We start from the raw sequence: 220,431 nt of genomic DNA on the forward strand, positions 1-220,431 counted from the left end.
TTTGGCTTAAGAACTAACCCCGGGAAGGCAGCGAGGGACCTCACCTGCACGCCCACCCTCCCCGAGCCAGCCTCCCGTGCAGCGACACCCACCATCTGATTTTATTTTTATTTTTCCCCCCCTTGCTTTCAGCTTTGAATGGCAATTAGGAAAAGGTTAACCGAGTGCCTTTCTCCCAGGAATCCTCTTCCTCCTTTCAAAATAACAGCGTTAGCAAAAGAAAATCCCAGATTAGGCTAACAGGTAGGAGCGTGGTGCAGCCCTGGGAGATGCTGTTGGAAGTGGGGAGATTGGGAGAATCATCCCAGCGGGAGACTAATACTCATCATTCGGAGCTGCAGCTGAGGCCCGTTTGAGTGACAGGCAGCCGGGAGCTGAAAGAGCCGCTCATATCCCACAACTGCTGGCATGCAGACTTGAAAGAGATTTATTTCAGGATAATTAGCTGGGAGTATTAAAGGTGGCAGGAAAGATCTGCAATTACTGTTTAGCAAACAGAATGGAGGCAAAAAGAAAAAAAAAAAAAAAGCGGGGGGGGGGGGCAGAGCCGAAAAGGAAATCAAAATCCCCAAATATTTCTCCACTTGAAAGTTGTTAAATAATTGGAACAGTTCAAAGCAACTTTATTGTATTCAAAGTAGGGACTGGGGGGGAGGGGAGGGGGGGAAGAAGAAGCTCCATCATATAAAATTAGCAAAGTCTTTTCCAAGACAAGGCTTTGCAGAGGTGAAATTTCCCAACTTACGTAGCAAACAGGAGCTGCCTCCACTTTCTTCCCTATTTGCACACTCCTTGGGCATCACCAAAATGTTTGCCCTGGAAATATGCATTTTTGATCTAGATTTTTAAAAAAAATTATGTATACATATAAAAATATATCTATATCTACATGCTCAACTGTCAAGAGTTTTGAAGGGGAATTTTACGTTTATTTTCTTCCTGCTGCTCTTTTCCAGGGCTGCCAAATTTCCCTCTTTCCAGCAAAGGAGATGTGTTTTACAGTTCCTTTAAAAAGGTAGGGAGTGCTGGTAGCAATAAATGTTCTAAAAGAGAGGCACATCAGAGTAAGTTTTGGGAGATGAGAAGACTGAATGTGTGGAGAATTGTGATTGCAGCTTTCCATAGAATCATAGACTGCTTTGGATTGGAAGGGACCTTAAAGATCATCCAGTTCCCAAGTCCCTGCCATGGGCAGGGGGGTTATGGAAATAACAACACAGGTGCTGTCTGCATTTTTTATGGTGGGGGGTCTGCTTCTTAAAAAAAAAAAAAAAAAAGAGAGAGAAAAAAGGGATTTTCCTTGTGGAAACCAGGCTGACTTCAAAACCCAACCAACACTTAGAAATGACCACCTCCAGCCTGATTCAACATTTCCCTTGTATCAGGCTGGGAGAAGCTTTATTCAGCTCCATCCACGTCCCCTGGCAGCCGCTGGCATCACACATGAGCTGGTCTGTGCCAAATATAAATAAAGTTCACCCAACACACAGAGTCTCAAAGCATCCAAGATTTTCATCAGGCTTCAAGACTCATTGTTGCCGAGCCTCACGCTGCTCTTTCAAAACAAGGAGCCTTTTCTGCATTCTGCTCAATGATCTACAGTCCTCCAAAATCATCTATTTATTTATGCTCTATTCTGGGATTTGCCCTCTGCGATGAAAAAAAAACCAACACTGCTTGAATTGTGTGGAAATACCAGGCTTGCTTGGCCCACTTTGGGGAGGTTAGATAAAGACTGGGAAAGGCAAAGTGATTTTTAGTTGCCCAGCACCGGGTCCACAGGGGAAGAAAAGGAAAAGCCAAATAAAGTGACAAGATGGGGCCTTGCTGCCAGATCACTGCTTGCTGTACACAACAGCGCACTTGGGCTAAGAAAAAGGGCAAAATCAGAGAATATTGGGTAAACCTGATTGATTTTTTTTTCTTCTGTTTGATTTTTTTTAAAAAAAGCCCCAAAACAGCCAAAATGCACTTTGCTAAATACATCAATTTCAACATGACTTTTACAGGGAAAAGTTTCTCAGCTCTAGGATGACTCTTCTGACCCAAAGAAACAAGGTAAGGAGTCATCCCAGAATAGCCAAAAGCGAGGCACTGAGGACATTCCCCTGGGCTGTGAGAAACCCAGATTCCAGTCCCTGTTTTTCCCTGCCCAACACGGCCAAGGGCAGGCAGGGACTGACAGGGAGCTGGGATGTCCTGCCTCTCCCCAGGTCTCCTGCAAAACACATCTCACCTTTAAGGGACTTCCATGGAAAGCCCTCCCAGCTCCATCTCCCCATTGCACTCAAGAGCTTAAGCAAAGTCACGTGAGGTTGGGATTTGTGAAATGAACAACTTATCAGTGGTAAAGGTCCTCCCTTGGTGCTTGTAGAAAGTCTCTAATCTCTGGAAAGCCGCTATAAACAGTTTGTGTATGATTTGTCTCTAGTGCTCCAGAAAGCAAAGCCTGTACCATCCTTGCTCCCAGGCTGTGATCCCAGATCCAGCAGCTGCATCCTTCACTCATGTCATTATCCCACAGGAGATCCAACCCAGTTCAAACCTCCCACAGCACAGTCAAATTATGACCCAACCTCATCCATATCACAAGCTACATTATTCCCAGTGTCCTCCTCATGGAAAAAAAAAGTCCAGAAAGTGTCTCTCTTCTCCTTGGAAAGGCTTTCCAGGTGACGCTGGAGGAAATGCCATGGATCTGCTTCCCTGCTCAGAGGGGCAAGGTGAGGGCACATCACCCCCCAGTGTGAGTGCCATGATCCCACCATCCAGGCACAGTGGCCAGTGGCCCCAGATGGGCACCGCATGTCATGGACCCCTGTCCCCACCACTCTCTCCCTCTCTGGCCTGGAGAAACCTTATGGATTTCTCTGCCTGTGCTCCCCAGTGTATCAGTTGAAGGATGATTCTCTCTCTTCCATTCTCAGGCAGATTAATTATTTAATATTTGTAAAGCACTTCAAAGATGAGAAATGTTAAGCACTGTTATTACCCACATTAGTAGGATGATGATAGCTTTATCTCATCTTTATAAACTTCCTGAGGAAAAACAAGAACTTAAAAACTGCCTCCAAACACCAGAGGTAAGGAAGGTGCTGTGTCCAGCACAAGTCCAACACAGTCAAATGCAGGCAGAATTAGCCCCTCTGCGCTCAGAGTTACAAAATAATGGGAATAATCAAAGACACCTGATGGTGCTTGAAGCATGTCACTGTTGTTTGCTTGGGAAGCGACACCCAAAGCAGGCTGTGGCACCCAAGCCATCCCTAGGCACTCCACAGAGAGGAAATGTTCTGCACAAAAGCTGGCACATAATAAAAAAGCAAGAAAAGAAGGAATGCTCCTCCAGGGTGCGGCTTCCTCCTCCTCACCAACACCCTCCACGCACACCAAAGGTTGGGGAAAGCCACCTTACACTTCAAAAAGCACCTGTAAATATTCATGTGGTCTGTGTCACTTAACATCAGCACACTCATTTTCCCAGCTTGGCCCACAACCTGTTCACACATTAAACTACTTAGAAAGCACTTTCTTTTCGCTGACAGTCTTTGAAGTAAATATAAAATATAAATATTTGATTTTAATGGGCAGAACCACAAGCACAGTTCTTCTGGAATACTTGGAGTATTACACCAGAAAAATAATGCATTTTTAATTAGGCTTGAGGTTCCCACCACTGCTTTCCCAGCTTGAGGCAATTATTGCCCTCCTCCACTGCCCAGCTTTCCCTTTGGCCTCAGTGTCCCTCACCAAATAGGAAATAATCAGTCTTTACCATTTCACCATGTTAAAGCTCACATTTATGAAGTGCCTCAGCTGAAAGTGTTTAAAACACACATAGGAGGACATTTCCATGTGATTGTGCAGAAACACACACTCTTTCCTGGGGTGACAACCAGCTATAAACACAAATCATGTGATTTTTAGAATAAAAACTCTTAGGAAGAGGCAGAAACAACACCCTACAGATCTCTGTGCTCTATTTGAATGTGAAAAGCTTCGAACATCTTTCCTTTAAGTACTTCCCGATGCCTTAAACCTCCAGAAAAGGTGGTTCTCCTCCTCTGCTGTTTTGCTCACCTATTCAGTGCCATCCTCTTCATGCTGTACTGACAAAATAACAATTTTTCAGAGTGCCAAGTCCTTCCCTGGTTCTCCAAGTTGACAAAGACACAATCATTAATCTGGGCATCGTATTTAAAACCTGCACCTGCCTGCTATAGGAAATCCATGGATGCTTCTTGATATGATAGATAATACCATGATTAGAGATAATTTCATTATGATAGATATTATTTCCAAGGCAGAGCCTCTAGCCAGAAAAATAAACTGTTTAGCAAAGCCACTTCTGTTCAGGACTTCAGCTACTTGGGATTCTGGGGTCAGTGGGAAAAGCATCTCATTCTGGTGGAAGCTCACATTGCCTGGATGTCACAGGACTGCTCATCCCAACTGGTTGCCAGCTAAGACAGAAGCCTTTTTCCACTCAGAGGGTGTCCTTGGATTGGGGATGGGCATCGTGATAGAATCACAGAATGGTTTTGTTTGGAAGGGACCTAAAGACCATCTAATTCCAACCCCACTGCTGTGGCAGGGTGGTGTGTATAAATGTGTATTTACATTTGTAACCCATAAAACTTGGACAGGATTCTTTTGTAACTAGATAAAGAGTGAAGAAGATACAAATAGGAAAAGGCAGACTGTATTAAGAAAAAGTTATACCACCTTCCCCTACGAAGATGCATATTTTGATTTTCTCATATCATTTGTGTCTGTGTTTATATATGGGAAGAAAAAAAAATATATATATTTATGAGATAACTTTTGAGATGAGGACTCATTTCCCTGGGAATCCAGGCAATATTTTCAAAAGGCTGGTGTAACCCATACCCAGATGACCAAGCACTTAGTGGGGAGAGAAAATGAAAGGGGGTTTTTAGAAAGTTAAGTGCTGTCCCTGTGGCTGCACACCAAGCTCGTGCTCGCTCCCAGCCATGGCTGTTCTTCAGTGGGAGTTGTCACTCCGGTGCTAATAAAATGTGATGGTCTAATTGTATTAGCAATTTCCCATCATGTTATATTAATATGCATCATACTAGTATCCCTTTTCACTAATGTGACATGAAAGGCAGTAATTTGATTACTTTTTCCTATGATTATGGGGAGGGAGCTTGGCCTTCTGGATGGGCCGTACTCCAGGCAGTCAGAGCATTGAGCTCGTGGTTCCGTCCCTGTCCCCAGCATTCTGCTCTGCCTTGAGAAGGTCACCCCACCTTTGGGTGTCTCGGTGCCACAGCTGATAAATACACAGCTCACAAAGTTTGGGGCAATCTTGAGTTAAAGCAGACATTGGACATGGGAAGGATGGGCTGGAGCATTCTCCATCCATCATGGTGTTTCCCTGTATTTTCGTATTTTCCAGAACTTCTAACCACCATCTCCATTAAAATGGATAGAAGTTTTCATAAAGGGAAGGCCTCACCTATAGCCTGACCATGCACATCAGTGATGCTCTCCCTGCTCATAAACTATGCCTTTTATAATACATCTTCCCTTTTTCATGGACAAGCCTTTTGGAGCCCTTCTGCTACCACATTCCTTCTGCTGTGCTCCTTAGAGAGGCAAATATGGATGCTCATAATGCAGAGGAAATTTGTGTCCTGCTGCTGAAGTTATTCTGCAGATTTCACTCCACCTCCAAGCTCAGGGTTTGTTTTCTTGCAGCCTTGAGCAAACACTGCAGCACCAATGTGCCGGGCCTACAGCTATAAAATGGGAATGATAAATTTTTTTATTATTCTCATGCTTTGCAAGGGTTCTTTGTGCCTTACTGTGGCTGTTTGCTGCCACTAAGGTAACCTTGGCAGGTCCATGGCACAAACACCTTCTCCATGCCTGCAGCCTTCAGAAAACACACCACAAACTCATGATGCTGTCACCACTTCTTTTCCTAATTAACGAGCTGGTGGCACTGGGAATATTTCTTCAGGACCACTCACCAGAGCAGGTAAAGGAGGAGTAGGGCCCAGAGAAGGTGTGTCCCAACCCTGAGCAGCCTCAAAGTTGCCAGAAACTACTTTGATGTGGCCACACACCCACCCCACAGCAAGGATTTGTGTTAAATCATGCAAGTTTGGGTAGTCCCATGTGGCTGATTTGCTTCCCTGCCCAGAAGGACAGTCAAAACTCATCCTGCAGCTCTGCTTGCTGTAGAACAATAAACCATGGGAGAGCACCATAAATCCTGGTAATGTGCTCCGAGGAAGGCAGCCGCTCTGAGGTCAGAGCCGGAGCTTCTTGGGAATTTTCAGACAAAAGATTTTTCATCAGAAATTGCTGATTCACCGAAACTGAGGCTTTGCCATACAGCAAACCAATCTCTCTGCAGCTTTCATTAGGGGAGATCTCCCTGGCCCCAGACAGAATTAATGGCCACAAGAAGAGAAGCAGAAGTCTCCTCTGAAACAACCTGCAGCTTTCACCTGGCCCACGAGGGACCAGTGCCAGCAGCATCCTACAAATCCCACCGGCCCATACACACCAGGATAAGGCTATCCCACACCTGCCTGGAGTAGCTGTGCCTCCCTTAAGGAATGAAATAGCTATTTACCCTGGCAGAGAGATGCTCTGGACCAGAGGTCTCTGCAAGGATGAGAGCAACAGGCTAATTTCTTTAAAACACATGCCTTCCCTGCCTTTTTCCTTTGAAAAAATCCAAGGCCCACTGGTGATAGGTGCACAAAGGTCAGTCCACAGGCAGGGGTGGATTTCAGCTCTGAGCACCTTTCTGTGCTCGAAGGAGAGGGGAAAGCACCGGCAGAGCCAAGACCCTCTCCCAGCTCTCACTGGGCTATCAGTTGCTGCTGGAATAAATCAAAATCAGTTATGGGAAATGTAAAATTATCATTTGGAAATCACTATCTCTGAATAATTCAGTCATTGACTTTCACATCAAACAACCATTCCAGCCACCCACACACGCAGTTCAGTCTCCTGCTTAGTTTTAAACTCTCTTTAATTATCGGCATTAACCTATTGCATCACTATTTCATCCTTATTCCGTGCCAGGGGAGGGGGCGGCCATTTCATAAAGCACAACCAACTGGAAGACTTTGAGCTGTCCTTCTGCTCCTCCTGTCCAGCCTGGCAGGGCAAGGACACCCCATCCACAAGTGTACCTCCAGCATGTCTCAGAACTTTCCACAGGGAGAGCAACATGGAATCACAGAACGGTTTGGGTGGGGAAGGGTCCTGAAAGGTCATCTCATTCCAACCCTCCTGCCATGGGCAGGGATGTTTTTCACTAGACCAGGTTGCTCAAATCCCACCAAGCCTTGCCTTGAGCATTTCCAGGGATGGGGCAGCACACTTGCCCCAACCCCATCATGGTGCAGCTTGGTAGGAGCTGCTGGTACGCACATCTCCCCCAGCCACAGATAAAAGAGTTTCTTCAAATAACATCTGCTCTTCTTAATACCTGCAAGGCATCCCAGGATGCCCAGGCATCCCCTTTTAGGTTGTTTTTCAGGAAGCCTCTTATTAAGCAGCAAACCAGACCAGCCTTGTGTCCTCACCTTCTCTCAGGGTGTTAATGACATCCAGCAAGCCGGACCCCACCACATACCTGCCTCAATTAACATCCCTCATCCAACTCCCCAAAATGGCCAGAAATATAAAGACTATATCCAGAGAAAAAGTTTATCCCTTTTCCCTTAAAGTTCCTTACTCTCCCTGCACTTTGACAACATGTTTAAGTTAGTTTCACATTTTATTTGTCTACTGAGCTCCCAAAGTTGAGAAAATTAGTATTGTGCGTGCGGTTTGATTTAATTAGTAATTGGGGAAATAGGTCTGGCATGTTTCATGGAGGCTTGGGGAAATTGTCAATTAGCATTGTGTTAATTGGTGTCTGCTGTCCTTGCTTTTTAGTTTTTAACCCCTTTTACCTTGTTCCCACTTTTGGTATGTAAAAATCTGGCTGCTTATTATTCTTTAAGTAAAGGATTAATTGCTTGAATTCCTGCCTGTGCCGGGTGTCCTTTCTCCCCCCGTGTGGTGGGATTTGTGCATCTCCTCCAGGCACTGGTTTTGGACGCTGGGGTGGAGTTATCCCCTGACCTGGTGTCACCCTGCCCGGGGCCGGGATCTCTCCCCTGCCAGCAGCACCAACCCATCTACCCAGCTTTTCCTCCCAGAGCTTCCTTGCCTTTCCCCTCTCTCATCCATGCCATTAATCACTCGCTCCAACAGGCACCAAAATCACCACAATTCAGCGAACAAAAATTTGAGTAAAGAAAAGGTGAGCAAAAAAGAGGGAGTTTGCCACAAGATTACAAAAGTAAACTTTGACACATGAAACACCATCCAAGGAAAGGGAAGGATATTCCCTTTAAAATCTCGCACTGTGCTTTTTAATTTGCCATGCTAGAGACGTCCAGGAATAAGCCAGAGGTTTGCAAATCTACCTGATGGGAATAATTAATTAATTGTTATTAATAACTGAGGTCCTGATCTTGCAGACAGGCACGCAGACACTTAGATTTAGGACATCCATACACACGAGGGTAAGGCACTGGCAATCACTTCCAAGAGTGATGCTCCCAGAGCCTGAGAGCAATTTAAACACACACAAATTCCCAGTCCCTGTGGAGCATCCCATGGCAGAGGGACACCCTGAAGGAGAGCAGGATTTGTGAAGGCACAACCACAATGCCAAGCACAAATGCTTCAGCACCTTGGCTGGAGCATCCCCATCCCTATACAATTTTGGGTGCTCAGCCAGCTGAATCCCACCAGCCCAGGCCCGACCGTGTATCCAACCCCTCAGGCATGGCTTTAGGAAGAGGCAGCAGTGATGCCCAGGGAGGGATATTCCCAAGGGCAGGGCAGGAGGGTGTTTATGCACTAGGTTGGCAGGGAGCCAGGAAGAGCAAGCAGGTCTCAAAATTATTCAGGGCACAATTAAAACACACCTTTCCAGGCAGAGGCATTTGCATGGAAAACGGCAGAGGAAAACTCCCTCCTTTGGTCCCCCGGTTTGGAGGGAAGAGTGCAGGATGATCAGGTTCAGTCACCTCAACTTGACTCCAAACCCACCCGGCAGTGGCCTCAGTCTCAGGCTTCCCAGTGATTTCCAGCCAACCAGGTAGGCATGGAGGAGGTGACCCAATCTTGGAGCAGGTGGTTTTGGAACTGATGATACCCAGAGTGACACAAACAGTGAAAAATTAAATCACCCTAGGCACAGTCAACCAACAACAAGCAGCAGGACCCACAACCCTGAGCAAGAAAATCTGCAGAACCACCAGTAAAAGATGCTGTTTTCCAGGGAACACTGCTGCCAACCACAGCAATCCACCTGAGGAATGTAATAGGGGAATTGAAGGAGTCAGCACCATGTTTGAGGGGGTAAATTCAACCAACCCGTGAGAAGGCTACAGGGACTTTAAATGATATTTGCATAGAATTAGAAAGTAATAATTAAAGTAGTGAATCATTTGAAAGGAACTACACTAATACTGTCTTCACAATAATTATCTCACCAGAATTTCAGAGGCTGAATTATTTTCTATTGGATTTACAATTAATTTTGTAAAAATAACAAATCCTCCCCTAAGAGGGACCCATGGTACTGTAATGATAGCACTTGAAAGTGCCACGCAGGCATTAACCAACTGATCTTCCCAAGAAGCAAGTGATCTTCACTTCTGTAAGGCAGGGACGCACTGCTGTCACTGTTTGGGAAGCATATAGGTAAGGGAGTCGAGCTCTGCTTTTAACCCAAGCTAGGCAAAGTTGTCCCAGTCATCTCAGAGATATTAATCACCTGGAGTACCCATGACACACATTTGATCCAGTGCCTTGCTCAAGACTGTTTCAGGTCCTTGGCAAAGCAAGAATTAACATCTCTGTAATAATTGTGGCCTTTGGTCCTCCCCTATCTTCGGGTGCACCTACCCATCTCCATCCAGGAACAACTGCTGTCAGCAATCCATCTCCAACAACAGCTTGGGAACCAGGGCTTGCTCAGAAATACACCTCACAGGGAAGGGAGGATGACCACAGAGGGCAAACATAAACAAGAGGATGAACCTAGCTTGTTATGGGCTTCTCTCAGCCAGATCTTCAAACAAAACATGAGTCTTCTAGAGGCTTGGAATAACATATCCCAAATTAAATCATCCCCCCCCTCCAAGCCAGCATCCAGGACTGCAGCTGTTGGGGAACACCTCTGGTGATACCCAGAGTGTCCCACGCACTCTCCAAGTGTTGACCCTTGGGTTATTCTTGGGTAATGGCAGGGGTTTAGAAAGCTGAGCTGTGGCGGGGATCACAGTTGTGCTCAGATATGTATTAATTAGAATTCCTGCACAGTTTTCTTGTGTTAATTATAGCTTAATTTGATTGCTTAATAGCTCTGGTTTTCGTAATGTTTAGCACCTGTTGTAAATTGCACAAGATAAATTGTCTTCTACCATCTACACTGTTTACTTCTAAAAATTTTCATTTCCCTTTCAGCTCCTGGCTTTGGATTTGAGCCATCAGCTTTTCTCATCTTTGGCCTTTTCACCAAAGAAATCTCTTTTCTTTCTTTTTTTCTTTTTTCTCCAGTGGGCTATTTAGCCCCCAAAGGGGGTTTTCTGTTAAATACTTCCCCAAAAGCAAGGATTTAAAAAAGTAATAATGGGTAAAGAGGAATATCCCCACACCACAGGGCATGCAAATGGTGACCCATGGTATTAAACAGACTTTCACTCATGGGTCATCCTTCTTCACCATGGTTGTCTCCTTCTCCTTTTCCAAGGTGAGGGGGGGACATTCATCCTTCTCTTACAGGATTATTAGACAGAAGTGGAGGCCCTGCATCATTAATTGATTTCTTCCATACATTGTGCTATGATACAATTTTTCAAGCCTGTGCATAATTGTGTTCCCTGTGCCACTGCTCTATGTTCTGTCCTTGTCATATTGTCATTGAAGGCTGATTCCACCCTCTGTAATTGGAGATGTTCTACTTTTGGACAAAGGTGTGGGGGCAGCTCAGGGGAACAGCGCTGACATTTACTTCATCAATTTATTTTTATTGTTCCTACATTTATTGCAGCTATAACAGCCCTTTAATAGTTATATCTCCTCCCTGTAGGGTATTCTGGTATTTGAAATTTTTTTAACTCATTTGTTCTCATAGATAACAGTAAAGTGCATTTCACGCTAACCTTTAGGTTTCAATCTTCTCTCTTTCTTTGGCTCCGAAGCAGTTGCAGCTTTAAACTTTTACTGCATTACCAGTCTAAAGGCCACCACCACCGAGTCCATTCTAGCACTGGAGTAACCACAAATTAGTGGTCCTGAAAATTTCAGGGAGGCGAGTCCTAAACCCTGAGTGCCGCTATTACCATAATTCAAACTTGGCCATCCTTTTAATAGAGGGGGAGAAAAATACAGTAAATACTAGCATTGAGTGTCCTTTTACAGTCTTCGGTCAAACAAGGGGTGATAATTGCATCTTTACGACTGCCAACGTTACTGACTCCGCCACCTCCGCGCTGGCGCCCTTCAGTACCTGCACAGGCAGCAGAGGGGCTCGATGTTCAGACAAAACTGTGCCTCCATTCCACAGGTTTCCCAGTGTCATCTTCCCAGATGGACTTTTTCCTCTCTCTCCAGTTTTATCACGCTTGCTGCTCAAGCTACAACTAAGCAGCACCACAGAAAACAAATTACTTCTGGTAACTGACTCATGGGTGGGTTTCAGTGAGTGATTTTCTCTGTTCAAAGATGTCCCGGTCAAGAAGGACAGTACACTTTGCTGTAAACACCCAAATCTGTGCTGCCACCAAGGGAATGTCAGTCTCTTTTCCTTTTTTTTTAAATGGAAGCTCCTGGCAAAACCACTTCTAACCCCACCCACCCAGCCCTGCTCTCATTTACTGCACAGAGATGCTCTTCTTCCTCAAAGCCTCTTCCCTTGAAGACACTGCCAAGAAACAGCTTAATTAAAGTGAATGGAGACATTTGGAGCAAAATTAGGCCAGGGAGATAAGCTAGAAATGAGACAATAAAGGAGAGGGAACAAGTACTTAAAACAGTAGAAAGCCCATGCATTTTGAATGGAACTGTGTAACTTCAACACCCACCCAACACGGCCCACTAGAAGAAACAGGAGTCATCACCTGGTTCAGCGTTCAACCCAGAACAGCCCAAGAATACAACTCCTTGTCTTCCAGGGCTAATTTTTCCTGATCTCTGGCTTTTTACATCCTCATTGTTCATGCACCAAGTTGGCTTCATGCACCCAAGTGTGAGATGCTGCAGCCTGGAGGAGTTCCATTCACTGGGGGCAAGGGCAGGGAAGCACCTCTGCCAGTCTCAAAAATGTAATCTGTATTTGAAATATTGCAAATTTTTCCTTTACAAGAACAACAACAACAACAAATCATGTAGAAAAAATAGTTTAAAATAAAAATTCAAGTCTTCAGCCCTATCCTTCCCCTGTATTTTAATTTTGAGCTTCCAGACACACATAAAGGTGACAACCCTGTGACTTCCCCACATGAAGCACCCTGGAAACAATACAGGGCTCTCCTAGATGGACCATTACTTGCCATTAATAGGACAAAGAGCTTCTCTCACTGTGATTAAAACAGTCTGGAAAGAACAAGTGCAATTTAAAGCACCAATTCAGTGCTATTGGTTGAAGCAATATTTGTGTATATGTTTCTCAGGAAACTTAGTGACACTTATTTACAAAAAAAAAAAAACAAAAAACAAGCCACAAATGGGGAAGGTAAAAGGGAGGAAGGAGCTTCAGGGGAGGCTTGCTTATAATTTTTAGAATTTGTGTCACCTGAACACTTGCAGGAAGTCATAAAAAATAATTTTGTGTGAAAAGGGAAGGAGGTTTTCCAAAAGCTCCTGAGAAACAGACAAAAGAAGTTGCATTAAATTGCTGCCATTGCAAGAGTTTATACTTTCAAGTCAAAGGAAGTTTCAAATATTCAGTTTGATAATTTGAATTCAATTTGAGAACTAAGAAAAATTTAATTTTATTGATGATGCACTTGCACTTAACTTTGAGCAATTTTTTTTTTTTTTTCTGAAACAGCAAACTATTTTCTGAATTTAGGCAAATACTGCTTCATACTCAAGCAAAGCAAGAAATTGAGTGTGGAATTTTCAGGCACTGGGATCTGGCAGCCATTCCCTGCAGAAGGTGATAATGGAGCAGGCATACATTGCAACCCCCTTACCCATCCACTCACAAATAGTAATATTATCTAAAAATATTTGGGTGTGGTTTTTTGGGTTGGTTTTGTTTTAAGTATATCGCAGGTTCTGTTCCTCCTGAACATCCCAGTTTGATGAGAAAGGTAACAAAACTCAGAGAGCTGGAAAAGAAAGTGAAAGCTAAGGCAATAGGTCCCAGCCAGAATCTGTGAAGAGGGAAAATGGCCATTATAACCACATTGAATTTGTGCTGTTACCCTTCATTTAAGGTTCTGACATACTTCCCTTCAGGATCCTCCCAGTAGTTTGATTCCAAAGGTTTTTAAATTAAACCACCAAAAAATTGCTCTCATTCCACATTTGCCCCCTGCTTGCAGGTAGGTCTGTGTTCACACTTCTAAAACTGACACTGATTTCAAGCTTTTATTAATTTATATGGAGGAGATCTGAAAAAGCAACACCACAAGTTGAAGCAGGCCAAGTTTGCATCAGGTCAAACACTTTTCTAAATGGAAGCGTTCCATCCTGGTAGGATTTTAATTCCAAGGCTTTTCTTGTGTGGAATGAGAGCAATGGTTGGTTTAAAACTACAGTTACAAAACCAAGATGTTTTAATGCTTGACTGACACAAATCTCAGCATCTTGGCTAGGCAGTATTCTTGCCCTCCCAACAGGAATTTCATAGGATCATGGAATGGTTTGGGTTGGAAGAGACCTAAAGATCATCTGGTTCCAAACTCCTTGCCATAGGCAGGGACACCTTCCACTAGACCAGGCTGCTCCAAGTCCTGTCCAGTCCAACCTTGTTTTCTAATACCAATCTCCATCAGAAGATACTTCTGAGCTCAAGTCTCCCCTCCTTAAATTGTCTCCACCACCACTTCTGGGAATAAATTTTCCTTGAGACCAAATTTCTCCACAGTCTAACCAAATCCACTTGCACCAACCAAGGAGAAATTCAGCCTTTTGGTTAAAACCAAACACACTCCTAAAGCTCAGGATATTTCTGCTTCTAAGTTGTTTTGTTTCTTGTTGCTACCTCCTGTTTCCCTATTCTGTGGGTTAGCACTACTTGGTTTTGACTTTGCAGACTTTGTTCCCCCATCTTTTTAATTTAGTTTCCTGTTTTATCAGAAGTGATATTCAATTTCACTTTTGCAACAATAACAACAAAAAAACCCTGATTAGTTTACCTGTAAAAACATGTTTACCTGTAGAAAAGTGTTTACCTGTAGAATGACAGCATTGCTGCCCCACCACATAGCAGTGTTGTGAAGCTCAATTAATGTTTGTACAGTGCTTTGAAGATGACACACCCCACAATCACTTAGGGTTTGTTTGGGGATTTTTTGATTTTTCTATCTTTAAGCCTTGTTGGACCATTTTTGTTCAGAACGGTGCTTGGCAGCACCTGACAGCTCGTGCTTTCACGGCAGATATCGACAGCAACAAGGGCCTGGCCCCTGTTCCTGCAGGCTGGTTCCTCATCCCAGCACGCTCCTGCTGCATCCTCTTTCTCAGAGAACTGAAGCTCCAGAGCAAAACTTGTGGAAGCTGCTCCATGCATGGAGTGTGCCCCTCCTGCACACCAGGGACACCCGAGCTCAGCAAAGCGGGACTGGGGAGTTGTCCTCAACACCACCGGCTCTGCCGAGTCTCCCATGCAGGAACAGCCGCCACGGCACCCACTTGGAGCGTGTACTGTTTAGGAACATCTCAGGCCTGTCTTTTCCTTTTGCTACACGTCCCTTTCCTGCTTTTTTTTCGTTTATAATTTATTAAAGATTTCAGTTGATGGGGTGCTCGCTATGCTGAGCTAGAACCTCCTGTCTGAAGCACTTCCCTGGGCTCTGCAGAACTCCCCTTTGATTACCATACGATTAGTTTGTTCAGCTGATGGCCTTTCTTCTCTGAGATCCTCATTGTGTCTCCTGCCTCCTATGCAGTTCTTAAGAATTTAAATGAGCCATTTTATGTCTTTCTACAAGCAGAGACCAACAAACCCAGCCCCACCCTTCTGCTTTCACTTTTAGTGTGCCTAATAAAAGTAGTGTGAGGGTTGGGTGTTGGTTTGTTGTTTTTTCTTTTCTGGGGGTCGTGGCTAATGGAGAATTTTATGCTGTTTCTGACATTGTTTGTGGTGCCTCCCACCAGACTGTGTGCTCCTGAGGATTTGAAAGACGGTGACATAAATGTCAGGGAAATGCCTCTGCTGTGTCAGGTCTAATTAGACATTTGTACTTGGGGGACAAACACCTTCCTCGTAAAATTCAGAGCTCAGCCTCCCTCAGCACATGCTCAGAGAGCCTTGCAAGGAGAAGGCATCACAAACAGCACACAGACCTATTCCAAACACAACGTGATTTTTTCCAGCATTTCAAGTGAGTCCCCACAACGTACACCCTCCATCCCCACTCCTGCCCGGAGAGACTTCCAACTCACCAAGTAAAGTTGCCTTGCTGTGTTTTACCTGACTGATTTCCAAAAATACAGAAAATCTCGAAGCTCAAGACACCAAATTAGAAAAGAATGAGCAGAACTGGTTCATCAACACCTGCACCTGTGGGCCCCAGTTTGGGGGCATAGCACGGGGTGGTTCCCACCCTGCCATAGGGTAGAAACCCACCACCAGCTGCTTGTCTAACAATTATTCCTACAGAGGATGCTCCTGCAAACAGGGACCTCGGGGCTCACCACTGGGTGCACCTCTGCCATCTTTTCTTCTCCACTTATGCTTTCCCCTCGAAACAGAAGTTTCTCTCCACATTGCAGGTTGAGATGGACACAGGCAGCCCAAGAGTATCTTAATGGTTAGCTCTGTCAGCCACCAGTCTCCAGTGCCATTAGAGACTTGGCAGGTCCTCTTACAGCACCCTGCAACTCTGACGTGTCTGATGCCAACAAGAAGTCAAACAGCCTGCAGAAGGATCAGCTGCCCAAGACCTCACTTGGACCAAAGCCAGCAGGTACCAGCAGCCATCTATCTCTCTGCTAGGGCAGGTTTACAGCAAGCCATGGAGACCTCCCTATGGACAAGTAGGTCACAGAATCATTAAGGCTGGAAAAGATCATCTGCTCCAACCATTAACCCAGCACTGCCAAGTCCACCACTAAACCACATCCTCAGGTGCCACACACACCTTTTGAATGCTCCCAGGTTCCCTGGGCAACCTATTCCAACACCTGAACACCCTTTCAGTGAAGACATTTTTCCTACCCTCTAATAGACATGAGGAAAGGTCTTGGCAAGAGAGAGGCACTGGGGGAGCCTCACCAGGGCGCATGACCGCTCTAGAACACAGCTTTGCCCTGTGCCTCCCACTGTGATCTACCTGCTCTGGCCATCACTGTGTGAACATCCAGTGTCCCTCAGGACAAGAGGGAGAAGCCTGAATTTGTATCTTCACAGGTCCCTGCACGCTTGTTTAGAAAAAAAAATAAGGTTGGGAGCTGAAAAAATGAACTCTTAAAATAGTCTCATCTTGTTCTAAGTTTTAACTTCCCCTCCGTTGTCCACCCAAATCTGAGAGAGCAGCTCCCTCTGTGGGTTTTCCTTCCCAGCTGTTTGTTTGCTGCCTGAGGGTGTACTGGGGAAGTGGAGGGGGCACCTGGCTGGCACCCAGCATCGCTCATCACCACTCCCTCACGAGGCAGGGAGGAAGTAAAAGAGCACCACCATCACCACCCAAAGTCCAAAAGGTTTGTGCTTCCCTGCCCTTGAGGATAAAATCCAAGAAAACTTTTGCTTTCTGAATCCTTATTTGCACAGGTAGCTCGCTCAGCTGCACCCAAACACTCCCAGGAGTGCAAGACTCAACTACCCGTGGGAATAAACCTCCGTGCTCTTAGCGAGCACGAGTGAGGCACTGCAGAGTGGGAGCAGCTCTGAGCAAAGAGAACTGAGCAGTAAAATGATCTGTGATACAGCTGCAGAGTCACCGTGCTCACTGCTGCAAGTGGCTTTATACAACAGGGCTCTTGCCTGAAAGAAATTAGGATTTAGTGACAGAACTTATCACTCAGGTGATTACACGGAGAAAATCAGCAGCAGAGCAGTATTTCTCTGCCCTGCCACGAAGAGCAGGTGAATCAAAGTCAAACACACACACATTCAATAAGCTTTACCATCCTGAAACCCCTGCCCCCATAAAAATCACTTTCTGATCTTTAGGTCAGATTAAAATGGTCAAAGCCCGTGTTCCATTCCTCAGAAAACTGACTTCTGAGGGCACAGGAGACCAAAGCAAGCACCTCTCTGCCCTCAGCATCAACAACAGATCCATGCTCCAGGTGCTCTTAGAACGTGGAAATCTCCAGCCCCAGCCACATGGTCGGTAGAGTCAGTGTGCACATGAAAGACCCTGGGCTCTGTTTTCATAAGAGACGTGGTCTCGACCCTGCCTGGATTTCAGGGTGATGACCTGCCACCTACATGAGATGTCCTCTGCTGTCCTAACTGCAGGTACCACCCTCTGCTTCCAGCCAGGAGAATGAGTCTTGGCTCTCCACCCGAAATCCCAAATCCGTTTCCTTCACCCTACTGCTGCAGGGGAGCCTGCAACCAAACCTGAGCTTTGCAATCGCCCTCTACCACTCCAGCAGAGCCAAAGCCCCAGACCTGGCAGGGCAGGGGATTGCACAGACACAGCTGTGCCTAGGTTGGGCAAGATCCTTTGGGATATGAGCACTGAGGATTAAAATGTAAGTCTGCTCATATGTTGCCCAAAAATGTCTGAGATCTGCAATAAGGAGAAGCAGAGAAGTCCTCTGCAGTGCCAAAAGTTTCAGTGCTTTAAAAGGATGAAAAAAGTGGGGAAAAGGATGTATATTAAAAGCCAAGGGCCAGGATCACTTCTGTGCTTTGAAATTTTCAACCAAAATCCGAGGTTCCCCTTTCTATTCCGAGTACATTGAATTACCAGACCCCAGCCACCCCAATCCCACAATAGTCTGATGGTTCCCAGCTTCCCCTCTTCTCCCTGCTTTGGATTGGTACCTCACATACTCACAACATTATTGTGACCTCCCTGCCTGAGGTACATGTGTGTCAAGGGAGGGGCTGGTGTGATATTCCCAGCCTAATCCAGGAGGATGCACATCCACAGCTCCCGATGACTGAGACGAGAACGTGCCCTGGGGGAGTTTGCAAGGAAGATGAGCCATGTTGAGACAAAGAGGTGTAGCTGTGGGAGGCACTGAGGAGAGCTGTTGAAAATGGATAGGAGTATTTAAACAAACAATATTCTTCCCAAATGGAGAGAGCTGCTCCCACCCCTCGTTTGGAGCCTGCACCACGGGGTCCAGATGAGCTCCCAACTTTGTTGCTTGTTTGGTTTGTTTGGTTGTTTCTTTTTTTCACAGAATTAAAAACGTTTCCAAAACTACCTTTAATGAACCGAAAATGTTCATTTGAAAGTCTGTTCTGTGGAAAGAGTGAGGCTGGCGGAGGGAAGGAAGTGACACAGGGTTTGCTGACCGGCGGGAGGCTGCTTTCAATCCCCCCTGAGAGAAACTGAGACGAGGTGTCAGAGCCAGCCAGGAGCCCACAGCCAGGCAAGGAGTTTCATCTGCGAGAACTGACCCATTTTTTCCCCAAATTCTTATTTTCAGGCTGAGCTGCCACTCATGCACATCCATCCTGCCTATCTGAACACTTAAGACAACGCAAAAAATACGTACAGTAGTAGTTATCTGCATTATTTTGGCCAGAGGATGCTCCTTCACAAGGAGGTGGGAATCAGGCAGGCTGTGTCCATTGGGATCAAGGATGAGGCAAGCTACACACGCTGCTAAATCAGAGAACTGCTCACCGTGCCTAAACTTCGACTTTTCCACTGTCCTGACCCAGCACACAGGAGCTTTCCATCTCCTGGCCCACTGAAGAAAGAGGTGGGGGGGGAGGAAAAAAAAAGAGAAGGGAAAAAAAAGCCATTTTTTTAACTGAGGAAAAGCCATGCCAAGTCCTACAAGTACCGCCTGGCCGGGCGCCAGGAAATGTGTAAATTTTCGTGAGCTTGGGCTATTTTGCCAGAAGTCTGCAATGTGTCTGGACACGACTGGTTCCCCTTTGTCAGCCCCGGCCTGACCGACCAGGAAGTTTAAGAGAGAGAGAGAGAGAGAGAGGGAGGAAAAAAAGGAATAGAGAGAGAGACAGGCAGACACATTTCCCCACCCCCGGTCACACAATGACTCTCCTGTAATACCTTTCATTTCTGTACCAACAACCGCAGTGGTCCCACACTTTGGGCTGGGAGGGGAGGGGGACCAGAGCTCTTTAATTCTTCAAAACCCAACTTCTTTTTCAGTCCCGTGTTTGCTGATAACCTCCCAGCCACCCTCCCAGCTCCACAGTGGTTATTAGCTTGGCTTGTTGCTATAAATACCAGCGTTAACTCCTTGTATTCCCCAAGGACTGAGCTGGGAAGAAAAGGGGCATTTAGGCAACTTTTTCTTCTTTTGTTTTTTCTTTCCCCAAAAAAAAAAAAAAAAAAAGAAAAAAAGAAAAAGAAAAAAAAAAAAAAGAAAAGAAAAAAGAAAAAAACCAGACTGAGTTTCACATAACACACATTTAATAGATTTACCCAGAGTTTGAAGTGAGGTGCTGGAGGTGTCAAACCTCTGCCCAACCTTCCCTCCTGGCTTTGGGCTGGGGAGGGGGGAAATGCATTTAAATGCATTTAGGAAACACAGATTTCACTGAACTGAAAGAGCCACGAGACCTGACTCTGCTTGCAGAAAGATCTGCTGCCATGGCAAGGAGGAGGAGGGGGAAAGGTCACTGAGGGGACACAGGGAGGAAAGGGCAGGGTCCACTCACACCCTTCACTCTGCCCCACTGGCCACGCCGGTCTAACCCAGCATCTTTCACAGCGCGGGGAACGTTCAAGTCCATTTCACAGCTGCAGGACACACCTGCAGAGGCAGCCAAGTGTGGACAGGAGGAAGTTTAAGAGTGAAAATGCTGCTGTTTCTCACCCCACAGACTTTGGGCCATCGCCCTGGTGAGACACTCAACTACCCAGGTCCATGGGGCCCGAGCAGAAAGTGTGAGGAGCTCTGAGCAGTGCAGAAATTGCATCTCCAGCCAGGTGGTAACGGGTGAAAACCAAAGGGTTTCAGTCCTCAGCACCCATGACTAACATGATGAGGACGATTAAAAACTCCCCTTCCTCAGGGCGTTAATTCAGCCGATTCTGAGACAGACGCCCTTAAGCACCAAACCCAAGAATCCTAGGATGGGTTTGGTTGAAAAGCACCTTAAATATCGTTTAGTTCCACTCCCCCTGCCATGGGCAGGGACACCTTCATCTAAGCAAAGTTGCTTCGAATCCTCCCAAGAAGGAAAAAAAAAAATCCTCTTTTTGCAGATGTTCAAAATTATCCTAGAAGTTTAGTTCTAATGATTTTTGATGCTTCTAAAAAGGAACTGTGATTATTTAGATAGCCATGTAGCCTCCCCAACCATCGACAGCTGACTTAATCTAAATTAAAAAGAAAAAAAAAAGCAGACTCTGGGAAAATACTGTGTGGCTCATGTTGAACCAAGTAAATTGATATCCAAGAAATTTTGTGTTTGCCTACACATACACAGAGGGGAGGCTTTCCACAAATGCCAGGAAAGCAAGAAACCTGTTCAAGACAGGTAAAAGGATGCAGAAAAAGAAAGATGTCCAGGTGAATGTATTAAAAGAATGGTACTGATAAAGACTAGTTTGAAATCTTTTTTTAAAGTGTCCCACTCCAAGAACAAGGCAAAGTGTTCATGGACCTCAGAGGCATCAAAGGTTATATCCAAATATTCACAGGGATGAGATGCTCACAAGCAAGTTCTCAAAAGAAAGGGATACCGATTTCTTATTTTTCACCATCAGGTGTTCTCACCACTACTTTCCACCAGCTCTCCCTGAGTGAATCCACTCAGTTTAGCCAGAGAAATTAGACCCTATAGCCATTAAAACTATCTTTCCCTAAGACACCTATCCCAGCTCAGTTCAGCAGCCAGACCAGAGACCCTTCCCTGCCTCAAAAGCTTTTTCAGTTCCTGCAAGCCCCTATTGCCAGAAAACTGTGTTTATTCCACTTACCCAAATATTGCTTCATTTACTAAAACTGGACAAAAAGTAACATTACCCCAAAATCATCCTGGCTAAGAGCATGCAAGGCACCAGATGCAGAAAACACAGGAACAGCAGCTTTCCAGCTACAGTGGCTGTAATGAGGGCATCTCATGGCACCAACCCAGCCATTTCCATCCAGGATACTGCCAGGCTTTAGGATGAGGGGACAGAAGCTGCTCTTCAATGGCCAGAGGATACCTCAAGTAGACACAAAGGCTCAGTTTTAAACAAGAATTAAGGTGTCTGCACATAAGCTTCCACAGGTGAGGCTTGAGAGGTTTGGGAATGTATTTGGATGTTCCACCAAGAGTGACTCCAGTTATTCACACAAGGAAATTGAGGTGTTCCACAGGAGAAGCAAGTCCCTCACAGAAGAGAGGGAAGGGAAAGGTGAAGACAAAAAAATGCCCAGCTTTGCTCTCAGGTTTTTCTTTTAACCCCAAAAGCCAGTGGTTTACACATAAAATTTTAACAAATTAATTTCTTCCCTCACTTATGGAAACATTTTTCACTGCAGGAAGGAGAAAAAAAATTTATCCCAACTCTATCAAGACACCATCTGCCCACAGCCAGTGTTTCTGGTGGCTTCCTTAGGCTGGCCTGAATCAAAGCTGCCATTCATCCATGGCCCACTCCCGCACGAGACCTGGGCACGCTGATCCGCCATATACTCGTCGGGAAGGACACCAAAATAAAGCAGGTGCCATTAGCATTCGGAGCACACATGCACTTGCTAACCCCCCTTTCATAGCCTTGTGTATGCCTTGAATCAGAGGGCTAACGAGACAGAATGCTATGAATAAACTCGGTATGAATAAAGTATGAATTCTCGGTATGAATAAGGTCTTGGAGTAAGTGTTCAAAACCCCAGTGCCACCCCAAAGCCTCCCAATACAGACAGGGATAAAGGGAGAACAAGAGTGGCCCAGCAGTGCATCAGCCACAGCTTGGGGTCCCTCCTGCCAGGGGCAGCTCAGGAGCAGGGATTGGCCTGCCCAGCAAACACACAAGAGGTGTTGGTGGGTGACTGCCTCCCATCTCCAGCTCACCTACTAAAAACTTTGTAAGAAGCCCAGCCTAGATGAGACATCAAACTCTGTACATCTCAGTAATTCCTCGTGGGACCCACCCAGTTCTTCACAACCCATTACACCATCTATCACTGCTTGTAAACTCCCTCTATTTCAGTATTACGGCAAAATAGCCTTTCCCTCCACCTCTATTATTGATAATTACTGAAAAGAAATACCAAATACCCTGTGTGCCAACACACTGCTGGTGTTCTCCTTGACTCCAACCTTCTCCCAAGGCCAGGAACCTTGGAAGCATCCTTGACACTCCAGCTTTCTTTCCCTCCTGTCTCCCATGCCCATAAATCCACCTGTCACCACCACTGGTTCTCTGACAGAGCCCATCTTCACCTTGACCCTGCTGCTGCCGAAATCTCTATCCAGACCATAATTACTTCCCATCTCGACTCCAGTAAATTCTTTCCTCCTCTTTCATTTTTATGGCCTTTCTAAAAGTAAGTAATCCAGATCCCTGCTCCTCCCCCTCTCCAGGAGGTGAATTCCCAGCCCTAACACAGCTGCACGAGGGCAAGATGGCTTCTCCCCACCAGGTAAGGACTGAGCTACCCCATCTTCCCCAGGGAATAAGAGCTCCTATAGGAGCTGGAGTTGTGGGGGAAATGATGTGCTCCATCCCCTCACTCTGACCTGCCCCCTGCACTCATGGCCCGAGACCACTTGCTGTAGCACCAGCTGAAGAAGTTGGTTAACCAAATGCTAAGGGAAATAAGAATGAAAATAAAATTAGAGTGAGATATTCAAAATCAATTAATAAAAAAAATAAACTAATCAAAGCCTGATGTCAAAACCCAGATTGAGCAAGGATGACCCTTGGCAGCCTGGCTGTGTGTGACTCTAGAGGTACAAGGGAAACAATGACCAAAAAGCATCCATGGAGGATTAAAACGTGGAGCTCAAGAGGATAAGACTTTTGGGAGCACACCTGACTCCTTGGAGCTGCTCTAAGAATGGAAGCTCACAAAATACACACAGAAACAAAGCCCAAAATGAATTTGATGACCGATAGTCCCCACGAGAAATGCCAAAGGAGCCCAACTATCAATTTCACAGGTCGGCTCAATGAGACGAGGACAGAAGGGAGGAGAGCACCGGTGACATCCCACTGGGGTCCTGGGGGCTCCCCACAGAGGGACCCCTGTCCTTTGCTCCCCAGCTCCTGAGGAGTATGGAGTGATTAATTGCTCGTGCAGGAATCGATCCAGCTTTACAAAAAGCATGGGCTTGCCATTTCTCTGGGAGGGGCCACCTGGAGAAGCTGAAATTCAGAGGACCTGAAGTAATTGTGTTTCTCTGTCTTTTCCTGGCATTTTTAGGTACTGATTAATGTGGAGCCCAGGGAAATCAATAACATTAACCCTTAGGAAGTGTTTGCATTTATGTAGAGAATGCTGCATGTGTGATGGGCTGGGGTTTATCCTCTCCAAGCAGGATGGAAAGTTGGAGAGGTCTCCTAGTGCCAGCCCTGTGGTTTTGGGGGATGTCCAGAGAGAGGAACACACTTTTTTTTTTCCCCCCATGGCAACCCCTCCAGGACTACAGGGGGAGAAAATAAGTTTCAAAAATATGAATAAAAGAATGAGATAAGAAATAAAAATAGAGGCACGTGATGTTTCATGGGGGGGGCTCTCCAGGAGTGCCACAAGCGCCGGTGGCACAAAGCGCCGCAGTCTGTCCCCGTCGCAGCATCTTTCACTCGGGTGCAGACAAATTGATTTGCAAAGGTTGAGGCTGGCAGCTCAGCCTGCTTTGCATAGCCAGCGCTCCCCGGCCACACAATAAAAAGTAGCCTGGCAAACAGAGGCACGCAGCGGGAACTGGCCGGTTCAAAGTCCAAACCCCACACCCCCTCACCCCAGTCTGGTTTGAAAGGTCACTGTGTGTCTGGGAAAATAGTCTCAGGATACGATCCTTTATTAAAGGTCACTATTTTTCAACGGCACTTAACACACACTTGCACACAAATTGAGGCTGGAGGGAAAAAAAAAAAAAGGAGAGAGAGAGAAAAAAAAAACTTGGGGGCTGCCTCGCATTGTACATTGTGCTCGCAAGATTTATGTCTTGTGGTCACCAGCAGTAAACACACACTGCTTCAGTATTAAAGTTCACATTAATCCACCCTTTTTTTCCCCCCTCCCCTCCTCCTTTAAATCAGCCTCCCTCTTTGCAAGGCAAACAGTGGCGAGGCAGGACTTTAACTAATCACTTTTGTTTTTCCTCCCTGCTACAGGGTTTACCTTCCCATGTGGTTTTTCCCCCTCTAATTTTGTTTGGATGCTGGCTTTGGTTTGATGTGTTGCTCAGAGGTTTTGGGCTGTTGATGTGAGCTTTTTGTTTTAACTCATCTCTGTGCAATACATTATTACAAACATAGCATTTACACTATAGAAGAAATACAAAAAGATACTATTAAACAGTTTTTTGTTAGGCTTTCTTCCCCAAGTTCTACAGTCATATATCACAATGAGACATGCAGTGATTAAAAACAGAAAGCTTTTTTTGCCTCACAGACACATCTGTATTATATTTCTTTATGCAAATGCATTACAAGTAAAATAATAATTCCTATTTTACACACACAACCCCCCATGATAAATATTTTTACTCATTAAAAAAAACTTTTGAAACTCTGTGTTAATAGGTGAACCAGTTTTAATGAAGATGCCAAATTAATTTCTACAAGAACTGGAAAAATAAAAAAAGCTCACCCAGTGAATTTCACCTGGGAAGCAAAGCATACAGTGCTTTGGATTTCCATTTTGTTCCATAATAATATATTTTCAACCTATCAAAAGTACAATAATTTTTTTTTGCTTAAAAGTTTGTAAAATATACATGTGCAACTGTGAAAACATCCCAGGCTTATTGCAACACCTCAAAACAAACAACAAAATATTTTTTTCAAGTATGGTAAATAAAATTTAAATTATTTTGCATGGCCAGCACCAGTATTTGTATAAATACTTCAATCCTTTTGTCTGTTGGGTTTCACCTTGCCAGGGTGGGAGTTGTTAAGGGTGAGCTCCTCTGCAGTGACCATTTCCAAGTTATCCATCAGGCTGGCATTAATCCAGCCAGACCCTAACTGGGGTGGCCAGGAAAAGTACCAAGTGGGAAGGTAAAGGGGAAATGAGAGAGAGGAGGTAGAAGTGAAACTCTTGAGATAGATGAACCCAGGGGCTGGGTTTAAATTAAAAAAAAAAAAAAAAGTTCTTTTCAAAGGTCACTAAACACACAGGGTTTGGTCATCTTATAAATAGGTGTTTTTTAAAAGGGTTTATGGGGATTTTTTGGTGTATATATAAATAAAAACACACAGGCAGAGGTTCAGACTCAGAGGTCCCACCTCATCTCTGGAGCAGCCCTGTTTCCCACAATCTCGCTGACATCAATGTGCTCCTGAGGACAGGGAATAAGTGTGGTTATCTGCTCCTGCTTCCACAATCCTCCTCCCAGGACTGGCGTGGGTGGGCTTAGGACCAGCACTCCTGCAGGACATGCCTTAGGCACAGTATTTTGGAGGGGTGCTTTAAACCCAAATTCTCTGCCACTGCATATATGCCTTTGGAAGGGATTAATGCAGCAGTGAAATTAAGAGGAAAATGCCAGGGGGTGACAAAACGTGCAGGAAAAAACAGGAGCTTTGTGGCAGCATCCCCAAAACTGGCTTTTTAGCTTCAAAATGAACCCCAAAAAACTGAAGGTGAAAGAAAGAGCAATAAGGACCTTTTTGCCAGTGAGGTAGAAGGGTTTTTTTGGTAGGTTGTTTTAGTTGTTTTGTTTGGTTTTGTTTGAGGGGTTTTTGTGGGTTGTTGTTTTGGTTTGGTTTTTTAATTTAGGTACACTTGTTTTGCCACACGAATTAGGGCATTATTCCACCTCCTGAAAAGTCTGTTCCTAATTCCTAGGATGCTTCCAAGCACAAAAAGGGTCTATAAGAATGCTGTTCTCCTGCTAAGGAGACCTTCCAGCACCTCTTTGTTCACAACTTCCCCAACCAGGGGCAAGCTGGTGGCCTCAGACATGGATTGTCCCAAACCAACAGGCACTCAGGGGAAGTTTCCACTGATGGGATGTCTCAGAAACGCCCACATCTCACAAACAACATCGCTCAAGGTGCCCAGGCATCCCACACTGGGGAGCTCTTATGGGCAAATCACTGTCCAGAGCCAGCCCAAAGCCCCAGAAAGAGCAGAGCAGAGGTGTTTGGAACTGTAAAGGTGCTTCCTGACAAACAAATCCCACCACCACCACATTTGCTCCCCATTTTCCCCCACCTGAGATCTGCCAGCACTGGCTGTGGGGGAAGGAGGGAGGATGCAATGAGTTCCCAAAGCATTCCTCTCCTGATGATTTTATTGGATGAAGCCACCTCTGCATGAATTACAGAAGGAGCATCCGGTTAAAAGGGCTTTTCCTTGAAATCCCCAAAATACAGCTGGCATGCCAGAGCCAGAATCTCCTGGAAGGAGACCCACACAAGTTCCCACGGTTGTGAGCCCAGAACTTCACAGTTTCAGTAGATTTTGATTCAGAATGAAATTGTCTTGGACAGACAGACAGCACCTGAAAGTCCCCTCTTTACAGATCAATATTGCTTTTGACAAGCCAGCTCCTTGGACCCAGACCAATGACCCACATGATCCAGCCTTCCCTTTCTTGGGCAAACAACTCCAAGGAAATCCATAAACCCCCATAACCATTTGCATGACAACCCCTGCTTCTGCTGCCCGTTTGAAAAAAATAAAATAAAAACATTCCCATGTGACTCCAACCTGAATTTAGAAAATTTGGGAAGGGAGAGTGCCTGCCTCGACTCAGTTGCAGCCCTGTACTAAGAAAGGGGAACTGCTGAGTCCTGCTCTCTTCTGCTCCCATCCCACACCAGGGCTGCCCACAGCCTCAGGAGCCTTCCCAGGGTGCAGCCCATCCTGTAGCTGCTTTGGGGAGGCTTCTCATGATGGGGAAGGGATGCTTTGCTTAGGGTTTCGTGCACATCCACACCCCCATTCACCAGCCACCCTGACTTAAATTCACAGAAATGCAGTTTTTGCTTGCAGAGGTTGGTGTTGATGTGTAGTTCCTACAAAGGTTGGTTTCTCAGACTGAGGCCAGTTACCAAAAACTCTTGGTCTCATTTTTTGGCAGCAACTCAAGATTCTGGACTCATCACTTCACTGCTCTGTTCCTCAGTTTCCCTTCTCCCCAGCAGGGCCAGTAACAACTCCTCACCCCTGCATAACAGAAATTAACAATTGCAAGCCACCCTTTTGTCCAGAGATCCTGCCTGAAAGTTTTCAAACTGTTTCACGCTCTTGTTATTGTCCAGCACAACAATAATATAAAGTATCATGTGCTGCACTAAATTAAATTCTAAAACAAAAAGTGTTTTTTAAATAACGTATTCAAGGACATCTTTTCATGGGCTAAGAAGGATGTCCCATTGGAGACCCCAAGCATTCTGGGATCTGCTTGCACTGGGTGATTCATTTGAGTGGATCTGTCCACCTGCCTAAAAATGAATGCAGGGAGAGGAGATCAATGCACCCAGCTCATTTCTCAGGCCAGAAAAATGCCAGGTGGAGCTGCAACTCTTACCCCCCCCCCCCCGAAAAAAAAAATAAATAAAGCCTCTGTAGGGTGTCCCTCAGCATCCAGCCTCCCAAAAAACATCACAGGCAGCTACTAAACTGACTTGAAGTTATGACAAAGTCCTGTTATAAATTACTGAAACTTACGGTTTTCCTTGCAAATCGAGCTCCTTCTGGTTCACAAATTTCCACATACAAACTTACAAGCATTCACGTGTTTGTGTTAGCTTTATTCAATAAAAGCAGGTCCCTTTAAATGGGCAGCAACTATTCACTGGCAAAGATCTGCACGACCATCTCCAATACTATGTTGCTCTGCAGGATGGGGGAGAAGTGTTGTCTGGGGGACCTTTGAGGGTTTTTTTTTTCCTCTTTTGCGTCCTTTTCAGCAATACATTTCCTTATGCCCTACTTGACTGAACACCAGATCTTGATGTGAAGTATCAGAAGCTAATCTCTGCCAGAAAGACAGATACTATAAATGGCCAAAGGTCTGATTTGGCACTGAGCAAGCCCTGAAATATTATTTTTAAATTGGCATCTATTTTCAGTCATGCTTCTTACACTGCTGAAAGAGAATTGATGTCATGCTGTTGGTGCATTTTGTGAGCTCAAGCTCGGTGCCAGAGCCATCAAACTCTAAAGTTAATGCAAGTCTGAAGTAAATGAGCCCAGAGCCAGAGGTTCTGGTTTCTGGCAGGAAAACAAATAAATCTGCACTGCAAATCTGTTCAAATCCTAGTGTCCACCTCCCCAGCCAGAAGATGCTGGGAGAGGCTGCTGTGATCCAGGCTGAGGCCCCAATGTTCAGACCAGCAGCAGCTCTGTGCCCTGGCTTTTGCTGAGAAAACCCAACGAGAAAAACTGCATCTCTCTGAGGAACTGGGTGAGAACTGCCTGTTACTGCATCAGGGACAATGCCATCTTCATCCCAGGGCTGGCTTTCATCTGTTATCTGTGATCCAGCAGTACAAACCCCAGTTTGGAGCTAAAAATCCACATTTTCTGAAGGCAGGATAACCTTCCCTAAGAGCTGGCTTTTAGGGACAAGACAAACCTCTTACCACCCCCAGCAGAGCCATTAAACCCTTCATTAATCTGCCAAAAGGGACCACTTGTGGCAAAAAGTTTTATGACCCGTGATCAGGCTGGGGAGGACCACAGGAGAAGGATGCTCAGTGGGTACAGAAAGAAGTTCATTAATTAAATATCATTTTTGGACACTACTTCCACAAGCTGGATTTGAACTGGTGACCTCCAGCAAGAATATCAGTCCCCTGAGCCCCCCAGTTCCCCTCTGTAAAGGCTCTTGCTTTAACCAGTGCCTCCACACACATCTCAGCCCTTCCTCTCCCTGTCACTTCACATCCCAGCATTGACATATGGTTGAACCGATATCCTTCCTCCGCTTCCTCTCTTGTTGCTAAATGTCCAGCAGAATTGCACAAAAGCACCCGACAGGAAAGGTCAAGCTGAGTTTCATGCCTGAGGTCTAGGATTACATCAAATTCAACGTTCATTTGTCCTGAGCATCGGGCAAGCACTTCCCAGTTTCAGCCTACTCACAGCCAAAGGAGCAGAAGAGTGTTTCCACATGGGTTTGCCCAACTCTTGCCTTGAAAACCTCATCAGATCATTCCCACATCCCTGTGGGAGGAGGCTGGATCTCACCTCACCAGGGCTGCACATGCAGAGACCTACAGAGCTGCCACAGGCAAAATTAAGATTCGTTAAAACTCTCTGCACCTCAAGCTTGCAATTCACTACAATATTCCTGATGAAAGAAATAAGCCTGGAAAAGCTTTGAACATTCCCAAGCAGCTTCAGGACTGCCTCAGATTCTGCAAACTTGGAATTGAAATCAACATTCAACAAACAAAACAAATTTTAAAAAAAACCCACTCTTTAAAAAGCACAGGCTTTTGATGAAAATGTTTAGGAGGAGATCTGACACGAAGGGATTTAATCAAAGTCCATGCAGTAATAACACTCTAAAGTTATTGATATGCTTAAGTGGCTCCTAAGTATTCCACAAACATTAATGAGTTTATCTGTACAATCCTCTCACAGATTGAGCTATATCTCTGGGTTAAAACTCCAGATTAAAACTTCCAGATGTCACAAAACCTCAACTAGAGCCAAGAATTAAGCCCAAGTCTCCAACAAATGCCTTAGCCACAGGAAAGGTGGGCTGAGCTGAGCCAGAGATGAGATGCTTTGATCTGCACCGCTTGACTTTTCCCCAGGTGAGACCTTGACATGCCAACACTTATCTCACTGGCTGAGGTCTCCACAAAATACTTCTCACTGTGACTCCAAAGCAGAAATACTGAGTAATATTGCACCAGCAACATCCATTTCATTTCATTCCCACACCTGCTTCCCCAGCCATCCCCAGAGGAGGTGTTCCCTCCCTGGCCCCCAAGGGCTCGGCACCCACAGCCCCAGGTTTTAGTTAACCTGGGCTGACTTCTCACAGGAGCCATTGAAGTCTCTAAGGTTTTACCTGTGTTCCACCAAAAATCTTTTCCTTAAAATAGTTACTCAGATGCTCCTGGGCCCAAAAGCACTGAGTTGCAAAGGAAAAAAGTGACTGCCTCATTTTTTGCTTCCATGACAAATCAGGTTTTGAGCATGGCTAAAGCTACTGCTAAGGGTATTTCTGATGAAAAGAGAGTATAATCTAAGACAGATTATCAGGGTTTATAATAATTCAATCTCCACTGCTGAGATCAAGCCACTTGGTTCACCAGCTTCTCCTTCAACACAGGCTGAGCCCAAATCCCATCTCTCCTGCCCCTGACAGAAGTTGTCCGAGCAAAGCAAGTATGACCAAGTGCTGGAAAGAACAAAATTCAGCTTGGTAAGGAAAATGTGGCTGTCACCCCACTTCCCCTTCAGCTACCTGGCAGAAAGGGGCACTTCCAGAAACTGCAGTTTTGGGCAGAGTTCACACAACTGAGACAGAAAAGTTCTCCCACATGAGTAGGAAAAAAGCAGCAACACATGGAAAAATTAGTTTCTGTAACAGATTTGCTTGCCAATTACTGGGAACAGAGGACATACAACATCAAATCAGAATTATGGGACTAAAGGCTGATGCAGAAACATTAAACCAGTGTTAATGTAGCATTAAAGCACCAGTGGACAAGCTTGAATAGTTTGCCAGACAAAGCAAGGACATCCAACCACCGAGGCAGGTGCACAGGGTCTGTCAGAAAAGGACCTCCCAAAACAAGGATCCAGCCCCTCTGAAAGCTCCAGACCTGTCCTCAGGAAAACACACAGCCTACTCCCTGACTTGGAAGGGACATCACAAATCTTATTTTCACCACCATCTCCTCACTGTCAAAGCTGCACTGCAGCTTGAATATCATTACAGGAAGATCTAACAGCTCTACCTACAAACATCTTCAAGATTTGGAAAAGGATATGAATAGCTATAGTTATTTTAAAGAATGAAATTAAATCATACAGCTTTTAGGCCTGGCAAGGTTGGGCTGAAATGTGTAACATCTAAGAGGTGACCAGCCCTTAAAAGAAGTTGTTGTCTTCACTGGACAGGGAGAATGAACTAGATGATCTTTAAAGTCCCTTCCAACCCAAACCATTTTACAGTTCTCTGAAATCAACGATCCACAGCTTCCTGAAGAAGCCAGGGAGGGAAAAGCTGTGGCTACAAAGCAGTGCTAGGGCTGTTCTTCCCATGGCTAGGCATTTCAAACTTGCTTCTGCAAACATGAACAGGTGGGAGTTGTTAGAAATGGTCAGCAGAGCATCACTTGTCGAGTGGCAGCAGATGCTTGTGTTACTCAGGCATTGAGAGCAGGGATAGATGTATTGACAAGGCCTGAGCATCCCACAGGTGGCTGCTGAAGAACCAGTGCTATGCATCACTTGAACTAAACAAACATGAAATAATTAAGATGCAGATTTTAATATATATTTGGGTTTTTTAGTAGTTTACTACTACCCTGGGCAGAATTCTGCTCTCTGTCACCTGAGACCTGAGGGAGAGGAGCCACATAACCCTGCACAGCAGGTCATGAAAACACCAGGAATGCAAGGACAGGGAAAGAGCTAAGGAAAATCTAAAGCCCTTACACCTTTCACGTAGAAAGACTGGGTGGAAAATAAAAATAAAGATGAGCTTGTGAGATTGAGTGTTATTACCTAAACAATGGGTCTAATCCTGGAATGTGCTGAGCACGTCTTGAACCTTTCCCAGCTCCTCCAGCTGGTGTTGGTGCTGTCTGGAATTGAAGAGAGTGCACTTTGCACAAAGAGGAGACGTGGTTTGGGCTTGTCCAAGATTTTCCATTTCAAGCTCCCACCCCCCTCAACTGATAATTTGGGGTTTGATTAAAAAGTATGAGAGTGAGGGAAATCTCAGCCTGCCTCAAAAAGAAAGGGAGCAGGAACTCATGTAGGGACTGCTCCCAAATGGGTCAGCTTTGGCTTTTCTGCAAAAATTTTGCAAAAAATAGTTTAAGAAGTTGTGTAAGAGTAATCTCCTTGCAGCCAACTCTGAAGGCAATAAACTAAAACAGGATCTGTTCTCTCAGACAACTAATACACACTGAGCTTCCACTTAAGTCATTGGAAAGAGCTACACACAATTCATACATTATGGATACACTGGGAAACTCAAGGCATTGAGTTTCCAGGGTTCTAGAAGATGAACCCATTCCTAGCAAACAAATGACATTCCCACTAAGGATATTCTATGATTCCATTGCTTTATTTAGCAGATATGGATCTAATGGCCATGAGAAAAGCAACAGTGAGAAGGGAAGGTTGCAATATCTTTAACCCTCTAAAGACTCCAGGCAAGAAAAAGCACAACCTTGACCCACAGCATGGCTGAGGCCAGGCAGATTCCCAGTCCAGCTGGGAAGAGCTAAATGTTTTGCCTTTACTTTGGATGAAATTTGCTGAGAAAAATCTTCCAGAAATCTTTAAAATGAGAAATAGGTATTTAAAATATTAAGATATCGCTCCCTTCCAGCCAAAGCCCACAAAAAACCCCCCACAACTACATTTCATTCACAGTCTCCTTCCTGAGACTGCAACAGCTGCTAAAATTAGGAGTTGTAGCTCCAAAATCCACAAAGAAGTTAAGATCTCGGTCATAAGCTTCCCAACCCATTATCACCCATTGTGTGATAAACATCTTCCTAAGTAGGCACTCTCCTCTACCCTCAAGCACCTTCTTTAATTGTGTCTTCAGCTAAAAGCAAATCATCCTGCCTCTTAATATCAGGTTTGATTAAGTTAATCTTGATGCGATATCATGAAATAATATTTACTGCTCTCCAATAATTTATGTAAATAGCTTCCCCTTTCACCCCAGCCGTACGGGATGACAGGTGATTCAGTGCTGCTGCTCCATGCTCACATCTGTGGCCAAGGCAGGCGCTTCTGCAGGGCTCCTGATGGATCGAGCCAGCGTGGTAGCAAAACATATGGTCCATCATGAGGACAAAGCCTACCTTCCTCTTTGGCCTCAAAACCCCCAAGCTGCTCCAGGACTGAACAACAGAATGCTTTCAAATTTTTTTCCCCCCAGCAAGTCTTTAAGCAGGTATTATTATCATATTTAATGTTGTATTTCGCTGCTCCGTAAGGAAAGCCCATCACACACACCAATATCCAGCTACCACGAGTAGTTTCCAACAGGCTGAGACATCGCTCCTTGCTGACTTGAGCTCAAACCAAGCTCACACCACATTCACCACCACAGCTCCTCACAGATTTAAGAGGAGCCTGAAGTCAGTGCAGACAGCTGAGATAAGGAGGGAGATAAGAAGAACCGCACACACAAGTAAATAGCCACCTGCAATCACGGGTGACTCGCCAGTGAGGAAGTCCAAGCCAAATGCAAACTACTCAAGGCCTCAGACAGGAGATATGGTACAGCAAAAGGAGCTGGCCCCAAACCCACTCTTGGAAGTTGAGGTCTCCAGGGATGCGCAGCCCCACCACGGCAGAGCACATGCGAAACTTTAAACAAGCTTTAGTAATCCCTGCACTCAGAGTGTGCCTTGGCTTTCAGAAAATGTGTCCCTTGGAGACCCCCATGTAAGTAGAAGCCCCTCCACCCACACTGAGGGCTTGTGTGGGGTCATGATGACCCCATGAACAGACAGACAGGGACCAGAGAGAAAAAGCAGAACAAGGGGTGTTAAAGCAGCAGTGAAAGGTCACTTCTGAGGTGGAAGACTATGACACTTCTCAGGCTGTATTTGAGCTGCATTTACTATCCCACATAATTTCCAGCCCTCTCCCTTCCATGGGAACATCCCCTGCAGCACCAATCTCCCCATCTCCACAGCTCCCAGTGCAGAGCCCAACTTTGCATGATTTTGAATAACATTTCAAATATCATCAAACCAGTGAGAACCACGAACGCTTCCACCTGATCACAACTCTGAATATGCACTAGACTTTTTTTTTTTTTTTTTGAGCTGCATTTTCTGGGCATGCATTTACAAGACAGGGCACTTTGGAGCAGGCACCTATTGACTGGTGGGAGGGTTAGGAAATAAGCCAAAGGGATAGTAGTGTGTTTTTATTTCTCTTGCTTCATCTACTATAGCTCATGTCCTTTGATTCCCTCTTTAGAGAGTGTTTAAGGCTTGTATAACATTGCTAAAAACCCCAGATCCTTTCTGCACATAAAACACTAGGCAGCTGCTGGAAAGGCACTTTTCCTCCTATTACCCCACTCCTTGTGGAAAACGCTTCCACGGCTGCTTGTAACTAAGAATTCCAATTAGTGTCCAGCACAGTGATGATGCCTGTGATCGTGAGGAAGAAAGTGAGAGGGGACAGCTGTCCCCTAGAAACTCGATGGAGATTACCCACTCATTAGTACCAGACCATCGAAACAGCCACCAGATGGTAACAACTTCCAGTCAATAATGTGACATGTTTTGCAATCACCAAATCCCTCTGCAAAAACAGGGCAGGACAAATCTTATCGCCTGAGCACTTGGGCAAACTGGTGGAAAGAGCTGGAGAAGCTTGGCAGCAGCTCCAGGCAGGGTTTGTCCACACTTGCTCAGCCCGGCAGCGATGGGAGGGAGTCGGGCAAGCATGAGTGGAGCTCTATGGGATTTGGGATGTTCAGACTTCAGGGAGGACCATGGAGCAATTCTCAGTCCTCCCCTCTCACGCTCTGCTTTTCCTCCACACCAGCAGGAGCTTAATGACAATTTCTGTGTCTTGAAGACTGTTCTCAGGCCCATGGCTGGATTTTGGTCATTTCACAATAAATCCAGAGCATCCTTCAACTTCAGCAACTTCCACTGCACACCAGTCCAGCCCTAGCCAAGAAACTGTACATTAGGAATTCCAGCTGTAGGAAAGAGCTGGACTAGGAAAGGCAACATCCAGCGCGGGCAGAGGTTTGCAGTAAAACATGGTGATCTGTCTTACTCCCAGCTCCAGAGTGTTTCTCATCATTGTGAATTTCTCTCAGGCCAGCTGCTTTAAAGTGGATATCCTCCCTTCCTGGTGATCACAAATAAATTAAAGTGGATCACCTGGAAATTAATTGTTCAGAGCAAGGGTTGTCTCCATGAAAAGTCCAGTAATACTGAAACACCATTTAAACAGCACTTGAAAATAAACAGAAGAGAAAGTTTAGAAAGACACTTGTGTCACATTTTGTTGGGTATGGGGTTGTTATTATCTCCCCCCCCTTTTTTTTGTCTAGGGCTAAATTCTGACTTTCTGCATCTCACCCACACATTTTTGCAGGTTCTGACTTCTGATTTTATCACACTCTGTCCTTTCAGAGCTGGAGCAATGCCCAGTAAGGCCAACAGAAAGATTTTCCTCAACTTCATGGGTTTTTTTTTACTTCAGTGGACAATCTATACAGAGAGCTACTGTCACAAGGCACACCTATGAGAAGGCTCCCAACAGACCTTCAGGTCCACCCAAAAAGACCTCTTGGAGACAGGCAACCATCCACTCCAAAAGGGGTTGTCCCAAACTGAGCTGTGGGGACATCAAGCTCAGAATAGCACTGGGGTGAATGCCAGATGTCCTCCTAGGTCTCAGCTCTGGAACTCAAGCAATGTCTTCTACCATACACAAAGCAATCTCTGATAATTTCTACCTGCCAAGATACAGGGAGAGGCTCCTTGCACTGCCTAGGAAAACGGGAGCTGCCCTTGAGGCGTAAAGCACTCCTAAAATAACAAAATATCTAAACTGCTCCTGCAAAAAGTACCTAAGAGCAGAGACAATCCACGGAGAGCAGATAAAACTTTGCACAGAGAGAGCCTTGAAATCACCAAATCCATGGAGATACTGCAAAGAACATGAACCCATGAGGGAGTAGGGTCTCAGACTCGACTGACCCCTTCCTACCTGTACCTGGCTTTTAGCTTCACCCTTCATAGCCAAAGCTTTGGGCCACTAAAGCTCAGGCTGCATTTTGGGTCGCAGAGCCAGCTCAAGGGAGGTCTAATCCCAGCTCCTCGGAGCGCAGCAGGGAGCCCCTCGGCTCTCCCTTGCGACACGAGCAGAGTTGCACCACTCAAGACCCCTGACACAGCATGTGTGCCAAACCTTCTTCCAGCAGCACCTCAAGGTAAGAAAAAAGGCTCAGGTGCCCATCCCAGGCACAGAGAGGTTGTGTGGTTTAGTGCGCAGCAAGGGCGCACACATCTGACTCGGCGCTGCTGTGACAGTGCAAGTCCAGCTGCTGGAGGCAGAATCTGCATAGGCAAAGAAAACCCAGGGCAGGGTCAGGGAACAGCCCTGGGGAAGCCCGGGCCATGCAGGCAGGGCTGGGATCTTGCTCCATAACTCCAGCTGCGGGTACCTCTGCATCCATTGCGACACTTGGCAGCGCTGCCAACGTGGCCCCGTGAAGCCTCGCACCTCCCGACTTTCGCACAGCAAACGATTGCTCGGCAAGCCATAATAAACCTCCCGAAAAAGCCACGGAGCTGCACAAAAGCCTTCTCCTAACAGATGATTCGCACCAGCCCTGCAGTCTCAGCAAGTGATACAGTGCCATAAAACCCATTCTCATGCTATTACAAAACTCCTCACCAACACCCGCCGCTGCCCTGCTCGGGTTTTATTTGCACCTTACCCGAACAAGGAGGGTACAGTTCCAGTTGCACAAAATGCAAACGGGGAGCCCTGGGCCATTTTGCCACCCACGCAGGTAATTACACCTTTGACAGCCAGCAAAGGGCTGGGTGTAGAGGATCCAGGCCCTCCCATGGCTCACAGAGACACGAAGACCGGGAGGCACATCCCACCAGCACCCTGTATCATGAGCTGGGTGAGACACGAGTTAATTTTTACAGATTGGGTGTTCATGAGTCTTAAAGGAATTCCCTGGGTTTTCTCCCCGACTCTGAAGCTCACACACACAGGGATTGTGCTTTTTTTGCATAGGTTACGCTGAAGTAAAGTTGGCACATGAAGTTTTCAAGCCTGCGTTATCAAAGAGCTGAATGTCAGGGGGGTCAGAACTAGATGGTCTTTAAGGTCCTTTCCAGTCCAAACCATTCCATTGTTCTGTGAAAGCTGTTTCAGTGAGAACCCTTCAGACAGTTATAACCAGGTTCTGTGATCTAACCATTCACCAAATTCCTCTTCACTCCCCAAGATGGACTTCTTCCTTTCTCAACCCTACTAGGTTTAAAGGCAAAAGCAGTGCCTGGCATAGAGAAAGAAAAATAAGCATTGGCCTGCTACAAACCTAAATTTATGGCACTTCTAGGGTCTGGTTTCAGTGAGCAGTTCCCTTTCACTCAAGTCCTCCTTCTCCAAATCATTGCTCTCCCAATCATTAACTCAATCTCTGAAAAATTAGGCTTTGTGTTTTCTGTACAGAAATCTCATTCTGAAGAAAGGCCAGCATGCCTGCACAATTTTCTTGTACTGTGAATGTGGTGGGCACAGAAGAATTAAGAAAAATATAAACCTTCTAAATAAAGAAGAGCCTACTTGATTAGCTGCTAATTGAGAGCTACATGGCTCTTACTAATGAAAATTTATTTCTAATAACATGGGGGATACAGGCACACAGAAGCCCTTGTCAGCTTAGTCTTTTTTTTTTTTTTTAATAGTAGTGCAGTTGCATTCCACATACATTAATGTTATACCCAAGGAAGGGAAAAGACAAGATGAAGCTATCCAGAGCTTTTGTCTTGGCTCCTTGCCATGACATCCTGAGGTTGATGTGTGCTTGCTGCCACTGGGCTTGTCCTCTCTGGCAGAGGCTTGGGGAGTGGTGGGAAGAGATGATAGGAGAAGACAGTGTTGGCCACCCTAAGTCTGTAATTGACTGACACAGCCACTTAGAGAGTGTTACTGCTCAAAGGGGAGTGTTCACAGCAAATTGGGTTACTTGGAGTAACCCAAACCACAGGTTTAGGTTCACCATTAAGATTTCCCTGTCCTTCTGGCCCCCAGTGAGCTGAAGCTCCAGCAGACAGGTGCTCCAACCCAAGGGGCTGTCCCATGCCACAGACACCCAAACTCTCAAGGTTTGGTACAGCAGGAAAATTTGCCAGACAGACCTGCTGGAACCCAGCATCACCCATAACCATCAGCAGGGGTGGCTGCTGTGGGTTCCCCCCTAAAACCCCAGGCTTTACCCTCTGATACACCCTCACTGCCCCATGACTCCAGATATGTTGTCTAATACAAGACATTTTGGCTGACAGTTCTCAGTTGACCATGCAGTTATTTCCTAGAGTAGTAGGTCATCATCTTAATTTCTAGGAAAAATCCTAAGAAACAGTGAGGGGGAAGAAGGCCATGGTCTTATAGGCCTCAGTGGGACATTTCCCAGCATGTTTCTACTCCTAGAGTTGGTGCCCCACAAAGACAAGACAGGCCAAATACTTGAAGGTCCTCAGCTTTATACTTGATATATATTTATTCCCAATCCACCAGGAAAAGGGACTTTTCCTGGGCTGGAAATAGGCACCACCATCTTTACCAAAACCATTTCCATGGACTTGTACAAGCAGGCTCCCAGCACTGAAGGCAACAGGTCCCCATCACAAACTACCTCTGAAGTACTGAAGTCAAAGAAAGTTTTACCATTATCAAGCAATTTTTAAGCTTCTCTGCATGAGTTACTACTCAAATAACATGGGCCTATATGGGGCAAAATTCAGGGGTTTTACTGGTTGTCTAGAAACAGGCATTCATGTACTAAGTTTCACCATCTAATATGCAGCTTATCTCTTCAAATTTAGGATTTACCTCAAGTGAGATCAACACTCAAAATATTATTTCAACATATAGGTGTGCATGATCCAGTTTCAGCAGAGGGCTTGAAATACCAGACCTACCCATATTTTGCATGTGTTAAAAATAATCTACAATAAGCATAAATCTGATGGACTGAATTCAGATTTCAATGTGAAGTTTTATGAGGTTGTTACTAAAAAAAAAAAAATCTCTGAAGAAAACTCTCTTGGGGTAATTCCCCCAGCTCAGCACAGCACCAAGAAAAAGTAATTCATCCCAATAGGAGCTGGGACCCAGCCACAACATCTTGAAACAGATCCAGATCTGTCCCCCCCTCTTCTTGGGGGGTGAAAAGACAGAGGGTTTCGCTCTGACCCAGCAGAGAAGAGGGGCAGAGGTAGCTCAGATGTGGGGTTGCATCTCAGTCCCTGTGAGAAGGTTGAGCTGTTTGTGCAGGGAGTGCTGGTCCTCAACCACAGCTGAGCTGCCACGTGGACCTCTGTGTGCACGCTCACACCACACATTAAAACACAAAAGTAACACTTTCTCAGACCTCTGGATATTTTACTTCATCTCAGTATCACTTACAGCCACCATAAATCAAGCAGTCTGCCCCCTCTCCTGCCCTAATGTTTTATAAACTGCAGAAAGTTGGAGTATTTTTTGGCCCAGCAGCCTACATATCCCATAATAAATGCCTCTCCTAATGTTGCTTTATTTTATCAATATTGCCAGACTTCTTAATGGGACTCTAAGCTCCTGACTAACAAAATATATTGTCTGTCATATTCTGTATTTACTTTTCCTGCAAAGAACAATGATGCTCTATCAGCACCAGGGCAGGGTAACGGAGGTCAGAGCCCCTTAATTGGAAAAACACATGGTCTGACCAGTCAGTCCCAGACCCCGATGGGTAACCAGCACCCCACTCACAGCCACCCTTTTTGGGGCTGGGACATACCCCTGCAAGAGGGGCTCAGGCAGGTGGTGCCCTGTTTCTCCCAGGTGGGAAACAACACCCAAAGGATATTTTACAGTGCGTCACGGATGAGTTTTGGGGGAAGGCAAAAAAAACCCTCCAGCCAGGGTAGCACAAGGTTGGCTTGCCTTCAGGAAACGCCTGGTTGTATGCAGCAGCTGTGGTGCGAGTAGTACAACAAATTCACTTACTGAATGACAACAGCTTTATTGGCAAGCCAATTCAATTAAAGCCACTGCAACCAACAAAGTCGCAGGCAGCGCTCGCCGCATAACGAATATGGAATCATGCCTATGTTTCCCCAAGTGCCCTCAGCCCTCCCTGTCCCTCTGCATGAGAGGGAAAGGGATGAATGAATTAGGCTCAGATGATGGTAATTAATGGCTTGGCTGTCAGAGAGGCATTTTGTCGGCCCAGTGGTTGAAAGCTCCGTATTAGAGATAAAGTCCCAGCACTGCTCAGACAGGGCAGCCCTCCTGCCAGCACGGTGGGGCAGTGCTGGGCGGCATTGATCAGCCTTGCCTGCTATTGATAGGTAAATAATATGTTCATTTTTCATCTTCACAAAACACGTCCTTCGGGCTACGGTTACGGGAGTTCTGACATGAGCTTATTAAGAAAAAAGTATCCTTAACGCTGGGCTAAACACAAAACAAATATTCTTATAAAATATACATAAGAATTCATTTTAGTCTTCAGTAATATAGACAAAACCTGGAATTTTTTTTCTTAACACTAAAACTTTGCTTTCCAAAGCAACATTTGAGACCTCTCCTGCACATGCATGCATGAGCTGATATGATTTTCCACCATCACTGAAATTACCCAGGTTTCATTTTTTTCTGAACCATGACAAATATTTAAGTGGTGCTGCCCAGCTAAAATGTCAGGGGTACCGCTTTCCCCAAAATTTCGGTAAGGGAAGAAAATGAATCTTAAGTCTCAAAATAATTTTGCAAAGCTTCTTTCATTAACTCATTTATGAATAAGCTTGGGGAAAAAAAAGAAAAAAAAGAGGGTACTGAAAGCTTCTGGGCAAACCCCTTGAAGCCACAGAGAGTTTTGGTAACACGGCAGCAGGGTCAGAGCAGACCAGCACCCAACCCTGCACATCCATGGGCACATGTCCCACCTACAGGAAGACCAGCTTTGCTCCTGGCTGGTGGTACACACCTCCACCCCTTCTTACACCCCCCTTGCTACAAGTAGCAACCAGGCCTCATTAATTCTAATTTTTCTTTCCATGGAAAGAAGAAACCCTACACAGATGTCTTCCTGCTCTCTCTCCCTCCTCATCACTTCCAAAAACCCAAAACTAGCTTGACAGCCCCAAACCCCACATCCCTTTTTAACCTGGAGCAGAGGTAAATTGAATTCAAAGCAGTGACCAGGAAGCAGAGGGTGTTCTGGGCATTTCCTCTAGTTTTTTGTTATGAAGTTGTTATGAAATAAACTCTCCTCTTTTCAGAGCACACCAATGTAATTGCCTGACTGCTTCCCATGTCAAAGTGACCAATACTTTCTGTGCCTCTGGGAATGTAAAACTGAAGAAAACATCACTCATTTGGACATTCATTATGTGACTCGTTATTGTACATTAAACATTTGTATCCTTAAAATAATGGCCTCGCTATTACCAGCCACAAGATTCCCACTTCTCCCTTTAGCTCAAAGAGGAGGGCGTCACTGCAGCTCCAGAGGGGTGACACCCAACACTTAGGGACCATCCCTCTAAGTGGAAAACATCCCTGCTTTGTGCTGCAGAAAAAGAGATGCCTTTTCATTTCCAGACAGCATTTCGATATTCATTAAGCAGTGGCCTAATGGCACAATCCTTAATCGCTCAAACAAGGACTGATGAGTGCGGCTCCAGGTCTGCAGGAGTCAAGGGTGATGTTTTAATGGATAAGCCTTTATCTTGCCATCCCGGCTGCTGGAGTTCCTCAGAAGCTCAAGCCTGGTGCCCTGGGCCACAGATGGGAGGGCACAAGAAGGAGTAGCCAAAATAACTTCTAGATTCCCTCCTATTCCTCCAAGGTAACACCACCAGCTTCACCCAGAGCAGCCACTGGCCACAGCAGGAGCACAATGGCTGAATCCAGGCTGGGTGGATAGCGGGATGGACACCTAACAGTGCGCAGCCACGCTGGCCTGGCCAATGACTCATTCCCTCAGAGAGGCAGTCCCGAAACAAGTTTGCATTTGGCCACAGCCACCACCAGGCATTTTCAAACCAGTCCGGCCAGTTGTGGCGTGAGTTTGCCAAGAAATGCATAAAGCTGACCTTTGCTCCCCTTCAGAGGGGAGGAGGGTGGTTTGTGAGGGAGATAGAACAGGACTGTGGTTCCTTCAAGTACAAGGTGATATAACCCCACCAAAGGACAGGGAGAGCCATGAAGCCTGGAGACAGATCCTTGTGTCCCGAGAAACCTGGGTTGAGCTCTGCACCACGCAAACAGTCACAGGCAGCACCAGCTGTGGGCATCCCCCAGCTCCAAACCCTCCTGGCCCATCCTGTGTAGGGAGGCCATTTCAACAGCAAAGTCCAGCAATTTGACACAGCCTGGTCTTCAGTCACCACATTTGCTTCTGCAACTTCCCTGCTACTTCCCCAAGGCAAAGAGGAATTAACCCATGGTGTCATCCCTGACTCACCAGCGAGGGAAACACCAGGCACGGCACAAAGCTTCACATCAGAGAGGATGAGCATTCCCTCCCTCTCAGCACCTACAAGAGACACTGATGTCTCCAAGCAATGTAGTTTGGCGATTTTTTTTTTAGTTTATCAATACTTAGGGACCACTAATGAACCTCAAACTCCCAAGGTAAACCTGCCAGAAACTTAAAATGTTCTGCCCACAGTAGCATTAAGGTACAGCCTTTCCCAAAAACAGGAATTTCAGGTACAGAGAAGAAAATAAAAGTATTTCTGCCCAGAAAAACAGAGCAACACATCTTCCCACAATGACTAGCCCAGCACAGAGCATGCCTGCAGCTCTGGAGATGCCTTCAAAACAGCACTGCACAGCCATGCACACCCAGAGTATTTCTCTTGCCCAGATCAAGGGCTCAGCTGAGCCCTCAGTGCCAGTGAGCAGAGAGGCTTTCCAAAATCCTAATACATAGCCCACACTAAGCTTTCCCCTCTGGCAAATATGGGAGAAGGACTGTGATATCACAGATAGAGCAGATACCATCCCATGGGCACAGGAAGATCCTCAAGAGAGAACACCTATCTGCAAAGAGCTGGAATCTCAGAGACAGGAGTGCTTTAAAGAGCAGCAGGTATGGAACCACTCACCTGCCCCGTGGAGAGCAGCTCCCTGCTGAACCTCCTGTCCTTCCCATCGGGAAAAATCCACAGTGGTCACGTAGATGGAGGTGCCCCCTGAGGCTCAGCATAGTGCACAAGGGAAGTTCAACTGGAAGCGCCTCACAAAAGTCTCCATCCTCTGTAAGCTCGTCCTCTCTTTGCTCCCAAAGCAGCACAGCTTTGCTTCCCTACATCCAGAGCTTGCTGGATACTCACAGTAAGCTGGCACTTCTAAGCACCAACCTTGCACAACCCCAGGGGGAGTTTGAGCCCAAAAACGTCCTTTTCTGAGCCAGACAAATTGCAAATGCAGACCACAGGCAGCACCTCTCAGGCACAGGCCGAGGAGCAGAGCCAGCTGAGGCACAAGCAGTAGGCCACACCGGGCAGAGCAGACGGGGGTGAGCCCCCAGCTGGTCCCAGCACCTCAAACAGTGCAGGGAATCCCAGAACATCCAGAAAGCATCAAGGCAAACCCCCAAAAGCTGCTGTTAGCTGTACCTTTCGGAGCTGCAAGAGACGCTGAGGACACGCAGACAGCACCAAGAGAAAGCCCAAGACTTGTTGTTAACCGTGGCTTTATGAGGGGCTCCTAATCAGCGTAAGGAGGAGCACCTGGAGAAGGGGCGGTGCCCCACCTGAGGGCAATTAGTGAGGGCAGCACGGCCACAGCTGACGGGCATGAGCAGCCCTGGCCAAGCAGGGCAGCCCTCAACGCTCTCTGAGCACACAGGGTGATTAGTGGAACAGGTGTCTGAATACTAAAGGATGTAGCCTTGTCTCTTGCACCCTCTCCGTCTCTGTCCCCAGCTCTCAGCTGTTCCTACCCAGGCCCCTTGGGTGGCTCCTGGCTCGTCCCTGGAGTTGTGAGAGGAGCCTGTGACCTGCAGCCAGCTCTGCCCTCACAGGTCAGCCCTTATGGGACAGTGAAGTCCCAGCGAGTGCTGGTATCACCCTTGGCTCATCCCCCATCACTGAGCAGCTGCAGCCTCACTGATATTCTCCTAATGGAGACAGCACTGTCCACAAATTTCCCAGTTAAAATCATCCAGTTATGTTCTGGGGACACGAACTCTCTTTTTCCTGCTTAAGGTGACTGTATCATCAGCACGCCAGTCCTGGTCTTCATACCCAGTAGAAATTCTTGCAGAAAAGCTTTGCAGAGCACAGACTTGGGTTGAGCAGTAGGGAGGACAGACTCCTTCAATCCAGAATTTACAGAGATCCCCAGCAATTAATTTTTTTGAACCATCAGCACTGGTTTTTCAAATAGATGGGGAGCTGTGATGTGCTAGGAGCTCCCCGGAGTCCCGAGGTGCAGCACTGCATGCCGAGCATCGCCGCCCTGCCTCTTGTGCAACCACCAGGTTTCAATAGCACAGAATTTCGGTGGAAGGTCACCAAGAAGCCCTCGGTGCTCACCTCTAATTGAAAGAGAGCTGTCCCGACCTCACTTAAGGGAAAGGGGACATCCCACACTGGCTTGGGAGACCTTTTCTTCATCCTCCCTGCCCGTGGGTTTCTCCCCATGGCCCTGTGCAGCCCATGGGCCCAGCACCTAACTATAAATAATAATGTAAACAAAATATATATATGTAAATAATATAAACATTATAAGTATATTATTAAGAACAATAATATGACTATATTATAAATAATAATATAAACTAAACATCCTCTCTTCTTCTAAAAAGAAATACACAATCTACACTTGCTTTAATCAGAGTTTAAAGGCACTTGGGACTCTGAAATTATAGACGGTATTAAAAGAAGCATTGCCAAACTAAAACTCTCAATCCTTTTAGCAACCCTGAAAAGAGATGGGGGAAAAAAACCATGCTGAGGGAAAGGTAATGTTTTCCACCAAACTGCCAAATTATCCCTCAACAGAAAGCCTTAAACAACGCTGGTCAGGAGGGAGCAGCTCACCACGTCAGCTGCTCCACTCCCTGGATTTGGCAGGGGCTGCTTTCCGAGAGCCCGATGGTTAACCACGGCAGGCTGAGCATCCACAGAGCACAGCCAAAATATGCCAGTCATTAACTACAGGTTAATCATATTTACTGCAGCTCTGTTGTTCCAAGATTCTCAGACAAAGGCTAAATTCAAGAAAACTTAAAAAGGAACAGATCTTCGGAGCTGATTTATTGTTAATGCAATTAGGATGAGGGAGAGAATCTAATTACCAAGGACTCTCACTTCTTCCCCCCCACAAGCTGATTTAAAGAATAAGGTCCCAGTGTAGTAACTACTTTCTGGTTTACTTTACTTCTTAGCACAGGAGTTGTTGAAACAGCTTCAGTGTTTTCTCAGCTGCATTTTTATGTCAATACTAAAGAAGAGATGAGACAATTCGGACATGTCAGAGGAGAGGAAAGAGGTGTAAAAAATAAAGGCACTAGCTTGAAAAAAACCATCCCCAAAATGTTTCAGAGGAGTTAAAAATGCACCTGAGGCTGCAGTGTGGTGGAGAAGAGGCCAGAAGAACAGGTCATGCATGTGGCTGCCCCCCCACTTCCCAGAAACACACACAGGAAAGCACTGCTGGAGTGCCAGGATGGTTTGCCCTCGGGCCTATCCCATGCAGATAAGTAATCCTGATGGGAGCCAGTAGCACAAACCCTTGTGGTTAGCCCGGCTTGGTGGCACGAGGTCTTTAATCTGCAGCAGGGGGGTACGAGGAGGGGCAGTGGGCAGTGGGCAGTGGCCAGGCTGCAAGCCCAGCACTGACAGGCTGGAGCGGAGGCAATTAAAGCACATTAAATAATAATAGTAACACAAATGCAAGGCAGCTGCTGAGCTGCACACCCTCCCAGCCACCCCAAACTCCTGCAGCGAGCACCTCGACCATCCATTGCAAAAACTCCTGCAATTCCGAGAGATACGGTGTGTGCATCTTTAATTACTGCTTATTATTTATCTCTTCACAGGCTTGGACTCCAGTTCTTGAAAGACTTCCCTGTGTGTTACAGAGATACTCTCATGCTGGTATTTTTATGATTCCGAGTGTGGCAATGAGTATGTGAAAGTGTGAGTTCACTCCCATCCCTTACGTAGCCCATGAGGAGGGAGGAAAAGGGGGTGCATTGGTGCGTTGACCTCCTTGGAGAGTGGTTGTGAGGGGTGGGTGGGGAGAAGAAGAGGAAAGATGCTGAGCAGAGGGCCAGGGTGGGATGCAGACGATGGATAAACGTGCATCTCCAGCAGCCCAAACTCTTCTTTGCTCATCTGTCGGACAAAGGCAGGGCAGGAGAGCTTGACACTGCTTGCAACAAAACAAAACAGATAAAAACTGCAAATATGCAACACAACACCTTAAAAGCATTCCCACAGCCCTTTGCCAATCCACCTAAATCCTGACCTTGAAGAAAACACCCCACCTTGTCCCTGGCTCCGGCAAGTCGTGCCAAAACCTGCCAAGCAGTGTGGGGAGAAGGGCCCCAGCCACAGGGGCTCCCGATGGGAGGAGCAGCACATCCCAGCTGGAGCCATCGGCAAAGATCATCCCCTTCCTGTCTGTGCCTCCCTGGCCAAGGAGGACTCACCTCTGCTTTCTCACTGCAGTGCAAGAAGCAACGTTAAAATTAAAAAAAAACAGTAGGATCAAGTATTTCCAGGATTCCCGCTGATTTTGAGGCTGCTCGCTGATTTTGAGGCTTCCTCAGTGCAACTCAGAGAGGGGTTCACTTGCTTCTTTTAGAGAAGAAGAATATAGGGATGCATGAAAGGAGAACTGAGCAGGCCCTGGTCTGCAGACATCTCTGCTGCTCCAGCCCCAGGGCCGGGGGTTACCGGGGCAGGTGAAAAGTCAGAGCTTGCCTCATGCTCACGGTAAGGTGTGAGGGAGGTATGAAGCACCTCTGGAAAGACATCTGGCACCAAGCAGGACCTCTGCCACAGTCTTTAAACAAAACCAAACCAACAAACCAAACAAAAAACATACCTGGAAAGATTCTCACCTCGGCTGGATGTAGCCAGGAGCCCTCAGCCAGCTGATCCACTGCAGGCAGCACAGGAATGAGAGGGAGCACCTGTAACCGGGTATGAGGCAGCCATTTGTGTTGCTGCAAACCAATAATTCCATGTTTCCCAGCTCCTTATCCCCAACCACAGCACACACAGCGAGTACTCCCCAGCTTCATCCAGCCCCACAGCACCTCCAGGGAGCTGCAGTCCAGCCACACCAGGAGCCATATCTGGAGGGATGGAGAGCCAGATACTGGGCATCACTCCATCCTGGATAAACCCTCCCTTCAGCCTTTCCAGAGCATTCCCAGTGATGGAGAATCCCAGCTCCTGGGAGAGGCCAACTCTCCACTGGTGCTGATCCCTGGGCCTTTCTGGTGGTGCAAGGGGTGTGAGACACAAACACACCACCTGCTCCCAAAAGCTAAAGGTTTTCCAGGGACAAAACACAAGCACAAGCACAAAGGGACACAGGGCTTTTTGGTTGGGTTTTTTAATTTTTTTTCCTAAAGCAAGGTGCTGTGTGATATGAAACGCTCTTCCCAAGGGCTGCTAGAGCCACGCACGGGCGCAGACCTGCACTTAATCTCCCGGGGAGCTTTTACAATCCCTTTCCCAACTCGTTCACCAGCTTTGTTTTCCTACACGTCGCCCCTTATCTGCGCCTGGCTGCCGGAGAGCGACTCCGGGATGCAGAAACACGGCTGTTCCTCTCCGCTCCGTAATTGCCAACCGCAGGGAAGGACATCCTTCCCCATTTCACAGCCCCGGAGCTGCGTAACCACAACCGCCTTCCCGGCGGCGATAGCGGCCGGCGGGAGCTGCGGGAGCGGGAGGATTTCCCCCGTGCAGATGTTCATCCCCGCCGCCCACGCCGTGGTTTCGCGGGGACAGCCTGGGGGACCTGATAAAGCAGCCGGGTCCGAAGGATTTATGAGGCTCCTGCTCCTAAGTCGACGAGGAAGGGGAGGTTTAGGGGGTACGAGGCGAGCTGGAAATGGCGTGGAAAAGTTATCGCTGGGGTTTGTCCACGGGCTTCATATTGCTGGGATATTTATCCTTGAACTTCCCACAAAGTTCTCTTTGGAAATGACATGTGAAAGTCTCATCACTGCACAGCCAGGTGATTTTTTTTTTTTTGGCCACGTGATGCTCCAGGTGCTCCTATGCAGATTCAGGAGGAGATGGGGGAGAAACACTACTAAAACACCTCTTTTTATAGATCTGTGGATCAGGGTATGGCCTGCTCTGTCAGAAAAGGTTGGTCTGTTGTTGTTTTTTGGGGGTTTTTAATGGGTGTTTAATACTCTGTGCAACAAGTGCTGAGCCCCCTCAGTGTGCCCGGCCAGCAAAGCCCCATAAATATTCCCAGGCTAACTAACCCATGGCCCCATACAGCTGCCCAGATGGACCACTAGCCCTGTTAGCTGCTGGATTTATGATTCTTAAACAAAATAAAAGGGTACACAAGGATTTATTTTCTGTTTTTAAAAAAAGGTTCCCTCAAAGCCAGGAGTCTTTTACTCAGGGCCCAGCCAGGCCAGTGCCTGACACAAGCATTACCCACCACTGTTTTATGGTCTTTGCTGGCTGGGGGCACCCACGCTGCTTTAAGAAGCGCAATATTCCTTGTAAACGGTGGTTTGGAAACAAGTACTTGATTGTCAGAAAGAGGATAAGGAGGCAGCCTTGGGATGAGAAACAAGTTTCAAAGCATGGCTGAGAGACCCTGTCCAAGCTCAGCCTTTGGGGTGCAGCTGGAGACCAGGGTTTTCCTCAACAGATTAAAAACGCTGTTATTTCATGCCCTGAGTTCCAGGCAGCAGCTGAGGTGAGGGAACAGAGCCTGACCCCAAAGCCAAGCTGCAGAGCCCCCATCCCATCCCCCTTTCATGCCCACAATTGGAGAGATGCTCTCCAATGCCACAAAATAAATAAAATCCCCGGGTTTCAAATGAACGTATTTACCTGGTCTCGCTGTTTTACTCAGCCCGTGACCTCTGCACATTATACAGGAGAGCAGTACAATGCCCCTCTGAAAAGCAATCTTCCAGGGTAGAGCTTTTTGTTTTATTTTCTACATTTGAAAAGACAATGCCAGGCTCCGGATGGCTCCGGTTTGCAGGCGGCGGAACCGACCCTTTTGTCTTTAAGGATGTGAAACGAGGGTACCACATTTTCTGTGCTTTTTTGAACAAGTCCTGACCTTTCAACCCTAAAGCTGGATGGAGAGTGGGCCTGGCATTCGGAGGCTCTTGTTTTCATTTGTCCCAGCTGTCCCCACCTTTCACGTCAAGTCCTTCTCCTGGCTCGAGAGTTTAACCTCCAGCATGTGACAAACAGCAAGGACAGAGCCAAGGGCAGTGATTACACCATCTTCCAACTTCAGAGGGGAGGGAAAAATAAAATAACTTAAAAAGGCTCCAGGAAACAAGAAATGGCCAGGAAAACCAAACTCAGCAGATAAGGTTAAGCCTCAAATCACTCCCATTGTGAAGAAGTGCCACAAGCAAAGCACCCAAAAGTCTCGTGATCCCTTTGCCACTGAATGTTTTCTGTGACCAACATCAAGGCAGCCCAGAAGGAGATGCAACACAGAGGGCAGGGAGCGGGTTGTCCAGAAAATCCCAAACACAACACAGATGGGACATCAACCCAGTGCTTGTCCTCGACCCACAGGGCACCAGTGTCAGAGCTGAGATGCACAGGGACCCCGCCAGCTGCTCTGGAGATGAAACACTTAAAACACACCCCAGGGCAGGGTCTGACCCTGTTTTACACCACTGAAACCCCACTGCAATGCTGCTGGGTTTAACCACGGGCTCCCCATCCGAACCCAGTGTGAACATATCCTCTCCTGCCCCCCATCAGCTCCAGCTCCTTCCTCCCACACCCAAACCACCGCTCAGCATCCTCAACTCTGCCTTCAGCAGCTCCTTCATGGCCTGACTTAGTTTCTTCTTTTTTATTTTAAGTACACAGCACAAAAAACCACACACAGGCCAACTTCAGAGATATTCCCACTAGAAAAATTAAATACTCATAATGCTTTTTTAAAGTGAATTGGGCCCCTTAATTTGCATCTTATAATAAGGATGTTATCGTACTGGTTTATGGCTCAGCTCTTTAGTTTCTATCTCTCAGGGGCTAGATTTCCCCTCATGAGTTCAATAGATGTCTGTGAACTAATGTAATTTTTTAAAAGGCTTTTCTTCTGTATTAACATTACAACCTTTATGAGTTAAAGGTTTTCCTTGCCGGAACACAGGGTGTGTTGGAATTCCAGAGCCAGGCTCCGTACCTTCCAGAGAGGATGCTGCAGCCTGGGGTTAATCCTGGGCAGAGGGAGGGAACCTTCCTCACCTCCCCACACCGAGCCCAGCTCTCCAGTGTGCTCCAGCTCTTACATTTAGCTTAATTATAAAACATTGTCACTCGAATATTAAAATAATGTTTAATACACAGAAGGGAATAAGCCGGTCCGGAAAAATGCATAATTTCCCTGCACCTGCCCTGCTCCTCGCATGCAATGAGCTCTGTTCTTTTCCTCCCTCTCTCCTGACTGCCTCCCACAGCAATGCTGGGAATGCACTTCCAAGAGCTTTCAAAAAGCATTTAAAAGCCGAGGGGCTTCCCCATCTCCGCGCCTTCCAGCAGCGCCCATCCTCTGATCCCCTCACCCTCGGGAGGCGGAGCAAGGCCAGGGTGGGATCTCCTGTGGCTTTCCAGCCCCACATCTGAGCAGCAGCACCCGGGTCTTCGGGAGAGGAAAAACAGCAACAACTTGCCTAAATCCCAGAGGACGTTTTTAAACTTGCCCGAATTAGGGCCCAGGGGCGGATGCTTGGTGTTTCCAAACAGCCGGGCTCCGAAAGCGCTCAAACACGCCGCGAGTAGGAGCGATGTCGAAAATGCCAGCCCCTGCTTTAATGTACCCCGGGATCATTCATCACCTCCACACCTTATTTTATATTGCCAGGCGCTGCTTTAAATAAGCTTTTATTTTTTTCTTTCCCCTCCCCTTTAATCACTACAGCTGCAGAAGGTGCTGTCTCTTCAGCAGGGGAGAGAGAGGAGGGGAAAAAAAAGTAAGAAAAACAGCTAAAGAGGGATTTTAGGCAACAAAAAAAGCCAACGGGAGCAGCCAGGTGCAGAGCAGTTCCCAAAGGGATGCTCCTCCCCAAAGCCTCCAAACGGAAAAGCCAAAGCCCAGGGGAGCATGCCAGGCAGGCAGCAGGGAAAAGGAAGGAGACCCTAAAAAATAAGTTTTATCCATGGTGGAATTAGGTGTGCAGGGGGTTTTTGGGGATGGCAGTACAGGCAGGGACCCCACTGCCCACCAGCGAGGGGTTTCATGGGCACAAGCCATGGAGCAAGGGCTGCCAGAGGACACCCTCAGCCCACAGGGAAGGGGGACAGAAGTGTTACAGCCACCAGGCTCTGCTCACCAATGTAGAGCTGCAGGAGGAGGTCAGGGAAAGGACAGACACTCAAAGAGAAAAAAGGTTTATTTATCCATCCCCTGCTCCCTCCCTGCCCAGTGTCCCAGGTGTCCAAGGGCACACATAAAGAGTGATCTGGCACCCCTGTAGGCACTAGGAGCACGGATGCAGATACTCTGGAAGCAAATTCAAAGCCCCATTTTCTGCTGCCTGCAGGTGTCTGTCATGGGAGGCCCCTGGCCACCACCACCTTCACCCAACCTCTCATGCACAGATCCAGAGAAACCTGAGGGAAAGGGTTAAGCAGCCTGTGGATGCTCTGCCTGTGCACTCACCACCTGGAGCGGCTACGCTCACAACTGGGAACCATTAAAGGTTTAGCATGAGCTGGTGCAGGTGGTGGAGCTTTTGGCTGCGGGCTCTTTGATGCACCGGGCTTGGCAAGCTCTGGGCGTCATCTGCCAGACCACAGGGATGACCCAAGGCCACTCCTCTGTCAAGGGGACCCTGGCACTGGGGTCAACCCCTCATCAGCTCTGTGGGGTTGGGCAGGGGGCTTACTGCTCCATCTAAACCTCGTCACTGAGGAAAAACTCCTGCCTGAGCCTGTGGGGGGGTTAAGCTGAGCCACACCGTGCTGGGGGAGGAGGGGAGGTCCAAAGGTACCACCTTCGTGATGCCATTTAAATTGGGATGCTGTAAAACGTGAAAATAACTTGAAAGGCAGTAGCCCTGTTTTATTAATAGCAAGTATTTATTAGCCTCCTTGATTTACAGTACGTTTCTGAAAGTCATCAGTCCATCACATTCTTCAGCACAGGGGCTGAGGAGTTTTTCTTGGTCAACACAATATGGAATATAGATCCGAATATGAGAAGCCAAATACAACCTTCATTTTGCATGCACATATCCCACCGATGGGAGGCCCGTAAATGAGTCCTGTATAGCCCTTAGACACATGCAGACATTGGGGGAGAGGTGGGAGCTTCTGTACATCACCACTGGAAACCTGGAGGGTCATGGAAATCGCCAGGGAAGAGCCATCAGGGCTGGACCAACCTCGGAAAGCGGCGCGGCGCACACACCCCAGCCACCAAAAAAAGGTGGGAAGCCACCTCATCTGGGTTTTGCTAGGAGAAACCACCTGCCCATCCATCCCCCTCACTGCAGGATTTGATGCTCACACAGCACAGGCACCTCCACCCACCTGTTACCATCCCCAGTCCCAGATTTTCCTCCTCCTCCCGCCCTCACTGTGGGGTTTTGCCTGCCCAGCCCGCAGCACTCTGCCCATGGCCACGGAGCCGCGGCTGAGCCAGCATTCCCAGGGATCACATCGTGCTCATTACGGGAGGCCAGGCAAAATTAAATTGGGGCCCACTGGTTCTGCCATCTGAACTTCATCACTGCTAAAGATGCAATAAAAGTAATAGCAACAACGAACAAGCCTCTACCAGATGTGTAACTCTATCCAGTGAGATTAAGGAGTAAGGGCCATATTTGGGGTTTAGGGGCTTTATTTTGTTGTTGTTCTGCCCCCTGCAACTCCATCTTTCCTTGGGAATAATTGATTACTTGGACCCCTGTAGAAGATGAATGCTAAGAGGGTGATTTTTGGGGGGAGAGAATTGGGATGGAGGGGCAACAATGTTTGACTTGTAACAGATACGACACACAACTGAATGATGTCTGAAATGAGAAAACTGGGCAGGAGGAGAAGCAGAGAGTAAGAAAAGAAGCAGATGAGGCACCACTCTCATTTTTGAGGGTCGGGGTGTTCAGCTCACTCCTCAGTAAGACTTTATAGTGGGGTCAGGTGAAACACCACAGCAGAGCAGAGAGCCCTGGAACAGCAGGGATGTTTAGCAGGTCCTCCCCCTCACTGCCAAAAATCCACAGGTAAAAGCTCACCCCAAGTCTCACCAGCACCCAGGCAGCTCAAACACACACAAGATGGGAGATGTAAACCCAAAGGAAAGGCTAAAGATGGGAAAAATAACCTCCAGCCACCCAAGGAGGATGGGGCTTCCCGCCACCTTCCCCCAGAGTCCACACTGCCAGCCACCAACACCACCATGCTCCCCAGATGGATGCTGCTGCTGGTCCCACCATCACTCGGTGGGACCCAACACAAAGCTGGGGTTGATACAAAATACAGGGAGTTTGGCAGCTTTGCTTGGAAACTCACTCACAAAATCTGCTTTCAGATCCCTTCTGAGGAGAGGTCTTGCATCTCATAAAATTCCACAGCCCAGATGCATCATGAATCCAAAGTTTACATTATTTTGAAAGCAAAATTTAAGCTAGACTTCATAACAGGCTTGACCTTTGCTGCATTTTAGTGTCAGGAAAAGTGTGCTTAGAAATCAAACACAGCATAGTCAGATCATCTCCAAGTCTGAAAGTAGCTTTCTAAACCCAAAACCTCAAAGCTAAGCCAGGTGATTCCCAGGAATCTTGTTCATCTCAACCCCCTGGACTGGGAAGGAGAACATTTATCTTTCGTTTATTAACAACTCTAAAACTTTAGGAGCTTTTTTTGTTTTTAATAAAGACCAATCATACTTACTTTCAAAGTTGGATGTGCAGACCAACACCTGGAGAAGATGCTAAAATACAAAACCCCTGGAAAGATTGCCCCTCTTGCACCAAAACCACAGCAACCTCCAGCTTTGAGGCCAACAGGCTCCCAGCCCTCCCCTCGCAGGAAACCTCAGACCCTTACTAATTGGCAGAAACTCATTAAGTGATTAAGGTGATCCCAAGCACAGACACAGCAACGGGACTCAGCCAAGTCCTGGTCAGACAAAAAGAGGACCCTAATAACACCCTTAATTAAAGCACGCAGCCCCCTCAGGTCACCCAGGGCAGTGGAAACCCTTTGGAATCTCCACCCGTGCTGAGGCTGTCCTGGAGCTCTGCAAGGGCCACAGCAGAGCCTGGAGCAGGAGCAGGGCTGGCAGCCAGGGACCGGAGCCCCATGGATTGCAAGGGGCTCAGCACAGACATTGCACCTGTGTGCAACTTTAAGGCAACACCCATTCTGAAGATGTTTCCAAGTCCTAAGAGTGGGGGGAGAGTTTAACAACTGTATTAAAAAATAGACATTTTAAAGACTATTTCACTGCATCTTCAGCACTTCAGGTATCACTTCTGTGCTTGGCAGAACACATTCAGCCCTCCCCGCCTTTGTTATTTACTGCTTTTCTGGGGAGAGACCCCTGCCCTCACGCTGCCTGCTGAAGGAGAGACAAGCCACAGCCAGAGAAAGCAAGATCCCATCATGCTTGTTCCACCAGGCAGAGCAGCAAAAGCATAACCAGCTACCCCAGAAGACATCCATGAGCCAAGTTTAACCTGTGCTCACACAAAGCAGGGGTCAGACACCCCCAGAAGGAGCCAGCTCACTGAAACCCCTTATAAAGCAGCTTCCCAGCTGCCCTGGGCCACGCCTGCTGTAGATACGGACCGGGTGAGTCCTGATTCGCAGTCTAGAGAAATGAGCAGAGCAACCCCCTTTGCAGTAAATAACTCCATCAGCTCTGATCTGACACAGCTGCCTGGAGCAGAGATCCCCAGGGCAGGAGCAGGTGCCTAACTCCCCACCACTAGTGCACTCACAATCGGGTGCTTAATCCAACAGGATTCACCCTTCCAAGGCTCAAAACCCCCTTAGGAGCAGACACAGAGGTGGCAGTACAGACTGGGATAGGAAGAACCTTTAAAAACATCCCCTAATGATAAAAAAAGCTGAGGCTGTGCGTAGATTTTTGGGTAGTTTCCCCTCAAAGACCAAATCACCTTAGAAGAAGCAGCAGTAGCTCCCTTTGTGTCCCAGTGCACCAAGTCCTCCAAGCTCCCAGTGTGGCACCCCTTGGAGATGCTCCCTCCTGCTGCCCACCCCAGCCAAATTTTAAGGTACCAAAGTGCCTGTGCTTGTGCTGTGCCCAGGCCACCATGAGAACCACAGCCCAGGGTTTTAAAAAACAGAAGAGCAACCACCGCTCATGGAAAAGGCAACACTGTTTTCCCTACGGCCGTTTCACCAGGAGAGAGTCACCCCAAGTGAGCGTCTCGCTCAGATTGTAAGGAAGGAGATGAATAAAACAGAAGTGAGATTGCAGTTAATACACAAAGTCAGTAAATCCATTGTCCCTTTCCCCACGACTCGGCTCCATCCCAACTGATCCCGGCAGCCCGACACGGCCAGCCAGCCACTCCACTCGCTACCCAGCTGGCTTCTTTCACCAAATAAGGTCCATTCCCACTCATCAGCACAGGCATGAGCAGCTACAGCCTATAAATCCCATCAGAGACAGCACAAAGCTCACACATAACCCATCTTCTTCAGGCAAAGTGCCTGGGCCCTGAACCAGGAGACTCCTTGGGTGGGTGCTCAGACCCGAGCAAGGGATGAGCGTCGCTGGCAAGCAGGAAAGCTCATGCCCCTGGTGCAAAGTCTGGGGAACACTGGGACAACAACCTGACAGCAGCTCCCCCAGCTCAGGGCAGGGCTCTGCATCCCCTGGTCTGACAGCATCTCCACAGCACCGCTATCGCTCCTTCCGAAACCTGCGCTGGCCTCACTTCTCCTCGCGCGGACACGAGCGGACGTCACGGATCCCAGCAGCCCCAAAAGTACATAGCTTAACAGCAGAAATGCAACACGACAGCTGGCATTCATCAAGGAGGGGCGGGTGATGCAGGAGAGCTGGGAGAGCCCCCCCTTTCAGCACCACCAAAGGCCAGAGGGGGCTCAGCACTGCTCGGGGCGCCCAGCCCAAAGCCCGACTCCTGGCCTAGCTCTGTCTGCCAGGGCCAGGCAGCCCCTGGTGCCAACACCATCCCCAGTGAAAACTCAGCACTTGCTTTTCTGCAGCCGGTACGGGAACACAAAGTCACACCAGCCGTCTGGCCCTTGTTAGCATTAAAAATTAAAGACAGAGCAAACAAAACCTAAAGCTCCAACATTTATTATGGCAATTTCCCACCCACCCACAGACCTACACTGTGTTTTGCTTTATTTTTAATTCATCACATCAGATGTGCCTCCCGAGGAATGGCACGTTGCAGGGATAACCAACAGGCCGGGTTGTCCACGAGAGCAAGACAGTCTTTTCCATGGGGAAAGGAGCCAGTCGAAGCCATCATTAAGCCCTTGACCTTGGTGCATGGGTTTTTTTTGTTTGTTTGTTTTTAGAAAATGAAAAAAGAAACCAATGAACAAAAAAAAACCCCAAAAAACCAGAAAACCAACCCCAAAGAAGTGTTGTACTCTATTACAAAATATAAATACGATAGTCTTGCAGGCAGGAGGAGCCCGGGGAGCGCTGCCTTCGGCGGGTGACTCCTCAGGCTCTCCCGGGGATGCGGCGAGCCAGCAGGACAGAGGCCACCTCTGGACGCCGAGACGCCGCCGGCCGCTCGCCCCAGCTTCACCTCCTTTCAGAATTTAAGTGCTCTTGAACTTCCATCCGAAAACTGCCAGACATCCGGGGCTCCCTGGGCGCTGCGCCAGCTGGGGGGGTACGCCGAACCTAAAGAGAGCATGGGGACAGAGGAGAGAACAGGTGTGACACGGCCCACGGTGTGAGTCATTCCCTTATCCTACTTCTCTTTTTGTCTCTTTTTTTGTCTCTAACAACTAGGGACACCCAACTACCACAAAGGGATACGGCAGGACGGAGCCCTTCCTCTCTCAGGCCACGCCCTCGCATCCGGCATCCTCGGCACCACGCAGGAACCACGGGGATCATTTAGGAAGAAAAACCTCCAGATTTTACTGGGCAAGGACCAAGCCAGCCTGTCTTGCAAACCTCCTCCTACACTTTCCCAGACCCTCATGGGCTTCCCCCAGGTGCTGAAGGCCCTCCTAAAGCCATCAGTACTGTTAACACGGCACACGGCGGGTGGTTCGCGGAGGGCTTTTCCCAACTCCCGGCGCGGTGGATATCGCACGGCATGGAAGTGCGCGTCACGGCAGCAAAGCTCAAGCTGCACAGCCCCAGCCCACGCCCAGCAAAGCCATCGACTCCAGCAGCATGGGATGGGGCACTGGGACAGCAATCATTCCTGGCTCCGAGCCCCTGCTCTGGGTCCATCACCCAGCACTGCGCTACCCACGCGACAGGCTAAGGGCTACACTGGTGGCAAGGCTGGCACATCACCAACACACCCCTCAAAATCCACCTTGGCAGCCCAACGGGGAGCTGGTTTCTATGGAATTTACTTCATTAATACTTAAAAGAGGGGTTAAAGGTCTACTACACGTGAGCTGCCATCAGGACTTAATAGCCAGCTCCTTCCTAGGCCAGATCTTCACTGGGTGTTAACTGGAGTGTCTCCTCTGAAGTCAAGAGCACCACGCCCGACTTCCCTCTGGGGAGGGCTTGTTGCTGCTGCTGTCTGAGCCCAACAGTTTCCAGGCTAATGTTAAAGCTGACTGAGACTTCCAAGGCAGCCAAGAGCAGCACAGCCATCCCAGCTACAAGCACAACAGCACTGCAAAGCTTAAGTCCTGCCAAGGGGCTCAACACCTTGGGGTTCCCCCCCACCTCCTGCCCCTCCTGCATCCCTGTGGCTCAGTGGAAACCAGCAGCTGAGCATCTGGGCTCGAGGAGCAGCATCTCTTCAGCAGCTCTGGCAGAGAGCCCTCTGGGCAGTATCACTCTCTCCTAGTCAATACTAGAATTTGTCCATGCATCCGCCAAAAGTGGGTTTCAACCTTTATTGGAGGAAAAAAGAGAAGGAGGGATCTAAAAGAGCAGCTGGTATCTCTTTCCTGTTTGGTACAAACTCTGCGCTTAGATAAACCCCAAAACTGTGTCTCATCAGATATGCCACAGCCTCCTGAATGTCGAGCAAAGACATGGTATCACTTACTCCCGTATTATCTCGGCCCTTGGAAACATTATAAATATGAAACATCTGTAGTCTAAATTCTGGGTACTGTTTCAGCACCTTCATTACATTACTCATTCCGTTTGGAGGAGATTAGACACGAAAGGGTCTATGCCATAAAACCACGTTCCTCCTCAAAAGTTGACGGGGCTTGAGATTTTAAAAATAAAGACACTGTTACCCAAATATCACTTATTCCTAGAGACATCTTTTTGCTTAGAAACAGGGAAGTTTCCAGGCAGCGCAGGTCACGCGTGCACAGGATGCCAAAGCAGCTCGAGAACACGTGGTGGGGCCTGGGACATCCATGCCCCAACCCAACAAACTTCAGTGGGCTCATCACACCATTAACTTATTGCCCCTGGCAGAAAAACACCACGTTCATGAACATCTGCTTTGGTGTCGGGGTGACGGCACGTTGCCATTCTCAAGCTACGCTCTCGCCAGCCGGTGTTCAGACAATTCCCCCTACAGCAGGAGCTGCTTCTCCCGCAGCTCCTTCCTCCAAACCACCGCCCCTGCCCTGTGTGCCACGCGGCGCCCACTGGGCTCGTTTAGCTCTGGGAAACCTGGAAAATTTAGCTTTGGGAAACCTGTGAATCACACGCATCACTGTGCCACTTAATAAAGAAGTCAATTGTTTGCTTTCCACTGGTTAATCTTGTAGCAGCACAGGTCTGCCTAGTGATGCCTGTATATGGATATATGCAGATGCCTGTCTATATGCTTTTATATAGGATTATTTCTTAAGTAAAATGCAGGACAGGGAAAGGAAGTGGGACGACGACCACCGCAGGACCGACACAGGGTACAGCGCCCACTCTGAAAGACAGCCAGGCTACGCTCAACCCCGGGCACAGCTAACCCGAGTCCTCTAGAAAACATCTCCACTGTGGTCTCAACAACCAGCAATAAAAATAGGGACAGGGAGAGACTGGACTCCGTACAGGTATTTCATGGCCCGGGATCCAAAGATGTGTCATCAAGGCAGCTGCAAAGCACATCCCTGTGGACCCCGGCCCTCCAAGGAACAGCCAGCATCCATGCCTGTCACCTTGAGCTCCCCATGCGGGGGCTGGACTCTGCCTGCCCTATGCTGTACTAGGGATCCCTCTGGCACAACTCCACCTCCAGCCAGTGGGTACCAGCCTGCTGAAGGGGAGCGCAGCTCGGGGGGCACTGCCGGCACCTTTCCAGCCCTCCTGCACTCTCATCCCACTAGCCCAGACAACAAAATCTTCATTCCTCCTCTTCCAGGATTAAAATGGAGCTTTACTACTTTCTTTTCAAATCTGTCTTAGAAAAGGAATAATTTTTTTTTCTTGAGATAGGTATTTCTGTCTTTTTTTTAAATTCCAAACCTCCCCTTCAGAAGGCGCCGGGCAAAATACAGGCAACAAACGATGCCATCACAAGAAGACGACAGAACAACTGGAAGGTTTTACAGAAATCAAAAAAAGGAAAAGAAAAAAAAAGTATTAAATCCATTACACTAGGAACAGCAAGAGACAGTATCACAGCGGTACGTGCTTTAATAAAGTAAAGAGATGCTGCAACATGCAGTATTTGTCAAACTGACAACATATACAGACCCCTAAGGGGGGGACGGGGGGACCTGAACTCCGGATTTTAGAGACAATGCACAGAAACCTGCAATTCCCACCAAAAAAATATCAAAGCCCGGGGAGAAAAGAGGGGAGCTCCCAGCTCCAGGCGGGAGCCGGACTGGGAGCTCTGGGCTGGGGTCAGTGCGATCCCGGAGCCGCGGCGGGAGACCTCAGCCCCCCGAGAGAAATCAGCTCCTGCCCACGCGCCCACATGCGCCAGTGGCTGATTTCACCCCGTCCCCAAAAGCAGCCGGGGATGGGGGAGTCCCGGGGGGCCGCAGAGCTGTTGGTTTGCTCACCTCTTCTGCCACAGATTTACCAAACGGGGAGGGAATCCCTGCTGCAGACCGAGTGAAGGCCGGGGGGGCCGCAGGCTATCGCGGTGAGGGGGTCACAGCTCAGTCCTGATCTAGATGGGGGAAAAATCCCAAAGCTACAGGTCCAGACTACCAACACTTCCCACTGGCCGGAAAGTGAACTCCTTAGCCCAAAAATCCTCTTCCTGGGCAGAGGGGGCTTATTTAAGGCCAAGCTGGGTGGCGGGCGCTCCCTGGGGATCGGAGCCCCCCAAAACACCCCTGCGCGGGACCTTCCCCTACAGCCTGCTGCTGGAAGCCACCTACAGCGTGTGTCAAATGAGGACACCAGAAGCTGACACTGTGTACTTTAAGGTTTTTTTTTTTATTTTTTCAATAAAGGGACAAAATGGGTGTATGAACAGGATAATGCAGACAACTGCCAAAAAAACACAGACAGTGGTTTTTCCAATAGAACTTAACAAAGACCAGAAACAAATACAATAAAAAGCCAGGTTGTAATGACCTTTGGTCATCCAAATAATAAAAAAAAAAAAAAATTAAAAAAAAAATTTAAAAAAAATCCCCCCCCAAAAAAACCCCAAAGAAAAATAAAAGATCAAATTAAGTGCCTCTGTTTTGAACAGAGCACATAAGCAATAATAAATAGTGACTCCCATAGTAAAAGATAAAATTTCAAGTTACGACAAACAGCTTTCATTACAGGAATAGAAAAGGCCAATAACAAAATATTCTGCATTGCCATTTACAAAAAAGTATTGACTCAAGCGGGCTTTCTCTTTAATATGCTTTGCATATGAAATTCTTTCCAATCTAAATATAAAGCACCATTTAGTTTTTGGCAATGAAAAAAACTGCAAAACGGTTTTTTCTTTTCTTTTTTTTTTTTCCTTTTTTTTTTTTTTAGCTTTTTTTTCTTTCTTTCTTTTCTTTTCTTTCTTTTCTTTCTTTCTTTTACTGCATATGAAGTTAAGATGCTGGAATGTCGGGTGATAGAAGGAAAGGGACATAAAGCACACTACATAACAAACCAACGTTATTAGCTTGCAGTACTGCATACAGTATGGCAGCAGGAAAAAAGAACGAAAAAAGATATGTACACCCCTCTGTGACGGCCAGCAGCATGACATCGGAACAGGTTTCCCCCAGAGGGCCATTATATGGCCTCGGATCTGTACAATGTCACACCTTTTTTGTCTTTTTGTCTTTTTTCTTTTTTTTGAAACATACAAATAATTTGCACTATATTATCCTGCCAAATTAAAAAAATATACTGTGGCAGCCTGTGGTTTTTTTTTTTTTTCCACTACCAAAAAAGGTACATCGATACCTTTTGAGAGAACAAGCAACAGTTAAAAATACAAGCTTCAATATAAATACTATAGTGCCTACACTAGATGAACATTTAATTCAAATACCATTCTAGAAATACAGAAAAAAGAGACCATAAATGTGTTTTAGCATAGGAATCAACATGAGTGTGCATTTTCCTATATTTAAGTACTATATAATCTTAAACCTTTCCCCAATGCATGTTTTTATACAACCTGAAGAGCTGTGTATATCCAAGGCATAGAATTTCCACTACCATTTTAAAATGAGTAACAAGTCTTGTACATCACCAAGACGATGAACCCTAAAATACAGTTTCCCCCTAAACATAATGAAGTGTTGTGGTTTTTTTTTTCTTTTTCTTCCTTAAAAAAATTTTCTTAACATTTATATTTAAAAAAAGGTTTTGTGGTGTTTTGTTTTTTTTTTTAAAATCCTTTTTTTTGTACAAAAAAAAAAAAATCCTTGCACTGTAGGAGCGAAAGCAATCATTCATTTTATGTAAGTGTAGAGTCTGTTTCCATTCACAGCGCTGTAATGTCGCGTCCGAGAAGATAAGCTCATTAGTCAAGTAAATGGCTGTCAAAGTTTGTGGGGTTTTGTGGTTTGGGGTTTTTTTTTTTATGCTCATCAACGTGTGTTCAATTTTTATTTTTTAATTTTTTTTTTTCCTTTTCAGCATTCTTGCAACTTTTCCCTTAAGTATAGACCTGTAAACTGGGAAAATTGTACAGTGCACTTAATTGTCCTATCTGAGCAGTCTTATTTTATACTCAACCTCTGTACCTTTGATTAAAGAAAAGATACAGACATCACAGGCAGAGTCAAGTGCTATTTGAACACCAACCGGGGCGGGCGCTAGCTTAGGAATAAAACAAGGAATCCTCTTCCACGTCAACACAAATAGCACACAGAGGATGGGAAAAAAAAAAAAAAAAAAAAAAAAAAAAGAAGGACAACTTTTAGGGAGCACAGACAGATACTGCTACTCTTTTGCTTTTTTTCCTTTTTTTTTTTTTTTTTTTTTTTTAAATTTTCTGTTACTTCTTCCAAAGCATCACATTAAAGGCAAGTCTTATGAGTTCATAGTTAATCACCACTGTGTCGGTATTAGCTTATACACCTGTTCTAGTTTTAAATGGCAAACAGTACCACATTGTGCTAATAAATCACAATTTATTTATTTTTTTGCTCCTCTATCTGTTACACTCGGTAAAATATTATTGCCAGTCTTTATTTTATTTTTTATACGGTATACAAGAGGTCTTAAAGTTTATAATTTGATTGTCAGCTTGACAACCAAGTGGCTCCGGATTTATTTGTTTTGGTGCCAGAATCAATAAAAGATATTATTAAAAGTAAATATCTTCATAAAACGGATTTCCTTTATTGTGTGTTTAATGGTGTTGAAGGGCCTCTGCACATTTCACAATCTATTTAATCATTGATGGGGAGGGGGAATAAAAATTTGGGGCAGGGTGGGCGGGGGGGGAAGGTTCTACATCTCGTTTTAAGCTCTCTCCACGAGCCAAGCAGGTTTTTAGACTGGGATGATCAGTTTTAAAAAAATAATAGTAATAATAATAATAATAATTAATAATAATAAAAGGCAGAGGAGAATGATGATTAACTAGGACTGAGTGGGTCATTTCTTTCTCTTCCTTAGTTTCCTCTTCCCTCTTCTTTCCTAGGTGGCTGGCGTTGTGAGGGGCACGAGGCGGCTCCCAGCACGGCCGAGGTGGCGACGAGCTACGCGTGGAGGACGAGCAGAAAGGAGCCATCAGCATCGGCCGCGACAGATCCAAGGCACTCGGATTATTTATCATTATTATTATTATTATTAGTGGGTGGGTGGGTGGGTGCGTGTCTGAAATCAAACGCTAAGAGAAATCTACCTCTTCCTGACTGGTGGCGGTTGGTTATTCCCAATTAAAGGCCTTTTTTTATGTTCCCAAGGGGAACTCTGTCTCCAATCGTGGGTTTATTGGTTTAAGACAACGATCTAGGCTAACACAACGCTTCTTCGGTGCTATCGGTCCTGTCCGCAGAGGGTCACCCACAGCGAGTTTTCCTTCGCACGTCACAAAACAAAACTGTACATTGTACATGATATGTATTACAGGATGTATGCAGCATGGTCGGTTTTGTTTGCTCTCGGGTTTGGTTTTGTTTCACTTTTTTTCTTTTTTTTTTTTTCTCCTCCTCCTCTCCTCTTTTTTCCTCTTTTTTTTTTTTTTCCTTTTTCTTTTTTCCCGAACGGAATTGGAAACAGCGACGTGTTTGCTCAGCAACTAATCAGGGACAATTTAAAAACAGCCATAACATACCATACATGCTGTCTAATCCAAAAATTAAAAAAAAAAAATAGAATAAAATAAACCAACCAAAATAAAAAAACAACCCAAAACAAAAAAAAAAAAAAACCCCAACATACACAACATGTAAATTATTGCACAAGAGAAAGGCTCAAAGTTTGCGTAAAATGCAATAGTATTGCCCCGATACAGATCATGCATTCAAACGGTGAGAACAAAAAGAAAATAAACAGGGTGTGCTGGTGACAAGCACTTTCCAAATATCCTTAGCTTCCATGACTTCCATCACAAGGGACTAGAAAACCTCTACGGGGATGCGGGATGGGTTAGGGACGGGGGTGGATGGGGAGGGGGGGTACGAATATACCTCTATTCAGTTTTTATCTCGTTATTCAAGACTCGATCACTGTGCCATTTTTTCATGTGTTTCTCCAGGGTACTGTACACGCTAAAAGGCATCTTACAAATCTCGCATTTGTAAACGTCCTTTCCCACCTGCCCGTGTGTTTTCATGTGCCGGGTGAGCTTGCTACTCTGGGCGCAGGCGTAGTTGCAAAGCTCACACTTATACGGCCTCTCGCCCGTGTGGCTCCGTCTGTGGACGGTGAGATTACTACAGTTCTTGAAGACCTTCCCACAGTACTCACAAGTGTCGCTGCGTCTGCCCTCTTTTGAGCTGGGCCTGCCAGGGCCCGGGCCACTAATATGGGGGGTGCTCCCTCCGCTTCCCGTGCCGCTGCGGCCTGAGATCCCTCCGTCCAGCTCGCCCGGCGGCGTGGAGAAGCGCAGGCTGCCGTTCTCCGAGGAGTGCTCGGAGGAGGAGGCGAAGGGCGATTGTCGGGAGTCGCCGAAGCTGAGGAAGGGGTCCTTCAGCTGCCGGGAGGCGGCGTAGCCCGCCAGCCACTGGGAGTAAACGTTCTCGGTGTTGGGCATGGCGGCGGCCGGCAGGTCGAACTCCTTCTCCAGCTTGATGCGTTTGGAGAAGGGGCTCAGGGAGCTGGGGCTACCCAGCAGCAGCTTTTTGGACAGGCCTCCCGAGGCGGACTCCCCCGGGGAGCAGCCCCGGCCGTTGACGGCCCCCTCGTCGATGCGGTCGGACTCGCCGGCCACAGAGTCTTCGTCGCAAGTGTCCCTGTGCACCTCGGGCTCGGGGAGGTGGCCCCGCTTGTGTTTCTCCCCCAGGACCTGGTGGAAGGCCTCGCTGAAGTGCTGCATGGAGCTCAAGACCATGCCCTGCATGACGTCCGGCATCGACCGGCCCTCCTCGCCAGCCCGTGAGTTGTTCTCGTGGTGACGGGCCGCCTCCAGGCTCATCCCAAAGCCATAGTCCGGCCTGTCGCTCTCATTCAAGTCCTCCTCCTCCTCCTCTTCCTCCTCCTCCTCTTCCTCCTCCTCCTCTTCCTCTTCCTCATCCCCGTTCTCAGGGATCATGTTGGGGTCATTCTCGCTCTTGAACTTGGCCACCACGGACTTGAGGGCGCTGCTGGCGCTGCCCACCAGGTCGCTGGTGCCCGGCTCAGGGGAGCTGGCGGTGGAGAGCCCATCGTCCGACTTCACTGTCATGGGGGAGGACTTGTGCATGTGGGTCTTCATGTGGCGCTTAAGCTTGCTGGCCTGCGTGCAGGCGTGGTCGCAGAGGTTGCACTTGTAGGGCTTCTCCCCCGTGTGGCTCCGGCGGTGGACCACCAGGTTGCTCTGAAACTTGAAGGTCTTCCCGCAGAACTCGCAGGATTTGGACTTCATGGGGGGCTGGGAGGGAGGAGGAGCGGACTGCAGAGGAGGAAGGGGCGGCGTGGCCAGGAACGGAGGCTTGCTGCCGGGCTGGAAGGGCTGCAGCAACCTTTGCATAGGGCTGGGCCGGCTCGGGGACAAGGGTGGGCTGGAGGTGTTGCCGGCCAGCTCCCGCAGCCTCCGTGAGAAATCCATAGCGGGGGGCTCCATCGCCATGGGGTTCAGTCGCAGCACCCTGTCAAAGGCACTAGGGTGATGGGTGGCCAGAGCCATTTCTTCCGCACCCAGGCGCTCAATGCGATGCGGATCCAAATGGTGCCTCGGGGGAGGGCTAAAGAGGGGCGGCGTGGGTGGGAAACGCCCTTCTCCCAGCCCCGACGCCTCCCTCGAGACCGAGCCGGGTATTCTGAGCAGGTTAAAAGGGTTATTGTCTGCAATGTGAATCCCGTGGAGAGGTGGCTGGGAAGGGCATTCTGCACCTAGTCCTGTTGGGATACCAACCCGTGGCGTCAGGGGGCTGCCGTGCTCGCTTTCTAGGTAGATCCGTAAGCCGTGCGTGTTCTGTGCGTGCTGCAAGAGGAACCAGGCGCTGTTGAAAGGCTGTTTACAAGTCGTACACGTGTAGCTGCTGGGCTCGTCTTTACCTGCAAAACAACACAACAAGCAGCGTCAATCTCCGGCCGTCCAGCGGCGGGCGAGCGCTCGCCTCCCCGCCTAACCTCCTCTCCCCCTCCGGGACACTCAGCTGGGAGCTGGGCAAGGGACATCCCAGCTGAGGGACACGCAGGGGACACGGACGGGAAGAGTTAAGGGATACAATGGGGAGATCCAAACCCACGCCAAGCACATCCACCTCCTCCCAACCATGCCCAGCTCTGGGTTCAAAAATGAACCACGGCGGGTAACCATAGCACAAAACAAGCTAAGAAAAAAAAGGAGATGTTAAAGTCAGTCAGTGCCAGCCCCAACTCAACAGACTTTATGCTGCAAGAGGCTGCTAGGATGTAGAGGGCGGGTAAATAAATATGTATATAAATGGATAAATAAATACAAAATAAATCAATCCCCTTTTGAAAAGCACTCCACATAGATCAGTTCAAAACATCAGAACTGCCAGCAAGCTGGGCATCAACACACTTTTAGTCTCCTCCTTATTTTGAGACTAACAATGTGTACAAAATTAAGCATCAATTTCTGCTCCTTAGCAGAGATTCACCTCTGGGGCAAGGAAAAAAATAAAAATAAGAAGAGAAAGAAAAAAAAATCAAGCATGGGACAGGGAAAGGGGAAGATAGAGAGAGCAGCAGCTCCACCAGGGAAAGAGCTGGAGGGTGGCCAGGAGGCCTGGCCGAGCGCCCTGCCGGAGCCACATTATTTCTCTCGCGCTGAAAAGAAGCTGAGGATGGTAAATGCCACTTTGGCAAGTAGCGAGCTAACTCTATTTCATGATAATTTATTTTTGGAGATAACACGGACATTATAAAAGAGCAACCAACTAATAAATAACTAAACAAAAAGCCGGCTAATAATGACAGCAGAAAGCAGCCCCTTCTAATATATGGCAAAACAAGGGGGATGAATAACTTTTTGAGGGCCGCCCACGAGGGAAGAGCGGCGTGAGATATGGTGAAGGTGAGGGTGCCTTTATTGATTACTGGGATTTTGCGAATAATTCACTTCCACCCCCATATGGATGCTTTTTGCTAAACGCTGGTAAACCAAAGCTGGAGCTAAGAGAAGGATATAAATTCATTTCCAGCCTTGTTCAGCAGTTCTCACAGAGCTGTTGTTTAGTGATATTTTAACAAATAAAAATAACATTGTGGTTTGCTGAGAGATAAACCAGGAGCCCTCCAAGGGCATCAGCACTTGGGGTGGTACTGGCCTTTACCACATATTCCTGCCCTAACCCAGCATTTGCATCCCAAGGAATATGCTCCATAGGCATCTCTCTTGGGTAAACAGTCTGCACTGAGAGTTGCTCCCATTAGGTTTCCCCTACTTGCCGAACATAAAGAGAAAGAAAATCTAAAAAATCAAATAAGGCAAATTAGGAAAGGGAACATCGCTTGATCTGCGCCCATCTTGTTTCCCATCTCACAGGGGAGGAGGTGAGAAAAAGCATCATGTGAGCATTTTCCTTCTGAGTGATCTGGGGATACAGGACAGAACTAGGCATCTTTAATGTCCCTTCCAACCCAAACCATTCCGTGATCCTATGAGATCCAGCACTGGCTGTACTGCTCCATCCCAGCTTCCCTCCCTGCCTCCCGGCTCTGCCGCTATTCTACGTTTGGCCTGAGAAGCTGAATCAGGCAAGCAAAGCGCCTCAATCGTCTACAGCAGGCATTTAACACTTTAATCACTTTAAAAGCCCTTGGAATAATATTTAACATTTCATCCTGAAGCCGGCATTGGAATAAAATGCACTGTGGTGTTTAGTATGTGCCAGGCATGTGAGCACAGATAAATACTTCAATCTGCTGAAATTAGAGGGAAATTCAATTGGACTTTCACATTCCTATGCTCATTTGTGAGCTCAGGGGGGAAAAAAAATTATCTTGCTTCACCATAATGAAGTGGAAGTTTTTAACACCATGGTAGGAGCTAACAACGAAACACTACCTCGCCTCTCTACCTTATAGATCAGGTCAGAGAAAATAGCATTTTATCTTATAATGAGGATACAACATCGAGCATTTGCTACCACATTTTAGTATTCCCATCAACTAGATATTCTAGATCATAAGGGCAGCTCGTGTAATCATAATGTCAATGAGAAGGGCTGTTACGACTGAGACTAAAGATTACATGGAAAAAGCTGCTTTGAAACTGGTAATTATTACCAGTCCACTAATAGCAAATGATGCATTACAGTTTCACCGTATAATCTGTATTTCACTCAGCTCCTGCCAGTGCGGCCTTATTATATTACAGCGTTCACAAATTCTAAATTCCTAAGCTACAGTCATCAATAAATGTGTTACTTGCCATAATTTGCAAAATTACTTTGTTCATAACATCTTCGACTGTTATAAAGACTGGAATTGATTTCCTGCGTGGCAAAATTAGGGCTACATTGATTTAGTGGAGTGTAAAATGTAAGATTATTCTTCATGTGCTTGCCTGAAAAACAAGTTTTCAATTCACTGTCCGTGTTTGGTAATCAAGATAATAATTTACATTTAAAATCATGTTTATGTACAGACGTTCCCTAAACAACTCAACATTTTCAAGGGAGCAATGTAAAACCAGGCAACAAAACGAAGGAGCGAAACAGTTAAAATCCACCAGCCATTTGTCTCCACTTCCTGCTCTGAAGAGACATGATTTCTAATTTGTCTATTAGTGCTTGATTAATTATGAAGGCTATTGACTGACCATATCACCACCTAGAGATACGTTCCAGTCTGATGCAGCCTTGCCAAACTGCAAAAATTATGGCTCTAATCCGCAGCAACAAGACAGGTCCTTAGACTGCTGCGGCAATCCCTGGGTCTGGAAGGGACTCGCCTTTCCTTGCTCCTATCCAACCACCACCATGGGTTCTTTGGGACACTGTTTGGGTCCCCTCAAGAGTCAGATGGGATTGCAGGACCCAAAGGCTGCATCCACTGATGTCTCCTAGCTGTGGGCCAGCCCCTGTCCACACAGCCTTCCCAGCTAATGCATGTGGGCAAGACCACGAGCCAGCGAGGTGGGTCTCACAGCAGGGAGATGCAATAGCCCGTGCTGGCAAAGGACAGAGCTGGAGAAGGCCCCACAGGGCTCTTTGTGCCTCATCATCCACCAGGATAATGTGATGGGATATGTCATCAATTGAGATGCCACTGGGGCTTTCAGCTGATTTCCAAGGAGTCACTGCTGAACCAGCTCTCCTTGGCCATCAGCAGCAGGGCTGGAGCTCACATCCTGGGGCCGGAGCTCACATCCTTGGCTACTTCTCATTCAGGAATGTGAGGCTGAAAGGGATCCCCAGCTCTCACCCTCCGACCTTCCCTGCAGTACGTGTCACTGTGACCAACACAGCATCTTTCAGTAAAGCACAACCTCCTCCAGCCCCGCAAATTGTGGGGCAGAGCACAAAATCCCAGTGAAATGTATTCAAACCAGCTCAGCAGACAGGGAGAGCACCCACTGCTTGCCACCACAGTCAGTTCCCACAGCTAATCACACTCACAGACAGGTACTGGGATACACCCGAACTTCTCTGGCTCTAATTTCTACCTGTTCTCTTTATATTTTGAGGTTTTTTGTGGTTGAAACATGGAAAAGCTCTTGATACACAATGGGCCCCCTCACACACACCAAGGTGTTCTTCGTGAAATTGAGGCACACTTCAAAATCCAGTTATTTTTCCATCCTGAAGCCACCCCTTCACTACTCAAGGACCAGCCTAGCCCTTCTTATCCTGGCATCATGCTGGGAAGGACCTGATTTTCCTCTCAGCCTCCCACAGAGCTGCTGCCTTCCAGGGTACTGCACCCAGCTCTGTAAGCACATCCCCAATTCCACTCTTCCAGCCAAGGACTACAGCAGGCTGGAGCCTATGTCTTCTCAACACACCCTTCCTGACAGTCTTTCCAGACCACCCCATTAACCTGCCCCTCTTGCTCTGCACCCGCCTTTGCTCTACCCACAATGCCAATCAACCAGAATTGCATATTAATTTCTAAATCACCATCGAAGCACTAAGCACCACTGAGGCTCCCATCAGCACCTGCTGAGCTCACCAGCTAAGCCCCCACATTGCCAAATCTGGTGGCCAGCTCTGCATCACCTGTGCTAGCAGTACCACCCAGTGCTCGATCTTCCCATACGCAATGTCACAGCACTGTGCAGAGTCTATTTCATCTACATTTATCAACCAAAGTTGTCATCTAGAAGAATGAAATCAGGTTTATTTGACAAGATCTATACTCCATAAATCTAGGCTGAGTGGCACGAATTATATTTCTATCCTTTAATTCTTTATCAATTGAATCTTATGTTGGTTCTTCCATTATTTTGCCCAGAAGAGATAAGCAAAGTGTTGCCAACTCTCCCACATTACCCTGACCAGCTCTTGACAGCATTTTCCCAGTTCATAAGCTTTTTTGGAAACCAGCATCATGTGTCAACTCTTCAGGGTTCCTTGGGTGCAACTTTTCAGAGCCTTTTTATTTAAAAATATTTCTCTCCTTTGAAGGAGAAAAACTTTTTCTCTCTCCTTGTATAAAACCCTCCGTGGCTACTAATAAGCTAGGAAAAAAAAATCATCAGCCACCCAAGATACAGAAACGTAACATGGCTGCTCTACAGGTCTACAGCAGAAATATTTATCAAGAATTTCTACCTTACTGCTTCTTCCATTTATCCCTTCCCTTTTCTCCAGAATCCTGAGCTCTCTCCCTCCTCCTCTCCCGACTGGTGCCAGGCACAAGTTTTCCTCGGCATCTTCAGCTCCCCTGACCCGTTCTCTACCCGCCATGGTTTCTCACTGCGATTGACTGCTATCCATTTTCCATTTTTTTAATTGTCATATATTGATTTTTTTAATATCTAATTGCTGTTCTCATCTCACCACTGAAGCGAGTGAAGTGGGTTTTGGACTGGGGCCAAAGTTGCCCTCTCCTTCCTGGACAGCTCATCAACTCTTTACAAATAGCCTCCAATTACCATTCGCATTTTTGTGTGTACATTTTTTCTCCCAGTCAATTTTACTGCTCATTTTCCTCCTACTTGGGAAATTACCCCTTTAGGAGAATTACATGGGGATACCATGACCCAAATACAAACCTCAGGCCAACATGACACCTGACTGGCCTCACCCAGTGAAGCATCCACCACCATTACATTTTTATTCCTTCTCTACATCCTGGATGGCAAAAGACCAGTGATGAGACATAGCATTTCACTACAGCACAAATGTCCAGCGTTTCTCAAGTTACTGGCTCCTGCTTAAAAAAAAAGCAGCAGAACAGCTTTTGCCTGCCATGCCCCCAGAAGAAGTGACTTAACCAGTGACACACGACTGACAGATTTAGCTTCTGATCTGCAAAATGTTAACAAATGAGCGGGATGGATATTGGCATTTGAGTGCCTTTAAGGGCAGTTGGCACAATTACTCAGTAAAATATGAAGAGATGGCTGCTTTCAGCATTAAGGGGCTTTTTTTATATTAAGGAAAAGCTGGCGCTTCTGTACTGTGCTCACAGATACACCCAAGCGCGCTCCGAGTCCGAGTTGGAGCAAGCCAACACCTCCAGGCACAATAGAGCTGGCTCCAAGCAAGAACCACAGCCATGTCCACAGCCACCAGCAGCAAAGCCAGACAAGATGCTGGGGAGAAGACCAGCTGGGAGGAGAAGCTGTCAGCTAGATGCTACTGCTGGGAGGGAAAAGAGAGAAAGAAAAAAAAAAAAAAAGAAAAAAAAAGCATTTCTGGAGCTAGGCATGCAAGTTCAGGCACTGCCAAGTGAGTAATGGAATAATCTGCTGCCAATGTGCTTTGGAAGAGCTTCCTTAGTTTCTCAAAAGTCAGGGCTGAATCCAGGAAAGCTGCTCGCTGGACACAGCACACGCAGCAACCTCTGGGTACACCTAACCAGGCCCATGGCACAGGACACTGCTTGGGGAAGGAGCCCCAGCTTAAGGAGCAGGATATTAAACACAAGGTGTGTTTCACCCCAGGGCACTGCACGGGCTGCACACAAACACGGAGCATTAGAGACACCCCAGTTTTCCCAGTGTTTTCCCAAACAAACAGGCAGCGTAAGCAGTGACTGTGCACGTGCCAGTGGTGTTCACAAGGATTTCATTCACAGCTGCAGATTTACTCCTTCAGAGAAATCCCCAAGCCAGAGAAATCTCCAAGCAGACCTGGATGTGGCCCTTGCTGCCTGGACGGCCCAGGCCCTGTTCTCAGCAGCATCCCTCCACAAACCAGCACCACAGGCCTTGATGGCTTTGCTCCTGTGTTCTCCCTCACCTTCCCAAGAAACCTGCATGTGTAAGCAAAGCCAAGGAGTCTTTACCAGGCTTCCTGCACATACACACCTTTCTCTATCAAACAGCAAAGACAGAAGTTAAAACTGACTCAAACACATGCAGCGTGCAGGAAGCATACCCTCTCTCTTCTGCTCACCACCAAACTCAGGAACAGCCTGAGCCAAACCCAGGAACTTCTTTATTCAGCTTTAATGTCAACTGACTGCTTGATTTTTGGACTGATAAATTCAGAGTTGTTCTGGTATTTAAAGGGGGGAAGAAAAAAAATTGAGTTAATTGTTACCACTTGTCCTTGATTCAGTTCTCCATCTGGCTTGTCAAATATCTCTTTTTTTTTTTCTTCTCTCTCTCTTTTGGAAATCCATACTGTTGGAATTCCTTTCAACTGCAAACTAGTGAAGTGGAACAGTTGGGACACAGGAAGCATCGCGGGGCCAGGAGATAAGCAGGTCCTGCTCCATTCCAGCAGCAGCCACTTCTCCCTTGGTAAGGAAGAGCTGCTTTGGTGCGACTCACCTTTTCCTGGTAGCATCAGTTCAGAAGGGAAACTGTAACTGTCCAAAGGTATTTTCTCCTTCCTGCACTAATTCTCCCTCCTGATCCTCCGGATTGCAAAAGGCGCATGATTAACCTGGTCTGTCATTAACCAGTCCTAAGTAGCTGCTGGCACTGGGAGCATCAGCACTGTCACTGCTGCTCTCATAATAATTGGAATAACACTAAATAACAGCAGTAGCTGCATTTGTGTACAACAGGGTACTTCCTCCCTACAACCTCTTCTCTTTATCATGAGAGGAACCAGATTCAGAAAGACTGAAAAAGGAAAATATCCCCAACAATCTGAAGGAACTCTGCAAACAGAGTCCACACTGTTTATGCAAAGCCTGGTGGAGGGTCTTGGGACCAGCTTAGTCATGAAAACGTCAAAAAATCTAGAAGAGGTTTTGCTTTGCAGGACTCTCAATGCTCCATCTGCCATCTTTACCAGATTTTCTTTACTATAACTTATGGATAAAAGGTATTCCTGAAATTGATATTCAATACTGAAAACGATACATCGATATTGATATTTATATTCTTTTAAATAATTATTCTGTCTGAAAATTCAGACTTCCTGAAATCATATTAATAAAATTGGGAAAACCTTTGCAAACCAACTATGAGTAACACCACTTTTTCATTACACCTCCTTTTAAAAACTGTCCTTAAGAAAGAACCAGGCCAAAACATTAATGCCGTGACTCAAACTTCAAAAAGAAACCCAAGCCCCAGCAATAATAAAACAGCAGCTGGCATTGCTTTGCCAGTCAAAGATTTAGACTGGAGTTAGGAACTCCAAGAATTCCCCATTTTCTCCCAAAGCCAAATTTTCATTGGGTTTTACAGCACTGCTCAAGTTTCCACAAAGCAGAAGTTTTTTTGGGCCTGAAGAAAGAGTGGGTGGGAAAGAGTGGGACCAGGGAGACCAGTTCCTGCCTGCAGAAGAAATGGGTATTTCAGGGGTAACCAGTTTGGTTGCAGCCTCAACACTACTCATTCTTGTAACCAGAACCAAAGTCCATACACTTAAGATTCCCACCCCAAAAAAAAACTTCATTAGCAACAAGCAACAGAACACACAGTTTGTCGGAGCCTCAGTGGGGTGCTGGGGTCTCATGGCCTGACCTCAGCGTCTGTCACCACTTTCAAGGCAATGACGATTTGGCCACCAATAAAACCTGCTACAAGCTCCAACTTGGCAAGTAAGGTATCAGCCTGCCACTGATTTTGTGCTTTTTTAAAACCTAAGAGGGGTGGAAATCTGTCGCGCCTTGATTAGTGAGGAACAGAGGAAACCTGTCATGGGAAAACAATGCTGTGCTTGAAATTCAGCTCTGAGTGAGTTTCAGAAGAAACCCCTCAAGCAAAGATGACCTGATCACGTGCACAGATGCACCCTATACATTAACACTATTAACACCTATGACAGGTGGATAAAGAGAGGTGATGCAGACCTCAGCAAGACATGGGAAGCAGCTCCAGTAACTACAGACACCAGTGGTGGGACCTAAAGGCTGAACTATGCAGTGTTTTCAGCCCTGCAGGAGGAACTCTCCACTGATACCATCACACATCTCTAAAAACACCCTCAGTGAAGTAACCAACATCCCAGATGCCATCCCTGGCAGTGTTCAAGGCCAGGCTGGATGGGCACTGAGCAACCTGATCTAGTGGAAAGTGATTCTGCCCACAGCAGAGGGGTTGGAACTGGATGGTCTTTAAGGTCCCTTCAACCCAAACCATTCTGTGTTTCTGTGACGCACAATCTTCCCCACCTGCCTGTCCCTGACTGCCTTTCCCTGAGCACAGGCATAGGGATTGTAAAGGATTCAAACAGGAATGGCATCACTGGAGTGACACCTGCTAAATCAGCCCCTTTGGATCTACCTGGCACCAGGTGTGTCCCCTGCTGGAAGGTCCACCTGGACCCACCAAGGACCAAGCCTCATCTAAGCCCTGCCCCAAAAACAGTATCAAAGCCGTTCCACAGCCTCACCTGATTATCCAGCAAATGGTACCTGGCTCCAACAGTCCATAATTATGCATTTACCCAGTGGCTGCTGGGGACAATCAAGTCAATAATTCACTTTTTAAATGCAGTGCTGTAATTATACAGCTACAAAGAGCTTCCAAATCATTTCATTCACTCATACACCTACGCGTTGAATTGTTTCCCTTTCTACCGTTTTCTCCCTGGCTGGCAGCATCTGAAGGAAAGGCAGAGCACACTTCAGAAAGTTTCTTGCAAGGGAGAGGAAGGAGATGCTCTAGCACATCTCAGGTCACCCCCACTGGTGTGGGGCAGAGGGTGTTTCTCCCTATTTGTGTGGTGGTTTTGGTACCACTCAGTCGTGCAGCCAGCACCCGGCTGAGGGTGAGTCATAGATGCTGCTCTGCAATGCACATCCTGCACTCAGTATCTCTTACACACAGAGACTCCCAGACCAATGCCAGGACACTGCTTTCCCAGGAAGAGCTGCTAAAGCCTGCTGACCTGATTAGTGCTGCAGGACCTTGCTGGAGGACACGGCAGCTCTGCCGCAGGGGGCACACTCCTGCAGAGATGAAGTGTGCTTCAAACCGGCTGAGCCCCATCCCAGGGAGAAAGTGGGGCTGGCACCTTCCAACCACTGCCCACCAGCAGGGACAATGCTGCCAGAGTATCACTGGGCCATCAAGTCCCCTCATCACTGATGGCCCTGCTTTATTTTTGCTGATTTTTCACATCTCAGTGTCTCTATTTGATGTGCCCAGCTCTGTAAAGCCACGTGCATTTAAACTATCACCTTGAAGAGATAACGGTGGTCCCTGGCAGTCCCTCCTGGCCCTTCTCATCAGCCAGGCACCACCAACGTCCCCTTCCCCAGCCCACAGCACCCAGCTCCCACCCATGCCTTGGGAAGGGTGTCAGTGGAGCCAAAAATCCCCAGCCCTCAGCTAAGTCAGTGGCTGAGGAACTCCCTGGAAGCCTTATTCCACCATCTCCTTCCCAGAACAGCTCCTCTTCAGACTCTCCTCTTTCCTAGCCTTATCCTTTGGCTCGCTTTCCTCTCACTTTCAAATTAATGATATTTAGCCAGCAGCAAACCATCCTGACAAAGTGGGTCAGGGGAACTGCAGGTCCCCCCGAACGACACCTCTGCCTGCAAATCATCTGCCAGAAAGGCAAAGGTTTATTCTGTCCCTGAGCAAGTTCAATGTCACCATGGAGCTGCAAGCACAGCAAGTGCTGAACCAGATCCTACAACGTTTAGTTTCATAACTTGCACAAGCAAGTATTAGTCGAATCGATAAATTATATATATTTTTTCCCCTCTCTGCTTTGCAAATAGGACCAAAAGGTGTCGTAAAGTTGTCCAGTCTTCTCCGGTTTATCCTGTCTCCTCTCCATCGTTGAGATATCCTTGAAGTTGAAAATGATATAATACTCCGAATATCTGGAGTTTGGAAGGATGTAAGACTTGCAAGAATTGCTACAGCTTTATTGCATTCTCGGGGCACAGAGAGTATTTACCACACATACATCAAGTCAAGGAATGCAAAAAGGGCATGCGGAAATTTGGCGCTCCGAGCTCAGGAGCTGAAACTCCCAGAAAGGCAGATAAAGAGTGGATTTCCTTATTTATAGATTTGCAGATGAAACCCAACAAAACCAGCCCTCCCCCCTCCAAAAAAAAAAACCCCACCTCCCTCTTTTATGTCAGTAAGGCTGATTCAATTTCCAGGCTTGCAAGGTCTCCTCTCGCCGAGTATTACCCGACCCCAATAACACGCGCTGTTCCAAGGTTAAGATCCGTTTCCTTACAATAATGCAGAAAGCTGTTGTTTCAGTCGTGGCTGCAGAATTCAGCTTTGAAGGACAGGTTAGTACCACACTACATTTAACTGAATTCAGTTCATCTGATTATACAGTGCCTTGCTTTCTGGAATATGTAATCATCTCTTTCTGATGACATTTTAAATATCCAACTAGACAAATAATTGCAGCAATAATTGATAGCTGAGTCAAGCTGGAAGATTATTGATTGGCACAGTACCCACTGAAACAAATGTTCATCTTTCAAACATTACAGTGAAGATGCTTAAATCTAACTTTTGCTGATAAATGATAAAAATTTGATTTACTGATAAAACCACCGGAATAGAAGATGCACTTCAGGATTTGATTACCTGGGGAAATTTTTTCAAAGAAAAATTAGGCTGTGGGATTTATATTCTATTTCACGTGAATAATTGCCAAGATATGGATAAGCTGTTGGAACATAAACACATGCGGAGGAGTCTTTAAGAGTTGCTGATTAACTCTCTACCTTCCTGAGTGGAATTTATCTGTTCCCAATCACTGTTTGTGTGGGAGTTGATCCTGCTGCCTTCCCAAGGATGCATCCACTGGACTCATTACCAGTGGCAGGAATTACGTGTCAGAAAAGATCCGCTGGTCGTTTTCCCAGCAGCTCGAAGCCCTCAGTTTAAATGTGCATAATCTAACTCTGCTGTGAACGCAGCTCCAAGTAGGGTTCAATCTCATTGTCCTTGGTGTAAATCAGGAGCACCACCACCTCAATCTGTGGCACCACAGAATGGCAGCGAGAGGAAAGTCAAAACCAGGCGCATTTCCAAACTGACTCCCTATCTTAAAGCTGAAATAAAACCACTTTTCAGCTGCTATTACACAGGGCCTGCTTAAACATGGGTTTCCTTCTAATTATGAAATTCCAGACCCCGCAGCACTACCTATACATCAGGGGAGAGAGGGGGAATTTCTGAAACTTACTGATTAGAAAGCAGAGCGAGTGGCCACGGCAGAGATTCACATGTAGGGAAAGGCAGGCAATGAGCTGCCTAGTTAGGGCAGAGGAGCTGTCGCAAGGCAGAAGCCTGAAATTAAGGAAGAGAGCCAGAATATTTGAGCAGGGAACAAAGAGCATAAATTCCAGAGTAAGAGATGAAAAATGCACTGAAACGTTTTGAAACGGAGCCATTAGGAGCTGATTGAGTCTCAGAGCTACTGTTAAAAATCAGCCGCTTGTTAGATGCGGCGATCAGCTGAGCCCTGACACTTAAGGCGTACGAGGGGGCTTGTCGAGTGGCTTCGCTCTAATTTAGAGATCCTCAGTTAATTAGAAAGCCCTCAGATTTTCTGCAAATGCAGGTCACTATCGACAGCTCCTGCTTTTGATGCTTTCCGGGTGACAGTTGCCAGACTGACCTTTCCAGCGCTGGCAGGGCTGCCCAGAACCTCGCCATGCCGGGGAATTCAATCACGGCCGCCAGCGCCACCGGGAAGTTACAAGTAAGGTTAGTCTGCTCCTAGATGTCGTTTCCTTCTCTGAAACAAGCCCTGATGAAATCTGCATCTGCTTAATGCTATAAATAGCTCCAGTGTTGAATTATTATTATTTTTCTTCCCTGCTGAGTGGATGTCACAGCCAGTCCAGAACTTCAAGGTGGGAGCTTATCAAAGGTGGCACCAGCAGTGTTTAGGAGAAGGGAATTGCTTTATGGGGGACAACCTGCTTGCATTGAACTCACTTCCACAACTCTTTGCAGGAGAGAAACCTCCCTTGGAGATTTCATTTTCCCAATGTTTATGGCTGCAGAGAATGAAGCCCCTGCCCAGGGGACGGCACTTCCTGGGCTTCCCTGAGCACCCAGCATGTCCCATTCCATGGGGATGCCCTTCCCAGTCACGAGCAAAGTCTGGTGATGCTCTCCAGAGTGAAAACCACTGATAACACCTAATGCAGGGCAAAAAGCAACACAGGCAACCAATGAACAAAACAAGGCTTGTTTGGAAATGCATGGAAACGTGTGGAAGTTACAGTGACAACCCAAAGGCAAGATGACAGACCCGCAGTCACACAGGGAGTTGGCGGCAGACTCTAGAAAATTAACTCTCAGGAACTGTCTAGCATTGGCAGGGAAATGAATGAGATGATCTAAAAGATATTTTCCACCTCTAATAGGATTTGATGATGATTTTGCATAGGCTTTTGTGCTAGCCTGGCTTTTGATAAAGGCATGGTGTCTCTTTTCAACCCACATGCAAGGGAGAGATTAATAAGTTGCAAACTCGGCCCACCTCAGCTATAAATGGTTCCTGTGCCCATAGGGGGAAAAAAATCCAAGCTATGGCTGCAAAAAACCCCAGTGAACTGTGTGCAGTTAGTGCTTTCACACCCAAATCCTCAGTTATTAAGAGATTTGGAAAGGAGAGAAAAATTCTCCTCTAGCATCCAAAAAACCATCAGTTTAGTAGCCAGACAGGCAGCAATGCACAAACCGTGTCCAGCTAAGGAGCACTGGATTGAGACCCTTCCAGGGAGAGTCTTCTGGGGGCTGTGGGAGGTATGGAGAGATGAGATGGCTCCAGCATATCCTGCAGGTGAAGGGGGCAGAGCTGTTGCACTCGTGTGGGAAGTCCTGGGCATGGACATTTCTACCTATGCACAGCCTCAGACTGGCAGAGGGTAAGACCTGAGGACTGGCCTTGCAGGATGCATTAAGACGGCACTGATGGTAAAGAACTAAATGAAAACCAGAGTTTTCAAGCATACAAAACAGATTGTAGAGAACTCCAGTTTTCAGCAAAATAAGCATCTTCTTACAGGAAAACACAATTAAATGTTGTAACTGCCAGCACTTAGATACCAATAACAGCGTCTAGAACAAACCCCTAACCTCACCTGTTCAAGCAAATAATCTCCCAGAGAGTCTACATGGTGGTATCAAAATGTCCTTCCTTACTCCATGGGCTGTTCCACTGCTATTTTTCAGAGGGAAAATTTGAATTCACATCCAGGATCCAGGCCCTGCTCTTTAGCATCCCTAGGACTAAACCAAGCCTTGGTGCTGTCTAACCCTTGTGCTGGGCCAGATGAATGTGGCTGAATGAGCCACTCTCCTGCTCTTCACCCATGAGTCTTCCTCTTCTGACTCTTCATCTCTCTAACTTTGAGGTCACATTGCATCATAACGAGGGTGGGATCTCCATCACCCATCTGCTGATGCTACCACAGGCAGCCCACACATTCTGCTGCACATTCAAGTGCACAGGAGGACACAGGGCACACTGTGACCTGCCAGCAGCACCTCCACATCCACACAGCCAGGACAACCCATCTGGGAGGCACATGCCAGCATCACTTCCCTTGCTGCCAGCACACAGAGCAGCTCTGCTTTTCAGGAAAACCAGCCCACAGGGCCAAAGATGGACAACCAGATCCATCTGTGCATGCCTGACCACAGATTTTTGTCTGCAGCAAGCGCTTCAGGTTCAGGGCTGCTGTTGTTCACGCTGCAGTCAGGTCCAGTGGCCACCACGGGGGACCAGAGCCCCTCAGAGCGCAGCACTGCACCCAGAGATAACAAAATGACAGTTCCTGCCCCTGGAGCTGGCAGCTATCACCATCACTATTAGAACCTGCTGAGAGGGGCTGCCAGTTTAAACAGGCACTGCCTCCACGCCAACACTCCCCACTCCTCAGGCTTAAGAGCGCTGAGTATTTCAGCTGGTGAGCGGCAGAAGTCGCAATCCTCTCATTTGCTGCCACGTCTCGGAGCGCTTTCGAAAAGCCACAGAGGCCCATTCGTGGTTGGAGCAAAAGAAATTGGCCTCGTGTAATTTTTTAGAAGTAACATAATAAGAGCAATAACATTAAAAAGTATTATCACCAAGATGTTGAACTTAAGTCCGAGGAACTGCGTGTGCTTTGCAATGTCATTAATGCCATGAAGGCTGTACAGGGAGTGGAAGGGTTGCTCATTCCATTCACTGACTCTGGGTCCTCATTTTCCTGCAGATGGGAGCACTTTCCAACAAGTACGAGCAAGCACACAGCCCATACTTGCCACCTCCAGCACCTCCAACACTCTTTCTGTGGCTGACACCCTGCACTTCCCAAAAAAGGGTGCTGGATGCAGTGGGGATAGGTAGCGGCTCCATAAAAGATGTACAAGTCCTTGAGCCATCACTTTACCTGAACATGTTATCAGAAAACACCCCGTCTGGGGCAGGCTGGGAGATGGCCATATATACAACAGGTCTGAAATTGCCATCAGCTTCACCTCGATCCTTTTCTGATGTCCTTGGCCATCCAGTTAAGATCTGACAGCATTTAAAGATGACAGTGCTTGAGGTAATGGGACAATGCCATAACAGGATTACAGGAAATGTGAAAGAAAGGACATACGTACGTAATGTCATTTAGGTAATGTCATCTATGAACAGTTTTGCTGCAATTTTTGCTGACAAAGAAGTCAGTCTCACTTATACAATTCCTTTAAACTCTATTATTGCTGTAAATAAATTTACTTCTTCCTGAAAGAAAGCTTTCTGGATTCATAGTCACAAATATTTTGTCCAACTTTCTGCTCTGAGGTGGGGTATCCTGGGGGGAAGAAGTCACATAAACCAGCATGAGGCAGTGAGCGGGATGAGGCAGCAAGATTGAAGGACTCCCCGCCACTCTCCCAACTGCTGCAGAGCACCCAGACTTCATAAGATCCTCCCAATTAATTTCCACCCAGCTATTTCCTCCCCGCGCCCTTTTTTCCATCAGTATTCCCTTTCAGTCCCACCGCAGCTGCCCCCGAAACAGCTTCCTCATTGTCCCCCACCAGAAGTGGTGTATGTGTGCCAAGCAACTGACCGCAAACAAAAGCTTGTTTGACCAACGCTTGTTCCGAAACAAAACCCCGGCTGGAGAAGGAAATCCCGCAAAGGAGGGGGGATTGATGCTGGGACAATTTGGAAGGCGAGCCCAGGGCGACTCACATTCTTGCCAGACAATGGTGTCTGGCCTCTCCATTCACTGCCTGCCTCGCACCCCTCCCCAAAAAGTCCCCCCTAAAAGCCATGTTTATCATATAGTCTGATAAGCAGGGGAGATGCCGTTAAATTGAGCCCGCAACACTCGCGCGCTGCCCGCGGCGCCTCGGGGACACAGGGCAGACAATAGTTGAGAAGCCTCTAAGGGGACTTGGAGAAGGGTTTCTGGAACTGAACTTATTGCTAGGCAATACTGCAAGGAGTTGATTCCTTCTAGACGGGATGGTGAAAATTCATGGCCAAGGGTGAATTCCCCCCGTGTTACCCTGTATTGGGGAATATTTACTTTTTCTGAGCAGTATGTTTCTTCCCACCTCCCCAGCCTTGCCTTAGGCGACTCCTTCCCCTGAGCAGCTGTTGAGAGATGGCTGAGCCTTTGCCCCCTGCACATCTGCCTGCCACTGGCATGTGAAAATACTGATTAGAGGAAACACCCTCGCTGGGCAGGCAGCCCCCTCCCTCGATAAGTACGGTTGGAAACCACAGGAGTTGCACAGGCTGGCTCGGGAGCCGTGTGCCGGCCTGACCATCTTATCCGTTAATAAACAGACACCCAGGTCCTGCTGGCGTTGAGCAACGCCGACATCTGCCCGCTGAGGCAACGCGTGGGGCAGCAGCTGGGTGTGTGGCCAGCGGGGTTTGCTGCAGGCTCCCTGTAGTCTTTTGTGGGGCAGCATCCCACCACCTGTCTGTCTGTCCACTCGGGCATGTACCACTGCTAGAGAGGCTTAGAGTAAAGATAGATACATTACAAATCCTCACAAAGTCATAATAATCAGCCCTTGAATGGCACGTCCCAGATCACTTGTCACCCAGCTGTCCCCAGAGCACACCTCACCACCCCCCTGCACCAGGTAGAGACTGAGAAAGCAACCAAAGCAGCTCCAGTCCTTTCCCCTGCACCTGCGCTCCGGTCACCACCTAAGCAGAAGAAAAGCTTTTGCTGTGATTAAAGGCCGATTCCAAAGCAGATCTGCCATTTTGGTGCTGAGGCTGCTCACAGTGTTCAGTCAGTACCTGGGTGTTTGCAAGCAGGTGCACACAGCTTTGATTTCTGTCACGCAGAAGTGCAGGTGCAGTCAGTCTGGAGAGACCAGCCACAGAACTGAGGGGCTGACTTTGGTACTGTTTAGAGAGTGCCAGAGTTACAGACCCAATCCTAAGGAAAACTGCGGGTCCCTCGCTTTTGGGTTAGGATCTGCCCCTCTGGACCCTGTGTATCTGCCAGTTTTGCCCTTGCTTGAGCTCTCAGCTTTACAGATCTGAGCTTCCACAGCCTTGGACGACACCAAAATGGGAGCCATGGAAGCCACCATCCATCTCCTTGGTGCAGCTCCAGCAGCACCTGCAGCTCCTTGCCCCCTTCAGCAGGACATGTGGGTGATTAGGATCTGATCAGGTCACAAACAGCTGCAGTGCATGTGCCTTCCACTGCACATCCCACATTTTTAGGCTGTTTGAAGCAATTCTGCACTTACTTTCCCATCTCCTCTATGCTGAGCTTTTAACAGCCCTCCAAAGTGGTGTGTTGCTGCAGGCACCACTTATGGACTCATGGTGAGGATGTCCCATGCCACTGTGTCCATCCAGAGAGCTACTGGCACCAGAGGAAACAGCAAGGGGGACAGGTGACCGCTACAAAACCGGCCTACTCCAGCTATGCTGCTTTTAAGACACCAACCAGAACGTCCAGTTACACTATACATCAAGCAATACACTACACAGACTTCTCTTTGGGGTTGTCACATTAATAATGCTGCCTTAAAGTTGCCCTGAGCACTTACTGTTTCCATCTGCCTCCTCTCAAGTTGGGATGCTGCAGAGGCAGAGCACATCCCTGCTGGAAACCAAAGGAGAGGCTGCCAGGGAAACACATGCAGCCCTTCCAAGCCCAACAGGCATTTTAAAGCACAGCCCTACTACTTTCAGAAAACCAGCCCTAATTGTTCTTATCCTGGTAAAGCCTCTCTGAGCACAGCACTGCCCCACAAGAGCTCAAATAACTGCATGAAGGGAGGGGTCTACCCCATCTCACCCCCTGCAGCCAGGCTCAGCAGCAATCCATCCATGGCCAAATGAGATGACTGGGACATAAGGTTTGTAGGTACAATTTCAGGAATGGGGCTATTCCTGTTAGAACACAGGCACAAAAACAGAGTTAATGCCCTTGTTATCTGGCTAACCACGTTGCTGTGCTGGGCACGGTCTGTCCAGTGATACTGGCCAAGCAGGGATGCTGCAGCACAGGGAGCTGCAGGAGCAGGGCACACAGCGGTCCCAGCAAACTAACCAGGCACCATGAAAAACCTGGCTTTATTCCTTACCACGAGCATCAGGAAGTGATTTTCCCTCCCCAAGTCACTTGATCCTTCCCCTGTATGCAGCTCACCTGTCCAAGTCAGTGTTGCAGCAACAGAGGGGCTCACCACAGCCAGGGATGTGGATGGAGCAGCCTCATGGCTCTGCTCCCCCTGTACAACACCACATCCCAGGTGATGAGCTGACACAGGCTGCTGAACCTGACACTGCTCTGACACTGCTCCAGCAGGCTGGAGCTGAGGCACACATGACTCATTTATAAATTATATACTAAAATTATATACTACTTTTTTTTTTTAATTCAAATACTGTTAAGCAGAAATTGCACAGCAATTTGCTTTGTTTCTTTGATCATGGGATTGCTGCTCTTCTTTCCTTGGGGAAAAACATGCCCTAAAAACAAACAAATGATGCACTGGAAGTAAAGAGCCCACTCCTTTGAAAGCTCTGGAGAGACACTTATAGCTGTTAGAAGACACACACTCGTCCCTAAAAACCAAGGCTATCCCAAACTGTGACGCTGAAGGACACCAGGAGGCCCTAAGCAACCCCAGACTGTGGTTTCACAACCTTGCAAATATTTTCCAAACTCCTAATCTTACAAATAAGTGGAACAGGACAGGCAATCACTATCAGCATGTGAAAACAGAGGGCTTTCTCTGCCAGGGCTGGGGCAGCTACTGATGTATTCCAACCCTGCTCCAGGACAGCCACTGCTTTCCACTGACAGCACTTGATTTATTCCAGTCACTTTGGTGAAGCCTCCAGCTTTCCCTACCACTGACTCAAACTCCTGTTGGTTTTGCAGATCTGGAATAATCCCTTTGGCCTCATGGCAGCAAGCAGTGTGAACCCCGCCTGCATATATCCGATCTGAAGTGGAACTGAAGTCCTGTTGTCAAATTCTATTCCACAGCACCAGTAGGATCCTGTAATCCCATGGCTCCAAGAAAGCTTTAGGAAAAAACACAGATCTAGTGAGAATCACCATCAAACCATCAGCAATGCCTGGATACCTACCTATGTGGATATTTGGACTAACTTCCAACAGAAAGGCACAAGGTGAATTTTCCTCTACACCTATCCAAATCCATCTATATCTGGCTCTGCACAAAAGCCACCAAAATCTCTTAACCTCTCCTTCTAAGTGACAATTGTCATCTTCCTATGTGGGGCCTGATATGACATTTGCCTCCAACCATTAGCTGCAGACTTGGAATCAGACCCTCTCTGTGAGTGACCCCGGGGACGAGCAGCATTCCAGGATAAGGTGGGAGTTTGCAGCCTGGCATAGAAATGTGTCTCTCAAATGCAGGGGTTGTCTCTCCATCATGCTTTGCTCCGAGCTTCTTCAAACCACAACTTCACTCTGGGCTGCTCTGAATCAGCCCTGTGCCACATAATTGCATGAATTCAGTGCTAAGCCTGAACTAACAGAGCCAGGCTCTCACGGGGCTTATCAGCTGGGGCTGGGTGCTGCAGGGGCTCAGCACCTACCCCACTCCCAGCGGGGCCGTGGCACGGGTCCAGCCGGCTCCGAGCAGGAGCAGAGCTCGCCCGTGTCCGCTGGCAAAACGAACGCGAGCCTCGTAAGAAGTACGCCTCGGAAAGCCTGGAAATCTGAGAGCTTTTTGTGCTGTAATAATGCAATTCAAAAGACTATCGGGATTGTATAAATATTTGTACAGACACTTATCGCTGGAGCAGTCAGATACTCGGGCCCCCTGCATCAGCTGATCAGCTTCAAGTCCTCGCCTCCTCTGCTAAACCAAAACCGGGCAACTCCAGCATCACCATCCACACAGCGAAACATAAAGCCTCTGTTTATATAAACAGTCTCCAGCCTCTACCCTCCCTACTTGCTGGGAGGTTGTCAGCAAAATAAAAAGTGGGATTGGATTCCCGGCCCACTAAAAAAGAACAGGAGCAGGATGTATGTTTTAGCCAAGGAATTAATTAATTATTATTAATACAATGAATGCTTGCTAGGAAATGTTTGTACTTTGCCACTGTAATTAAATATTCTCACTAATGCAGCTCTCACCCTTCAGAAATTAGTATTGCATTTTACAGTCCAGTTCGGGGTTCTTTTACTAAGGAAATACTTTCACATGGAATTTTTCATTTTCTGCTGGCACGGGAAGGCAGGAGAAGGTCTCTGAACACCCATGCCTATTTGCCTTTCTGAACAATTTCAAATACTTTTTTTCAGTGGCGTGGAGTTTTCAAAATGAAAAGTCCTCTGTCCTTTTTGCTCCAGTACAAGCTTGATCCTGGTGAATAAAATAGGTTCCATCACCCTGGGTGCCTCCCTCTGCACTTTCACTGCTATTATTCACATTCCCATGAGCTAAACCAGCAGTCTCTTTATGAGCAGGCTTGCAAGGCTTGTGGGGAAAACTCTTTCAAGAAAGGACTCTCCACAGCACAAGGACTGCAACACCTCACCCAAGTGAAGGGCTGGTTTCTAATCCCTTTACTCAAGGTCTGTTTGCTTCAGCCAGCTGCCCACAGAAAACAGGCAGCAGAATCCAGCCCTCTGTCTCCGTGAAATGGGTCAAAGACACGTAGGATTACTGCTAATTTGGAAAGAAAGCACCCAAGACATAATGTAATTCCACCACTAGATTTTATCGCTCTTACTCACAATGAGCAAATACCAGGGGAATCACTGAGCAGAGAGCTCAGAAGGAAACCAGACCCAGCTCCTTCCTGCCGGAGCCGCTGCCGGAGCCAACCAGAGCCACCGCCAAAGCCACGCAGCCCCAGCTCCCCAGCCGGGTAACTAACCACCAGACCAGGTGAGCCTCACCTGCCTCACCCTTCCCACAAAAGAAGAAAGCATTGGAGCTTGGGTTCAGGGATTTAATTTCTCCTCCTTACCCTCAGATGGACGTGCGCAATCGCTCCGTTTTACCATTGCTGATTTAGCTAATGCTCAGTTCCAGCAGGAAACATCTTAACTCTGAAGATCTGATGATTGCCCCAGCAATCAGCTGTTCAAATAGTTGAAAATTAGGACTATGGCACACAAAGTAAATTAAGTAATTTTCTACCCTCCTAGGGTCTCCCAAGTCTATCAGATTTCCCACAACTGGTATGTCATGATGCCTCATTACTGTAAAGAAAATATAGCTCTGTGAGTCCTTTAAGTGGCCTACTCTCAAAGACTCGGGGAAAAAATGATCTTAAAAAATAGATCCCACTGCAAATGTAACAGAAGACCATCAGCAAAGCTTGTTTTTCTACTCCTGTGGTCAACTCTCATGGCTTAGGCCACATAAACCCCCAAAAAGAGTTTGCAGCTGTTCTCCATCCCGCCAGCTCAGTTACCTGAGACAAAAACTGAGACAAAACCAACTTCGGTTTTGTTTGCAAGGATGGCAGCAGAATCGGGGCTGAAGAAGATGCCCTCCAACCCAAAAAGACTGCAATCTGATCCTAAAACATGTACCACTTCAGCATCCTTAATACAGCAGTCCTACCTCAGTCTCCCTCCTAAAGCAAGTCAGCTTTTAGGCCATTACTGATTATTTTTAAATAAGCATTTTGAACTCAGCCTGCAAACATTCCCACTGCAACGCCATGGGATGCTCTGTTAGCTTTAGTCATTAAAACAAGCCTTCAGCATGGGGATGGTGCTGCACTGCTTCCCAACGCTCCCTGGATCCCTTCCACCCCGGCTCCAGCATCACGAAGAGCTTTTGTTCCTAAGCCCAAACAAGCTGGAATCATTCCCAAGCATTCAGAAACCTTGAGCCCAGCAATAAGCACTCAGCATTACAGTAATCACCTGGTGGAGGCCACTCTAACTTCAGTTTCATGTTGTGACTTTCGCTGAAACCCTCTGATTTGGACTACTTTTTTTTTTTTTTGAGCACAAACTCTCCCCCTCAAGACCCTCCCTTGGTCTTGAGCCAGAGGTGAGCTTTTGTAAGATGAAAAAATATAAATCAGTCACTTATTTTCAGTTGAAAAGAGAGGAGATGGGAAAACCCCACTGCTAAGAGCTTTTTAAGACAGTTAGTCTCAAGTTACCAAAGGAGGGGACAAATAGCCACCCCATGTTCAGATGCCTGTCAGGCCCTCAAAGAATCATCACTTTATAGACTGGTGAGGAAAGTAAGAGGGAAAGAAAGCAAATGCTATTATATTAACACAGTTAAATATTTTAGTATGTGCATCAAAACCTGTCCAGCAATCACTTTGTGCTGTGTTTTTTCAGCAGACTCTGACCCATGAGGCCAAACCCCACCACAAAGGTCCATCAAGACACACAGGGAAGCCTCCTTTGATCCAAAAGACAGAGAATAAACTGGAGCTCTTGCCAAAACACCAGCCATGACTGCCCAAAATGCCAGATTCACTGGAGGCACCTCGACTTGAGAAGCCACATTTCAGTGTTACTTGGGCTTTGGCAAGGGGCTGAAAGCCCACGTCAACCCTTCAAGACCGGGGGAAAAAGCCCGCACCTCAGTTGACCATCCCAACCCAGATAAGGGAGGAGAGGCTTCAAGTTCCCACACAAAAGTGTATGCACAAAACAGGTGGAAAGATTCCTGTGCTGAGCCTGAAGCATTTTTCCTGGCTTGTATGCAATATAAAAGCCTGAGAAATGCCAAGGGCCTGCTTGCCACCAGCCTAATTCCAAACACTTCCTACTGCCTGGGTGTTTAGGTCTTGCATATCCCCCCTCTTCCTCCTCCATCCCTCCCGGCATGCAGGCACCCAAAAGGAGATCGCCCACCGTGGCACAAGAATGTTGCACAAGCTGTGACTCTCCTCTGGTTACCCCTTATCTATCCCTGAGTCCCGATAAAAATCCACCTATGACCTCCTGCTCCTTTTGATTTATATTATGTTTTGCTTTGAAACCTCACTCAGCTCTTGGGATCCTAGAAGAGATCTGGAAAAAGCCCAGCCCCACTAGAAATGCCATGATTTTTGCATTTTGCTTGGAAATGGGTGCATGCAATAGGCAGTAGTGTAAGGTAAACCAGAGAGTGCCAGAGCAGTTCTTCCCATCCTCTTCCAATGAAGCCTGCTATTCTTGGGCACCGTCAAAACCAAAGGAATTTTCCCTTTCCCTCTCCTGACAATACGTTATTTGTACATGTTTACGCTGAGGATTAACTCCTCATCCAGGCTGAAGAGCATGGTTCATTCACAGCTTCTGCTCTTCAGTGGAGCTTCCCCTGAGCTGCCTTTCCAGGGCTGTTTAGCAGCTCCCTGGACAGGGAAGGCAGCCCATGGCCAGAATGCACAGGTACAACCCAGTGCAGCAGCTGGCAAACTTGGGAAATTACTCAGTGCATGACCACAAGGACTCGGTTTCAGCCGGACAAACACTTTCTCCACGTTTCTCCACACAGGACTCTCTGCCCTCCTGCCAAGCAGCAGCTCACCCCTTATGTCTCCATCGGGACTCACCCCTTATCTTCCCATCGGGACTTGAAGGGGCTGTTGTTTCCTGATCCTATCATTCTGGATCAGCCCAAGCATCCTCCTGATCAGGTATCTCCCCACGGAAAGGAGCACCCGCAGAGGTTCCCAACAGCCGGGACACGGCCCAAAGCCCAAGTGAAGGCAAGCACAGTACTCATAGTGAAATACCCCCTTTCTCCCTCAAAAACACTCAATGGAGTTTCATTTCCCTGCCAGCAGGCTTGAATAACATTTTAAATGCCAAGATTTATACGCAGACACTTATAAATGTATTCCATTATAGCCTTGCAAAACTACATTTCAACCTAAACATTCAATTAATGTAATTAAATTGCTACCTGGCGGTATTATCTAATTTCACTTCAGATCTGTGCTATTGAAAAGCATGTGTCTTTTAGCACTCCGACTGGCAAGACATGTGATAAACAGACCTATAAACATGTTGGCTCAACCGAGCTGTTTAAAAATAAATTAGCAAACTATAAAAATAAACAGTAACATACATATGTACTCAATTATGAACTAACTCTAATTTTTGTTCTGAAATACTGTCTTTGACCTTAGTCATAAACAAGCACTATTAAAAAAACATAATATCTCAACAGACAGAAGGGCAGGGATTAAACGCTCATCACGCGCGGCAGAATGCAAAATAAGGGATGAAAAGAAAGAAGAAAAGAAAAAAGAAGGGAGGGGGGAAGCTCACCCTTTATTAAATGCAGCAACCTATACCCATCGCAAGCGTTTATGTTGATTAAAGCTGCTTGGATTCAAGACAAAAAAGTTAAAACCTACTGAAGTGCACATGGAGGAAAACCTTGTAAGGTTCAGCGGGAGGAAAGGATCGTTTTAGCGTGCGTGGGAGGGAGGGAGGGCAGTGTGAGTCCCACAGAGCCACCCATGGCCTTCAGCTGTCCAGGTGCAAACCCTGCTACCGTCTTGCAAGAACCCAAGAACATATGGCAGGAAGGTGGGAAGCATCCTCGCGCCCGCTGCACCACGGCCGAGGGGGAAAAACAAACAAACAGATTTTTTGAAGGCTGTAGAGCAGCATCCAGACCATGTTTTTGCCATTAATCCCGAGCTCCCGTAAGAAAAGAACAAGGCACTGTGCTACAACTGCCAGCACTATTCTGTTTTCTCTGGGAAGGAAGGAAGGAAGTGTTGATACTCAAAAGGCACGTTCTGCACCCAAGGCTGAGATTTTCAAGGCTTTCAGGCTACACAAGGGGCACCAGTGTCTCTCCCCACAGCAGAACCCAAGCCCACATATGCACTCATGAGCAAAACCTCACAAGAAACGCAAAATCAACAGTAAAAGTAGCTGAGCAACTACTAAGCTCACCCTTGGAGAACCAACCTAAGACACCAACTGCCATCAGGCTGTCTCCCCAAAAAATCTTGCCTAAATAAACAGCAGGAGGCAACTCGTGCTCATTGACACATGGGCCCAAGAGCAGCAGAGAGAAGCGGGTGGAAGAGAGGCTTTGCCTAAGGCCAGACCCTCGCCAGCAGTGAGACACTGAGACTCAGCCCTGCAGTCAGCAACAAGGCAGGGGCTGACATTTCCACTAACAAGAAGGGCTGCCAGTTGCAGAGACACAAACAAAACATTCACAAGGCATGTTTCTCAAGGGATGCAACAGGAAGGGTCCAGAGGAGACGGCAAGAGCATGCATCTCTTTTTTTAATCTTTTCTTTTTATCTTTTTTTTTCCCAAGGACCTCCACATTGTCAGAAGCTGGATGCCAGAGAGCTCCACGCACCAGAGGAAACATGGATGGTCAAAGAGGGTGGAAACAGAGACAAGCAAGGCTGTGATGGGTCTTAGGGTGAATCACGAAGACCACACAGCTGAAGTCACTTCCAGCCATCGGAGTCGGCACATGCTGCTGCTTGGTGGGATGGAGCCAACAGCCTCCCCTCCACAGTCATCAACACTATCAAAAAACCCAGAAAGATTTACCTTAATTTCTGGGGCAAATACTCCCGGTGTCTATGCAGACCCCTCCCCCCCTTTTTTTTTCCTAGTTTTTTTTCTTTTCTTTTTTTTTTTTTTTTTTTGTTTTTGTTTTTGTTTTAGTTCTTCCAATAAATGTCTGCCATTCCCTTAAGCAACCTCTGGATGCTGGCGCCTGGGAATGACCATGAGTCAAATGTCAACCAGCAAAGCACCAGCACAACCCAGAGCTGCTCTCAGTGTGGTGGCTTTTCCATGGTTCAGCAGTGGGAACATCTCACCTATCTGGACCAACCAGCCCCAGATGCTATAGTCACGTTTCAGTCCGCACCACAGCCATCCCCTCACTCTTCCTCCAGAGCTGGGTATCTCAAAAACGTTTTAAGAGCAAAAAAAGAATAACAACAGGTTCCATACAGACTATCTGGTCCTTTCCTCCTTCTCTGTCAAAAAACTCGAAACCCAGCTGTGTGTCCCAAGGCCACCTCCCGAGCCCAGAGCATACCCTGATCACAAAGTAATGACAATAAAAAACTGCAATTAAAGCAACAAGCCAGTTTGAAAACAAATGCCATTTTCTGCCCATCCTCCCTGCTTTGTTACCAATAAAAAACACTCAGAGCCACTATTCATGCAGACATAAAGTGCTAATGGCTACCTGTTAACATGTTTCATCATGCCAACATTTTTGCTCTGATTTTGACAGTTCCCTTTTTGTTATTTTAAGCTAAGGGAGTGCTAATCTGGGTTGGAACTGCAAGAATTACAATCTACATCAACTGCACAGTTACTGACACGATTTCCTTTCACTCTGCACCATTTCACAGACACAGTCTCCTTGCAGCCAAGCTCTTTTCCAGACTATTAAGAAGTTGGAAGTGCAGGAGCACAGTATACTGGGAAGATTGTAAAATGTTGCTGAGAAGTCCTGTGAATTCTTGCCCTGGCCCTGTGCGCTTTAGGGCCAATGGGAGGGGAGAGAGCAATGTAAATACCAAAATCCATCATACTGGAAAAGTCACTTCTAATGTCTTAAGGAGAAAAAATTAAGTGGCCAATCCTGTACAACTTTGGGAATGAGCCTTCAGGATTAAGAACAGCTGCTGGTACAAATTGGCCAGGCAGGTCCCATCTGATTACACCTCAAGGGTTGCCCTAGGTGTGACTACAGGTGATTCACTGGCTCTTCTGGATGTGGAAAGAACAAAACTCCTCAGGTATCATCCCAGTAGTTGCTGACACCAGCTGGACATCAGAACAGGTACCTGGTGTCCTCCGCACACAAAGATGTGCTGGGCACCTTTGCCTGCCTCACACTGAGAATACACCTACTGCCATCCTCAGAGTCACAGCAAATGAAAATCTGCTTGTGTGAAAGGAAAGCCCGGTCCTCTGATTACCACCAGCTCAGGTCAGAGCCACAACCTGATTTTCCACAGGGCAGTAGAGGGACAGAAGCTCTTTGGTCTCCAAAGCTGCAACAGCCCTGCCGAGATCCCCAGCGGCTTTGAGTGCACACACAGGGACGTTTCCTTTCCCCAGCTTTGCAACTGTTTGTTAGAGCAAATTAAGAGTGCTAACAAGACTTACTGGAGCCCATTGCAAGGAGGTTAAGAAACACGACTTACCTGATGCAATCAGCAATGTAATGCAACCTCCCAAGTCCCAGTTCAGGCAAAATGCATGCAAGTAACCAGAAGGGACGGGCACAACCTTGAGGGAAGAGTGGGGATGCTCCAGCCCAATCCACAATGCCAGAGAGGAAAGACAAGAGAGCACAGCAGGGAATAGGAAATTCCCTGCACCTGCTTTGTGTCTTCTGCTGCTTCCAAGGGCTCCCACTCTGTACATGCCAGAAAGAGAACACCAGATCTCTCGTCTGACTCAACATGGCCAGTTTTCTACCTTTTTTGAAAAAGATTGCTCCACAGTACAAGAAGGTGAGGGAGACCTTTATTTGCTGGGCTGAAAGGTAAACATGGGTCGGCTTCACCACCTAAGCCCTGCCAGCTGATTGCTGCAAGGGCAGTGTCATGACAGGTTGAGGTGGCCTCATCTGCAGACCCTATACACTCCCAGGATCCTGACCAGGACAGGCAAGCATGGATCCCCACAGGAATCCTTAGCCAGACGGTGTTCACTTACAGCAAATCCCAGTGTGGAGCCCCAGGCCTCGCTGTGCACACCTGGGCGAGAGGGATGGAAGGGCAGTGCTGCCCACCTGGGGAGGTTCCCACCACAAACTGGGTTGGGAGCCTGAAAGGCGGGAGAGCAGATAGTATTTTTGAGGAAGTATGAGATAAGAGGAGGTGGAGTTTCCCGATAAAGAGGATTTCCCTGCTCAAATATCAAAGGATTCACACTAAGAAAAGGGGGGAGAAGGGGAATTACATCAGTCTGAGGCACACTTTCTCTTTTAAACTCTGACCTTCTATTGTCTGTCTTCTTGACTAGGATTTAAAAGCCCTTTGTTGGGCTGTGTTACATGGTGTGATCTAGAAAGCCGTCACAGACGAGGCACTGTGGGCTTCCGGCTGCGCCGAGCTCAGGCTCCCCCCGTGCCTACACCGGACTTTCAGGAGGCGTTGAGCCAGCTCAGATAAGTCAGCACTTTCTATCAACACCCCTTCGAAGCCAAGTCGCAGCTTGTGACGCCTCTTCCAGCATGGCCAACACAGTCTGGTGGAGCTGGGCTTCACCCCGGCGTAGCTGCCAGACAAAAGGTGGGCTGCTCATCATTCCAGCCCTACCTCCCCTCAGGTCCCCTCCAGGCTCTCCAGGCAACGTCCTTCCCATCCCAAACACAAACAAATGGGTGAAGAGCAGATGACGGAAGCATAACAGATGCCTAAAATGGTTTAGAGTGATCTACGAGCATCTTTTGGTTATAATGCTCCATTAATGTGACATTTATATGGGGTAATATAATACTGCTCACTTAGGAGCACCTACACCAGCCAGTCAGGTTTCCTGGTGTGCAAGGATAACCAGGAGGGTTGCAGCATGTCCAGGGACCCTACAGATGGAGTTACAGGGGACAGGAGGCATCACTGCCTAAAGGGGACATGTCGGGTCTATCCCTGAGGGAGCAGAGGTCGGTGGATATTAGGCAGGGAGAGGCTGGAGCAATGTCTCAAGAGGCAGAACTAGAGAGCCACAAATGGGGAAAAACCTGGCTTGGACCTATGGAGCCCTCTCTGCACAACAGGAAACATGATACCCGAGGAAGGTCTGACCCAGTCCCAAAGGCACAGCCTTGCTTTCCCCACAAGCTGCAGCATAGCTTGAGCATCCATCTGATTTCACAGCAGCCAGTGTTACACTCTGTAGCTAAATGCACCCTTAATGTCACCCAGGCCTAACAAGGGCTCCTGTTTTGTTCCCCTGATTTATAAACACAGTGGCAATGGGCTGGAGAAGGGACGGCCTCACAACCGCAAGCCTTCGTTATTCCCCACGAATGACTTGTTTGCAGCTTTTGAACTGCCTAATTTGTTTTGCCCCTAGATTTTGGTCATTCATCTCATCTTTTCCTAATGGTGCTCTGAACACTGACACTTCGGGAAACGTCTCAAATGCTGTAACCCTTATGTGGCCCCGCAGAGGTGAAAGGACCAAGGGCAACTGCTGAATCTTCCCACAACAAGAGAGGGATCATCCATCTCCTCTTCCCTCCTCGCCCACCGCTCCACCCCGGGCACTGTTCTCATCTCAGAGTGTTTGAGTAAAACACAAAACGAGGCCACATGAAGCCATTTCAGCACCTCTGGATGTCGAAGGCCACAGACTGTACCCAGTGACCTGGAAGGTCCTCCCCAGACATTTGCTCCTACAGCTCTGCCTCTAAGAAAAAGCATCTGAGAAATCACAAGGCTGGTTGAGTTCAGAGTGTGGCAATGCCACTCACAGAGGAAGGGGGAAAATCAACTGGCGCAGTCTGTATTCCGGGCAAATGGGGAAGGAATTGAATCAGAATCTGGAGTCTGATCAAAAACCCAATTCAATAGAATTCCACAATTTTGGCACCGTGTTTCAACACCTAGGTGCACGCTGGGTAGAAAATGAACAATCCAACTTTTCACTTTGCATGCCCAGCAAAAGCAGTCGACAGGTTTTAGGAATAAATGCGGAAAGTATCAACAGAGTATTGTCACTAGCCTTTTGCCAGACACCAGGAAATCCAGAAGAGTCATCTAATGTCACAGGCAAGAAGCTGAGGACATAGAAAGTGTCACCGAAGGACAGGCAGAAAAAACACAGAGCGAACTCCTACCAACAGATTAAACTCGTGTCACGGTATTTTACCCACATTTTGCACTACTGAGATACCTTGAAATACGCGCACGCAACCAGAGCCACGACACCAGACCTTTAAAGACGTGAGAGCCACAGATTAAAAACATGTTGGAACGCTTACCGTGTCCAGTGCCAAAAATGTGTCTCTAACCTGTAGGAAGAAATGGGTGTGGAGCTGCTCACGGAATGATCATTGCACTCGCACAGCAGGGTACAAGGTCCCCCGCTTTGTTTCTCCCTTGTAAAAGAAACAGTGACTAAAATAGGACTGAGGAGCTGCTTCACCTCCCCAAGTTTTTTTTGAGTAGTACACAGAGCCAGATGGGAAAACGAGGTGGGAATCAGAAAAATACTATATGATTGTGAAGACTGAAGCCACTTTGCCATGAACCATCATGAACAACTGATCTTGGTGCTTGGCTGAGCACGGTGCTTGCTGCTTCTTTTTGGGGATTTCAGTCACCTCCTGAGTGGCACTGAAGCGCTGCAAGCAGATACAAAAACGTACACAAAGCCTAAAAGTATTTCCCTGGAATTGAAGCTCAATTTACAGCTCCCGAGACTGAAGGGTGTGTTTGAGCAACCCTTTGTTGCAGGGTTTTGTCAAGTTATGTTCTGACTTGTCCCCTGCATGGTTGTGCAGTAATTCTTGATACTGATAGTCAATTACTTTGTTCACGTCACTCAAACACTGACTTTTTTACTGCTTTTTCTCCCCCTCAGCACGGCTAATCCAGGAAACACAACACAGAGTGAAACCACCACTTCAAAAGGCATTAACTCCTGGCCAGTCCGGGCTGCCCTCCAGCCCTGCCAGGCACAGGTAGGAAAGCGACCGGCAGAGCAAAGAGCCCTCCTTATCCTTATCTCTTAAAATACCACTGGGCCCAGGCTCCAAAACTTCCTTCCCGACTGGATCAGCATTTACCCAGGTAATCTCATTACAGCCATTGTTCTCCGAAGGTTAATAAATACTTACCCTGATGAGTAAAGGCTCCGCAATCTGACCCTAACACAGCAGAAGTGATTGCTCAGGGCCAAATTTTCATACTCTTTATTATGCTGAACACCATATTCCTCTGCTAACAGAGCAGCATTAGCACCAAAATAAATGTGACTGCTTGCAAATAAGGTGTTGGCCCCACTTCTGGCCTCAAGTTTTTATGTTGCCATCATTGTGATGGCTCTGAAAATTAGCAGATGCTGCCAGTTCCTAATAAATACATGACTAAATTATTCTGAAACAACAGCAAAAACAAATTATAGAAAGAATAAAATTCAAGGAGACGCCTTTCCGATTTCAACATGTAGAAGAAAATAATTACAGGCTTTTGTTAATTTAAGGAAACACTTTTTCTCCCATCAGACGTGAGGTGTGAATTATGCAAACATGATTCGAATTTGACTGGGTTGACATACTGCAGCCCCAACAACTAATTTAAATTTGAGAGTTATGGAATGGAAAACCAGGTTTCCAAGAGCTTCTTAGCAAGAGCAGCAGCCATCACCTTCCCCAAGGCCAGGCCAACATCCATCAAGATGGACATCCCCATCAAGATGGAAAGCAGCACAGTCAGCACTCCATAAAATCTGCCTCCTAACTCCTAAAATACCACGGACAAAGAGGGCTTTCCCTCCCAACAACACACATTTCAAAGCAATGCTAGTGCTGGCTGCTCTGTTGGGATTAAAACCCATTATCCACTTGTTGCAAAACTTTTACTGGCAAAGCATATAGGTGAAGTGTACCTACAGATGCACCCAGAAATCTGTATGAAACCTCCACCTTGCCACAACACTAAACAAAACTCTAAATAAGACAAGATGAGCAGATAACTCTCTTTCAATGGAAGCTGTCAAATCGCTGTGCAGTCATTAATAACTTAAACTTAATCCCCTTCACAGGAGCTCCATTTTCCTAACAGAAAATTCAGAGGGAAAACCAGAATGGAAATGAAATAAAAGCCTTTTAGATTTCAGTTCAGTGACCAAAAGTTTTCCAAATTTCTTTTTTTTTTTCCCAGCCAAAGCTGTACCCAAATTCACCCAACCACACTTTCCAACAAATATTTTACCTGCCCAGAAAAGGTTCTAATTTTTCAGGTGAACACACCACCACATGCTGAAATCAAGACAGAATCCTCCCCCTGCACCACACCAAGCTGAATTATTTGTGCCTCTCCTGAAGTCCCCCAGGGAATGAGGGAAAGTGCCAGGATCGAAACTTGGCCAGACTTGCTGCATGTGCCTGCAGGCTGCTCAAGGAGGTCTTCAGCATGCCAAGGGCTGCAAGGGGCAACCAGCCTCCCACACCAAGGCTTGCACAGCACCCTCACCACAGCTCTGCACCTTCTCCCCCCACTGACCTCATTTTGAAAGGTGGTGAATTTAATGTGATCATCAGTCTCGTATGGATCAAACCCAAAAGCCAGGCTGGGCAGAGAAACCCCAGAGGTGTTTCTGCTTTGCGCTTTACCCACAAAAGCCTTGGCTCTGGAGCCTGCGAGCCCATACCTCCTTCCATAGAGACGCCCATACAGCACCTGTGCGTGCTCCCCTGAAATGCACCCTGCGCGCAAACCACAGCCACAGAGACTCTCCCACGCCAGGAGGCAAATAAATGGGAAGAACAGTGATGAGCAGGGTGCAGGACTCAAGGGAAAGCAGCCCAGCCTGCCAGAGCTGCACACCAGTCAATGCCGAGGTACCACAGGGAAAACTGAACTCGCTTACACCAGTCGTTGACCCCAAAGCCACAAGAAAAGACAGCAATGAATTTAAGATGAGGGCTGAGTTTTAATCCAGCCATTACCTTTTCTAACATCTGCTATTTTCATGTGGAGCAGCTGCTCACCCCAGCTCTGGGCTAACCTTGTTCCCGTGCACCACAAATCCCACCCCCTCAGGTTTTTGGGGCGATGGTCTGATGCCTCATGTCAAGAGCACAAGGCACCAGCCGCCCTGGAACCTCATCAGCCGGCTAAAGAGACAAACATCTCCTGACACAACCAACCTTGCCAACTCCTGGCCTGCTGCTACCCTTCTCTTCTTGAGGAAGCAGTTTTGGAGTGGGGCCAGCTGTATCTTGATCTTGAGAGGTGTCTTTGATCCCCCTCAATCTAACTTTAACGGTAGAGTGGTATTAGATGCAGTGTCTAAGAATGCCCTTCAAGCAGCAGTTGAAGACCTCGGGGAGATGTCTTCAACCAGATTTTTCCATCCAGAGCTGGCTCAGAAGAACTCGGTTTCTGACACTGACCCTGTTTTAAACTCCTTTCCCCCCACCACCTCCACTCAAAATGGCCATCCCTTGTGCCACTCACCCACAGCAATAATTGGCAATTAAGTCCGTTCCATCTCTGACTAATTTCTTGACCTGATCTGCTTTTAGGGCAGAAAAAACTTGTGCAGAATCTTCTTGAAGGCCTGCTGCTTTTTAGCCAAAAATAAGTAAGACAAAAACATGCCCAGGAGCAAAAGGAATGACTTGCACCAACAGACTCATCAATAAGTAAATAATATTTATCATGAGCTCTGCAGTACAGCATTTGAACAGACACAATTATAAGCACCAGTTTGGTGCTTTCACTTACCAGCTGGTCACATCCACAAGCTCTCCATCTCAACATGCTTTGACTAACAGGGACATGGCCTGGCACTGAGCTCAGGATGCAGGTGCCCATGCTCCAAGGGATGGTGTTTTAGGTACCAAAATTGTCCCCTGCATGTTGAGACCCTCCAAGCACAGGCAGAGGGGAAGACCAGCTAAGGCTGTCCACCCTCACCAGTGCCAGATTACATTTCCACGGCAGCTGCTCCCTTTGTCTACACCCAGTAAAGCCAAACCAGCCTAAAAATTAATTTAATCTGCTGTAAACCCAAGTGTCAAGCACTTAGATGGCAGCTAAAAGCGCCACTCTCAGATAACCGAGTGACACCGGCTAATAATAGCCTGCGCATTAGGGGAGCGGGAGCGGACATTTTGTGTAACCAAAGAGGAACCTGTGCCTGGGAACAGCCCGCGCTGGCCGGTCCCAGCCCCGCCAGCAGCGCCCAAGCCCACCCGGCCTCTCCTGTGATTAGCTGCACTAATACCACCGGTGACCTCTCTTTCAAGCTCGGAGGCAACAATAGTCCTGGCTTTTGTTAGCAGGGAGAACAAAATGCCACCTTTTACAGCTCTGCAATCATAGCTGCTTCCCTTTTCATCTCCCAGAGGCTCTGCACCAGACCTTGCTCACCAGGGACGACGGTTAACCCTTGCCAGGCAGCCCAGCCACAGCAGGAGCGAGGGAGGGGTGCCGGGGTCCCTGCAGGCTCCTCTTCTCCCACATCCCTTCATTTGCACAGAAAACACCAAACAAACCCCTTCTGGTGGAGGATGCAGGTGTGCAATAGGGCTCTTCTCTGCCTGACATTGCCATAGGCAGGAAGTACCTGGTGGCCACTTCAAGCCCCTGCGCTGCATCAATAGGTCACCAAAATCCATGCCGAGCTCTCCCCCCTCCCTCTGCCCTTGGGAACTGCCTTAAACACACCCACTGACCAGGAAATGGTGTAACTCAGGTGACCTTCTTTTGTCCAAATGTAGGAAGAGCAGCTTAGAAACAAAGGAGAGTATGCTTTCCAGAGCAGCACTTCCCTGAGCTCAGGAACTCATGCAGGGATGTGGCACAAGGTGCTGGTGTGAATGTGGATCTGGGTTTGCATGCAAGGCTCTTCCCAAAAGAGGATGGACACTCAGAGGTGCCAGGGCTTGCTCAGGACCTGGAAAAGACCAACCCTCATCCACTTTGGGATTTCTGAGGGAGTAGGGCACCTCATCCACCACCACAGCCCTCCCTCTCTCCTTCTTCCCAACAAGGGCTACAAGGAGCACGGGGAGCTTTCTCCCGGGGCGTGCGAGGGTCTTGGATGCACAGCTGACTGCACGTGTCAGTTATGCTCCAAATGGGTTGTCACAGGTCAAGGTTCTGCAGGCAGCAAGAGCAAATGCTATTTTTAGACAGGATAAGGTCACGGTGCTTTTAGAGACAGTGAGGTCTACAATAAAACCTATTGATCAGTCTCTGGAACTAGTGCTCCGGAGAGACGCCTAAATTGAAACAAAAATTGCCTGGCCGTTTTCTCTATAGACTCAGTGGGTAAAAGCTTGTTGGAGTCTTTCAGGAGATAAAATAAGTAAGAAGAACCTGTGTACAGACCACAGTTGTCCATTTAAGTGGATGCATGGGGGGAAAAAAGGGAAAGTGAGACCTATGGGAGAGAAGAGTGGGAAGCTCCGAGCATCCTTCTACCATAGTGACAAGCCAGCTGCCCCAAGGGTGAAGGCCATCCTTACCATGCCCCGACTTCAAACTCCACAGCCCAGGTGTAAAGGCACTACAGCAAACTTGACTTCTAAGAGAATTAATGCTTTACTTGCATCTTGGAGGGTAAGGAAGCCTCTGAAGGCATTAATCACTGGGGTCCCTGACAGCCCACGCGCATTCACCATCCCTGAAGGTGTTCAAGGCCACATTGAATCAGGCTCTGAGCAACCTGGTCCAGTGGAAGGTGACCCTGCCAATGGCAGGGACTTGGAACCAGATGAGTTTTGAAGTCCCTTCCAACCCAAATCATTCTGTGATTCTCTTTGCCCATTTGTGTTTTGGTGATGAATATCACCCAGCTGACTCGTGGAGGTCCAAAGATAAAAAACAGACCAGTATTTCAGCCTGGAAAATTATTTAACTGGATTGTTCACACACCTCCATGGCTTTTACAACAAATTCCAAGTGTTTATCCAGGTCGTGGATAAACCAAAATTTCACCAAAAATACCCCAAAGCACTGGACTATCACACCTCCAAGTCCAGCTCTAAGTCCACTACAGGCACATAAATCCCTCTATACCACAAGAGGATTTTTATTGTATTGGAGACTTGGAACCACAGGGATGAACATGAAACCGTGGCGTATCTTCATTCATCATCTGCCCCACTGCCACAGCCTCGCTCACAAACAAAACATGCCACAGTAAACATAATCCATACATCACACCCTGACATGGGTGACCCCATCAGCGAGTCCCAGCCGGGGCACCCCACCAGACACCAGCAATGTAACGACCAATGCATTTGGAGGATATAATAATAATAATAATAATAATAATAATAACTACAGGTAAATACTATGAAGCTATGAAAAGCTAGTGTGAGTGGCGGGATATGTAGTTTACTTTCTGCTCCAGACAATAACAACATGAGCAGAGATACACATTCAGTTGCTCAGGTAAAAGCAGATTGTGTGGGAATTAAAGCACTCGCAAGCCTGCGGAGTGGCTTGCCTGCCATCCGACTGCCAGGTTAGGCTGCAGTTTAAGTTTCTGCATAATGGAGATGACAAGATGCAAAATCTCAAGCAGTATTATCTGTACAGTGACTATGCTGCAGAGGAATCATAATAAAAAACATGTTTCAAAGCAGTACAGTAATTGTGATTCTGGGGAAAAAAAAAAAACACCACCACCAACAAAAAAGACAGGCTGATCTTTCCAAAAAATATACTACTGCTAGAAAAGCCAAGGTAATTATTCTTCTATTTAGGAAATCAGGCTTGGGTTTTGTTTGGTTTCTTTCTATAAAGGTCCTTAGGCTCTTACCAACACTTCTACGATTTTCTTCTTAGTGCCCTGTGACTCTAGGACAAAGTTTGAGATAAAACGATTATAATAAATAAGGACAAAGTTATTTGGGAATTAAGGACACTGCTGCAGCCCCTCATCTTCTTAACTGATTAAATTAACAGAGCTTTAGTGGAATATATGTCTGAAAAAATTCAAAGCTAATTTCTGTTTATAATTACTGATAGCACACGAGTATCCTTTCCAGAAAGCCTACTCTATCACCCAGAAAGCAGATGCAAATATGGGTATAAATAGGGAGTGCAATGAAGCCTGTGGCAATGCTCACATTAACTGCTGTGCAGACTCCCACCCCATGTATGTGTATGGGTACACACGCTCACACACACATGTGCTCCTCTGGTGATTTTTAACAGGCATCACTTGTATCCAGGCTCAACTCCATGCCTGCCACCTTCTCCAAGTTTTTCTCCTAGACTCCAGTGGCTGGTAGACAAAGCTCTCTGTTAACCTGAACAAAAATAACCATAACGGGTTGAGCCCAAGCTCCTTTACACTGCTGTGCCTACCAAATGACTCTCCTGACTGCAGGGAAGCCACTTAGGATTTACCCCTGGGGTAACTCTGAGCAGGATCTGCCCCCACAGACACTTTCTCTGTGTCTATCCCTGCCCTTGGGTTTTGCATGAGCACAGAATCAGGGAGGGGACCACAAACATTCCCTACTGCTGCCTGAGAGGAGCTTTTGTAACCTGTGTAGCTGCTGTTGGGCATGAAACCAAGAAGCTGGAGAAGCTGGAGTGGCAGAGAGTGGCTCCCCCAGTTTATTTAACTGCAAGATGCATCTGGATTTGTGGGGCTTCCAGTACAAGGCAGCTTCAGGATCAGCACCTCCATGAGACAGAGGGCAGGGACATGATGCCATGCTTCCTAGAGCCACTTTCATCCCTCTCCCAGGGGGCACAAGGCACTGAAAGACCCAGCTCTTTCCACAACAGGCGGGGAAAGAAGGGAAATAAACCCCCAAACTTTTAATTTTTGTCTTTTCCATTTATTTTTGAATTAGCATTCAGTGTCTGCTGCTGTGACACGGATAGCTAAAAATGTGTGTGCGGATATGTCATCCATGAACAAAGTGGCTCATGTTTGTTCTTTATTATTTAGGAAATGCACATTAATTACTGCAGATTTTCTCCTATACATCTACTGTATCTCAGACAGAATTGCTGAGAAGGTCTGCAGAATAAAAATGTATGGGGTAATTAAATGGATATTTATAATTAGAACTTAATAATTTGCATCAGGGACAAATGAGCTCTGATTTCAATCTGTAGTGCATTTAGATTAGCCTGAAGATAGTGTAATTTGATGTTTTATAGTCCTCCTCTCAGATTATGAAACAATACAGTGTCTTTAAAGCAGCCGTGTTTGTGTCAGGAGTGTGTTAAGAAGCAGCCACAATGAAAATGTTTGACAACGTGAAAGCAGCCATAAATTACACGACAACTGTGTAAAAGTCGTGATGAAACAAATAAAGAGCTGACCTATAATGCATCTGATTCAGCACCGCGCCCGGACCACTCGGCGCTCATCCCGGAGCGCATCCTTACGCGCGCGGCTACTTAGTGCCGAGAAAACTGGAAATTATCCCTAGTCAACAACGTTGATTTTAAGTCGACGTTTTAATCAGTTTGAAGTAGAAATACTACACCGCTCCCCCAGCAGCCTCTCAGCCAGCCGGCTGCTCGGCCCGAGCCTCTTTGGGCGCAGCTCTGTTACAGCCCCATTGTTCCCACTGTACAATATTTATCGCGGGCTCTCCAGACACAGGTACTTGACCCAAAGGTCACCGCCTTGTCTCCTGGACCTACAACCCACCTTTGCTACCAATGCCTTTTGCCCAAACACAGGGAGCCCCTGCAACTCCCGCTGCCTCCCCACAGATGTACAGGTGAATCTAACCCAAGGATGTGGCATTGCATGGCCGTAGCCAAGCACGTGCCCCCAGACCAAGGGGCTGAATCTCCCCAGGGCCAGAGGTGAAGCAAGGTGGACTCCTTACCAAGGTCTTGGTAAAGAGCAGGTTGGTTTGGAGATGCGACCATATCTTTGCTTTTCTTCCCAGCAGCCACCAGCAGGGAGGAAGAGCAGTGAGGCTGGGCTCTCATTCCCGTTCTGCTGAAGTTCTCTGGCCTTACCTGGGGTGAGCCACCCCACCTGTGCCACAGCAGTTGCCTCTCTCGCCCTGGCAGTGCGAGGGTGTGTTCATTAACATCTCCGAGGCACTCAGGTCCCCACGTAATGGATGCTGCAGAGGTAAACACCTCGATCAGCAGATAACAGGGAGTCCTGTGCAGGCATTGCACACACAGGAGCTGTGCACGTGCGTAGGCAAACGCCTGGGAAAAAACACAGGGCTGCCAAGTCGCTGGGAAGCTCACCATCAAACCAGTTACAGTCTGACATGCAACATGAGGAGTGAGGGAAGGACCAGTGTAAGGAAGGAGATTTCCAGACCCAGAGCCCTGGCACTCAGTTTCATAAAGCCTTATCCCACAGCCTCTTCCCAGCCTTTGTACTTTCCTCCCACAGAGCAGGGCTCAGCGCACCGCACGTCACCAGCTGCTGGCTAAGAACGCAAAGGGGAATGAGAGGAAACAAGGCTGGGATATTCAACCCATGGCATATTCCCAGATTCCTCAAAAACTACGACTCACAGACCTGCATGCCCACATAGAGCAAGGTGGTCAGGCAAAGCTTTAACTAAGAGAGGCCGTCCCTATACTTGCCCACTCTCCAAGAGGGACAGTCATGAGGGACATAAAGCCTCTAGTGCCAAGCAAACCTCGTAATTCCCAGCAAGGCGTGATGCTGGGAATGCATCGACGGGACAGAGGACAGGCAGGTGACCCAACCCACTCCGACCTACCCTTCACACCTCTGAAAACGCTGCACTTTGCAGCGGGGGGAGCCCATGTTTTCCCAGCTATGCCCTTTCCGTGCATTTTGAAATCCACCGTCCATCAGCATGACGGGAAACAAGGCGCTGAGCTCTTCCTTTGAGGAGTTTCTTGTTTGACCAGAGTACACGTTATTCAAATCAGCCAGAGTGAAATGCAGTTAAGCTGCTGTTTGTTCCAGCACGATGAGACTGGCCTGTTAAAAAGCAAAAATGTCAGGATGTTACAGGCTCAGCCTCCTGCCAAGGCTGGTAAGTAGCTGAACAACTGTCAGAAACGGCATAATCGGAAACAACAAAAAAATAAAAATACCCAAAACAACCATGAATTCAGACTGTGTTTCCAAGTCACAGGTGCTCTGGGGCCACCCACACGCCCAGCCAGGCACCCCTGGGAAGTTCCGACCCGGAGCATCCCTGCAGCCTCCTTTACTACATCCCCACCACATCCACCTCTCGCTCAGCAAGGAACTCTTAAGTAAAAACAACGATAACCCAGCAAATATCTTGGATTTTGTCTTTATTCTCACCACCACGGCATTACAAGGATTTTTGTCTTTATTCTCACCACCACAGCATTTATTACACCACCACAGCATTTTGTCCATACTCTCACCACCCAGTGAAGCACCTCGACGTCAGGCACGGCCCAGAAATGTTCTGTGAGGGCTGCATGAAGGCTCTAAGTGCAGCCACCTTCACACCCAGCACAGGTCTGCACTAGGGGATTAATTTGGTTTTGTTTCTCATAAAGTCATTTGAATGGGTGGGAGCCAGCATGGAAAGGTGCTGTCGTGCATAAGCTCTGGGCCTGCACTGGGTCTGCCCCCAGGGTTCACCCTCCCCAGCCAGGCAGGCATTGATTGCCTTGCAGATGCTTTTCACCCCCCCCAATTTAACTCCTGCTATCTCTGAAATCTCCCAGACACGCGCAAGCCCCTCCTGCTCTCACACTCTCAACTTTAGTTTGCCTCTCAGAACAGCAACCCCCCTTTTTTTTTTCCTGTCCTGGGCCCTCAGGTTACTGGCACAGCGACAACTCTTTTTTTTCCCAACAGCAAGCCAGGAAAGATGATAGAACCTGCATGCGTGGCCAAGGGACTGGTCTCAACTGGTTCAGAGGGAAAAAATGGAGCTGTGTCTTTTTTCCCCCTCTCTCTCCCTCTTCTTGCCTTTAGCCAAAAGACCTGGGAGCATTTGATGTACAGTCAGCAGGTATTAAAAAAAAAATTATTGAAAAGGCTGGCCGGCTCTGGAGCTGTGACACTCTCTCATCAAACTCTGGACTTCAGCCAAGTTCATCTGTTAATGGAGAGCCACAGCCAGGGCCTCCCCCCCACCACCACCCCCTCGCTCCCTCCTCTACCTCTTCCTCCCTCCTAAAAAACTAGACATCGATTATGTCTGTGCTTTTCCCTTTCTATTCAAGATAAACAAAGTGCTTCAAGTTCAGGGCACACCCTGGGACCCTTGACAAAGCAATCTATCATCCTGTCTGCTAAACCAGTCTGGCCACACCACCGCCGAGGAGACTAATGCTTCCAGTGTACAATTTTCCCTTTGTGCTGCTGCCCTATTACTAGTAACCTCTTTTCTTCCCTACCTTCCCAGGAGCAGATGTGCTTGACCACTTTGCCTAAGCCCCTCCTGGCAAAGGCATTTTTTGCTGAAAGCAACGTCAAGAATTAAAAAAAAAAAAAAAAGAAAAAAAGAAAAAAAAAAAAAGAGCCTAGCCCCCGCCTGCCCCCTCCTCTCCCCGACTCCCATCTCCATCCCTACATCCACCAAAGAAATCCAGCACAGAGCTTGATTTTTCCTTCCCCACTGAAGATTTCTTTTTAGGGAGTGAGTTCAGGTTTAAATCATATCCACTAATTCATTCTGACTTGCAATTAAATGCAAATACACTTTTATAGCCAGCATGGACTGTATTAATTTTAACAGCAAATGACAAAATAAGAATACAGTCCCTCCAATACCAATAATGAATCGCACTATAAATCACGTTAGTGGTCACATTCATTAAAGCTTGTAAAGCTCTTGGAGATCCGCGGGCGTGATGTGCCACCAACCCACAGAGCAACTTCAGCTCACACGGACCCCACCGCTGGCACCCACATCCACCCCCAGTCCCTCCCAGCAGTGCCACAGGGAGCTGGTGCTTCCCAGGTGAGCCGTGCCGGCGAGATTCGCAGCCCACTATTGAGGGTGGGTCTCACCACAGGGCCGAGGCATCTGGGCAACGTGGTTTAAGTTAAGGGAAGGGCCAGGCTGGGTGCTCTAAAACACAGGGCAGTCACAGAAATTAATAGGAAACCACGAATCACCATTTAAGGGCACTTCCTAACAGCTAGCTTGGCCTTTCCCTAATGCTCCCGGCTGCCGACAGCGCTTACCCCTTCCCCAGGTCTACACAGCGCTCCATTTGCTTGCCAGCACTAAGATCCTCTGCACCGTTTATTAGCCAACATGGGGGAAAGTGAGGGTTTTCTGGCTCCTTTGTTTTGTTAGGACAGCTGTGTGCCATTCCCACCCCCTCCCACCCATCCTCTCCTAAAGAAATAATTAAATCCAATTAGGACCAGAAAGTAATTTACATTTTGGTTCTGTGTAACATGGGGAGGTGGGGGAAGGAAAAAGAAAATCCCATAAACCACGTTGTGATGAAATTTCATCCCTTTGCTACTTATTTGTCTGCTTTTGCTTTTGAGGACAGATCAGGCTGCACTGTCCCTCTTTAGAGGCTGTACATTTTGGTGTGTGGACCAAGAGGGAGACAAGGAAGGTGGAAGAGAGAAAACTTGCTCCCATTCCCTGCTCTGTGAACAAGACAGTTCTGCTAGGCAGCCCATCCTGCTCCTGCTCCTGCTCCTGCTCCTGCTCCTGCTCCTGCTCCTGCGCCTCCCCTCGCTGTGCCGGGGGCTCCTCTGCCGCGGTTTACTGATTTACAGAACCTTGGTATGTGAATGGCAAAAATTCCTTGGCATAAGTATATGTTTGCTGATCACATTTCAGATCATGTGTTGTTCATTATTATGACTTGCTCAAAAACAGTTTTGCTACAGTTATGTGGGTTTGCCTTCGATATTTTTTCCTCTTTTAGTACATTGAAAACATCATGGCACGGGGGGGAAGAAAATGAGAAAATGTTTTTGTATCTACACCACCTCAAAAGTCTATTTTAAAAAATTACGGAAAGGAAAACAAAATATTCCAGGACTGGGAAGCAAGGGGGAAAGGAAGATTAACAAATCATTTCTTAAAGACCAATGTGATGTCAAATTTTCAAGTGGAGCATTTTCCTTTGGATGTGGATGGAATTATAGGTGGATTTGATATTTACAGACTGCTGAAATCTCTAAAAATATATCCAGCCCAAGTGAGGCATTGACTTTAATTTGGTGGATTATTTAAACAGCCAAGAGAGAAGATCTTTTTGCCAGGCAAGGCACCAGTGTCAGGACCTTCTGCATCACAGGGCAGCAAGTCCAGGACACACTGATTTCTAAAAATACTCCCCCCCTTGCCTTCTGCAGAGAACTTTTTTCTGAGTTCACATTCTGGCAATTAGAAAAGCAAAAAAGTCATCACTCCAGAAAAAATTGAAAGTTTCCGAACAACACCACTGTTTTGCTTTCACCTGTGTTGTAAAACTCCAATTAATTCCAGAGTTTGCTCTGAACTTCTCCAGCGATCTACCTCCATCTTTGCTCGTGGGAGATGGTCCACGTGGGTTTCCCCTCACCACGCGGGTCACCTGAGCACTCTCCGCGCCCGGCGCAAAACACAAACGTTTACCTTTTTGTCATTCTCATATAGTAAATTATCCATCAGATTTCAACATATCTTACTAAAGCAATTACATCAAGAAAATGATAGCGCGTGTGGAATCAATTATGCATGCACTTGGCCAGGGACCAAAGGCTATGAAGTCGGAGAGGGCAGAATCGTTCGACACACACAAATAAAAAGCCCCTGGATCTCGCAGATGGACCCCATCAGTTCATCTTACTGCCGAAAAAGTTCATGCACTTAATAATTTATTTGTGTTCTGGATACTGTTTCCCAGCTGAATATTAACAACTTTGAACTGAACCACACTTTTAGCGTGGTATGGGTGGAAGTCATGGAAGGGCAGCAGCAGGTCTCCTCCGAGGTTAAAATTATACTTCTGCTCCTTCCAGAATGGTCCTTTTCCCTCTCCGTTTATTTTCTTTCATTAAGCAGTTCCTTTAATCAGGGTATCCATTTCACCCCTCCGATTCATCTTCTTACCCAGTGATAAACTCTCCAACCAAAGCTGAGCATCAATTACCAAGGCTGGACAACCGAAGGGATGAAGCAAAGGCAAGGCCCCGATCCCACAGCCAGGAACTGCGGTGCTGCCAGCATGAGAGACAGGGGACAGGGACCGGGCCAAGCCCCAGCCAGGCAGGAGGGGTGGTGGATGGCCTCCGGTGCTGGCCGGGCGCGGATGCCCGGGCAGGTTATGAGAGCTGGGCAGGCTTCCAGCCAGGCTGCTCCCATTTTCCCCTCCCAGGGCTGGATGCATAACACCTTGCCCGGACAGGCAGGAGAAAAAGACCCTTCCTTGTGATGAGGCAACTGGAAGACTGGAGTGGAAGAGGAGCAGCGCCAGCAGCACGATTTGCTGCTACGAACAGGGCACTCCCTGCCCTTTATGCAGCGTCCCCCAAAGGCACGGCCACCACCCCAATGCCAGCAGCAGCTCTGCACCCACAGGCAGCACAGGATGGGGCATAGGGCACAGGCTTTCAACACTGGTCACGCAGAGAAGGGTCCAGGCACCGCTACATCCTGCCCTGCTGTCACCTCTCCCTCCAGCCCTGGCATCTCTGGAGCACAGAAAAGAATTCTGGTCTATCTATACATATAGAATTATTTTTTAAAGGAATGTCTCCCCCAAATGGGAACAATTTCCTTCTACACTTCCAACCAAGTGTACTTAACATTAAAAGAGAACTGATAGAACATATTTAATTACTCAAGGTTAGACTCCTAATTCCTCAATTCACTAAAGGAAACTTGGCAAGAAGATGCATCATTTTGCTGCTTTCTACTGGAGCATCTGAGGGAGAAGAGCCACTGAGGCAGCTAATACACAAAACATGATCAAAAGTGATTAACAACAGCTTCATATGCAAATTGCATTAATGAAGGAGTGCAAAGTCATCATGTAAATTAAATATGTCAAATCTCTTGGTGAACTTTCAATCTTGAGAAGAAAAAACACCGCTTTAATTTTTTTACATCATCAATTTTCCAAGATTGAAAATCTAAGAATCTTGGTGCTATAAAACAATTTTCACCTTTTTTTTCTCCTTCAGCAGCCTGACAGGCTGGCCTGATGTGTGCCGAATGCACATGTTAATAGGCCAATCAAAAATGCAAAACAATTCGCAATTACTGCAAGGACCTAATGGTCATTAGAATTTACAACTAGGTAATGAACTAAAGTCTGCCCACACCATGCATATTCATAAAGCAATTTAGCCTTTGAAGATTAAAGAAGTGCTTAAAATTCAAATGAGCTTTAGCAAATTATCAGTAAGATTCATCCAAAAAGCAAAAGGGTTTTTCTTCCTGTGATTTCCTTATTTTTTTAATGCAAAATTGTTATATCTTCCAGACGGAGCTTCAACTAAACACAGGGCTCCGAGTCAAGCCAAAGGGGCTGGAGACAAACAGAGGCAGAAAACATTGTTATGGACTTTGTTCAGAAAACTAAGCCCTTAAGAGCCAAACCTATCTCTAAACATGGTAATTTATCAAAAGCAGCACAGACTTGCTCATAGGCAGTATTGTGTGCCGCTCTCCGAGAGCAGATTAACAAGATTTCCACCACCCTCCAAAAAAGCCTTTTTTCCCTCAAGTCACATCTTCCATGTAAACAGCAAATGTATTATAAAAACATTATTTTCATCAAAGTGCAGCAGCATTAATTTTAGGGACTCGCTGCATTTAAAAGGGAGGGATGAAAAGATCTCGGCACCGGAGCGTGCCACTGAGAAAGTCGCTGTGCTCCCGGGGAGCGGAGCTGCAGCCGCCGAGTGAGCGGAGTTTGCGGGGGCACCGCTCAGCGCCGCTGGCCGCTCCCAAACTTGGCTCCGCTCTCGGCCAGCCCCGCCGGGGCCTGATCCAGCCATCCCAAAGGGTGCAGAGCAGGGGAGCGAGATACGCTTCTGCCAGAGATCCCAGGAGGAGGTTGGGGAGGGAAGCGCTGGCTGCCTCCCTGGCACCCCGACTTTGAAGGATGGATGAATGTTCAAATAATTCCTATTCCCACTTCACTAGCCTTCTCCAACCTCATGGCTTATCCTACCTGCACCCCTGCAGAGCAAAACAGAGGATGCCTGGATCTGTGCTAATGCCTCGTTTTTTAACATTTACTGAACAAAATAGGACCTGGTGCCGTGCAACAACCGCAACAACCGCAACAGCAACATCTGGATTGGCCACGAGTCCCCAGTTTTAAGCAATTCCCCCCAACACCAACATTACTTCACACAAGAGTCCAGGGAAGGCCAGTATGAGACGTGACAGCATAAATCAGAATTAGATTAAAAACAAAAGTTTAGAAACTACTGCCGGGCCGCCGAGCTGTTGAAGGCCACGTCTCCCAAACTGCCTTCAAGTCATGTCCCCCATTAGGAGATTTTTTCCCCCCCTTCTTTTTCTGTTTCCAGAGACGTAAAAACCACACTACTGGGCTCTGAGCATTCCTTAAAATAAAGCAATTAACTTATTTCCAGGCTCCAGCAAGTGATCGTGACAGCTTTCCCCCCGGCAGAAAGTGGGAGCCGTGGTCCCTGACCCCCGGCCAACACAAAAGAGGCAGCCCCAGCACAATGCCTGCTGTCAGCAACTGAATTATTTTTATACAGGAATTTTTATCTCTATGGTACAAACAAGTATGTGTCTGTGCTGACTTGTTAAGCAATCCACTTGTATGTAGAATAAGATTTTTTTTCCCTGCTACCAGTCACACAGCTCTAAGATCAGAAGAAATACATACTCTTTGAAGCTCCTCAAATGTTTTAGTTAAAAGGACAGCAGTTGTTTTCAAAGATCCAAGAGTATCTTTATCAGAATTTAATTTTTCCTTATTGATTTTTTCTAACGTAACACAAATTTAACATAGGACAGTTTATAGTTTATTACAAAATAATACAGCCTCTATCTCTTTTTCCAAATGCATCCCACTGTGTTCTAGCTCCTCAAAGAGAACAAGGCTCCTGGACTACTGTTTCTCGTTGCACAGCAGCAACTCTTCCCTAAACATGAAAATCAGCATCAGTAATAGAGAAACACGGGGAAAAGCCCCCGGCCACCCTCACACAGTAAATGCTCCGAGCACTTGCGATGCCCTGGCTGAAGAACGACAGTTTTGCTGGTCTATTCTCCTGCTCCACAAAGAATAAACTCAGTATAAAATGCAACAAAACGCAGATGATTCATCCAATGTCAGAAAAAAACCCCAGCTGTGACGCTGAAGCAAAGTAATGCTGGGTGACAAATTAATTGTTGTGAATATGGGGGGGGGAGGAAGGATACAACACAACACATTTTTATTTTCGCATTTTATATTTCCCTACCTGATAAATCAATTAGGCAAGCAATTAATGCAAAATTAAACTCCTTACTTCCTAAAGGAACAAGGAACTGTGATGCATAATTTTAAAAAGGTAATAGCTGTAGTAATAGCAGTAATAATAACAATAATAATAATATTATTATTATCCACAACAACAATAACACCACTAAAGGCAGGGCTCTTCTTTAAGCCTTTGTTGTTCAGCAGTAATTCCATTGTTTATTTAGGCAGAGGTTTTTCTATCTGCAGCAAAGATCAAATTGTAGGTGTAATTGTTCAGCATCTATGCAAAGCAGGGGAGGATGGAAGCAGAAAGTCCTTGGTTCTGACTGACCAAAGCTCCCCAGGTCTCCCTCCACCAGCACACCCACACCGGTGGGAATCGTGCACCCTCTGAAGCACCCGACAACGCCTACCTGGAAGGGCAGAGAGGAAGCACTGCTTCTCCTGGCACCTATTTCACAGGGACAGCGAGCCTCCCTGCCTTGTCGGCAATGCAGTTATTTGGGTTTTGCTTCTTGCCCCATTCTTGGTGTCTCAGCTATTAAGTGTGAAAAACAAAAATCTGAGCTGTAGCTGAGCTCTGTACCCACCAAACAGGGGGAAGTGGTGGGATTTTTCTTTAACAGCAACCTGTTCAGGTAAAAAGTTCCAGCAGAATTGCAGCAGGCAAGCGGGGAGAGGTCTCCGGGGAAAGCGGAGAGAATAAACACTTTGGTGCACTGTCTGCAAACCCAGAATTCAGCAGCTTTTTTTGGCAGCCAATTTGTTTCAAGTGTTTTGTTTCAGGGAACGTATGTATTTTTCTTTGTGCATTTTGTGGATTTACTACAACCGCTCCTGACAGCTGTTGATTCAGTTAAATGAGCACATTATTAAAAATCCTCGAACACAACCACACTGAAAAACAGACACCTTTGGACGGAGCTGAAGATTTGAACACACAAGAAGATGCAAATGAAACCTCTGGAGGAGGATGTACAGCCTGGGCTGTGCCCAAGCCAGGGGGCAAAGGGGGCTCCAGCCCTGTTTGTGGTGACTGTTTTCTTTGTTTCAACCAGACCCAGATGCTAAAAAAAGAATGAAAAGCAATGCCAACAATCCCAAGTATAAAAAATAAATGTTTGCTAATACTTGAAAAAATTACATCCCCCAGCGGGCTGGAGTTAATGTGCTTCAAATAATTCTGCACCGTGCCCTGTACTTTGTTTTCTTTTCTTACTTACTCTCCAGTTTTGCAGAAGAAGGGCACCTATTCAGAACGAGGAGGGAAAGAAGAGGATGTTTTCATTTTGCTTTAGATCAAAGGCAAACAAGAATGCAAACTGTGGCATATTGAATATTTTTTTCCACCGCTGTCATTCACACTGGGCTATCGAAGTTTTATACAATTCCCCAGCCCGGCTGCATATTAAGCTGCCTGTGTACAGCTTTATTATAGCATGGTGCTGAGGAAACATTAATATTCCTGTGTTGCATCTGACAGGACATTTACATGCGCCCATCTGAGCTCACACCTGAGAGCTGCTCCAAGGTACAGTAGCTGTGCTCCGATTGTAAAGGCAAATGAAGAACACAAATTCCCTGCTGGGATCAGGGCTGACCTCGCCACACCCCACACCGCAAACCTTTCCCTCGCCAACCCCAGGCAATGCCACCTCCGAATGAAGAATGAGCCACCAAGTTACCAGCCTGGGTGATAGAAGAGTAAAAAAAACCTCGCTGAAATATTTTAAAGATGCACAGCGAGTGCAGCTGGCCAATAAAGGTTGGAAAACAAACTGGCTGAACCCCGTGCGGGATGCGTTGCATACTAAACCTGATTAGAGAGATGGGGAGGATGTTTATGGGCTTTAAAACGCGTTTGGCATTAACACAGGAGGGTGTGAATAATGTGAGCACTTGGTCTGCTCATCCATAGGGGTCCACAGCCACCGGTCCCGCTCCTGCAAGAGTTTGATCCACGCCTGGCGGAGCAACGCGCACCCAAGATGGGGGCCCTCCGGAGCGAGCTGAGTTTCATGGAAATTCATTATCAGATCATCCCAACCGCTTGGGTGGTTTGTGGGTCCATTAATGTGCCTGTTATTTTTAAAAGTATGCCATAAATCACAGCAATCCATGTACTGGTGTCTACCTACGTGGGCCCAAACCTGCTACATCCGACGTCACCAGGCGTCAGGCTGCAGCTACTGTCTGTGTACACAGTGAGACAAAATTATGTTCATTAGCCCAAGGGAAAAGCAAAAAACCCACCACCCAATGGTAATTTTAGGGCCATGCTACCAGTATGAATATATATACATATACGTAAGTCTTAATGTATTAAAATATATGGACTTGACGTGTTTTATGGACTTGTGCAATACCCCAGTAGCTGGCACATAAACCCCAGTGCTCCCGGATGGAAGCTGTGTTCAAATGCCTGCCACAGGGAGAAGACGACTTCCTTGGACTCGCAACATCCCTGGCAGCATCATGACCCGAACAAAATCACAACAAGCAGAAAGGTAACGAGAGATCCTCAGCGATTAGCTAAAAAAAAAACCCCAACAAAACACAAGTGGCACTGTGCCAGGCCATGTCCAGCTTGATGCTAAACGCCTTTTATTGCACAAAGCTGGTACTAGTGGACACAAAAACAGACCGAAGCTTGAAGGGAATTTTGTCCAAAAAAATTTCCGTAATGAGGATGCATGCAGGCAAACAACTGGAGGCTCTGCTCCCCTTGCCTGACGGTGCCTCGCAAGCCTCTTTAATTGTCTTTATTATTTGAATGAAACAAGAAAGAGCTCGTGGGCTCAGAGTTGCATATACAAAACCGGGTAATGCTAATAGGCCTCCTCCTCTTTAAAAGAGGCATTACCAAATTATGGGAATGTTTAGGGAAGACTTTACTTCTCCCACCGGGCTAATTAGAAGGTGTTTAATTTACTCCCTGCCTCAGTTTCCATCACCCAGCATTCGTTGCTGGGACTCTGCACACAGAGCCTTGCGTTATTACGCGCATGATTTTCAAAGCTTTTGGCACGTGATGCCAACGTGCACCTTTCAAGATCTTTATGGAACTTAACGTGTGCCAGGCTGCCTCTTCAACCACCAGCATTTTGGATGCGGTGATGCTTCTGCTTGTGGACAGCTCCACAATTCAGTGTCCCTTGCAAGAGGAGAAAGAACAGAAAATATACTTCTCATCCTCTCCGAAGATCTGATTTGCAGGAAACAAAAAAACCCACTAGAAATATTCAGGGCACCACAACACTGGGATGCTCCCCTGGAAGGCAAAGGCAGAGGAAAACTTTCTACCCTGTTTCTGTGCTTTGAGTGAACTCATATTTGTGTTTCCAATAAAGAGCCATTTTTACATTAACTGTCTGGAACAGCAGGGAATAGGAAAACTAACACAATCTTTACCGCGTACAAAGGATGATATTGGTGTCATGTGCTTGCTTCTTCAAAAAACGTTATTTATAAAAGGCAACAGGGAAAGCAGGGAAACTATTGACTCTTCTCTGTATCCCCGTGCGAGCAGCATTACAACAACTTTTTGATCCCCTACATTTTTTACATTTTTCCCCCCCGAGAAGTAAATTTCACAGCCGCACAGGCCACCGCCTTTAATTAAGCTTTCAAAAGTCTTCTGACAATGCCAACAATTGCAAGACACTTCTAGAGCTCAATCATGCAATCATCGTGACACTTCTATTTACAATTTGTCTTAGAAAGAGTTTCTCTGACATTGTACTTTGACAAAACAGCCAAGCTGCCGGTTCACAACCTTTCTCTGTCTTATTTACAAATACAGCTTGTACGCAGCGCTCCAAATCTCGGGAGCGGGAGCCTTTGGGTAGAACCCTCACTATTTTTTCCTGCCTGCAATATTTTACCCAGCCTGTGCTCTCTGTTTCTTTGTATGAGGAAAGCAGACAGAATTTGACTTCAAAATCTTCCCATAGTCCTTCTTCCCCTTCTCTATCTTTAAGCTTTCATGTTATTGTCCAGATGCAATGCTAACTATTCAGTGCAGACAGCAGTATTTTTTTGTCTCCAGAACAAAACACAACAAGAAATCGACATTCACAACCTACCGAATTATAACGGCAACTACTAATAACAGCCCAAGAAAATTTCTGCTTAAAGATGTTACTTCCTGAGACCTGTAATAATCAAATACACTCAGTCTGAAATTTAGTACCAAATGACATTCACCTTCCCCCGACTGCAGCAGACAGAGGGATTTCTTACATTATTTTCCCACGTGTTTTATTTGAATGTCACAAGCAGCTTGAGAATATAGGATTCGAGCAGTAAAAACGACCTCCCCTCCTCCTCCCCCTCTTTGTACGGTAAATAGAGCATCCGCGGATACACACTCGGCATCATACAGGGGAATAAGCAGCAGCACTCCAAAGTGTTCCCCCAACTGCATCCAAGTAACATTTAAGATCCTTCTTCACCCAAACCCCAACCTTTCATTAATTCCCTCGGATTTATACATTCAACAAACAAACCGCCAAAACCTGACATGGGCGGGCGATAAATATTTCCTCAGCCTTTACAATAAGTGAACAGCGATTTTACGTTCACTGATCTCCAGATACTTCAGTTAATATTTCCCCCTATTGTAAAATACGAGAGCGGATAACTAAAGCCCTGCCGTCGCCCTCACTGCAAATCACGGGCTGCCGGTATCTGGTGGTGAGCCTTTGACATACATATTGATGAAAGCTGCCTCGTTGGACCCACACAACATATCCTATTAATTTTCAGTTAAATTTATGGCATTTCAGCTTCAGTGCTGGATCAGCACCACTCAAAATTTTATAGCAAGGCAGAGCTGTGCACAGGCAGACACCCACATGGAAGAGCCAGGTACGGACATATGCCTGCACCTATACGGATCCCACGGCTGCTGCACACGTTTCACACACACATGTAAGCAAGCTCCTGTCCTCATCTCTGTCTCTGGAAATCGGCAGGATAACGAGCAGCCTAGTGACAGTTAAATCAGACATCATTTCTCCCTGCATTTGAATGAGTCGCTGCCTCCTTTCTCGTCTGTAGATCTTTAACCATTACTTAAGATTCTCTTCTACTGTAATACCCCAACTTACGGACTACAAAACTGCAGGCAGGGAACAAACTGCACCTGGAGCTCACCCACAGCACCTCTGTATCTAGGGCTAACCTGGAACACCTCTTCCAGCCTCACAACTAACTGGGTACATTTTTATATTGCTGCAAAATATGTATTTTCTGGTCTCTTAGGAAAAAGAATCACTTCCCCCAACTTTTGTGTATTTTTCCAAATGCACCCTCTGTCTTTTTTGTTTTAATTACACACTCAAATCTTTTGCATTTTGCATTCTTGAACAGAAGTCAGATATAAATAGCTGAACTGGAAGAATTTGAGGTTCTCTGCAGGGGCCTTCCTGTAGCCTGAACTCCACAGTTCAGGCTCCAAGACTCTCACTGGAAATTTTACTGCTGGACTCCACAAACTACTGGCTACGAGCAGTGGTCACTCCAGCTATCACCACACTTCTTTGTGACACGAGGGAGCTGAACTCATCCAAGTGAAAAGGGAGATGAAAACACGAAGGGGAGGAACAGCGCAAGACCCCACAACTCCTGGTGCACCTTCTCCTCCTCCCAAAGGCAGGCTGCATTTCCAACCAACAGGAATAACCAAGGGACCCCAGCGTCACTCGGCTCTGGCCCAGCCAGAGAGGTGCAGAGAACCTGCATTCTTGGACTTCCCATCCGTAGGCACAGCTGGGCACCACAGCCAGAAAACTTGGAGCAGAAGAGCCCTGACAACTGCAACTCCATCTCTACTCAGGACACACTCACGGCTTGCTCTGTGGACCTTCCTGCATGACACCAAGCCTGCTCCCAGTCAAGCCCACCTACGTCTAAGAGCGAGCAGGGTGTAAGAGAGAGCAGGATCAGGCCCTGCCACCATGCCCCTGTCCTCAGCCACCACCTCCACCCAGAGAAGCATTTACAGTCAGTTAAAACCACGGCCCTTTCCGAATTAACAGCCCCATGACGGCACGCAAGCCCAAATCCTCCTCGCTTCGCATCACCCGCGCCACACGAAAGGGAGACTTGGCTCGCTGAGCCTCCCGCGCCAAACGAGTGCCAGAGCAAATCCCTCAGCAGAGGAGGTTCCCCTCATGCAGAACTCCTCGGCGTGGCCATCCCTTCAGCCCAGGGACCTATCTGGGACCACGGGGATGACAGCATGTTTAATTCTTGCTTGACAGATACTGTGTTTTGTCTTTTGAGCGGAGCGGCGCCGTACGTAAATACAGCGTTACATCATACCGCCGCTCCTCCATATTTGGTGATTTAGTATGGCTCCAGAGCTTGGAAGACTACAAATCCCTTCCGCCAGGCTCCTGCTTCATTAATCATGCCCTACACTTCTGCTCGCTTTCCATCAGATTGCAGGCAGCACATGGAAATGGGCACTGCCCTCTACCACTCTGGGAAAAAAAACCTCACCTTTAACATCCTTGTCTGGGAAACTGCAATACAGGGAATTATTGGGGGTTTAAGTCTCATTCAAAATGTAGCTCAGCAGTAGCTGAGCCTCCGTTTCCGCTTAAATGTAGAGATATTCACATTTCAAGGAAATACCAATTACTCTGCAGAAACAGCACAAGCTCATTCACATGACGTCTGCGTGTGCACGCACATGGCTCTGCACACAGACACGTGCGCAGGCAGACACCCATGCACCGATATGGATCTGCTGCCACCACAAAACCTCCAAAACTGCAGCTCTCCAGCACAGTTTGGAGACCAGCTTGGAGGCCAGGGAGGCTGAGGATCCCGCTGAACCTCCCAGCGCCTACTGCCCTATTATGGTTTAACTTTGTGGCCAAAGCAAGCCCAAGACAAGCTCCAGCACATCATGTGATGATGTATTGTGCCTCCAACAACCCCGAGCGGTCCTGTGGGCTCCCCGAAGAGAGGTACCAGCAGTGCCGCATCCCAAACAGCACTGGAGGGGGAGTTTGAAACTGGTTCAGGCATTCGTTGGGGCTGATACGCTGTGGTCTCGCCTTTTTCGACTGGCAGTATTAGCGTGGTTTGAACTGATTTGAAATGCTCGCTGCAAATGGGCAGTACTTTTGTTTACTAGCAGGGTTTTAAAAGCAGAGCGTGCCTTGTTACACTACCAGGGCTCTGGGATTTTCTTTCACATGGTATACTGTTATTTTTTTAACCTCATTTGTGAAAATACCTGCATGGCCAATGGCTGTCTGATTTTTTAAAAAAATAAAAAAATATGCTATGAAACGAAATTATTTACCCTTTTTTCTTTTTTTAAATTACATTTCACATTGTTTGTTGCACAAAACAGAACTCTGCCTTGGACATTTGTACGGCTGACATGTGGTTGTGTAAACCGCAAACAAAATCAAGATACATCTGTCAAAACCACATCAGAGACAAGAGAGAGCACAGCGAAGCATTTATCATTTGGCTGAGGAGGCAGGCTGCAGAGAGTAGCCTTTCCTGTCAAACCAACCTTTTGAAATTTCCAACATGCCCTTAAACTTTTCGAATAAGCATGTCTGTGCGCTTCAGCAACTGCCCTCTCTACTCTGGCCTGGCCAGTCGAAAATGGCATCTTAAAGTCAAGGTCGGTGGTGTCACTTTGCCATGGGGCTGTGTTTAATTACAGTCCATACGCTGACAGCCAATATGGAACCAAGGCTGGCTGATGCTCGGTTAACTCTTTCACCCCTGACTTTGCCAAAGACTCAAAAGCTCCTCGCTTTCTCGCGCGGCAGGCTCGGAACCCTCCTCCCACGGCACTCCGGCAGGCGAGGCACCGGGAGACAGTGACTACAATGCAGGCAAATCACGAGAGTGGCCTCAAACAATACCGCCAGAAACACCGGCTGGCACGGCACGTGCCTGTTGCTCCTGCCGCTGTGCAGGCACCAGGAAACACCGCTAACCCAAGGCAGGGAGGCCATGGACACCCCGGCCGCCACGGCGAGCAGAACACACAGACACACTAGTGCACGACTGCCAACATGCTACGTTGCAACTGAAACAGAAATAAACTCGCAAACACTTCTCCTTGCTTTAATTTACCTGCTATATGTTCCTGTTTAGGGCAAATTCCTCTAGATGACGTTGATAAACAATCGTCATCCTCTGGCGTAACCTGGATGCCAACCTCCACAGGATTGGATGCTTTTTTCAGCTCACTTGGTGAGGGTGAAGGTGGCTTATCCACAGCCTTCTCTAGGCAGAGACTGCCATTGCATTGTTTCCGTTTGTGCTCAATAAAAATAAGAATGTCCCCCAACGGAAAGTTCATCTGACACTGGCCACAAGTGAGGAGGTCGTGGTCCCCTTCCGGAGCTCCCAATGTGCCATGTTCAGGTTCATCATCAGTGAGAATGGCTTCAAGAGGTTCGGCTGCAGTTTGAGAAACAAAAGGAGAATGGTTAGAGCTCTCGGGAAAGGCACCGGGCGCGGGGGGAGGAAAGCGCCGAGCCCCCTCTTCATGAATATTACACCCCGCTCCCAAGTCCGCCTGCTCCCCCCCAACCAAACCCATGCAACACGGCTGTCAGCACAGCACTGAGGACAGGGATTCATCAGTTACAGGGAAGAGATTTTGCAGGAGCAGCTGTAGCATGCAGAACTCAGAGGGCAAGCACGGCAACTGTTTCTGTGTTGCTACAGGAAGGCAAATTTCTGACTCCTTGAACAATTCGGTGCTAAAATTAAATGGACAGGCTGAAAGAATACACTGTGAAACTCTTGTGGTACTACGACGAGAAGGGAAAACGGTGTTTTATTGCTAAATGTATTATTTATGTACGTGAATTCAAGGCTAAAAGCACTGCACACGCTCTCACACACATGGGTGTGTATCTTCCACCAGCCAGACCAGACCCACTTTCTAAAATTCAGAAACACAGCAGGGACAGAAGGAGTTTCAATACACACACTGCACATTGCCTGTTCAGGCTGTGCAGGTAATGTGTGCATGTGTGTAAAAGAGAAGAGGGGGAGAGCCAGCCTGCATGGCCACACACACCCAGGCACCCGACACAGGGGGCACATCCAGCCCTCAGAACACACGTGCAGATGGAAACACATGGATTTGTGTCACTGTCCCCATCGGCCCGTTTGCGGCTTCCAATTTAAAAAAATCCTGAAGGCGGTAGTTATTCGAAGGGGGGGAGGAGGGGGGATGGGACGAGGCAAATAAATAAATAAATAAATAAATATGGCAGAAAACCAAAATGATAAAAAGCAAGTGCAGCAGAAATGCCTTCGGGGCGGGGGAGGCACCTCTCACTTTTGAGCTACTCCTCAGGATCCAAATAAACAGCAAATTACCACCGAGTCCACTCAGAGATATTAGCTGGATAGGATATTTTTTAGTACTTAAGGAAATCAGGCAATCAGTCATTTCGCGTTTTTTAATCCTGAAATAAGGGAATGCTTAAATTATCTTGAACAAGTTAGCACTGGTGGCCTTCAGCATCTAAAAATCAGCCTGGCCAAGCAACTGCCACATTTCCTCGCAACAGTGAGAAGCGCCTTCTTTAAACTCAGAATACCTTGCCTAATGTTGTCAAAGTTGACAAATTTTCTGAATGAGCTCCAAAAAGCTTCATTATGAGGCTATTTCTGCTCACAGAATCGTCAGTGGATGCTTTAACGAGGCAGACTCAGCTCTCTTTTCTGTTGGCTTATTTTTTTTACGTTAAATTTGCAGAGAAATACCTTGGCAATCCTGTGCAGTCTCCATCACTATTGCCTTTCACGAGGGGGAAAAAAAAATAAATACCAGCAGCATGTTGGTGTTCCTCTGTCTGCGCAACACAACAGGCACGCTAACAGCAGCGAGCAGGAGGAGAGGGTACTACAAATACAACCCACATCAAAACACTGCCAGGTAACGCAAGTGAGACAGAATACAACTCCTAAACAGTTAATCAGCCTGACCTTCTTTAGTTAGCTGCCAATTTCACATTTAATGAACTTAAAGCCACAGAGAATCAAAAAATAGATTTTAATTTGACTGCACAATATTGGAACTGATTTTGATAAAGTGCAAAAATCCAGTGAACTCAGGTTAAATTTATTTCAACCCTACCTAGGCTGAATATTGAGGAGGAAGATCTGGAGTAGCTCCCAGTTGTGCTGCGTAAAATAATACTGAAAGAGCACACTACCTCGCCGTACCTCAGCTCCAACTAGGACACAGGGATCCAGTCCATCATTTCTTGCCTCTAGTACTACTTCTAATTTAACATAAGGTCAACCACAGGAATATGAAGGTTACATTCGTATTAATAAAAACAATGTCTTAATCGCTGGGGCTTTCTTCTAAACTTACAGACCGACAGGAGAGGAGGCACAACGTGCATCTCATGCTCCTCGGGAAGCCGGCAGAGGAGCAGGCTGTTTCTGCAGGATTGCCGGGCATGGCGTTTTTCTCCCCAAGCCGTTCCTTGCGTTCAGACCGAGGGAGTAAATTATTGCAGGACTAATTCCACCGGTAGCTCGCTGCACGCCGCAGACAAAGGTATTTTGCGAATCTAACTTCGAGCTCACCGACCCTCCGCAGCAAAAAGACACAAAACCACCCGTGTTCCCCTTACAACTGGCTTAGCGAGGAGCTCTGCATAATCATTACTCAATTATAATGTTTTCCCGCGGCCTGATTCCTTTCTGACGCTGTCACTATTATTTAGCAGGGGAAGGTAACCCGCTGCTTCGACACCAGACAGTTAAAAGTGGCACTGAACAAAAATAGACTTTGCTAAAAGTCTGTATGGACTGGGCTGATTTACAATCAAAACCAGGAAATGAAGTGGTAATTCAGAGGTTGCTGATTACACCTCCACATTTCACCTAATTAATTTTATAGGAGGCAAAGTTCTTGAAAATAACAAGATGATCAAATGTACAGATATAAAACCTGTAACCTCAACATTTTCTATGCTCTTAACGTAAATTATTGCTAATTAACAAGAATTATATACTAATGTATGAAATACGGCTGGCACCGTGTTCGCTGCAAAACATTTGGCTCCTGACGGAGGCAAAGGCAGCAAAAAAACCATGCTTTTTATTATTACTGCTACTTTTAGAACATAATATAGAATACCAGGATTACAAAGAAAACACCAGAATACTATTCACCTGGTCTTGCTTCTGATTTGCAGGATGTATCTTTTAATTCTGGGGCAATCAAAATTCCCTGCCTGGGTCCCTAATCATCCATCTCTATTTTTCATGCAAATTGCCCTTCCACCAACATGTCTTTTCAGCTTTCCCCCTTCGCCCTCCTACTCCCCCCTTCTTCCCCCTGTTCCCAGCCACCAAAACAACCGCACCGGCAAAAGCGGGATGGATTTTGGAGTGTCGGGAGAAAGGAGGTACTGGGGCTGATGGGGCGGGGGGGTGGGGGGGGGGGGGGTGTGCCACAGTACGGTGCGGGGAAATGCCCGCGGGGCAACGCGGATGCGCTGCCGGGGCATTTCCCCGCACCGTACCGTGGGAAGGATGGAGATGGGTTGTTTAATCCCAAGTTTGTGTCTTCGGATCGTGCGGTGCAAGGAAAGGGAGACTTGGGGGTACAATGGGAACCGCCAACACGTTTTGGGGAGGGAGGGGAAACCCGGGGAGGGGGAAGGCGAGCATCCCCCGCTGCCTCCCGGAGCAAGCAAACTCCGCGCAAAATTAAGAACAAAGAAGAAGAAGGAGGGGGGGTGGGGGGGTGGAGGGGAGGGAGCTGGGCGCCCTCCCCCTCCCGCCGACCGGGAGGCAGCGGAGGAGCCGGCCAGGTTCAAGTTCGCGGGGCTGCCCGGTTGTTTGATCTCGCTGTGCCTCCTAGCGACCGAAGCGGGCACGGAGCCCGCCCGCCGCCTCCGCCGCCCCGGCCCCGGCCCCGGCCCCGCCGCCGCATCCCCCGGCGCGCCGCTCCCCCGGCCCGGCCTCCCTTTCCCCCCCCAGCTCCCGGCCCTCCCATACCCCCCCCCTCACCGCCGGGGCGGCTCTCGCCGGAGGGACCCCCCCCGGGCCCGTCCCGGCCGCCGCTCCCGCCCGCACGTGCGGGAACTCCGCGCCGGCCCGCGGGTTTCTCGGCGAGAAGCAGCCGCGGGGATCCCGCCCGTCTCCGCTGCCCCGGGGGGCGAGTCGGAGCCCCCCACCGCCTCCTCCGGTCCCACCGCGATCCCCGCTTCCCGCAACCCACTTCCAGGGCTGCCCAGGAAAAGCACACCCCGTACCCCATTTTCAGGGGGGCCCCCACCCCCATAAGCCAGTGATGCTGTACCCCATCCCCAGCTAAGCGATTAAAAAAAAAATAACAACAAAATATAAATTGAAAAAAAAAAAAAAAAGGCGCCCCGAAAACTAGCGGGGAGAAGAGCAGAAAAACGAGTGGGGGCAGGGGGAGGGGCTGAGCCCCCGACACCCCCCGGGTTTTAGGGCAAACTTTGGGTAGCCAGAGCCCCCGGCCGGCCCTGCCCGCGGCGGAGCGGCCGCCTGCATAGAGCCAGCGCCGCTTCCTTCGCTCCATGTGCGAACCTGGCTGGAATGTCTGGGCGGTCGAGGGGGAAGAGAAATCACGGCGGAAAGTTTGGGGGGTTTTGCGAAGGGCCGAGGGAGCCGGGGATGGTTGGCAGGAAGAACTGGCCCTGGGTTTTCTGCAATCCCTGGGAGGAAACAAAACCCGCCGGGAGTAATGGGAGAGAGAGAAAGGAAGAAATAAAGAAAAGGGGGGAAAAGGAGTGAGGAGAAGCATGCAGCATTTCCCCTTCCCCCCGGCTCACCTCGAGGAAAAGGGGATTTTTTTTTCTCCCTTCCTTCCCACCCCCCTCGCCCCAAACCTTTCCAGCTCGAGTTGCCTTTTGTTGTGCAAAGAGCGCTCCCGCTTATCTTGCATCTAGCCCTGGTGTGTGTGGTGGCGGCTGGAGGGAGGGACGGAGGGAGCCGGAGAGTTTTTGTTGCGAACGGTGTGGTGGGGCTCGGGGTTTGTTTTTTCTCTCCCGGGGAGAGCGGATTTGGTTTGGGGTTGAAATGCGGCGGCGAGAAAGGGCCGTTCGCGGGTGTGAGGGTGCGAGTGTGTGTGTGCGTGTCTGTGTGCGCGCGTGTGTGCTCAGCCCGGGCTCGCTCTCGCCTGTGTTTGTTGGCAGGAGGCTCCCCGCACACGCGGTGCTTGTAAACATTCAGACACGAGATTTTTCCCAATCAAAATCCACTTCCACTTTTTTTTTTTTTTGAAAATCTTCCAAAAAATAGTAAGCGAGCGGGAGAACGCGAGGCGAGGGCGAGGAGGGAATCCCAGCCGGCGCGGCGCGGCTCGGCTCGGCTCCCTCGCCGCCCGGTGCCGCCCCCCGCCCCAGCCCCAGCCGGAGCGGCGGCGGGGCGGGCGCGGGGCGAGGTCGGGGCGGCGGAGCCCCGCACGGCGCCGGCCCGGGGCGGCGGGGAGCGGGGGGCGGCGGGACGGCCACCCCGCACCCCGCGGCAGTAACAAAAGGGAGGCGGCCCGGCTCGGTTGTGCCCCCCCCGGGAGGGCGCCGCGGGGCGAGGGGGCGAGCCCGCCGGCAGCCCGGAGGGCTCCGGCCGCCGGACTTTCTCCGCGCTCCGCTCGCCCGCACATCCTGCCCGCCCGGCCACCGCGGTGTCCGGCGTCCAGCCTGCCGCTCCCGTAGGAATTTCTTCCCACTTTCGGCCGGTTGTGCCCCCGGCAGCCCCGCACCTCGCCCGCGCCTCTCCCGGTGCCGGGGCGAGAGCTGCCGCTCTTGCCGCCAAACAGCGCGGAGAGCGGGAGGCGAGAGGCGAGCGCGGAGTGGGGCAGCGGAGTGCGCGCCGGCGGGCGAGGGGCACGGGCAGAAAGAGAAGAAAAGTCATCAAGGTGATTAAATTAGAGAGGGAGAAATTAACCGGAATGCTGAGAATCCCGAGCCGGCACTGAGTTAATTTTTTTCCCCGACTCGCTCACTCGCTCTCACTTTTAATTTTTTTTTTTTTTTTCCCTGCTCTCGCTCGAATTAAAAATTAAATCCGTGAAGGGGAAATTAAATAAATTGCTCTCCGGGTTACTTACGTGAAAATTCCCGTTTGCTTAAGTGCTGGGGTTTGCCTTGCTTGCGGCGCGACATGGTGGGTTGGTGGCTTCGGTGGCTTGTGAGTCGCTCGGTTCACATCGGGAGAGACGGGTTAGAGAGGAAGGAGACTCCAGAGAAAATATCTTCATCAATGTCTTTTGACATCCAAAATAAATTAGAAATAATACAAAGATGGCGCAGGGAAGATGAATTGTGGGATAGCAGTCATGGCTTTTTTTTTTTTTTTTTTTTTTTGTGCAAGGAAAAAAAAGAGAGAGAGGGAGAGAGAGAGAGAGGGAGAGAGAGAAGGAGAGAGAGAGATGAAAAAAATGGCAAAAGCCCCCCTGAGCTGCAAGTTCAAGTGCGGACGTGACGTCCCTGCGAACTTGAACGTCAGGAGCCTGGATGGACAGAGACATACAAAACATGGGCAGGGCAAGCCGGGGAGAGGGGAGGAGGGAAGGCGAAGGCAACACCAATGGACACTCATCAGGGGCTGGACATGAAAAAGAGAGCAGGACAAGCCAATGGACAGTGATCGCAGGGGGGAGAGGGGAGGGGGCGCGGCGGGGGGGGGGGTGCACCGGCCGCCCGGCGCACGCTGCCGAATGGAGCCGGGGGGCCGGGGGCGGAGGGGGCGGCGGCCGGAGCCGCGAGTGGCCGCGGAGGAGCGGGTGCAAGAGGAGACCCGGGAGAGGGGCGAGGGGGGGAAATTAAACACGCACACGGGGAGAGAGAAGGGAGGAAAAGGAGCGGGAGAAAGCGAGCAGGCAGGCAGGCAGCGGCAGCTCTCGCACGCACACCCCCGCTGGAAAAGCAAACACATCCATGAAGCCAGAGCCGGTCAGAGAGGGCTGCGGGGCAGGCTGGCCGCGGGCGTGGGGGAGCTGGGGGAAGCCAGGTAGGACCGGAGACCACCCAAAAAGCAGGGGGGGAGCATCCGGCTCCCGGCTTCCCCGCTCGCCCCCCCCCATCCCCCTCGAAGCCGCCGAGTCCCCTCCTCCCGGGAGCTGCGGCCCGTCCCCGGGGGACGGCGGCGGCGGCCCCGCGGGGAGCTGGGGGGCGGCGGGGGTTGGGGCCGGGCCGCGGGAAACTTCGGCGGCGAGCGGCGGGCCTTGCCCCGGGGGCGGGCGGGGGAGCAGTGAGCGGAGTTTGGCGGGCGAGGAAGCGGCAGGCACGGGAGGAGAAGCCGCAGGAGCGGGGTGGGGGGGAGCGGAGGGCGGCCGGGACCTCGCAGCTTTCCCCGCGGGCTGCTCGCGCCCGCCAGCCCCGGAGCCCCCCTTCCTCCCCCGGCGGCGCTCCGAGCCCTGCCCGCAGCCACGGGCTCTGAACGAAAGCGAAACGTGGGGCTGCCGGCGGCGGGGCGGCGCGGGCAGCGGGCTGGCAACGGGGGAGGGCGGGAGAGGGGGGGAGGCGAAGCGGCAGGAGGCACCGAGAAGTGGCTGGAGTTGGGAGGATGCGGCGGCGGCTGCAACTTCGCCAAAAGGACCCGGAGCGAGGCGGACGCTGCCGGCACCGGGAGGGATCAGGTTGCGGTAGAAATAAGCTCTGGAGGCGAACGGGTGTGCGGAGCAAAGTGCGGCTGCGAAGGGAGTGCGAGGGGGTAACCGTGCCCGGGACGGCGGCGGACAGCCGGAGCGGAGCGCCGGGCGAGAGCCCGGGGGAACGAGGAGCTGCCCGCCGCCGTAAGGGAGACTTTGCCGGGCGAAGCCGCGGCCGCCCGGGGGAGCGAGGGGGCGGCGGGGGCCGGGGCTCGGCGGGGACCTGTTGGCGGGGCGAGCCCGAGCGCGCACCGGCGGAGCTGTCAGGGGCCGGGCCGAGCCGCTCCGCCGTGGGATGGTTTCAGCTTCCCGCCAGCCGCCCCCCGGCTCCGCCCGCCGCCGCTCAGCCCCCACTCGGCCCCCGCTCCCCTCGTTTATCCACAGGCACGGGGATGCGCCCCGCGGCTGCCGGGGCAGGGTGCGGGAGCAGATGCGGGACCTGGCGGGGGGACCCAGCCGCAGGTGACAAGAGCGACGGCTCCTGGGCTCACGCCGCTCGCAAGGCTGGCTGTGCCAGGCGTGCACATGTCCCTGCGCGAAACGCGGGCGTGTGTGTCTGTGCCGGAGATGTAGATATATATATGGGGCTTGATTTATATCTAATGGTACGTATAAAGCTTTTGAAGGTGGCTGCAATGTAAAAAGTAATGACTTTATTACCCCTGAAAGGTTCTGCGGTTCGCAGTTAACACTCCTCTGAATTACAATTCATTACTCTCTCTAAAGCCAACCTGCATCAGAACACCTACCTGTGCTTATTCCCAATCACAGGCATCGTTTCATTGATTTTCTTTTTTTAAAATCATAGCAAATTAAGCACTTGGTGACAACTAAATCTGTTTCATTATCGTGCCGTGTTTGAGATTCCAGAGGTGACTTCCCAGACCGCATCTCAAAACCTACAGTCAGGAGCTAATTTTACAGATGCTTTCATGAATGGCAGCGAGGATGTTCTTACCATCAGCATGCCCTTAATTCCAGCACCGTAAAAATGCCTCGAATTAAATGGAAACTCGCTGCCTTAAAAATAATATTTCATCCTGGCTGGATAATTATTAATATTAGCATTTGATCGCTACAGTGCTGGGCTCCCCCTCGTTCCTGTATCTCTCCCCCCCCCCAGCGCTTCGCATTGTCATGTGATTGGAGGGAGATAACAAACCTCAAGAAAGAAAAGGAGTGAGAAGACATTTTTAACACGGCATGACCGCAGATTAATAATGCAGGTGGGTTTTTATTTCATTGTATTTTTAGGGGAAGGGAACGAGGCTGTTTAACGAGCAGTCGTGGACACAAAGTGACTGTATTTACAGTCCTTGATGTGGCTTTCGGTGGGTAATAAATTATGACAATATTAAAATTATTTTCTGGCAACCCAGCTAACTGCGCTGGGGACTGTAAAGCCCCTACTGATTCCATTTATGCCTTGTAATTGCGGTCCACGCTCTCGCTCTAAACCTTTTGGTGTATATTGTGTGTAAACTTTTAGCTAATAGACTTTTTTTTTGAATGGAGGGACTTTTCTCGGTACTTCCTGCCGTATACATTTTGTCTCTGATCTCTGTATTTAATGGCCAAGTCCTGGTTTATGCTTTATAATGTGTTGACAAGTTTTCTAACAGACTTTCTGAAATAATGCACATATATTCACGTCGGTTAGAAACTCCACAGTATTTTTAGAGTCGAGTAGATCTATATCCTAATGCACTGAGAGGGAGTGTAAATCATAGAGGATTTCATAGCCCTTTCAGTAGTTTTCTGTATGAAGTATGAGCAGCGTGGCCTCCAGACGTAACCTTTTAGAAAAAAAGACAGTGCTTTTATTTTATGGTGTAAAGTGCTTTTAGCTTCAGGGCTCTGAACGTGAATGTGGTCAACAAACAGCTCTTGCGAGGGAGTTTGCTACAGCTTCAGCCCAGTGCCGGGCGCTGCCTTCGCTATGGGGAGGAATGCGGGGCCGCCCTCGGCCGCAGGACCGGGCTGAGCCCCTCGAGACACGGTACCCCCCGCCGGGTCCCCCGTCAGTGTCCTGGGCTCGGACACCCCGCGGAAAGGAGGGGTCGGATGGCCCCCGGCGCTGCCGGAGAGGCTGATGGTGCCAGCAGGGTCAGCCCCCCACGGGGACGGTCCCCAGCGCGTCCGGGCGCAGGGGGGTGAGCTGCCTCTGAGCTGGCCCCGGCACCGGCGGCAAAGGCAGGGCCAGGGGCACAGCTGGGGCTGGGAGCACCCCAGGAGAGCTGTGGAGCAAGGGCGCTGCACCCCGTCACTGCCCCACTGCACCCCACAAGCTGCCCCTCCTGCATCTCTGCTTCCACTCTGACAGCACCTCTGTGACACACCGAGCATCTCTAGCCCTGTCTGTACCTCTTGCACACTGCCGTCGCTTGCTGGGTTGTACCAACAAACCCAGTGCAAATGGCAGGTAAACACAGTGAGAAATGCCCTAATGCTGACTGCTAACACCCAGAAACACTGGCAGATTGGAAGAGCAGGTGAAAACAAACCCAGGCCAGCACAGAAGATGACCCAGTGATCACATTCTATGGATTGACACAAACTTGTGTCACCTCCTGCTCCTCCGCAACCGTTCTTTGCCCAAGCTGCAGGGGATGCCTGGCAGTCCTGCTGCAGAGTTTGGAGCTGCTGTCACCCTGGCCATGTTATCAGCTGCTCTTTGGCTACGGACTCCTAGCCCCAGAGCAAAGTCAGCTGGAGGAAACGTGGCCCTACACCTCAGCAAACTGAGGTACACGCTGAAATCAGAGCCATGCTGGGTTTCAGGCTGCCTCCAGGTGGAAACTAACCTTAGAGAAGGGTCTGTCTCATTGACTGAGTGCCCATCCCACCTCAAACTGTCCCATGTGAACCAGAGCCCTGAGACACCAGCTCGTGCCCTGGAGCAGCTGAGAGCAGGGGTGGGAAGCCATCCCTGTCCCACAACAATGGCAGTAACCTGCAGTAGCAGGACAGTGCCCAGGTGAGAACATTCATGCTGTAAAAATTAGTCTAAGATTTACATCTACCAAAATGTATCTGTCCCTTTCCTCATACCTCAGCTCTCTGCCTGAGAAATAGTGTAGTCCTCCCTACATTCAAGCACGTGAGATACTTAGAGGTTGCTGTACAAAGGGACATAAAACTGTCTAACATTGAGACGTGTGGCCTTCCTCCGTCTCACAGGCAGGCACACAGGACTGGGACCCAAAGGTGCAAAAGGAGTGTGACACAGTTCATGCCACATACTGCTGTCCCTGCCTATCTGCTAATTCAGTGACAGACTTGGCAGTGGGTGAGTTCAGCAACTTTGGTGGGCAAATGTTCCTGCTTCGAAGCTCCAACTGTCACTCACTCAGAGCAGGAATCTCACTTGCCAACATTACAGAACATTAGGACCAAACACAAATTCCAAAACTCTGCCAGTTCCCCGGAGCTGGGCTGCATTATGTAACGGCAGATCGCACGGGGTGCTTTCCGACACTGTCTTGATAGTCTCAATCAGGCGGAGGCAACGTGGGTGGAACTCTTATCACACCAGGCTGACTCCCGTGAATGAGCAGAGGACTTGCACGTTCTAGAAATAGTACATGCATTAGTATTCCCGCAGGAGAAATTTGGGCACGCTGCTTTGCCTTTTCTCCTTTTCCCCCCCTTCCCCCACCCCTTTTTAATAAAGGCTCAAAATAAACTCCGATTTTGCAAGCTCTTACTAGCAAGCACAGCACACACAGCAGCGAGTCCGTGCAGGATCACAGACATCTGAGCGCCAGGTGACAGAAAGATTTCGTTATCGGCTCGCCCTAGGCAGGACCTGGAATAAAACCCTGAACTTGGGGAGACTTTTTTTCCATGGGTTTCAGCAAGGTCTGGGATTTCAGCCTGCCTCTGCTTGCACAGCACCTAGCACAATGGAGCCCTGAACCTTGACTGGGCTTTCTGGGGATGACTATAAAATAAATGGCACAAAGTGCTCACAGAACAGACTTTGAAATGGCAAAAACCCTCCCTTGAAGCACACAAAGAGTTTTGCTTGTGTGGGGGCAGGTAGAGGAAGGCATCACTAAAACCCTCATTTTTAATCAAATGTTTGATTTCAGCCAAACTGGGTTTAGTTTGCACTACTTACTTAGTTATTTGTCATATTGTAGGTTTAATATTTATAAATCTTTTTATAAGCAAACACATAACCTGCCCCTGAGCGTTTCTATGCTACATTTCAAGCCAACATGATTTAAACTATGTGCATTTAAAACCTTCCAGAACCTGACCTATAATGCAAATCCATACAGTCTTAATTACTGCAGCACCAGCAGCCACGGCACGAGTGAGGTAGTTGAGCTTTTGTTACTAAAGAGGCACAGTAGTTATGGTCAGTCAGTGTTCCTGTCACAATCCCCACCTTGAAGAGGTTATAACTTGGGCTGTGTAAATTTGATTGAGCTGAAACTTGGGACTCCAACTGTCAGTCCATATAGGGAATTATCTTATGAATAATTGGCTAACCCATTGCTTGATTCACAGACTTTTATACGATGATTTTTAATGGGTTTTAATGTTTTTTTCTTTTACTGACATCTAGGGTATGAATTTGGTACTTCTAGCTCTTCTGAAGCTCCATACTCAGTGGAATATGTATAGATACCCAAGGTAAAGCTACAGCTACCCAGAGGATTTCACAGGGCACACCGGGCACCCTGACCCACCTACATGTTTCTATACACTGAGAAGAGGCCAGGAACAAGAAATGACACTTTAGTTATCTCCATAGAGGGTCCTAACTGTGTAAGATAAAGAGAACATAAATAAATACTTTGCTAATCTTTTAGTTTTTCTGGGCTTTATCTTCTTCCTGGAAATATGTGGAAATGGGTCCTACCTGTATGCTGGCATCACTTAGAAAGGGATGAGCCATTCAGATTTTAATATTGAGCTTGAGTTTAAATATTGCTTTGTGTTACAAAGGATTTTGCTGATACATGCTCCCTACTTTTCTCTAGCCTTTAACTTCCAAAAGGTAGTTTTTATCAGATTAAATCACACTAAGACAAAGAATGGTTTAGACGAAGACTTGAGATTTTCCTTGACCTACAGCAAACAAAGCCCAGCCCGAGGCCAGAAAGATGAGCCACAAGGTGTGAATGGATTTCTCTCATAGAGCTGGATCCCACCATTTCCATGCCCACCTCCCCACACAGTTAGACCCGAACTCAAGAGCAGCATCGCCATCTGTTTCAGGAGAGTTTTGACCAAGCCAGGCTACAGCCTGAGGCTCTCTCACTGCAGGGTCGTGTCGTGTGCAAGCCATTCCAAAACAAAGCACTGTGAGAGGCCAGGTTCTCCTCGGCATCCAAATCCCCCATTCATCGGGACTACTCTGTCTTGCCTCACAGGAACCCCTGATGGCACAAGTTGGTCCTTTTGAGTCACTGGTGAGATCCCAAGCCATATATCTAAGCAGGTCACTGTGTCCAAGCCTATGAGCAGTAGGAAGACAGGCCATTGACACAAACAGCTTTTTAAATTCCTGTTCTGACTTGAGCTGAAAAGTGCACTTCTGTGCAAGATTAGATCCAAGGGGATCAAACTCTCCCCATGAGGAAATCTAGAATGCCCTACTCTGGATGTGGCAGGCAGGGAAAGGCAAACATTTTGTTTTGAAAAATAAATCCAGCTACACCTCAAACAAATTTTAAGAAATAGAATAACAAAAATAACTCACTAATCTGAGAAACCAAACATCAGCAATCAAAAAGAAATTATTTCCACTGAGAAATCAGTTTTGTTAAACAAGATGAAGAAAGATTTAGTTGTTTACTTATCTGCTGCTGAACACAGTCCCTCCTTCCTAGCACGCTTGGTGTGAGGGACAATAGAAAGGACAGTGCAATAAAAAAGGATTTTCCTTCTCTAACTCTGCTTGATATAACCCCTGCCAGAGGAATCTACTTGGCCTTGGGTACTGCAAAATTCTTAAGCACATACTTACCTTTGGGTACATCAGCTGTACTTACATGCTTAAAGTAAGCATGTACTCAAGCATGCTGTTAGATTGGTGCCTTAACATCTTCTGTAAATAACTTGCCTTGCTTTTTAGAGCTTCAACTTTTAGTCACTTAGAATGCATTGAACTGAAATTTAACATACACAATCATCATTCTCTATATTCATTTTATATTACTATTTCAGGTGACATTTAGCTTTAGCTTTTAGCTTCAGCCAAGAAGAAATGTGCCTGCTTTGCAGAACATGATATAGTTTGTGTGAAGATCTAGATGAAAAATAATTAATAGATGAGAGAGCAGAGTCCTTTCTCTGTGCTTAAAAATAAGGACAGCTTTACTGTGGGTTTTCTCCTTTGCCATATTTATTCCATGCAAAATTTCAGCTTAATTGTTGAAATGCTTACAATAATATTTTAATGCAACTCTCTGTAGTCAGTAGAATAAATTATTATATAGCCCAAAGCTGCACAGAAAGACACAGTGCTGAGGGGGAGCAGGAGTGGTGGTGAATAACCTGTGATAAGAGCCCACCTCTTTGAGCAGTTTGGATAGTTTTGCCACCATTTGTTATTGTCAGCACATATAATTCTGTCAGTGCAGTATGAATCCTGGCTGCAGTGAAAAGAATGCTTTCTCCCACCAGAATGAATAAGATTTCACTCAATTAAAATAACATGCAAGTATATTGTATGGTATTACATAGAAAGCTGATGTGCATTAAGTATGAATGCTGGGGTTGGGGGGAGTTATTGTACTAATGCTATTGTTCACTGAGCAACTATTCCCCAGCATTTAAAAAAGCAGGGGAAATTAAATACAGAAATCAGAAATAAGTACAATGTTTGATATTACCATACTGAAATTAATGTATTCACAATTTAGACTGTAATTTGCCCTATCATATTTAGTTTCACAGCATCTGAGAGCCTAGAGAGAGAGAAATGGATGTAAACACATGGAGAGAGCGAGCTTCATGGACTGTCTGTGCTGACACACCTCCCTCAGACGTTTGGGTGCTACAGGTACCCACAGGGTAAATCCAGGCCATAGCAGAGCAGCAGTCTGTAAGTGCTATCCCCCACAGGCAGCAGGGACAAGTTTGGTCTAGATGTGTCTGGAGCAATGTGATCCGCAGCCATCTCCTCCTGAACAGCCCCTCAGCACGGGGTTAGATGAGCTACGGGCTCGTGGCACCCTGGTTGGTGCTGTCCAGAACTGAAGGGATCTGAACACTAAGGGATGTACAAGGACACAGCGTGGCCCTTCCTACGAGGAAGGCCAAAAGTGCCTCACAATAGGTGTGGCTTAGGCAGCCACTGTACTCAGAGCCAATAAAAGTGAAACTATTCTCTATTAATAGAACCCAAATTAGCTCTTATATTCAATGCCATACTGCACATCTGTACATTGCTTATGAGTGGAACGAAAAAAATATATGTACCATGACACTGTACTTTTAAAGTGTCTGTTCAATGCCTTTCTCAATCTCCAAGGACTGCCTCCTCCTTAGACTTACACATTCAGTGAATATGACGAGGCTAATTACTTTCCCCTAAAGTGATCAGTGCTCGTCTCCAGCACGGATCTCACATTTTCAGCCTCAGAACTTAAAAAAGAAAAAAAAATTTAAAAAAAAAAAATATATATATATATATAAAGAAAAAGAAGAAAACCCACACAACTGCTTTCAAATTCTAAGACAAAAATGAGTTTGGCAAACAAATCCCCTGCCATGGGCTTTACCAGGCTTTACTCTTCCATCAGAGCCCCCGTGCACGTAGGAGCCTCTTTGCCATTTTTGAGAGGGGGTTCTATATTTTCCTGTTACCTTTCCTTCCTGTAAAGCAATCAGGGAGAACTGCAGGAGGCACTATCAATATGCAAATTGCTGCCAGATAACTGGTTTCGCTGGTTCCGCCTTGGGAAGCGGCACCGCCGCCGCGGGGGCATCCGGGGGGCCCGGCGGCCCCTCCGCGCCCGAGTCCCCCCGGCCCCGCGGGGCCCCCGGAGCAGGGCTCGGCGGCAAGGACAGCGCTCCTCCGAGTCCCACGGGTTCCCTGAGTCCTCTCAGCCTTCACGCTGGCTCACGCGGCCTTCTTCAGTGTGTTCGTGGGCTCTTCTGCTTGGGCATTTCTTTTGCAAGGGATATCTGAGTGCTCTTCCTTCGCCCTGAGAAGTGCTGGCAGTCGGACATCGCCTCTCTCTAATTACAAGATGAAGATTTTCGTGCCTCTATCAGCCCACCTGAGTGGTGCTCCTAGGCATCGAGTAGGAGAAAGACTGGCTCATCCCTGTGTGGCATCACAGACCTGCTCAGGAAAATCTGTGGACGCTCACATGTGGATCTGTATCCAAAGCACACACCCAGCCCCTCTCTTTTCTAACTCAGCATTTGAGGGATGGAAAGGGAGCCACTGGTTTCAAAATTAAAATGAAACTGTAATTTACAGGTAAGCGTTTGCAAAAGTACATGAGTCCAATTTTAAAAATCACAAAGAAACAGAGATCTCAGGTGGGTTCTGGGTTTGCTCTGCTGGCAGATTCAGAGCAGCACTGCTCATCACACCAACCTTCTGCAGGGCATTCATCAAAACCATGGGAGTATTTTAAAACCCCACCAAAGTAAACAATACAGCTAATTTATAAGCATTCAGAAGTGCAGTAACTTTAGCACAAATATCCCTATCAGTATGGTGGTGGCCCCATATAATACAGTAAGACAAAATTCAGACCTGTGATGGTCTATTGAATACATAATATGCATTTTTAAAATTGCCTGGAAACATATTCATATTGTAAAATCTAATGGTTCAGGTGGAGCTTTTGATCAAATAAAATAGTTAGAGACCACTCTGTCATCCCATTGCTCACCAGCTTCCATGAGGACTGTTTTACATTCCCGTTTAAATAGGACAGGAGAGCAAAAAAGGAAAACATAAACCACAGAAGAGTTACTACAGACATAACTTTTAAGCCAGAAAAGCAAAAGAGCTGAGAAAGAAGCTCCATTCTGGGGGAATTGTCTTTGTCACTCTGCATCCATTGAGGTTTCCTGCAGCCAAAGCCTCTGGACAGTGAATCACATTAGGATAGGGCTGCACTAAGTCCCAGGGGCTGTCTGGGGCAAGGTGTTCTTGTTCGGCCTCCAAAATAGCTTCTTCCTGTGGATCTAGGTCTGCCAGGGAAGGGGACTGGTGTGGACAGACAGACAGAGCCTGTGGACAGCTGAGACTCTCTGTGGGATGGAGTGGGTGGCAATGGCCTTGTCCGTGGAAAAGGAATCTAAAGTGCAGACTAGCGATAGTAATGGTGATTACTAATAAAGCATGGAGCTTTTCATTACTGAAAACTTCAAATAACTCTCCTGAACTATATTTGAGACTTTTTTTTTCATGTTAACTCCGGGTTTGATTGCTGGAAAAGGCTGACTGCTCGAAAAGGAAAACCAGTACAGTGCACAGCAGTGGGGAATCTAAGCCCTTCTTTACCAGAACCCCTGCCATATACGTACTGTCACTCACCTTCCAGACACTCAGTACAACCATTCAATCTATTGAATCAAGAGACTGTTTGATCTTATCTGCATCTGTGAGCTGACTGTCAACCTGCTTAGGCTGCATATTAAATCATCTATAGTAGCTGTATCAAGCTGGGATGATCTGTTAATTCTAAATTTATTAACCCTTAGAGTGCAGTCATCATGTTTAATCTAGTGTAGCCAGCATTTATTTTACAAGACTAAATCCTTCTTTAAGATACGGCTGTGCTGTAGGTTAAGGAATTGGTAACATGGAGGAGCTGGTAACTGGGAAGAGCCTCACTTTGATCTCTGTAAGCCAGCTGACAGCACCGCTGCTCCAAACATGTATGTGTGTACTCACATCACACTCCTGTGTCTGGGATGTGGGGTGTCCGCACATGTGTGTGGACCTAATGGCATTTCCTCGGAGTTTTGCCCGAGATGAGCCAGAAAATGAGCGGCCTTGAACAATGTCTGAGCCCTGTGCCTCCAGGAAGACTTACAATCAAAAATGAAAGTGACAGCAACCACTGCAACATGAGTTGGGTCCTGCAAGGAGCCACCACCAAACCTCTCCTCCAAGTTGGCCCCCGCTTCTCGGCCCATAACTGCGGTCCAAATCCATTAACAAATGTCCCGGGAGTGCCGAGGACCACGGCCACTGCAGGACACGCAGGAATCCGCGCGCTCCTCTCTGCGTACGTACAAACACACCCCGGCGCAGACACGGCGACGCACACGGATAATTTTATACGGATACATACATCCGCATCAATATGTTAATCTGTTCGTTACACACACGCGTCTCTCCCTGCCCCTCTCTCCTGTTATCTATTATCTTTGCACATCGCCGATGGTATCAACATATTCACAGCTTTTATTTCAGTCGCAAACTGCTAGGCATGCTTCCTTTTTTGGTAATCATGTGCCCGGTATCTCTCTAATGTAGCCTAATAACAATTTTAGCATTCAGATGAAGCGATTTCATTCTGTGACTGCCTTTTCTATTAGATTTGATTCTGAGAAGCCCCAGTGGGTGCCTCGGAGGCAGAGATCTATCTGTGAGGCTGCAACCGATTCAATAGCAGCCTGAGCTAACCTTGACCTTTCCCTAGACCCTGCTCCATCTGGTGCCAGCCTGGTCCCCCCCTTCTCCTCCTCCTTGCTTCACAGTCAGCATTGATCAAGGCAGAATCGAGCGTCTCTCTCCCTCCAAGGGCTGGGCAGTCGTGGAAAGGACAGCACATTTCAATATATGGAAATGATTGAGCCTCTTATGCAATCATAAATCTACATACAGCCTCGTGATTTGATATTTCATTCACCTCCAAAGATTCTCACCCTCCCTCCCACCAGCAGGGATTTATAAACTAAAAGACAACAGCTTTCCCCAACACCTGGGTATTATAAAGCTTGCTGTTTATCGGGAGTGAACGCCTGGCGATTTCATCTGATTCACTTTGTGGTTTATTTATCACTCCGTTGTTTTCCCTGCGTGCCTGGGTTATTTAATATTTTTTTTCGGGGGCTTCCCCCGCACACCCCCGGCCCTTTCGGGCGGTGGCAGCGGCTTGGGCAGGGGCTGTTGGATGCCGCTGTCGTAGCCCCCGAGGGAAGGGGCGGACAAGCTCGGCTCGATCCGCGGCTCGCAGCGGACCCGAGCCCGCGGCCCCAGCTCCGCATCCCGCTCCTCTCCGGGAGCGTTTCCGTAGCTGGGAACGAGCACAGGCTCCTACAATAAATCAGCGCTCGTCACTTTGTCACCTTCCCACTTCTTTTTCTTGTCCCCTTCCTGGCTCCCCCGGCCCCCCCACCGGAGCCCCCTGGAAGCGCCGGGCTGCCCCTGCTCGCTCCTGGGGGACGAGTCCCGCCTTAGCGAGAGCCGGCGTGGCTTTCACCGCCGAGATTTTCCGTGCTGCACCATCCCTCTGCGCTCCTTCCTCGCTAGGACGTGCACTTACAATCAATAATTTTATTTTTCTTCCGAAGAATTCTGACGTAACCACAGTTTCTCACCGCATACCAGCCTTGAGATTACATAACCGATTATGTAAAATTATAATTGCAAGATAATAGATGCAGACTCTAATTATTACCTAGAGTTTCCCGTGTAGCTGTAGCCAGGCACACAGCACATATGTTAAGAGTCGGTTCTGCAATATTTGCATAGCCAACACTTCTGGCTGGAGACGCGGTGTGGAAAAGGAATGGATAGATATTTGACAGTACATATGTATGAGAGAGATATATTACTTAATAGGAAAAGGTATCTGGAAATATATTCCTCTCTGTTTTGAGGAATTTGTTTTGCTTTATCTCCATGGGTAGTAAAAAATAATAGGAAGAAACTGTGAATTACATTGAAAAAAATAGATATATTCAATTTGTCAGTTTAATATTACACTTCCTCTGTGCAATGCTACAAAGATTTAGGACATTTCCTAAACTTTCAGCTCTAATCTGTGCCTTGGGTTTGTTTGGAGGACCTGCCACCACATGCCAGCTAAAAATGAGTGTCAATTAATAATAAAACCCACTCTTCCTTATTTCTGCACTCATATAATTTAACAGGTTTTGAGAAAAACACGGATGTAATGGTGAGAATTTTCCAATGTGTGCAATATTAACAGCTTTCATTCTAAAGCACCAAAACTTCCTGGAACAGAACTGCTCAATGTTTTCTCACTTTTCCCAATGGCCATCTCCACCTATTATAATACACTTAAAATGTAAAGAATATTCAGCTCCTTAAAAAGTGTGGTTTGTTCTACCAGGAACATAGTTGGTAGAAACAATCTCAGGCTAAGGCAGCTTAGGTAAGCACACTATTATTTGTGGCCTGCAAAATTAGAAATAATTTGAAACAAGACGTGGGAGAGGTTTCAGCTTGTGTTTTCCACCACATGAGACATGACCAGAAAATCCTTGCCACTACAGTGCAACAGGATTCATAAAGTCTCTGATTTCTGAGCTACCTGAGCAACCACAAAACCTCTGCAGAAGTGCCTGAGCACGGCGTGTTGCCGAAAAGCATATTGTACTTATTAGTAAAATGTGAAATGACTTAAAAAACAGTTTGAGCTATGAATTGCCATCTGCTCAATGGGGAGAAACAGAAAGTAACTGAATATATTTTCTCACCTTTTTTTATAGTAACATAAACAACACTCCAGAACACTATAAACTTGTAGCTGTACCAAAGGCATTAGTGCAGTTCATTGCGCTTCGTGTCAGGACTTTGTCCACACTATCACACGCTGTTTCTTTTAACTCTCTGCAAATGTCCCAATGTATTTTTTTTCCCCTATTAGGTAAGATGGCCTTTTTAATTTCAGGGATTAAAAGTCTGATGCTGCTGCCCACATGGAAGCTGTCCCTGATACAGAGCTAGCCTGAGGTCTGTGCGTGCCTTGAGACATCAAAATACAGGTAAAGCAGCATACACAACTTGTTCTGGTTCCCTGTGTGGGAGGGGAAAAGGGAAGGGTTTATGTTACCCAGCTTTCATGTAGAGCTTTGCATCACTCGTGTCCATCGCAAGAAAAATTTGTCCTCTCTCTGCCCCTGCCCCCTTTTTGCAGGGAAAACCTGAGGAAGCCCTTGGGACTGCTTCCTCTGGTGTTGAGCTTTCCCAGCGCCAAAAGCACATTCCTCCAGCGCCTGCAAACACAGTGACCTTCCCCAGAGCTGCGGGGACAAGGCCGTGAACTCGGCTCAGAGCACGGGGAGGCCTCTGCCCGTCCCAGGAGAAAGGCCCGCAGCAGGGCAGTGCCTGCCCTGGTCTCTGCCGGGAGCAGGACTCCCTGTGAGCACTCAGGGAACCATCCGTGCTGGCAGTGCTGCTCCACACAAACGCTACAACAGAAAGGACAAAATAACATCTTTTTGTTTTCTGCTCAGCTGGGGTGATTTCTTTGCTCTCCTTCAGCTTTATCCACCTGGGAACGCAGACTTTTTTTAACCTGTTTGTCCCGTTTCTTGCCTAACAGCAGCTCAGCTATCCTGCCCCAAACACTGCTCCTACCACCTGTGGATTGGAGGGGAGAGAGTTCCTGGAGTCAGGGAGCCATTCAAACCAAATGGAGGCAAACTGGAAGATCCTGGCTTGGAGTGAGTTTCGCAAGGAGCACGAGGACAGGAGAGCTGTGAATTGTTAAGTTTTATCCCACAGGACAAGCACATGTAAGACAGTAACTCTGCAATGCAGAAATGGTCTTCACCTGCCTGCCTGATGCTTTCTCCTCTCTGAAAGCCTGACTTGTCAAAAGCATCACTTAATAATAATATAAGGAGCAGCTTTCCTGCTCCCTTGGAACTTGACAGGAGTATAAATACACAGTAAGAGAAAAGAGGAATCAAAAACTTAACAATAGGAAAGGGAAATACAACGGTGTAAAGTGGCCTGCACCCCTCATATTTTAATTTCCACCAAATGCCCCTAGAAAAGCTGGGCACAGCAAAAGCCTCGAGATTGATATGCAAAGCGTGTGAGCTGGTTGCAATAGCTGCACCACGGCGCACGCCTAGGTGTTCTACACCTCACACACACATCACCCCCTAGGATTAAGATTCAAATCACCTGTCCTCCATCGCTAATAAAAATGAAATATATTAGGGGAAGTTTGAATACGGTGGCTTGACAGAGCATGTCATGTCTCACATGTGAAAAAATGCACCGAGTGCACAATCAAAAAGCAGCTGCCCATTTTTGTGGCACTGGATTTTTCTGTTTCAGAAGGCAAAATGTGTGCTTGGAGACCAGGTGAGCCTGAACCCTTAAACTCCTGCAGCCCCTGAGAGTGCAGTGTGAGGTCAGATCAGCACTCACCGCTTTGAGGAGGAAAATCAGATGTTTTTATGACACCTCCAGATTTGCTATTTGCTTTCCTTTTTGAGTGTGCAGAACATAAGCAAAGCACGAGAAGCAGCGCTGTACTTTGAATAGTGCCTCCCCAGTGAAGAAGTTGCCACAGCAGAACACCACCCTAGGGTGGAAGCTGTCAATATTGTAATATTAAGGGTTTCCACTATAAGTCTAAGCCATCCTTAGCCTAAAAGCCAGATCATACAAAGGCTTTCTGGAAAAAAGTGCCAGCCAGGTAGATAAGCACATCTCCAGAGTGCTGACAGGGCTGGTGGCTTTTTCAGCCTATCCTAGGCTCAGTTTTTCAGGAAAGCAAGAAGCCAGACAGATTTTAGAGTGGAAAGTGATAAGCAGCACTCCAAGTGAGATGCAAACAAAGGACAGGGGCTTGCATTAAAGAACCACCAGGCACAACAGGTTATCTTGTTCTGTAAGAATGGCTTCCATTATTGACACAAGGATGGACATTACCAGTTCAATCCCTGTTGGAAACCGTGCCCCTTCCCTAATTGTGGGGATAAAACTGAATCAAAAAGGTACATCACAGCTCCAGGTGCTGGAGATAGAAATATGGTAAAGCCTGTTCAGTATGGACTCATGCAACAGGCAGCAACTGCTTCAAAAATTGCCCCAGCTTCCAGGAAGGATGCTTTAAGAAGCTGTAAACAGCCAGATCCCAGGCAGCCTCTGGGAAAGGCCCCATGCAGGTGCACAAATGTGTCTCAAATCTGCCACCTCAACAGGTGGGCCTGATGTTGGTTTCTGTGGAGTGGCACCACAGCCTCTGGGATGCCCTTTTCCTCCTGAATTGTCAGGCTGGTGGTGGAGGAAGACAGAAGAGGAAGAACTTAATGTGCCACTGCTTGTGCTGTGACCTGCAGATAGCGTGAGGACTTTGCTCCTCAGGACTGTCCATCTGGCACCATTCCTGAGCAATAAAAGCTCACCCACAAAGTATTTTAAAGCAAACAGTTGGTGTAATGAATACCTTAATACTCCTAATACAATACCACAAATAGTAACAACTATAAAAATACCCACTCAGTGAAAAGAGCCCAAGTTCAGAGCCCAGCTCCTTCAGAGAGCAGGAGTTAGGACCCACAGAGGCTGTGAGTTTATATCACAGGAGGGTGACTTCCTCTACCACTCACTCTTCAATGATTCCCTGTGGCTAATCCAAGCACACCTGCACACCTTCCAGCAGAAGAGGTGTTCCAGCAACCCTTAGACCTAGCAAAAAGGTGAGCTAGCCACCAGAAATGGGAGTGTGTGCATGGGGGCATGGGGTCAGGCATCACATGTTCTGAAAAAAACTGAAGAAAGGATTCTACAATTTACCACCTTTTTTTTTGTTTGTGATCTCTGCACAGATTCTCTCTCTGCCTTCTTCAAACTTAGAAAAGCAGGGCCACTGAAACAGCCTCAAGAGCCAAATACTATCTCTGATTCATCAGCACGCATCATGCACAAGAGCAAGAACTGATTTCGTAAGATACCTGGAACAAAAAGTCTTTATCATTTAAGATCAGAATTTGTTTACCAGGGAACATTATTTAACCTGAGGAAGACAGGCAGAAATCTGAAAATCTGCCTTTAATTCACTCTGTTATAATCTATATTATTGTTCTTACAGTTCTCTTTTTAGGTGACTTTACAGTAGGCAGGCTTGAGTAACACAGGACAAGATACTTTGTAAAGAGTTGGATCCTAATGTCTGAATTCCTGATTTTAATCTTGTTGGTTCCAAACCAGATTCACCCATTTTTTTCCTTTTGAAACTGTTTACTATACAAATGCAAAATAAGCACTGAAACCAGGTGTACATAAGTATTGTGCCCAAGGAATACTTACAGTACCTGAGAAAGAGCACTGTGGGGAAGGGGTTTTTTTTGTTCAGTTTGGTTGTTAGCATAGTGCATCAATTATTTCATGCCATTTTATATCATTTTACCTTTCTGCTTTGGCCTATAATGAAAGCAGTATCTGTTCATATCGTCCTTTTAGTCCAAATCATACAGGTAAAAATAAGGTCTCTTACGTTTTTAAAATTAAGTGTGCTTTCCACTAATCTTACATGTCTTTTTTTTTTTTTTTTTTTCATGAAAACAAGTGTTGTTTGCTGTGTGTGTGACTATTTCAGTGAGCTAAATATCTACTGAAAACTCAAATCATTCACTGGCCTCGTTTTCTCTAGTTGTTGCATTCAGATTAATAAACCTGTTTCCCGCTTAAAATGAAAAGAGAATTCAGAAATGTTTAGCATCAAGTGAAAAAAGCAGCAAGAAAATGACTAACAGGTACTGGGACATGGCATATTTATTTAGTCCTGTCAATTATTTTTAAAGAATTCCTTGTTTATGGAGGAAGATTTTTTAAAAACCTGGACTATTAAATAAAGATGTCCACAAACACTGGTTTCTTCATTTTTCCTCATTTTGGAGGAAGTGGATACTGGAATGGTTGGAGGTTTTTTACTTTATATTATTATACTTTTGCCAGTGCTGAAAAGAACTCCCATTTCAAGGGTCTTAGAATAAACCTGCATAAAGTGTTTATGACACTGCGGTAACACATTTATGAAGCCAAATACTCACGGGCACTTACAACATTAGGAAAACACCAATATCAGATGTTCTCCTCAACACTTCAAAGCTGCAGCTGAGTGCAAAGTTCCAGAGGTACCAGCTACTCCAGGGTCAGCGGTGGCTCCAAGTAAACGCGTTTGGAGGCCTGGACCTGGAGGTAATTTCAATGTGTTCTCATCCAGTCGTGAGCGCACAATCACCTATTGAAAGTGTCTGGCTTGGAGTGCAGACAGATGGAGAGCACAGGGGTTAGTACAGCCAGGCCTTGGACTGACCTTTGCAGAGAGAATTAAATCAGTCTGACCTTGTTGTGAAGCCTAAATTATATCCATAGACCCCCAAATAATGCATCTTTAATGCATCGCTGCCCTCTTTTTATCAGCCTCTTTACCTCGAGGGTATCTTATTTGCTAACTACTGATGTTAAATTGCAGCTATTTATGCTTACATTTGTGACCTCGGTGGACATCTTGTCACATTTTTCATGAGCACTTGAAAAAGTAGAGAAATATTTATATAGAGAGAATATATAAAACTGAGTTCTCGTTTCACTTAGACATAAAATAAACATTAAGAGGAAAAGAAACCTGGTTCAACTGTGGGGCGCTGTATTCATTGTATAAGTCTAACACAATAGTCATTGTATGATTCTGAGCTTCAATATCATCCATAACCTATCATCTGGACAGCCTGGAAAACAGAACGGTGCCACGTAATAGGATTTCCAGTATCTTACAAACACCTTTTCTTCTCAGATATTTTTAATATTTCAGGATTTTTTAAAATTCAAAATAGTGCTAAGAACAGAATAACCCCTGTGACACCTGTCAGTTTTTGTAATACAGACCTCTGGACAGAAACAATACCGAGTCCACAGGCTGGAATCTCGACTGGAAACCAGCTCGGTTCAGACCAGGAAGCGTTTAATTGGTGCTTCTGTTGACTGCAGCAGCAGAGGAGCCCAGTGGAAGTTCAGGAGAACTGCATCCTTTCCCACTGCCTAAAAGACTCCGTTTTCTGCTGTACCTTAACCCGAACAAAAGGTGCTTTGAAAAAAAAAAAATTTTTAGTCCAGGATGTTGCTTTCCAAGTACCACTATTCTAAAGTGCATCGAGTTCCCTTTTAGCTTCTATTAATCAAAATAAAACTGATTTAAACTACAAAAGGAGCAAGGTTTTGTTCCTCTGCTGTTGGTTTGGGATCTTGGCTCTGCCACCGGCTGTCTTTGCAATTCGGGCGAGTCACCGAGGCCTGTCACAGGGAGCCCTCTGGGAATCTCCACACGGAAAGCTGAGACTTCGCAGGCCAGTGTGGTCCATCATCCGCAGGTTCGGCACCACACCGCTTGTGTGTAGGAACGCTCTTCCCAGCAGCAGTGAGCTGTTAGGGTGGCTCACCCAATTCATGGAATCACTCCAGGGCTGGCCCTGCCACCTTGCTGACCTCATCATCCAGCTCTCTAAGCCAACACAAAAATATTTGCTCCCTTTTGCCGAGAGGGTTTTTGCTGGTTTAGCAAAGTGCAGGGAACGAGCGAGGGGAGAGGAGCAGCAGCAGAACAGAGCACGCAGCTGCAGGGCGGAGAAGAGCAGCCCAGTGCAGCACTGATTTAAATCAGCTGCACAACCACACCATTAGATTAAACTGCTGATGAAGGTTAAGTTTGGTCTAATCCTTGGCACCGAAGCAGCTGAAATGCTGGAAGACGATGCTTGCTCCCAGCTTTATTCCTTACACTGAGAAAAGCCCAAACCATCAGAACTCTATTTGCATCACTAAAGAGCCGCCCTCCAGGGTGGGCTACAATGATCACGCTCCTCAGATACACTGGTATGAGCAGTGTTTGCCTGCTGAAATAAAAATTAATATTTCACCTCTTCCCTATGAGATTAGACTGTTTGTTTTTGAAATAGATAAAACAGGGCACACTTCATCCCAAACTACCCACTACTACCTCCTCGAGAAGCTCATTCCCTATCCCAAAAGCGAGCTTTGGGATCAAGTCAGGCACTCAGCATGCTGCAGATCCCTCACTGCCGATGCAGGCAGCAACCAACCCTGAGTGCTCTGCCTGTGCTGAGGGAAACCTGGCCGCAGAAAGTAACAACTGTTGGTCAGAAGCGCCAGCCCTGGGCACAGGAAGAGCCACAGCTGCAGGCAATGCAAACTATGTGGTGTTATTTTAATTGGGTTTCTTTGGCTCACAAGTCCACAGGTGCTGCTGAGAACCACGTAGGGATAATCTACTTGAAAAGCAGAGGTCAGTGCAGCCCACGGAGCTGGGCTGTTGGCATTTTCTGGCTACAAACATGCTAGAAATCCGTGAAAATGGAAGTTTCGCATTGGCAAAAGCATGCAAGCAGAGCACGAGCACCAGGCTCAGCTGTACTGCTGCCGATTCTTCCTGATATTTTAAGAGTCTTCCAGATAAATCAAGGCTCCTGTATTTCAAGGGACAGAAACAGCAGCTGACTACAACAACAACCAGTCAGGGTCTGTCAAGTCCCCCGAAACCAGGGCTACTGCTGCAGACCAGGTTGGAAAAGCAGCTCCCTTCTGGCAGCTGCAGTCTTTCCCCACCTTCTGACAGTTCCAAGGTCGCCAAGCCTGATCCCAAGCCCTCACAGCTGAGGCAGCAAAATTCAGTCTTGCCAGCCCTGCTGAGAAGTCTTGCTCCAGCTCTGACCCCAGTACTCTTAGTTCTTCTTCCTCTTATATGTGGTTCCCTACAAGGTGTGTGGAGCAAGGAACAGAGCCCCCAAGAGTTATATATGCCTGTGTTTGCCCAGTCATGGAAGAGGCAATCACAGGATGGAATGGACAGAGGGGAGAAACAGACCAACCAAAAAGACCCTTTTTTTGTGTCTTCATAATCATTTAATCCTCCAAGGCTGCAAACTCCAAAAAAATCAAGTGTGATCTAAACAGTCAGATAGAATACAATAAGTACCAACTACTACCTGCTTGCTTTGTCTATACAAAGCGAAAAAGGCAGTGATAATCACTCTATTTGATTCCATGATCTGATTCCTGCGTTACCTTATTTCTCAGAGACTACAGCTCTGCGTACCACAACATGCCTGTCAAGATGTGGATTTACAGGTTACACCGTAGTAGAACCTGCTGGTTTTCAGCTCCAATCGACATCTGCTTGTCGGTACATGCCTGACAGAGTTGCAGTCCAGATTAGGAAACATTTGTTTATGCCCCAAAATCCCCAACATATTTTTCCAGCTATGCTCCCAGTGCTGAGCTCCATGCCACTCCAGCTCTCTGGTCGTCAGCTCTCACACTGCTTCCTGGTATAAAATTGATTAGAAGCAGCATGAAATGTTATCAAGCTGACCCTCGGGAGGCTGGGCCCAAAAATAACAGATGGGAAAAGTGGCCTTTTGATTAAACTTTCAATTGCCAAAAACTGTGTATTTCCCCTCACCGTGCATGTACACACACGTTGTAACTCAAGAGAAGTCTATGCCAGCTGCAGACACAACAGTGAGCTTAGAACAGGCCTATTCCTAACAACACTGATGTTGCTGAAGTCAGCAGGACACTGGCCATCAGCTTCAGCAGTGGCAGGAAAAGGGTCCTTTGTTCCACTTTTTATTTCACATCTCTCTCTTCCTGGTGTCGCTCAGCTGATCCCGGGGAGAGGATGCGAAAGTAACCAGAGCAGGCCCAGGCTGGCTGCCCGTGACACAAGAGCTGCTGGAGGGGGTGGTGGCAGCTACTTGGGAAAGCCATGCAGATTTTCAGGCATTCTCTAAAGCCCAGATGCTTTCAGGGTGGTGCTGGGTAAGTGCAGTTTGTACCTTTCCAAGGTCAAAAAATTACCAAAAAGCTCTTCTGGTAAAATCCTGAGAGACCCAGGTTCCACTGCACGGAGACAAAGGAACCACAAAGGATTTTGGTGGGAAGAAAAACGACAAAGAAAGCAGCACATCTTCATGTACGCCTATACTGATATGAACCTCTGATAATACAAATCTGATTTACATATTCATATATTTATATGCCTGACTGTTCCCATTTCAAAGAGTCTTATTGCCTAAATTGCTACAGAACAGCCAGATGTAAAGGAATGAGGGAAGGACAGAATAGCAGACCTTGGAACCTGAATTTCAAGGCCTCGGTAGCTTTGCCACAGTCTCATTTGCGTAGGTTTTTCACTCTATTCTAGAAGTGCCAGCTTACTTGGAGCCGCTCATACACAGAGCATCTATGGTAGAGATTAGTAACAGAGCAGCTTGACTAGGGATTAAAACATAAATGTTTGTGCCTTCAGGCCCAGCATTTGGAGCTCACCCCTCATCCACATAAAAGTGGCCATATCTAGGGACAGGCCATGAGCTGCTGCCGTTTTGAGAACAACACGTATCAAAACTGATCACTGCTTTCCTGGGCAGTTCAGTGCTGTCCAGACCAGGAGCTGCCTCGGTGGGGCTGGGCCTGGACCACAGCAGGACCCTGTGGTAGCTTTTTTGCATGTCAACAGAGGCACAATCAGTTTAAAGCTGGTTTTGAGGCCTAAAGATGAATGACAAGAGCCAGGCATTTTAACAACTAATGATTACTATTATCCTGAAAACAGGGCTTGAGAGGAGCTGGCAAGAGCTAACACGATGAAGAACATACACATTCATCCTACCTCTTCTCATTCACACTTCTCTTTCTGTCTTTTCAGAAGACTCCAGGACCTTTATATGTCCCAACCCCAGCTGCAGTTCCTCAAAATTTGAGGAGGGCATCTCCACTGCAGGACCAACACATCTTTCTACACTCATTTTCTCTTTCCCCACCATGTTCAACCACTGAGTTTGCAATGTGTACAACTAAAAAAAAAGTTTCCAAAAGACTTACTCAGTAATTCTCAAGGATTACCAAGTCCATTATGGCGAGGGTATTTGGGAAGCAATGGAAAGAAAGGAGAAAAGTCACATGTGCTTGGTAGGGCACATCTGTCTTGAACAGGGAGTCAGGATTCAGTCAGGGCAGCAGGGTGCACCTATGTGGAACCTGCACACCCACGGCAATTTAAGGTAATATTTTGGTCACCAGGTGGAGACCCCAAGTACACACCGGTTTAAGATCAGATTTGGGAGAGGCAGAAATTGGAATTGCATTCTAGGCCTGTTGTTTAACATTCTACGTATACGAGATAGAGAACGAAAGAATAAGAATTATCTTTAAATCCCTGCTAAATCATGCCCTGCTTTCTCAAGGCAACCTCGAGCTTTAGTAGTTCAGACAGATTCTCTAGCTGACAATTAATATTAATGGGTAGATTTCACAATGTGGCATTATCACACTGTGCGATGGGTGGGCATACCATCTGGGTTTTGGCAGGTATTAGATGTAATCAAAGGGATTACTTGGCTCAGGAAGAAATAGAAAACCTTGGGTTTGTTTGGGCTTTTTCTTCTTTTGTTTGGATGCAGCTCTAGGTGCACTTAGCTGTTTTCGCCTTGTCCTTTGTTTCTTGTGATGAGCGCTTCCGAGTTTACACGGGGAAGGAGAGCCAGATAACCAGCACATTGTGTTAGTGAGAGCGAGGACCGATTTGCTTGAGAGCTCCCTCTTTCTCATGCATTGTTGTTTTGGGATCGATTGGCAGCTCGTTTAGGGGTCCGCTGCTGCCTTTTAGAAGGTTAAGCTGAGAATTTAAACAGTGAAGGAATTAAAGGCAAAATGTATTTAGATAATCAACCAATCGGACCCTTTGCAAGATAAAAGCTGAAGAAATCAGGTGTATGAACAGATGCACGCAGAGGACTTTGTCCTCATCTTCCCACAAAGCAAATACTAAGTGCCAACTTTCCGGGGGGAGGGGGGAAGGAAATTCCCCTCCTTCCCTTTTCCTCCTCCCAACCCAGCCACAAACAAGCCCCCGAGCATCAGCAACACTAAAGGGAGGAGATCAAGTTTTAAACTTTGGGAAAGCTATTGATTTGGCAGCCTTTCTCCTCTCCTGTCTGTGCCCCAGCTGATTGTAACTAAGTAATCCTCATCAATCTGTGGTAATGCAGGACCATGTTTATTGCTGTAGTAGTTAAGTTGTTGTTAATTTTACACTAAACGGTTGTTATGATGATGAATGAGTAGCTCGGGCTGCCACCCAGGGGACTTCAGCCCGTACAACCGACAAAAGGGAGATCGTAGAGGGAAGATCATGGAAAAGCCAGAGCGCCCACCCGAGAAGTTTTTCCGGGACCTTAAAAAAAAAAAAAAAAAAAAAAAAAAAAAGAGAGAGAGAAAAGAAAAAGGCAGAAGCTGATCTTCAGGTTTATATTTGAATTTGGACGCTGTGGGGTAAAAGGTGCTGCTTAACTGTAATTGCAATTCTTTTACATACTGGCTGGGATCAAAGAGGGGAACGAAAGTACAAGTGATTTCCCTTCCCGGCCCGGCAAAGCAACTGATGGGATTCTGCCCAAAAGCATCGCGCTCATTAGCTCTTGGGAAAAAAACCCACATATATAAATTCACTCCCTCCCGGGGTTTTCCTGCGACGGGAAGGTTCGATAACGTAACTGCAGGCTTTAATCAGCGGGCAGCCTCCTTCAGCAGCAGCCCTTTCCCGGCCCGGAGCGCCGCGTACCCGGCTCAGCCGCGTCGCTGCCCGCGGGGCCGTGTCCGAGCGCAGCCCGGTCGCAGCCCAGAGGCCCGCGTGCCGTGCCCCCGGGGGTGCCGCGTCCCCGCGCTGCCCGGGCCGGCCCGGGGCGGTGCCGGGCGCCGGCGCTGCCTTTGTCCCGCCGCGTCCGCCGCGTCCGCGGGCGGGCGGCGCCCCCGTGCGGCCTCAGCGCGGCTCTGCCGGCCCCGCTCCCGCCGTGTCCCGGGATGCTGACCCGGCCCCGGAGCGCCGGGAGCGCCTGCCCGAAAACAACACATCCAGTCGGGTTTTCGCGCCCGGGGATGCCGCTGGTGGTTTCCAACCTCAGCGGTGCTGAGAAGAAGTGCCCACAGTCATAAGCGCTCGACGGAAGATGGGCATGGAATTGTTGGAGCAAGTCTAGAGGAGGGCAAGAAGATGATTAGAGGACTGGAGTATCTCTCTTACAAGGAAAAGCTAATGGAGTTGGGCCTGTTCCACCTCAAAGAGACAATTTGAGGGGACATCATCAATATATATAAATATCTAAAGGGAGGGTGCTGAGAAGATGGAGCCAGACTCTTCTCGGTGGTGCCAACCAATAGGACAAGAGGCAACAGGCAGAAACTGATGCCCAGGAAGTTCCTAAACCTAAATATGAGGAAAAACTTTACTGTCTGGATGACCAAGCACTGGAACAGATTGGCCAGAGAGGGTGTGGAGTCTCCCTCACTGGAGATACTCCAGAACTGTCTGGGGATCAATCTGGGTAACAATCCTGTGCCACATGCTCTGGGATGACCCTCCTTGAGAAGGGAAGCTGGACCAGATGCCTCACTGAGCTCCCTCCCAACCTGACCAGTTCTGTGATTCTGTGCCTCCCTCCATCATTCACCAAAGGCCTGCAGGAGGAGAGGCTCCAACAGAAGAGTTACAAATGAATGCAGCCACATCTCTGGGTCAGAGCTCAGTGTGTCAGTGGAACAGCAGAGGAACCTCACTCAAGAACGAAGAATTAGATCTTGTTCTCCCAGACAAGAAAATAGTTGTAATCCAGGCTGTTACTTCCAAACAACAGCCAAACATGGGAATGATTAAGGATGTAATCAGAAGGTAGTAATCAGCATTGTCTTCCATCCCCACACTATTGAGATGGAAAAATATAATAACCAGACCTCCCAAGCTCAACAAGAGCAGACCTGAAGGCCTAAAGCTCAAGAGAGACTTCAGCTATTTTCAGCTTATTCTAAAAATTTCTCACAAAGCCAGTAAAGGACAAAATACCATCTATATATCTACTGTCCACTTTGCCCAAATGGTGCTTTTGTCTGCCATGACAGCACCTCCATAGCTCAGATTCAGCGTGTGCAGGAGTCCCCCAGTTCTGAGGGGTGTCCCATACCAGTCTGGGACTGCTGGGATCACAGTAAATAGCTCTATTGCCAGGTGACATCCAGTGTTCAGACACCAGGAAAGCAGCTCAAGTCCACAAGAGTCAGAGAGGACCAAAAGACAGCATTTCAACTTGCTCTGGCCTTGGCCCAACTCCTGACAATCCCAGGCTTGCTCAATAAAGCTCCTTTGGCTTTTCTGAGAGATCAGAGCTGGGCAGCGAATGGTTCACGTTACACTTCAACATGGGTACCTGCCTGAGAGCCTGACTTACCTGGATGAAGGCCAGATGTGGGTGAGTCACCTAACGAGTCCTCAAGAACCATTCTCAATATGTTAAAGTCTTTGTTTCCCTATCACAGGAAGTAACACTTGAAGCACCGCTGGCACATTAAACAATAGCACCATTAATTGTGAGAACCTTTGGCCGTGCATCCTACTTTTCCATGGTCATTAGCATCTCCAGACTCTTAGCCTAGTAAAACAACAATCCCTCTCCAGCTTCTTCGCAACTCAAAGACGACTATTATGTGAATGCTCCAAGGGCTGGGAGACTCCTTAAGCCATTATCATTTACTTACAGTTAACACTAATTTTGGCATACAATTCAAAGCATCATGTGGTAACCCTGAGATGCTGAGACAGACAGGATTCTCTCAAGAAAACTAACACTAAAAAGTTCTAGATGGCTCTGGAAGCTCAACAGCCCATCACTAATCCCTTGCACATCCAATTAGTATCCATGGTGAGTAGGTCAGATCCATCCATGTGGGATTAAGAGATGCCTGTTACATCATCACAGGTACCAGATGAATAAAACACTCCATCTCAACTTCAACAGCACGGTCCAACAAAACTTCACCATAAATTTGGATTGTGAACAGCAGATTACCTTGCATCCTCTTATAATTTACATAAAACAACAGAATGTGCCATTCTCCAGGAGAACAGCAAGAAATATCGTGCTTATGTTGTTTAAGACACTTAGTTCTTCCTGGACCTCCCTGTTGTGCACAGAGTACCTCACAAATGGCAGCAGCTCACCCCTGGGCCCTGCCATACGGTCTCGGCCACCTGCCTGGCTCCACCTGCCAGCTTTATCTCAGAGCAGGAGAGGACATGTGACAGGCAACCTTCGAACTCTTGCTCCCCAGACAGAAGTAAGGCCTCATCTCATCAAGTGCCAAGCAAAAAGACAACTTCTGCCACAAACCGCTTGTGATCCAATGTGTTCCTAAGGCAGGGGCCAATATTTACTTCCTGTTATGATTAGTGGCAATTGGACTATTGAAAATAGACAAGTGTATCAGCACCCCCTAAAATTAATGGGCAATAAACAAAATAAATGAAAGCCAGTTCTTCCTTATTGACACGGCTGTACCTGTTCTGTGCATGCTGCTCCTACCTTCCTTTCCAAGGGCAACGCAGCTCCTGTGCCACGTCAGATCTTGCGGTACCCTAAACCGTAAGGGGACACACAGAGCAATAATCTCTGAATATATGCAGTCATCCAGCAATGGTGTTATTGCTCCAGCAAGCAGCATGGCTGGAGCACACAATATCCAAGTCTTTCCACAGATCTGCCACTGCCTTTCAGCATTGCTTTGAGCAATTCACTCAGCCAGCTGCATTTATTTCCCCCTGCCAAGAGACATGTTCCATGTATGAAGCCAAAGGATCCAATTCATGGCTACCCTTGTGTAGGATAGGGTTCCCTGCAGGATTATCCTCTGTGCATATGCATACACGTTCCCACGTGAGACTGAGCCTTTTGCCAAGGTCCCATGTCAGTGACTGGCAGGAAGAAGAGGCTGCTGGGTGGTCCTACCCCTAAATTATTTGCTGACTGCTTCCCTAGGGACCATGGCAACTGTGGCACAGACAAGAGAATCCCTAAGGACAGCACTGAACTGGGTCACAGCCAGCCACTTGCAGAAGAAAAAGGGAGATGTCCTTGTGTTGGCATGGGGATGAGGTGCCGTCCCTCTTCTGTAGGAGCCAGAACCATCTCCAGTCTCAACAATCTACACTCTAAATTAAGGGCTACTATCCATGAGAAGATAGGAAAATAAAAGGAAGCAGCAGCAATACGAAGAGACTAGGCATTTATTCCTGGCTCACTTGCTCTTAATGGAGATAACAATACCTCACTCCTTGACAGCAAAGCAGGGAGACTTAATGCATGGAAGTTTGCCAAGTAAATTGAGATCTTTGTACAATAGGCACTTTCGACATGCACAACTCCTGGCTTATTAAAGCAAAACAAAAGCTGCTCACCTTGAGGAGTGTTTAGAAATTAGGAGCCACAGTTCCCCGTGGCACAACACTCCACAGGATTATTTAAGCTTATGCACATCCCAACAGCAATGCTTGACTAGTTAAATATCTAACACCAAGGTAGAAAACAGTGAGGAAGGCGCAGGATTGCTCCATCTGTCCACACAATTTCCCAGGCATCCTCCAGGACCCCACTCTGCTCCCTTTGAGCAACATCTGAGTTTCAAACAAGGAACTGCACTGTGACCTTATCATATCCTTACATCCAGTATAAATGTACGTATGAGAGAAGGAGGGTTGCACAAAAGTGGCCCACTTAGAAAGGTCCCAGAATACTTCTTGTGTAATTTTCTCCTCAGTTCCCCATCCATCCCTCCCTGCTGAAGTGGTAGGTAACCTGAGCAAGAGCAGCATGTGAATTGATTTGGAGGCGATCAGCGCATCGGTGTTCAGCTCTGGCCAGCTACCGTGTCTTTGATTGCCTCGAGATCGATTTGCACACCATTCCCACTCACCTGCCAAGTCAGATGGAGAGGGAACAATGAAGTGAAAAGAAAATTATGTATTTGTAGTAGACACCTTCACCTCACTCCACATCCTCCCTCGGGAGAAGTTAAGGGACCTGGACTGATTTCAGTGCTACTTTTAGCAAGTGTTAGGAGAGAAGTCAGTACAAAAAAGGGGACAGCAGGGATGACCTTCTTCCCCTCTTCCCTTTGACAAGAACCACCTACAGTGTAAAAGAAACTAATATTTGTGCCTATAACAGAGGCAGAGATACAGCAGAACAGAGTTTTGGCTGATAAATAAATCTTTTACTCTACTGTAGTCTTGTGCACCAGCCATAGATGATACAGTTTTTTATTTGCTTACACCTCATCTAAAAAGGGGACTAGAGCACTCCAATACACAAGTATTTCAGATGTCTGCTCTACTAGTGGCAATGATATTTCTCTTACGTCACATGTAAAATTCTCTAATACTGGATAACTCCAACTTAAACATCTCATTTCTATAGCCCTTTTTTCCCCCCCATTTCTTCTTCAAACACAAAATAGCATTTAACTGATTCACTACCTTCATTCCCAAAACCCTACACAGATTCCGACAACATTTTCCCAAAAATCACTCCAGAAAACTCCCTTTATGGACAATAGTTAGTGACTCTCAGAAGACCTGGTTTCATATATCCCTTGTAAAAATGGGTGTTAGGCTCCTAAATCAACTGGAATGCACTACATGTGACACTGAGCTGGACAGGAAGACCCAATGCCAGGGGACAGAAGCAATCAAAGCAAATAGATGCATAAATGAGGGAAACCACCATTCTGGGCTATTACACAAGATGCTTCAAAAGCAAGCTCAGACCCAGAAAATTCTGTGGACTGCTGAAAGTAGGGAATTATAATCCAGTCAGTGTCACACTCTACTTGTCACATATTTTCTTTTCTCCCTTATGCACCTACTGTTGGTCACCATCAGAGACAAAAACCTTGTGTTAGAAGGGAGCTTGGTTTGACATTGCAGAGACATTCCTACACTCTTTTTCTATTGGGAAATTTAATTTTCACAACATGTGTCAAATAGGTGTTATTTTTCCTTCCTAAAGAGTTTGCAGAAACAGGCAGAGTAATTAAAGGTTACACTTGCAGATACCATCACTATTATAGTTATTACACAATACAGTCATATTATTACAGTCACCACAGCGTTGTGTTCCTCTGGTTCTGGCTTTATCAGCTGGAGACACTTGCTTTCTCATTTCAGGTACATCACAGGCTTCTAGTGAATCTGGGTCTAAATGGCCATCTAGTTAAGAGTGATGGGTAACCTTTGCTTTGTTATCCTATTTTCAGAAGAAATCAGCTTACATTTAAGCACTGCCAAAAAAAAAAACAACCTAGCACCAATAAATTGACCAGCAATTTACAGGGCCTTTTGGGTGACAGGACCTGCAGAAAGAAGAGAAACTTGGAAAACTGCAGAGCTACTCAGCGTTCTGTAAAGGCCCTGCTCTCAGGAACCCAACCCATTTGTGAATATTTTTCTCTCCCATTCACAGAGACTTAGACAATATAGAGGACTTAAATAGCAAGCTGAGGTATCAATACCTACATGCAGGTGTCCACATTTAGTCAAGTGACTCCCATCCTTTTGTGCTCTTCTGAAGTAACTGCTTTCAGAGAACAAAACACTCATCATCTATCTCCAAGGAACATGTCACAGTAACCCTTCTCTCTGCCCACCTTCTCCCTTCAGGCACTTCCTGATCCCTTCCTTCCCATGCAGATTATGAAAGTAATGTTCCTTTTGCCTGGGCCTTTTGCCCCAGCCATTTTACTCTGTGCTTTGAATTCCTCTAACATCCTCCTCTGTGTCATCACATCATCTTCAGATGCCTCGTTCTGAGCTTCTCCCCTCTGCTTAGTCATCCTCATTTCCTACTATTGAGCCCCAGCACTCCCAGTTCTGCTACTAAACCACCATCAGCCTCACATGCAGAATTACTGCACGTGCCCAAGGGTCCCCTCTCACCTTTGCCCCCTCCATAAACTCATCCTGAAGGCCTTGTTCTTCCTCCACAACATAATACAGGACTCATTGCTTTTGTGACCTCTGTGAGAAACCGATAACGAAGCTGATAATGAAAATGTTATTGACTATTTAGGTACAATCAGTCCATATTAAAAAGTTTATTAACTGTAGGTAAAATAAAGAGCAACTGGACACAGTGGTAAGTGATTCTGAAGGTTTAATTTTTCAGTGCTAAGAAACAAAACTGTGCCAAGTATCTATGGTCTGAAAAATTAAGCTTTTTAAGAAAAATACACCTGGATATCAAAGGCATCTGAGATGACCCCACAATGGTACAAGTGATTTTGAAAGTCTGTTACAGAAACAATTTTTAAAAGGGGAAAAAATAAAAGAAAAATTCACTTAGGTATAACCTTTACTCCATTGCTTATGTGTCATTTATGCCTACTGGATTGAGTTGCAGACACATGCAGTAGAAATGAATAAATCCTGAAAGTCAGCTTATCAAAAATACATTGTCAAGTCATGACTTCAGCTTTCCTCAGTTCCAGTGAATTGTCAAGTATTCCCTGGGTTTTTACAGAAATTTGGAGAAGAACCTTATAAAGAATAACTGACCTGAAGACAAAGATGACTTTAGAGGAGGCTGGAAGACAAGGAGAATTTGAAGATGGATTCTGATAGAAAATCCCTGAAGACTCAAAAGGCTCAAAAGGTGAAGTGTGGTCAGCACCTTTCTCCACAACAGGATGCTGCTGCATGTACCCACTGGCACACAACTTCCTTTATCCTGACAGCTGCTGGATGCTGATATAGATACATACTTAACGTTTTCCTCAGTCCAGCATGCTAACACTAGGCCTTACTTCACCTTTTGCTAGAGGTTCAGAGAGGTACATACCTAGAAATGTTAAAAGTCCTCTCTGAATCCAGGTTCAGAAGTAGAACCCCAGTCCTGCTGTGAACCCAGTGATGTGAAGAACGTGCAGTCACACCTCACTTGCAGTTGTGGGGCTTCTCCACTGCTACACTCTGGAGTGGAGCAGCACATCAAGCACTGACGCAAGTGTCAAATTAGTAAGTAGCTGCATAAACTTCCTCCATGGCTCATACTAGGACCAGGTATTTTGGTGTATTTTAGGTGCTCTACAGAACAGTTATTTAAGGAGTCACGATTCCAAGAAATGCTCTCTACCATAAGCCTTTGTTTCCTGCCTGAGAAAAGAGGTCGTCCTTCCCAAATGAAAAAGTAACTATGACATTCTGAGCTTGACCTCTGGAACAGAAAATAGTTCATTTGCAAAGAATCAATCCCATCACATGCAGTTGCTTTGAACTCTGCTCATAGTACAGCTCAGTGTAAAATATATCAATTCTATCAAACAGAAAAAAGCAAACATGGCTGGGTGAATCATGATGGGTTGTGAAACTGGAGGAGCTCATGCTGTCTCTCGGGATGAATAAATATTCATCAATTTCCCCCTTCTGGTCATCTCCAGAGGAAAGCAGATTGTGATGTGCTAGGAAACTCCAAAAGCAGGAGCTTCTTGCACACTCCTTGTCTTGAGAAGGGAAAAGACTTTGAGAAATCTTGTCTCTTTGCTCACAATAAAGACACATAGCCTAGTGGCCACCTCTGTGTATCTTGTATCAAGCCGACTTGGAACACACCAGGACATCAGAAAGAAATTAATTCCCGAGTCCTTCTACTGCTTCTATGCTGGCTTGTTTCTCAGTGCTTCTTGTAAAACTACTCTGCAGATAATCTAGTGGAAAAACATCTTGGAGCAGATAATTGCAGGGGCTGGGAAGGAAGGGATAGCTTCGCAGGGAGAGGAAGTGAGCTCTCCCTTTTTTCTTGACAGTAAAACTAGCCCACACAGCAATATCTCCTCTCTCCCTACTGATGTGGCTATGACTGATGCAGATCCATTCCTCTGCGTTCAGCTGTGTCCACACACAACAGGCAGTGCCTTAACTGTAGCACAAAAGATCCTGTGAAGACAATTGGGCCATTGATAGATTCTTCACAGTCCAACTGAGGATAGTGCTGCTGTGAACTCTTCTCCCCATCCACTCCTCTGCCAGCAGAGGAGCTCAGATGTTCACTTCCTAACACATGACAGACAAAATCAGCTGGGTGACTTCAAGCCAGCTGTTTGAACTGGTTGAACTAGACTGGCACTTTTGCTTGACACAGAAGAGAGACTGTTGGTGTGCTGGTGTTGATCAGCAGCTGGGGCATTATTGCCCTTGGCCTGCAGAGAGGGAGCCCAAAGAGGGCATCTCACCATGGCTCTGCATTACTGAGGGACATTAATCCTTTTCAGCTATTCCTGTGAAGGAATAAGGATGGGCAACGTGGAAACAGGGCACTTTTTGCAGCAATGTTTCTACCTCCACAAGTTATATCTTTAAATCATTTGTTTTAAAAATCACACTACATTTAAACTTCTAAGCTCGCTCACATTTATGCACACACACTAGCCTTTGAGATGAGCTAACTAATAGAAATCACAAAATCTTGCTTTAGTAGCCTATTTTATGCTGTAGGTAATTACCATTCACTATTCTTTTTGAATTAAAAATTTAAATACAATTTCTTTGTATCTTCTTCAGTTTGAGGTAAACTTCTGCGGGGTATGGGCCAATTCAATAGAGGTTCACTGCAAATACTGAGTATTTCATGCACAGGGAAGAGGCCACAGAGTATTTGTGCACTGTTCTACCTCTTAAGGGCCACATAACATTAATTATGAATTACGCAGTTTGTGAAATCGGTGTCACAGAAGTTACATGCTGTTCTTCTAAAATTGATTGGTGCAACCCTGACAAGGATCTAATTGAAATCAGTCTGAAATTCAGTAGCTTAAGGTTATCTGGATGTTTTGTGTGCTGTGCCAAACCATGGCTTGTGAGCTCACCTTGTATGATACATACCAATCCTGTTAATAAACCTAGCCTTGCATCTTAAACCTATGATCCAAACCCATATTCTTCATCTGCAAATCCAAGCAACAAAAGTCAGATATACATACTACTCATTATTCTGTTTTTTAAATATTCTTTGAGAAGAATCAAGGTTTTCAAACTGGACACCAGAAATGGGTATTCAGATTTATCATAAAGCAACTGACATAGAAAACCTATTTCTTGGATGTAAGCAAAAGTTTGATCCAAAGATTTTGGTAGTTGATTTAGAAGTCCTCCATGGGGAAGCAGCTCTGGAAGCAAATGAAAAGCATTCAACTCCTCACAAATCTCCTTTTTTTCCATTCACCTTCCACCATCTTCTAAACCAGGGAATGGGTTGAGGTCTTAAAATAGACAGAGCGGTAAATGCCCAAAAATTCTGGATAATTACTGACTGAAAGAGAGCAACTGCTCAGATTACAGAATCAGACACAGGTTTGTCTTTGCTGAACACAGTAGTTTGGTCTCAAAGAGACTGGAAGCCAGTAGACTCAAATATGTGGAGCCAGGAGAAGGATGAAGAAAAAGAAGACAAACCTAATCTCTAATCTAATCTAGGAATGGCACTGGCAGAGGTAAAAGTTACATGTGACCTCAAGGTCTTCTATCAATAAGATGAAAAATGCAGTGATGACCACCACTGAAAAGTGCAGGAGAATAAAAAGGCTGAGACATCATAAATTTAAGTCCACATACCACTGATGTGCTAAATTCAAAGCCAGGAGCTCCATTCTTCCTACTTGGTATATTTTGTGAGCCTGAACAGCATACTCCAATTCTGTGGTGTCAGAACTTTTTTCCCTCGTTTGTCTGTGAAAGAGACTCTTCAGTTCATGCCCAGAGTTTTAACCAAGGCAGTGAAACCTACCCAAGTTAGAATTTCAAATAACAGCCAAGAAATGAAAACTCTGTCACCTACCTTGGGATGTTGGTACTAAAGCATAACAATAGCACGTAGGAGGTCAGCATCAGCTGTTCTGCTGACAGCATTGTAACAGAGAAAATGGGACAGTGGTGAATAGCAAAGAGTACATTTGGACCTGCAGCAAGGAAAGAAACAGAAGGAAGGATGGGAAATATGCCCTATTAGCACCACAGTGTATTTTCCTACAGAACAGGGCTATAACAAGGTTCTAAACAGAGAGGAAATGGGTCTATCACTAAAACAGCAAGTGCACTAAGATGTCTTTGCAAACTCCTTCCACCAACAGCAGCAGCAGCAGTGCCCTTGCAGACTGAAGGATTGTTTCACATGTACACACTAATGTACAGATCAGAACAAAAACCCACAACTAGATCTTCTCCACCAGATTCCTTTTAACTCACTAATTTAGGCAGATCCCTGCATTGCTAAACCCTTGATACTCTCAGAAGCTGAGTAAAACAAACAGCATTTCAGGAAAAAAAAAAACAAAAATACCTGCATTTTGAAGTCTGAGTTTCGGGCTTGTTTGGTGAAAATTCTAACATAGTTTTGCTGTTAATGACACTTGTGACTGGACTGAGGTATGTGCATCACACAAATTCCATCGTGTTCTGCCACTGAGAGGTCTGTACATGCTCAGACCGAGGGAGGAATGTTTCACATCTGCATAGCTGAGCAGAAAAGCTTAAGGAACTCTAGAACTGTTTGAAGCAACTACAGAAATAGGCTGATACTGACTTCTGCAGGTTAGCTTCTTTTTTTTAAAGTTTGAGTTTCTATTTTTCTTGTGTTTGCTGAGAAAGACACTGCATTAAACTTAGTTCTATTTTCTCTTGTTAGAATTCAAACCTAAAAACTACTGGTAAAAATGAAGAGCTGATCTCAGCACTCAAAAAATTCAGAGTGGGGGAAAGGAGCACAGGAAGGGGTGAAACGTAGGTCAGAGGATGGTGTCGGAAAAGCACTCGGGAAAAGCAGAAGTTTCTGACTGTTTATAACCCACAAGCTGAAAATGAGGCCTGTAACAAAAGCTCCAAGAGCAGATGATCTGTGAAACCAAACCTGCAGATAACAAGATAACTCCTAAATCACAATCTAACAACTGTGGAACTTAAAATACATATTAAGGCTGTCTTGACAGAAGGTGTTTTACTGTAGATTGACAGTGATGAAGACACTGTTGCTCACCACACTCCCTCTTCACCCAAACCTTGTAAGGCCTCAGCTCGAGAGCCTCTGGCTGCCAGTCCATTAGTGCTCTTCCCCCATGGAATCTATAGCCAGGATGTAACCTCAATCCAGAGTAAAACAGAGTGAAATATCAGCTCATTGAAAACTCTTTTCAGCGCTCAGCCATCCATCAGCAAGTCCGTCAGCCTTCAGCCACAAGTGCAAAACTTCCCATTTTCTCCCTTATCTTTTCATCTTGTGGTATTTATTTGCCAAGGCAACTCGGCACACTGCAGTAACATGTCTTCATGTCCCTGACCTCCTCCTGTTTGTGCTTCTAACTGTGACACCATTTCTAATCACCCTCTGGTTTCTACTGTCATTAAGTACAGGCTCCACAGCACCACTCCAGTGGCACCAGCAGAGATAAGCTGTATCAGCAAATATAACCAAGAATGGATAACAGTAGGATGGTTTTATGGCTGGGAGTTCTATAAACAGCATATGTCATAACTGCATTAATAGAGATGGACTTTAATGGGTTCACCTTCACCCCATACAACTGCTCAATTACATCACTGGTAACAGCAAGATAACCATTATTGCATGGTCATTACAGCCCAGTTGAGGTTTGGTTTTTTTTAACAGATACACAGGAATAATTGATTTGCAAAACAGGACTTCGAATTTGATTAGTGAAAGGTAGTAACAGGGCTCAAAACAAAGTATAGTTTATGTTTGCCAGCGTCCTCTGGCAGAGACCACTATTACTGTGCTTCTGGAAAACTTGTCTTTTACCTCCCATTTCCAAACAGGTGTAACTGTCTCTTAAAGAACGCTAATTAAGATAGATCCATTGTGATTTCAGAGTACTTTTTGTCTAAGCTTGATAAATTTATCACAGACAGCCTTAACAATACATAACGAGTTATATCTGCACTTTCTGCAAGTCTATGCAATTAATTTTCTATTTGTGAAAGGAAATGGAAAATGAAATATTGTGCCCTTTCTAATGCAGAGGCAGATGTAATGAATGGCTTTGGCAAACAGTTGTCAAAGTATGTTAACTAACATCTACAAATCTTTTCCTTCCCCAACAATGGTTTTAGGGCCCAGGATAATTCACTTCCCTTTTTTGTCATACTGATATGATGTACTGAATCCACTGTATCTACATAAAAGAAACATAATTGAATTCAAGTTGCAAACCAGTTGTCTTCATCTTTTAGCCAGTGGCTTGAGAGATCCCAAATGCAGATTAAAATCCACAGAGCTGATCTTTTCAGTATTCCCACTGGAGAACAGAAATCTGGTAGGCAAACACTTGAACAGCAGACTCCCCAGTTCTGGAAGAGGCTGCTGACACACACCGATCACTCTGCTTCCAAAGCGAACAACCACTGTATCCTGCACCTCTTGTCAGCACCCTTTCTTTGTGTGGGGAGGGGAGTATTCACACTCTTTGCATCTGGACTTTAGAACTGGTTTCAATACCTTTAAATTCTTACCTGTACTACTAGAAAATATCTATAATACTCTTGCAGGCAGAGCATCCCACCCTGCTTCCAGACCGTCAGCAATTTGCTGCAGCTCTCCATTATTCCATTAATGCACACAGTGATATCCACAGGGCAGACCTAAAGAGCTTGTCTTCTGTAGTCTTCAAAACATGGGGAATTATTCACCAAAACCTACATGAGTTTAATCTTTTAGTTTGCCAGCCTTTAGGCTTCAAAAGGTTAAGAAGCCCTAGGATGAAGATTACCAGTAATTCCTTGAGTTGGGCCCTTTGGGGCACTCAAAGAGTCTTTAATGGCACGCCCACACACCATTCTACTCCTACTATCAGATTTCTCTTCTATTTGTGAACTGGGGAAGCAGAGCATGATTTCAAAACTTCAGGTTCTTTCATCCTTTTACATGACAAAGTCCAGCTAAGTTCTCCAAGCAGCTTTGACTCTGGCTTTTCCTACCCTTGGAAATCTTGCAACTTTCTTAATACTCTTAAAACTACTGCTTTTAACTTTTGGACATATGTGATATTAGTGTGATGCAAACCAGCCAAGGTTAAGTATTTGGTAAAGTCTGAAATAGTTTAGCACTCAAGGATAACAATGCATGAAATAAAAGCAATACCAAATTGATTGTAAGTCATCAGTGACAACACTAAGCTACAAGAAGCTCCCCAGCACTACACAGAAGAAGAAAGCAACACTTTTGTACCCACAAAAGCAAAATTGAAATGACCCAGCAGTACAACAACCATAGCCTTCAATCTGCAAGTAGACTGAGGAGAAAGAACACCTGGTTGAAAAACTCCTGGCACAGAAGCCACTGTTTCACCTAAAGTCATGAATGCAATAGCACTCACCATGGGAGAAGTTTATCCTCTCATGGATTCCTCAAAGCTTTCTGATTTTGCAGTGCTCAGCCTTGCACTACCCTGAGACATGGCACTGCCTGGATACAAGCTGTTCCACAGGCACAGAGGCACTATGAAATAGGGGAGGCTCCAGAACTGATCAGGCATGAAGTGTACAGGCATTGGTGGCATTTCAGCATCCTGCCTGTCTTTCCCACAATCAGTAGCATCCAGCAAGGATACTTCTAGCATCATAGCAATGCAGCATTCACATCCATCTCCTCCAGCAAGGAAACAAGTGAGGGAGAGCCCCTGGAGTAATTAGCCACCTACTGTTTCAAGTATTCCCTTAGGAAACTCAGATTCCTCATCTGCTCAGTTTGAGCAGACACACAAACTTCATTCCTCCATACTTCAGGTGACACCTTAACCACCTCAGCCTCCCCTCTGAAGTCCCACTTCCACATTGTGTAAGTAAGGTCAACAGTAGGGGCCTCTAGAGATCAAGGTTTGGGTCCCTAAACAGTTTAGGGAGCAAATCAGCCATGTTTTTGCAAGTGTAAGTGGAATACAAGCATCTTCAAAGACATCACCATCCACACACATGCACACATCCAAAGCCCCAAGATCAGAAAGGACTGACGTCTCTCTGGTATTACCAAAATGTTTCTGAAGTAGTTGATGTTTCCCAGGCATGTTACACCTGAAAGGTAGAACAGCCTAGCCAATAGAGCACCTGCTTCACCAAGCACCCATCACATGAAAGAAAAACTATGGGAGCAATAGAACAAAGGCTGGAGACATCACTGCTAAAGCCACAGAACCCACAAGCTGGATAAGCAGTATAAGGCTGCTGAAAAGGTAGGTAATTGTTTTGCATCTTCTTGACCTCTGTACCCACCTGATTCCTTCTGAGAGCCAGCTAACAGCACTTCTGCATAGACACAGAAGTTGTGCAAAGCCTTTGAAAAAACACTCATCAAGAAATACTACCTGACTTGGCCAGAGCAGTCTCAATACTCATTGCCAAAGGTATTGTGGAAGGATAGCAGTTACCTCACAGCACAGTGAGCACCAGCAGATGCCAAGGAATGCCATGTGGGAACCAGTCTGCCACAAAGGAATATTGATGTCATCAGCAAAAGCAACCAGCAGGATTTCTGAAACCTAGAATCAAAACTGGGGGTATGGGCACAGGAGACAGGATGGCAGAAGAGGTGGCGGAGCACAGCTTTATCTCCAGGCATTTGCTAGAAAGCACAAATATGGGAAAAAGTTACACACATTGAAGCTGGAAACAGCTACAAAACTACACACAGTCCATCCTTGCTTTTACTGCAGGAGCTACAAGCTGAATCTGTAACGCAACTCAGAAGATACCACTGCTAAAAATGCAGCTGGGCCCAGAGGTTATTAGGGTTTGTAGACACCATCTTTTGAGCCCTTCAGATGCAGACGAACTACTGGTACGAGTGAGAGACAAAACTGCAGTATGGACACTGTTAATTCAAGGCAGCACAGCCTTCACAAGGAACTGGTGAACAGGGACACCAATCACAGGATGCTGCCCCATGAAAAGGGTGTTCAGTGATGCAGACTGTGGGCTCGATCCCAGTGAGCTACACAGCACTGATGTCAGAAAATGCATCCACCTGAACTGACTTTCCTAAGTGTTTGTATCTGTCTTTCTCTCAGGACAGCTATTCAAAAAGACAGCAACTCAGAACGTGAATGGAGCGGGGATGAAGTCATACACGACAATCAAATCATGAGGCACAGAGCATTAAAAAGAAGGAATCCTTCTTTCTACACTTCCAGGGTAGTGGCCTTAGTGTGGAAAATAACTGATGCTGTACACTGGCCAGGCATGTCAAATGATATCAACATCATGATGAGTTTTTAAAGATGAGACACATGAGGAAGTGCAAGCAACGAAAATGTAGCTGTGAACATAGATAAAGCTCCTAAGAGACCCTGAAGTAAAACAGGAACGAGCCTACTGGCCTTGTATTCAAATGTCTTCATTATTGTGACTCTTTTGACTGCTGAGAACTCAACAGGTAGTCTTTCATTACCACAATAATCACCATAAACATATTTCTGTACATACAGTGTCCCAAACCATGCAGCTTCAAAAAATACATTTTTGGTTACCAAGAAAAGAGAATTCAATTCCACCACACATCAAACCAAATTGGCAAGTTATGAACAGCAATTGACAGGCAAGTCATTTCAGACTGGGGAACATCTTGGAAGGCACTGAGCAGTGAGAGACCTGTGTTAGAAAGAACAATGGATGAAAGAGAGGGAAACAAAAATGTGCAACAGCCAAAAGCTGTCTAGTCTGAAAAGACAGCAGCCAGAACTAAAACCAGACACCACTTATTAAGAAATTGTTTCCATTGCCAAATCATGCGCTCCTGAGTAGTGCTTTGAACAGACAAACTCTTATTTACATAACAGGACCATGGTTGCGTCTTTCTCACTGAAACAGCACATATGTTCACACACACCATACATATCAGATGCACACACGAATGTGGAAATTAGTGAGAAATAAGTAGTGAATTAGTGGGAAAACCACCATGAGCCAAGAAGCTCATAGCATCTGGATACTCTTCCAAAATCCCTGGGAGAATAAAGTCAGGACAATGTCAAATTCATAGGGAAATATCTGATTTACCAATCAAACAAGCAGATGCTTCAAAAGTTGAGCCCACTTTATGGGTTTGTGCATTCAGATGTGCACACACGTGATGTTACAAGCAGGACAGAAACATGATAAGTTCCATAAGCATGTTTACTTTTTATCTCTGATAAATACAAAGGAAGTGATTCAGACTTGCCCAGAAGGCAGGGATTCGCCTCACATTATAGATGTCTGTGGTTATGTCTAGGAGCCTTCAGACAGGTACTACTTGTGAAAGAAATATTGAAGTCAGCTTTAAAGTATTGAATTCAGGCATAGGTACCAGACTAGCTGTGGCAGCCTGGAGCTCAGCAGGGGCTGATTTATCCTGCTGGAAAGTAATCATCATGTAATTAATGGAAACATCAGTCTTTATTTTAGGGGGTGGATGGCAAACCTACCACACAAGCTGTTAACTAAACTATATGTAAGTTTGTTAAATACTTATACTTTCTGCACCAACATGAAAGGATGGTTTATTCTATTTGCAGAAATGTTTTTCAGGGGAAAAAGTGACTAACAGACCATGCTTACGTGACAGGTCACAAGAAGCAGGTTTCATATGCTGAGACAAGAGGGGAACTCCACCCTGCACCCTGAGCTTCCAATCTTGGGTCTTGACCTAATGGCAAAAGTCCTCAGCGACCCTCCCAGAATTACTTCCTCTTCTCTGGTAAAATAAAGCTTCTGCTTCTCTTGGTTGCTCTATCCTTCTTTTGGGACACAGTAAGTATAAACAACAAAAGTGCTTCATCTTCTGCACAGGGAAGGATTAATCCTTGAAATTAATTTTACCAGCAGCATCTCAAATGAAAACCAGGGGCACTGTCTCCACCAGCACTGCATTCAGAGCAGCACAGCTATTGATTTAGCTCAATTATGTTTTAATGTAATATTTGCTTTGTTAAACAAAGCTCAGCATCTTGCAGTTAATGGCACTGGCCAAACAACCTCAGCCCAAAGATGCCACTATCTGAGGTGAAAGTACAGCTGCATTGTCATATGCTGCTTCTCACCCAGTGCCTGTCAGCTGAGGAGCCAACACAGGTCATCTTCTGATGGCTGCATGACGTACTCCAAGTTAGCTCAACTCTTTCTACAAAGCACTGAACCAGACCATGTAGTCCCATCCAAGGCTGCTCTCCGGTGTTCCGACCAGCAGATTTTGAATTGGCTCTTGCTCCCCACAGATCTGTTCCTGTATGTTCTGGAACAAAACAGCTCAGCAGCTGGGCATTACCAGTGTTGCAAGCAGACTATCACACTAATGCCCAGGAGACTTGAATGAGGTGAGCCACAGCCAGCTACTCCAAGCCTTTCGCAGGGCACCCCGACTCAACAGGCACAATTGCTTCTTATTTTTGAAGTTGACATTCACCACCACAGATGTTAAGACAGAAACACAAATGCAGCATTTAAACCATGCCTATACAACACCAAACAGCCAAAAAGCAACAACATGCTGCCTTTTTATCAAGACATCAGTCATTTTAATTGCCTTACACAGTGGAGTTCTGGCTACCCACTTAAGCTTCTGGACACTTTGGGTAAGTATTTAATGACACCAGTAGCTCTAAGAGGTGAGCCTATCCTTCAGTATTTTCCTTCCTATCATGAGGGCTCAAAGTCCTTCCTCCCCCCCAGCCCACTGCAAGGCATTCCTTTAATTTCTTTGGGTCTTCACAGAACAAGATGCACTTTCAAATAATGATTTTGAAGGATCAGGAGAACCAGAGTAAAACAAGTGCAAAAACATACCAGCAAATAAAGTATGAAAGTTTTAACATTCATTCAAAGCCATAAGGGTATAAAGGATTTGGGGAATTAAGACATACCCTGCACACCAAAGATCTTCAATTTAATGCAGGCAAGTTATAGCAAGAGCTGACATTAGAGAAAGGCAAGATGACACTGCAGTGAGATCATCAAGGACTAATGCTGCCTTTACACTGGGGCAAATGGAAGACTGGGATGATTAAAATCCCTTCCAAATACTTTCAAGTCAAGCTGTTACATGAGATGGAAACAGTGCAAGTAGGAATATACTACATGGGGTTTTTTTCAGGTACATACACATTTTGGACTGGACTTCAACAAATAGGAGGTTGCAGTGAAGAGACTGATAGACTTAATAGCAACACAAAACCCAGCCCTAGATTTCTTGGTCAGGTTGGATAGGTGCCAGGGAAAGTAGGGCAAAATATTCCATTAACTTTCACTTTCACAATTCCAGGGCTATTCATCTTTGAGAAATGTAGTAAGTTACACAAATGTATACAGGTGTCCACTTAAAATGACTTGTTTTGGAACTCCCATGCCTTAATATTGCAACTACATCTACAAACAAATGCAACGTGGGTGATCCAGGATCTTCGGATCCACAAGGAGAAGGACAGTAGTCAAAGTGTTTACATGAATTGAACAAAGGGTCAAAGAAAAAAAAAAAAAAAGGCAATTTAATTTCAAATACATCTAGGGCTTTCTCATTAGGCCATGAAACTCACAGGTATTAATCATGAAAATAAATGTTCCTTGCCCCTAGGTGCGACACAGTTCTTACACAAGAGAAATGACCAATACAATTCTTTCTCTGATCAAATTACTGAAGATGAAATTAATTTTAAAACAATATCCTGGGTGGATTATGCATTTAGCTACTTAAGAAGAGACTTTGTAAGGACCCCCATTTATTACTTTGAAAAGCCAAGCTAGTTGCTGCCAATAATTAAGGCACAGTCTTGTTCACATCTCACCTTAAAGGCTTTGGAGCTGAAGGGCCTATGGATGATAGCCAGCTGCCTTATTGTACCTCACACTTTGCTTTGGAAAGTTTTGAAACAAAAGTAAAACCAGGTAAAGTAGATGGTGTCATTCATCACCACTTTATTATGGGGACTTGTTAAAGGAAAATAACAAATATTTACTATATTGCCTTTTAAAAAATTGATAGAAAGAATCCTATACATGTGTACTTACCTATACATTATATGTAATCTCACCAAAAAAAAAAAAAATCACTGAAAGGCAGATGTTTAATTAGCTCTAGACCCACAATTTAATAGGATTTCATTTAGGCTGGGCTTCTCACGAGTATAAAATGAAGTGTGTGATGTATATTTGCAGGATTAGGGCTCGTGGGCTGATTGCCAGACCTACACTGCAGCTCCACTGGGGTTGCGTGCAGACAGCATCTCACACATTGCACCCGGCACGAGCAGCTCCGACACCCAGACAAGGCTTTTGTGCCACTCAGCCACCTCTGAGGCTGCTCCCTTTACTCCACTCAGCCAGCCCAGGACACCGAAAAAAATCCAACAACCACAACTCACATTCCAAAAATGTCAGGGGTTTGGTTATAAACCTTGGTAAGAGCAGCCAGTTAAGAAAAGAGAGTATCTTTTCTACTTGAACTGTACCTCTTGAGCGCTTCAAGCCTTAGTCATTGAAGCCTCATTATGTTTAGGACAGATTTTTCAAGCTTTCCTTTATAAAATGAGAGCTAGAAAGTGTAGAATGAAAGCTCTATTTCCAGAAAACTCACTGAACTTCAGTATGAAAAAAACCCCAGACAAACAAAAAGCCCACACATGGTTGGAAATAAGATCATGAGCAAAAGCACTACTGTTCTTTAACTCAGAGTACAGCTCTATACCCTTTCCAGCTCCTCTCAGCACGGCTCCTGCCTTGCCTTTCTCCCCACAATGTTGTACATCCCTGACCTACTCCTGCACCTAGAACTGGCAATTGTCAAATCCCACAGTAAGACATCTTAGGATGAGTTCAGCTGCCAATATAAGAGCTTTTCTGCAGGTTTAGGTTCTTGAACCTACCTACGTTAGCATGAGACAAGCTCCTGTGCAGTGTACCGGGAGCAGGGGGGAACTTCAACAGCACCAACTAGAGACGCTTCAACTGGTCTAGAATCACAATTACATTTAGCCACAGCCAAGAAAATCCAAAGCCACTGGTATTCAAGTGTCCAGCAGAGTAATTATCCACCTAGAAGAACATTTCCAATTTCTAAAAGGTATAGAACCAAGCTCCTCTTTCAGATGTGCCAGTGTAAATCAACAGCAGAGCCCATGACAGCAGCAATCTGTTCAGATCTACCTCAGCATAACTGACAATGGCTTTTGGCACTGCTGACAAATTCAAGCGGGACAGGGTTTTAAAACCACATCTGAAGTTCCTACTGCAAGTGTTGTTATATAAACTTCTCAGCAATTACAACACCACCTCAGTAATTACAACAACTTATGTTTTAGTTCAGGCCAGTCTCAATTAAGGGGCAATTCTGTGGTAACATGATTAATACCCAACAATAAAGTAAATAGTTTCCTACTAATCTGTGTCCACATAGCAAAGCCATGAGCTAAGCAGTGTTCGGTGAACTCTGAGCTTTGACAGGATTTTCACGGCACTGAGAACCTGATCCATTTCTCCCAGAAATCTTAAATCTATTCTTTTAAAACCCTGACCCAGGGAAAGCACTGCAGGAGCCATAACCAAGTTCAGCATGTGGCTCTTCCCTGGACAGAAGTGACAACACAACACCAAGAAATTCTCAAAGCAAGAGGTATCACTGGGTATATTCAGCTGGGCTTCCCAGTGGTATCAAAGATTCACAAGTAACAGCAATACAAAAATGATGGAAATTCACAGGGCACTTCAGAGTTGGGATAATTCAGGCAAATTCCAGTTTGAAGAATTAAGACTGTGCTGATTCCAAATAACCACAAATCAAATGTGTTTCATCCTGTGCAAAGTGTGGTAGAGCCTCACAGCACCATTAACCAGCTGCATGTTTGGGTGTTACGTGACATAATCATTCTACCTCATTTTTGGAGTGTTACAAGATTAAAAAGTATTATATTAATGAAGAAATTTTCACTTAAAAGGAGTAGTGGTGACAGCACAGAGGGGAATGTTTGTGTGTGGTCTTCTCATCAATGTTTCCTTGCCTTTTAAAACAAGGTAAGCCTTAAAATCAACAGAGTGAAGAGGAAAGGACAGAGGAGTTACTACGCTGAAGTGTTCCAAATAAAAGGAAAAAATGGAAAATGGTACCAAAAGGAGTACATGAAATTAAACAGTGAACTTTTACAGACAATCTATAAGAGAAACTATATGAAGATCTACAGAATAATTAGTCCTAAAGTTAATTCATATGCTCATACAGCACTAAAATATAACGTGGCTATTCCTGGGGGTTTTCCATTTTTGTTAACTTTTTAACTAAGGACAAAAATTTTAAAGGCACATTAAAATTATCATCTATCACTAAATTACATATTATACAAATGTAAATGTGATCACACCGCACTTAAATTCTTATAACAATAAACTATTCTGTTTTCTTCCCCCTGACATTTACAAAATTCATTTGGAGGAGTAGGATATACCTTACAGAGATTAGTGATAAATCATGTATTTTTAATGAATATCAATAGGAGAAACCCCAGGACATAACCCACCATCTAATTTGATTAAACTGTGCTTAAGGCAACACCACCTCTCTGGCTGGGGAATAGCACTATAATGACTTTGTGAGCATTATTGCAGGCTGTTTTAATGATTTAATGAACTGACTCTATATTTAGTTCAATAGCCTTAAAATGATTAGTGTTTAAGAAAAATTAGCTCACTTTGATCTGATTCTATTTGATAGTAAGTTTAAATAACCTAACCCTTCAAAACACAGTGGAAAAAAATTCCTAGAATCACAGCCAGCTAACTGCTAGAAAACATTATGGCAATCATTAATAACAGTTCATTTATGTTTAGCTACAGCATATGGAATGACATACTCATCCCCCAAGATGGGACACAGCAGCATATATTAAGTTGTATTATATTATTTTCCCGTGGTTTTTTTAATGTGAAAAATAACCCAAGAAAAGAAAATTCCCTCCTCTATGCTCATGTAATGAAAAAAATTTTCCTTCATCAACAGTTCCACTTAAGAATTTTAACTTGTGGGTCCAGTGTATGCTTCTGTGTCATCTAGACACTGGAAAACTGTGTTGGGATTCTGGAGGCACAAGCTATGCTTGATGGCATTAGTCAGTGCTGGCAAGTTACCTGAAGTGCTCAAGACATGAATGCAACACAGTCATGCTGCTGAGAAAGGGAAACAAAAATATGCCATAGTGCTAAAAATAACACTTCCAATAGGAAGTTTACAAAATATGGAACTAAATTGGAGCTGAGTTTCTGCAAGGATAAAGGTGGAAACATCCACTCTGCAGGGTTCTCTGTACTTCACCTGTGCAGACACTGTGATCCTTTTGTGATCCAAACCATCCCTGGTATATCACATCAGCACACTCCCTATACCAAACTGCTAGAAGCAAGACCACAAACGTCCAGTATTATAACCCACCGTGCAAATTCAAAAGCAGGCACCCAATTCAATCAAGAATCGAACCTAGATGTCAAATTCTTCTCAAGAAACAGCCCTAGCAAGGAGATCCTTCGCTGGTTGTAACAAACACCGAAGGGGAAATGCCAGGTACAAGCTAAAACTAGAGACTAGCCCAAGATACCCTCAGACCTTGTGTTACATGTTTCCACTTTTGTTTTCTAACACTATAATCATGAACTGGTCCTCAGGTTTTTAGTCTTAAGCAGTTCACCTAGCCTTTAAAGTGAGCTCCAAATTGACAGGCTGCAAACACCTTCCTCTCCCCAGTGAAGAAGTGCAAATGAATTTGTTGCCAATCGACCCACTGTCGTAGCCAGCAAGCTGCAACAGAAATCCAGGAGCTGATCCCATCACCCCAATGAACATTTTTCCCATGTCCTTTTACAGCTTGCCTAATCGTGTCCCTTGCAAAGTACAAGAGCTCAATTTGCTCAAAAGGAATTTCTTGGTGGTGTTTATCTGTACAAAAAAAAGTGTGGGTACACCCAGAATACTCATACTGCTTTTTCTTATGGTTATTCCTCTGTGTCTCAATGCTCCTGATTTCCAGCCATCCATCAGGAACTGCAGGCCATGTTCTCCCTGAGGCTGGCTTTCCACATTATTTTATATAATTTGTGTTCCTACAGTATTTTTTCCCAGACCTCTTTCTTACTGTGCTGGTCACACTTTATGGCCAGTGAGTACTTTCCAATGTTTTACACTTCCATTGGAGACTCACAGGACTGCTCAAAATCTTTATCATCAATAGATTTGATTTACATCAGGATTTGGTTTTTTTATTCTGCCAACTCTTCCAGAAGCTGAGGACAACTTCTGTTTTCCAAGAAATTCCAGCATTTCTAATTTTTATTAGAATCTAATCTAGAACCTAATTTTTATTTTATTAGAATAAAATAATAAATGACATTCTGTGGCAGTGACACTCAGTAAAAGTTGTGCGTCTACCCGCATGTTCCACTTTATCATCAACAAATTATTGTGTAGAAGATAATAGTTATCATATATGCAAACTGGTATCTTGGTAAGAGTACAATTACTCTAATTCTGCTTTGAGCTCCAACATGAAACATGTCAAATAGTTCAATAAGGCACACATTGTCCAAATGACACACTCATATTACTAAAGCACTGACAAATTGAGTTAATTTTCCCTTTCTGTCAAAAGCTACGATCAGATTGACACAGTCCTATGGAACACTCCAATTTCCACTAAACTGCATTTTCTAACGGAAAACTGTTCCATAAAAAAAAAAAAAAAAAAAAAAAACCAGCCAGCTCTAATGTGCCTGAAGTCTATGCAATTAAAAAAGTTTCTAAATATAGCTTTAATCATGGCCGACCCCAATCTTCTCAGAAGTCCTTGCCCTCTAGGCCATCCCAAAGGGATGGGAACATCCAGTAACAAGCCAAAAGTCTCATGACAGTGTATTGACCCCATTTGATATTTATCTCTAGCCATTTGTGAGAGCTTCCCATGAGCTTAATTAAGCTCATTCATTTCCACAAATTGTGGCATCCTAGAAAATATCAGACTTTCGTTTGATAGATGAGATTCAGATGTGGAAGTCTTATGGGAGGCAAGGTGTCTCTCAGGCTATTTGACAGAGTAGCTCGTGAAACAACTTATCTAGTCCCTCCCCTCCACAATGTGGAAGTGGAATGCACGTAGGATTGTGCCCTGTCCAATGCAGGCCACAGCAAAGAGCCACTTGCTACAAACTGGGAAAAAGTCCCCACACTGTGGAGAAGCTGAACCCTCTAATTGTAGAGGCAGAATTGCAAAGCCACAAAACAATTTCTGTCCTTCAAGGTGATATTTAGAAGGAAAAACTCTTGCTTCAAGAAGCAAAGATCTGAGAAGCAAACAGGGTGAGTGTGTCTACAGTTGGCATTTGGGTTTGGCTTCAAGTGTCATCCTTATCTTTCCTACATTATATTTTTCTATTTGTGCTATATTTGACTGCCCTTAGGGAATTTGTTTGGTGTAACAAAGCCCATTTGAGGGGACACTGTAGCAGCCTTCCACTGTACAAAAAGCTGCTGCAAAAACTCACTACTTATTCTACACAGATAAGACAAAATACCAGGTAAAGATAATCAAGCATGAACAGAGGAAAGCAGAAAGACTCAGTCTTTATTATAATGGCTTTAAAGGGAAGCCAGACAAACTTCTGTCTTGAATAACAGGTAAAATTGATCCCGCCTCAGGGCAAAATAATAAGCTAGCAAATCCCTCAGAGTTGCTTCAAGTTGGGATTTTTTTGTTGTTGTTTGGTTGTGGGATTTTTTTAATTTAAGAAAATCCATGATAACTGCGGGCTGGGAAAATGTGTACCTTAGTATCCTGTAAAAACCATTTCTTAATATCAAACATAAGCAGGAAAAAAAAAGTATTTCCCTAACGCAGCAAAAGATTTTTCTTCAAAAAAATCTACCTTTCATTTATTTCCCACTAAAACATTCAATCACAAAGTATAAGCTTAAACTTTGTTGATTACATACTTTTCTCCCACAAGTGTTTTCCTTTACAAAGCTGCTTCAATCTAGTATGTGGTCAGCTGAAGACCAGTGCTAATATAACAATATTTTCATTCCTTGAATATATTTAAGCACTTTGTTTTCTTTGGAATTTTGGTTCATAATTCCTGTGATATCCTAATTGCTCCATTTACCTTTAACATATGTGCACAGAGTCCATACCAAGGAGTTCAGGCACTTCATGGAAAGGAAGAGCATTTGGTCACCACACTGCTACCATCATTCCTAATTTTTCCAGCTCATTTAACACCTTTTCTACTGTTTTATGTACACTGAGCACCAGTCTCATCTCAGCTGTGCTACCACCATTACACCTCATCTAACCTGAAAAACATTTTCATCTTGTGGTCCTTCAGTTCATCCAACACCTCAAAGGAAAGGTTTTTTCCACCCTTCATATCTAGGTCATGAACTATCTTACTACTGTAGCACAAATAGAGATCTGTTTTCTCCAGTTCACAGAAGTTCAGGATTTCCAGTGTTTTTGTTGTTCTGAGGTTACAGTGAAATCTATTTACCAAGTTGTGTCCCTGAAACAGGACATCACCAGTGGCACCAAATACCAAATAATACCCACATGAAGGCTCTTTCCCCACAGGAGTTAATTAAGTCATTTGTTGCCAAAACAGCCTTTTTTCTTTAACATTTTCTTTTTCTAGATATAGCTTACCTGGAAAAGTGTAACAGATGTAAAGCACCCCGATTTTATACTTTGCTTTTTTATTATTTGACTTAGACAAACTCCAAGTGGCAAGACAAAACATTTCATGCAGGTGAAAGTACTTGAGGTAGCTACCTAAAAATAGTAATGTTTAATGTATACAGCGACTAAAAATAGTCCCAGAGTCAGCAGGTATTGAACAGCTACAGAAAATCTCAGCCATAAGGATCTGTTTACACAGATACTTCTCTCCCAAGACTGAACAGTATTTAAAAAAATAAAAAACCAAGCCACCATAAAAGCACATCTGGTTAGGGGCTTTTGTTTTGGTTTTTTTTCCAATTACTAATATATTTCAGGACACAATGTGGGTGCAACAGATGAATCCACTACTGCAGGGGAGCGTGTGAGAAATAGAGCAAGAGGAGCAATTTTGCTGCTCCATATCTTGGCCCCATACCTACAAAAAGAAATGGCTTGTGGACAGCTAACCTCAGGTCAGCAAAGCTTCTACTATTAAGTAGTTCCAGCTGGTAGGGATTACCCAATTCCCCACTTACAGGAGCCTCTGAAATTACCATTTCAAATTCATGCAGATCTGGGATTCCAGATACAGATTTTAGAACAGCAACCAAAAAAATACTGCACCATAACACCAAAAAAATCCTAACTCGAGCTGTAAGTGAAATTACAAAAGCAATACCTCCAGAAAACTACATGCTTCCTATATGAAGCTTTCAGGTATGAGGTGCACACAAAGAAGTCAAAATCTGAAGAAAAGTGAGAGCCAACCTTATTCTGTCAACATTGACCTATTTTGTTCAGGTCTAACAGCTCAAAAAGCTACAAATATGGTGAAACCTGGATTGTAAAACCATAACACTCCTCAATTACTTTTCGTTGGCCAGACAGGTAAACCTGTCATTTGACAACACATCATGATCCAAGATAGTAAACTTTATCACTCAGGGGTCATGAGAAAATGGCCACAGGTACAGCTTGCTAACCTTCCCTAGGTAATTTTTCACAGTTATCATCCAAAAAGCGTAAAAGCATAAAAGACATGTTATCTTTGAGCTCCATTTATTGTAACATGGGTGAGATTCCCTATAAAACCACTTACTAAGTAACTGTTGTGTGTTCTTCAACCCAGAGAGTCAAATCAGTAAAACATCTTGACAGTGTGTCAGGAACAAGACGACACCTTCTCCTCTCAGAGACCAACACATTATTTATCATTTTGCTCAGACTTACCGTTTCTTCCCACCCAGCACTAGCTCCAAAAGCATTCCCCTGCTTGGTTTCTTAATACAATATTTGAAGACAAAGCTAAGCCAGGAGTTCCAGAATTTGCTTCACATTTTCCCAAATGCCAAGAATCCATTGGAGTTTTGCTCTTACCTTTGAGTAGATGCTTGATCACGAAATTTTCACTAACATTCATCTTCTTGTGAAATCAATGGAGCAGTTTCTGTGGGGGAGTTTGAAGAACAAATCCACTTAATTTATCAGTTCTCCTAATAAAGTTTTGCCTTCATAAAGTTTTGCACTACATTCATTGCAGGGACAAGTTCAAAGACTGGTTTCAGGGCTCCCTGGATTACCCTCTCAAAGATTTTGGTTTTTTTCTCCCCCTTTAAATGAAATCAAAGTCTACAGAACCATGGTTTCAAATGAAGGACGTCCAGCCGCCCATGCAGAAATTCACAGCCAAATTAACATGCAAATCTTGACACTTTTGATACCAAATTTGAACTCTGTACAGAATCAAGTTCTAATTTAGTATTGAAACCTCTCATGCTGATTCTTCCTTAAACTGAAGTCCATTGCACTGCTGAGAAAAGTTAACCCTTGTATTCCAAAGGCATATTAAGAGGCAATAAGAATAATGGATCTGACACTTCTTTTGGAATAAAATTACCACAAGCTGAAAAGTGCCTTAACCAGTTCACCACTGGCTCAAGTTAAAACAGGAAAGCGTTGGAGTAGTGGGTATTCAGTCTCCTTTAGAGCTGGACAGATACAGAACTCATTAATATTATTAGAGGAATCAGAATTGTGTCCCTCTTGTGAGTTAGCCAGAGCCTAGTGTTGACATAACATAAGAACAATTGTCATCCTGACACAGCCTCACTCTGCACTCAGTTAAATGACTGGTCACGTGCAACACCAAATTCTCTCAAATTCATTTTTTAAACATGAGCTGGGCAGGCTTGGCCTCTAACTGAACCATTTTAGTGGGTCAGGCTGGTGCAGTAGAAAGTCCTTTGATTATTTATTTCATGTTCACCCAAGTTTGTTCCTCTCAGGAATTTCAATCCCTGCATTTATGCAACACCCCATTGCTGTTACATCCTTCTTAATGCTGTGAACTAGAGAACTTTCATATAATTTTCCTGATCACCAGGTTTGTGCTGGAGTTTTGTTTCATTGAGTTTTTCTTCCCCAGCAAATTGAAGAATGTTAGGAAGAATATAAAATACTTCATTGTGTAATAATACTATTATCAAAATAACTTTGATTGCTTGAATTTGTCATTGCTAGCAGAACTCCAGGTTTAAGAATTTACCCCATGCTATTACACAAATTATTATTCCTGGCTGTTTGTACAGCCCTTTACCCTCATAGCTTGTGGCCTTCTTTACTTGATACCTCCCTGCAGTCACTGCAAGCTCCTTCCCTCCTCTTCCGCATTTTGAAATCAGGTTTGACTTGCAATAGCAAGTCTTTTGTTTGAGAATACTTTCATTTATTCTCACAAACACTTTTTTGGGGTAGCTTACAAGTAATCTACCACCTGATTTCTACTTCACGGCACATGAAGATCATTTATAGTTGATTTTTGTTTGGTTGTTGTAGGGTTTCTAATAGCTACATATCTTACACTCCCTCACACCTGCACAAACACATCAATAAACAAAACCACAGCATTTTGTCTTCCACAAGGACACTAAATGGATTCCTAATAAAAAAATCATAGTAATAACCTATCATTTACCTTAGGAGACCTACTAACGTGCCGTAGAGTAAAACCATGCTCAAAGCACACACCTGGGCATTATCTCAGCCAAATCAGAATGGCAATCTGCATTTTTACATCCCACTGCAGTCGACCCTCAGGAGTTGCATTTGGTACAAAGTAGTACAAAACAGGATGAAATTGAAGAGTTATACACTCACACACAGAGCAATCCTAACACTGGTCACAGGACATGTAGGGGAAGAATATCTTTGCAGGCACAAGCCCAAAAAACATATTCAGTCGCTTAATCAAGGAGCAGACTGACCATCTTGCCTATTTTCTGTTCACCTTTTAACCTTTTTATTTTATTGTCGTGCATAGTGGATTAATTCTTTGCTCTTGTTTTATTTTTGATTTGATGATGAGTGCAGATTACACTTAGATTTCTTCCTTATACCTGCAACTGCTTTTCTGTCAGCACTTTGTTCTGTACCTCCAGCTCATTTCAACTTAATCTTTTTCAAATACCCAGGTCCCTGCAAGAGGATGTCTACATTAGCAGTTTAAAGCATAACAAACGGGAGTATTTGGCGCAGTTAACTCCAAATTAACCTCCCACCCTGGCTAAGCAGGGCTATGAGGAGCTCAGAATCAAGTGCTTGGGACCAGTGCTTTTCTTCCATTACCAGGAGAAAACTGTCAGTGTAAACACTGCCTGTTCCTCTGCAGCTTAGTGATTGCTTATAAATCTGAGTGAGGAGTATCTGGTAGTGCCTTGCACCCACTTCCCTCAAGTATAAATGACTACAGGAGGTAAAGGGCAGTACAGAAAGATCACTGAAATTTTCTGTTTGTTTTAAAATGAAACTACTTTATGGCCCTCTCTACAGCTATGTGCTTTTAACCTTCTTGTTGTGCTGGTGTTTTCTGATTATACCTCTTAGCATGAGAAAAATCTTTATCCCAGTCCTAACATTCCACTACACTTAAATTAGATGCTGAGGTGCTAAAAACAGCATCTTGGTGGAAAAGTAGCATCTTTTAAAAATACAGTGACTAAAATATTCTATAATCGTAGGGCAGAAATAATTTTTATTTGCATTAGCTAGATAAACTGAATTACAAAGAAAATGATTCCTTAGGCAAGAGGAAAAAAAAAATATCTTCAGATGTGACTTTTTTATTGCAGGTCATATGTTTGCTTTACCCTAGTTGATTCAGAATATTAAAGGTACAGCATATTAATTACCATGAAGACTCTACCTAATCATAAGGACCATAACATTAGAGCAAATAAAACCACTAGAAATACCTAAGAGCAGAGTAAAATTGGGTTATAAACAGGAATTATCAGCACCAGTTTGAACCTGTTTGTTAAAAGGTTTAATCCATAAATGCTCAGGAAAACTTAGAAGTAAATATCTTTAATGACATCTCTTAACACAGAAGCTTAAAACCAAAATCACTTTCTATTTGCAGTCAGTTTTGGACTACCCAGGGCATCAGTACCTTCTCAGTTTCCAGAGCTACCTCCAGATTGGTTATACATAAGGATTTGCCCTTTCAAGAGATTTTTAGAAGAATACACAGTTTGTTCAACTACTACTTGGCAACTCTACACACACCAGATCAAAATCAGTTGTAGAAAATCCTTATACAGACATGCAGGACTTTGTCAGATTTGTATTTTCACAGATACAGAGAATTACCCTCTGAGAGTTAAATGACAATGGGAGGGGAGATATATTTTTAGACACAGACGGTGCATGTGTAACTGCAGTGGGCATTTTCATCAATTAACAAAAGCTTTGGGTAAACCTTAGGTGAAATAGATAAAACCTCTGTCCACAAAGTAAGGGATTAAATTAGTCTGCAAATCACTTCTGATATTTAATATTCCATCTGTTATATTTGCTTTGGCTAAAGACTTTCAGCTAGAGCAATTTCTACTCTACCTAAATGGCAGTCTAACTATACACTTATTTTATGACTTATTTTTCATTTGTCTGAAAAAGCAAGAATGCCCCCTTTTGACAATTCCACATATTTCCCCTATGAGGCCAGGAGAGGGAGTAGTAGCTCGTATTTTTCCCCAGGAAAATCAACACTGGACGCCAAGTATTGTATTCAGTTCCCCGCAAACAACGATCACATCCTTTGTTCATTACTTTTTATGAAGACCATGGAGGGATTTGGGGGGGGGCGAGAGGGGCAGAAAAAAGTACTTTGGGAGCAGAACATCTGCCAGAAGGAAGTTTCAGACAAGAACTAATACACACTTTGTAAAAGCTAAATCTCTTACACACTGTTGGATGGAAAGCTGCGCAGGTGCCCGCACGGGTTAATCTGTGCAAGCTCTGTGCTCGCTTGCCCTGCTGAAGGTACAGAACAAATCCAGCTCACCTGCAATCATGTAACCGAGCAGATGCTGGCCAAAACACGATATTAAGGTCAATTAAAAATAGACTCTGCCATTCTTCTGCCTCTAGTTATACAAATTCTAATAAAAAAATCTGAAATACATGTTTCTCTAGATTCCCACCCAAAATCTCAAGGCTTTTGTATGGATGCTGACAGAAAACAAAGACTGTTAGAAAGCACTTTTGCTTCAAGTTTGTCTGCAGTGAAACCTGAAAAATGACTTGAAATTCTTCCAAGATTCTGAAAAACTCACCACCTGATCTTAAACAATTTAAATTCCAGTGTTAGGAAGTCAGTCAGAGCTCTCTAGACAGAGAGTGGCAAATGACATGGTCTTCCAAAAGATGACGCAGAGGAGGAAGAAAAAAAACCCCCAAAAAACGAAAAACTTACTTGTGTATTTTCCAGCTCTTCCAGAGGGCTGTTACCTCAGCCTGAAAAACGAAAGGGAAAAAGTCCACAAATGAAATCATACAATGTATCAAGTAAGGCATTTCCAAGAGAAAAAATAGCATGGTAGAAGGCACCAGGCAGACACCAGTTTAGGGTTTCTCTTACCCACATCTCAGGCAGCAGAACTGGAAGCAGCACAGCTGCACTGCCTTGCACTAGAGACAGTCTCCCCTGACCTCAGAGACTGTCTGGGGGACTGACAGGCTTAGAGAGACACATATTAGACACCTGCCGAGAGCGGTGCCAGCCTCAATCTCTCACCGAGAGTCAGCACTGACTTAAGGGTGCTGCGTTATCCATCTCGGTTGATATCAATCTTTGTTTCTGTAGTTCAAGCAAGAGGCACATCCCTGCACCTGTGTGATCCTGGAAAACAGAGATGAGCACACTCTCCTTGATACTCACCCTATATAATAACCATTAACTGAAACTGTAGCCTCCTTCTCTCAGAGACAGATGTGCTTATGGCATTTAATTAACAATACACAACAGTCATGACAATTGCAAGATACCTTATTCAGCTGAAAAAGCACAAGTGTTAAGCCAGCAGCATGGAATGACAATTGAAATTACAGCATGGGGAGAAATCTCACATCAAACCTGGGAGAAATTTTTTTATCTGACCCAATAAGAAGTTAAAAGAAAAAATAAACTAAAGTTAACTTGCAGCTGTAAAAGTAATATCAAAAATCCTGCTGTGTACACCTGAAAAATAGAAGTGTCTCTTTCTCATGAAAGAGAGGTTCTTTCTGCATCAGTGAAAAATAATCTGACAAATTTCAAATTTCAGGCTTTGCACCACTGCTTAAGTTTCCCCTAACAGCACTGAGTTACTGGGCTTAAAGTGCTTATTGGGGTCACCATGGCTTGTTACAATCCAGCTACCATGTTTTCCAATACCTGCATGGATATTTAGCCACATATCTCCTAAATAACGCTATTAAAGCTAAGTCATCTTAAACAAAAGAATCATTGTGTATCTGACTACCCATGCAGCTCCCTGAGAAATTGTAAGAAACTACATTCATGTTACATTCTCTCTTTGGTGCAGTAGTGGAGAGAGGAATCATTGCTCTCAAGCAATATTGCTTGCAAACTAAGTTTTGCATTGGACCAGTGGCATTCACTAATGGCAGGGGCCTTACCCATGTAAAAACTACAGCTTTCACAGAGGTGCTTGAGGTGGCTGCAATTAAACTATGCGGGTTGGATTGCATACACAGATTTTCTCCAGCTCTTCCTTTTTCAGTGACAAGATCTACAAAATTAGCAACATGAAGAATAGGAAACTGTATGCAAAGCCTGGCATTGAATATACTATATAGGAACAGCCACTCTGAATACCTTGTGCTTTGTCACTCATTATTTACTTCAGCGTGATATGACCTAGCACACATTGGAATTTTTTTAACTCTGTTTTGCTCCCTAAATTCCTTCACAAACATTCTGAAGCATGTTACCTACAGGAGGGAGTCTTCCAAATGAAGATCTCCTTACAACAAAAGCACCTTCAAGGAAGTCCTTCCCATTTAACAACAGCTAAAGGAAAAGCAACAAATTTTCTATCAGAATTGAAGAACTAGTTCAGGATGGAGCCCTTCCACCTGAATTTGGCTCCATAGCAAATTCTGCTCAAACTTAAGCAGGGTGCTCACTTTCTTAGTGACTTGCACACTTCTCTTTAAAGTTACAGACTTAAAATAGACTTTCATCTTCCTCGTATTATACAGATTTTAGCTGTCTCCACAGCAGTAAGTATTGTTGCTGCTACTGTTTAGTTTTACCAACAGTTTTGTATTCTTCTTTAAGTGCAGAAGAAGTACAGTTGGGTTTGATTCCAATTTTATAAAATGGGGCTGTGAACAGAGATAATAATTTTCCGAAAGAATCAGAAAATTAATTTACATTGCTTCAGCCTTTTTCTCTCAACTCCAAGGACATTCACCACTACATTCCTCTGACCACCTTTTTCATTATTAAGCAGCTTCGTAAGGATATTACTCTGATTTAGAGAATGTTTTACTGGAAGCAAGTTCCAAAGAGCCTCTTTCCTACTACATTCAATGTGTTAAGCATTCACTATCAGCTCTGGGATTTACTGAGAACTCAGCAAAATCTGTTCTCATTCTCCATCAAAGATTAGAAAATTTAAGTGTTTCTATAGTTACAAAGAACTAGTTTCTGGAAAGCCCTTTATCAAGAATGAACTCTGCCTTGTTGAAATGAGATTCTCCTTACTGTTATTTTAAATATTCTCAAGATCACCTAGCCAGTATTAAAGGGATTCCACTAGTGGCTATGCAACCAGCTTTTTCTATGCTCTGGTTCTCTCCCAGGAAACTGAAGGCTTTTATCTGTTGCCAGCTAAGAAATATCCACTAGACTGAAAAATCCACTGTATACTTTTTGGAAAGCTGCAGGGCTGAAGGTAAAAGCTGAACAGCACTGAGGTTTCTTTTCTAATCTGTTTCAAGTTCTGCACTCTTGGATGCTGTTAATTATAGTACAGTATGAAACTAGCAATATGAAAACCTATTTATTCTCAGTCTTAGTAGTTGAAGGTAATTAATACTTTTATCTTCCTACGTGCTTCATTGATGGGGCACATGAAAGGATAAATGAAATGAATCCACATGTAGTTTAAAGGGAAAAAAAAATCAATTTATAAAGCTACAGTCCCAGGAAAGAGGTAGGGCAGTCTATGCATGTCTCTTGCTAGTGAAAAATACAGATGATTTCTACCTGAGTCAAAATAAACACCAAAATGCTGAGCTGCAGGGTAACAGTTCTAGATCTATATCTGTTGCCACGTTAGACTCAGCCTTTAGGAGAGACCTTCACCCAGAATTTACATTCTGCCTCATACTATTACACGATAACACAATTTACACAGCATAGCTATGAATCAAGTATTTGGCAAGTAGGTCCTTCCACAGCCATGACTAACTAGGGGTGGAGAACACATACCACACAAACACCTAAATGCCTCACCGCTTTATTTATGCATCAAAAAATTCATTTTACTTCCTGACTTTTGCCTCAAGAATTTGTGTGCATTGAAGGAAATCCTAAAGCAAAACCAGACAACTCAAAGATTCAGTTGCACTCATATGGATGCCACATGGAGGACAATTCTCTCACAGCAAGATCGCTGTAGTTTCATTGCTAGACGCTCTCAGCCCTGAGTTTCAGAGCTCAGCCCTTCCCTTACGATGCTCCTCACTCACAGCAGAATCCACTTCACACCATATGAAACACATAGAAGGATCATACACCAAATAAGAACCCCTACAGGAGCCTTAAGTTTCTACTTAAGTATTAAGAAGATGATTCCAAAAAGTGCATCTTAACAGTAACTCGTTGCTTTCTAGAATCATTGCAATTAATTGCATTTATCTAGGCATAGAGCATAGCCAGTGCTATTATCCACATGCATTATACAACAGTACACAGAAATATTAAGAACACACTGGTCATCCATCAGGGAAGGGACCAGCAGCTTAACAAAAAGGATACTTGCACAGATGTGGACTACCTGGAAAATTCACAAACACGAAACCAGTTATTCCCTCCACTTTTCCAACAGTTGTGATAGAACATTTCTTCCCCCTGACAAGTTTTCAGCAGTCAACATGGCACACTATTTTTGTGGCTATGCTGATGTGACCAGAATTATTTTATTTATCAATATGTGTATGATTTTAGCTGTGTATTAATAAATTCTTAGCTTTACTTTCCTGTATCTCGTCTGCAAACAACCAGCACATTACAAAGATTAAAGTGTGACTCCAAGATCTTACTTGTCCCTGTTTTCACATTATGGTAAAATAGTCCCAAAGTCTGGCAGATGGGAGCATAATTAAAAGCAACCTTGCACAGGTTAGCATTATTTCTTAAATATCTGGAATAATTAAATACTCCTGTGCAAAATAGCAAAGAACACCTGGAGACTTCTCCTTGAAGAGTGAACTCAGCCATCCCAGAAAGGAGTTACTATATCTAGTTAACTAGATAAATCAGTTAACAATTAAATAAGGGCTCCCCAGGGAAAACAGAGTGCTTCAAAGATGGAAAACTTACCTGGCAACAAATTCCTAGTGAATCAATTTTCAATAATCTCAGAAAACAATAATCCTGTGCATCTTAAATCTTTACAACAATCTTCCTTGTGAACAACTCCCCTTTACTCCACTGCTTCAAACAGCAAGCAAAAGGAAAAGGGAAACTTTCAGACTGAAACAAAATTTGTTAATAGAAAAAGGACCAAATATACATTATTTAGGAGAAAGCACGTGGATGAAAGTACAAAAGGTAGCATGACTGCTAGATAACCAGTAAGAATTTGTGAGTTCACATAGACTGGGGGCTTATTTCCACAACTGCCCTTTTCTTCTTTCTGTACAGTGTAAAGAAAACCTAAATCAGGAGTAAGTTGTATTTATACCAGGTAGAAACCCTTTGTATTTTAGTAGAGTTGATGCACCCAAGAATGAACCCTGTATTCAGGAGCTCAAAACATTTCAGCATTTCACCCACACACTGGAACACCCATCCCAGGCACTGTATTCCTGATGCAGACCTGGGACTGCCTTATTTAAAAGGAGTTTGTTGTGAACATCATGCACATCTAATCCACTGCTCACTTGTTTGTCTCCTGCTTTCTATTCTCTCACTCAATTTTTACCTGTAGCTAAGAGAATACATAACACACGTTAAAATTTTGAACCCATCAGGAAACACTTGCATATTTGTGTGCAACATTGATTTTGCCCTGTGCTTGTTTGCCAGTCATCAAGGCAGAAGTAATTGAATGTGCATATCCACCTATACACACACAGATAGGCAAGAAGTCCTAAAGGATACGCACATAAACTACATAATTGTAATGACTTTGTTCTAAAATGTTCCTCTTGCTTTTCCCTAATTTTTCAGCCCATTACTTGTGACTCTCCTTTGCTTCATCTCCTCTTCTTTTTCAGTTAATTTTTGTTTATTTAAAGACTTATAAGAAAGCATCACTTCCATGCTTACCTTGCACATAAATTCCCTGACCAGAAAACTGTTCAAAAATAAATTATTATCAATTATCTATGGTTTACTTAATCGACTACAACAAAGAAAGCCTGTGAACAATGCACCAGACTGGATACAAGTGCCAAAATCACAAAACCCTCTAAAAGAAGCTGAGCTCTACTTATGCCCTCTTTTCCCATTTCTGCATGAAGTTGAACATAACACCATCATGTAAAAAGGTGAGGGGAAAAAAACCCTTCAAGAGGGTTTCCCTACAAGGTCAATGGATATGAAAATTTCTCCCCACTCGCACATACAATTGAGGTGTTTCAGTAATTATCAGTATCCATTCCCCTCTTTAAAGTTTCCCTGCAAGCAGCAATCAGAATTATATACGATCTCTGCATGAAACTAATGAATTCATGACAAAGAAGACTCCTCAACATGATAAGAGATGGTGCATCAGGGGTATTAGCACCAGGCTTTAATGCTCAAAAACAGGCTCACAGCCACGTTCACACTATAATGGAACTGGAACAGTACCAGTGTCACACACCATCAGCTGTCCAAGGACTTGGGTCCCTATCAGAGGAGTAAAGAAAAATGCAAAGATTAAACAGCTTTGTTCTCTTCCTATATCAAGAAAATAAAAAAAATACACTTGTCTGCTCTCCATGTAAAGCTTTTAATAAAGATACTCATCTTAGAAACTTCTGTTCAGGTCAGAGGAAATACTTTCTCAACAATAACAAGTAACACCTCTTCAGTACTCCTGTAAAATAAGTATTACGTGCAAAATGAAGGTAGTATGCTAAAGAAAAAACTACAAGAGCCCTATCCTGTTAAATTTGGGCAATACCTTCCTGGCAACTATTTCTGACCCAAGAGGCTTTCTGAACCTATACCTACCACCTAAGGTTTTTTTCCTTCTTCAGGTGCAGCTAGCAGAGATCACTGTTCTTTTTATAGAGAAGTAATCTTAAATTACAAGCGCACTTTTCACTCAATTTTCCTGCCCGAAAGGAAGCACATTAAAGGAAAACTGAAAGGGTAAGGAATTTTATGCACATAATATCTTTGGAGGGTACCAGAGTTCAAATCAAATCTTTACAGAACCACAATAGCCAGGTTCTCCATGTGACATGCAAGCACTTCACGACACAAGGTTCCTCCTAAGAGTGAAAGCCCAAGAAACTGAAGAAACCTACAATTCCCTATGCCAGATACTTATCCAAATGCTATCATCTTTATACCTTGTTAAGCAGACCCTTTGCTCATGCTTAACTGTTGAGCATCACAGGTCCCATCCACACATCCCAACAAATGAACATCCCAAACTTACTATCCCCACATCTGATGCATGCTGGTGGAATAAAAAAAAAGACTGATTTATGGGCAAAAACGAGTGAAGAAGAATGGGAAATGGTGGATTCGGACATGATTGCAACTAACACACAGATTAGGAAACACCTGGAAAAGCAAAAAATCCTCAACACCCTCCACTGTTATCTTGCTTGTTCCCAGACATTTAAAGCTACACCCCACTAGCAGACGGCAGAACAGCAGCGTCCTTTAGATGACCGGCCCAGGTAATCAAAGCAGAAAACAGCCAGAAATAACACTGCCAAGTGATTAGAAGAGAACTGGTTGTAAATTCAAACACCCTTTTGATTCATTAATCTCCAACAGCTAAAGACAAACCTAAAGCGAAATTAACGTGATTGTAAACCGAGCACTCCTGTCCTGTGGCTATTTTTCGGCCTGCTGAGAGAGAATGAGTTGATCAAAGACAGACACTTCAGTGAGATTAGTGCTGCTTCAGCGAGCTCACAGTTAGCTCCCATTAACTAACCTGTGTTAGGAGCTGGTAACACCGGCATTAATCTCTGCTCCAATTTGGAGTGAAACCAGGGAGTGACCCGTCCATCTCCTGGTGACATTTGCACCCGCCCTGCGAGCCTGTGCGGGTCCAGTGAAGCCTTTTGCTGCTGATGGGCAGGGAAGAGCGCTACTAATTTTACATCAAGGGCACAAGCATTCAAAACTTCCCTGGGAAAGCAAAGCAGAGGTTCCATTTTGCTGGCTCATCACCAGTGGCACGTTGAAATCCTACCAAGTGACTGCAGTGAAGTGAGGAATCCCCTGGAATGGCCCCTATGAGGAGCTAACAACCATTAGAAAGAAGCCAGGCTGGAAGGACAAGTGGCAGTGTTACAGAACAGTGCCAAAAGGATGCCCTCCAAGGCAAGCTCAGTGTTTCAGCAGCAGCCAGGACTGGCTTAAAAAATAAATGGTTTATGCATTCACAATTCTGAGCAGCTTGTACAGTTATAACTCCACAGAACTGCATCTCTTAAGTAAACTGATGGAATTAAAAAACAAAGGAAAAAACCAAATCCACAACAAACTACTCAAACTCTTCAGCCACCACTTTTTTAAATCCATCCATCCAAAATCTTTCTTCAGTAGCCCCACCTTCTGCTGCTGTTCAGTGTTAGCTCCCACCATAGATCTTCCCGTGATAGATTAGTGAACCCTGGGAACATTTATTACAAAATGCAGCTTTCCAGATTTGAATTTCATATTTTAGCTGATATTCATCAGAGCCTAAATGTATATATACAAATTATTGCTGACAAAAATCTCTCTAGTGAAATATAGTACATTACACAGATAAGATCCTCTGCACAAACACAGAGCTTGAATAAACGATTTTTTCTGATAAATTTCTGTGATGTGGACAATATCTTAATACCACAAAAATATTTTCTCTGCAGCAGTCTCCCTCTCAGATTTCACATGTTGAAGCAGAGAGACTCAGGTGCAGTAGCTGGTACATAACTTTTCATGCAGAAACCCCAAATTCCTCCAGAGCTGCCTTAAAAAAAAAATCTGTTTAGGCTCACTTATCTTTAATCATTAAAATTTTATAACATTTAAATATGATAAGAATCACAAAGCACTTTATCAAATAAAATAGTAACAGGTAACTAGCTCACTTAGGAGAGACAAAAACAGTCTTTAAAGAGGGAAAAATGGACAAGGTTGCTACTTCCCACTGAAAAGGGACAGGCATCTACAAGAAAAATTCCTTATGGCATACAGGGTGGTGCCTGAATAGACCCAAGTGGAAGAGGGATAAGAAACAACAACAGCAAGATTGAAAGGAATATACAGACAACTTCTTTTAACCAGGAATAAGACTGTCAAACTTCCTAAGTCTATCAAACACGTGGTCTCCCACAAGTACTTTATAAACCACATCACACTATCATTAACTTCACAGATTAGACTAAAATAATATATGCAGACTATGATATAGGAAAATGCATAGCCTAGGTGTCTATAAAGCATCTCTCCATAACTCAGTAATACCCTCTAACAGATTAAAAGTATTCAGATATCACCTCATTTTTCCAAGGAGAAGGATATTTACTCCTTGATAATGTAGCAGCAATTTAAAAAATAAATTTGAACAAATAAACCCAAGCATCCCCCCCACATCATATCACTCTAAAGTAATGCTATCTGGATGACATAGACACCCACCAAGAAACTACCCCAACTACAATATTTAGTTAGTTTTTAGGCATTTCTATAACCTGGGCACTACACAAGAGTATTTTAAAGGTAATGTAACACACCCAGCAAAGAAAAGCACTACCTTGAAACAAACTGTCCTCATACTCTACACGCTCTGGAACATGAGAGGGTTTAGTCATTGCTACATATAAAACTGGGGAAATTACATGGGCAGAAGGCAGCAATTATACATTAGAAACAAATAACTAATAGTAACCAATATTAGAATAAATAAATGGCAAACAACAGAAGACCCCTATTTTCTGTAGGGAAGAAAAAAAAAAAAAAAGAAAAGCCAAACTACCCACAGAAGAGCCAACCCAATCACCTCAAGTAACACTGGAAACTAGAACTCCTAAATTCCAAGACAGTAAGAAGAACACCATTCAATTATTGTTCTCAGAACTGTCCCTTTTCCAGGAAAAGCATATCATTTGTGAATCCAAGCTCTAACCACGTAAGAGCTCACCCAACCACCTCACCTTAACTTTACCACTCTCTGTTTCTCCTGCCTTTTCTCTTTAACAGCTAAGCATTGAAGATGGTCAAGCTTAATTAGTCTTCACTTCCATTTAACATTAGAGTTGCACCTGAAGAAAATCTTTTGTGCTTGATGAGCTGTTAACTTTTTCCTAAATGTTCTAGGTGATTTAAAGGAAAGTATCGCTTCTCCATTAAAAACCTGCCATCACATCTGTAGGCAAACGCAGCTCCTGTTAAGGTCCTAAAGCACACAGCAGAAACAGATTTTAAAAAAATAAACGTGAGTAATTGGCCTTGTAAACTCGGGAAAAATAAAGGCAGGTGTTTTCCTCACACTAAATAGATGGTATGAATGTGAGAGAAAAGAACAGGAAGCAGTATACAAGTTTTCCTGATTGTAGGATCACACTATCGTTGTGAGTACCATAAAATATTAAAGAAAACCCTGATGAATTTCTGAGAATAAAAAGCGCTTGACTAGAGGTTTAACAAAAACTCTCAATAAATTTGCTTTGTTTTTTTTTTTTTTTTCTTTACCAATACAACTCCTTGCAGAAGCATCAATGGCTTTGAAATGTTAGGATGATCACTACCATGCAAATATTCAATAGATAAAATAATTTTCATCTTCCCATTAAGTTATTTGAGTAGGGTGGGTAAGACTATCCTGCTAAAGGTACATTTGTTTTGTTAATTTGGTAGAATTTCAGGACAAAAGTTAAGTTTGTGTTTCTTCAAAGCATCTTGCAAGGCAACATGTATTTTACCTCAAAAAATATGCTATGGACAACTCAGAAAAGTACAGAAATCGTGCTAATCTCAGAGAAAGGCTGTGATGTGGCAAGTCCTCAGGGCAGCAGGAAGGAGAAGTTTTCCCAAAGATTCATTCAGCCTTACTAAAACATTATGGGTTTTGATTTTTTAACTTTTTGCAGACTCGAATGTGAGGGGGGAATTGTTATCTAAATGCCATCGTCTCAGGGTAGTTTGGTTGGTTTAATACTCAGTTTGTAATACAGAGTGTTGGCCCAAAGCTATTGTAATAATTGTGGCCTGAATGGAACTTTGAGGAAAGATTAGCCAAGGCAATTTACAAGAGCATGTAGTGACAGGAGAAGGGGGAATGGGTTCAAACTGAAAGAGGGTAGGTTTTGACTAGATATTAGAAAAAAAAATCTTCCCTGTGAGGGCGGTGAGGCCCTGGCACAGGGTGCCCAGAGCAGCAGTGGCTGCCCCATCCCTGGAAGTGTCCAAGGCCAGGTTGGAAGGGCTTGGAGCAACCTGGGACAGTGGGAAGTGTCCCTGACCACGGCAGGGGGTGAAATGAGATAAGTTTCGTGACCCCTTCCAACCCAAACCACTCCGTGTTGCTATGATAATTATATATAGTAATTATGTTGTGGTGTGTACTCAAAGCTATTTGCTGATATTAGCCATGTGTGTTAAATCCTCCCGATACCAGCTGTAGTCAAGGGATGCTGGGCTTGCACTTACTGGATGAGAATAAACTAATACAGGAGCGGTTCCTGGGTTTTTTTTAGTCGTCCTCTCTGGATGTCAGGAAGCTGTCAGGAGCCTAATACGAAAGCGAGTCCTGGTTCTCTTACCCCTCCTCTCTGGAAGGGGGTTTGTGAGGAGCGGGAACGTCCTGTGGGAGTTGAGGGGCAGGCAGGTGCGATGCGGGATCCCCTCATGCCGGGGACCAGCCCAGGCTCGGCGGATCTGTCAGCGCCACGGGCAAGGAACATCCTCCCGTGCTGGGCGCTCCTGGCGGCGTTCTGAGGGGATGGGGGGGGCGCCGTGAGGGGACACCGCCCCGCCGCCGCCGCCAGGGGGCGCCGGGCGGGCGGCGCGGGGGCCGTCGGGAAGGGGGCGGCGGTGTAGAAGGGCGGGAAGCGCGGGCGGCGGCCGCGGGCTGTGCGCGCGCGCCATGAAGGAGACGCGCGGGTGAGGCGGCGGCGCCTTCCCGCCCTGCCCTGAGGGAAGAGCGGGCGGGGGTCCCGCCGGAGCAGCCCCGCCAGGGGCCCCGGCGGGCCGCGGGGGCCAAACCTGCCCTGGCCCGAGGGGAGGAATTCTCGGTTGAAATAAATGGTGGAGTGCGGGTGGCGGGGCTGCCTCGCCCGGGTCTCACCGCGTGTGGTGGCGACGCCGTCGCCACGCAACGGCAATGGCGGGCGAGGAACGGCGGTAACGGGGCTGCGCCTTGGTGTGGGGCTGCGCGTCCTGCGGAACCCTGCGGAGAAGTGACTCTCTCTGAGCCTCGGGGACAGGGACACTTGACCTGGCAGCAGCTGCCCGCGGGCTCGGCGCAGCATGAGCTGGTGCGGCAGCGGTGAAGGGTGGAGCTGGGCTCCCTTCGTTGAAGGTCCCAGGTGGTGGGGTTTTTCCTCCTTCCTTGTTTTTCCTGGTTTCTGCTACTGATTTTGGTGGCTCAGGAGCTGATTTCTGGTCGTTCTATCCCGCACCGATGGCTGAAAGCAGCGCCCTGAGCCACATAGCGTGAACTTACCCTTCGACTCTTGGTGTGTGGGGGAGACAACGCCTTGCAGCTTTTGGAAGCTGTAAAGGAGGGGCAAAACCTGTAATAAATCCCTTTAGGTTGGCTTTTTGTGTAAAAGTATGATCTACTAGAGCAGACACATCTTGGAGGTGTTTGCTGTGGTGCACAGATTGTAGCAAGATTTGGCAAAATATTAAACTGCAGCATGATTCTCGTTTAAACAGAAGGCTGATGGGTGAACATCAGCCGTACGTGTTAGGATCCGTAAGATCCCTTAATTGTATGTGCTTGAGAGAACAAAGTAAGACTTTACTTATTTTTTATTCCAAAAGGACAACAAATTCTATGGAGTTTCACTCAGTGAAACTTCCCAGGTGCTGTTTCCCTCACCTCTTAAGTTGTGAAGTCAAACTATCAGTAATATGTATAAGCAACTGGAAAATACCTACTGTTGAATAATTTTATATGAATAATAATTAATAAATATATTTGATGTGAATAATATTAGGTTTATCTAATTGATACTGTGCTTTACGTCAATCTCCACTTATATTATCTATAGGCAGAATGAGGCAATGAAAGGCAGGTGGTGCCTTTTTGGACCTTGGAAAGCTCTTAAATGCTGGTGTAGTCTAAATCCTGTTCTTGTTTTGTGCAAGCTTTATGAAGTGCAAGTCGTGCAATGCAAGCAATGCATAAAACATGGAAGCAGTTGCTGCTGTAGGTGTTTTAATTTAGTTGTAATGCACAGCAACTAAGTACAGGCTTTCCTCTTGTATTTGTTATGAAAATTATATCATAGGAAAGAAAATATTCATTATGAACATTTTTATTTATGAAGTGGAAATTGTCAATGTTTATAAACAAGGCAAATTAGGTCAAGACCTAGTTATGCTTGTAAGTAAACAGATGTTCTGACTGGGGACGCCAGTTGATAAGACTACAGTCCTAATAACTGCCCCCAGCTTTTTGGAAAGCACAGAGAAGAAGGTTTGAAAAATGGGCTTGGAGAGAGCATGGGGTGGGGGGAAAAACCCCTAGGTGACTACAGGTTCTGTGTGTTGTTGCATAAAGATACTTAAAGAGAGGGAGTAAAGGCAACAATTAGAAATGAGGAGCTGTGTAATAAGCTTTTTGTGTTTTTAAGTCAAGTGGTGAAGCTGGCCTTTGAGCATTTCCCAATCTTGTTACAGCCAGAATGGGTCAGGTACCTTAAATAGGTATAAACATCTCTCGCCTAACCCAGCTAATCTTTGAAGTTGTACATGTGTGAAGGAGGAAAATATCCAGCTTAAATAATGGCACAATCACTCCCTTGAGCCTCAGGGTCTGGATCCAGACCCTGACAAGCATGATGAGACCTTCTGGGGTGTCTCCCACTTTTGCTCCTGGTGTTTCTGTAGAGACCCTTGATGTATTAAGCACCATTCTTACCTCGTGTCCCACTCCTTTCTCTCTCCTGGTTTCAGCTGATAATGCAAAATAAGGTGCTTTTTCTCCATTTCCCCCTTTCTAAAACCAGGGGTTTATTTAATAATATATTGAATTTATTGCATCAACTCTGTTTAACAGACCTATATGCCTTTACAATAAACTATAAAGCCTTTCCTGAATCAGTAGAAACCTAACAAAAACATTTAATTAAAAGGAGTTTAATTGTTGTGTTTGGTGCTAGCAGGAAACTGTTGAGTATCCTTAAATTTAAACTGAAATGTCCAAAACTGCTCCTGTCTGTAGGGTTGTCCTTGGTGGGTTTCAAACCTTTTTACTTCCCAGTGATTAGTTTTGATGGGCTAGAGCAATGCAAATAAATTGTGTTAAGATGGCAGCAACTTGGATCATTTCTTACATCCATGAATGCTTTTTTTTTAAAGTAGTGGTGACTTCTAAGTGAGGTCAAGTCATCTAAAAATGATAAGCGAGATTTTTTGTTTTTTCTCCTTTCTGTTAACATTGGGTAAAAAAGCAGAAATGGATTTGTAAAGTGTAAGGTAAAGTGTTTCTGTCTAATAAGATTTTTTTCTCATGTGTACTCATTCCTTTGTTTTCTCCCAGTACTTCCAGGCAGCAGAACCAGCCTCAAGGGCACTATGGACTTACCTCTCCAATTAGCTTGGCTCCTCCTACCGATAAAGATCACATTCATACTCAGAAGCTGATTGAAGCAATGAAGCCATTTGGGGTGTTTGAGGATCAGGAAGAACTCTATCACAGGTATAACAAGACCAAAATTTGTTAATGGTTTGGTTTGGTTTTTTCTTTTAGAGCAAACTTAGCATGGGTTTTCTTTACAGGACAACTGTTCTTGGTAAACTTAATAACTTTGTCAGAGAATGGATTTCAGAACTTGCTGAGAGCAAGGTAAGAGGTTTTTTTTTTGTTTTTATCAAAACAGCTGAAGCCTTTTGATTTAAAAGCTCTGCTACTGGGATCTGTGCTAAAGTTCAACTTTTCTTAAGAATTGAGTAGAGCTGTAGTAACTCCCATTGGAATAAGTTATAAAAGGTACTTCAAGATGAAGATCTCAGAGTCTTCGGGGAACTGAATAAATTCCTGCATTTGCTCAATCAGTTTACTTGCAGCTGTTAACAAAGCCAAAACAAGGCATCGTGGATGAGAAAGATGGTAAGATTGGCACTAATCTTGCCCCAAACAGCCTACAGCATTCAGTCTAGTTTGAAATTGTTACTCTAGACATGCCTTTTGAATGGCTCTTAGGTTGTGTTAATTTATGTGCCTCTGCTGCAGGGAAGGCTAATGATAGGTCTTAATTTGTATAAATTAATAAAAGTACTGCTACATCACCTATAATCTTTTTTTGGAGTTGCAAGCTCAATTTATTTCAGAAAAACAGTATCAACCTAGTAAACTGAAATATATGGGAGTGAGAAGACATTGCTTATGCAGGCTGCTACAGTTTTCCTAAATAACTTAGGAACTTAAACTTGCACAGTGGACAATGCACATCTTAAACTCTCTCTTCTACCCACAGAATCTTCCCCCTTCAATAACAGAACAAGTTGGTGGCAAAATATTTACATTTGGTTCCTACAGGCTTGGAGTACACACCAAAGGTAGTACTTTCAGTGTCTGGTCATAGTTCTGATGGTGGAAAGTGATTTCCAACAGTAAGAGGAGAAATGGAATCTCGTTGCAGGTTCTGACATAGATGCCCTCTGTGTTGCTCCCAGTCATGTGGAAAGGTCGGATTTCTTTCAGTCATTCTTTGAAAAACTGAAGAATCTAGAGGAAGTAAAAAACCTAAGAGTGAGTAAACTCTGCTTGATAGATGTGTACGTTTTACAGTAAGAATATTCATGTAAAAGACTTGAGTTGGTAGTGAATGTCTTACAAGCCAAAATTAAATCAGTCTTGAGTACCCTCTAAACCAGTGGTTTATGCAGCATGAAAATGTTGATGTCCAGCTCTCTCTGTCCTTTCCCCAGTGACTACATCACATAAGAGTTTTTGTGGTCCCTCTCCCCCCCACTATGGTTTCAGAATGAGTCAGCTGTATCAAAAAGCAAGATTTTCCCTCGAAGCTATGCTTTCATCTTGGATGTAGTAGGGGGCTTACAACCACTGAGACTGGTGGTTTGTTGTGCACTGATTGTTGGTTACAATACACAATTAGCCTCTGAATCTCTTGCCTAAATAACTTTTTAATAAAATCTAGTCTTAGGACCATAATTCTGCTTGAGAGTTATTAGCATTTTTTGTCTTTGGAAGGAACTCAGTCTTTATACTGAGTAATTTAGTGTAAATTCTGTATTTTATCATAGTATAGGAAAAGCTTTAAAGTAGCAAAAGGATGTCTTATTACAGATATCCTCTCCTTCACAGGCCATTGAGGATGCATATGTACCAGTTATCAAATTTGAGTTTGATGGCATTGAGGTAAGAATTTTAATTTTTATTTGGGTTTTCTTTCCCTTTAAGTGAGATTTCTTTTTTTCTTGCTTTGGAGTAGGATTAACTTTTTCGGGGACTTAGGATCATGCTCTTTTATGAGATTATTGGTACGTTGCAGCATATTTAGGAAACTGTAATTAAACAGCCTGACCACAACATATCCCAGAAGAAGTAAAATGGGATCTTCTAGGAAAATAAGCCCCTAGGTAGCCTGGCAAGTGTGGGAACATGAGGGACATCTTTTTTTAAACCCATGCTGCAGACCAGGGTAGCCTCCTTGGATAGCATTTATCTCCCAAGGATGTGCAGAGTGGGAGTAGAGGCAGTGTCCTTGCGAACTCCCCTGAGCTCTGACAAGAGCTCCCTTTCTGCAGGGGGTGTTCATGTTGTGGTTCACTGCATGAATCACCTGATGTTTTGTTGCAAATCAAAAATGAAGTGCTTGTGAGACAAACAACATGGAAAATGAAAAGTAAAAGTACTCATTTGACTCCTGCCTCAGCTTGTCAGCTGCAGGAATCCTTCTATCTGGAATACATTTCATGTAGATTATAAATACCTACTTGCTGTAATACCTAAGCAAGTTACTGCTTGGTATTACTATCATGGAGACACTTATTCAATGACCTCCCTGTGGCCTTTATCTGCTACAGACATTCACAGAATAATTGTCTTGCCTCAGACTGTACCAAAAACCAGATGCTTAAGGCCTTACAGCGTAAAGAAAATGCTTTCTCATTTGCTGAAGTATAGTTGAGGTGATTTAAATTTATGTCTTAATGTCATGGTTAATTTAAAATTTAATTTTAATAGGAATTCTAAGTTTAGAGTAATCTTTCCAGCTTTCAAAAAAAACCCTTCCTTTCCTTAGCTTAAAAAAAAAAAGAGGTGGTTTTGTAAATAAATTGGGAACTTAGAGTAGTTTTCTTGTTTTCTGTTAAATAAATATCTGTGGTTACATAATTCTAAATACAAATGTTAACCACTCTTTTTAGAGCTGAAACTCTAAATGTCCTTCACTAGTGTCCTGTTTGCAAACAATGCTGCATTGTAAGTCATGGTTGAAACTTCTTTCTCTTGAAGATTGATCTCGTGTTTGCAAAGCTGTCTTTGCCAACGGTTTCCGATGATCTCGATCTCAGGGATGACTCGTGCCTCAAAAGCCTGGATATAAGATGCATACGGAGCTTAAATGGTGAGCATGTTCTGCACACCTTTAAAAAGACATTGAAATTGGCATGGAATGCACATTGCACTATTTCTGTGCAAGATGCAGAAACTGATCTCCTGTGTACTTCAGTTCTGAGGAGGTGACCAGAGGGCCTAAATTTAGATATTTCAAGGAGTTGTGTGTTTACATAGACTTGTGTTTCGTGTTTGTTTGATTGGTTTGTGAGCAGTGCTCCAGTTTGCCCCAGAAACTCTGATGACTAAGTAGGGCACTTGATAAGAATGTATGAATGATAAAGAAGGTAGTTCATAAAAAAAAAAGGAATTAAAATACCTGATGTCCAACTGGCTTGCTGTTTAACACCACTTGGTTTAACGGCTGTCAAAAGAAACCTAGCTTTTGGAATCACAGAGTATTTAGGGTTGGAAGGGACCTCTGGAGGTCATCCAGTTCAACCCCCCCAGCTGAGGCACAGTCATCTGGAGCAGCTGACCCAGGAATGTGCCCAGGTGGGTTTTGAATCCCTCCAGACAGGAATATTTCACAACCTCCCATGGCAACCTGTTCCAGTGCTCTGCCACCCTTCAATGGAAAGTTCTTTGTGCTGAGGTGGAACTTCTGGTGTTTTAGTTTATGGCCAACACATCCTGTAGAGAGGCTTTATTTAAAAGTTGTTAGTTGTAGTCTAAACAGTGAAAAGGCTGTTGAGGGCACCAGTTACCTAAAGTGATGCTGAATGTTATGTGTAGTCTATAATTTTTAAGGTAATACAAAGCAAGTAAACCAAACTTGTTTTCCTAGACTTGAACCATAAGCTGTTGATCCTATATAGGAACACCTGACTTGTACCTGTTACCGGGAACTTCTGTGGTTCACCTTTTGTCTTGCAGGCAGCAGGGTTACAGATGAAATACTGCGCCTGGTGCCCAATCTGGAGAACTTCCGGCTCACGCTCCGTGCTGTTAAACTGTGGGCAAAACGTGAGTGATGGGGTGGTTTGGGATCTTTAAACTTTTCAGAGGCACCTCCTGCTCGCTATCGGATGTACCGCAGCTTTGGATTGCTATTTAAGTGGCAGTTGTTATATCAAAACCCTTTTAGTTCGTGGTCTGTCCATGGGGTGAATTCCATGTGTTTTTTAGTGGGGGTGGAGTTCAGAGAAGAGGGGAGTGCTTATGAGACAGGGCGCTGCATTGTTTATCAGGAACCCGACTAAAAATAATAAAAATTCCCAATTAAGTGTAAAAGGAATAAGAAAATCCTGTTTGCCCGTGTGGCCAGAGCAAGTACTAGAAGAATGGCAGAACTTTTCTCTTAAGGGGAACTGGAGTGAAGCAGTAGGTGTAGCAGCACAAGCAAGTTTCACAGTAGCAATATTTTGGGAAGTGGTGTTGTACTGATTCTTTTTCTCATCACTATAAGGACCAGCAATTTTGGCCTCACTGCACTGCAAAAATAAATGACATTGAGGCTGAAATATATTAAGTGTTCTATAGATAGTGCAGCTGGTGCTGTGAATTTGAAAGACCATAGACTAACTGCATGGTATCCATTCTAGGACGTGGTGTTTACTCCAACATCATGGGATTTCTTGGTGGAGTCTCCTGGGCAATGCTGGTAGCAAGAATATGTCAACTCTACCCAAATGCTTTGGCCTCTACTCTCGTTAACAAGTTCTTCTTGATTTTTTCAAAATGGTAAGAGCTGTTTATTTTAATTTTCATCAAGAAATAACACTTGTAATTATATAAAGATGTACATTGACAGCATCCTGTGCAGCCCTGAATTGTAGAGCAGATCTTAAAACAGACACTCAGTTACTGCCTTGTCTTCTATAGGGATTGGCCCAAGCCAGTATTGCTGAAACGTCTTGAAGAGAGCTTTCTTAACTTACCTGTCTGGGATCCTAGGGTAGGTAGCCATTGAATTCAGAAGCCTTAAAACTTTCTTCTGACCTAAACTGGTGCTAAACAAAGCTGTTGTAACCTCGTAGGTGAACCCATCAGACCGGTACCACGTGATGCCCATCATCACCCCGGCCTATCCACAGCAGAACTCCACATACAACGTGTCTGTGTCAACACGAGCAGTCATGGTAGAGGAGTTCCAACGTGGTAAAGTACATTCTGTGCTTATTAACTGATTAAACAGTCTAATTCTTGCTCTATGAAACCACGTTATCTGAATTAGTTTTGTGCAGTGAGGTGTTCTAGTAATAAGATTTCTCTGGGAAATACGCCTATTGCAGGCAATAAGGGACCAGTTTTCCAATAAGCTGTTGTAGATCTGCATTGTGTCAAGGGAATTCCTGCTTTTTGTTCTGTCAGTTACTGTTACAATATTCTAAAGTTTGTCATGGTAATCTTTAAAAGGTAGTAATAAGATTTTCAACTATATTTGTAGGTCTTGAAGTTACTGATGAGATTCTCAAAGGAAAATCAGACTGGTCAAAGCTCTTTGAACCACTGAACTTCTTTCAGAAGTATAAGTATGTATGAAATCTGTTGTCTGAATTTGAAATTATTTACTTAGTGGTTAGCATAATGAGTTTTAACTTGGGGCCTAAATAGAAGATTGTATTGATATATTTCAGTTTGGGTTTTGTTTTTTTTTTAAAGAAACTGGAGGGGGTCATAGAAATTTTGGTACGTATAAGCATAGGGAACATAGGAAAAACTGTCTCATGCCACTCATACCATTTTTCCTACCAAAAATAATCATCTGAAATTTAGAATATAGAATAAAGTTTTGAGCAAGTGTATTCATTTTCCTTTCTTCTTCTAGACATTACATTGTGCTGACTGCCAGTGCCTTTACAGAAGAGCACCACTTAAACTGGTAAGCCTCGCTTTAAACGTGGGTCCAATGCAAAACTGAAACTCAGTTCAATGTTGTACCATATTTTTGTTAATTGTATTAACAAATAAAGTCTGTAAGTATGCAACTAGGCATGGAATACACCCCCTTCCCTCCCTGCTTTGAAGACCACTGTTCTAGAGCCTTAGACTTGATTTCATAAAGAGTTTAGTATTTAAGGACTAGGTTGCACTCAGTGCTAGATTGCACTGGTGTGTAGTCAGCCTATTCCAGACCTACTTTCCTTCAATGAAGGCAGATATGCCAATAATTACTTGCTTAACCTATGTGAATGTGCTGACTCACTGTGAATTTTGAAATAAGGGGAAATAGTGAGGAATTAGGCACTGTAATGCATGTTTATTGACTTTCCAGTGGGTTTCTTTGCTGAGAAATGAGTACTTTGCTTGGTTTGCTCAAGTAAGCAAACTCAGTGTAACAGACCCCCTTTCTGAGGGCACCTTAGTTTTGCTTCAAAGTTTGGCTTGTGCTTTAAGTTAGGTAATTCTTGTGCCATCTCTAAAAAACAGCTTAATGTTTAAAAATAGTTTTAATACGTAATACCTTTTATCTGAACCTTCTAATATATCCATTTAAAAACCTTATCAGCTACACCTTGATATCAGTCACAGGTTGTGTACAACAAGGTGCATGGGCAGAGGGCCAATTAATTTTTAATATGAAATGTTCTTGAGTGAACAAATCTTACTGTACCTCATAATAAGGACAAGAGAAATTCTGGCTCTGGTAAGAGCTGATGTTTTTGTAGTGACAGAAACAGAGGCAAATTTTTCCAGTTTTGCAGCTGGGAGAAACAATATAGCAGAAGATAAATTTGTTCAGTTTATTTTAAGAAAAGGTTTAGTTTACCAGTTCTTGGGTGGATTTGGGAATAGATAGCACATCTGTGTTATTCATCAATGTAAGATACTTCTGAAGAACATACAGATTTCTGACTGCTTTTAAAGTTAGCAGAGTTTTAGGTAGAAGGCTGAAATGCCACTACTTTTTTGAAATTAAAGCTCTCATGGTGATGATTCATTTCTTAGGGAAGTTTCTGATGGGACTGTTGACTAGATCATTTGTTCATTAAATTCATATTTTTCCATTTTCACTGATCAATCTACAGGAAAAATTGCATCGTGGTGTGCTTGAGCCTTTTCAAAACCACTCTTCTTGATCCGTGTGGCAAAAAGGAGTTTTGCTGCACCCCAGAGGTGCTGAGATCTGCTCCTTGTTATTTTCATCATAGGTTATAGGTGGAAGTGTTGTATCTGAACTGTTCAGAGTACATGTAAAACTTACTTATCTGTCTTTAGAAACAAAAGCACAGATGTCACTGGAAACATCTCAAATTACAGTGTGTGTGTGTGATATAAAGATCTAGTGTCTGCTCAGCTGTATGAAACTTGGTACTTATTGTTTGGTTAACACTCTATTACAAAAACATCTAACTGATGTGCTGGATCCAGTTAAAAATTAATAAAGTACCTCTTGTTCTTATTAGGATTGGCCTCGTTGAGTCTAAAATCCGTGTGCTGGTTGGAAACTTGGAAAGGAATGAATTTATAACTATTGCACACGTGCAGCCACAGTCTTTCCCTGGCAACAAAGATCTCTACAAACAGTGAGTTTTGTTATTTTTCTGAAGTACAGTAGGTGCTCTAACAGGCAGGGTCCTGAGCATGGAAGATCTTTTTAAAGAAGGGAGAACATCAGGAAGAAGTACTCTGAGAATTTAAGTCTGGGATGGCTCTAAACTAAACAAGTAAAATGTACTAGAATCCAAATCACTGGTATCTGTGCCTAACTAAGGTTTGTGAATCTGTATTTTTTTAGGAGTGGATATGTATCAATGTGGTTTCTTGGCCTTGTATTTAAGAAAGCAGAAAGTGCAGTAAAGACTAACGTTGATCTAACACATGGGATACAGTCGTTCACAGATACAGGTAAGGCTCTATTTTTGCTCTAGACTTGCAGGGTTTAGTTCTTTTTATTCCAGTGGAAATTGCTTCACAAAGTGAATTGTGCTTCCTTCTGTTACTAGATATCCCTGTAGATAGCAACATAAAAACATTAGCTTGAAAAACAGGTTGTGTTGACACTTTCTCAAAGTGAGGCCATCTTGAAACAGAAGTGTGTTACAGTCATACATCATGTACCATATGCAAAATAAGGGTTCTGTAGCTCATAGTGTAAAGACTCCCAAAGGAGCTGCATCTTCTGTAGGGGGCAGTCAGATGTGAAGCCCAGAGATGCCCATTTGCTGGGATAGCTATACTTGTCAAACAGTAGTCAGCTGCTGAACTGTGAAAGTGGGAATTGACTGTGTCAAGCTCTGAAATGAGTTGTTGATGGTATTTTCCCAAGACAGTTTGTGTATAATATGATCCTAGAACTGTGAAGGTCGCTGGGTTGTCACATTTTAATTACATGCAGTCTTGCATGTAAATTTTCATGTTCATAAGTCTGATACTACTTTTGATAGATGTAGACATAAATTAATATTGCAAGTGTTGTTAGATAATGCTAGAATAATAAGGAAACCAGGCTATTCTTCTGAAGTGACAAGTGTGTTTGGACAAAGAGTTCTAAACAGTGAAATCCTCTGTTGGAGTTTATCCGTATTACCAGCATGATGACCTGTGTGTTATCTTGCTCAAACAACAAGTAAATGCAGTAAAACCTGACCTTCTAAGTTCATGCTTGGGATATGAGAAAAGCACAGAAAAATGCATCAAAACTCTTGTCTGAGTTACAAGCTCAAGGTGGGGTGATTTCCTCAGACTTGCACTGTTATCTGTGCGTGCACATTACATCCAGTGGCAAATGTAAATTATGTTAATGAGATTTACATGCTGCTAAGAGGCCAGAACTAATGGTAAATCCTTTATGCACAAACATTGTAGTATGGCTGTGTGCTCTTACTTCAGTGAAGCACAGCCTATGGTATTGGTTGGATAGAGGACTTGAATCCAGAGAGAATTGAACAGAAAAGCTGTTCCTTGAGAGGTGTGAAAACCTTTCGCAGCTGTGGGGATGACCAGTAGTTCTGTGCTAGAGAGCTGTTGTCATGTGCCTTGACTTTGAGAGAATAATTTTAGAGGGCAAAGACTACTTTCAAGTTGATGAGCTCAAGGATGGAAGACTCAGTTTGGAGGGCTTTTGTTCAGTGAACTTTATTTCCCTTTTATGTACAAACATTATTGAATTTCCTTAGAAGTAACTGTCCATATTGGTGTGTATGTTCTTGTCTGTGCTTTTATTTCCTGTCTGGTCTCCTGTAGAAAGCCTTTTAATTGCATGTCCTTGCTTTGATTCCCACTCTGCATGTTAGTAAGCTGACTTTCCAGTTATGCTCATGATAGGCCAGTTAGATAAGCTTATCTAAATGTGACTTAATTCTGTAGTAACTGTTGTGCTGCTATAGCATTTTTCAGTTGCATAAAAGGCTGTTTGCAGGCAGTTGAGAAAAACCTGTTTAAATTGTAGGGAGTCTGTTAAAGCAGATGTCCCTAAAATCCAGTCTTGCTTCCTCAGACAGAGAGAATTTATAAATGATTATTTGAACTCAAATAGCTGTTGTGGGTGGTCTGTAGTGAATGTGAAAGGGGTGTCATAGGTCACATTCATCCTCTTGTGAGTTTTGGGAGTTTTGTGTTCACTTAGGCTGGGAATTCTTCATGTGGGCTGGGCAGACATGTCCCTAAAGGAACCATCTGTAACTTTGACAGGTACTAATGCAAACATCCCCACTAAGCTACAGCACTGTGTTTGATGTCAGTTTACAGGCAGGCCAGTGCCCTCAACATCCTAAAGGAAGGTATGAAGATTGAGGCAACTTACGTGAAGAGAAAGCAACTCCATTATTTTTTGCCAGCAGGAACCTTACAGAAAAGAAAGAAGGTATAATAAAAATTTGGCTCTTCTGGTAATTTTTAATAAAATCTTTAATAATTACTTGAAGACTTTATTTTTTCACTGTCGTTTCAGCAAAGGGTGTCAGATATTAGTCAAAATAATAGTGGACTTCAGTGCAAAAGGTCTTCTTTAGGTGAAAGCTGTTCAGATGGTTCCAAAGACAGAGATTCCAGAACACCCCCTAATTCCTCTTCGTTAAATAAGATATCTAAGCTGGACATCTCTACAGCAGAGACAGAAAGGTTAGTGCCATAACCTTGGAACTGTGGAGAAGCTGCTCTTAACTGACTCACAATGTAAATGAGGTGTAGGATTTCTTGTTTGAATCTATGTGGATCATAAGCATGTGGAGAGCTCTAAGAGCTTCAGGAACAAAGCTGGAATCTCCATTGGGCACATGGTAGGAGACCAGGTTAAAGGAATTCTTGAAAAAACTAAATGTACATGAACACATAGGTAGGAAGAACTTGATACCAGGGAAATTATTTAGTCTTGAAGATAAATCTTCATAGGTTAGCGTGTAACTTGAAGCTGGAGTATTTTATGTGCAAGTAACTGTTCTTTCTAACAAAAAGTTGATGCCAAGTAGATTGAGTTCTAATGAAGTACTGATCTTGGTCCCAGGAACACTAGAGCTGTGCTGACTTAGCAGAGTGGTATGAGAACTCAGGCAGTAAAAGTGTCTGTCACTTCCTGGGAAGTCTATTTATCCCTAAACTACTCCCAAAGCACAGGAAGAATATGTAATCTTGAGAGTAATTGCCCAATCCTACCCAACCTGCTCTGTTCAGACTGTTTGATACTATAGGAGTCACATGAAAAACAAAAAAAAAAAACCAACAAAAAATTGTGTGCACATCTGGGTAGAGCAGAATGGTTCAAAGCAGCGCAGTGTGCTGGGTAGACTAATCTGGGAAAATATATCAGGACATAAAAGCTCAGTAAAGAAAATGCTCGAGTTTAAATCTGCAGTCTGAAATTCAGCAAAATGATGGTCTGGTGCTATGTTACCTGGGAGGTTGTGTTGTTTAATAGAGCTCTGACAATGAGCTAAGGAGGTCGATGTTTGTCTTGCATGCACTTTCTGGAAATGACAAATACAGTATTTTACAAACTGGCATTTTATAACTCTAGTGTTTGACTTTTATAGAAATGTTGAATGTCAGAGTTGTAGTGGTGCCAACAGTGTAGCTGAGCCATCAACGTCTAAGGGACTTTGCATTCCTGTGACTGATCCAAGTATGTATTTGAAGTGGTAGGTGGAATGTGGTTTTAAATTTCGTGGCCAAACTCTAAAAGCCAGGTGTCTCCTACAGAAATGGAGGCTACAGTTGCACTAAGAACATCGGGACCTCCAATTGGTTGCACCATTCCAGGATATAACACGGTTTGTCAACTCAGAACGTGTTTTGTGCAAGGACAGCATAAATTAAGTGGGACTCTAATCACGGATCCTAAGAATGCTTCACCTAAGCAACATTATTCACCAACCTCTAAAGTATCTCGTCCACCTACATCGGGAGAATGCCCCCAAAAAGCCATAGATGGAGAAAAGGCAAGAAGGGGGGGCTAGGCCAAGGAGGGTTTGAAGTAGTACTAATTACTGTTGTAGAACAAATGAAATAACTGAAAAGAAATGCATTTACACATCCCCAAAGGATTTGGGAATTTAAATTTAAACATATCTAGTTGTACTAGAATGTAGATGTGAGAAATTGTAACGAATATAATGTATAACTATTAACATATTTTCAGGATCTGGCACTTAGGGACTGCTTCTCATCTGGTGCCAAGGTCTCTAAATACTGCTGTACTTATCTGTCGCTGCAATGGCCAATTGCTGAATGAACTGTCTCATCTGGAAGCAGTTCTTAATTCAGAAAAAAATCATATTCAAATGAAGAAGATAGGAATCTTAGAACTGTACAAGTATGAGCTAATCTGTTTCTGGCAGATGCTTTTTGAATGCCTGTTGACAGTTTTGCTGCTTTAAAAGTCAGCAGCCTACTCAATAGGTCATTACTTCTCAAATGGTAGTGTGGAGTTGCTTGTTAAATCTTGGTTTTGTGGAACTTTTAGATTAATATTTCATTTGTTTTATTGCTACATGTAAATCTCCTTAAATAGCTGTTCTTGGAGCTTGACCTGTGATTTGAGGCACAAGCAAAGAACAACTAGAAAAAGAACCCTCAGTTTTGACACTTGTAAAGGATCATCTTGTAGAACTGTTATCTAGTACTGAATATTGCAAGTACAGATTTCAAGGTTTGGGTAGTAGGACTTCTTCAGAGGCTTGACATTCCTGTGGGGTAATGGTGGACTTGTATAAATATTCTTTTAAGAATGGCCCCTAATACATTTAATGTGTTGACTGGAAGCTGTACCCAAATAAGGGAATTTTAGCACAGCAATTATTTTGAGTGTGTATTTTGTTCCTCCAGCTAAATGTGTGGGACTCCAATTTCACAGAAAGCGGATGCCCTCAAGATGGGAGGAAGAGAGCCACAAAAAATGTAATTTTAAGTGATTTTTCTCAGTGGACTAACTGAAAAGAGGAATAGTTTAGTACCTAGACTGCCTCACATAAATACTCTGCATGTTTACTGATTGAAACAAAAATACACTTTTTAGTTTAGCTTATTTCAGTCCTCATTCCCCAAATATTACACTGGTGTGACCTATCTTTTAAATGTTTGATTTGGTAGTGTCTAATTCCTTGCCATGCTTGAAATAATACTGAATTTTCTTTCTTTGAATTTTCTTTTTTAAACTACTTGTTTCACTGGTGTAAATTAAAACTGCTATAAGGACCAAAGCATTTGGCCTCTCAAAGGCAAGATAAAGAGCTTTGCTATTCATGTAGCTTGTTACTGAGGCATAAACTCTTGAGGGCACACCCTCAAATGAAGATGAGATCTTGTTGGTCAAGGTTGAAATACCTGAACCACTGTCTGTGTGGTTTTAGGGCTTCAGGATACCTAAACCCACCCTCTGCGGGGTGGAGGTTGTTAATGCATGTATGATTTTAAGGTATCCTAGCTGCCAGAACTTGCTGCCTCTCAGTCAGGAACCTGGCAATACTGCCTAACAAATTCCTTCTGGCTTTTTTAGGGTGTCCTTGATGGAAAATCCATGCAGATTCCAGTGATCACATCAAGATCACAGGTATTTATTGTGCTTTTGTATTCGTAGGTAAAGCAGAGCTAGCATTTTCATTTTATGTAAGATTTGTGTACCATTAAACTTGGTGGTTTGAAGATTAGTAAGGTTTTACCTGTTGTGCTTTCAACAAATTAAATAACTGAATGACCTTCACAAAAGTAAAGCCAAAGTTTCCAAGTTTTGAACTTGAAAAAACATGTTTCTATGCTCTCAGACACTGACAGTTTGTCCTGCTTTGGTTCTCTTGTACTGTTATCAGTACTTGCATACTGGTTTCTGTGATGAGACATGGAAGCTTTGAAGTCTATAGGTGACTTTAACTGCTGTGTGTCCTGTAAAATGTTGCGAAATTGAGGGCTGTAAGACTGGAAGTGATCCAGACAGTAGAGACTCTGTTTTCCTGATCCATGGATATGAACAAAATCTTTCTTTACTGTGCTGTTGAGCAACTCACAGCTAATTTCCAACCCTCCCCCCCAGTCAGGGATATACTTGTCTCAGTTCATGCAAGAGAATTGTGCAGAGGGGAAAATGCTCTTCCTCTGCATATGGTGATAATTAAACAAGTGGTGTGGTGGAAAAAAAAATCTTCTCTGAAAATGGGTCTGGGCCCTACTGATTTGGTACATAAAGAATGTCATATTCAGCAAGGAAAGGGTTTATCTGCTTCTACTTTTGAATTAATGAATTTAAATTCATTAATTAATTAAAAATTTCTTTTTTCTTTTTTTCTTTGGCCTGTTTGTGTGTTATAGAGGCTTTCCAGTAAAGAACTGCCAGATTCTTCATCTCCTGTTCCAACAAATAGCATTCGCATTATTAAAAGATCCATCAAACTTACCCTTAATGGGTAAGTGGTTGATCTCCAGGTGAAGAGGATAATCACTTGTTACCACTCCTTACTCTGAATGTGTGTTGTAGTTACTAACAAAGGTAGAAGGTTACTGTGGCTGTACTGTAACTGACCAGTTAAAATCATGGTCTTATTTTTATTCTGTTGTTAGATGCTTGCTTCCTTTTGAACTATTCTTTGCATGGGCTTGTAACAGTTACCTTTATGAGTTTTTAAGAAGTCTAAATTGCCACCAGCTGAAGCAGCTGCTAAAACCAACCTGTCCTGTGCCTTGGATTCAAAATGTATATCATCAGGGTTAATTAGTTGCTGCAACCACATTCTGTTTTCAAGTGTTTATGAATGTGCTTGTATTCATCTGTGTTTGCCTAATTCATGTGCATATATTGTTCTTATCTCCAATTATTTTCCCATTTGGCACTCCTGTGCATCTCTCACAATGGTGCTCAGCTTCCTTGGCTTGCAGCCTTCCACTGTCTTGCACAGCCATGCACTACACAGGTATTGCCTCCCATGGAGGCCCATAAATGATTTCAGTATTGAAGGAAATGCAGCAGAGGATGCTGCCAGGTATGGAGATGATAGTCATGTCCCATGCTGTGTTGTCTGATACTTTTTTTTGTCTCAAGACTGCTCTCCAGCATGAGACTTGAGAGGTTTTTTGTGTCACTGGGTAGTAAAGCCCAACTCTGAACACACAGCTGAAGATGCATTGAAACACTGCAACAGCTGAGGCTGTCCTGACACTACTGCCCACCTGCAAGCTGTGTGCAGAAAGTGGTTTCAGAATCCCTGAGAGCTGTTCTAAATGCTTGCGTGAAAACCTGTAGTAGTCCTGAGTCTGGTTCTGTAAACTGATAACACTGCTTACCCAGCTAAGTGCATTAGGGGTTTTGGGGGGTGGGGAGAAATTCTGATCATATGAAACAAGTATTATGCTATTTCTCTATTGTAATTTCTTCATCATTTGGTGGTTTCATAAGTGAACTTGTAAGTTGTTTTTCCAGAGTATTTTTGTATGTACTGTAAAAAACTCTTCAAAGTGAAATTTAAAATCTTTAGTCTCTCTTTCTTTTTTTTTTTTTTTTTTTAGTGCAGATGAGATCTGCTTAAAAAATCTAAACAACTAAACCAACTCTAAGGGATGGGAGGAAGGCAGTGCCAGAAAAAAGTGTTCTACAAAATGATAATGTCATAGAATCATTTAGGATGGAAAAAAACGTTTAGGTTAGAGTCCAGCTATAAACCTGACACTGCCAAGTCCACCACTAAACTGCCATGCTAGAGTGAATCTGAGGAGACCAGGAACACAGTTTTGCTTTCCTGCTTCTGGTAGATCTGGGGTTTGATTTAATGCCCTCTGAATTTTGCAGTTTGCAAACTGCATGACTCCGCTGAAGTCCCAGTTTGATATGTGGACAAAGATACCCCTGAATTGTTTTAAAATGAGTTGCTTGTCTTAAAGAGCAAATCTGAGCTCTGAACATCTTAAGTATCTACCTTAGTGACAAGATTGAAGGACTGTAAAGAAATAAGAGGTGGTATCTATCTTGTCATGTCTTAACTCTTTAGCATTCCCTCTGCTGCTACTATCCCAAACCTATGGAGAAAGCATGACTATATTTATCATCTACTTGATTTTTTCCCTCACCCTCTGGTTTCCAGCTTGCTTCAGGTGCAATTTTACCCCTTAGAAAATTGACCTTAGTGGGTTTGAGAGGCCTTACTCTTCCTTCTACCTCCAAAACCCCCAAAACTTAGACTGCAAAGCTTTGATTTAGTCACAGGTTAAAGTTAAGAGAGTACCCATATTGCCTAAGTAGTTTTTAGCAGAACTACACCTTGGGTTTATAAAACAGTTGCCTCAGTTTTGTGACCTGTTCTAAAACAGTGGTACTCAAATATTGTCACTTCTGTGTACCAGTTACAGTAGGTATTCAACTTCAGCACCTGTGTAAATACAAATCTGTCAAGAATTTGAAGGAACTAAAGCTGAAGTAGGCGATAAGATAAACAGCAAAGCGAATATGGGGAGTGTTTTGTAGTAGACTACAATCCTGTAATATTCCCATGCTTTTAAATTCTTCCACGTGAATATTCCAAGACTGCTTAAGGGATGATTTTCCCATAGGCTCAATGTCAGCACATGCACTTCTGCAATTATTCTCAAATTAAACTAACGTCTTTAGTGCATATACCTTTACACAAATCATTTTATTTTACTCTTGCTTTGTGGTTATCTTCTCATTGCTCTTTTTTAAAACTTTTTTATTTTCCTCCTCCCTCTTAGGGTTTTAAGAAGAATGTTCAGGGTTTTGAGAAGAACATTCAGGAAGAGTTTAGGTTACTAGTTTCTCAGACTTGATCCACTGGTGAATTACACGTCTTATCTTAATGTATCTTGACATATAAGATGTCAAGTGTGATGTTCAGTGACGTCAGTGTTCTGGAGTTTCCCTGGATGTTGCGGAAGCTCGATGCTGCTCCAGGACTCTGCAGATTAGAATTCAGCTGTTTGTAAATAAAGTTCAAACTTATTCAACTTCAGTGTTCTCCTCTGTTAAAGTGATTGAAAGGGAAGTTACTCCTGCATAAGGACTCAGTGAGCGAGGCTCTTTGGTATCAGACTTCTTCCAAACGTTGCTCTTTTCTCTCTGCTTTCTTAGCTGGTTGCTGGGTGCGTGGCTTGAGATGAGGGACTCATGCTCAATCTCTTCCACGAGGAGCAGCTCTGTAACTGAAATTGTGTCTGATTAGTAACTTTGACCAAGAAATTCCTTTGCAGGAATTAACATCTGTGGTTTTACTCGTTAGGTACAAGCAAAGAAGCAGTTCATGTGAAATCACCTACATTTTGGCTGTAGCCATTGATTTTCCTGTAGAAACTGAGAGAAAGTAACAGAATACGTACTTTTTGCCTTAATGAGGAAAAAGCAAAGAGGAAAAAAGGTATCTAGAAATTTGTTAATCTTGACTGTGGGAGAGAGGGGGCTTACTAACCTTCTCTTATGTAATGCTTAGTGACATAAACTGTTGACACTAAAAAGACCAGCAAAAACTCCTGGCTGTATTTTTGTAATTACCTCATCACACTTCTTATAAAGAGCGTGATCCTGTGCATTATTCCAGTAAACGAAGAGCCGTGCTTATAGAGTGCAGGCGAGGGGCTCACACCCACCCTGGGGCTGGAGGCAGCCCGTGCCCTGTCCCAAAGGAAATCAAATGCCCATGAGCAGGCTCTCGGTCCTACGGAAAAATCCTCTTCCCCTGGAGAACCCAGCGGGCTGCTGCCTTCCCCCCCCTCCACCTGCTGCGGGGGCTGCGTGCCCTTTCCCCGGGGCTCGCAGGGAGCTGTGGCCGTCCCACGCCGGGGCGGGTTCCTGGCCCGGAGCCCGCGGCGGGGGCGGGCGGGGTCCGCGGGCTGCGTGTGCTGTGACAGTGCCGCGTGTGGCCAACGGGGAACGGGAAGGGCCACCTCGGAACGTCACTGCTGCCCTGGGCTGCTGCCGCCGCGGCCACCGGCCTGGGGGACGCCACAGCCCCCTGCTTCCTGGCCAGCGCTGCTGTGCCCTGCCTTGCCTCGAGCCCTGCGGGACTAAGCGGAGTGGGGGGGACTGTTGTCCAGCCTGGAGCGGGGTGGTGGGCACTCCTTGCTGCCTCCATCGTGTTGGTCATTCCCCGTGGATGAGGGTTTCTTCAGCCATCATCTACCTCAGGCTGCCAAGCCCTAAGCGTGGGCCAAGGGCTCAGGGCTCCGAGCTGTTGGACCTTGGGTGTTTTTATGGGAGAATCTTGGCAAAGCAGTAGCCTGGGGGCTGATTTTTCTCTCGTTCTGGAAAATACAGCCTGCTAAACTCTCAGCTGTCTGACCTTCAAGAAATTGATACGAACTGCTCATCCTTGAGCAGTTCCTCTTTCTTGGGAAGAGAAGACACTCTGAATCCTCCTGCTGTCTTTTCCCAACCTTGTTTCTTATTTGCACCTCATCTTTTTTTCATTTCTTCCGATCTCAGGCTCTTGCCTGTTTTCCTTTTCTCTCTGATAATTCACATTTCCCTTTCTCACCCGAGCCCCTCTTTCTGAATTTGAACTGGGCAATACATTATTCTATGGTGATGAGTAAAACTCTCGTGAGTCCTGAAACCAGAGGAGAAATAACCTTACCTGTTTCAGTTTCAGCTTGTGGTAGCCTGGCAATCAGCTGCCTACTGCAGGCACCATCCAGCTCGCTCTCTGCATGTGCTCACTCTCTGCAATGGAGAGAGAGCTGAAAATTTTGGCTACTAAAAGCAAGTCTGGCAAGCATGTGCAAGGTCAGTCTTTTCCAAGGAAGAGCAAAAAATCCCAGTAGTGACACCAGCACGGCCTCCTTGCTAAATTTCATGTCCCTGTTTCTGAAATGCAAAGAAGTTTCTTAAAAGTTTTCAGAATTCTTTGAATATAGTTAAAGCATGTGTTCCCCGTGGTCATTCGTAGAAATGACTGAGTCATACTTGTTCTGTTTTTCCTAAAAAATCATCTCAAGGGGCAGTGTATGTGATCATGTGAAGAAAAGGTGTTGGCAAACTGGGAGTAACTAAAAATGTGGCCTTAAAATAGGAAGTGTTGACTAGCCATAACCAGCAGTGTGTTGGTGATAATATGATAAAAACAAAACAGAGTTCAGGCTGTAGTAAGTAGATGCTAAAACTAGAACATGCTAGAATTTCTTTGATCCCTGCAGTTTTAATTCTCCTCTGTTTTTCCAGTGTGGTCACTTGGCCAGAACAGAAAGTTATCACACCTACTCTGAGTGCATGCACACAAGGAAGAAAAGCTGAGTTTTTGTGAATCACTTAATGTGTAATTCTTGGCTAAACGCTTTCAGCACTGCTTTGGAACAATGTTTGTTGTGATTTTGTTAGATTATTTTCCCTTCTTTTGTTTATTTGATACTGAATTTTCATTTTATTATGCACAGCCTTAAGCAGAAAGGCATAAACCTTTCATAATGAGCAATCCAACAGAGATTTCTAATAACTAAGCTAAAGAAGTACCAGCTACTTAAGTTTATGCATTTTCTGGTCTCAAACGAAACAGGCATTAGACTATCAGGAAACTGAAAGCTGGTGCTGGGTCTGAATTGTATTTCTGAAACTGAAGTCTCTATTTCTTGCAAGACTTGTAACTGGTCGTTATATTCACTTTTGGTTTTGTCTAGATGGTATAGCATATGTTAATTTTCTCCTCATTATGAATGTTTTCACAGGTCTTTAATTAATACTGTCCCTTTTTTGCTATGTAGGATAACATGTTGGGAGAGTCTGTAAAGCAACCTGGTGTAGTTTTTGTTCAAAGCATTGACCAAATTTGCCAAATAGTGAACAACTGGAAAATCATGGAAACAGTATTTGCTGTTGAGTGATTAGTTGCAGTAATTTAGTTAAAACCAAATGAGACAAAAATATGCCCCTAGGGATCATATTTTGAGGAAAATGACAGTGTTGCAAGCAGTGAAGTACTAGCAATGAGAAGGCCAGGGAATCCCCTGTTTCTGTTCCTCTGTTCACCCACCAAATAAATCCTGCCTTACACCAAATGGTAAATTGTGCAAGTACAGAGATGTTCACTTTGCTGTAATTCAGGGTAAATGTTTGGTATGTGCCTGTAAAATTATCAATCAGTTTACTAAATCCTATTCCTCTTACAGAAATGAGTAATCAGCAGCATGTTAATTTTCTCTCCCATTCATACACGTTGGGACTTCTAGTGGGGAAAATTCAGTAAAGGTAATATCTCAATTTTCTCTAGACTTTAGTTATTTGAAGTTGGTTTGAGTTCACCTTTCAGTAACAAGTAAACTGAGATGGATTGTCCAGCAGCCCAACTATGGAGCTCAAACAGAGCTTTGTATGTTCAAACTCAAATCTGGTGTGTGTTGAGCCTTAAAGGTCACTCCTGATTTCAGTGGCTGTGATGTCAGTGGGGAAACCCTGCTGCACTTCTGTCTGTCCTCGTGCAAAGGTCTAAAAACGTCAAACAAAAGCAACACCATTACTTATAAGTGCTTAAGGCTACAGTATTGAAACTAACCACAGGTTCTCAGTGACTTCTAAGCAACACCACATTATTTCATCAGCTCCTGCTTGTATGTGAACTTTGGTCTGTTCTCAGTCACTGTTCCTTTAGCTTAGATTGTTTTGGTTTTCAGCTACTTATTGAGAAGATGATTTGTTGATAAACATGGGATGATCTATTTGTTAAGTGATGGATACCACTAATACCAATGTTTAAGGTGACTTCTTATCCGGAATAATTGGACAGAGTGCCCACCAAAAGTTCCTTATTTGTATTAAGTTTTGGAATTAAGGATCATGCATTGTTTTCCAAGGCTTTCCTTGTGCTTCAGGAGATGAATCTAAGGTCTAGAGATTAACCACTTATGAAGGGTCAGACAGAAACTTTGTGGCTAAGACCAGAAACTAAAGCCAAGTTCCCTGAATGTGTGAGACCCTTTTTCTTCAGAGTCGGGTTGCCTATGCCTGCAGTGGGGATTCCCAGTGCATAAGTTACTGTATCTGGCTAAGCCTGTTGTAAGGGCTCTGGTAGCTATTTCTAGAGACTACTGACACCAGCTACTGATTTTTAAGCCACTACTTACATGATAGCCCACTACTGTTTCCTGTTACTTTTTTAGAAGTTTTCAAATTAAACAACTTTTCCTTTCAGACTATATCCCTAACAAGAAAAAAAATCACAAATTTGTTTCCTGCTTATTTTTGTTTCTCCATAAAAAAAGTCTCACTAAGAATTTTAGCACAACACACAGTGCCACAGGACTGCCAGATGCAAGTTAACACCTTATTAAGTGCTCATAGGTAAGTTCTTATCTCCTACTATCATGGAGGTGAGTGAGACTGGTAAGGAGGAATCCCAATAATTCTTGATAGTAAAACTGTAAAAAAAAAAAATAGTGACTTATTTTCTAAGGAGTATTTCCAGAAAAGGAATGGATGCTAAGTGTACATACTTATTTAAAAACATGATTAAAGTTACATATGTGAACTGGTATATTGCTATATCTTTCTGAAAGAATGAAAGAGTTTCCAGAAGCAAGTTTCTGGAATCCACCTCCCTTACAATATTTCAATACTTACATGAATGTTCTGTTTTCAGGGCAGTAGACTTTTATCACTCAAAATTTCAGTCAGCTCAAATGGAAGGGTTGTCTGAAAGTGAGGTATGTGATTGGGTTCTTGACTTTTAACTGTACTGTATTGCTGTGAATGTGTTATTGCCTGACCCCAAATTTAAGGAACTTATTCCTGGAGTCAAAGCTTGTTCAATGCAGTGAATGTGCACAATGACCATGTCTCCAGCACTAAGAATGTGCTATTGCTTCATGAGTTTCTTAAAGCCCCTCAAATAAAGCTGGAGAAACACTCATTTGAGAGAAGCTGACATACCCCTTCTGTCTTCCAGCTTTAGGAGTGTGAATTTTCTGAAATTCCCAAATAATGCTGTTGAGCAGTCTCTGCTTGAGCATGTTATGAGCCAAGATGGAGCTGCTCCTGTAAAGGGAACCACAGAGAATTGTGGCTCCCCGCCATCTTACTGAGCCAGGGCAGGAGTTTATGAGGAAACCAAACATCTGTTCATAAAGCAGTGCTGTGCACATGGCATTAGGAAGCTCTGGGTTGGAGGACAGCCAGTAACTTTTGCAAAAGTTGAAAGAATGGTGGGTTAGAGGCTTGTGAAGGGGAGGATATTGCAAAAGAGAAGTGGACAGGGTTGCTAGAGCATAGAATGGCTGTTAAGGAGAGGAAAAAAAAACCCTTTAGTAATATATAATTAAGCAGTAGCTACTTTGCTATGTATTGTTTTTATAAACCACAATCAATCAGGTTTTTATCATTTTAGGAGGTTCTTGCTGCCAGCTACATCCCTGGCACACTTGAGTCCTTCTTTACTGGCTGGAGAGTTCTGCTTCATCAGCTGCAGTGAATGGACTGCCTGTATGTAGGTAAGGAGCCAAACAATGTTAAAGGGAGCAAAAGGAACACCATGTTTATTTACCCCTGGCTTTTGTTATTTCAAATTAATTACAGGGATGTTTATGAGGCAGGGTTGTTGACCACACAAATATAAGCTGTTCATAATACATATAGTCTGGGAGAAACTGTAATTGCTATGCTAAGTGTAATTTATTCTGTGGTTCCATTCAGCTATATATTTAATTTTATTTTTCCATTCTTCTTCTAGGGGC

General features: G+C 45.4%; 2 protein-coding genes and 2 long non-coding RNA genes across 25 annotated transcripts in view; 1 reads left to right on the forward strand and 3 right to left on the reverse strand.

The window, feature by feature from the left end:
- LOC138107556 (uncharacterized) overlaps positions 1-44,134 on the reverse strand; it is a 247,214-nt gene extending 203,080 nt beyond the window's left edge. For 6 of the 8 annotated variants that reach the window (XR_011149605.1, XR_011149603.1, XR_011149604.1 and 3 more), the window contains exon 1: positions 44,055-44,100. This is a non-coding gene — a long non-coding RNA (uncharacterized lncRNA). Of the gene's footprint in view, positions 1-43,541 lie in introns of all 8 variants that reach the window. The other 2 variants (XR_011149608.1, XR_011149606.1) reach the window with 2 other exon arrangements.
- Positions 44,135-46,403: 2,269 nt separating this feature from the next.
- On the reverse strand, positions 46,404-54,797 carry LOC138107114 (uncharacterized). Its single transcript, XR_011149236.1, has 3 exons — positions 54,531-54,797; positions 47,497-47,584; positions 46,404-46,815 (listed from the first exon to the last, which is right to left on the reverse strand). It is a non-coding gene; the product is annotated as an uncharacterized lncRNA (long non-coding RNA).
- Positions 54,798-56,979: 2,182 nt separating this feature from the next.
- On the reverse strand, positions 56,980-193,776 carry BCL11A (BCL11 transcription factor A). Of its 7 annotated transcripts, XR_011149611.1 has the most exons (5): positions 193,657-193,776; positions 184,674-184,714; positions 180,299-180,368; positions 163,045-163,165; positions 161,543-162,935 (listed from the first exon to the last, which is right to left on the reverse strand). XR_011149611.1 is itself a non-coding variant. In XM_069008899.1 (4 exons), exons 1-4 carry the CDS (start codon positions 127,901-127,903, stop codon positions 57,397-57,399), a joined length of 630 nt encoding a protein of 209 aa, XP_068865000.1. In that variant the 5' UTR covers positions 127,904-128,198; the 3' UTR covers positions 56,980-57,396. The 7 variants fall into 7 exon arrangements, 4 of the variants coding, with proteins under 4 accessions (XP_068865000.1, XP_068864999.1, XP_068865001.1 ...); XM_069008899.1 differs by lacking the exons at positions 161,543-162,935; positions 163,045-163,165; positions 180,299-180,368; positions 184,674-184,714; positions 193,657-193,776 and adding exons at positions 56,980-57,498; positions 66,665-66,807; positions 121,860-122,189; positions 127,849-128,198; XM_069008898.1 differs by lacking the exons at positions 161,543-162,935; positions 163,045-163,165; positions 180,299-180,368; positions 184,674-184,714; positions 193,657-193,776 and adding exons at positions 56,980-57,498; positions 65,080-66,807; positions 121,860-122,189; positions 127,849-128,198.
- Positions 193,777-195,715: 1,939 nt separating this feature from the next.
- PAPOLG (poly(A) polymerase gamma) lies at positions 195,716-214,732 on the forward strand. Of its 9 annotated transcripts, none has more exons than XM_069008903.1 (23): positions 195,716-195,758; positions 198,367-198,525; positions 198,606-198,672; positions 199,304-199,385; positions 199,469-199,578; positions 200,155-200,208; positions 201,307-201,418; positions 202,285-202,374; positions 202,953-203,091; positions 203,233-203,305; positions 203,388-203,508; positions 203,798-203,882; positions 204,179-204,232; positions 205,758-205,877; positions 206,090-206,199; positions 208,035-208,156; positions 208,244-208,413; positions 209,322-209,410; positions 209,488-209,726; positions 210,613-210,684; positions 211,283-211,336; positions 212,089-212,183; positions 214,477-214,732. In XM_069008903.1, exons 1-23 carry the CDS (start codon positions 195,742-195,744, stop codon positions 214,535-214,537), a joined length of 2,295 nt encoding a protein of 764 aa, XP_068865004.1. In that variant the 5' UTR covers positions 195,716-195,741; the 3' UTR covers positions 214,538-214,732. The 9 variants fall into 9 exon arrangements, with proteins under 9 accessions (XP_068865004.1, XP_068865011.1, XP_068865008.1 ...); XM_069008907.1 differs by lacking the exon at positions 195,716-195,758 and adding an exon at positions 195,776-196,183 and having other exon boundaries at positions 209,488-209,558; XM_069008905.1 differs by lacking the exon at positions 195,716-195,758 and adding an exon at positions 195,777-196,183 and having other exon boundaries at positions 212,089-212,202.
- The last annotated feature ends 5,699 nt before the right edge of the window (positions 214,733-220,431 follow it).

This window comes from Aphelocoma coerulescens, chromosome 3 (assembly GCF_041296385.1).
Source record: "Aphelocoma coerulescens isolate FSJ_1873_10779 chromosome 3, UR_Acoe_1.0, whole genome shotgun sequence".
Classification (NCBI taxonomy): domain Eukaryota; kingdom Metazoa; phylum Chordata; class Aves; order Passeriformes; family Corvidae; genus Aphelocoma; species Aphelocoma coerulescens.

Excerpts from the sequence above, each read along its gene's own strand:
- PAPOLG (XM_069008902.1), top strand. The coding sequence starts at position 196,125 with ATGAGCTGGTGCGGCAGCGGTGAAGGGTGGAGCTGGGCTCCCTTCGTT. Across the intron at positions 203,092-203,232 it reads TTCTTGATTTTTTCAAAATG|GGATTGGCCCAAGCCAGTAT; the intron begins GTAAGAGCTGTT and ends TGTCTTCTATAG. Across the intron at positions 203,509-203,797 it reads GGTAGAGGAGTTCCAACGTG|GTCTTGAAGTTACTGATGAG; the intron begins GTAAAGTACATT and ends CTATATTTGTAG.
- BCL11A (XM_069008897.1), bottom strand. The coding sequence starts at position 127,903 with ATGTCGCGCCGCAAGCAAGGCAAACCCCAGCACTTAAGCAAACGGGAA. Across the intron at positions 122,190-127,848 it reads AAGCAAACGGGAATTTTCAC|CCGAACCTCTTGAAGCCATT; the intron begins GTAAGTAACCCG and ends CTCAAACTGCAG. Across the intron at positions 66,808-121,859 it reads TAAACAGGAACATATAGCAG|GTAAAGACGAGCCCAGCAGC; the intron begins GTAAATTAAAGC and ends GTTGTTTTGCAG.